This window comes from Ilyonectria robusta, assembly GCF_021365365.1.
Source record: "Ilyonectria robusta strain PMI_751 chromosome Unknown BGZ61scaffold_5, whole genome shotgun sequence".
Lineage (NCBI taxonomy): Eukaryota > Fungi > Ascomycota > Sordariomycetes > Hypocreales > Nectriaceae > Ilyonectria > Ilyonectria robusta.
In genome coordinates, this window is record NW_025764439.1 from 1,210,160 (window position 1) to 1,468,067 (window position 257,908).

The 257,908-nt window shown below is 54.7% G+C and overlaps 86 protein-coding genes and 1 non-coding gene across 87 annotated transcripts; 53 read left to right on the top strand and 34 right to left on the bottom strand.

Annotated features, from left to right (window-relative positions):
• The first annotated feature begins 3,488 nt into the window (after positions 1 to 3,488).
• On the top strand, positions 3,489 to 6,291 carry BGZ61DRAFT_446633 (tRNA synthetases class II core domain (F)-domain-containing protein). The gene is made up of 11 exons (XM_046245228.1): positions 3,489 to 3,948; positions 4,001 to 4,232; positions 4,370 to 4,451; positions 4,570 to 4,636; positions 4,789 to 4,815; positions 4,874 to 5,067; positions 5,117 to 5,236; positions 5,291 to 5,422; positions 5,484 to 5,501; positions 5,560 to 5,629; positions 5,770 to 6,291. The coding sequence occupies exons 1-11, from the start codon at positions 3,556 to 3,558 to the stop codon at positions 5,971 to 5,973; spliced, it is 1,539 nt and encodes a 512-aa protein (XP_046107608.1). The 5' UTR covers positions 3,489 to 3,555; the 3' UTR covers positions 5,974 to 6,291.
• A 2,475-nt stretch (positions 6,292 to 8,766) lies between these two features.
• Positions 8,767 to 10,471, top strand: BGZ61DRAFT_345722 (terpenoid cyclases/protein prenyltransferase alpha-alpha toroid; the record flags this gene model as incomplete). Its single annotated transcript, XM_046239816.1, has 5 exons — positions 8,767 to 9,347; positions 9,448 to 9,575; positions 9,632 to 9,749; positions 9,835 to 10,131; positions 10,219 to 10,471. The coding sequence occupies 5 exons, from the start codon at positions 8,767 to 8,769 to the stop codon at positions 10,469 to 10,471; spliced, it is 1,377 nt and encodes a 458-aa protein (XP_046107609.1).
• Positions 10,472 to 10,705: 234 nt separating this feature from the next.
• Positions 10,706 to 12,086, top strand: BGZ61DRAFT_184279 (uncharacterized protein). The gene has a single exon (XM_046237718.1). It carries the CDS (start codon positions 10,939 to 10,941, stop codon positions 11,695 to 11,697), a length of 759 nt encoding a protein of 252 aa, XP_046107610.1. The 5' UTR covers positions 10,706 to 10,938; the 3' UTR covers positions 11,698 to 12,086.
• Positions 12,087 to 15,585: 3,499 nt separating this feature from the next.
• On the bottom strand, positions 15,586 to 16,477 carry BGZ61DRAFT_475180 (uncharacterized protein; the record flags this gene model as incomplete). The annotated part of the gene is made up of 2 exons (XM_046248654.1): positions 15,586 to 16,174; positions 16,272 to 16,477. The coding sequence occupies 2 exons, from the start codon at positions 16,475 to 16,477 to the stop codon at positions 15,586 to 15,588; spliced, it is 795 nt and encodes a 264-aa protein (XP_046107611.1).
• A 769-nt stretch (positions 16,478 to 17,246) lies between these two features.
• Positions 17,247 to 18,044, top strand: BGZ61DRAFT_529763 (uncharacterized protein; the record flags this gene model as incomplete). The annotated part of the gene is made up of 2 exons (XM_046253453.1): positions 17,247 to 17,277; positions 17,698 to 18,044. 2 exons carry the CDS (start codon positions 17,247 to 17,249, stop codon positions 18,042 to 18,044), a joined length of 378 nt encoding a protein of 125 aa, XP_046107612.1.
• A 1,306-nt stretch (positions 18,045 to 19,350) lies between these two features.
• Positions 19,351 to 20,155, bottom strand: BGZ61DRAFT_184395 (uncharacterized protein). Its single transcript, XM_046237721.1, has one exon. The coding sequence runs from the start codon at positions 19,933 to 19,935 to the stop codon at positions 19,486 to 19,488; it is 450 nt and encodes a 149-aa protein (XP_046107613.1). The 5' UTR covers positions 19,936 to 20,155; the 3' UTR covers positions 19,351 to 19,485.
• Positions 20,156 to 20,840: 685 nt separating this feature from the next.
• BGZ61DRAFT_184371 (uncharacterized protein) lies at positions 20,841 to 21,483 on the bottom strand. The gene has a single exon (XM_046237720.1). The coding sequence runs from the start codon at positions 21,442 to 21,444 to the stop codon at positions 20,974 to 20,976; it is 471 nt and encodes a 156-aa protein (XP_046107614.1). The 5' UTR covers positions 21,445 to 21,483; the 3' UTR covers positions 20,841 to 20,973.
• A 501-nt stretch (positions 21,484 to 21,984) lies between these two features.
• Positions 21,985 to 23,326, top strand: BGZ61DRAFT_529764 (nucleotide-diphospho-sugar transferase; the record flags this gene model as incomplete). Its single annotated transcript, XM_046253454.1, has 4 exons — positions 21,985 to 21,991; positions 22,068 to 22,111; positions 22,225 to 22,371; positions 22,430 to 23,326. 4 exons carry the CDS (start codon positions 21,985 to 21,987, stop codon positions 23,324 to 23,326), a joined length of 1,095 nt encoding a protein of 364 aa, XP_046107615.1.
• Positions 23,327 to 24,071: 745 nt separating this feature from the next.
• On the bottom strand, positions 24,072 to 24,770 carry BGZ61DRAFT_184418 (uncharacterized protein). Its single transcript, XM_046237722.1, has one exon. The coding sequence runs from the start codon at positions 24,671 to 24,673 to the stop codon at positions 24,203 to 24,205; it is 471 nt and encodes a 156-aa protein (XP_046107616.1). The 5' UTR covers positions 24,674 to 24,770; the 3' UTR covers positions 24,072 to 24,202.
• Positions 24,771 to 28,036: 3,266 nt separating this feature from the next.
• Positions 28,037 to 29,938, top strand: BGZ61DRAFT_529765 (uncharacterized protein; the record flags this gene model as incomplete). Its single annotated transcript, XM_046253455.1, has 4 exons — positions 28,037 to 28,133; positions 28,254 to 28,333; positions 28,399 to 29,779; positions 29,841 to 29,938. The coding sequence occupies 4 exons, from the start codon at positions 28,037 to 28,039 to the stop codon at positions 29,936 to 29,938; spliced, it is 1,656 nt and encodes a 551-aa protein (XP_046107617.1).
• Positions 29,939 to 30,316: 378 nt separating this feature from the next.
• BGZ61DRAFT_475184 (uncharacterized protein) lies at positions 30,317 to 31,432 on the bottom strand (the record flags this gene model as incomplete). Its single annotated transcript, XM_046248655.1, has 1 exon — positions 30,317 to 31,432. One exon carries the CDS (start codon positions 31,430 to 31,432, stop codon positions 30,317 to 30,319), a length of 1,116 nt encoding a protein of 371 aa, XP_046107618.1.
• Positions 31,433 to 32,636: 1,204 nt separating this feature from the next.
• On the top strand, positions 32,637 to 34,238 carry BGZ61DRAFT_184605 (uncharacterized protein). Its single transcript, XM_046237724.1, has 2 exons — positions 32,637 to 32,817; positions 33,009 to 34,238. Exons 1-2 carry the CDS (start codon positions 32,749 to 32,751, stop codon positions 34,056 to 34,058), a joined length of 1,119 nt encoding a protein of 372 aa, XP_046107619.1. The 5' UTR covers positions 32,637 to 32,748; the 3' UTR covers positions 34,059 to 34,238.
• Positions 34,239 to 34,418: 180 nt separating this feature from the next.
• On the bottom strand, positions 34,419 to 35,265 carry BGZ61DRAFT_446657 (peptidyl-prolyl cis-trans isomerase-like 1). The gene is made up of 2 exons (XM_046245229.1): positions 35,154 to 35,265; positions 34,419 to 35,084 (listed from the first exon to the last, which is right to left on the bottom strand). The coding sequence occupies exons 1-2, from the start codon at positions 35,184 to 35,186 to the stop codon at positions 34,629 to 34,631; spliced, it is 489 nt and encodes a 162-aa protein (XP_046107620.1). The 5' UTR covers positions 35,187 to 35,265; the 3' UTR covers positions 34,419 to 34,628.
• Positions 35,143 to 35,585, bottom strand: BGZ61DRAFT_184591 (uncharacterized protein). Its single transcript, XM_046237723.1, has one exon. It carries the CDS (start codon positions 35,468 to 35,470, stop codon positions 35,183 to 35,185), a length of 288 nt encoding a protein of 95 aa, XP_046107621.1. The 5' UTR covers positions 35,471 to 35,585; the 3' UTR covers positions 35,143 to 35,182.
• BGZ61DRAFT_515622 (signal peptide peptidase-domain-containing protein) lies at positions 35,266 to 37,656 on the top strand. The gene is made up of 2 exons (XM_046252252.1): positions 35,266 to 36,620; positions 36,673 to 37,656. The coding sequence occupies exons 1-2, from the start codon at positions 35,701 to 35,703 to the stop codon at positions 37,469 to 37,471; spliced, it is 1,719 nt and encodes a 572-aa protein (XP_046107622.1). The 5' UTR covers positions 35,266 to 35,700; the 3' UTR covers positions 37,472 to 37,656.
• Positions 37,657 to 38,196: 540 nt separating this feature from the next.
• BGZ61DRAFT_446660 (uncharacterized protein) lies at positions 38,197 to 39,425 on the top strand. Its single transcript, XM_046245230.1, has one exon. The coding sequence runs from the start codon at positions 38,602 to 38,604 to the stop codon at positions 39,202 to 39,204; it is 603 nt and encodes a 200-aa protein (XP_046107623.1). The 5' UTR covers positions 38,197 to 38,601; the 3' UTR covers positions 39,205 to 39,425.
• Positions 39,426 to 40,690: 1,265 nt separating this feature from the next.
• Positions 40,691 to 41,894, top strand: BGZ61DRAFT_446662 (uncharacterized protein). The gene is made up of 2 exons (XM_046245231.1): positions 40,691 to 40,987; positions 41,079 to 41,894. Exons 1-2 carry the CDS (start codon positions 40,883 to 40,885, stop codon positions 41,868 to 41,870), a joined length of 897 nt encoding a protein of 298 aa, XP_046107624.1. The 5' UTR covers positions 40,691 to 40,882; the 3' UTR covers positions 41,871 to 41,894.
• Positions 41,895 to 41,991: 97 nt separating this feature from the next.
• Positions 41,992 to 43,025, bottom strand: BGZ61DRAFT_529772 (Alpha/Beta hydrolase protein; the record flags this gene model as incomplete). The annotated part of the gene is made up of 4 exons (XM_046253456.1): positions 41,992 to 42,321; positions 42,385 to 42,532; positions 42,614 to 42,785; positions 42,908 to 43,025. The coding sequence occupies 4 exons, from the start codon at positions 43,023 to 43,025 to the stop codon at positions 41,992 to 41,994; spliced, it is 768 nt and encodes a 255-aa protein (XP_046107625.1).
• A 405-nt stretch (positions 43,026 to 43,430) lies between these two features.
• On the bottom strand, positions 43,431 to 50,206 carry BGZ61DRAFT_586148 (uncharacterized protein; the record flags this gene model as incomplete). The annotated part of the gene is made up of 2 exons (XM_046256428.1): positions 43,431 to 48,208; positions 50,192 to 50,206. The coding sequence occupies 2 exons, from the start codon at positions 50,204 to 50,206 to the stop codon at positions 43,889 to 43,891; spliced, it is 4,335 nt and encodes a 1,444-aa protein (XP_046107626.1). The 3' UTR covers positions 43,431 to 43,888.
• Positions 50,207 to 51,998: 1,792 nt separating this feature from the next.
• On the top strand, positions 51,999 to 53,192 carry BGZ61DRAFT_475191 (uncharacterized protein; the record flags this gene model as incomplete). The annotated part of the gene is made up of 1 exon (XM_046248656.1): positions 51,999 to 53,192. One exon carries the CDS (start codon positions 51,999 to 52,001, stop codon positions 53,190 to 53,192), a length of 1,194 nt encoding a protein of 397 aa, XP_046107627.1.
• Positions 53,193 to 53,373: 181 nt separating this feature from the next.
• BGZ61DRAFT_504467 (YIF1-domain-containing protein) lies at positions 53,374 to 56,291 on the bottom strand. The gene is made up of 7 exons (XM_046251801.1): positions 55,945 to 56,291; positions 55,674 to 55,875; positions 55,292 to 55,617; positions 55,095 to 55,238; positions 54,380 to 54,454; positions 54,211 to 54,290; positions 53,374 to 54,093 (listed from the first exon to the last, which is right to left on the bottom strand). The coding sequence occupies exons 1-7, from the start codon at positions 56,218 to 56,220 to the stop codon at positions 53,631 to 53,633; spliced, it is 1,566 nt and encodes a 521-aa protein (XP_046107628.1). The 5' UTR covers positions 56,221 to 56,291; the 3' UTR covers positions 53,374 to 53,630.
• Positions 56,292 to 56,753: 462 nt separating this feature from the next.
• On the top strand, positions 56,754 to 59,054 carry BGZ61DRAFT_446672 (signal recognition particle, alpha subunit, N-terminal-domain-containing protein). The gene is made up of 3 exons (XM_046245232.1): positions 56,754 to 57,127; positions 57,191 to 58,693; positions 58,750 to 59,054. The coding sequence occupies exons 1-3, from the start codon at positions 56,894 to 56,896 to the stop codon at positions 58,993 to 58,995; spliced, it is 1,983 nt and encodes a 660-aa protein (XP_046107629.1). The 5' UTR covers positions 56,754 to 56,893; the 3' UTR covers positions 58,996 to 59,054.
• A 585-nt stretch (positions 59,055 to 59,639) lies between these two features.
• On the bottom strand, positions 59,640 to 68,188 carry BGZ61DRAFT_529778 (uncharacterized protein; the record flags this gene model as incomplete). The annotated part of the gene is made up of 2 exons (XM_046253457.1): positions 59,640 to 66,698; positions 68,108 to 68,188. 2 exons carry the CDS (start codon positions 68,186 to 68,188, stop codon positions 59,640 to 59,642), a joined length of 7,140 nt encoding a protein of 2,379 aa, XP_046107630.1.
• Positions 68,189 to 70,456: 2,268 nt separating this feature from the next.
• BGZ61DRAFT_529779 (uncharacterized protein) lies at positions 70,457 to 71,464 on the bottom strand (the record flags this gene model as incomplete). Its single annotated transcript, XM_046253458.1, has 1 exon — positions 70,457 to 71,464. The coding sequence occupies one exon, from the start codon at positions 71,462 to 71,464 to the stop codon at positions 70,457 to 70,459; it is 1,008 nt and encodes a 335-aa protein (XP_046107631.1).
• Positions 71,465 to 73,233: 1,769 nt separating this feature from the next.
• BGZ61DRAFT_475197 (uncharacterized protein) lies at positions 73,234 to 74,611 on the bottom strand (the record flags this gene model as incomplete). The annotated part of the gene is made up of 5 exons (XM_046248657.1): positions 73,234 to 73,542; positions 73,684 to 73,821; positions 74,018 to 74,256; positions 74,307 to 74,476; positions 74,526 to 74,611. The coding sequence occupies 5 exons, from the start codon at positions 74,609 to 74,611 to the stop codon at positions 73,234 to 73,236; spliced, it is 942 nt and encodes a 313-aa protein (XP_046107632.1).
• An 835-nt stretch (positions 74,612 to 75,446) lies between these two features.
• BGZ61DRAFT_184724 (uncharacterized protein) lies at positions 75,447 to 79,403 on the bottom strand. Its single transcript, XM_046237725.1, has 2 exons — positions 78,730 to 79,403; positions 75,447 to 78,678 (listed from the first exon to the last, which is right to left on the bottom strand). The coding sequence occupies exons 1-2, from the start codon at positions 79,131 to 79,133 to the stop codon at positions 75,933 to 75,935; spliced, it is 3,150 nt and encodes a 1,049-aa protein (XP_046107633.1). The 5' UTR covers positions 79,134 to 79,403; the 3' UTR covers positions 75,447 to 75,932.
• A 1,855-nt stretch (positions 79,404 to 81,258) lies between these two features.
• BGZ61DRAFT_446683 (uncharacterized protein) lies at positions 81,259 to 82,275 on the bottom strand. Its single transcript, XM_046245233.1, has one exon. It carries the CDS (start codon positions 81,944 to 81,946, stop codon positions 81,353 to 81,355), a length of 594 nt encoding a protein of 197 aa, XP_046107634.1. The 5' UTR covers positions 81,947 to 82,275; the 3' UTR covers positions 81,259 to 81,352.
• A 235-nt stretch (positions 82,276 to 82,510) lies between these two features.
• Positions 82,511 to 82,599, top strand: BGZ61DRAFT_t75. The gene has a single exon. It is a non-coding gene; the product is annotated as a tRNA-Ala (tRNA).
• Positions 82,600 to 82,863: 264 nt separating this feature from the next.
• Positions 82,864 to 83,542, bottom strand: BGZ61DRAFT_446684 (uncharacterized protein). The gene is made up of 2 exons (XM_046245234.1): positions 83,333 to 83,542; positions 82,864 to 83,129 (listed from the first exon to the last, which is right to left on the bottom strand). Exons 1-2 carry the CDS (start codon positions 83,401 to 83,403, stop codon positions 82,928 to 82,930), a joined length of 273 nt encoding a protein of 90 aa, XP_046107635.1. The 5' UTR covers positions 83,404 to 83,542; the 3' UTR covers positions 82,864 to 82,927.
• A 1,270-nt stretch (positions 83,543 to 84,812) lies between these two features.
• Positions 84,813 to 87,017, top strand: BGZ61DRAFT_475200 (PLC-like phosphodiesterase; the record flags this gene model as incomplete). The annotated part of the gene is made up of 3 exons (XM_046248658.1): positions 84,813 to 84,839; positions 84,908 to 85,468; positions 85,527 to 87,017. The coding sequence occupies 3 exons, from the start codon at positions 84,813 to 84,815 to the stop codon at positions 87,015 to 87,017; spliced, it is 2,079 nt and encodes a 692-aa protein (XP_046107636.1).
• Positions 87,018 to 87,124: 107 nt separating this feature from the next.
• BGZ61DRAFT_184800 (uncharacterized protein) lies at positions 87,125 to 87,930 on the top strand. Its single transcript, XM_046237727.1, has 2 exons — positions 87,125 to 87,341; positions 87,590 to 87,930. The coding sequence occupies exons 1-2, from the start codon at positions 87,232 to 87,234 to the stop codon at positions 87,762 to 87,764; spliced, it is 285 nt and encodes a 94-aa protein (XP_046107637.1). The 5' UTR covers positions 87,125 to 87,231; the 3' UTR covers positions 87,765 to 87,930.
• A 927-nt stretch (positions 87,931 to 88,857) lies between these two features.
• BGZ61DRAFT_515637 (uncharacterized protein) lies at positions 88,858 to 89,385 on the bottom strand (the record flags this gene model as incomplete). The annotated part of the gene is made up of 1 exon (XM_046252253.1): positions 88,858 to 89,385. The coding sequence occupies exon 1, from the start codon at positions 89,314 to 89,316 to the stop codon at positions 88,858 to 88,860; it is 459 nt and encodes a 152-aa protein (XP_046107638.1). The 5' UTR covers positions 89,317 to 89,385.
• Positions 89,386 to 95,971: 6,586 nt separating this feature from the next.
• Positions 95,972 to 96,277, top strand: BGZ61DRAFT_529782 (uncharacterized protein; the record flags this gene model as incomplete). The annotated part of the gene is made up of 1 exon (XM_046253459.1): positions 95,972 to 96,277. One exon carries the CDS (start codon positions 95,972 to 95,974, stop codon positions 96,275 to 96,277), a length of 306 nt encoding a protein of 101 aa, XP_046107639.1.
• Positions 96,278 to 96,434: 157 nt separating this feature from the next.
• BGZ61DRAFT_184852 (uncharacterized protein) lies at positions 96,435 to 97,154 on the top strand. The gene has a single exon (XM_046237728.1). The coding sequence runs from the start codon at positions 96,591 to 96,593 to the stop codon at positions 97,077 to 97,079; it is 489 nt and encodes a 162-aa protein (XP_046107640.1). The 5' UTR covers positions 96,435 to 96,590; the 3' UTR covers positions 97,080 to 97,154.
• Positions 97,155 to 97,872: 718 nt separating this feature from the next.
• On the top strand, positions 97,873 to 101,391 carry BGZ61DRAFT_515638 (uncharacterized protein). Its single transcript, XM_046252254.1, has 4 exons — positions 97,873 to 99,476; positions 99,619 to 99,753; positions 99,801 to 99,928; positions 99,976 to 101,391. The coding sequence occupies exons 1-4, from the start codon at positions 98,025 to 98,027 to the stop codon at positions 101,063 to 101,065; spliced, it is 2,805 nt and encodes a 934-aa protein (XP_046107641.1). The 5' UTR covers positions 97,873 to 98,024; the 3' UTR covers positions 101,066 to 101,391.
• Positions 101,392 to 101,430: 39 nt separating this feature from the next.
• BGZ61DRAFT_446698 (uncharacterized protein) lies at positions 101,431 to 102,989 on the top strand. The gene has a single exon (XM_046245235.1). It carries the CDS (start codon positions 101,662 to 101,664, stop codon positions 102,745 to 102,747), a length of 1,086 nt encoding a protein of 361 aa, XP_046107642.1. The 5' UTR covers positions 101,431 to 101,661; the 3' UTR covers positions 102,748 to 102,989.
• A 455-nt stretch (positions 102,990 to 103,444) lies between these two features.
• On the top strand, positions 103,445 to 103,855 carry BGZ61DRAFT_529785 (uncharacterized protein; the record flags this gene model as incomplete). Its single annotated transcript, XM_046253460.1, has 2 exons — positions 103,445 to 103,549; positions 103,622 to 103,855. 2 exons carry the CDS (start codon positions 103,445 to 103,447, stop codon positions 103,853 to 103,855), a joined length of 339 nt encoding a protein of 112 aa, XP_046107643.1.
• A 1,398-nt stretch (positions 103,856 to 105,253) lies between these two features.
• On the top strand, positions 105,254 to 107,115 carry BGZ61DRAFT_446701 (mevalonate kinase). Its single transcript, XM_046245236.1, has one exon. It carries the CDS (start codon positions 105,328 to 105,330, stop codon positions 106,699 to 106,701), a length of 1,374 nt encoding a protein of 457 aa, XP_046107644.1. The 5' UTR covers positions 105,254 to 105,327; the 3' UTR covers positions 106,702 to 107,115.
• Positions 107,116 to 107,874: 759 nt separating this feature from the next.
• Positions 107,875 to 109,291, top strand: BGZ61DRAFT_446703 (actin cortical patch SUR7/pH-response regulator pali). Its single transcript, XM_046245237.1, has 3 exons — positions 107,875 to 108,097; positions 108,148 to 108,454; positions 108,519 to 109,291. Exons 1-3 carry the CDS (start codon positions 107,975 to 107,977, stop codon positions 109,013 to 109,015), a joined length of 927 nt encoding a protein of 308 aa, XP_046107645.1. The 5' UTR covers positions 107,875 to 107,974; the 3' UTR covers positions 109,016 to 109,291.
• Positions 109,292 to 109,683: 392 nt separating this feature from the next.
• BGZ61DRAFT_586163 (major facilitator superfamily domain-containing protein) lies at positions 109,684 to 112,028 on the bottom strand. The gene is made up of 6 exons (XM_046256429.1): positions 111,845 to 112,028; positions 111,661 to 111,794; positions 111,488 to 111,611; positions 111,233 to 111,439; positions 110,847 to 111,188; positions 109,684 to 110,796 (listed from the first exon to the last, which is right to left on the bottom strand). Exons 1-6 carry the CDS (start codon positions 112,003 to 112,005, stop codon positions 110,025 to 110,027), a joined length of 1,740 nt encoding a protein of 579 aa, XP_046107646.1. The 5' UTR covers positions 112,006 to 112,028; the 3' UTR covers positions 109,684 to 110,024.
• A 3,520-nt stretch (positions 112,029 to 115,548) lies between these two features.
• Positions 115,549 to 122,993, top strand: BGZ61DRAFT_586164 (uncharacterized protein; the record flags this gene model as incomplete). Its single annotated transcript, XM_046256430.1, has 9 exons — positions 115,549 to 115,719; positions 115,770 to 115,826; positions 115,888 to 115,975; positions 116,031 to 116,096; positions 116,145 to 116,347; positions 116,403 to 116,643; positions 116,690 to 117,039; positions 117,089 to 121,454; positions 121,501 to 122,993. The coding sequence occupies 9 exons, from the start codon at positions 115,549 to 115,551 to the stop codon at positions 122,991 to 122,993; spliced, it is 7,035 nt and encodes a 2,344-aa protein (XP_046107647.1).
• Positions 122,994 to 123,483: 490 nt separating this feature from the next.
• Positions 123,484 to 126,264, bottom strand: BGZ61DRAFT_569325 (heterokaryon incompatibility protein-domain-containing protein; the record flags this gene model as incomplete). The annotated part of the gene is made up of 5 exons (XM_046256024.1): positions 123,484 to 123,642; positions 123,674 to 123,845; positions 123,878 to 125,024; positions 125,076 to 126,036; positions 126,223 to 126,264. 5 exons carry the CDS (start codon positions 126,262 to 126,264, stop codon positions 123,484 to 123,486), a joined length of 2,481 nt encoding a protein of 826 aa, XP_046107648.1.
• A 376-nt stretch (positions 126,265 to 126,640) lies between these two features.
• BGZ61DRAFT_569326 (peptidase S8/S53 domain-containing protein) lies at positions 126,641 to 129,863 on the bottom strand (the record flags this gene model as incomplete). Its single annotated transcript, XM_046256025.1, has 6 exons — positions 126,641 to 128,797; positions 128,856 to 128,970; positions 129,046 to 129,145; positions 129,202 to 129,265; positions 129,317 to 129,658; positions 129,708 to 129,863. The coding sequence occupies 6 exons, from the start codon at positions 129,861 to 129,863 to the stop codon at positions 126,821 to 126,823; spliced, it is 2,754 nt and encodes a 917-aa protein (XP_046107649.1). The 3' UTR covers positions 126,641 to 126,820.
• A 1,784-nt stretch (positions 129,864 to 131,647) lies between these two features.
• Positions 131,648 to 134,549, bottom strand: BGZ61DRAFT_475211 (uncharacterized protein; the record flags this gene model as incomplete). Its single annotated transcript, XM_046248659.1, has 2 exons — positions 131,648 to 131,971; positions 132,030 to 134,549. The coding sequence occupies 2 exons, from the start codon at positions 134,547 to 134,549 to the stop codon at positions 131,648 to 131,650; spliced, it is 2,844 nt and encodes a 947-aa protein (XP_046107650.1).
• Positions 134,550 to 136,136: 1,587 nt separating this feature from the next.
• Positions 136,137 to 137,321, bottom strand: BGZ61DRAFT_475212 (uncharacterized protein; the record flags this gene model as incomplete). Its single annotated transcript, XM_046248660.1, has 2 exons — positions 136,137 to 136,991; positions 137,046 to 137,321. 2 exons carry the CDS (start codon positions 137,319 to 137,321, stop codon positions 136,137 to 136,139), a joined length of 1,131 nt encoding a protein of 376 aa, XP_046107651.1.
• A 1,741-nt stretch (positions 137,322 to 139,062) lies between these two features.
• BGZ61DRAFT_346728 (S-adenosyl-L-methionine-dependent methyltransferase) lies at positions 139,063 to 140,704 on the top strand (the record flags this gene model as incomplete). Its single annotated transcript, XM_046239909.1, has 3 exons — positions 139,063 to 139,927; positions 139,982 to 140,186; positions 140,236 to 140,704. 3 exons carry the CDS (start codon positions 139,063 to 139,065, stop codon positions 140,702 to 140,704), a joined length of 1,539 nt encoding a protein of 512 aa, XP_046107652.1.
• BGZ61DRAFT_185020 (uncharacterized protein) lies at positions 140,363 to 141,479 on the top strand. The gene is made up of 2 exons (XM_046237731.1): positions 140,363 to 141,392; positions 141,470 to 141,479. The coding sequence occupies exon 1, from the start codon at positions 140,705 to 140,707 to the stop codon at positions 141,254 to 141,256; it is 552 nt and encodes a 183-aa protein (XP_046107653.1). The 5' UTR covers positions 140,363 to 140,704; the 3' UTR covers positions 141,257 to 141,392; positions 141,470 to 141,479.
• Positions 141,480 to 142,726: 1,247 nt separating this feature from the next.
• BGZ61DRAFT_569332 (S-adenosyl-L-methionine-dependent methyltransferase) lies at positions 142,727 to 144,471 on the top strand (the record flags this gene model as incomplete). The annotated part of the gene is made up of 4 exons (XM_046256026.1): positions 142,727 to 142,951; positions 143,071 to 143,767; positions 143,821 to 144,086; positions 144,149 to 144,471. 4 exons carry the CDS (start codon positions 142,727 to 142,729, stop codon positions 144,296 to 144,298), a joined length of 1,338 nt encoding a protein of 445 aa, XP_046107654.1. The 3' UTR covers positions 144,299 to 144,471.
• Positions 144,472 to 144,656: 185 nt separating this feature from the next.
• BGZ61DRAFT_346555 (uncharacterized protein) lies at positions 144,657 to 147,999 on the bottom strand (the record flags this gene model as incomplete). The annotated part of the gene is made up of 3 exons (XM_046239890.1): positions 144,657 to 147,536; positions 147,596 to 147,910; positions 147,967 to 147,999. 3 exons carry the CDS (start codon positions 147,997 to 147,999, stop codon positions 144,657 to 144,659), a joined length of 3,228 nt encoding a protein of 1,075 aa, XP_046107655.1.
• A 1,023-nt stretch (positions 148,000 to 149,022) lies between these two features.
• Positions 149,023 to 149,643, top strand: BGZ61DRAFT_184973 (uncharacterized protein). Its single transcript, XM_046237729.1, has one exon. The coding sequence runs from the start codon at positions 149,132 to 149,134 to the stop codon at positions 149,585 to 149,587; it is 456 nt and encodes a 151-aa protein (XP_046107656.1). The 5' UTR covers positions 149,023 to 149,131; the 3' UTR covers positions 149,588 to 149,643.
• Positions 149,644 to 149,653: 10 nt separating this feature from the next.
• Positions 149,654 to 153,501, top strand: BGZ61DRAFT_529797 (uncharacterized protein; the record flags this gene model as incomplete). The annotated part of the gene is made up of 4 exons (XM_046253461.1): positions 149,654 to 149,819; positions 151,430 to 151,793; positions 152,343 to 152,863; positions 152,924 to 153,501. 4 exons carry the CDS (start codon positions 149,654 to 149,656, stop codon positions 153,499 to 153,501), a joined length of 1,629 nt encoding a protein of 542 aa, XP_046107657.1.
• Positions 153,502 to 154,266: 765 nt separating this feature from the next.
• Positions 154,267 to 156,359, top strand: BGZ61DRAFT_415457 (peptidase C1B, bleomycin hydrolase). Its single transcript, XM_046243351.1, has 2 exons — positions 154,267 to 154,663; positions 154,722 to 156,359. Exons 1-2 carry the CDS (start codon positions 154,452 to 154,454, stop codon positions 156,025 to 156,027), a joined length of 1,518 nt encoding a protein of 505 aa, XP_046107658.1. The 5' UTR covers positions 154,267 to 154,451; the 3' UTR covers positions 156,028 to 156,359.
• A 4,587-nt stretch (positions 156,360 to 160,946) lies between these two features.
• Positions 160,947 to 163,990, top strand: BGZ61DRAFT_475218 (uncharacterized protein; the record flags this gene model as incomplete). Its single annotated transcript, XM_046248661.1, has 2 exons — positions 160,947 to 163,611; positions 163,668 to 163,990. 2 exons carry the CDS (start codon positions 160,947 to 160,949, stop codon positions 163,988 to 163,990), a joined length of 2,988 nt encoding a protein of 995 aa, XP_046107659.1.
• Positions 163,991 to 164,566: 576 nt separating this feature from the next.
• On the top strand, positions 164,567 to 165,641 carry BGZ61DRAFT_185314 (uncharacterized protein). Its single transcript, XM_046237733.1, has one exon. It carries the CDS (start codon positions 164,842 to 164,844, stop codon positions 165,478 to 165,480), a length of 639 nt encoding a protein of 212 aa, XP_046107660.1. The 5' UTR covers positions 164,567 to 164,841; the 3' UTR covers positions 165,481 to 165,641.
• Positions 165,642 to 171,062: 5,421 nt separating this feature from the next.
• Positions 171,063 to 171,976, bottom strand: BGZ61DRAFT_185328 (uncharacterized protein). The gene has a single exon (XM_046237734.1). The coding sequence runs from the start codon at positions 171,632 to 171,634 to the stop codon at positions 171,131 to 171,133; it is 504 nt and encodes a 167-aa protein (XP_046107661.1). The 5' UTR covers positions 171,635 to 171,976; the 3' UTR covers positions 171,063 to 171,130.
• Positions 171,977 to 172,611: 635 nt separating this feature from the next.
• Positions 172,612 to 172,863, top strand: BGZ61DRAFT_529800 (uncharacterized protein; the record flags this gene model as incomplete). The annotated part of the gene is made up of 2 exons (XM_046253462.1): positions 172,612 to 172,741; positions 172,796 to 172,863. The coding sequence occupies 2 exons, from the start codon at positions 172,612 to 172,614 to the stop codon at positions 172,861 to 172,863; spliced, it is 198 nt and encodes a 65-aa protein (XP_046107662.1).
• A 1,037-nt stretch (positions 172,864 to 173,900) lies between these two features.
• Positions 173,901 to 174,605, top strand: BGZ61DRAFT_185334 (uncharacterized protein). The gene has a single exon (XM_046237735.1). It carries the CDS (start codon positions 173,944 to 173,946, stop codon positions 174,445 to 174,447), a length of 504 nt encoding a protein of 167 aa, XP_046107663.1. The 5' UTR covers positions 173,901 to 173,943; the 3' UTR covers positions 174,448 to 174,605.
• A 2,271-nt stretch (positions 174,606 to 176,876) lies between these two features.
• BGZ61DRAFT_475219 (uncharacterized protein) lies at positions 176,877 to 177,294 on the top strand (the record flags this gene model as incomplete). Its single annotated transcript, XM_046248662.1, has 2 exons — positions 176,877 to 176,927; positions 177,031 to 177,294. The coding sequence occupies 2 exons, from the start codon at positions 176,877 to 176,879 to the stop codon at positions 177,292 to 177,294; spliced, it is 315 nt and encodes a 104-aa protein (XP_046107664.1).
• Positions 177,295 to 179,578: 2,284 nt separating this feature from the next.
• BGZ61DRAFT_475220 (uncharacterized protein) lies at positions 179,579 to 182,624 on the top strand (the record flags this gene model as incomplete). The annotated part of the gene is made up of 5 exons (XM_046248663.1): positions 179,579 to 179,849; positions 179,927 to 181,036; positions 181,324 to 181,548; positions 181,754 to 182,428; positions 182,479 to 182,624. 5 exons carry the CDS (start codon positions 179,579 to 179,581, stop codon positions 182,622 to 182,624), a joined length of 2,427 nt encoding a protein of 808 aa, XP_046107665.1.
• Positions 182,625 to 187,455: 4,831 nt separating this feature from the next.
• Positions 187,456 to 188,759, top strand: BGZ61DRAFT_446746 (uncharacterized protein; the record flags this gene model as incomplete). Its single annotated transcript, XM_046245238.1, has 1 exon — positions 187,456 to 188,759. One exon carries the CDS (start codon positions 187,459 to 187,461, stop codon positions 188,539 to 188,541), a length of 1,083 nt encoding a protein of 360 aa, XP_046107666.1. The 3' UTR covers positions 188,542 to 188,759.
• Positions 188,760 to 189,271: 512 nt separating this feature from the next.
• Positions 189,272 to 189,988, top strand: BGZ61DRAFT_475222 (uncharacterized protein; the record flags this gene model as incomplete). Its single annotated transcript, XM_046248664.1, has 3 exons — positions 189,272 to 189,315; positions 189,412 to 189,639; positions 189,784 to 189,988. The coding sequence occupies 3 exons, from the start codon at positions 189,272 to 189,274 to the stop codon at positions 189,986 to 189,988; spliced, it is 477 nt and encodes a 158-aa protein (XP_046107667.1).
• Positions 189,989 to 191,076: 1,088 nt separating this feature from the next.
• Positions 191,077 to 191,772, bottom strand: BGZ61DRAFT_446748 (uncharacterized protein). Its single transcript, XM_046245239.1, has one exon. The coding sequence runs from the start codon at positions 191,630 to 191,632 to the stop codon at positions 191,144 to 191,146; it is 489 nt and encodes a 162-aa protein (XP_046107668.1). The 5' UTR covers positions 191,633 to 191,772; the 3' UTR covers positions 191,077 to 191,143.
• A 147-nt stretch (positions 191,773 to 191,919) lies between these two features.
• On the top strand, positions 191,920 to 192,943 carry BGZ61DRAFT_185488 (uncharacterized protein). Its single transcript, XM_046237739.1, has one exon. The coding sequence runs from the start codon at positions 191,939 to 191,941 to the stop codon at positions 192,884 to 192,886; it is 948 nt and encodes a 315-aa protein (XP_046107669.1). The 5' UTR covers positions 191,920 to 191,938; the 3' UTR covers positions 192,887 to 192,943.
• Positions 192,545 to 194,761, top strand: BGZ61DRAFT_185463 (casein kinase I). The gene is made up of 4 exons (XM_046237738.1): positions 192,545 to 192,568; positions 192,897 to 192,996; positions 193,243 to 194,336; positions 194,481 to 194,761. Exons 2-4 carry the CDS (start codon positions 192,985 to 192,987, stop codon positions 194,488 to 194,490), a joined length of 1,116 nt encoding a protein of 371 aa, XP_046107670.1. The 5' UTR covers positions 192,545 to 192,568; positions 192,897 to 192,984; the 3' UTR covers positions 194,491 to 194,761.
• On the bottom strand, positions 194,696 to 195,954 carry BGZ61DRAFT_185449 (uncharacterized protein). The gene has a single exon (XM_046237737.1). The coding sequence runs from the start codon at positions 195,702 to 195,704 to the stop codon at positions 194,838 to 194,840; it is 867 nt and encodes a 288-aa protein (XP_046107671.1). The 5' UTR covers positions 195,705 to 195,954; the 3' UTR covers positions 194,696 to 194,837.
• Positions 195,955 to 197,501: 1,547 nt separating this feature from the next.
• BGZ61DRAFT_491906 (putative inositol 5-phosphatase) lies at positions 197,502 to 199,133 on the top strand (the record flags this gene model as incomplete). Its single annotated transcript, XM_046250477.1, has 2 exons — positions 197,502 to 197,641; positions 197,810 to 199,133. 2 exons carry the CDS (start codon positions 197,502 to 197,504, stop codon positions 199,131 to 199,133), a joined length of 1,464 nt encoding a protein of 487 aa, XP_046107672.1.
• A 1,010-nt stretch (positions 199,134 to 200,143) lies between these two features.
• Positions 200,144 to 200,493, bottom strand: BGZ61DRAFT_185533 (uncharacterized protein). Its single transcript, XM_046237740.1, has one exon. The coding sequence runs from the start codon at positions 200,364 to 200,366 to the stop codon at positions 200,181 to 200,183; it is 186 nt and encodes a 61-aa protein (XP_046107673.1). The 5' UTR covers positions 200,367 to 200,493; the 3' UTR covers positions 200,144 to 200,180.
• An 11-nt stretch (positions 200,494 to 200,504) lies between these two features.
• Positions 200,505 to 201,829, bottom strand: BGZ61DRAFT_346187 (kinase-like domain-containing protein; the record flags this gene model as incomplete). Its single annotated transcript, XM_046239850.1, has 3 exons — positions 200,505 to 200,862; positions 200,894 to 201,545; positions 201,625 to 201,829. The coding sequence occupies 3 exons, from the start codon at positions 201,827 to 201,829 to the stop codon at positions 200,505 to 200,507; spliced, it is 1,215 nt and encodes a 404-aa protein (XP_046107674.1).
• Positions 201,830 to 205,479: 3,650 nt separating this feature from the next.
• Positions 205,480 to 206,181, top strand: BGZ61DRAFT_475228 (uncharacterized protein; the record flags this gene model as incomplete). Its single annotated transcript, XM_046248665.1, has 1 exon — positions 205,480 to 206,181. One exon carries the CDS (start codon positions 205,480 to 205,482, stop codon positions 206,179 to 206,181), a length of 702 nt encoding a protein of 233 aa, XP_046107675.1.
• Positions 206,182 to 207,910: 1,729 nt separating this feature from the next.
• BGZ61DRAFT_475229 (uncharacterized protein) lies at positions 207,911 to 211,303 on the top strand (the record flags this gene model as incomplete). The annotated part of the gene is made up of 2 exons (XM_046248666.1): positions 207,911 to 208,336; positions 208,391 to 211,303. The coding sequence occupies 2 exons, from the start codon at positions 207,911 to 207,913 to the stop codon at positions 211,301 to 211,303; spliced, it is 3,339 nt and encodes a 1,112-aa protein (XP_046107676.1).
• An 809-nt stretch (positions 211,304 to 212,112) lies between these two features.
• Positions 212,113 to 214,256, bottom strand: BGZ61DRAFT_415473 (uncharacterized protein). Its single transcript, XM_046243352.1, has 2 exons — positions 213,584 to 214,256; positions 212,113 to 213,528 (listed from the first exon to the last, which is right to left on the bottom strand). The coding sequence occupies exons 1-2, from the start codon at positions 214,022 to 214,024 to the stop codon at positions 212,311 to 212,313; spliced, it is 1,659 nt and encodes a 552-aa protein (XP_046107677.1). The 5' UTR covers positions 214,025 to 214,256; the 3' UTR covers positions 212,113 to 212,310.
• A 1,375-nt stretch (positions 214,257 to 215,631) lies between these two features.
• BGZ61DRAFT_185577 (uncharacterized protein) lies at positions 215,632 to 215,978 on the bottom strand. The gene has a single exon (XM_046237741.1). The coding sequence runs from the start codon at positions 215,898 to 215,900 to the stop codon at positions 215,688 to 215,690; it is 213 nt and encodes a 70-aa protein (XP_046107678.1). The 5' UTR covers positions 215,901 to 215,978; the 3' UTR covers positions 215,632 to 215,687.
• Positions 215,979 to 216,371: 393 nt separating this feature from the next.
• On the top strand, positions 216,372 to 217,972 carry BGZ61DRAFT_446759 (uncharacterized protein). The gene is made up of 4 exons (XM_046245240.1): positions 216,372 to 216,967; positions 217,026 to 217,410; positions 217,489 to 217,584; positions 217,650 to 217,972. Exons 1-4 carry the CDS (start codon positions 216,740 to 216,742, stop codon positions 217,715 to 217,717), a joined length of 777 nt encoding a protein of 258 aa, XP_046107679.1. The 5' UTR covers positions 216,372 to 216,739; the 3' UTR covers positions 217,718 to 217,972.
• Positions 217,973 to 220,660: 2,688 nt separating this feature from the next.
• On the bottom strand, positions 220,661 to 221,590 carry BGZ61DRAFT_475232 (uncharacterized protein; the record flags this gene model as incomplete). Its single annotated transcript, XM_046248667.1, has 3 exons — positions 220,661 to 220,845; positions 220,907 to 221,044; positions 221,203 to 221,590. 3 exons carry the CDS (start codon positions 221,588 to 221,590, stop codon positions 220,661 to 220,663), a joined length of 711 nt encoding a protein of 236 aa, XP_046107680.1.
• Positions 221,591 to 222,097: 507 nt separating this feature from the next.
• BGZ61DRAFT_185614 (Pal1 cell morphology protein-domain-containing protein) lies at positions 222,098 to 224,114 on the top strand. The gene is made up of 4 exons (XM_046237742.1): positions 222,098 to 222,279; positions 222,340 to 222,605; positions 222,748 to 223,195; positions 223,253 to 224,114. The coding sequence occupies exons 1-4, from the start codon at positions 222,261 to 222,263 to the stop codon at positions 224,071 to 224,073; spliced, it is 1,554 nt and encodes a 517-aa protein (XP_046107681.1). The 5' UTR covers positions 222,098 to 222,260; the 3' UTR covers positions 224,074 to 224,114.
• Positions 224,115 to 224,636: 522 nt separating this feature from the next.
• On the top strand, positions 224,637 to 226,429 carry BGZ61DRAFT_586184 (uncharacterized protein; the record flags this gene model as incomplete). Its single annotated transcript, XM_046256431.1, has 2 exons — positions 224,637 to 225,218; positions 225,284 to 226,429. Exons 1-2 carry the CDS (start codon positions 224,982 to 224,984, stop codon positions 226,427 to 226,429), a joined length of 1,383 nt encoding a protein of 460 aa, XP_046107682.1. The 5' UTR covers positions 224,637 to 224,981.
• A 326-nt stretch (positions 226,430 to 226,755) lies between these two features.
• BGZ61DRAFT_185636 (CNH domain-containing protein) lies at positions 226,756 to 231,209 on the bottom strand. The gene is made up of 4 exons (XM_046237743.1): positions 231,039 to 231,209; positions 228,135 to 230,963; positions 227,238 to 228,085; positions 226,756 to 227,181 (listed from the first exon to the last, which is right to left on the bottom strand). Exons 2-4 carry the CDS (start codon positions 230,944 to 230,946, stop codon positions 227,056 to 227,058), a joined length of 3,786 nt encoding a protein of 1,261 aa, XP_046107683.1. The 5' UTR covers positions 230,947 to 230,963; positions 231,039 to 231,209; the 3' UTR covers positions 226,756 to 227,055.
• Positions 231,210 to 232,557: 1,348 nt separating this feature from the next.
• On the top strand, positions 232,558 to 233,336 carry BGZ61DRAFT_529812 (vacuolar ATP synthase 16 kDa proteolipid subunit 2; the record flags this gene model as incomplete). Its single annotated transcript, XM_046253463.1, has 6 exons — positions 232,558 to 232,611; positions 232,674 to 232,704; positions 232,771 to 232,853; positions 232,911 to 233,023; positions 233,073 to 233,243; positions 233,294 to 233,336. 6 exons carry the CDS (start codon positions 232,558 to 232,560, stop codon positions 233,334 to 233,336), a joined length of 495 nt encoding a protein of 164 aa, XP_046107684.1.
• A 284-nt stretch (positions 233,337 to 233,620) lies between these two features.
• BGZ61DRAFT_185690 (uncharacterized protein) lies at positions 233,621 to 234,909 on the bottom strand. The gene is made up of 3 exons (XM_046237744.1): positions 234,679 to 234,909; positions 234,075 to 234,560; positions 233,621 to 234,023 (listed from the first exon to the last, which is right to left on the bottom strand). The coding sequence occupies exons 1-3, from the start codon at positions 234,758 to 234,760 to the stop codon at positions 233,905 to 233,907; spliced, it is 687 nt and encodes a 228-aa protein (XP_046107685.1). The 5' UTR covers positions 234,761 to 234,909; the 3' UTR covers positions 233,621 to 233,904.
• A 1,468-nt stretch (positions 234,910 to 236,377) lies between these two features.
• BGZ61DRAFT_185735 (uncharacterized protein) lies at positions 236,378 to 237,424 on the top strand. The gene has a single exon (XM_046237746.1). The coding sequence runs from the start codon at positions 236,550 to 236,552 to the stop codon at positions 237,132 to 237,134; it is 585 nt and encodes a 194-aa protein (XP_046107686.1). The 5' UTR covers positions 236,378 to 236,549; the 3' UTR covers positions 237,135 to 237,424.
• BGZ61DRAFT_415484 (Nse4 C-terminal-domain-containing protein) lies at positions 237,418 to 239,593 on the top strand. The gene is made up of 2 exons (XM_046243353.1): positions 237,418 to 238,962; positions 239,016 to 239,593. The coding sequence occupies exons 1-2, from the start codon at positions 237,813 to 237,815 to the stop codon at positions 239,204 to 239,206; spliced, it is 1,341 nt and encodes a 446-aa protein (XP_046107687.1). The 5' UTR covers positions 237,418 to 237,812; the 3' UTR covers positions 239,207 to 239,593.
• Positions 239,594 to 239,804: 211 nt separating this feature from the next.
• BGZ61DRAFT_475239 (uncharacterized protein) lies at positions 239,805 to 242,118 on the top strand (the record flags this gene model as incomplete). Its single annotated transcript, XM_046248668.1, has 2 exons — positions 239,805 to 240,692; positions 240,742 to 242,118. 2 exons carry the CDS (start codon positions 239,805 to 239,807, stop codon positions 242,116 to 242,118), a joined length of 2,265 nt encoding a protein of 754 aa, XP_046107688.1.
• A 542-nt stretch (positions 242,119 to 242,660) lies between these two features.
• Positions 242,661 to 244,557, top strand: BGZ61DRAFT_446781 (uncharacterized protein). The gene is made up of 2 exons (XM_046245241.1): positions 242,661 to 243,507; positions 243,569 to 244,557. Exons 1-2 carry the CDS (start codon positions 243,036 to 243,038, stop codon positions 244,255 to 244,257), a joined length of 1,161 nt encoding a protein of 386 aa, XP_046107689.1. The 5' UTR covers positions 242,661 to 243,035; the 3' UTR covers positions 244,258 to 244,557.
• A 49-nt stretch (positions 244,558 to 244,606) lies between these two features.
• BGZ61DRAFT_415490 (kinase-like domain-containing protein) lies at positions 244,607 to 248,106 on the top strand. The gene is made up of 4 exons (XM_046243354.1): positions 244,607 to 244,920; positions 244,985 to 245,071; positions 245,123 to 245,224; positions 245,275 to 248,106. Exons 1-4 carry the CDS (start codon positions 244,844 to 244,846, stop codon positions 247,766 to 247,768), a joined length of 2,760 nt encoding a protein of 919 aa, XP_046107690.1. The 5' UTR covers positions 244,607 to 244,843; the 3' UTR covers positions 247,769 to 248,106.
• Positions 248,107 to 248,608: 502 nt separating this feature from the next.
• BGZ61DRAFT_475242 (uncharacterized protein) lies at positions 248,609 to 250,060 on the top strand (the record flags this gene model as incomplete). Its single annotated transcript, XM_046248669.1, has 1 exon — positions 248,609 to 250,060. The coding sequence occupies one exon, from the start codon at positions 248,609 to 248,611 to the stop codon at positions 250,058 to 250,060; it is 1,452 nt and encodes a 483-aa protein (XP_046107691.1).
• Positions 250,061 to 250,930: 870 nt separating this feature from the next.
• BGZ61DRAFT_475243 (uncharacterized protein) lies at positions 250,931 to 252,250 on the bottom strand (the record flags this gene model as incomplete). Its single annotated transcript, XM_046248670.1, has 2 exons — positions 250,931 to 251,999; positions 252,060 to 252,250. The coding sequence occupies 2 exons, from the start codon at positions 252,248 to 252,250 to the stop codon at positions 250,931 to 250,933; spliced, it is 1,260 nt and encodes a 419-aa protein (XP_046107692.1).
• Positions 252,251 to 254,736: 2,486 nt separating this feature from the next.
• Positions 254,737 to 255,826, top strand: BGZ61DRAFT_185780 (uncharacterized protein). Its single transcript, XM_046237747.1, has 2 exons — positions 254,737 to 254,758; positions 254,960 to 255,826. The coding sequence occupies exon 2, from the start codon at positions 255,044 to 255,046 to the stop codon at positions 255,668 to 255,670; it is 627 nt and encodes a 208-aa protein (XP_046107693.1). The 5' UTR covers positions 254,737 to 254,758; positions 254,960 to 255,043; the 3' UTR covers positions 255,671 to 255,826.
• Positions 255,827 to 257,908: the final 2,082 nt, after the last annotated feature.

The window sequence follows — 257,908 nt, forward strand, 5'->3', positions numbered from 1 at the left end:
CTCCACAACTCAAATTATATGATGTTCCACCCCAAGATCAAGGGCAAGAAACTTTTAGCGAACTTGAGAAAACGCGGACCCGGAGACCGAATCCCACTGGACGCCGGGGTCCCCTCACACAGCGTTGTAGAGCTCGGCATCAAGTACGGAATCCCTACACTATTGTCTCGCAAGCTCAATGAGTTCCATACCCAGCTTCTAAGGCCGCAATTAGACCGCCTTAAGCATCCGATCTGAGTCGACTGGTGCCACAGTCTAACTAGACTACTCCCTGACCGGCGTAGGGCAAAGAGGCAGCTTAAAATGTTGATAGCAAGGCGATCGTAGTCGACCCTTGAGGTGAGTACTATGAGTTAAAAACACCGAGATATCTAGAATGCGGACAAGATGTCATAACTATTCGGCCCTGTTGTGCACTTTGATGCATCTGCAACGTCGCAGTTGTGGTTGTTTGGTGATGTGTTTAGCTTTGTTATGCCTTGGGAAGCCGAGATCTTAGGCACCCATACAACAGGAGACATTCCAGCCACCCCGCATACAACCAGACAGAAATTCATTTAAATGGGCCAACAAAAGAGTTGGCTCGTTAATACAGGTTCGGGGTTCTGAGGAGGTGTGGGTTTTACGCTTCTAGTATAGCCGTTGCTAAAGGAGCTCGTGGTCGATGTATGAGGTCAGCTACTACACCTGTCGCGCGACTCTACATGAGCATCGGATCCTAGACCTAACGATCGCAATTCAGGGATAACAACACGGACACGATGGTAAGTATCGTTCTAAACTAAAGCGATTTACTACCGGCTGGGTGGCTATTCAAACTGTGGGCGCCTTCTATAGGGTGTCTTCACGATTCTCTCTTCTGCTCTTGCTAGTTTCAACGCATTTCGCTCATGGTATTCTTTATAGAATGACGACAGATTAACTCAGTGCAGATGCTAGAATCCACCAAGTGCGGATGCTTGATTGAAGAGGAGCCCGCCACGCAACATAAAAAAAGGGCAATAAAGTATTAGAACACTTTGCCTTTAGCTAGGTATGATAAGTTCTTGATGTTTCTAATCATGATATGAACGTGGTTCGTCAACTCCAAGCCCAATACTATATTATTCCTCACACCTCATTTATAAGTGGCCTGCTGAACTACTAGAATTAATCAACCTACCACATTTCGAATCGTTCTCATCTGTCTGCTGGTATTCTGGTGAACACTCCCCGCTTTCCCCACCCTGGAGCTGTTTCCGAATCAGTTCTGAGTACCCCCTTCGCTGTCAAAAAGTTATTATATTTAGTAATAGAGCTTATGATGCAAGAAATACACCGAAGAAGGCAAATAACGAGGTCAGTGAACTTCCGAAAGCACAGACTCAGAAACTTGGACATCACTCCTGCTGATAATTGTTAATCTTCTGCATAAAGTAGTTTAGGAAATACTATTTTTATTACGCTTTATTGTATTATCTTTTCTCTAATAATTACCTCCATTGGATTTATTAATCGAGATAGCCATAAGGTCTAAAAATCTATCCTTTTACTGTGCATGCTAAATATACCAACTTGCCTGAGGTTTAGCTTAAGGGACTTGTACCTGCCTGCGAATAGCAAGATACCCATGTACAAATAGCAATACTCTTTATTGTAGTCCTCGATAATATGGCATGGGCCCCGTATTGCTTCCACAAGCTGGTACCGATGCATTCTCCTTGAGACTTTTCCAATGAGTCTGCTAGTTCACTTGATATCGACCTTGGTTCTGTTTTAGGTCAACTAATATTGAACCACAGTTTTCACAGGTCTTTCCATCCATCGATGGGTTCGTGTCTTTCTAGTGGTGATAGACATGACTTTGGAAGAGATGAAGTACACCAAAACAAGTACATGGCTAATAATTTATGATATGAGGACCCCGCAAGGCTGGCTGATATCAGAGCCAGTTGGTTGCAGGGAACGCCTTCTCTATCAACTTCAGCGGTACGATAATCCCATATGTGTCCTCACCGACTTCAGCGGTCGATTGCTTGGACTGACTATGTTTCGCTCGCTCCAAAAAAATATCGGGTACACTGAAATTACCCAATCACTCCTGGTGTTAAAGCCGAGGGCATCATTAGCGCAGTCTTTGCTATCTAGATCGCTCATAGAAACATATTATTCTCCTTGACTCTGGACATTTGGAAGCCTAGGCCAGATCAACTGGCACAAGTCTCACCCTCAGCGAGATGGCAGATTTACTTGCATATTTTTTATTCTACCTCTAGATAATGTGCTGGCTTCCACCCTATACACTTCGTCGTCAACTACAACATGATGGAGCACAAGCTTTGACTATCTTCGATTCGCTGCCATGGTATGTCTCGACAATACCCTCTCTCCCCCCCTCTACGTGCTACTGGCTTAAAAAAAATTGCGTCTATATTTATTGCGATGAATCCGATACTTTTCTGCCTCACAACTTTTATTTTATTGAGTCCCTGACGAGAGGAATCGTGCCCCCAGGTACCGCAATTTTTCTCGATCGCCTATCGACCAATTCTGCTCACTACAATCTCTAGCATAACCGCAAGAGTATCGATGTTTGGAAGTTTGTTAACTGTTTGAAATGGGAAATGTTCTCAAACGAATGAGAGAAAGAAGAAAAAGAGAAAAAGGCCTCGCCATCCTCACATGCGTTGGCAGGGCTCCTACTCGATGTCGAGTGCACTAACTGTCGTGGTGGATATACTTGTGCTATTTGCAATGTACACGCTGAACCTGGCAGTACTCTCCAGAAGATCTTGTGTCAGTAGCATTTGGTAGAAGTTCAGGATCATCAGGGGCAGAAATAAGTGGTGAGCGGATATTCATGAATGTTCAGTGGCCAGTTGTGGGGAGGTGTATGGCGGTAGTACTTGGTGGTCATTGTTGCTCTCAAGTCTTCAAATTACGGGGATTTTGATAGGCAATACAGGTTAGGTTTCCAACAGCTGCCATGTCTCCGTCGCAGACCACGCGGAATTCACTCCCAACCAAGACAATAGGTATTTCCAGCGCGGAAGTAGAATTCCTAGTCACGGCGGTCTATAAAAGACCGTCAGATATATATATGCGTGTGACCCACACCATTGCAAAATTACGTCGAAAGGATGCTCTAGATGCATCGCAAGTCTTGTGCCGTTCATGATTGCGAAATGAATCATTCGGGTAGTCCAATATTGGCATGACCACTTAATCTCGAAAAAAGCACAATATATCAAGGGGTCACATTATCACAATGAACCGTCTCACTAGGACAGTCACCCCAAAACGCTGCGTCTTTTGGACTTGTCATGCGCTGACGTTGAAAAGCACTAACATTTTTGGCGGGGTAATGGGACAAGATTGTTAGTGGTCATGATGCGCACCGTTTCGCATCACCCCGCCATGGTCTCGGCCGGAAAAATGTTGTTGCAATTATCAACGACAGCTAGGAGCTTTTTGAGCGTGCGGTCTGCCCCTCCCCCTCCTCCACCACTGACTGACTCACCATTTCGCGAGAACCGCTTCCCAAAGTTGCCCCCCCAACAATACGACACGCCCGCGATGGCTCCCACGGGCAGCAGTTCCACGGAGGATCTCACCTCAGAGGTCCTCCAAGCATTGTCCAAATCAGACCCGATTCTGTCGGCCGAGGCCTTCCCGCAAGTTCCCTTCGAGTCCCTGAAAGCCGCATTGGATCGCCTTGCGTCACGGTCCATGATCACGTATGAACAAATCGAGCGGCAAGAGGCTTTCCTGGAGCCCGAGGCGGAGGTCATTGTCAGCCATGGAAGCCACGAGGCCCGGGTCTTCGAGGCAGTGCACAAGGCAATGGGTGGTCTCTCAATTCAGGAGCTCGAGGCCGAAGTCGGTGACAAAAATGTCACCACCGTTGGACGGGGCAAGGCATTCAAGGAGAAGTGGATCAAGAAAGATGCCGACAGACTCGTTGCCTTGGTGAGATTTTCTACCTTTGGTCGTCAAATCTTGAAACTAACTGGATTATCAGGTGGATTCAATCAAAGACGTTACCCGAGATCAACTCCGAACAATCCAAGAGACGCGAACTCACGACAGCAAGATTCTAGCAGATCTAAAGAAGCGTAAGCTCCTGACCGTCCGAAAGGCCATCTCCTTCAAAATCAGCAAAGCAGCCAAGTTTGCACTGGAGATGGTGAAGGAGGAGACGGATCTGACCGCCGACATGCTGGCGTCCGGCTCATGGAAGACGGCAACATTCAGTGAGTACCTTTGAATCTTCCGGAGTGCGCTCAAGAAGTTGTTTTCATGGAACTACTTCGTCCTAACTCTCGCTCTCTTTCCCCACGACTCCTATCCGCCATCCTAGAAAGGAGCAAACTAACTCGAGGTGTCATAGAGCCCTACAACTTCAAGGCCTTGGGCGCGGATCAGCATGCGGGTGCTCTCCATCCTCTGAACAAGATGCGACATGAATTCCGGTTCGTTCATTTTACGGCCAGTCCTTGTATCCATGAGCTACGCTCCATGAACATTCCAGGCCTCAAAATTTCTATGCATTTTGTACTCTTGCTGACTCCAACTTTTCCCTTCGCGCAGACAAATCTTCTTCGAGACTGGCTTCACGGAGATGCCCACCAACCAGTACATCGAGTCCGGATTCTGGGTATGTAGTTCTCAGTTTCTTTACGCCCATAGGGAGCCCGGCTTCCGGGAACATTTCTCTTGACACTGTTTTGAACTCAAAACACTGGAACCCACCTCCCACGCTACTTGAGCATACTTACATTATACATGCTAACTCCAAGGGTCTACTAGAACTTCGATGCGCTCTTTGTACCTCAGGTATGGCTTCCAGATATGAGACGTCTCCTGGTTTTTTTTGGGTTCTAACATTTAAAAGCAACATCCTGCCCGTGATTTGCAAGATACCTTCTACATCTCAGACCCGAAGACGGCGGCTAGACCTGGCCCGATATCTCCAGACGACAAGCAAGACTATGCCAAGTATCTCGAGAGCGTGAAGCAAGTCCACGAGAACGGAAAGTTTGGATCGATTGGCTACAGATACCCCTGGGCGGAGGAGGAGTCACTACGGTGCGACATGCGCAACTCCTCTCAGTTGTCATTTCCTAATTGGCTACAGACTTGTCTTGCGAACGCATACCACTTCCGTCTCGGCTGCCATGCTGTCCAGACTGGCGTCTGAAAACCCTGGTGGCCCTTGCCGACCAGCTCGATACTTCTCTATTGACCGAGTCTTCCGGTACGGGTCCCTTATCAGCTGAATATGCCGGTCAATTTTGCTCACCTGCCTTAGGAACGAATCTGTCGACGCCACCCATCTTTGTGAATTCCATCAAGTAGAGGGTGTTATTGCCGATTACGGATTGACGCTAGGTGGTCTCATGGAATTCATGGAGCAGTTCTTCAACAAGATGGGCATCACAGAGTAAGTCGTGACTTTAAACGCAGCATTATTATAGCATCTACTGACATAAACTTCCTCGCAGTCTCAAGTTCAAGCCAGCGTAAGGCTCCGTCCTATTCCCTATATCTAGGCTCGAAGATTGATACTGATTGATCTAGCTACAACCCTTACACTGAACCGAGTATGGAGATCTTCAGCTTCCATAAGGGACTCAACAAGCTCGTGGAGGCAAGTAATCTTTTTCCCCTGTCCCTTTTTGACTTTTCTTCGGGAATATAAAACTCTGGAGCTTTCTCAATCGCCTGATCTACTACGAACCACTCTCCGTACATCCACAGGGGTAGTAAACAAACTAACAGACTAAGCAGATCGGAAACAGCGGCATGTTCCGCCCGGAAATGCTTGAGGCCATGGGTCTGCCCAAGGACTTGAGGGTGTTCGGCTTTGGACTGAGCTTGGAGAGACCAACCATGATCAAGTACGCCATCTCCAATATTCGCGAGTTGCTCGGCCATCAGGTGGACCTCAACTTCATTGAGAAGAACGCTGCGGTACGGTTGGACAAGGACTAGAGAGGCACTGGTCGAACACTCGGGGGTAAAAGAGTCTGCACAGGGGCTTCTCAGTTTTCGGGCATGGTGGAAGAGGACATTCTCCAGTCATGTCCTACTGCACACATGGTCTCAGGTCCTTCTACCTCGGTCCCCAGAAAGCCAGGTACATTGGTGAGCAAGAAACCCTAAACTGGACAAGAAAGACGAGCCTTTTTGCCTATAGAAAATGGCACCAGGGCATTTGTCCTGCCTGCCTTTGTGGTAGATATTTTATGAGTTCACGGAAGATAAAAAGAAATGTCATGGGATCATATGCGCTTGATATTATGCACTCAATCATCTCACCCTCCATGACAGTCTTGGTGATAGACCTGCCGCTACCGTTGAGCCACGACCTGTAAGCCACGAAAACTGACAAGGACTAAGGTATGCTGCGCAAATTATATGATGGGGAACAGTCTCCTCTTCCCAAATCCGGAATCTTACGACTCCGGCACCCAGGACCAAAATATCCCGGCTATTTTCTCCTCCACATCCAGGGCAATGGAAGCTATCTCAGGTTGTACCACATCCCATGAACCACTTTAGTGGTCAATTACCTGAAAGAGCAAAAACAGAATACGTCATAGAGTCAGTAAAGTCAGCCGTAGTCAAAAAGTACTCACCCACAACTTCACCGGCGTAAGCTAAACAAAAGCCATTATGGGGTTGTTCTCAGCAAAGACTACGAGGTGGTGATGAAATTCATAGCATGACAGGGGGGTGCCATGGAAACAAGTGGAATTCGCTGACGACAATGTCGCACTAGGGATAATATATTTTATACCGCAATTATTTGCCTTCTTCACGCGATATTGGGATGGCCTCTGCATTCCTTTGAGCAACACAATCTGGCCCTCCTGTCTAGAACGCCATGTATAGCTCGGTCTCCGAGGTAAGGAGGGCGCATGGGCTCCAAGTACAATCAATACATTTAGAGTCAGACATACGGAGTAGTGGGGGTAGCAATATGCATTGCATTGATTCAATCATAGAGTTTGCCGTTATCTAATGTGGTACTATATCAATGTCAAGTAAGAAGTGTCATACCAAGAGTCAGGTCTCACGTCACCATGCAAGGGCTACAATTTCGGACAAGTGACAACAAATGCAGCATAGCGCTCGCTCATCCCCGAACAAGTTTCATTTGTAACTCATAGCGAAGCACCTCGAAGGGGTCTGGATGCATTCAAACATGCGGTGAGAGCAAGATGTGGTGTGATCTGGTGACACCACTTGGTGACTCGATGTGAAAACAAGCAAACCTGAGACACGGAACGTGGCCAACCGGCTCAATGGGATTTCCCATCACTCATAGGACGCTCTAATGCAATGCGCCCCAAATACATGCATGAGAAAGAATTGCATGGCACTACTGTTCGAAGGGAGGTACAGGGTTGAATATTGGTCTGATTGCGGGGCGTTCGTTGAGCTGCACCAGCATCGAAATCACATCACCTCTCTCAGTCCCTGTCGTCACAACAAACCTCTCGCAGCCAATAAAAATTATAGTGTTGCTATATCTGAAACTAGCCCTGGTCCTCCTGAAGTACCACCTCGATCTTCCCCGATCATTGTGTCTCTCGCAGTACTTAAAAGCCCCAATCTTACTTTTAGGAATGTTTCAGTTGGTGGCATGCGGCCAAAACTGTTCAGGTTTTGTTACTCAGCTCAAACGAGACAATGTGTTACGAACGGCTGGGGTACAGGGACGAACACTACACTGCATACAATGGCATCAAATGAGCATCCGCGTCGATTTCCAGCGTATCACTCACGCCCACTGCGTCTTAATGAAGAACTGAGGAATTTGCGAGACAAGCCTGAGTTTCGATACTCATCTAAAATTGACATCAATTCCTAAAGATGATAATGGGATTGTTCCGCAATGTTACCTTCGGTGGGTTAGGCACTACCTATCACTCAAAGCTAAAATTCGAACACCAGTATTGACTGTTTTGTGTCATCAAGTCGTAATCTAGGGGGGTTATTGATGACTTTGAGAGAGGGTTTGCGAAATACTCCAACGTGTATTTTGTGGTTGATGTCCACCATAAGTTAGGATTTCCATGGAATGGAACACAAAGCAGGTTGAGCATCAGCAAGACCCTAGTGCTTCACAAGCTTATAAGATGATAGTTTAAAATTTCCTTCACATAAATAATATCAAATGACGAGATCCTCCTTCAATGACTTTTAAACTAAGCTCCTAAAGTTCTCACGGGTTTTCGTGGACTCAACACTCCTATGTATAGGGTAGTATCAGCACCACTGCTCGCCGAATTCCAGTTGATGCTTGGACCACGTGGGTCATGGTTTCTAGTACATAAAACCACACCTGATGGACAGATGATGGGAAAAGAGAAGAACAAAGAACCATCAATCTAGTTCCAAAGCATCAATGCCTAGATCGCTGCGTGGTGCTTGCTACGAGGTGGGATGTCGTTGATAAAATTGCTAACCGACAAACACCCGAAGGACAATGCTTACACGACAACGACGGGTTCATATTGTGGGGTGAGTGCCTCAGGGATGCCCCGCGATGGCTTGGAGAACAATATCAAGAATGAGGGGGATCAGTTTTCACGTCGACATTAAAGAGCCGGGTAGCCCGCCAGTTGCGTGATGAGACCTCGAGCACGTCTGACTCGACCCCGTCCTCGAACTGTCTTTCGACACAGCAGCGGCAGTACCAGCACGACCAGCAACCGCGACAACTCCACCAACACCAGCCGACTCAGCAGCCGCAAGATGGCCGCCGCAGCCCAGACCATGAGCGCTTCGTCCTCCCAAGTGGGCAGCGACGCTCCCGAGTACTCGATCCCGAGCCTCTTCACGTCGGAGCCCCCCATCCGCGACGCCCTCGTAACAGGGTCGTCGCGGGTCCAGGACCAAACGCTCGACGAATGCCTGCCCTTCCTCACCGGCTACGAACTCGGCCAGTGTAACGCCCACGGCCTGCCCCATCTGGACCGCGGCCGCCACATCGACTTCCTGCACAGGCAGCTGGGCAAGCTGCCCGGGGCCTTCACGTCCGCCGACCCTAGCCGGCCGTGGTTCTTCTACTGGTGCCTCTCCGGCCTGAGCCTCCTGGGCGAGGATGTGGCCCCCTACCGCCAGAGACTCATCGAGACGGTCCAGCCCATGCAGAATGCGCTTGGCGGCTTCGCTGGCGGCTTCGGCCAGACGTCGCATCTCGCCACCACGTATGCAACCGTCCTGGCGCTGGTCTTGGTCGGCGGAGAGGCGGCCTACGAAGTCGTCGACCGCCGAGCCATGTGGAGATGGCTCTGCTCGCTCAAGCAGCCAGATGGAGGGTTCCAGATGGCCCTCGGGGGCGAAGAAGACGTCAGGTATGCCGTGACCCTCCCTCCCTCCCTCCATCCCTACATCTCTGCCGCTCTCTGCATCCCAGGCCCGCTGTTCCCCCCATCCCTGACCAATATCCTGTAGGGGGGCCTACTGTGCGTCCGTCATCATCTCGCTGCTCAACCTTCCCCTCGACTTGTCACCGGACTCGCCTGCATGTTCTGCTGGCCACACTGGCCTGTTCACTGGCCTGGCCGAGTACGTGCGCCGATGTAGGTGATGCACAAGGCCCAATATCGTTCCCGTTCTCTGATCGCTCACCAATAAGGCCAAACATACGAGGGAGGCGTGTCGGCAAAGCCGGGCGTCGAAGCGCATGGTGCATATGCCTTTTGCGCTCTCGGATGCCTCTCCATCATCGATTCTCCACATCGAGCCATCCCGCGGTAAGTCCCTCTCGCTCCACGATGCCATCCACTGAAGAGGCGACATGAAAGCATTGCATGCTGACCCCGTCCCCGATCGCCAAAGCTACCTTGATGTTCCACTGCTTATCTCTTGGCTTTCTTCCCGCCAACATGCCCCAGAAGGCGGTTTCTCGGGTCGCACCAACAAACTCGTTGATGGCTGCTACAGTCACTGGGTCGGAGGTTGCTGGCCCCTGATCGAGGCCGCCCTCAACGGGCCAAGGGCGGCGGCCAACCACGGAGACCACCCGCTCCCGGACGCCATGGACAGCCTCTTCAGCCGGGACAGCTTGATCCGCTACATCCTCTCGTGTTGTCAGGATCAGTCCAGAAGGGGTGGCATGAGGGACAAACCGAGCAAGTACGAACTCCCCTTCACCTATCCACTCATCCACCCATCCATCCACTTTGTTGAGCGAGGAGTAGGGCTAACCCAATTGTCCCCCAGGTACTCTGATGCCTATCATACATGCTACGTTCTCTCTGGCCTGAGCTCGGCGCAACACAAGTGGGACCTCGTCACTCCCCGTGCTCATGAGTCGCTCGTGGCGGGAGACTCTTGGACTGTGTCACCCTACATGGAAGGTGAACAGATCTTTGATGAAGAGGACCGCGTCTGCACGATACACCCTGTCTACGTGATGCCACAGCATAAAGTGGAGGAGGTTCAGTCGTACTTTGCAACCAAGACCGGCTTCTAATTATTGGGCTTGTGCCAGATGACATCTCCTGAGTTTGACCGAGGTCGCCGAGGATGTTGTTCGCACAAGCATGAGAATGACACTGAGAATGCCCGTCACGTGCCGAAGTAAAAAAGGTACTATTGTCGGTACAACGCTACGCACAGCACTGAATGGATGGAGGGAGGTTTGATATCCAATATTCGGATCAACCCTTGGCCGTGGCAGGAACTGCTTGATACATGCGCCAAGATGGTTCAAGGATGGGCCGGGCCACCTGTAACTTGGCCGTGGCCAATACGACATGGCATCTGCGTCGTCGACGTTGGACAGGGTAGATTGCGGCGTATACTTTTTGAATCTCAAGATACAGCACCCCGTGCGTCCAACAAGAGGCAGCAGCCAAATGCATGCATCTGTGAGCTCCGAAGTGTGTGCCGCCGCCGCGTGGGTAAGCATTGATTGTCCACGGGAGACCTTTCCGGCCCATGGGTCGCCTGGATGGTTCGCCCGAAGGCGGTGGACGCCAGGGAGGGATGGAGGGCATTCGCCAATCCGGACTGTGGTCTTATGGCGCCATGTCGTCAACGGGCATGGGGCGGAAGCCAACACATCGCCTGGAGAAGCAGGGATGTCAATGGATGCAAGCACGATATGCACATAACTTGTTGGAGACATGGGACCGAGAAATGGAGAGGGGGAGGTTGGGGAGGGGAGGGATGATCCCACGCCGCACAAACGCATCAAGCAGTTGCAAGCAGTTGCAAGGCCTGCACATCATCTCGGAGCCCATGGCTGAGCCCCCGGCAGCCAGGCCAGAGGTGAGGGGGGACCCTGGACTTGTCGAGCAGGTGTGTATGCCGTCCACCGGCTGTCATGACCGCCATGGGCCCTTTGAAGCTAGGTTTTTCTCTTTTTGCAGCCGCAAATGCTTCAGGGCGGAGGCCGCTCTGCCAAGGGAGCAGCCGGCAGTCGAAAAGAGGGTCTGGCTCTCGTTCTGGTCAAGTCAGCATGATGAAGCCGTGACGCACCGGGGTGCCGGCCGGGCGGTGGGCTCGGCCGTTGACAGACCTAACCCAGCAGGCCGCATTGAGCAGACCGCAGACCGCTTCGCTGGCAGAAGGCTTCGTACGTACATGTTGAAAATGCGTCGGCGCGAGGGCTTGCTTTTGATGCCCGCAGACCCGGACCGTGTATGGCCACCCACCTTGCCCTGTCCCCGCCCTCGACCTGTGGCCGCATTATAGGCGGCCAGGTCCTGTGCTCACATAAATACAGCATATAACTCCGTACACACATTCCTTGTGGCCTACCAGGCGGAGAAAATAGTCCAGAAAAAGAGGGGGCGGGGGGTCGGGTTTGTATGTATGTACACACACCACGGGATACAAGACGGGTTCCCGATGGTGGCTTGGACGGGCAGTAGAGGTAGCCGAGACATGGGGCGGGATGGTGGTCTCTATGACGGCCGCAGCCGCAGAAGAGGTTCGAGAGGGGACGATCAATGAAGCTCTGCAGTAAAGCTCTGCGGCAAAGCTCTGCGGCGAAGCTCAGCCCTCAGCACACACGACACAACGGGCTGCGGTTGTTGTGGTGACGTGTGGGTGGACGAGTTGTCGTGTGGCCACCGCAATTCGGGCGGGACCGTTAACAAGGGTCTTGCAACGGTCGACAATCAGGTCCCAGGTCTCAGTGGCTGACAAACAGCAACTCTTGCTCTCGAATTGACTACTACAACCCAGCTAATTGCGGGTTGCGGTTTTCACGGTCTAAGTTTTGCACCTTCTGCTATACGTAGCTTTTTCGAAGTCTTGTCATTGAACTCCAGATTATGTATGCGTCCACCAATTTCCCGGCAAGGGTGCCGGGTCACGTCCAGCTTTCAAGAAACCCATCGATATAGGCCAACGAGGCGAAGCTGATGCATATCGTAAGGGCACGTTCCTCTGATGGCGGTGGACGGAGATCGGGAAGCTTGAGATCGGCTGCCAGGGAGCAGGCGAGGTCCATGCCCCGATCGCGATATGTTGGAGAACCTAGGCGTCGATTATCGGCGAGGATCCTGTGTCGACAACCAGGGTAATCCAGGCATTAATTCCTCAAGGGGGCAAGAACCTTGCCCGCGGACTTGTGTTTATTCTGCAAGAACTCGTCGTAGAATCAATCCCATTATCCACTTAGTCTGTTGCTGTCAAAAGAAAAGAAAGTCGTTATGCTGTTGGTTTGATGCATGTGCTTGTATCCTTGTCCTCGCAAGGCGGGCGTTTCCGTGGCCTACATCCACAGAACAGGGAAGCCCGTGTTAATTATTGAATGTCGTCCGGCGTGGATTTGAGGCTGGATGTCCAGACGAGGGGCCAATTGAGGTCGATCGTCAAGCCGGTATCGTCATCACACCCACCGACGAAGCCTGGATTGAAACGCTGGTGGCGAGTTGCTCATTCAGAGGGATTCAGAACCTTGATGAGGTCGGGCCCGGCTGGCGAGTGACCACCAGGTCGATTGATTGACCGCTCCCTCGTCAGATGTCTCTTTCATCATGATGAATCGCAAACCCTAATTGGAGGCTCGCCCATCGCTTGCGTCTCACCCTGCCTTTGTCCTGATCTGGGGCGCAATGGAACATGCTTCGTTGCAGTGGGTGCGGCGTTCGACTCCAATGCCACATTGACCTATGATATCCCGTGACATCAAACGCAAGCTGCTAGGTGGAGATTTCACAATACTGTCTAACTTGGGCCATTCTGCTTCTTCTGGATAGTCGATAAATGGGCCGCTTGTTGGTTTCGCCCCTCATCGTCATCGGCGCCATCATCTTCACGTCTAGTTGCATGCCCCTCATCTGCCCCTCACCTATCCTCTCTCGGCCAAGGCAAAAGGCCAGGAGCAGAAAAAAAAAGGAAGTAAATAAAAAAACAGCCCGTGAGCCGTGCAATCAACGCGCTCCGAAAAAGCGGCCGCAGCACCGGACCCTCATTTTCTAACGCCGCGACCTTTTGTGCTGGCTAACCGTCCGATTGCTTCCTAGCTGGGCCTGCGGGATGTCGGCATTCTTAGAGCGGAAAGATACCTTGTTCGGCGGATTTTGTTGTTGCTAGGCCTTGGTGTTTTCCCCTCGGCTCGCAACCGCTGGAGCCCCTCTCATGATGCACCCAAGCAGGGCTCGTTGGCGCCCGCTAGGTGGGTTCTTGCGGATGGGCGATACGCTTGAGCGGAGGGCGTCATAGCTTGGACGAGGGTAGAGCAGACCGGGACTTTTTCTCGCCAAACCTTATCAGAAGTTGTGTGTTTGGTAGCTTGGTTGCTTGGTATCTTGCTTGATGGCCGCCTCTACTCTCTGCTCTCTCTCATCACGTTCCGATTCGGTGGGCCTAGCAAGAGAGAAGTGTGGACATGTGTCATGGGGTTTCTGTGGCCGTCACGTCAGTGCCTCTTAGCGTCCCCCCTCCAAGTGACATTCTGGAAGAGTTCCAATTGTCGAATCGCTGTTCGTCATGGCTGACTTGGCTGTCGTTCTCTCCACACGTCGACACACCCACACGCCCACACGCCCACAACCTTGGGCTGTGGTTATGCCTATTGGGAGCTAAGAGCTCCGCCACCCTGGTCAACGAGTCGCCGTGCCTCGGAGGCGGTACCGGTCTGCTGGCTATGGACGTGCTGCATCCGCACCAGCCCAAGAAGGCGAAGGCAAGAGTCCAAGCGACCAAGACGGATTGCTTAGCTGGACGGAGCACACGACGGAGCACAACGGGGGGCCGGACTCAGCCCAGACGCCCAGACTGTCTGGTTCATCAAGGACCTCCATGCTTCCCATCGGACACAGCATGCACGGCAAGGCCGGGGTAGCTGTCGGCTTGCTCCTTGTGGTTCTCCGCCTGACTGCTGGCACCGGGGAGAGCTGTGAGATGGGCTGGATGGCATCTTGATTCTTGTCGAGGACCGAGTATGGAGTATGGAGTACCAGGGCCAGAGAGCAAGGTACCCCGCGCGGCCGGCTGGGACAAGTACGTCTTGCTACATCGGGAGCGTCTCCTGTTGGTTTTTTAATATCAACAAGAAGCAATGCCAACTCATCATTGCATACGGGTTGAGGGCTCCTAGGGGCCTGCCTTTTGCCTAGTTGCCTCGCGCCTCGTTCGGGCCCCTTCCCACTTCCCCTCCCCCTCACGCCTCGACCTCGTCTACTCCTTCCCCCCGCGCACCGCACAGGCTATAGGCCACAGGCCACAGGCGCACCAGACCACCACCAAGCTCCAGGGCAGTTACAGGCCCCTCCACATAACGGCACAGCGCTCTGACAGGCCGGGCTAGCTGCTGGACCTCGCGGTCCATCCATCTGCATCCACGCATCTTTCTTGTCTTGTCCTGTCCTCACGCAACGCCCTCACACACACTTTAGCCACCTGCTACGTGCATTACACTCTGACGGGCGCCCACATCATCGAGACGAGAACAAGCCCCCCATTTGTGCACCGCATCTGATCTCCGTCCAATCAATCATGCTGTATTCACCGTTCCTTTCACCTCATCTCATTCTCGACTGCGGCGCTGGGGGTAGGGGGGGGGGGAGCCCTAACGGCGGACACACCCACGGCCAAACGCACGCCGACGCATGGCCCAGGTCAGGGATGTCCATGGATCACCGTGATCCACTGCGGCCAGCCACGGACAGTCCTGTTCATGCACGTCGTCGCGCTGCTTCACCGACCATTTCCCTGGGAGTGGGATGTGCCAAAACGGACTGGCTAGGTGGTGTTACTGCAGCTGTGGTACTGTATTGGCGGCGTCGCTTTCTCCGTCGCCCACTGCCCCTCTCGATTCTCGCGGACAACCTTGTTTGCCGCCCGTGTTGCGCTTCGCAATACATCTCGTCCAGGAAAGCGCCTCTGAGCATTCACGGCTGTGCTTCCGAGCGCCTACTGGCGAGCTTCCTTGTCCCACAGAGCGCATGGCAAAGGGACAGGCCTGATCGTTCAACTCCCTCGGGCCTCTAATATGCCTCAGGGACCCGCGCGCTTTTGCACGCGCTGTGCGAATCGTACACGTTCCCAGCCGCCACATGGCGATGAGAACGTGGCCCGCTTTCACTGAGTCGTTGTCGTTGGCCCCCATTGCAACGCTCCGGTTCCCTACTAGGGCCGACCAACAGGGCCGCCCATTTTGCGTGCAACGGATGGACGAGCACCGGACACCAGGCCCTGATACTTTCCGCTCTGTCGGCTGCGGTAGCGGTAGCGGTAGCAGCAGTAGCATGACAGGTACCTTGGGCAGCTCTTCCTGCATTTCCGGCCCCAGGGCTCGGCGCTCGAGGGGGAGGGGGGTGGGCTGGTTCCTCGTCGTCCCTCATGTGCCATGGCGGTCCCTTTGCTGTCGTTGTACCAGACGGTACTTGGGTGGTCGAGTAGCGGTGCATTAGTGGCCGCCAAAGCAGAGATCTCGGAGGTCCAGATGGTGGCAGCGAACCAGGCACATCCTGACCTGTCTGTTGCGCAGCGTGTGAGAGTGTGTGCGAGGTATTGTTTCGCTCTTTCGCCCCCCTCGCCGTCGGGGTCACCACCACCTTGGCCCTCGCCCCTCAGTCCCTTTTGTGCCCTCCGCTTCAACGACAGACGAGTTACCCGCCCCTGTGGCCAGTCTGGTCTCCTCTTTGCCACTGCCCTAGAGTGCGAGGAAATTACATGCGGCCTTGGTCTGCATGGGTTTCGGATACCAGGTCCTTGTCTGGCCCGTGGAAGAGTCCATTGCCTATCCTCAATGCCTCGATCTCGTCCCTCCTGATGGGCATGAGCCCATCGCCCGCGTTCCGGAAACAACCCACCCACGGCCACCGAGGCGGCGGCGTCGGCGTCGGGGCTCGGCGGGCATGGGAGGAATGGGGAATGGGAGGGGAAGAGAGTAGCCGCAGAGAGTCAAAAACAAACCAAGAGGGTCAAAAAACAGACTAGGTGCCTCCGTGGTACGCCGGTGGCCGAGGGCGTTAACTTTGAGACTTATCAGAGATCGCCTGGTTGCTGCATCCTCCATGTGTCGCGGTGGAGTGGCCTAGTCGCCAGCGGTTTTGATCAACTGGCAACCAGGTAGGCCAACACATCAAGATGGGTCACACTCTTTCGAGAGCCGCATCGTTGCTTGCATCTGCCTCCATTCGCGCGTCTTCCTTTGTCTCCAGACACCCCCGGTCCCGCGCTAACAAGTCTGTCTGCAATAAAGGCACACATGTCTCGCCATCCGTCCATGGCATGGCTCACCTTTGTCTGTCGCGGAGTGCACCAAAACCCGGAATACGTAGTCTACCCTACTTCAACCACCACTCCCGATCCTCCGCACAACTCCCATTCTCCCCCCAACTAAGACACGACTTGTCACGACGCCTTTGCCTCTCTCTTTCTTGCTTTGCAACACTTCGCTCGGGGTTCCAGCTCCATCTCAAATTCAGCCAGAGGCTTAGATCCTCTCCACCACCACAACCTCCCACTCGCTAACAGGCGCTTCGGCTTCCTCTCTCAATTGCCGGCCGGCTTACCATCGGACCCTGGATCTTCCCGCCCCTGTCGCTGGCTTCCCCCCCTTGCTCCCCGGGGGGCTTGTTTGTTTTTATTAGATTCTGATTCTTGGCTCTCGGCTGGTTTTTTATCTGCGAATTCCCCTTCTCCCGTTTCCTCCAACCTCGTTGCTGGTTCGCTTCTGAGGAGCCGTCGAGTCCGTTCCCGCTTTTTCTTTTTTTGCCAACCGCAACAATCCTCGACCGTGACGCTCTCGTCTTTGGACGAACAACACCACCACAACCATCATCATGGGCGGCTTCTACATGCAATACCTCGAGAGTAAGTGATCAAACTGAGCATTGTGCGCTTTTTTTTACTGCCCAATATCGCTCTATCTCTCGCAATTCCTCAGATTCGTATAAGTGGGTGGGGAGCCACGCATGGTTGAGGGGCAATGGCGTCCGTTCCCAGTGTGATGGTCCTTGCATTACCATGGCGTGGGGAAGTCAGCCGCGCAGTGGTTCAACGGCTTGGTCCCGAGAAGATCGGTGGCTCGAGCTCAAGACCCAGTTTCGAAATCATCTACCGTGGGAGACTGGGGAATTGAAGCTGGGTGATTTGGCCGTTGAGCTCTCTTGCAGTCTTTCCCGCGCGAATGGCCGGCCTGGTGTCTGCAACTGACTATCCAGCCGGGCTTTACATAACCGCTTGAATTTGTCACTCGAATATAGCTCTGCGGCTAACCAATGGCTTAATTAGGTCTCTGCCGACGTCGAGGATGGACGGACCCCATGTACGAGTGTTACCGTGACCATAGTGGCTTCACTTGTCTTGTTCTTGTCAACGGTCGCGAGTACCAGACAGATCTCGCCTACGAGTCGGACGTCCTAGCCCAGGAAAACGCAGCCATGCGTGCCTTCATGGTGTGCCGGAACTTCTCAGTCAACGGCGGCATGCTTGCTCGCAATGGAATCGTCCAAGGCCTCCCAGCCGCCGAGACTGGTCGCCGCCGAAAGAGCCGTCACACTTCCTCCCGGGACAGTGACCGTCACAGCCGACGATCGGGGAACCACTCCAGCAGCAGTTCGACCGCCTCGTTCGACTAAGGGCCCACGAACGGACAGGAGAATCTATGCGAAGGTGAAACCATTTGGACTTGGAGATATCCGGGAAAGGGAACCTCCCCCACGCGGAATCCATACCCGGAGACAAAGGGGCAGCCCAGGCGCAAGACATACAAGCGGTTGAAAGGCTTCACAGCGATCCCGAGGGATATACCCATATCACCTCCCTCGGCAACCCTCTCACGAGAAAAGGAGAAGGATCATTTTTTTTCATGTCCTTGATTTTGACTAAAAGAACGGAGGTTCAATTTTTTTTTTTTTTTTTTTGTTTGTTTTGTGCTCATTTTCCAACATTTTCAACGACTCATGACGACACGATACGAATTTTTAGATGCGACATCTTCACTCCAACGGCCGGCATTCTGCAAACCTTTCTTGGAATTCGACCTACGCTCTGCTCTTTACACGAAATTGGACGGATTCTCATCAGCGTGGCCATTTTACATCTTTACCTCTTTCTTAAGTTTGAGAACTATCTTCATCATTATTTGAGGTTGGGTGCAACCGGCTTTCTTTTGCGTTGAGCCGTTGGGATTCAATGAAGAGCAGCTTCACGGTTTGACCCGGTCTCTGCACCGGTAATCCATCACGAGGCTATCTGAACCCACCGGATCACCCATCCTCAAGATACCAAGCATTGAGAGAGAACCCGGGGTCCGCGAGTAGTCGCACGGGATTAATGGAAACTTGGCCTCGGACACTCGAACCATGAATCTGGGTTCCCCGGATTGGAGAAGGTTGTCCTTGCACGAAGCCAACTGCGATTGTTTCTTCACATGTGGGATGACAATTTGCTCGAACGACAAAAATGAATAAGTATACGAAAAAAAGCGAAGCATTCTATTTCTTGGGAATTGTTATTGCCTTTTGAAAACTCCATGGCGCAAATATCACTTTGTTTGGCTATCTGTTCTTGGGACAATGAAGAAAAGCAGCGCAAGAATTTGATAAGCGAGCCAGGGAAAGGCAGACGAGAAAAAAGTTGAGCATGAAGGGTGGCAAAGCGATGTTTTTTGGTTGGGATTTCAGACGAGATGGGATGCGATCAGATGATATGGATGAAACCATGATAAGGACGAATGATGTGTGGCTGGATGATGAGACAAGACATTTATGATGATAATGATAACGAACTTCTCTTTTTTGCCGGTACAAAGGATTGCCCAATCCCCCTCTGAACGTATGAGATCCTCCCTTGCAGCCTGGAGTTGGGATATGCGTCTGGTTAGACTCCGCACATCTATCACATTCGAAAATCGTCATTGAGCGTGGGGTTGAACGTCATACACTGTGTCTCGTGTGCTTAGTGGCCGAGACATCTGCTGGGGAAATTGCATAAGACACAGTCGGGCGTAGGCCCAGCCAATACAGCTCGACATTTTCTTTTCCCGCCACGCAACTCGGCCTATGAGAGGTCTTGCCCTCATGAGGCGCCTTTTGCAGTGTTCGAGTGAGCCAAACAGGTGATCAACTGCCGGGAGCTATTGTGGGCCGGGCTGGACGCGCTCGGATGCCGAAACGTGGGGAAACGTTGAGGAGAGAGGCGCAGATTCAACAGGGGCAGAAAGTTTCTTTTTCCTACGGGTTTCCTGGGGGGGACATTGGGTAGCGAGTGGCTTTGGGGCTTTGGGCTGAGGTCTCGTGAGCGGATGGGGCGACGCCTTATACACATCATGCTTGTAGCGACATGGGGGGTGGTGAGGGCTGTGAGACACCTGCCCCGGAACCGGCCGAGTTGGCCAAGGTGAGGTGAGGTGAGGTGAGGTGAGGTGAGGTGAGGTGAGGTGAGGTGAGGTGAGGTGAGGTGAGGTGAGGTGAGGTGAGGTGAGGTGAGGTGAGGCGAAGGTGAGCTCGCATGCAAGACGGGTCTCATTCAACGGGTTCTGGGAGCTGAGTTGTGTCTTGACGCCAGACCATCGTGGCATCCTGGTTCACAACACGATGACATTTCTGACTGCCAAACATAACTTGAACATCAGGTGACACACCGGCCCTTGAGTTATCCTCAAGTTAGGGACTCATGCTTACACTTGAGAGATCAATTGGTCTGAGGATAAAGGCTCGCGGTTTACAGTCACTCATGATGGAGATGAGCCCCGCATTTAAGGACCCTTGTGGCAAGGCATGATGAAATTCAAATACGCACAATATTAGCGCGCTTGTGACAAGGGAAGGCTTTCACCTTGAAATAGAGCTTGCCACAGTCTCCTGAGCCGGCTCGTGTCCGCGGACAGATGCATAACAAGTGGGCCAGTTCTCGGTCACGAGGACTGAGAAGGGTTGAAGGAATTCGGGAGTAAGACGGACACGGGGCTAGACCAGATGGAGGAGGACGAGGACGAGCTTTGCTCCATATCCCGTGCCCGTGCTAGAGTCTCGCGAATGCAGCAACGTGCGGCATGACGTGAGAGGATGGGTGGGCCGTTGCCGGGAAAATAAAGATACGGGGAATGTCAGGAGGTATGCACTGGCGACATGTCGGTGGCGTGGTTTGTTACTAAGTTTAGGCGCTTTGGATGTTGTGATAGTTTGGAAGACGTTGAGCTTTGGTGAGATGTTGTGGTTTCTAATATGTAGCTGTCTAGGTGTCCAGAAGTACAGGTGTCCCATCTCGACGGCGGAGCTCTCCAGGGTCAATGCGTCCATGATATACGTAAGTCCCTATGAGACGCATATTTTCCCATTCCTGGCCATATAATAGCCGCGCTCTGCCGGGGTACCCAAAAAGGTGTCCCTGTTTCACAGAAATGGAGATACAGGCCATGGCACCTGACTTGCAGATTCTACATTGGACAATTGGCTGGTAATTGCATGGGGAATAGGGGCACGGGGAAGAATGTGGTGGCGAATGGGACCACTGCTCTCAGACCGAAACTGCGATTCCCTTGATGCAGGATCCATCGCGTTTGCCTCATGCAGATAAGCCAAGGATGTGACTTGGGCGGAAGGGGAGAAAGGGGGGCAGGGAAAGGAAGGAAGGAAGCTGGCGCGTCATTAAAGATGCTAATAAGATGAATGAGTTTGAGCTGGAACGAACATGGAGGAATCGATTATTACCCTCATCAGCCATCGACACCAACCACCAGGGTCCAGCGGGCCACGCATGGGACTTTGACGCGGCTATTGAACGCTCACTGGCACGCATGCTAGTGAAGCGACGCCCTGCCGTGAGACGGCTGCAGCGAGATCCTCGCAAGCTAATTAAGTTATAAATTAATCCATCGGAGACAAATTGGACAGGCAATGATGACATGTGCGCATGGGGTCCGTCCCCTGCTCCTTTGCCTGCGATTCTCCTGAGGCTGGCCCGTAGAATTAGAGTGGCAGCATCACGCTCCAATTTCGTCAGGGGAAATTTTGCGGCCGTGGCGTCGAGCCACATTGGCCCCTCTTGCGCGCCGTGATTGGCTGCACGCGCCCCTTTCCGTCTTCTTCACGGGGCCTCGTGTCGTGGATCGGTGGCCCGTGTGGCCCGGCCAGGCTTATGGCGGCCACTAGCGATCGTGAAGCTGCTGGAGCTGAGGCTATGGGGGCCTCTGAGTGCCACTCCACAGGGCTCCTAGGCTCCTAGGGCCTGTTGGGCAGCCGCCTACAGCTGCGCTGGCTGTCTCACTCACGAACTCTCCCCGCCCGCATCTTCCCACGTTGCCCTTTCAAGACCCATCTCCATCCCTCCTGAATCTTGAACCCTCTCTTTCTCCTTTCTCTCCTCCTCCTCTTTGCGACCGTCCGCCGCAATCCTCCTTCTTTCATCACTTGGCCCCCTCTGAGATTCTGAGATACCCTTTCTAATCTAATCCCATCGAGGTTGCGCTTTCTTCCCTTCTCTCCTCGCTGTCGCTCTCTTCTTACACTCGCTGTAACCCCTCCTGTCGTTCAGGCTTCTCGACACATACGCAACAACCATCGCACCTCCGCAAACATGAAGGGTACGTTTCTGCCGCATTCCCTCGCGCTTGCTAGCAGCGCGCCTGGAGAAGCATCATGAAGCTGACCGTATTCCAGGACTTATTCTCGTCGGTGGCTTCGGCACTCGTCTTCGGCCTCTCGTACGTCCGTTCCTCGGAGCTCCCCTGGAGCTCCCTGCGCGCGCATCTCGCGCACAGCTTCCCACACCCTCGTCCCCAGCCGAAGACTGACAGTTATGTGCCACGCTCTCTAGACCCTGACCCTCCCCAAGCCCCTCGTCGAGTTCGGCAACAAGCCCATGATTGCCCACCAGATTGAGGCGCTGGTTGCTGTTGGCGTCACCGATATTGTGCTCGCTGTGAACTACCGACCCGAGATCATGGAGAAGTTCCTGGCAGAGGTAAGAGATTTTGTGGGACACTTGAGCCCTTTGAGCCGTGAACTGACGCCGTATGTAGTATGAGGAGAAGTACAACATCAACATTGAGTTCTCGATCGAGTCCGAACCCCTCGACACTGCCGGTCCCCTGAAGCTTGCCGAGAAGATCCTCGCCAAGGACGACTCGCCCTTCTTCGTCTTGAACTCGGACGTCATCTGCGATTACCCCTTCCAGGACCTTCTCGCGTTCCACAAGAGCCACGGCAATGAGGGCACCATCGTTGTCACCAAGGTCGAGGAGCCCTCCAAGTATGGAGTCGTCGTTCACCAGGCTGGCCACCCTACCCGCATCGATCGATTCGTCGAGAAGCCTGTCGAGTTCGTTGGAAACCGCATCAACGCCGGCTTGTACATTTTCAACACCTCCATCCTTGATCGCATCGAGCTCCGCCCCACCTCGATCGAGAAGGAGACTTTCCCCGCCATGGTCCGCGATAACCAGCTCCACTCGTTCGACCTTGAGGGCTTCTGGATGGACGTTGGACAGCCCAAGGATTTCCTCAGCGGAACCTGCCTGTACCTGTCTTCGCTGACCAAGAAGGGCAGCAAGGAGCTCACTCCCCCCACCGAGTCCTACGTTCACGGCGGAAACGTCATGATCCACCCTTCAGCCAGGATCGGCAAGAACTGCAGAATCGGACCCAACGTCACCATTGGCCCCGATGTCGTTGTCGGCGATGGTGTTCGTCTGCAGCGATGCGTGCTGCTGCGCAACTCTAAGGTCAAGGATCACGCCTGGGTCAAGTCTACCATTGTTGGCTGGAACAGCACCGTCGGCCGCTGGGCACGTCTCGAGAACGTGACGGTTCTGGGTGACGATGTCACCATCGGCGACGAAATCTACGTCAACGGTGGCAGCGTCCTGCCTCACAAGTCGATCAAGGCCAACGTCGACATCCCCGCCATCATCATGTAAAGCCATCACCTCTTTACGATATTTCAACCGCTTCTTGGAGGCCACACCAATGGAGCGAACTTCTTATAATCTGGAACAAGGACCAAAAAAAATATACAAGACTCACCACTCTCCAAAGATGTGCTGGCACCTTCATACTACAGGGGGCCTGGTGGGGGGATTTGAGCTTGGTGCTCTCTCTATTCTAATGTGACTAGCAAGTGTCTGATGCCCCCTTTTTATGCGTGTTTATACGGCGTACCGGGCGGTTTTTAAAGCAGGCAGGCAGGCTAGGCCAAAGCAAGGCAGGGCAGGCATCATGGATTCAATTGAGAAGGCTCATGTATGAAAGCTTTATAGGTTGGCGAATTGAAGAACGGGTGGTTTGAAACCGAGATACAAAATTTTCCGTGAGAAGCATGACCGATAGTGAAACTGTTCAATACAATACCCTTGCTGCTTGAAGGACGGGTTCCCGCTTCTCGATCGACTATACTTGATGATTGAGCAGGACGTGGCTTAGTATTCGAAGATGTGGAGCCGCAAATCTTTGTAGGGCAGTAATAAGTGGCCTTTGACTCCTCCACCCAAACGTTGCTCCTTTCGCATGTTTGACACAGATCACAGCATGCCATTCCGTATAAGCAACTGCATCGTCTGCCTCGTTCCCGATAGTGGTTAACTGGATCTGAGGCGATACCAGGCTAGGAGTGGAAAGTGTTGTCGCTTTGGAGAGTGGTCTATCAAGGGGCGGGACTGCAGAGAGCCCCCCCTCCCCTTCTCTCAAGGTTCAACTTGATCTCTTCTTCACTGATCACCGGGTGTTGACTGGTTTGCATGTACTCTCGGAAGTAGTTTAGGACTGCAGATCCTACTAGCGCTCGTGACCAGACGACCTCATTCTTGAGTAACGGCGCAGACCAGTAAAGTCTGTTTCCTTACCGATAGCCGAATGTGCCAATGGTATATCCGGAAAGCAGCGGCATTGATGTTCGTGAAAGGAACCTGTTGTTGCACGACGTCATCCTGCAACGGTCGTGAACCGTTATACTCTGGGCATAGCCAATGCGAAATCCAACTTGGGAGTAAGGGTTTCCTCTGATAAGCTGCTCCATGGAGACTCCATGGAGAACAAAACCCATCATTGGAGGATGGGCTACGTGCCGAGACACAAATCGTTTCCCCGTTCGCCAAGGCGGCGAGTTTGGGTGGATTGAGACAAGAACGAACACAGAGTGTCTCGGGCGAGACCCTGTCGAATCGACGAAGCTGGGAGCGAGTTCTAGACGACGTGCTTGTCCTAGACCATGGATTGGGCGGCCTACATGTTAGCGTGGGTTGATCCAATGCTGAACAGATTGAGTCCATCGTGAGGGGAAGTTGGTAGCATTTTGAGGCTGCCCCTTTGCTTGGCGATGGTTGATGACCACATCATGGCACAAGGAGGAATGAGGTGACATGTATGGTTGCCTGGCATGTGACAAGAACAGGGACCAAATCAATCCTTGGAAGTCAGGCATGAAGTTTGAGTTTCTAGATGTGCATGGTATTGCTGCTTGGTATCTTAAGCTGCGAATAATGCTTGTAATTAACACGTTGGCTTGATAAGATCAGTCGGTGAGGTCTCGAAATCACGCCAGAACGGGCAATCTGCCAGATTTTCGAGTTTCCCATCTAAAGATTGCCTGCAGGAGTCATGTGTATCCATGCCGACATCCGGGGTGAGTGACAAGAATTCGAGGCGTGCATGCGACTTGTCCTGTGGGAGGCTTGCAAAAGGCTGGGGTGGGCTTGGGCGGTTTAGTGGAGGAGAGAAACGTCGTACGGCGTCGACTGATAATGGTCGAGCGTCTTTCGGCTGCAAAAGGGGGCTGCTATCCCAACGACAGATGCCTACCTATCACCGGCTTGGAACAAGACACGACTATATCCAAGCTTCTAGAATTGGAGTTGAACCTGGAGGAAGACTAGGCCTCTGTGCGGCCCCGGTCCCGGTGGCTGGAACCCCGGCCGCTCCGCCACCGGAACGGGCCAGCCGGTGCGCGGGCGTGGGGGGGATGGCGGCCGGGGACCACCACACCTCCGTACGGACGCTGAGCTGTAACTTTACTTGTTCGTACAGTGCAAATGGACCGCTCGGGGCCCAAACAGTCCCTCGGTGTCCTCGCTTCGCAGCCAGGGGCATGGGAACTATGAGTTGACGCGCATTGGGCCCAGTAGCGCCTCGCTAGCATGTAGCTGGCACTCTGCGGGCTTGGTGCCGTTTCGTTTCGAGGCAACCTGCAAGAATATACCGCCCTTTTGCCTTGTGTCGCTCTGTGCCGCTACGGTTCGCTTGAGGCCCAGAGCGAATACTACGTAAGACGGTGAGCGAGATGCTCTAGCTTGGTCTCCATCTGCGACCCTCTAGCACTAGGAAGTATATAGATTCGCTTTTTCCCAGATGTTTTCCGTCCGCCTTCTCTTTTCGAGGCTTCGTCATTGTTCCGCTGGCTCTGGTGTTACGACAATTAGCGACACCGCCCTTCCCACCCCGAGCGTCATAGGGATTGCTGGCAACCGGGTCCCCTGGAACGACAGCGACAGGCCCCGTCGAGCTCCCCTCCTCCGATCATTATTCTTTTGGCCTAGCTCCCCCAGTTCCATCACCCACTACCGAAGATTCACCTGGACCTGCATATTTTCCAGCGCTCTGTTGCGGCGGACTTGGACGCCAAAGTAAGTGAGACTTGGGGTCAATTGGGCTTAATTCGAGTCGAGAAAGAAACAACGCACGCAGAGACGGCTCGTTGGGGCCGTATTCCGCCGGAGCCCGAACGACCAGTATCGTGCAGCTGTGCCTGCATCGTGCGTCGTGCGGCTTGAGGCTAACCAGCAGGAACAGGCTACGGCAGCAGTAACAGCAGCAGCAGGAGCAAGGAAGAGAATACCTACTTCAGGTACCTAAGGACTCGAAGTCGTAGGTACTGGGTCGACTTGCATGTCCACCCGTGTTTGACAACCACGCCGTCGTCGCCGCTTCCGCCGCGCTGTCGTCGGTGTGTTCCCAGATTATTACGGGCAAACCCACATCTGCAACCCACCGACACGGTGACAACCCACTTGCAGCCCACTTGCAGCCCCATCACTACGCCATTCCCAGGCCCTCCGTCCACGCCGTCCATCCAACCAGCCGCCTCCAGGACAAGATCCAGACGCCGCATATACCGCAAATCATCCGGCTACACATCGCAATTAGGCGACGGGGAAAAGCCACCTCGTTACCCCGAGGCTCACCCGCTAGCCTGGGGCGCCCCGGACCAGGGTTGACGGCATTTTCGTCGACGTTTCCGCGTGCAGGACGTCATCGCCAAAGGACCGACTCTGCGAAAAATCACCTCGCAGACCACCAGACCAAGACAGCCGGGCCGTTTACAAAATCCTTGGTGCCCAAACGCCCGCCGTCGCCGAGTCCTCTCCGAGGCTGACCATTCCCCAATTATCCCCATTAGCTGTTGCCCCAGAGGGAAAGTCTGGAGGCATTGGAAGCAAGTGGAAAAGCTGGGGCGAGCGTCAGACACGAGATCATAAAGTGTCCATCATCACAACACCGTTACGATCACGGCTGGAGGCGAGCATCCCGGTGCCACACCGTGGCGCCAGTCTGGGCAGAGTCTGGGCAGAGTCTGGGGGTTGCAGGCGGCAAGGCCGGGGCAGCAGGTGAAATGGGATCACACCGTGTGCAGAGCATGCAGAGCGGTACGCGAGGGCCCGGCTCCTGGGTGCTTCTGATCGGGCGTTGGTTTCTCGTGGTCATCGTCGTGGGTTTAGTGGTAAGTTGGAGCCCCCCGTCCCTATTGTTTGGTCCCCAGTCCGCGGTCCCAGGTTCATCTCGTTGTCACCAACCGTCATCCCGCTTTTGCGCCCCCGTCCCTCCGCCTCTCGCAATCTTGCATCCATGTTCTGCGTTGCCTCACCTGCGCTCAAGTCTGGGCTCAGCGTGGCTGACCATGGCCTGACCGAGACCTGGGTCGGGACAGGCCATTCCCATTATCATTTTTCAAGTGAAAACCTCGTGTGTCGCGTGCTTGGTGGTTGGCAGAGCTGGCCCGAATACTTCCAGGGCGCGAGAATCCCAAGAACAGACGTTGGGGTGGCCCAGCTCGGCGTATTAGCGGAGCCCCAAAGACTTCCCCCGCACACGCTCCGTCGAGTCCGTCCGCTCTGGAGCCCCTCAATGCGACTCTCACTTCTCCCACTACACCCGCTGCACCCACTACCTACACCCACTGCACCCACTGTGTCGGCTACGCCCACTGGCCGCTGAGCCCACAGCGAAAACCACCGAGCCCACGGGGCTTCTCCAGGCCTAGTCCCTGCAACCATCCCCCCATCATGACCCCCCCATGGCCCCCCAGGGCACCCGACATGCCCCCCTGCTGTACCCACTGTGCCCGCCATTGGATGTCCCTAAGCCACTGACACAGCATCCGTCAGCTCTTACAGCTTGTGCTCGGCGACGCCAAGCTCCAGTTCCTCCACGCACAGCTGCGGTTCCAGCTCGAATCATCTGCCAACTTTCTCTCGTCTCCTTCTTATTTCTCCTCTTTTACCTCTCGTCCCCCCTCCTCGCATCACCGTCAATCTCCCTTCCTCTCGCCTTTCGCCTCACCTGCTCTCGACGTCCCCGACCCCGTTTGCCAGATACAACCTCCCTTCCCGACGGCGCATCCCACCACGCGACCCCTCACCATGGCCCTCGCCGATGAGACCAACCGGATCGTCTCCGAGTTCGACTTCACTGACGACGACTTGAACCGCCATGTGAATGAGTTCTTGAGCCAGATGGGTATGTCAATGCCCCTCATCTCATTGCGCAATTCCTCTTGGGATATCCTGACTGCTCATTCCACTATACCGCGCCGCCCCACGTCATAGCTGCTAGATTCTAATTTTTCTCTCCCTTCAGATCAGGGCCTGCAGAAGGACGGCACAAGCCTTTCCCAGATCCCAACCTATGTCACCGGAGTCCCCAATGGCACCGAGAAGGTAAGTGATTGCTTTTGAGCGCCCCTCAACAGTGCGCCTCGACTAACACCTCGTTTCTCGCTCAGGGACTGTACCTCGCTGTCGACCTGGGCGGCACTAACTTCCGCGTGTGCTCCGTCATGCTCAATGGCGACACCACCTTTAACCTGACTTTCAACAAGGTCGCTATCCCCAAGGAGCTTATGGTCGCCAAGACGGCCTCGCAATTGTTCTCTTTCCTCGCCAAGCAGATTGAGCTGTTCCTCCGCGAGCACCACGCTGAACGCTTCGAGGAGAGCCACATTCGCCGCCGCAACACCGTTAGCAACGAGGCGGGATTTCGCGACGAGTCCATCTTCCGCCTCGGCTTTACCTTCAGCTTCCCTGTTCAGCAGCTCGCCATCAACAAGGGCTTGCTAATTCGGTGGACCAAGGGCTTCGACATCGATGACGCCGTCGGCAAAGACGTCTGTGCGCTGCTCCAGATCGAAATCGACAAGCTGCAGCTTCCCGTCAAGGTTGCCGCCTTGGTGAACGACACCGTAGGCACGCTCATGGCGCGCTCATACACGTCTACCGGCAAGAGCCGATCCATTCTCGGCGCCATCTTCGGCACCGGAACCAACGGCGCATATATGGAGAAGACCAGCAAAATTAAGAAGCCCATTCCCGGCGAGTACGACAACTCCACGGGTGAGATGGTCGTCAACACTGAGTGGGGCTCCTTCGACAACCAGCTCAATGTTATGCCTTCAACATCATGGGACAAGGCGCTCGACGCTGAGAGTGTGAACCCCGGCTTCCAAATGTTCGAGAAGCGTGTCTCAGGCATGTTCCTGGGCGAGATTGTGCGATTAGCCGTTGCCGACATGATCAGCAATGAAAAGTCATCACTCTTCAAGGACGTCAACTCAAGTTCCAATGATTGGTCCAGCACGACCAACATCTCCCCCCAGTCCGGATTCCTCAAGCCATGGGGACTGGACAGCGCCATCATGTCAGTGGCCGTATCCGACAACACTCCCGAGCTCTCAACCCTGCGCCAGGAGCTGGAGAACCTACTTCACGTCTACACCCCGTCGCTGGAGGATGCGCAAGCGTTCAAGTCCGTCGCATATGCTGTCGGACGCCGAGCAGCCAGGTTGTCGGCGGTTGCCATTGGCGCCATTGCCATCCAGTCTGGCAAGCTGGACAACCCTGAGGAGGAGGTCATCGATATTGGTGTCGACGGCAGCCTGGTTGAGCACTACCCCTACTTCCGAGATATGATCTACGATGCTCTCCGGGCCATTGACGCCATCGGCCCTAAGGGCGCTGAGAAGATCCGCATCGGAATCGCCAAGGATGGCAGTGGTGTCGGTGCTGCCTTGATCGCCCTCATCGCCGCCAGCAAAGAGACGCCCACTCAGATTATCGAGGATCTGCGGTCTGTAGCTAAAACCTCGCGGAGACCTAGCTCTACATTCTGTACGTGCAATACTGACCTTCCAGTCCCTTTGAAGCCCCTGCTAATATGTTTTTCCAACAGCTGAAGATGTCCCCCACGTTTCATACAAATCCATGTTGATCGGTGGCGTCATCGGTGCGTTCGCAGTGGCAGCTCTTTGGTGGATCAAGCGTCGTTAATACACTTGCATTGTCTTTATGATGGGTTTTGGGTCTGCATTTTGTCTGTTTCTCGTTGGGGGTCTTGGCGTCTTCGTCTCTGTACATTTGCATCCGACGAGAAAATTTGTATATGTGATCATGGAGGTTATGAATAATTATCGCAAACATGGCACCCATTGCCACTAGTGAGATGATGCAATATCAGTTATGTGGAATTTCTCGGGTTCATCGAAAGGTGTGGTATATTTTCGTCTACTCAATACGTACATTATTCCTCCCCATAAGCCTGTCTATGTTTTTCCTTTCCTGTGATAACTATGGCATGTCTTCATGATTGTGTTTTCTAAGTTTATATAAGTTCTCTGTTGAGCCCCTCTTCTATACTTACACTCGTTCCTATTTCCCAAACGCCGCGGCCGGGTAAGAGCGATCCCGCTTCTTGCGCACCGTGGAACTGCTTCTCGAGCTCCCGGCGGATCCGGTCTCGCTCGTGTTCATGCGGGGCGGGGCCGTAAGGCGCCCGGTAGCCATGTCCTCGGGAAGGTCGTTCCATTCGGTGTCGGCGCGCTGGTTCTGGAAGGACTGGCCGTGTCGCAGTGGGGGCGCGCCTGGGGCCCTGGGTGGGCCAGACATGGGAGGCAGGTTGAGGACTGCGGCGGTGGTGCTGGGCAGGATGGTGGTCTCTTGGGGAGACTCGGACTTGGAGGGCAGGGAGTTCCGGACAGAGGCGGCGATAGGGCGGCGGACGAGCCAGGCGGAGTCGGGCCGGAGCTTCATGTAGTAGCCGCGGATAGGCTGCTCTTCACGCTGGAAGCCTCGTGCTTCGTACCATTTCAGACCTTCCTCGTTGTCGGTCCACACGTGCGCGGTCAACGATTTGACATGCAGGTCCGGGTCGGCCACAGCGGTGGCAACAATATTATCCACGGCAGCGATGGCAAGCCCCAAGGAGCGGTAGGGCGAGAGCAGGCAGATCGACTGGATGTAGATATTCTTGGGGATTTCGTCCATGCCGGCCTTGGCGGCTTCGAAGTCGGGCTCGAGCTGGCAGACGACGCCGCCAATAACCTTGGGCTCGCAGCCATCATGCTCCCAGGTGATGACGCGGGAGAAGGGGCCCGAGGTGGCAGGGTCGGCGGCGCGCTGGTAGAAGGTGTCCGAATAGCTGACGGGAAGCAGCAGGGCGTTGATGCGGCGCATGGCGTTCAGGTCGTCGCGTGTGACGGGCCGGATGCCGGCCTCGCGGGGTAGCGACGCGGGGAGCGGCGGGATGGTGAAGGTGGCAGCCGGGATGCGCACAGGGAGGATCTCCGCCTTGTCTTGTTGTTGTTTTGGGGGAGGTATCGCTGTTGGGGGAGCGGCGGTCGGAGGAGGAACAGCAGCTGTTGGTGGAGGCGGTGCTGGTGCTGGGGAATTGGCGATCTTCGAAGGTGGCGGGGCGTATTGAGGACTCTTGGGCTGGAAGAACGAGCGGATGGAGAGCTGAGCGGGCTTGGTCGACGGAAGAGACATGATGTACGGATGGTGGGTGTTGAGAAGTCTGGCGCGTTCTGGGTAACTGACAGAGGGAGAAGAGAGATAGAGAGCGAGAAACGAGGAACAAGATGAGACGAGAGACACGGGGGAGAGAAGAAACAAAGGTCGGAGGAACAATAAGGACACGAGTAATGTTATTGGAACGCCATGGCCTCGAGGTTAAGAAGGTTAGCATTTATGTTTGCGTCGAGTTCCAGGTGTGGCACATGCGCGGCGGCCGATCATTGGGACAGCAGTCGTCATTCCCAGATTGCAGCGTCTCAGATTCCGCAACGAGCACTCGCTGAGGCTTCCCTTGCGTGCTGAAAAGTCCCCTGAAAAAAAGAGTGTCCAGAGCCGAGCTAGCGTTGCGTTGCCCGCCAGCTCCAGACGCTGTTAGTGCAGTCAGGGGAACCTTAAAGGGGCTCGCTGGTTAGTAGCCTGCCTTTGTCCCTGGAGAGAGCTGTCCGGGTAGGTACCTCGTGCGCTGGCGTTCAGTGGACAGAGACATTGTTTCTAACGACATGGCTCGCCCGGCCTGGGAACTCGCGCCGCGGAGCCGCCTGGCTGCCCATTGGGTTTTGCATTTGGGGCAGGGAGAGAGGCATTAACAGTGGCAAGACGCAGGTCCTGCGCAAACAGAGCCGAAGTCGTATGTATTGGCTGTGGCAGTGGCATTGACATTGGTTGGTTCCAGGTTGATTTTCCCTTCCGAGATAATCCCTGGGCGCACTGAGCTGCTCCGGGCGCTGGCGCTGGCTCACTGGACTGGCTCTCTCCACTGCCCTGCCCGCTGCCCGCTGCCCGAGTCACCTAATTCTCACTCTCACCCACCCTGGCAGTCGTCATCTTCCATTTTCAACCGTCGTCCCGTCCGCCGCGGCCATTGTTCGCTTTTTTTTCTTCCTACCTAATCCTCCCCAATCAGACGACGAGTCCCGGAGCCTTGTCACTGACGATTCCCTCGCGGAGCAACCAAACACGCGAGCGCCCCCAGAGCGTGGTATAGGCGTTGCTTTTCTCACTCTGCTTTCACCTTGCTGCCTTCTATTTTTAACCACGTTTTTTTGGACAATAATGCCGTGTTAATGACGCTTTCGCAACCTGCGACTCGCGCTCGTCTGCCTCTCTCTCGCACGCTCTCTGCGCCGTCGCTCTGCCCCCCCCGGAGGCCGGTATTCCAGAACCCACACCCCCCCTCCACCCGGTAGCTGCCGCCGTTGCTCCCTCGGCTTCATCAACGATTTCAGTTACACACCCTCCGCTGCGAAATCCGTCAGCCTTGGGCCGGATTTCTGTTCCCCGGCGACACGATGAATGCGGCCACGGGCAGGGCGGGCGTTGTCCGCGCCCACGACGACGCGGGCAGCATGGACAAGTTGGTAAGCACATCATCCCTGGCTTTTTGGCCTTCCCTGGCGGCTGGCGATAGCGATGGCGCGCTCGTGATGGCGACCAAGGCCATGCATGGACTCTCCTTCCTCGAGATGTTCCGCGCATTGCATCACCTTTTCCCTGTGGTCTGGGTATGATCTGGATAACGGCTGACCTTTGGGGGCGTCCGCTGCAACAGGCACATTCCGTCTTGGACGATGTACTCTACAACATCATCTCCGACCTGTTGATGAAGACGCACCGCGAGGAGAAGACGGCGAGGGCCACCACGGCTGCCATCCGAGTCGAGAAGATGGCCTCGGATGCCTCCGAGAGCTCGACGCCCGACTCGAAACCGGAGGTGCGGATCGAAACCGACGCTGCGATTTACGAGGATGGCAAGGTGCTGCTCAAGGGCAACCCGCTCAAGACCACCCCCGAGATCCTCTGCCCCAAATGCCACCTCCCTCGACTACTACACCCGACCGACGGCAAAGGCGCCAAAAAGCCCGATCCGAGCATCATCTACTGCAAGAAACATCCCTACATCGATAAGCCCGGATGCGACATCTACGGCCAGAGCTGGGTCGGACCAGGTCCCGGTCGCGGCAAGAAGAAGAAGGACGTGGAGAAGAACACCGACTCGCCCACCCCTGAACAGCGGCCCCCCAACGTGCTCTCGTTCCCCTCGGCGACTTGCAGCAAGTGCAAACGCTGCATTCTCGTCACCCGGCTGAATAACCACATGGGCTCATGCATTGGCAACAGTGGCCGTAATGCCAGCCGCGCTGCCGCCCAGAAGCTGAGCAACGGCGGGTCCCAGCACGACGGGACACCCCCGTCCTCGCAAAAGGCCACGCCCACGCCAGGTTCACGCGCCGCGAGCCCTAAAAAGCGCGACGCCAGCGACGACGACGAGGAATCGGAGAACAGTCATAAGAAGAAGAAGCTTAAGCCTGCTGTGACCAAGAAGGTCATTATCAAGACGAAGCCCACTCTTAAGAAGGACAAGGTCAAGAGCCTTTCGTCGCTGAGCCAGGAACAAAAGGCCAACTACGATAACCTCAGCTCAAGCGTCGATGTGGCCCCTAAGAAGGTGGTCTCGAAGAGCGTCAGCCCCATCAAGAAGCTCAAGGTCGGTAATAAGCCCCCGCTGGGCTCTCCCAAACCCAAGGTTAAGCACATCCGGGAAGCCGACGGAGAGTCGGAGTCTTCCGGCACGCTCTCGTCGCCACCCGCGCCCCAATAGAAGACGGGCGGTGTCGCTGGCGTCTTTGGCTTGCCTAGACCGGGGAAGCATCCCTGATCGAACCATGCGGAGAACATCTGCAGCGTTCTTTGGATGATTAGCTAGGCGATGCCAACCTGGCGCATCACCTGACCACTCGAGACTGGTTGGATACGGATAGACGCAGGCGGCATGTCATGGTGCGAGACGGGGAGTGGAACGTCTTTTTCTTGCTTCAGAATCATTTTTTATCTGTATTATTCTCTCAAAACACACACTGCATTGGACGGACGGTTTGGTTAGCTAGGGTCTTTGGGGACCAGATCATCACAGCATCCACGGAAAACGGGTCTGGGGCGTTGGGCGTCGCTGTATGTAAGAATGGATATATTGCCCGAGAGTGTGTGCCAGTTCCCATTTGTAGTGTTTTGGTCTCGTCTGGTGAAGAACTATGTGCCTGTTGCCAAATGGCGTGATATCTCGTTACCTTCTTGGCTCATCCTTTTACAGAACTCTATACAACTCCTCAACGCCAGCCATGTCAAAATCCCAAGATTGATGGTCGTCACAACGCCTCCTGCCAATCCCTTGCTAGACCTGCTCGTCGTCCTCCACAATCCTAGCCTTGGCGATCTTGATATCCTCCTCGGGGCGGTCCTCGGGCCCGGTCTTGACGAGTCCGAGGCGGCGGACGGTGCCCATGCCGCTCTTGACGCGGCCGAAGATGGTGTGCTTCCCGTCGAGCCAGGGCGTCGGGGCCAGGGTGATGAAGAACTGCGAGCCGTTGGTGTTGGGCCCGGCGTTGGCCATGCTGAGGATGCCGGCGCCCGTGTGCTTGAGGCCCGGGTCGATCTCGTCCTCGAACTTGTCGCCGAAGATGGACGTGCCGCCGCGGCCGGTGCCCGTCGGGTCGCCGCCCTGCACCATGAAGTTGGGGATGATGCGGTGGAAGACGGTGCCGTCGTAGTAGCCGCGGCGCACGAGCGTCGTGAAGTTGGTGCACGTCTTGGGCGCGTGCTGCGTGTACAGCTCGACGGTGAGGTAGCCCTGCGCGGGAGGTGTTAGCGGTCGGGGCTGCGGGGAGTCAATGGGGGAGGTCTAGGCGGGCGGACGGACCATTGAGGTCTCCATCACGATGTTGGTCGTCATCGTTGCGGGTCGGCGCTGGAAAGGCGGTCGTGTCCAGATATATCGGCGAAGCAGCAGCAGAGCTGAAGCTGGTGGAGGGGCTCAAAATCATAGGACAAGGCTGCCTTCGCCCAGCAGCCCGTTTTGGCTGTGCTCGCCGCCATTGGCTGCAGAAAATCAAGGCCCCTGCAGGGTCCCCGCCCCGATCCAGCTAGCACTAGCGACAAAATCGACAAAATCGACAAATCGACAGCCTCAGGCCTTTGTGCTTGTTCCTGATTTGGCAGTCTCGCAGCAGACGTCATCTTGAACCCTGGAAAGTCGAATCCACGAGTCCACGCCCCTTACACGTGCGCTTTGTCGTTGCACAACTCACTCGCTTCCAGGTTGCAATCTTGCCAGGGCCCAAGTGGGATTCATTCACTCGTCCACTTGAAATGCAGTGAGCCTGCAGCTTCCAGACGTTGGATAGTTCCGACAACGGTTTAAGAACACGTTGCGCCAGCTGCAACACCAAGAGAGAAACCACCAAGACATGTCGGAGGCGCAATCCCTTTCGGTGCCGGCCGACGGACCACTCGACGGACTCAACTCCACGGTTGGAGATCTCGGCGGCCCTTCATTCCTGCAATACTTTCAGGACCTGGACTTCCTCCTCCTCGAGGCCAAGCTCGTCTTCAGCGCCCTTGCCATCATCTACCTCGGCGCCCACTCAGCTCTCCGGCGGCCACCTTCTGCGGCACCCGCCAAGGATCGCAAGCCCGGGCAAAAGGATGACGAGGATGAGCGTGTCTCGCAGGGCCTCGAGCCCTCGGATGCCATCATGTTTCCCGTCATGGCCGCCATCGCCCTAGTCAGCTTGTACTACCTCATGCAGTGGCTCCAGGATCCCAACATCCTCAACAAGATCCTCCGGTGGTACATGTCTGCCGTGTCCATTGTCAGTCTGCTGTCTCTCTATGCCCATGGCATCGAGGTGATGACGTCCCTGGTGTTTCCGCGGTTTTGGCGGGCAAGCGATGGCTCCCTGAGGGCCGTTGACCAAAAGACCCGGTCCGTCAAGGCCTGCGACGATGTGGGCAACCCGACTTCGGGAGCCAAAGAGACCAACAACCCACTTCCCGGGCCTCTGGCCTTATTGGCAGCGCCTGCGCGAGCACAAAAGGTCTTTTGGGAAATCCGTAGTCTGCTGACGCGGCACTGGATGGTGAAGCTTCAGGTTCACGGGATCGGCAAGGAAGAGGGCAAGATCAAGTTTGCCCATATGGTGGGCATGCTGATGGCAGTGGCCACGGCCATCGTCTACTCGACCACCACATCGCCGTTTCTGTCCAACATGCTCGGCTACGGCATGTGCTATGGCTCATTCCTCCTTCTTTCACCAACAGACTACCTCACTAGCACTTTGGTCCTGGTTGGTTTATTCTTCTACGACATTGTCATGGTGTTCTATACGTACGTCCCCTGGTGATCCTTCCCTATGCACTTTCGCTAACGACTAACGCAGGCCGTACATGGTGACAGTCGCCACAAAGTTGGACGTGCCCATCAAGCTCACATTTGAGGCTGCTCAAAGGAAGAGCATTCTCGGTCTGGGTGACATTGTCGTCCCGGGCATGGTGATTGCGCTAGCTCTGCGATTCGATCTCTGGATGCACTACGTGCGCAAGATCAAATACGAAACCGCGGACCTGCAACTCATTGAGAAGGACCCGTCGGGGGCGATAGTCTCGAGAAATGAGGTGAAGCACAAGGAGGTCAAGGCCCGGTACGTCAACGCCAAGGGCGCCTGGGGTGACAGCCTCTGGGTCCGGGGGACCATGTTCCTCTCAGGACCAAAGCAGCTACCGCCAACGCTGGAGGCATCCCGGTTCCCAAAAACATACTTTTACGCATCCATGGTTGGCTACTTCCTGGGCATGCTGGTCACACTGGCGATGCTACTGATCTTCAAGCGTGGCCAGCCCGCCCTGCTGTATCTGGTGCCGGGGGTGTTGGGGTCGCTGTGGCTGACGGGGTTGGTGCGTGGGGAGATCAGGCAGATGTGGACGTACACCGAAGACGGCAGTATCGACACGATTGACGTGGTGGTGGACCTAGATGGCGACGGCAAGGCAATCAAGACGATTGGTGAGTTGAAGGATGGTGTGGTGGACACCACCAAGGACAAGGATGAGGATGAGGAGAACAAGAAGAAGGAGAGCGAGGCCCAAGCTCAAGAGGATGCGAAGAAGAGCGACGGCAAGGGTGGACACAAGGTGTTCTTGCTTTCGATCGAGACAGTCGCTGAGGACGACGAGGCATAGACACCCAGCTTAGAGAGAGTTGCAACAACTCGGAATTGGGTTGTGAGGAGCAAACTAGACATGCACTAACACGGCGTTAAAATTACACCACCGGATCAATCAGGAAGAAATGCGTTGAAAACGGCGTTATCACGGTTGGCTTCGTGAGATAGGGCGGGTGTGAATTGTGACGAGTAGTGTGGGTGGTTGCGTGAACGTGAATTGTCGGGCTCGAACTAGGCTGACACGATGCTGCGTTTGCGTCCAATGTGCATGGTGCAATATCTTCGTGTTTCCAACCAACCATGGCCGGGATCACTCTCCAGGATCACTCTCCAAGAATTCCGCGCGGTTCTTTACTATATAAGGCAACCCTTCTGCCTGTCCTGAGGCAACCTTTGCCCGCCACGTCTCTTAGACGCTGCATCCCATGGATCAGCAAAACCCGCGGAAACCATCTCGCGCTCACACTCTTGTGCCCGCGATATGCTTCTACTCCTCTAAATCTACTCTTAGCCTGCAACTCCTCTTGCGTTGTCGTCTTCATGCAAGGCTGAGCATTTGCCGGGCCGTAACAAGGGTGCGGATACCGCTCCGGGTGGCCGACTTTGGCCAACTTTGTAACCCGGAATCTGTGTATGGCTTTTAGATATTCCGTCCTGGATCAGCATCCGTGTGTTTTTCTATTTAGTTCCCTGTCTCCCCCCGTTATTTTTCCTTTTTTTTTTCTTCCATCCTCCCTTTCCATCCGCTTCATCACCTGGCTGGACAATTTGCCTGTCACGTTGCCTGTCCACAAGGGTTGCACCCTGGCGGCTCGCCCATCTCGCTGTGGACCTGTCCCGTCGGTCTTCAATATAACCTGCGATTCGCTTTCCGTCCTGAGGCTTTTCCCTCTCTCCTACACACAGTTATTTAGTCGCCAACATTACCCCATCTTCTACACCGTTTTCTCCTCAGGCTTGTTGTTCTCTAGGCCTCTACGCCCACCCACCCGCCTCACCGTGCTGCACTTGACAACTCATCAGAGGTCAACCACAACTCATCACCTTGCGCTCACTAATCAATCATTCATCGATATAAATACCCACCATCACTCTTTCTTCACTTCTCTTTCTCTCATCCCCACACGCATTCATTCATCAAGCAAGATGCCTAGTCGGGAGTTTCCAAATAACTCCATGTCCCGGGAAAACAACCGGAAGCGATCGTACGACGAAAAAGAGTATGCCGACAACGAGGTTAGCAACGGTCAATCTACACCTCCTACCAAGCGTCGGCGTACCAGCCGTGACGATGATGAAACCGCGTGCATGGAAGACGTTCCCGATCTCACGTCTCCTTCCTCTACCAGTCTTTCCATGGATGAAGACAGTCCCAATGAGGATCTTCCCGATGAAGACCTCTCGGGTGTAGAAGCCGACATCAATGACCTCGAAAGCATCTCCGAGGACGACGTCGAGGACTTGCACCACAGTCTCGGCAACATCGACTACACGAACGAGAACATCGTCATCGAGGCTATTGGCACGACTAGCCCTCTCGCGGATGACGCGAATGACGAAGACAACCAGGCCATGGCCCCACGAGGGTCCGCACAACCGCTATCTGATGAGGAGAGCGTGACCTACCGGCCCCTAATACGGTACGATACTCCTCACTGGGCAGCCCCATACTCGAGCCGGTTCCATGGAGGCAAGGAGTATCTCCGTTTGGTCATGTCGGAAGACGACTTCTCCGACGACGAGCTTTAAACCGGTCATGGCTTTGAGCGATACTTTTCACAATACACCTCGACTAAACATATTTGTTTAAACTCACTAGAGTTCCGAGTCCATGATGACAAATCATAATGAAGGACATCCAGGGAATGGATTATGGAATGGGCTAGGGAGCAAGATGCACGATATGGCGTTTTCTGGAAAGGGTTTCTTGGTTTGAAACTGTTGAGTATGATACCCTGGGATGCAACTCTCAATGAAATGGTTTTGGTTTTTTGCCCATGAAGGCTCTGGATTGCAAAGACGCTATGATTAACTTGGTATTAACTTATACATTATCTCATTTCCGCCCTGACTGTTCCAGGCCATGTTTCGGGCCCTTCCCCGTGCACAAAAGACAATAACATTCATTATACCATTATCTCTCCGTCCCTCATCCACATTAATAATCTGAGTCTGTATCGGTAGGCGTTGAAACCGCCGTTAATCCCCCACACCACGTAAAGGTTCAGACTCCAGCAGGGGTACCCTCCCCCCGGGATCCATCCTCCGTCCGAGTCGTCGTCTAGCGTCGACCAGCGAACAGAGGCTCTCTCCCGGGCTTCCTCGGGCGTCTTTTTTGCCCAACACTCGGCGTTAAGATGGGCAGGCGTAACGGGACACCACGGTGCCACGGGGCATCTCGACACTCAAGCTGCACTCTCTCTCTCTCTCCCACGATGGGATTTGGCGTTGCTGCCGTCGGGGTAGCGGTGGACGGCATGGTTCGTGGGGAGTTGGAGGGTGGCTTTGAGCGGAAAACAATCCTCGCGGCGATGGTGTCTCCTTCGCTAGGCTCGCGAGCTCTTCCAGCGGATTCACATCGTCGGCGGTGCAGAACCGTCGTAGCGCAACTACGCCGACGGTCATCAACGCTTCAGGCTCAGCGATAATCATCCAGCGGTAACAAATATCCAAGGTCCCCGTAAACAATCGCCCTCCTCTCGCACCGGCGGTCGAGCCGACGTGGGAAGGGGGACAGTGTAAACGGAGTCCTCGAAAAATGGCTCTCGACTGCTTGCAAAGCTGGCGCCCCGCCTTGCAAGCAGGAAAGTCTCAACTCTCCAATTCCGAAAAAAGGGTGGAATCGAAGGAGAAGAAGTGTAAATGCTTCTACGCTTCAGGGGAGTCTCGAAGACTCGCCCTTCCAGCGGAGCACATCCTCCGGGCCACGGCGGCGAGAAGTCGGAGATCCGGCCGTGGGGAGGGTTTTGGTTGCGGGCAGCGCGCAGGAGCTTGTAGTTTTGGGGGGTTGACCGAGGGCGAACTCGACTGCGGTGCTGGTTCCCCGGGGGAAAGCGAGAGGAACCTGCTGAGGAGGAAAAGAGAATCACCAGATGGCGGGCGTGGGATCCATTTATAGATGCTGTGTCGGTGAGCGGCTATAATGGATGAGGCCATGACTTACAAGCTAGAGCAGCTTACCCTAGACCTAGACCTCCGAACACGCCACCTTTTTTCGGCCTCCGTCCAGCCTAGCCCCCGACGTCCCGCGTCCCGCAATTCCGCTCCGAGACACTTAAACCTCCGCATCTCGTCGCATCTGAGACGCAACCCCAGACGCCAAACCTCAAACATCAAACATGTCCTGACACATTTCCCCCCAAACCGCCGCCCGTTTGCATCTCGTCTTCGTCTCAGATCCCATCTCTTCGCCGTAACCTAACCCACCATGGCTGCAACCGCTCCCTCGTCCGCCCCGGTCATGATCCAGTGGGTGCTCGACACACGCTCGCTGTGGCCGTCGGCTCAGCAAACCCGCGACCTGTCTACCGTGGTACGTCCCGTCTCAAAGCCGTCTCGGCCGTTGCAGTTCGCGCCGGAAGTGGACGCAGCCGGGGAAACCAGCTGATATCGAAACCTCTCAGGCCTCGCGGGCGCTTAACCTCCTGTCGCAGAGCGAGCGGGAAGCAGTGCTCCGGTTCTACCACGCCCGCGATGCAAAGCTGGCCCTGGGATCGGTTCTGCTCAAGCACTATGTCATCTCCCGCTACTGCGGCGTCCGTTGGACCGAGGCCGTCTCCGTGCGTGACGAGCGCACCAAGCCCGTGTTTCTCATGCCGGACGGTTCACAGCCCCTGCTCTTCAACGTCTCGCACCAAGCTGGCCTCGTGGTTCTCATCGCCGTCCACCACCCGCCGCCCGGAGTTGCTGTAGGTATCGACGTTGTGTGCCCGCATGAACGCCGTGGGCGTGACCACCAGACGCTAGGTTCTGAGGGCTGGCCGCATTATGTCGATGTACACGCCGAGGTCCTGTCGCTTCACGAGGTCGCCGCGCTGAAACGGATCAGGCCTGGGAGCACGCTCGCAGACCGTGATCGTGCTCTGCGGTACTTTTATGCCGTCTGGTGCCTGCGCGAAGCTTACGTCAAGATGACAGGCGACGCGCTGCTCGCAAGTTGGCTGGGTGAGCTAGAAATGCGGGGGTTTGCGCCGCCTGAGGAGATGCGCGCGCCGCAGGAAGTATGGTTCCAGGGACAACGGGTTGAAAACGTCGAGGTAAAGCTGACGCCGCTGCTCGAGGACTACATGGTTTCGACGGCAGTGCGTCATGGAGATGGAGGAGAGCATATTGAGGCCGGGGAGTTTACCAATCTGGATATAGATCAGGTGCTGGCGTTTGGAGAAGCCGCGATTGAAAAAGATTCGACTTTATGACCATTGATATAATTAAAAGGACCAATCATTAATTGAATGTCATTTCTCGGGATACTGTCCATAATTTTTGGGCACATTTTGTTTCATTTCTCTCATGGCATATGCTGGTCGTCAAAAACACTTAGAAGTTCTTGCCGAAGAAGCCGAGGACAGTCTTGTAGCCACGCTCATACTCCTCTCGGACACGGGCATCCTCGAGGTCGGCGCGGGCGGCCATCCAGCCGTGGATCTGGTCGGCAAATGTCTCGACATGCTTGGGGACGGTGAGAGCGGCCTCGAACTTCTTGACCTCCGCAGCATCCTCATCCTTGGAAGCTAGCAGCGCGGTAGGAATAGTGACACCAGCCGCGTCGTTGGCATCGACCATGGCGGGGTGGATCGAGGCCGCGACAGAAAAGGGGTTGGTATCGGCCTTGGTGGTGAGGGCAACGACCTTGCCTCCCCAGCAGTACTGTCGGGAGAGTCCAGTTTAGCTCATGGGCCCTTGTTAATGTCAATGGAGAGGGTGTCTTACACCGATGATGCCGAACTTGGCGATGGACGAGTCCTTGGTCTGGACGGCCTTTACGTAGTCGGGGACGAGACCAGCAATCTTGGGAGGAGGGAAGGTTCCGAAGAAGTTGCCGAGGCCCTTCTGCTTCTCCTCAGTGTCCGGAGGGTACCTGTAGGAGAGAGAAGATGGGATTAGTACAGGTATAGAGATTGAATCACTATGGCAGTGGTGGCGATCGGGGATTTCATACCACTCAATGGGGCAGGGCTTGCCCTCGAACCAGTCGGGGATGTAGACTTTGTACTTCTGGTGGTCGTCGCTGAAGGCTAGGATGTCGGCGCCCTGGATGGTCTGGTCGAAGTAGCCGAAGATGTCGTAGATGACAACAATGGCCTTGGTGGCATCGGAGGGGCCGGTGACGTCTAGTTGAGTGATGGGTTAGCTTCAGGAGGGTTTGTATCGCCATGTCTTTGTCTTGTATCCTATCTCGTCGAGTTGGAAGAAAGAGGAGGTTTGGCGATAGCGGGAGGTACGGGAGCCGTACAAGTCTTGTATCCGCCAATCTCCTCGTAGGAGCCCTTGGCCTTGTAGCCCTTGGAGACAATGGGAGGCACGTTGCAGCAGGCCTCGCTGTGGCCGTGGGATGCGGGCATGGTCGACATGATGGGCAACGTAGTCGACGGAATCGACGGGATGCGTATGTTGTTTGAGTTGAACGAGGACGACGATGCCGAGGCGCGGTTGATGGCGGGGTAGCTGGAGCTGTTGTTAGCTGTTTAAAGCTCTCTATCGCACTGGGGCAATCAGCTGGCGCAAAGACGGGACGGACCTGTGACGAACAGACACGACTCTTTGGGGGGTGGCCGGTTTGATGTGGTGTTTTTGGGAAGTCGAAGGAAGAAACCGGATGTGCAGCCGGGAATTGAGATGCGGCATCTTGGTTGCGGGGAGGGGCAATCGTCTCGCTTTCTTGAAGGTGGGGGTGATGTCACCATCTCTGGCATGATGCGGATACGGCTCAATTCACCTGATATAACTCTGACTTTGTAAGAAACTGTTTATCGTTTATCCTTCACCAATTTAATGACGTATGTGCGAAACTCCCGGAGGCGTCTGGCTTTTGCAGCTACCCTACTTCTCCCACCTCACTGAAGCCACAAAGAAATATCCCGTACATTGACGTTGATGTAGCACATTGAGTCAAGAACGGTACAATTAAATCACGATGTACCTTTAAATTAGGTGAACTAAACACGATGCGTCTCCTAGGCTCTTGACGATGGCTGCATCACTTTATCGCTTGCCGTAACTCCGTCGTATGCTGAAATGCGTCCGCGCCTATCCTTCCCCCAAGGATGTTCAACCATTCGCCAAACACCCGTTCCCTTTTAACCACCCTCTAAACGCCCAGAAAAATACACACACACAAAAGACTGTGTCGTTACATCATCCCCCGGTTCTGGCCTCCCTGTACTGGCTCTCATATCTCTATACTGCCGTTCATGCAGCTGGGTATCAACAACCATCACCTCACAGGAGAGTTGGGGCTGAGTCCCCCCATGCGCCGGACCACCATTTGCATCTTCTCGATGAGCTCTGGAATCCGGTACGGCTTCACCAGCACGTCGTCGCAACCTGCCTGCTTCGCCTCCATCACCTGCTCGGGCCTTGCATTGGCCGTGACGGCAATGATCGGGATACGGCCTCCAGAAGCGCAAAAGATCTCGCCATTTTGCTCGAGTTCTCGAATTCTTCGGGTGCACGTCAAGCCATCCTGAATGGGCATTTCAATATCCATGAGGACGAGATTGATGGCGATTGGCAGTGAGCTTGGTCCGTTCCTGGAAGCCGAGAGGCCAACGCCGACAACAAGACCGAGGTCGACAGTGGGAACAGCTCCATGGCGACGTTGGAGCTTCTCTAGTGCTTCGATTCCGTGGTTCGCCACGTCAACAGTGTATCCACGATCTGTTAGACCACGCCGCGTGATCTGCTGGTTGATGAGATTGTCCTCAACGATGAGAATGCCGTCAAGGCGGATGTTCCCACCAGGATTCTGGTGTCGCTGTAGGCGAACATCGCGCAAGTTCAAGGCACGCTTAGTGTCTAGCATCTCTGCAGCATCTGTGCTAGCAACCAGTCTCGCAGCTGCTGCGACCGCCAGTGCCTCATTTCTCGATTCTTCGCTTGGGAGGTAGGACTCGATGTAAAATGCAAATGTTGACCCAACGCCAGGCTCGCTTGATACACCGATTGCTCCGTTCTGCAATTCTGTCAAGCGACGTGAGATGAACAGGCCTAGACCGGAACCTCCATATTTGACGTGCGTTTTCGAGCTTGCTTGCACAAACTTGTTGAACAGATTGCCCATTTCCAAAGCGGTCAGTCCTTGGCCGGTATCTTTGACCTCAAAGAGTAGATAGACTGGGTGATTGCGACCCCGTAGAGCAGGCTGTTCATACTCCTCTGACAAATCGCAGAACCGAGGTATGAAGTCGACGGTTGTCAAGGTCTGATCCGGGGGCTTCAAAGAACCCTTGACGCAAATCTTAACAGTTCGAGTTTTGCCAGATTTGGTGAACTTCAATGCATTGGTGAGTAGGTTGATAAGCACTTGTTTCACTCGCGACGGGTCAAGATCTAGAAAGTCGTATCCAAGATCCGTGTAGGACTTGTCAACGGAGGAAGTCAACTCGATATCCACGCGGCGAGCTTCCACTTCGAACATCTTCAATGCGTCATTGGCGATCTGGATAGGATCGACAGTACACGGTGTAACTGCCAGGAGCTTGGAATCCAGCTTGGACATGGTGAGGATGTCATCGACAATGCGTTTTTGGTGTTGCGCGCAAGTCACGATGGTTTCGGCATTTTCGATGCTGTCCTCCAAGAGTTGCTTTTCTTCGTCGGACCTTTCGATGCGGGGACTCTGATCTGCCATATCGGCGTTTGCTCTTGTAGGTGTGAGTGGAACTGGGTTCTCGATGATATCCTGTACCCTGGAAAGTGACGCGATGATGGCGTCGGTGCAATGCAGGATGGCGCTCAGCGGGTTTCGCATCTCATGAGACGTCATGTCGATAAAGTTCTCCTGTTGCCGCTTCGACTCGATGGCCTCCTCCTTTCGCGACTTCTCCTGATGAAGCTGCCATTTTTGCAACGAAACATCGCTCAGGCAGCCTGTAAATGAGAGGATGGCGCCATCGGAGCTCTTGACTGGCATGAATGTCCCTAATACCCATCGCGAACTGGCGGGCATGTTGTCGTCGTTGTCTTCGGCGACCCATGGGGTCTGGAGTCGGAACTCTGCTGTCTGCGGACGCCCCGTTTCCCCTAGTTCCTTTAAGCTCTGATCGAGAATAGCCAAGTCCTCCTTGACTACACATTCGGGCCAGGGTTTGACGACGACCTTGGTGAGGTCAACCTTGGCCACGCCAGTAAGCTCCCAGAACAAGTTGTTTGCGCTCAGAAGCTGGCCGTCCATGCTCATATTATACATGCCAACGGTTGCGAATTCAGCAAGGCGCTTTAGGTTCTCAGCCTCCTGCGCTCGTTGGATAGCTTCTTCAGCAGTGTCCTTCTGCACTGTCACATCGGTCAAGCAAGTCAGAATCCGAACCACACTACCATCAGGGGCGCGCTCTGCTTTGATTGAGGCAAGGATGTGGCAAGCCACTTTGTTGTCCACTGTAGGCAAAGCGGTCGGAGGAGACTTCAGACCTTCTGGCCTTGATCTGCTTCCGTTTCGTAGAATTCGGTACTCATATGTCACGACATCCCTTTCTCCAACGTCCTTGTATGCTTGCATGACCTTTGGTATATCCTCTTCCAGGACAGACTCCAGTAGAGCGCCGCGGTGTATTATTCCTCTTGGATAGCCTGTGATGCGGTGCCATGCCTCGTTGGCGAAGGTGACATTGCCATCGGTGTCGACGAAACACATTCCAATTGGAATAAACTCGGCAACGGCTGTTAGGGTCTGGACAGACCTATTTGTTTGCTCTGTCTGGTACTCCAGCCTCTCCTTGAGCATAGCGTTGTCGTAGGCAGCTTGCTCTGTGGCGTTGCGTCTTCGGCGAGTTTCTTCCTCCAAGAGAACGGTTGATGCGAGTGAGCTTGTTAGCTTTTGATTGAGAAGTGAAATGAATTGCCGATAGTCATGGTCGTATGGCCGTCGCGGGTTTAGGCCGAGCACCAAAATACCCATGACATTTTCCTCTTTGGTAGGACGAATAGGGCATATAATTGCAGCTTGACAAGGATCGCCAAACCCTCGCCATTCTAGCCCATGGAGAAGTTGCTGAGGCAGTGTCCCATCCTTTGTCTGAAGCAAGAGAGCATGAGGCGAATTTAGAGACTCCCGAAACATGGGAGCGAGACCGTCGTCGGCGTCTCGAAGGTTGATGGTTGGGGGCGCGATGACGTGGTTGTCGGGCACCCCAAGTGATCCTTCCAAGCGGCATGTCCTTGGACATCCGTATTTTGATGCTGAGGAATCGCCGTCGTCGTCATCACCTACCGAGTAGATGAATGCCAATGGAACGTCGTATGCCGGGCTCCAGCGCTCGAGTTCCTCGATTGTCCTTGTCCAGTATGATTTGACATCCACAGTGGCGATCAAAGCCTCGCCGAGTTCGACGAGCATCTTCATCCTCCTTTCCCAAAGTCGCCTAGAAGTCGTTTCGAGGAGGCAATGTTGCACACCCATGTACTTTTTGTCGGAAACAATCGGGACCATCGACCACTCGGCGTATGTCTCCACGGACGAACCATCAGCCTGTTCAATGAAGAACCTCGACTGATCTTCAACCTTGGAACACCTTTTCTGGGGTGATGCGATTATGTTTTCCAGTTGCTCCTTTAGATGGGGCCATGAATCGAAGGCGGACCGTCCCAGACGTTCAGGATGTTTGGCGCCGCAATACTTGGAGAACCCCTCGTTGTAAATGGTGACACAATCAGGGCCCCAATAAAGCGCGATTGGGCGTGAATCGGATATTACTTGGCTGAAGGTTTGTTGCAACTGTGCCGACCAGGCTGCCATGGGGCCCAACGAGGTTGATCCCCAATCCACGCTCTGAACAACGTCAAGAAAGGGCTCATGCTCGGAGTTGAAGACTGGCACCATGAGACCTGGATTAGGGTCGGAGCGGTAAATAATGGGCGTGGTGCTGTCGGATTTTCTCAGAGATGTTAAGTTCGCAGCCTCTGGGATTGGGTTTTGGGAATAGGGTCTCGAGGAGGATCTGGATGTCGCGGCGCTTCCTTCCTTGCACTCAATTCGTTTCTTCCGAGGGGGTTCGGAGCAGGGGACCGTCTCATTGCCACTCATAACGACCCATTGATCGCACACAATGCTCCGCGTCCAGAAGACGCCGAAGTAGGGGAGGGAGTGTTGGACATCGGCAACGGTATGAGGCTCGACATCAGCGTCGGGATTCAATTTCGAGGGTGGGTTGGTGACCCAATTCCAGAAGGGTGAGTGAGAGACATCCTGGGGGATGGAACAAATAGACTGGTCGAGAGTGAGGGTGGCCTTCAAGGCCGGGTTTCGGTAGAGGATTTCGTTGGAGGAGGCATCGGGAATGGATGGGAGTTGGACGACAAAGGTCGGGCGCGGGTCGGAGCTGATGAGGTCAACAAGACCAAGAGACTGCAATGACGGAACCATGCCCGCTGGGTGTCCGACTCCAGCAATCGGGGGCGGCCAGGCGGGAACTGTGCGAGGCCGTGCTGGCGGAGGCGGACGGAGCCCAGAAGATGGTGAGGCACGAGGCACAAGGCGAGCACCCGAGGCGGCTAGGTGCAGCGCGGGAGAGGATTGCGGGTTGGCGTCGTCATTCTTCTAGTTCTTGGAAGTGGTTGCAGACTCGATCTCGGACTCGGAATCGCAGGGGCACACGGTGGCGGGGATCGTCGCGACGGCGACGGTAGTGTAGGCAGAGATGGATGGTGGTCGATACTGAGGCATCGCCAAGCGGGCAGAGAAGCTCTATCGGCGTTGCTTGGTGGACGCAAGGCCTTGAACGGTGGATGGTCGACGGTGGAGAGGGACGATGGAGAGACGGGAGAGATGTGCGATGGGACGTGGGTGGACTCGGTGGGGCCAGTGGGAGCGGATGGTGGGCGTTGAGTGGGTGGCGCTGAGCCTTGATGCTTGGCCTTGCTTGGGCGGGAAAAAATCCACGCAAAACGCCAGTGGCAGCGCCAGGGGCCACTGCCAGCGCCTTCTCCACAGCCCCGGGAGCAAGCTGGAGTGTGCTGGACGCCCGTGGCGGTTAGTGATTACTGATGGATGCCACTGAGATGCCACTAAAGTCCACTAAAGGCCACTGAAAGCCACTAAAGGCCACTGGAAGCCATTCTGGGGGAGCGCCTCCCCACCTCACGAAACCAGGATGCCGGGCTCCGTACAGCCTTCTCAGCGACGGCAGTGCTAGCCCGCCTGTCCCTGGCAGCGAAAACCTACTACGCAGCGCTTGGCAGTTCTCTGCCCCGTTCTCTTGCCTTGTCACTTGGGTGGCTGTCCCCTCCCTGAAGCCATTCAGCAAGACCGTCCAGTGATGTGTCGCGACGTGCCGTGCGGGCTCAGTGGGCGTTGGCGGGCGTAGCGCTAAGATCAGCTGCGGCAGGCCCCATAAAATGGATCTCAGCTGAGAGATGCCAAGTTTGGGACACATGCGTGAGACGTAACTAAAGTACGAATCATGGAGGGGCTGGGGCGATGGCAGTGGGTGCGGAAGAGTGGGCGGATCGCAGCAAAACGAACCGAGGCGCTGGTCTCCCCTCTCGGCCCGTTGCCCGTTGTCGCAACTCTAACCATCCAGTGCCTAAAAGTTAGAGGTAGATTGAGAGATGGTGTGCAGAGAGACTCAGAGCGGCCCGGATCTTGCACCCGCATGACTCGACTGGAATTCAGTTCGCGCGGGAACTCTTTTCCAGCTGACACCCTAGGATGGAGATTCAAGCACGTTTTCGACTTAATCCGTGCCCACCAGCAGAGTGCATCTCTCGGTACAGCCCATCTCTGCATCTGCGCAGTGCTCCGTAGATAGGCGCTGAACCATGACCATCTCGCACTCACTACTTGAGACCTGGTTCAGCCTTGTTTCTCCTAGTGCTGGCCCAGGTATCCCTTGACTGGAGTTTGCAGCGAAACTAAAGAAATAAGCCCTGGAGCGTCGGCTGGTGGCGTGCATGGCGGTCGTTATGCCATGCGATAGTGTCTGACAACGGAGAGTCCGAGAACTGAATCCTCCACCAGGATAGGCTTATCCAAGTGCGAGGATTGCTTTTGTGCCGGCCGGCCGTGATTCAGGGCGTGATTCATCCCTTGGGAGAAGAAATTATTCCCAAACACCTCGCTCGCACGGCCTTTGCCGTCTCCCTGCTTCCCGTCACGAGGACCTCTCATTTCTTTTGCTTTCTTTTCTTCGCCAGAGACTTGCCATGTGTCATTTCGCTTGGGCCTCGTGGTGGCGAGTGATGGGTCTGAATGACTCGGGAGCCGCGAGACAGGCCAGCGTTATCTAATGCGACAAGGCTTGAGAGGTTGAGAGGTCAAGAGGCACGCAGCTTGAACTACAGGTTTCTCTAATGCGGCAAGGCTTGAGAGGTTGAGGGGTTGACAGGTTGAGAGGAAAGCAGCTCGAAATGCGGGTCAGACCGAGTAACCTTGTTGAGCGACGAACTCGACTGAGACATGAATCTCCTGTCCGTTAATTACGGTAGCGGAACTTACTGTCCGGCTTGTGTAACACAAGGATGATTAAACCGGAACATGCCGCGTAACTGGCGAGCCTGAACAGCCTTGTCTCTGCACACTTACCTCATCGAGTAGCATGGCGCTCCCCAGTGAACTGGGGCTTGCGCATCTCCCGTGGGCTCGGTACTAGTGTTGACGCACCATCGCCTTGGCCTCTCTCCTGACACATTGATGCGCTCCCTTCAGCGTGCCTGTAACTTTTCCGTCAATCATGATTCATCACTTGCCAACTAACATGCTACCATGCCCAGTTGCTACTAATTACTCGAAATTCTCCTTGCGTCCCCCTTTATGCCTCTGCCAGTGACCATACTATGTCATGGCGTAGGAACCGCCTCCCCAAAGATGCAGTGATGGTCGCTACGTAGGTAGTGCGAAGACTGACGCGGGAAGTTTGACAACTTCCCGAGGTATAAGACGCACTAGCTGTACAGTGTAGTACAGTGTGCGTGAAGTGTCCTTCAGTGCCTCACAAGCCCCCTTAGACCTTCATTATTTAGCGCTTAGGTACTAAAGCTTAGTTCTTGCTTGTAAAAGTGACGGTTTACTCTTATTCTAAGTACCTTAGGTATATAATATTGAATATACTTTAGTCAAAGCCCGACTGCTATTGCTCATCACACTTTAGGTAGTTGATGGGTCGCAGATCGTACTGTGCGGGGGAGCTGTCCAGAAGTTGTCACATTTCTTGCGCCAGTCTTCGTACTTAGTAGCTTTGGGTGAAGAAAGTCTTCGGGCTTTGACGAACCCACGCCTCGTTCCACGCCTCCCCATTGCAAAGAATTCCCCTGACGTGACTTGTCAGCCCCGACGTCACGTTTCTCCGCGCGTTCATAATGCTGAGAGGAGGAGCCAGCCAAGACCCTCAAGTCTGCATTCCATCCCGGGTGCCTACTGCGAATTCGATTGGATGAGGGGGCTGAGTGACGACACACCAAGCCTTTGCTCCTCCCCCCTCTTCATGCTTAATCAAGGAAAGTCGTCAATCACTCAAGCTTGAATGTTTCAGGAAGGAGCACTTGCCTCAGGGCCCCAAGTCAACTGGCAACTGCCACCTATGGGTTGTGATTCACCTTTGCTAGATCGAACAACCTAGGTAGTCCGTCGCGTCGCTTCGCTCTCACGTTGCTCCCACATCACTCCCACATCACTCCCACATCGTCTCAGATACACGCATCCATCCAGACATTCATCCATACATTCATCCACACATCCATCACATCATCTTTCGTTGCTCATATCCTTACCGGCAACACGGCTTCACGTCGTCTCCTCGCCTGGCATCGCTAGACAGTTGAGTGCTTGCTCGATCGTTACACACAACTCCCTTCGCTTTCAATCAACACCCATTTCACATCTCAACCCCCCTTTTTACTCAGCCATGTCGTGTGCCAGCAATTGCTTCTTCGTCGATCAGGCCGTCAATCCAGCCGTCAATCCAGCCGTCAATCCAGCCGTCCATCAGGCCGTCCATCAGACCTTCTACCGAGCAATCGACCATGAGGCTCCCTCCTCCATCGGCCAGACATAGTACTTCTGTCCCGCTCACCGGGTCTACCATGCCATTTGGCTCTCCGAACCTTCCATCCAGCCCTTATGTGGCGAGTGTGCCGTTCTCTTCTTCTACAACTTGGACTCTGCAACTTGGCTTTATCGCAACGACCTTCAGGCCGTGATATCTAATACCCAAGATTTCCGTGTCAATTCCGAGAGCGGCATAGTGGCCTCGACCTCTCAGGCGGATGCAGTCCCGAGGGAGAAAACTGCTGACGATTCCTCGAACGATATTGGAGAGTTGGATGCCCCCCAGAGGGACATTGCAATTTATGGCGCCACGAATGCCTTGGCCAATACCACAGCAGATAACGAAATGGTCCCTGAACCTTACTCACTGCAACATCCTTCCGAAGACGTCTTCGATGAGATTCCCGTAAACGACTTGGCTTATCAAAACCTATCAGATAGCCGTATCCCCCACGGTCGCTTCCTTGGCATGTTCTTGCTCGAATACCGCACTTCTGAGGGTATTCTTGCATACCAGCCGTGTTCCAGCAACATCGATCAACTGGGAATATTCAAGGCTCTGCGCCCTTTGGATCGAAATGGAGACCTCGCCTTTTGCACCGCCCGAGAGTGGTCATGCATTATTCAAAGCATTAGTCAAATTCCAAAGGATGTCAGATGGGTTCTTTCTACCATTTACAACCTCGCCAATGAGGGGCTCCGACCCGAAAACGACAAGAACACGCTCTGGGGTATACGGGCCCGACTGTTCCATTGGTACGACGTGGCCGACGAACTCTTCCAGTACTACGGAATTCCTGCCACGACCCCAGAACTGGATTGGTTCCAAACGCCCACTGTTGCGAAACTGAAAGAACCGAAGGAGAACGAAGGTCTTGTCGTCCTTGGCCAGAGCCAGACTCGGTCATCCTGCTCATCCGTGACTCGTGGTGACTCTAGTCTACCCAAACTCGTTCAGCATGAACCTCCACCAATGGTTGTTCAGCAGCGGCCAGTTATTGAAGGAACTGAACCTCGTATGCTCACCTCGACAGTTCACACTTGGTTATATGACCAACCAGGCCAGATGGATTCTGTTAGACACGAGCCCGAGTCTTTCGACGCGACTCCTGAAGGAGTAGGTTACGGGAGAGGAGTAGCCAGCTCCCAGCACAACCAACTTCCAAACTCGCATGCTACTGGATCGGATGCATTGGCAGTGGAGAACGGTCCAAGGATGGCTCATACCGGAAGTTACGAGAGAGGAGTAGCTAGCTCCCAGCACAACCAGCTTCCGAATTCGCATGCTACTGGATCGGATACATTGGCAGCATCGAGAACTCCGAGGATCGTGCATACCGGAGGTTGCGAGAGCGGATTAGCCAGCTCCCAGAACAGCCAACTCCCGAACTTGCATGCTACTGGATCGGATACATTGGCAGCGTCGATAGCTCCAAGGATCGCTCATATCAGAGGTTGCATGGCGAAGCTAGAGAGAGTGTCCCGTGGGGTTGAGGAGATGTTTGAGAGATACGGCGAAAATTACACGTTGCACAGATAACGGCGAAGGTACTGGGGGCGATTCTGCCAAGTTACTTTGATTGGCTATTGTTGTTGGAATGGTTGAGGTTGAAGCGAGGCTGGAGATCCCAAAAGCAAACAGTAGTTTGCGAACTATTTTAATTTGTACGTTCACTTCTACATGTACCTTAGCGTTCAAAGAAGCGATTGAATAATAAACTGAGCTTTTTTTCTTACATTCTAAAGTTTCTTCCTATTGGTGTGCTCATTTCCTCCATGTCCTGCTCCGATTTACGACCTGTTGCTATAAGAGCTGACAAGAGTCTCTGTACACTCGCATGTCAACTGTCTGTCGTGGCATCTATTACGCAACATGTTGCGAGCCAGGAGTGTACATATAATAGCCCTGGAGAGTCTACTCTACATCTGCTTCACACACAAATATCAAGTGCGGGCTCTATAGCCAAGAGTTGAAGACCTATTGTGCCGAAATCATGCTCATGTAGATACCCCAAACCACGCCGGCTAGAGAACCAACCAGGTTCCGGCCCTGGACCGTCTTGACGGCAGAAAAGTTGACTAGGCTAACAGCAGGCCAGAGTTTCCATCCAGCCACGAGGATGGGCCAGAACTCGTCGAGCGAGGCGGCCCAGACGGCGTCCCAGTTGACGCGGGTGAGGTCGACGGTGCCAGGGCTAGTCCAGAAGGTAATGGCCTTGAAGAGGCTGGTGATGCGGGGCGCAGGGTGAAGAGCGGCGCGCAAGGCGTGGACGTAGTTGCTGAAGAGCAGGGTGTTGAGGATGGCGCCGACGGTCTGGTCGAGGACCAGCTTGATGGCGGTGTTGCGGACGGAAAGCTTTGGCGGCGGCGGAGGGTCGTCGGACTTTTTTGGGTGAGGGGGAGCAGGATAGGCGGGGAATGTGGATTCTAGGAACTCTTGCCTAAAGAGGTGTGAGATTGGCGAGTTCGGATGAGATGGGATGGTACGAGGTGGTGGTGACCCGCGAAAGTCGTGTATGAAGACTCGCGGGAGTCGTGTATGAAGGGGGCTCACTCACCAGACAAAGTTGGGCGGCGTGCTCAGCAAGTTGAACAGCAGAAACTGGAACACGGGCACCCAGTCGATCGACACTTCAGTCTATCATGGATCAAAGTCAGCCTCAATCTTCTTTTCGATTCACGGGCCATGCGAAAAGCGGAGGTGCGGGTTGTTGCACGGGCTCATACCCCAGTTCTGTACGCCGAGATGACCTGCGCCAGCACGTTGGCGATTCCGCCCAGCGCGGCGGACTGGATCATGGCCTGGACCACGGGAGGGTAATCGAGCGGCATGGCTGCGGATTCTCGGTAGGGTTGGATAAATAGGGAGGTCGATAGGACAGGAGTGAGAGAGAGGTAGACGAAGAGAAGATGTAGAAGTCGTTGATGATACCGGATATCGGTGTAACCTGGTCGCAGGGAATGGATGTTGCGCACGGCCGGGGAACGGGTTGGCAATTAATTAATGGAAGAGGTCGGGTTTAGGTGGACGCTAATTAGGCGGACGGCTTAGGACAGATTGCGCCTTGATATCCGTATCCCCCGCAGGACCCCCCACCAAATCACTCGCTCCGGGACGTTGGAGATGGACTCGCTTAGAGCATTGATTGCCTAGACCTTGGATGACGTCTTTTTACCATGTCGTTTTTCCTTCGTTCTACGTTACCTACTGAAGATGACTTCTATTCGTACACACCAGCTCGTGTCATTACAATTGCCCAGTCCGATGCCTGGCTAGTGGTCCCTCTATGTCTCCCTGTATCTCCCTGTGCCCCTCCTTGCAAACGCATGCATATGCACCAGCGCCCGTGAAAAGGAACCAAACCGCCCCCTTTCCTCTTTTCGCACTTGATTAACAGCTCCCGTGAGCTACCCGTTAATGCCTTTACGCCCGGGTGAGAACCCACATGAAGAAGAGCTGCACAATGTACGAATAGAAGAAGAGGAACTGGGTTCGCTGGTTGCGCTTCGCTCGTGTCTCCGTCTGCATAGGACCTCCGCTGCTGTCCGAGGTTTCGGGCAGGAGAACATACTTGAGAGACCGCATCTAGTACCTTGTTAGTGTCGAGTGTGGGACTTCAGGACACGGTAACTGCTTACCAAGAAGAGCGCGTTGGCCAGGAAGGTGTAAAGAAAGATGAGCCAGCCCACCCAGCCACCGGTGCCCTTGCCACCGCTGAAGATCTCGGCAACCACAATCGTCACGATGATGCCGACGAATTTGTATCCCGAGTATGCGATCAAATCGAGGAGTTGTGACTGGCTGGAGATGCTAAGGAGGTAGCATCCCAGCTTAAGCGCGAATATCTCAACGATGACGATGAGCATACCGGTCGTGGCAGTGTAGCCGAGGAGCTCGGGCTGGAACTGGCCTCTCAGACCGGCGATGAGGGTAGAGAGGAGGATATAGGTCACCAAAGCCATGACTGAAGACGTTGCTGGTCAGTTTATCCATCTCCAGAACGACGGAAGGGCGACAAACCTGGAATGTACATGTCGGGACTGTTGACGTCGTCCCGCGGGGGTAGATACCAACCCTCCTGGCCATTCGCGCCAACGGCTTGCTTGCGCGACCACGGCTTATGCCTCCAGGGGAAAAGAACCAGAAACAGCTTGTTGGCGACGTACGAGTTCGAGACGTTGAAGTAGTGCTTGAGCGCCGAGACGTTGACATATCGACCAAACTATAACACAGTCAGAACCTCAAAGTCATGCGCATGGGGGGGGGGGGGGGGAGTATTCCGTAGACTTACGTTCTGTTCGACGTATTCCTGACCATGCTTGAAAGCGGTTTGTCCAAACTGCGCCGCCACCTGCGCCGTGGGGTCGTTCATGAACTGCCCGTACGCGCCAAACACATTGCCAGCGCTGCCGCCTTGCTGCTGGTACGGCGTGCCCCCATAACCTTGCTGCTGGGACTGCGCGGAGCCCGGGGGAGGCGGCGGGGACCTTAGTTGGGGCACGGTCGACACATGCTGGGGGACTGGGTGGTGAAGGGGGGGCGACTGGGCGTAGGCCGCTCGCTGCATGGCGAAGGGAGGGAGGTGAGGTCGTAGCTAGCGCTGGAGCTGGAGATGGAGATGGAGATGGAGATGGAGATAGTTGCGCTGGCGATGTGGTCGTGCGAGAACGAGCTCGGGGGAGACAGCGCAGGATGAAGGATATGGAAGGATCGCCGTGGCGGCGCGGCGGATGGTCGAGCTTGCAAGCTGGTGTTTGTTCAGGAAATGTGGTCGATTGTCGTTCATTGGCGCAAGCGTCATGGCGCCTCCGCTGAAGGGGCCAAGGCACCAGCCACTTGTCCTCCCGAACCAAGCCCCAGGTACACAAGCCACAAACATCGACAGCGGGGCGCACAAGCCACAAGGTAGCCGCAGCCCCAAACACGTTCCCTGCTTCATGGCACCTCGGGGGCTTCCGGCACGTGAATAGGCGGGTCCGCGCACACCTTAGTGGCTTCCAGACCCTACTGTGGAGGCGCCCGCCTATCGATAAGGAGAACCCCTGCAACCCGCGCGCGGTCTCTCCGGGTCGAGTCCCCATCATGGTACGAAGAATATGGTATAGATTAGCCACATCGCCTTCATCCCGCACTCTTCTCGCCCCTCAACTCCTCCTTTCCCGCGCCTCTCGAATTGCCTCTGTCGCTCCTCGCATACCACCGTCGCATCTTCCGTACCAGTGCGCGCTTCAGGAGTCACCATGTTGGACTCCTTCGAGATCCTCACAACGTCCGGCGTGGTCGTCTGGTCGCGCACCTACTCGCCCATTAACCCGTCCATCATCAACAACTTCATCGCCGACACATTCATTGAGGAGAAGGGTGGCTTTGCCGCCGTCGCCGATTCCAAGTCTGCTTCCAGCAACCCGCCGTACAAGAGCGACCAGCACACGCTCAAATGGACCCTCGTCAAGGAATTGGGCGTCATCTTCGTCGTGAGTACTCCTTGCCCCCCATTCTGCCCCATCTTCGGCGCTCACATATCCACTCTTCCGTAGGCCGTCTACCGATCGCTGCTTCACCTCTCATGGGTCGATAAACTCGTCGACAATATCAGGACTATTTTTGTCAAGCTCTATGGTGAACAACTCTTGAAGCCGCACACGACCCTGGTGGAGTGCCACGGCTTCGGTGAATACTTTGACCAGCAGCTCCAGGAGCTCGACCAGACGAGCGCAAAAGGCGCATCCTCCGCTTTAGGCGCCCTGTCCCTAGAACAGCAGACAGTGCCTACAATACTCGGCCATGACCCTCTCCACGAGCCGGGTTTAAAGTACCGAGGCCGTTCCCTCAATGGCGCCGACGAGCCCGCCTCGCCCGAGTTGACCCCCGCCATCACCCCCAACGGATCACGGCCGGCGACCCCGAGTAACAACCACCTCTTGGTTGCCAAGGCTGGGCCCGTCGCAAAGATGTCGAGGCGCGCGCGCAAGACGAAGAACCAGACATCTGCGCCCGTATCGTCCGGCGATGAGGCGTCCTCTCAGAAGAAAAGCAAGAAGACAGTCAAAAAGGGTCGCAAGTGGGATGCCGATGGTTACGCCGACGAGGAAGACGATGTCCAGCTCGACTACTCTCCGGCCAACCCCAACAGCGATTCCGAAGTCGAGGCGCGATCCGCCAATGTTGAAGAGATCGATTCCAACACCTGGGGCACGCGCTCCAAGGGCAAGTTCCTGCTCAACGACCTCAAGGACGAAGTCGACGAGATTCTCGCTTCCGAGGCAGAGAAGAAGAGTACAAACGCCAAGTCGCAGCCCAAGGCCGGCCTCTTTGGCACCGGAGTCAACGCCATCAGCGGCCTCTTCCGCAACGTCGTGGGCGGAAAGACACTGACTAAAGAGGACCTGGACAAAGCCATGAAGGGCATGGAGGAGCACCTGTTGAAGAAGAACGTCGCCCGCGAGGCTGCCGTCCGGCTGTGCGAGGGCATCGAGAAGGAGCTGCTCGGAGTCAAGACCGGCAACTTCGAGAGCATCAACACCAGAATCCAGGCCGCCATGGAGGCGTCCCTCACCAAGATGCTCACCCCCACCTCGTCCCTCGACCTCCTCCGCGAGATCGACGCCATCACCGCCCCCTCGGCCACCTCCCTCCGCAAGGCCCGCCCCTACGTCATGTCCATCGTCGGCGTCAACGGCGTCGGCAAGTCCACCAACCTGTCCAAGATCTGCTTCTTCCTCCTGCAGAACAAGTACAAGGTCCTCATCGCCGCCGGCGACACCTTCCGTTCCGGCGCCGTCGAGCAGCTCGCCGTCCACGTCCGCAACCTCAAGGAGCTCACGGCCCGCGAGGGCGGCCACGTCGAGCTCTACCAGAAGGGTTACGGTAAGGACGCCGCCACCGTTGCCAAGGACGCCGTCAGCCACGCCGCTCAGGAGGGCTTCGACGTTGTCCTCATTGATACCGCCGGCCGCAGGCACAACGACCAGCGCCTCATGTCTTCCCTCGAGAAGTTTGCCAAGTTTGCTCAGCCCGACAAGATCCTCATGGTTGGCGAGGTATGTTTCCCCCCTGACCCTCTGCTCTCACCTCCATGTGCTAACTAATACCCAAGGCCCTTGTCGGCACCGACTCGGTCGCCCAGGCGCGCAACTTCAACGCCGCGTTCGGCGCCGTCCGCACTCTTGATGGCTTCATCATCTCCAAGTGTGATACTGTTGGCGACATGGTCGGCACCCTCGTTAGTCTTGTCCATGCCACAAACGTCCCCGTTCTATTTGTCGGTGTCGGTCAGCACTACTCGGACCTACGGAACTTTTCAGTCAAGTGGGCAGTTGAGAAGTTGTTAAGCAGTAATTAATTAATATCGTGCATCAACAATGCTACCAAGTCATAATACAACAAAGGACAGAACTCGCACTCGCTCATGACACTGTGCTTTGCTTTAATGCCTGATGAATTACCATTATTCTTCGTAACCGCCATGTTCTCGCTATTGCCGACGTCAAGGGACATTCGTGCAAGATATAGGTACCCTTCATATCTGAGTGTAGATTATAATTATGTATATACATGACGCTACAGCGTTCTCGTTCTCTCAGCCCAAGTCCACGCCACCACACCGCTATGCAAACAAAAGGAAAGTAAAAACCACATATTTGTAAGGCGCTGAATTTCGAATCGTGCGTTCTTTTTTTTTGTTTCTTTTTGATTTCCTATCGGTCTCTCCTTTTTTCCTTCTCCTCGAATGTTGGTTCGTCTCCTAGACGCTCAGCGCAAACAAAAAATCTGAAATGATGGTAACGAAGGGGTTCAGTTTCAAAATCCCAATCTGTGTGGCGTAAACGTCAATCCAAGGGGTATCTTTCTAGGTTCGCAATCTCGGGTGAAAGTAAGAGTAATGTGCAGCGTGTGTATGCATCGGCCGTAGTTGGATGATCTTATGACAAAGGAAATGGTTTGTTGATATAGCATTCCTCCTCTTCCTCTCCTTCCGCCAACGCCTTAGTCCTCTTCAAAGAAGTCGTTATCATCAAAATCCCCTGGTTGGGCATCAGAGTCGTAGACACCAGGTCGCATCATCGGCGGAGTCATGGGCTCTGCCTCTGATTGCCTAGGAGGTGGGGTGCTGCGTCCGGACCTGTCCGATCGGTGCGAGGTGTTGGAGATTCCTCTTGATCGTGCAGATACGGTACCGTGTGATGGATAGCGGCGTCCGGTGCTAGCAAAGGCGGTGGGCTGGGGTCTTCCGTTGTCCACAGGGGGAGTCTGGCGGAGCCCAGAGGCAGGGGGGGTTAGGAGACCACCCAGAAGGCTGTTCTGGGGGGCTGGGCTACTCCTTGAAGGGGTAGCATTTCGTCCGGCAGCTGGTGAGCTCAGCACACCAGAGAGGCCGCTGAATGAGGACTGGTTACCTTTTCGCCAGTTGCCCCAAGCAGCAGCGATGGGACCGACAGCCTGGGCCACACGGGGAGTAGCAGCCTGAATCGATTGAGCAATGTTAGGGAGGTTGATGGACGATCCGCCGTTCATAGCTCTCTCTCGTTCCTGCTCCTCCATCTGGAGGTTGGCCTTCAGTCTGATGGCAGCATCCTTCACTGCGTCAGGGTTGTACCGATCACCTGAAAGTGCAGTGATAATGTCCTGCAGGTTTTCGTGCCTGACAGCAAGGAGCTCACGCAGCCAGCTGATCTCATCATCACGCTTGGTGATCTTTGTTGCAGCATCGGGATCCGCCTTGGACGCCACATGCTCGAGCTCCTCGATCCGCTGCTCGCGAGCCTGGAGCTGCTCTTGGAGGACCATGATGGATTCTCGGAGAGCCTGGGGCGAGATTCTCTCGGGAGCTTCGAGGCTTCGAGAAGCAGCAGGTTTGTGGTGTCTGCCCATGGCAGCAGGTCCGGCCTCGAGACCAGCAGACTTGGCAGCTTGAGCGGCGGCGGCGGCAGCCTGCTTGGCAATCTCGAGCTTGTCCTCCAGGTGAAGAATGCGATCCTGGAGGTGCTCGGTCTTCGACGCCGACAGGCTGAGGCGCTCCAAAAGGTGTTGTTCGGTCTTGTGGGCATCCTCATGAGCATTGTTGACTTGTCGCTCGTATCGGGTCTGGAGATCCTCAATCTCATTCTGGTGCTTGCGATGGAGCTCGTCAATCTCGGAAGACTTGGTGCTCTGGGCTTCCTCGAGGAGCATCTCATTCTGAGCATTGGCGGTGTCGGCTTCGAGTCTAACGTGGTCAAGCTCAGAGCGCAGCTTGGAGTTCTGCTCCTCAAGTTCTTCGCGGATGAAGTTGACTTGGTTGTTGGCAGAGTCGACTTCAAGTTGCAAGGCCATGCGGGTCCTCTTGACCTCGCTGAGCCCAGACTCCCTCGCCTCCTCAAACTCACGCTGGTATCGCATAGCAGTCTGCTCCAGCCTGTGATTCTCGTTCTTGAGTTCGTCCATCAGGACTTCGAGGCGCTTGCATTCGTTGACAGCACGCATACCAGAGCGCTCGTTGTCTTGAAGACGCTCCATCTCGATCTCCAGGCGCTCGCGAGTCTTAGCCTCAGCCTGAAGACGAGCATCCAACACATCTTGTCGAGCAAACATGGCCTGTTCCTTCTTGATGCGACGGGCGTTGTCCTCGGCGATCTCACGGGCGGCTTGACCCATATCCTCCTGGAGCGAGATGAACTTGCCTCGCCACGCCTCACGTATGCGGTCGTTCTCCTCAAGCTGAGTGGTGAGTGTGGTCAGAGACCTCTGCATGTGCTGGTTCTCGTCGAGGGCTCGGCTCAGCTCGCTGGCCTTCTGTCGAGCAGATTCATCAGCACGCTCGTATTCGGCACGCCAATGGTGGTTATCCTGGCGCACGTCTCGAAGTTCAACGTCAATAGCATTGCACTTGTTGGTCATCTCGGAAAGAGACTGATTTGAGTTGGTCTGAGCGGCCTCCAAAAGAGCCATGCGCATCGAAGTCTTGCTGTTTGACTGCTCAAGCGAGCGAAGCTTGAAGTCTTTCTGCTCAATTGTCTCACGGAGACGGTTAACTTCTTCATCAGCAGCTTCGTGGTGGCATCGGGTCTCCGTGAGCTTGTCCTCAGCCACACGACGTGCGGCCACGGACTCCTCACTGAGCTGCTCATGGTGTCTGACTCTATCTTCAAGGTCCTTGACACGTTGATCAAACACGCTTCGGTTAATGATTTCAATCTCAACGCGAGTCTCAGCGGCCTGGAGTTTGCGCATAATCTCGGCAGCAAGATCTTCGGCGGCTCTGCGCTCCACAAGTTCGTTCTCAACCTTGCTCTGCTCAAAGTAGAGGCGCTGCTCCAGATCCAGGATCTTAGCTTGCATCTCATCCATCTTGGCATTGTGCATTTCATCAGGCTGGGGAACGGCGGGCATGCGACTCTCAACTGCTTGCTCGATGACTCTCTTCAAATCGTCACCGAGCTGCATGTTGGAACCGAGTGACTTTTTCATGTCGTCAAGAGCCTCGAGAATGGCAGTGGGTGCTGCCTCTGGGGTCGCGGTAGAGACAGCGGCCTGGTTGCGATGTTGAGCATTGAAGCCTTCCATGACAGCTATGCGAATCTGATCCAGTCGACGGTCTCTCCTGGGGCTCAAGGAACGACGAAGAACAGGTTCCTCATCCTCGTCGTCCGCATCGCTCTGCGGGAACTCCGCAGACACGCTTCGCATGTCGCGACGCGACGAGGGGGTGCGTCGGGCCCTGGTGGCAAGGACCTGCTGGATAGAAAAGAGGGTTTTCTCCAGCGGCTCAAGTCGGGCGGCAAGCAAAGTACCAACCACCTCATTAACACGGCCATCAAAGAATTGTGCGCGGTTTTCAAGCTTGTCATGTTCATCTTCGGTGAAAGCACCATCCCAGTCACTAGCTGGTTGGCTGTCACCGTCCATGGCAGCAGCATTCTCAGGTGTTCGCGCAAGAGATGGCGGGTCAAGAAAGGGATCTTCCAGTTCGGTACTGAGCATGGGCTGCGCAGCAGGATTCGGCAGAGCGTGGTATTCCCGCGGGGTGGCGCTGGCCTCGTCTCGAGTAAATTGCTCTACACCCGGTTCCAGCCGGTACGGTGATGAGTTGGCAACTGCAGCAACGGAAACATTGCGAGTGGGGCTGCCATGCTGCCACTTGGTGGCCTCGACCACCTTGTTGACGCCCATGTTAGGATCATCGTAGAAGTGGTCCATGACGGCGTCAATCTCGGCAAAGGTAGGCTCTCGGTCTTCGCTGTTCGCGGTCTGGGGCTGGTATTCGGGCTCGTACTCATGCTCAACCGATTCGATCACATTGTCGTCAACGGGCTCAGTGTGGTACAGCTCCTGCTCGGGCGTAGGGCTCTTAGCAAACCGAGAGGCAGCCAGGCCCTTGGGCTTGGGTGGAGGAGAAGCGAATCGAGATGCACTGAGTCCTTGGGAAACAGTCCTGGGCTGCGGCTGACCAGAGCTGAAGCGAGAAGCAGCCAGGCCAGAAGTAGGTCGAGCAGGAACAGGGCTGACAACAGGCGAGACGTCGGACTGCTCATCGTCCTTGTCAGTCTGCGAAGCCTCTCCGTAAGACGGAAGTCCAGGGACGAAAGGCTGGGCAGCGGCCGACAAGGTCTTCTTATGGCCATGCTTGAAAGTATCCTCGCCGAAAGGTCGCGCGTCGTTGAAGCTCTGGAGGTCGATCGAGGACTTGAACTCGAAGGGTTGCCAGCTGTTGGTATTAAACTCAGTGGGTGAGGTTTCTGAAGGAGTAGCAGTTGTTGCCTTCGTGTCGAGCTGGTCAGAAGTAACGATAGACGACATCGACGTGTCGATAGGTAGGTTATCCGCCTCGTTAGCACTGGGCTCATCCCTGACTGCCTCATCGGCCTCTGGCTCAGGTGTGTGGATATAGGCATCCTTGGGCTGCTCAGCGAAGAGGGGCACATCGTCGCCTCCGGGTGCAGAGCTCCTCGCGCGCTTGATGCGAGACTCGTCAATCAGAGGGCGTCCGTCGGTATCAAGCTCCGGCTCATCATCGCCCTGCAGAGATTGACCAGATTCGCTAGACGGCTTAAGAATCGGAACGGCCTTGGTCCACTTCTTGCCAGGCTGGAACGCCGTGGTCGTCGTAAGGTCAATGCTACCAAAGATGCTCCCGCGCTTGCCGACACTCTCCGTGCCTGATGCTGGGCTGGCGAATGAATCAGACAATGGGGTAAATGCAGGTGCATCGGGGTTGAACTTGGGGCCAGAAGCCGAGAAACTGAAGTCACTTCGTCCGGGGGAGAAGGACGGAGCATTGACATTAATCTTTGCGGGAGTGGTGAAGCTATGCGCGACCGTCGGAGGGGACGCGATATGGTTGCTAACTCCGGCCTGGAATACGGTAGGCTGGAAAGCAGCAGGCTGGAACGAAGCGGCCTGGAAAGAGGCAGGCTGGAATGAAGCAGCTTGGAAAGGAGCAGCCTCGAAAGCAGCCGGCTGGAAATTATTATTGGGCTGGAAGCCCTTGTTGCTGAAGTCAAACTGACCAGGCGTAAAGGTGCTCTGTCCCGGGTTGAACTTGAATTCGGGGGCCTTGACATTAAGCTTCGAGAAGGATGCCTTGCTGCCGTGGCTAGATCGTCGGGTCACGCTGCTGTTGACGGAAACAGCGTCGTTCCAGGGGTTGCTAGCCGTGGAGAAGTTCTTCTTGTGGGCGAAAGCAGCATCAGCGAACTCAAATGTCTGGACGGGAGTACCCAGGTTGCTGGGATTCGTCTCAATCTCAAAGGCCTCATCGACCTTCTGCGTCTCGGGGATCTCGTTAAGACTGCGGAACTTCTGGAGATTTCCATCTTCGGTAGTCTCCTGGGCCTCGATCTTGTCACGGTAGAAGGGTTGCGAAAGCGAATGCCCGCGGCTGTGTGGCCTGGGGTGGTGCAGAACAAGTGGTTTGGGGGGCTCGTTGGCAAACCGCTCAGGGGCAGGGAAGTGTTCCGAGATCTGGCGTTCGTGTGCAGGAACAAACGGCTCTGCAGTGGGAACCGGAGCCTGAGTCTGGGGTTGAGGATTGTAGTCCTCGTGCTCCAGCTGTTCGCGCAATTGCTCCTCCAAGTGGTACTCAGCATCATCGATCTCGGCCTGCAGACTATCGGGGTTCTGCTTCGGCGGTTCAGGAGTTTTGGAAGAGCTCTTGCTGGGAATATTGGGAAGGGGCTCTTCCTCATCCTCCCGAACCTCTTGCAGCCGCGGCGAGGCTCTAGCTGCCTGCAGGTACTGGAACTGCTGCTGATGGGGCAGCATCGGGAATTGCAGAGATTGGTGGCGCTGGTGCTGGTGCTGGTGCATGGGGAAGCCGCCAGGGCTTTCAGGGCCAAACGGTGACTGAGGTGACATCATACCGTTGAAGTTCATCATTGAAGGCGAATCGTGTCGGCTCAGGCCGTGCAGAATGCCAGCCTGGTTCTGCCAACCCTGCTGGGGCTGGTGCATGCCAAATGGCGAAGTACTGGCTGGCAGAGAAATGGATTGACGAGGGTTGTACTTTCCAGGGACAAAGGGCACTGGGGACGTTCCCATAGAGAGTGATGGGCTTTGCGTAGCTGATGAACGCCCATGCATAAACTGTCCGGGAAGAGGGAATCCGGGGATGCCATGGCTGCTGGAAGCAGACGAGGTCGGGAGGGGTGGAGAGAAGGGCAACGGAGGGTATTGCACTGATGGTTGTCGGCTAAGATCCGTAGGAACCGGCGAGATGGATGGCGGCGGCGCAGGCTCATCGTCACCAAATGAAACACCAAGGGCTCTCAGCTTGGCTTCCTGAAGCTCGTTCTCGTATTCCTTCCAGGCGTTCAAATCTGGAAGAGTAACCTTGAAGACTCGCTCCGCTCGCTCCTGGTCCACTTCGTCGAAATTAGGCCAAGAGTCGCGAGTCTGCGAATCATCAGTTCCTGGAGGTTGATATCCTTCAACCTCCAGATCAAATCCGGAAATGTCGTATCCAAGCTCCTGCCACGAGGTGAACATCCTGTTGATTTCATGTTGACGAAGGGGGATCGGGGCCTTGCCGGGCAATCCTCGATCGTCGTCGCGCGGGATCAGGACCATGATGTTCTTGCCCTTCCAGGGCACCTTTCTTTTTATCCTGGGAGTCATAGCTAGAGATGGCTCCTTGGGCAGGGGCTTCTGGGTGCCTTTGGTAGGGGTCGCGGGCAGTTGCTTGGACTCCCCATTCATGATAGGAATGGCCCTCATAGGGCTTTCTGCCACAGGTTGTTCCATCATTGCGGCGGCCTGAGACCTGTCGCTTGCCGCGTCGTGAGTTGCCGCGGCTTCAGAGGTCGCCATGCTGTTGTTCTGACCCGTCTTGGGGCTAAGGGTATCCCCTGGTTTAAGAGTCTCGATGCTGGATCTCGCACGGGGGGTGTGTTGAGATCCTTGTCGAGACGTCGAATTTGATTTTCGGGTTGCTCGAGGCGTGAAAAATCCGCCTTCTTCGTGCCAACCACGTTCTGAGCCGCTCAATGAAGAGTGCTCACTTCCACTTCCGTCACTGAACCAATGACGACTCTCGGAATTCTGAAGGTCGTCGGTCGTGTGAGTGCGTATCCAATCCTCAGTAAGTCCAAGCGTCTGACGACGGACGCGGTTCGCAAGGACGGCGGCAGCGGCGCTCACAGACGATTGCGGCTCGGTCTGCGATCGCAAAAGCTCTGGGACTGGGCGAAGGAATGGTGTCTCGATGTCCAGCTGGTGGATCGGGGAATCATCCGATGGCTCACTGCTGAAGCTCTGGCGTCGGAGGTTCCGATCCGACTCAGGATACGGTGAGCCCCAGCTAGCGGTACCGAATCGATTGTCGCTTGCACTGTGAGCGGGTGGTGTCCTCAGCAATTCCAAGGCCCGGTCCGGGAGCCTAGGCGCTGGGAGGGGGGGGAGGACGGGGGACGACTCGATCTCCTCTTCGCCGTCAACGGTAGATGCGGTCGAGAGAGCAGGGGATGCCGGTGACGCAGGTCGGGAGCGGGAGGCTCCAGAGCCGTCCTGTGCCGGCGCAGCAGGAGGATGACGAGCGGACGGTAACCGTGGAGACGACGTCTTCACGGAAAGCTGTTCAGCGGGCCCAAGTCAGTATGTGGTGGCGTCGAGGGACTGCTGTCCAACAGCTCGTCGGGGTGGAAGCTGGCTTACCCAGGGAGATCAGTGCAGACGAGGAACGTATCGCCTGCAGCTGAGTCTCGAATGTCGCGTCGCTCGAGGTCCTTTCGCTTGCACGAATCCGATCTCGATGGCCTTGGAGTGAGGGGACGCAGTTCTTTGCTGGCCGTTGAGGATGAGCGTCTGACGGTGGTGGTACGCGACGACGCGTTTTCCGACTAAAGGGGGCGGAAGGCGAACGACGGATGGCGTTGGACACTTGGGTGGGAAATTCCCAGGGGGTGTGCCTCCAGGGGGTTTAATTCAAGAAAGGAAACGGCGTCATGGGAAAAGGAGCGACCAGACAAGGAAGACAAGGAAGAGAGCGGGACGATGCGGCCGGACACATCGAAGGGGGGGGGATTATTGAGGGTCGCGGTCGATGGCCGAAGGAGAAGCAAGGGACAAGGGGAAGAAGAGAAAGAAGGGCGGCGTGCGAGTCGAGGGATGAGAAGAGCTCCAGCGACGAGGAGCTGATGGAGGTTGGAAGCGAGAGGTTCAAGGCTAGAGAGAGGCTTACTACCTAACGTACAGGACCTACCTAACTTGACCAGCAGCCACTTTTTTTTTCTGGGCGTGGGCGAATTTTTTGGGACAATCTGGGGGGGGGTGTCCGTCCCTGGAGGGCATGGCCTGGGACGTGGCTCCGCTGGGAATGGAAAAAGTGACCACTGGAAGAGCCACTGAGAAGGTGTGGAAGTACACTGGGGAGAGACTGGAGCCAGCTAGAGCCCGGCCGGGACGGAGGCCGTGGGCCCGTGGAGCAGCTCACGAGCACCTCGACTCGACCCGACCGAGTCTTTAATGAGGCCCGCAATGAAGGACACCGCATTGGCCCGGGGTAATCTCGCCAAGGGGCGTGCGGGATGGGCGATGACAGCGGCGCTGATAGACGATACACGAGATTCCGTTGTTTGGCATGGCGCATTCCGAGTACCAGCTAAACAGCCGTCGTGTCTCTTGGACCCTTTCAACCTAGGGCTTGCAGGAGCCTTGCTTCGCTGGCATCAATCTGGCCGCCTGGATTTGATTGCCTGCTACCACGTAGCCTCTTGTGACAGACCAACCGGTCTCTCTCTCGCCTCTCTCTCGGCTGCGGACTGGCAACGGATGCCTGTTCAGCCCTGTTCCCCTCCTCCCCAGGGTCTCCTCTCGTCTCAGGTGCTTCACCACCCGGTGGAATGCTTTGCTCTCTGCCAGCCGCATCCCCAGTGCTGCCCCGTTGGGAACAGGTCCCTTGGCTTGGATTGCAGGACGGGACCCATGGGGTCGGGGTCCAGCTGGCGGCGCCGTTGCGCGACTAACCAAAAACCAGCTCTCACGTGGGACCGGAATGCGAGCTGGCGCTTTTTCAGGGTCGCACCCATCTTAATCACGACGACGGACGGAGTTCCAGACGACATATTGTGACAGCTGCAGGACTAACAAGACGTGAACGGTGCGGCAGTGACAACGCCAATGAGTATCCCCGGCCAATCTCCCGGAACCGCCCAAAATAAAAGACAACGCACAGTTAGCAGCTCGTCGACGCCCCCCTTTCCTCCGCAGAGGAACCCGCATCCCGCTGCGTGCATCGCAGGACAGCAGACGCTGGGCTCTCTCGGCGATCTGCACGCACGCAGTGGAGAGGACTGGGGCAACTCACAGTGAGCAATTCCTTGGTTTGGCAGGCCAGCGCAGGGACGCTCCCTGTGCATGTGCGCGCTGATTGAGGGCACAGAGAACTTGGCCCCTGAGCTCCGTCATTGACAGCTTCATCCGCCCCGAACCACCGTGAAAGATCCACTTGTTCCGGGGACGGGAGGGGTTGTGGCGCCCGAGCGATGTCATCCTCGCAGGACTCGGGACGATGCAAGGGACCTCAGTCAATATCCATTAACTCCAGGAAACGGACATGGTCGTATCAATTCTTTTAAGCCTTTCTTTGTGCAATGCTTTTGCACAGCATCAAAAGTCGGTTGATCGTGGAAAGTCTCTTCGTTATGCGCCATGTCTCGATTATTGATTAATGTATTCAGCGCCTCCCAAATCTATGACGCTCATCCAGTACTCATAATGTCCTGCCTACACTCGGGTATCAAATCGTAGTCTCACGCCCACACCTCGCTTAGGAATGCGCTCTTCTCTATCGCTCCCGCCCCGAATCGCCCCGAATCGTGTCTCAGATATCGTAGATGCCAACCTCCACACTTGGGCTCACCCGTGCAACGAGCTGATACTAGTTCGCCAGCACTGTCCACTTCCCTTAGCCCTTCCGCTCCCTTGGACGCTTGTCGAGTTAACATAAATGCCAACGCGGCCCGTTGTCGTTGTCGTTGTCGTTGTCGTTGTCGGTATGGGGTCATCGTAACCAACGTTCAGAAATGTCGCCATCAGTCCCATCGGGTCGCTCCCAAATCCGGTTTCGCAACCTAGTTCCATCCATCAGCCTCGTTCACGACTCAACATTAAAGCCATTTTCAGAACAAACTCACCGCTCAAGTAAATGCCCTGTCTCACGCTCTTTGCATGAGTGAAGTGTCTCCATTCCACTTCATTACATGACCATTCGCCAACTTTCATCCAACAAGTCGAACGCAAAGTGCAGGTCCTCGGTCAAATCCCACTCGTCAAACATCTCCATCCCACCAGCTCGGGATGCGAGTGTCAGCAGCAGCGGCAGCGCGAGCCACGTGTGACGATGGAACATGTTGGAACTTGCGACGTGAAGCGAGGTAGCAACCACGGCCTGGAATGTATAAATGTCTTGTGTATTAGATGCGCGGCGCGAGTTTATTTATCTCGCGTCCATCACTCTGGAGGTGGCGTCGGCCGCCAAGCATTTACTAACATTGGTGTTTGATCCCCAACCACCAGAGAGGGTGCAACTGGCGATGTGACTTACAGGCGCTCATCACAACTTATCACAGCGTCAAGAAACGCTGGTGACGCCCACCTCGCAGACTCACCGTCAGAGGCTGGCTGCTGAAACACGCGTGCTGTCGAAAACGTCATAATCGTTAGGGGCTGAGACGAAACAACCCCCGCCAAGACAACTTGGCTCTTCCTTCTGTGCCACGCTGAAAGCATACAGGAGCTGCGGAATGAAGAATTGTGCACCAGAGCAGAGAAAAAGGACGAAGGGAAATGAAATACGATGCTTGATACAACGTTCGCATCGAAGACCGGAACACAGTTCGTGTTTAAATTTTGACAAGCCACGCTTGCTATGTTGGTCAAATTATTATCTCTAATCTAGGTAGATACAGATACCCGATAATCAGGATTGGCTGGTTCAAGAGCCAGATGGTTGGTGGAAAAGGAGAAGGTGTCACGCGATCGGGTTTCGTGACGAGGTCACAGACCAGACAAGCTGAAACTGTAAGAGAACCAAGTCTGAGCAAGGTCCAAAGCTCGGGGCCAGGGAAACTTCTCCGTCATAGACTGGAGTCCCATTGGGCGGTTGTGGGTATGTGCTGTGCCGATCGGTCGCAGCCGTCAGGTTTCGTAGTCGTAGCATCTAACTTGTACGAATCCTTCTCTATTTCCCTTGAAAAATCACGATATGCCGTGCCCGGAACGCCCTTTTGCAGATCGCAGAAACCCGTCGAGTTGGTGGATGGATGGAAAGATGATCGAAACTTTTTGCCCGAGAGATGCTAGAATGCATCTCCTCATCACCGCCGGGCTCCTCAGAAGTTGGATGACGCGTTCACCGGAGCCGTTGGTTGATGGTAGTTTTCCAGGGTAGACTGGAAGGGGGTGGCCCGAGGGCCGCTGTCCCGGCCGGCGCTACCAGGCTCCGACTTCTCGACGGGTCCGTAGCCGCTGTGATAGGCGGTGCTGGGGGTGTCGTTGAAGTCCATCAAGCCGTCGGCCTCCTCGGCCTGCTTCTTGCGGCCCCAGATTCTCCAGGCCACAAGGCCCAAGGCACCGAGGATAATAAAGCCACCAATACCGACCACGACACCGATAACAGTGTTGCGAGTCTTGGCGGACATGCCAGAGGAGCCTCCAGAGTCGTCCGAGTTCAGGCCAGGGGTGGAGGTGGTGATGGTTGTGGAGGTCATGACCTCCTTAGAACCGTCACTGTTCGTTCTAGTAACAACGTCCACCTTTGTCGATGTGATCAAGCTGGCGGTAGTCTGTTCCTCGCTGCTATCGGAACTAGATTTTTCATTGCTATCAGACTTGCTGTCGCTGCTGGTGGTCTCGGCGGCGCCGGCGCTCGTCGTCGCGTCTCCAGAGGTCGCCGACTCGGATGGGGCATTGTCGCGAGATGATGTAGAGGTAGTCGCAGCATCTGCCGGCTTCGAGGAACTGGTGGTGGATTGAACATCGGCGGTGGTCTGCCTCGATGGATTGGATGTGGTGGATGATGGCGTGTCGGCGGTGGTCTCGGCAGGCGGTTGATCCGTGGTAGTCTGAGCCTCCGAAGCACTTGGCGCCGCTTCGGAGGATGTGCTTGCCGGTGCTTCTGAGGTAGACTGACTATCGTCAGTGGCTGAAACGCTGCCAGCGTCGGTAGCGGACGCTTCTGAGGAAGCTGAGGCAGCGTCGGTCGTAGCGTCGTCACTGCTGCCAGGGCTCTGTCGTCGAATAATTTGTCGGCCACCGCTGAAGTCTATCAGGGACGCCTGAGCGACGCAGATGATGCAGAGCGCCAGCAGAAGCAGCTTGAAGAGGCGCGTGGCGTACATATTGGCGGTTTTGTCGAAGGAACAAATGTGTAGAGAAACGACTTGTTGAGGTCGTTGGTGCCGGCTCGGGGGATCGGCTAGAGTGTAGTCGAGGAGCCGCCGCGGAGGCTGCTTGTCCAGACGTAGTACACTCTCAAGTATAGGTTCGCCACTCGAGGTGGGAGAGCGGTGATGAGGTCGTTGTCGATGGACGTGATAGAGTGATGAAGTAAGCGAATGAATTCGAGACGGGAGTAGGTCGCGATGAATGACGATCGATGCGTCGTGAAACGAAGGGGTGGCGAACGAGGTGCCGGATTAATACTGGAGGACGGAAACTTGACAGGAAGGAAAGGAGAAGCGAGAGATAAAGAGAGCAAACAGAGTAAATAGACGAGTCACGAGAGGCGGCAGGTCAAGGATAAAAAAAGCGAGAGACTACTTGTGAGGGGACAAGGATGTGCGTGGGCGGAGGCGGAGGCGTGCAGGTGCGCGATGCAGTGCAAACAAAGGAATGGAAAGAAATGGTTTGAGGTGGATAACGAGGTGGATGGAGAATGGGGATGGTGTGGGATGTGGCTGGCGCGAATGGGGAGAGGAGCGAACGTCTCGTATTCCCACCACGGAGACCCATGGCGGGTGACCTCCAGCGCCAATGGGCGGTGCCACAGCTAGTCTGTGACCGCGATGGAGCTGCCTTGGGTTCCCTTATCCTTACCGGATGGGGAAGAAAGGCAAGGGAAATGTGATGCAATGCAATGCTCGTTGATGCGCGGTCCCTGGATGTGTAGTGCCAGTGAGTGCCAGTGAGTGTCCGTGAGTGTGAGTGAGTCCGACATCCCAGTTTTGAGGTTGCGTGTTTGTGTGCGTTGTGTGTTGTGCTGTGTGTTGTGGTGAGTTACCGTACCTACCTAGGTAACACTGTACACTGTATTTCCATTCCGCCATCAAGTTCCAGGCCATCTATCCCGGACCCCAAAACAAAGCACGGAGTCCGCCTAAGGAGACCCCGAAACGACCTGAAGAACACAAACGCCTAGGACGGACGCCAACAGGCCCCCTGTCACTCTCCAGTCCGCGGCCTTCCACGCCCGTAGCCACTCATTGGCCGCCGAGGGCTTCAGGCTCCGACCGCCCCGGGACGCGCCCTGGACTAGCAGCCCACAGTGGCTCCGGTAGCCTGGCCGCTCGCTGGGTCCGCCCGCCCGCCGCTGCGTGAGCGATGACGCCCAGTCGTTGAGTTGTAGGGACAGCGCACACCCGACAACCCTATGCATGCAGCCGGGTATTATCAAGGTAGGTTACGATGAATATCATCCTCGGGGTCCTTGAAAACGGCCTGCATGGTGCTGCATCAAGCTTGGCTTTACGTACGATGAAGAATACATCGTGCATACAGTACAACGTACAGTGCCGATTTGTCCATCTGCCCGTCCCTGAATTGTGTACATACCCTTCCGCCAGTGTTTTGTCCGCGGCGGTTTGGTGGCGTTGAGCTGAGAATTCCCTCGATGGGGACGGCGGATACGTGACAGATATTTTTTCTCCATTGCTCACCCTGGTGCTTACTTCTCATCAGTCTGTTCGGGGCCAACATGCCTCGCTACTCGCCCTAGGGGTTTTCTTTTTGTGCTTTTCTGCATTTCTACACACAGGAGTAAATCCACACTGTTATGGGCTGCACTGTCCTGTACCCCCCTCGAGAGGAGAGGCGGGGGAGGACGCAAGATCCTGGTGACCAACTGGGCTGTGCATCCGCGAGTTGAGTTGAGTTGAGCGTCGGTGCGTCGTCAGCACCGGGACAATGATGGACGGACATTGAGATGGCTCCCTCCCTCCCACCATCCCACTCCGACTCCCACCCAAGACAAGCGAGGCAGGCGAGGCAGTTGGCAGCAGACAAAATACGTCATGCTCCATCGCCCAGCCATCTGGGTCCGTCTTGAGTCCTTGATCAAGGCAACAAGAAAATAGGCGATTGATTCCTCATCCCGGGAGCCACGGGGATCATCTCCCAACGGCCGGTCCCAGGGCCACGGCGGCGTGTCAGCGTGCCAGGGTCTCAAGCTGCCAGGGTGTCGGGAGGTGAGGATATGCGCCTTAAAATAGCAGCAATCTAAAACCGCCAACCCGCTTCCGGGCTGCCCTCAGATCACGACGCAGCTCACCAGACAGAGAGCACAAGTTGAGTGAATGACTGCTACGAAGTGAGTGCACCACGCCACGCCACGCTGGCTTACTGTCCCATCCGCGTTCATCCTGCCGGGTAAGGGGAGAAGAGACAGCTCCACGCCCTCCATCACCCACCCATCCGGCTTGTCATCGACAGCATCCACTCCAGCTTTCAAATCAAGGTTAACCCTATCCTGGCCATCTGTCTATCCTTGTGGGTGTGTGGACTCTGGAGCTCTACATGTCATCAAAAGGAAGCTTGGATATCGTCTCCCCAGGTTCGGCAACTGTCCAACCTACAGTACATCTACATATTCCTTCCAAATTACCATTCATGTAGCGCATGTGCCGGCGAAATATGCGAGGCAGAATCTCACTGCTTACTGCTTATGTAGTACCTACCTTAGCTGTCCTCCCTGCATATTGTGGCGGGCAGCCTAACTCCATGTCTGGAGTGTTATTTTTGCGTCCATCGCCAACCTCGGCCGGCACCGCAAAAACCCATCGCCGTCTTGTCAGATACACATACAACCATGCCATGTCTCGTATCTCCAGGTCCTTGTGCATTTCATTGGCGCTGTGGCTCGTTCGACTGCTCCCCGTGTCACGTAGTAGCTCAGCGTCACGACACTGGCGCAGATCTGTAAAGGGGGCTATGTCCTCCATCACATCGCGCCGTGTCCTCCATTACATTGCATTGCCATCACAATCGCCGACGTCACCCCGTCCAGCCCTCCATCAGGTCCCGCCCGCGGTCCCGGAGCGTTTCGTCTGTCGCCTACAGCCCTTTCTGTGAAGTCCATTTTGCGCATGGGTCCACCTTGACCATGGTTGAAAGCCGCGGCATTCATCCTCACCAATCTGCCTGGGCCGTCATGTAAACACCCACGAATATACTTCACCAACTCACCGAGCCTTCTCCTTGCCCACATGCATGGGATCGAATTTTACTACTCGGCCTGCAGTGCTTTTCTGTAGACTCTTAATCAGAAACATTGCCACAATGTGCGAGTATGATTTCGTTCATGTCCTGCATGTGGGTCGCACCTCTGCGCCATGCCATGCCAGCATACGCGTGCATTTACATATCACCGTCAACAAGCGGCAACCGAAGCATCCAACAGCGGCAGACATGCAGCTAGAAAATCACCAAACCTTCATGTCCCCAATTCACACGCACGCACACACGCAGTACTTCTCAGAACCCCCCCCCCCGACTTCCGCAAGCTCACCGACCTCCCGTAGCACCCTTGCTCCTCAGATCAAATCATCAGTCCGCACGAACTCCTAGCTCCAGGCCCATGCCCCAGAGTAGTACGCGTACTCAACGACAGCCATTCCAATGTAGCGCCGGGGATGACGACTCGCAACCCCATATCAGGTGGAGAAGGAGGCATCTCAATCGGAATGAGCGAACCAATGTCACATCTCACAAGTCTTTATTCTTCCCTCGTCGTGATCCATCAGGAGCCGCTGAAATAAAAATTGGCTGACGGGGTCAGTTTCAACAGGGCCGAGGGTATCTTCGGGTCGTCGTACTAGCAATTCTACTTGAATCCAGGTCCTTCGGTGGGGATGAGATGTTGGCGGAGCTGTTATGCTCCCATTGAACCCGTTTCCACTATACATGCCTCCCTGGTCATGAGAAACAAGGCGTTGAAGATCCGGGACTGGGCTCCTGGAAAGAATGGAAGATGGCAACATGAAGTGACCTTCACATACATCACTGTACAACCGAGCAGTGAGTAATTGCAGGGGCTTCGATTCGTTTCGTCTCCCCGGGCCTGATTTGTCACCTTCATCATCAATCCCGCAGATAGCAATCTCGCAAGACGAATTTGTGCGCCTCTCATTCTTAGTCTAAGCACCCAATTGCACAACCATGACTCAACGGCACTGTGTTTGATCAAAATTGTGATCTCAATTCTATACCTAGAGCAAGGTACATGGCTTTTCCTTGGTTGGTATCCTCTTTCCACAATCTTGGGGTATCTAACCTGACCAACCGACCCAAATCATCAAGCCTGAATTCCAGATCCGTGATACAAAGTTGCCGTGTATCCCAGCATGGAAAATGAGCGTACCTGATCCTCTCGAATATTCCTGAATTTAAACATCCGCGAACAGAAAGGCCAGCGAGGCCAGTAATGATGGTATAGTTGCTTTTTGAATGCAACGTACAGAAAGCGAGCGGTGCCAGTTTGTGAGTGAAGAAAACAAAAGCCTGTTTAAACGCCAAAACCCCCAATTTGTTGCCATAATGGTATCTCGGAGAAAGAAAGAAAACATAGTAAAATCAAAAACATGGGTAGAGAAATCAGCCCCAGATAGGCACGCCCCTGTATGCTGGGGAGTTGTAGCTGTGGAGGACGCGGAACGGTGGATTTTGACTGGGCACGGCCCCATGCGAAATGGCCCTTCTATGGCGCGAAGGACCGCGTTGGGGGTTTGGAGTGGAATGGCGGTCAAATTCCTGGAATACCATGGCATCCATCCCTTGCACCTGTCCATGCGATTGTACTACGTGGTGTTGAAGCCATTGTTGGCCTAAAAGGTTCCTGTCATGGATCGGCTGCATTTGAGGCAAGAGTTGGCCGTGTTGCTGCTGCGGTGGAGCAGTGTCGCTCCTCGATCGGACTCTAGTATGGCCGTGGCGTCCTTGTTGAGTCGGCGTCGAACCCGTTCGTTGGTAGCCAGCATGGGCAATGAGCAAGGGGGACTGGCGCGAGCCAGATCCCACATCCCACGACACCGTTCGATGACCCTGGAAATTAGCCAACTGCTGATGGTTCATTGCCACAATCTGGTTTGCGGATGGGTACCCGTAGAATACTGGTGCGCCCTGCGTAGGTGGGTAGCTTTGAACAAGGTCACGGCGAAAATCTCGTGGGGCTGAGTGTCGTCGCAAGTGAGCCAGCTCGGCGGGAGCCGGCGGTTGAGAGTGTGCAAGGGCCTGTCCGAGAGGCTGCACGCGAGATTGCCCACGAGACTGTCCACGGGACTGTTTTCCGGTGCGTGTCTGCATGCTCACTGGTGGAGGCGATTTGGTCTTATTCGCACGATATAGCGCAGCGTTGGACTGGTTGAGAAGCGATGAGTGAGTTGCTGGCAAGGCTGGCATAGAGCTTCTTCTCGGGGCAGGAATGGGCCGGCTGTTGGTTCTGGGCTCCGTAGGTTTGGACTTGTTGATAGGCCTTCTCTCTGCCCGGTTCGCGGTGTCAGACTCATTGCCACTCTGAACACGAGCATTCCCAACAACCCCGGCCTTTGGTGGACCCTCCACCTCAATGTCTTTCGATACCTTAGTCATCGAGGTTTTTCCTGATATAAGCAAGGTTGTCGCTGCTTGAGTGAGGGACTTGGCTCTTGCTCGGAAAGATCCGCGTCGTGGAGTCTTTGGAGTTGACTCGTCCATCTCTTGCTTAGCCAGGTCTTGGGCTTTGTTGCCCTGCCGTCCCGGTCCGCATTGAAGGACATCCGTGCTCCCCACACTCATAATAGTCCTGAGTGTCTCCTTGCTTTTGTCGTCGTGAATCATCGGTCGCCGAGAAGCCTTTGAAAACCGCACCTTGTTTCCGGTCGTGTGGCTTGAGATATCGCTCCGGCTCCTGTGGAGGGTCTTGTCGGCCGTGCGATTGTTCCGAACCTTAGGAGGGCCCTTCCTGTGAGGGGCGCTCAGCATCCGTTGCATTCTGCTCCCATGGGCGGTTCTAGAGGGATGTTGCGAGAGAATGGGGGTGGGTGGACAACTGGTGCTCCCAGCGACGCGAACCTGTTCCTGGGACCGAGCTGAGCTGGATTGGGGCCTCGATCTCGGTGACTGGGGCTCCTGCTTCACATCCTTCAGAGAAGGAACTCGCATTCGACCCCCACGAGCCGATGATGGATGTGAAGAACTCTTCGTTCGACTCACATTGCTCGAGGTCAACGGTGTCATCACCATCGTTGTTCCGGGCCGCTGTTGAATTTCCATCTTCTTAGGCGTAAAATGACCAGACCCAGTAGCAGTACCAGGGAGTGATCCAACCTTTTCCGAGTTCAGTCGCTCTGAGCTCTTACCTTGTGTCTTTTCTGGAGACTTACGGCCAATATCCGTGACCGCAGATCTCAAACTGCGCAAGGAGCGCAAAGACACATTCGAGCTGTAGCCACTATCGGCCTTGGACGCCGCTTTCCGAGAGCCCTCAGATGAAGGACTCGAAACAAATCCACTGTCTGATCTGTTTAGACTCTTGAGGGCCTTGCTCTCGAGCTCAAGTCGGATTCTTTCGGCTGTGGGCTTTGCGTTCGGATCGTCTCTGACATCTAAGACCTCGGCAGTCGAGTATTCTTGCCCATTGCCATTCTCAGACAAAGAGCCATCCTCGTGTCGGTTGGTCTCGCTGGTGGTCTGTTTATTCGCCGCCATCGGGTTTGATGCTTCGGAAAGAGGTTTCTGTAAGCACTCGTTGGGGTCAGCCACCTTTGTCAAAGGTGCCTGACGGCCAAAATAGGAAACTTTGGTTGGTGTCGATTCGCTTTCCATTTTGTTCCCCTTCTCAGGTCTTGGACTGAGCTTAGGCGATCCGTTCATGATGCGCAGTGAACCAAATTTTATGCCACCCAGTTGCTTGTACTCTGCCTCACAGGGTGTCACAACACGTTCCGGTGGTTGCGAACCAAACTTTACTGGTGGTACGGACAATACTTCAACACCATCCGATGCAATTGAGCTATGCCTGGTATGACTTGGGGTTGTTGGGAGACTGCTCGGGAAGTTTGACTTGGCCGAGGGAGCGCGCCTGTGTGCTCGAGTGGCAACTCCCGGCGTCTGGACGATGGATCGTCGACGCATTGGCGTATATAGAGACACATCAGAAGCGGACCTAACGATGGATGTTCTCTCTTGGGTGGGGTGAGAGCTCTTCCATGTATTTTCTGTGAGCTCACGGGTTGGTGACTGTCTCTCAGGCGTCGATGTGGAAGAATCGTCTGACATCTCTCGATCCAATGTCAGAAGTCGCTGATCTTCGTAGGCCCTCACATCGAAGTTGGCAGAGCCGCGATGTACAGCAGTCGGCAGACTGAATAGAAAATATCAGCTTCCTTCACTTATATCTCACATGTGGACAAACCTTTCTGAGTGCGCAAACGGCAAGGCGCCGTCACTGACAAATGAACCTCTTCTCGAACTAGTGGCAACCATCGATCTTGAGCGTAAGTGATCGGATTTGAACGATCGAGTCCGCGATACAACACTCCACAAGCGTGAATCTCGACGGGAATTTTGATCAGTATTTTCTAAGTCCTCTCCACCAATAGCGATACCGATACCGGGGTGCGTTGAGTCGACGGGGGAAGAGTTGGTCGGAGAGATGGGGACCGACCCGACAAGATATGAGTTGGAGAAGCGGCCATGATGAGAGTTGACGTCGACGGTAGGATTGGGCAGGTCAGCGGCCGGAGCATAGTTGCCCAGTTGCGGCTTAGAAAGCTTTTGAGGCCGTCTTGGGTCCTCGGAGGAGGGAGCGTTTCCCATGAGGCCGGTATGGCTCAGCTCTTCGGGGCGAGTTGGAACTAGGAGAGGCAAATGGAAAAAGACAGCTGGGGCGGGTAGGGTTAAAGCTCCCTCGACCAGCTGAGGGGATGATTAGAAAGATGGTGAATGGGCCATGCCGTCGGCGTAGACCTAGCGTCAAGCTTGATATCCCGGCTCTGTGGGCCAGGAGGAGGCTTGTAAGCGGCTAACAATGGATGTGAATGAGAGTGAATGAGGGAGACTAGTAAGAAAGAGACGAGAAATGAGAATTGAGAAATGGGAGATGAGAATTGACAGGCCAGAACTGAGAACGAGAGTGCAGAGTGCAGAGTTGAAACGCAACGAGCAGGAGAAAGAGAAAGAGGGTGAGGGGAGGCGACCTAGAAGAAGACATGGGAGGCATGGGGTAGAGGTGCGGGTTGGAGATGGAGGTGGAGCCGGGGGTTTATGATCCATGCCGGCCGCGGTGGAGGCATTGGAGGGGTGTTCCAGGGCGCCAGGGAGGCAAAGAGGGGAGAAACGGAGACGGTGAGGTGAGGCATGAGGCGTGAAGCGAGCGTGAGGATGAGGGGTGAGACGCCGAGACCGATGGAGAGGCCGACGCAGCGCAGACGCATACGCAGACGCAGACGCAGACGCAGAGACGCATCACGAAGCAGCAAGCAGGAAAGGGATCAGCCACAGCCGAGCAGGTGTGGGTGTCGGTACCTAGCTGAGATGATGAGATCCCACGGCGCACCTGAACGCAAACAGGCGATACGGCGATGCGGCCCTGTGGAGGGGGTGTGGTGATGGTCACTGTGATGGAGCCGTGGATGGATGCGGGCGGCAGGTTGGCCTCTCGACCTGTCTAAGGAAGGTTGATGCATCCAAGACACATGCTCGCTAAGAGGGTGGTTGTCCCCAAAGGTTAGGTAGGTAGGTACCGTCCCCCAGGCACCGACCACCCTAATTACCACCTGCTGAACATCCGAGACACCCCCAACACAAGTCGTTTCCAGGGGCCCTGCACTGGCTGCAAGCGCTGGAGAACAGTGGGCTTCTGAGACTGGCGGAGGAGGTTGCTGAGACGATCAGACAACTCATACAACTCACACAGCTCTGACCGAGCTTTGTCCGCCGCTGAGACACCGACGTTACCGGGTGGGTTTGTTTCCCTGGTGCCACCATCCTCCATCCTCCATCCTCCATCCTCCGCGACGCTGGACGCGGAGCCATCGCAGCGGCAACCATCGAATCGTCGCCCATCTCGCCGGTGGATCCGACACCTCCGCCTCCACTCTCCCGCCCCGCGGAATGTCCCAGCCAACTCAATCCGGTTTTGGATTCGTACAATCCTCCATCCCGGCAAGGAGATTAATCCAATGCATTATGCATTACGCTGCTGGACAATCCTCTCTGCCTTGGCCGGCCCATCGTCATCGTCATGATTGCATTTGCATCTCCTTGCTAGCCAACACTCAATCTACTCACCACACGCGAGGTGGGCCTGGATGCTACTTTTCCTCGTCCGGCACGGGCACACTCCGGCCAGCTCTCGGCAACTTTTGAACGCATCATTCATCATTATCATCATCATCATCATCATCATCTGAGCTGAGATGCGTTGCTGCGCCTACTGCGGCAGTCTGTGATGCTACTGCGTTTGCAGGCAACCGGCTTCCCAAATTCGTATCGCAGGGCCGACCTCACCGAGAAACTCCTGCTGCCTCCGTCACCCACGTCTCGTACTGTCGTACTTGAGCATACATACATACCTAGGCACATATGCACCTCATCTATGCGTTCCTTCGGCGTCGTCCCGTGCTCGCTTTGCATCGGAATCCTTCTGGGCTGGACGCATTACTCGCTCGCCCGGCATTCGCCTTCCATCTGCGAATACGGTTGCCTTGCATCACACCATATTATCGCTCCACAGTAGTCACAAACCCGAATGTTTCAGATGGGTCAAGTTACAAATCATAAGCACACCGAGAAGGGCGCCAACACCTGTTTATCACGGAAGCAATGCGAGCAGGTGGCTGATCCCGCATGCATTTGCATCTGCGCTTGCATCTGCATTTGCATGGCGCGGCACACCATCCCATCCATAGATTCCCTTTTCCGTTCACCAACCAGTCTGACATGCACACCACAAACACAATGACGCGCCATCTCCATGTCGGCAGTCTTGCTTAGCAGTCGCACAGCGTCTCCTCAGCCTGCCTCGTCGCGCCACTTCACCATGAGACCGGCCCTTCCGGTTGCTTGGCTTGCAGACGATGCAACCGGCGAGCTTCAGCAACACTGCCAACAGCGGCAAAGCAACAGCCCGGCTGAGTAAACCCAAAAGTGCGAATTGGCATCACGTCACAGGGCGGCTCTCCTCCACAGAGACTTCGGAGATTTTCTGGGGCTCTTGAAACAGTCCCTTGTTGCCGTGCTGATCCCCCCACCCTTATCCCAATGCGAAAACTGTTGCACTCTCGGACACCGAGGTTGTCAGGCCGCGTCAAGGGCAACCACACCAAGTCAATGATACGGGATGGCGTTGCATCGTAGATACGGCCATCATTGATTTTGTGGGGTGTGGGGGAAGGCGTGTTGTTGCGGCCTCGTCGCATAGGCTGGCGGCCACGATCGATCCACGACCCAAAGATCCGAAGGATCTGGGCACGGCGTGAAGGTTGTTGACCTGGATACTGCCCGCCCCCTCTCCAGACTTGCGGCCAATGACGACAAAGGTTCTTGGAGTCAATTGCAACTGTCGTCGTCTCCGCCGCCGGTCTAGACACAGGTTGGATACGAAGCTGTGTCCGGCAATTGACAACCATGTAACCCTGTGGTTTTAGACCGACTGAATACGGCAACACTCTTCCATGACCCTAGCAGGATAAACCTAAGCCGTTGAATGTCGATAGCGGGGACGCTCTGTGGCGTTATCAAGTGACGTATCGGATCAAAGTAAAGGAGTTGTAACCGACTGGGACCCTGTTTTGATCGACGTGCTTGGAGATTCATCAAACATCATCCCAGCTGGCATTGTATATCACAAACACGTCGTCGGGGCTTCCGGAGTGATGATTGGCAGTCATTGGTCACCAGGGTGTCTCGGAATGTTTACAGAAGCTGCAAAATACAACCCGCAGACCCGACAGCGGAGTTGACCGCTTGACAATATTTACATGTGAATGCTTACCCCTCTCTTTACCCCCCAGTACGCTCCATTTACACTTATATTAAGGTTTCCATAGTCCGTATGGTGGTGAGTTGTGGTTGTCCTGTTCTAGTAGTTCGGGCGAATCCGAGTTACCCTAGACCAGCTCCACAAAATACCCTAGCCCTCCATCCACCGGCTTGAATATGCCTCATTAAGAGCGCAACTCACATCAAGAACCGGGCGAATGGTTTAGTGGTATAATACTCCCTTAGCATGTTTCGTCTGAATATCTGGGAGTGGTCCAGGGTTCGATTCCCTGTTCGTCCAACATAGGTGGTTTGATTCCACTGTTATCCTTTCTTTTTGGGAATTTTTGCGTTTCTTCACGATCACCCAGCGAATCCCAAAGCTTACAAGACGACCGGCCTTCACGGCTTCCCGTGCCCTTATTTATTTTTATTCTGGTTGCTCGATGGCGAGGCTGGTTCAGTCTCTATGGTCAACTGTCATTGTCCTCTGTATCGTCCTCAATCCGACACCTGAAGACAATACACCAGTATTCCCAGCTTCAATAAAGGGATCATATGGCTGCCTCTAGAAATAATGTTTCAATTATACAATAAGGTCATCGCCTCATTAAACTTAACTACTGCAATTACTCCCCAATCACATAAGTACACCCTCGGCTTCCAATGATGACCTCGTGCACTCTCCCAGCGTCGACATCCACCCGTGCTCCAACCTGAAAAGTTGTCTTCTCGTTGTCCTTCTCACGTGGATACCACAGGGTCATCTCACCATCGACGATGAGATGGGTCGTTAACGTGGCGTGCGAGTGTGGCGGGTAGTGGGCGTTGCTGCAGCCCGACGGTCAGCGCCGACTCTTAACTGGAACCCAAACTAGCAGCCACTGGGGCGTCATGGAGGGGCATGATGGGAAGGGCAGGATTCGAGGCGAGGCAAGGCAAGGCAAGATAAGGCGAAGTCCAGCCTCGTGCTCAGCCATGCTGCCTTGCGGGACGCCTGCAGACGGACGTGCAGATCGTTTAGGTCGACTTACGGAGCGTCCGTCCAGGTGAAGACGTGCCCAAACCCCCACGACTGCACCTGATGCTCTTGCTCGCTGCTCATGGCTGCAGTTGATGAGCCTGAAATCGACTCCACAGAGACAAGGCAAAGACAGGCTCTGCACTAGGGTGTTGGCGATGAGTCGGGGTATTAGTGAGGCTCTGCTGGGCGGTGTTTCTCCCTGACGGGGCGAGGATGGACAACGGGCCGTGACAGAGCTATGACCTCACGCTCTCCGGGGGTCGATTGGAAGTTTCCGTGGCCGGCTGCGCCCCGCTTGCCCCGCCCGCCCCGGGCCGAGAACCCACAGCGCTGTGGTGGCCATTGGATCTGCTCGCTGGGGAGCGAGGCTGGGGCCGGAGTGCGGTCTGGGCTGGCGTGATGAGGTCCGACAGTCTGGAGATGCTGCTCGCCAGGGCATCAACCGTAATTTCCGCCAGGTCGGGCTTGACATAGGGCAACGGTGAAAACTCGCCCCATCTAAAGGTTGGGCTTTTGCCAACCGGCGGAAAGCAGCGGTGAATCACCCCATCGGCGTTTACATGCACACTGCAAGCACTGCAGGTCCCCGAAGACCAAGCCACACACAGCCTCCATCGCCCGTCTTTCGAGCCCGCCAGGCCAGACAGACAGGACAAACAGAAATCACCACGTACGCTCACTGTGTCCACAATTCTGTTTCGACCCATCGCGCGCGCAAGTAAGCGACATGGGGGCCATTGGGGCAATGGGGCATGCGACGCTGCGAGGAACAAATGGCCCCCATCTTGTGCTGCCGACGGGTGCCAACGCGCCAATCAGCGCATGCACCCGCCTCGCTGGGCCATCCCCCAGCGCTGTCCCTCGGCGCAGCACAGCCCTAGAAGGCTGCACGCTGCCACCACGGACAGCGCTAGCGGCGGACGATTGGACCCCGTTCGGGCGGCGACCGTCCATTGAGATGCCGTTTCCAGCGGGCTTCTAGGGTTGTCTCGTAGGGCGAGCGAGCCCAGTCCACTGAACATAGGGCCTAGGCGAGGCTACGGTCAAGTCCGCAGGCCACTATTCGATCCGCTATCCGCAATCCGTACCCCGGCTGCTTGGTATTCGCCTCCACCAGCCCGGGGGCCATTTACAGTACCTATCAGACCCTGGTGCTGACATTCGTCCATTCCCATCCACCTCGTTTTCTTCTGGCCGCCTCTCCCTTTTACCAAGTGGTCTCGCATCCCACATCACAGAACTCTCGCGCGCTCTCTTCTCGACAGCTTGAAACCGATACTGCGCCGCGACTCTCCCAACGCCGACGAGTCGAGCTCGACTCCTCCAGCTCTCATCCTACCGACCTCGCCCTCGCACACCTCGCCCTCGCGCCCACGCTCGTCCAACAACCGATTCTTCTCGGCCCCCCATGTCCTTCGACGACTAGCAATCCGCCGCGCCTCGCCAGCTAGCTCACAAGCTCACAAGCTCCCGGGACTCTCCTCGCAGTCATGCATATTCCGTGCTTCGGGTCCCTGGTATGTTCTCCGCGTCTCCGACGACGGACCGCAACCGACGCGACGGCGCAAGGCTGACTTTATTCCAGCGGTTCTCCAGGGCGAAAGGCGACAATGAGAAACATCCGAGGCGACAGCGGACAATGTCCATCTTTGCCAACTCCCACTCCAGCTCTAAACCCGGCCACTCCCTCCGGCGGATGGTTGGCATGTCAATGTCAGTTGTAGCTCCGGCTCACGCCCCCCGCCATATTCCGATTCCAAAGTCCACGATATCCGACGAAAGCTCCAGCGGAACCTCGACACAGCCCTCTCTCCCACAGCTCGATATTACAAGCCACATGCACGATATCCTCCAGCGACTATACCACGAATTGCGCGGTTCCCACGCCACACTACCTCGGGCCAAGTTTGTTGAATTCTTGAAGAACGTTCAGGGCGAGGCTCGCGTCAACTTGGACAAGGAGGAATACTCTCTGGGCGATTTCCTTTACACCTGGGTCCATGATTATCCATGGGAAGCCACGGGTCCTCTTCCAGAAAAGGATCTCTCGAAGCCTTTAACAAACTACTTCATCAATAGTAGCCACAACACCTACTCGAGCGGAAACCAGCTCGCTTCGATTAGCTCACCAAACGAATACAAGAAGGTTCGTAGACCTTTTCTAAACAAACTACATGCTATATGCTAACGAATGCCGCGAATAGGTTCTCCGAAGCGGGTGCCGTTGCATCGAAATCGACGTCTGGAATGGAAATGCCATCGCATCACCAAGCAGCTCAAGGTCTGCGAAGGGGCACGGGCGTGGCCTCTCAGGCAGTTCGTTCCCCAATGCAGCCACGGCCGTCATCGACACCGTCGGGGATACAGTTCATTACCTTATTGAGAAGTCCGGAAATCGCTCGCGCAGTGCCAGCGCTACCAGTCAACGGGATACGGAGCCGTCCCCGAGGTCCAGCACTCAGTTCTCCGTGGACCCTAAGGAGTCCCACGATTGTATTGATACCCCTCGACTGGGTAGGCCACGCGTACGACAACCACCACCACCGCGTGGTGAACCCATTGTAACGCATGGCTGGACATTTACCGCCCCATGCGGCTTCCGAGAGGTTTGCCAGGCGATTAAAGAGACTGCATTCGTGGATAACGACCTGCCCATCATCATCAGCCTCGAGGTTCACACAGACACGAGCCAGCAGGAAGTAATGGTGAGAATAATGAAGGAGGAATGGGGGAGTATGCTCTTGGACGCTCCTTTCGAAGACTGCGACCCCAGGTTCAGGCTTCCTAAGCTGGGGGACTTGAGGAATAAGATTCTCATCAAGGTCAAGAAAGCCCACTCCAAGATCTTGGTGCCGCCTTCCACCGTGCCGCCTTCCGCCGTGCAGCTGCCCGCAATTTATGCCCATGACGAGGACGCTTCTGGTTCTGAGGATGAGATTGAGCGCCCTTTCCTCATCTCGGGTTCATCAGCGCCTGGTTGTATCCCCCCAGATTCTAAGAGCGCCAAGGTCCCTATCTGCGAAAGTCTCGGTAGCCTGGCCATCTATACGCGAAGTCAGCATTTCAAGAGCCTCGCGACGCCGGAGGCTAAGATCCCCCCTCACATCTTCTCCATCAGCGAGAACCGCATCCTCGAGCTCAACCAAAAGCAGCATCGGGAAATGTTCACTCACAACAAGGGCTACTTCATGCGAGCCTTCCCTGCTGGACGTAGGATTGACAGCTCGAACCCCGACCCGAGCCTCTTCTGGCGCGGTGGCGTCCAAATGGTGGCCATGAACTGGCAGAATGTCGACGAGGGAATGATGCTCAACGAGGGCATGTTCGCAGACACAAAGGGCTGGGTCCTCAAACCCCCAGGCTACCTGAGCTCCAACAAATCGACGGAGACTCAGAGCCAGGCTGCTCCCGGTCAGACTCTGAATTTGAAGATAACTCTCTTTGCCGGCCGGCAAATCCCCATCCAAGAGGGTGATGAAAAAGATAACACTCGTAGCGCGAGTACAATCCGCCCCCTCATCAAGGCGGAGCTTCACGTAGGAAGGCCAGATGAGACGGAACGGGATGGAGAGTGCAAGTACAAGCAGAAATCGGACGTGGGCAAGTCGAACCACCCCATTTTCGGGCCCAATGGTTCGCCTCTCGAATTCCTCAACATTCCCAAGGTCGTAGAGGAGCTGGGCTTCATCAGGTGAGTTGTCATACTTTTTCCTTCCCGCACCTGACTGTTCTGCACTTCCTACTGGCCAGCCTCCCTTGCGTCACTTTTGTTTGTTATCGTTCCTCTGCCTCGTGATTGAGTCTGCTGGAAAGAAGGCAATCAGCCACCCCATCGCGGGATCGGGAACATGGTTCCAGTGATAGCCCGGTTGTTAGCCGTTCCGAGAGTTCAGCAGTGGATGAGCTGTCATGAAACACCCACACGGATATTCTGCCAGCGCACAATCCTATTGGTCCGGAGCGATAGTTTCGCGAGAAACAAGCGTTTTGAGGCCTCTCATATGCGGCCCACTCAAATTGTGAGACATAAGCACTCCCGAGAAACTGTCCGCGGCGCCGGGTTTGCGTCCGCACGCCTGGTTCAACCAGGCAACTCTCAGGGACTCAAAATGGTCCGATGATGACGAGAGCCTTCAACAGGCTGCCGACAAGTGTCGCAAAGCGGGCCTATCCATCGGTGAGCTGCTGCATTCGTGGATCGCAATTACGGCTGGGTGGCTGCACATTTCTTTTCCGCATAGCACTAACATGTGTGTTTCACCTCTAGGTTCAAGGTTGAAGACGACTCGACTAATTTTGTCAGCTCGCCACTTCTCGCTTGGGCTTGCATCCGCCTAGACCGCTTGCGCAATGGCTATCGATTCGTGCGCCTCATGGACTCTCGTGGTTGTCCCGTTGAGGGCGGGAAACTACTCGTCAAGGTCGAGAAGACCATTGCATGATCTGATCTGTCGGACATTGCGACGGCAGAAGCGCACAGGGTATAGCGCTGAGCGATTATGACCCTCCAAATCAACTCACCGACCTTGGCTTGCGTCGCTTGTGTCTCTGACTGGAATGCGCTACGGGCCGATGTTGGAGGGATCACCGATGGGGTCTAAGGCTAGATGGCCTTTGCATCACACGGCCTGTCACCATGACTCTTAGCAGGCTATTCTTTCCCGTTTATTTTCGGAGTTGAAAGATCGGCGTCTGGGACACTATCACACTTTTATTTTATTTTTCTTGTCAGCGAGGGTATCTGATAGACTTGTTTGCAGCAATCTTTTCCATTATGGGGGTTACACACGGGACCCAGAGGCATGTACGGGAAAGACAAGTTTGGGGAAGCAATATCGGAGTTACGGCAACCTGGAGTTTCTGGAGGTTTTCTTTTGAGTCGGCCCTGTCGTTAGAAGGGTGGGTTACATCCTGGTTGGATCCCAGAGACGATCCCTTGACGATTGTTACCTGTCAGAAACAGGCTGAAAGAGATGGCTTTTGTTCGCCTAGATTTTAAGCGGAATATCAGAATCACAAATGTACTCTGTCAGTGGCTTGCATGTGTGTCCTGATGACGCGCCGGCGAAGTGCGTGTAGTGTCTGCGAGCTCCCTAGAGCGGGGCGTGTTTCCCAAACGACATAGCTTATGCGAGAGATATGTCGATCCAGAACTATGGCTCCAGCCAGCCTCTTTCGTATCAGACGGCCCGGCATGCCCGATTGTCATTCAGGAGGGGGAGTACAGTGATCGTAGGTGGCTGCACCTAATTGGGATAGCATAAAGTATGATAAGCCGCCGGAGGAGAACGGCGGTATGATTGCTTTTTCCCTCGAGGCTGCCCACTGTTTCGGTTGATGACAGTGGTTGCTGTCTTGACCGAGTGGCCGGGAACGCAGTCTACTTCGCGAAGCCGGCTTGCAGCCAAGTCGGCGGACAGACCAAGGTACTATGTACGCAGGAGTAACGGGGCTGCTCGACAAGCCCTGCAAAAGGCGGCCGCGGCCTGTCTTCAATGGACGCCGGGTTCGAATCGCTGCAACGACCCCCCTCCTTCAGGGAGTCAGGGATGGCTCAACTGGCGCAATCCGATTGCCGTCCGCCAAGAATGCAAGAGTTAGAATGACATGGACCACGGGTGTATCCAGTTGACGGTGATGTGCAGTATGTTTTCGCCGACGTGAGACATCTCGCTTCCGGCTCGGCTCGGCCGCAGCAGCAGCAGCAGCAGCAGCAGCATTTTGGAGATTCCGCATTGTCGTCATTGGTTTGGGATGGTTAATGGCATTGCCGTCCTGCGGGTGGGCTTCGCCGGGCGCTGTGCCTCCATCGCTTCGGTAGCCACACGAGAGCAAGGGAAACTTGTTTCCATGCCGTGAGCAAGTGACGATGGCTGTGCGGATTGCTATTTGACAGTGGGCTGCGTTCCGCCAAGCATCAACCTGCATGAGGGCTATCGCGGCTATGAGAATCGTCGGTACCTCACCCAAGAAAGCCCAGGAGCCGCGGAGCATGGAGAACCCTAGTATAGCGCAACAACTCAGCAATAGCGTAGAGCCGAAATGGCAACAGATCGATAGTCGCGGCGGGTAGATGCTGAGATGCGGCTAGTCTGCGTATTGGAGTGTGGCAGCAACGCGGAGAATCATCCATTCCCAGCCGTGGGGTCGAGCAGGGGTTGCCTGTTCAAGGCATTAGGCCAGTGTAAACCGCCAAATTGCGGATAGCTCCAAGAGAGGTACTCAGTACTCGACGACACCAGTACTTCGTACATGGAATATTCATCAAGTAATCCATGCGGCCCTGCACGAAGAATGGAGCATGGACCGGCCCGGGTACTGTGTCCGAGGAGGAGCAGCAAGGAGGCTGTGGCGTTGCATTTCCAATCTGCAAGGCTTGCGGAGTCGAACACGGGTTTCAATGACCTTGCTTTGTGTTGACACCAGTACACCGATATGATGCACTTTTTGACGATCGTAGGTGGGCTATTGTTCTTGCGGAGATGCGATGATGTGATGGCAAGACAGGTGACACGTAACGTCGGCCACCGCAAGTCTAGAGCTCGGTCTGGACCCGACGTCCAGCTGCTGATTTGTGATCTGGCAACCTGGATCAATCCGGTCAGACGGCCTGAAATTTCCTTGCTCATAAGCACGTCATCAAACAGAATCAACGGAGCTGATGCTTGCATCTTCCCCACATTTCCCCCGACAATGGTGTCTCCAACTGCACCTCATCTTAGTTAGAGTGGTTCCCAGACCTTTGTCAAGAGCCATTGAGTTGTCAGTCAGTTGCTGTTGCCTGACTAGCAAGCTGCAATGTGCTTCGTGATTGGATGCCCTGTGAAGATTGGGGACCGGGCTGTGACTTGGTCCCACTGGCCTGGGGATCCTGGTTCCCAAAGCTAGTTTTAACCTGGCCCATGAATTTTGCTCAATGACAATCGCACCTTGTCCAATTATCACTGCCAATCGGTATGCCTCGGGATACTGGAACTGCAGAAGCGACGGGGACAGGTAACAGGGCTAACAGGGATAAATGTGGTGCATGTTGCGGGAATCTGTGACGGAACGTCGAACAAAGAGTGCCAATGCAACCATGTAGCTGCAATGAACCATGCTGCGGGGCGGGCAGATATTGCCCATGTTCAAATGCCGGTAAATGCAGATGCGCCTAGACGAATAGCATGGACAATTGTCACACTGGAGATTAGCTTCGAGGCGCTGGCTGCAATGCGGCAAGCTGTGCCATCCTGCAGGACCCACTGGTGGTCGATCCAATGCAAACTATTGAGACGTGGGCGGCTCAGCCAGGGTTACCAGTCCCGTAATGGATTTGGTGGATGTCGTCTGCGAAGTAGGGCGACAGTAGTTCTATTGTTGATGAAGCAAAGGGCCTCGCTAGCCTTTGCTTAGATGTAATCTATGTCTGCGGTTGATCTGAGGTGTGACGGTGGTCCCGTGATGATGCTCATCTGTGGGGTCCGTATTTGCCTCTCAATCGAAAAGGCTAACTCTGACAACGACACTCAAGCTGCGATTGTCGTGAATAGTACTCGGGGCAGCTGGTTGGAACGGAGTGAGGACGCCCTGTAAACCTCGAGGGCTTGGTGGGTTAGGGGAGGAAGTGGCACTGCCCCGTGATGCGAATCGTCTGGGCACAGTGTGTGAGGGAGGTTGGACGGGTGCGGTGGCTTGCTTGCTTCTCCTTGGCAGAAGCAACTGCCGTCTGCCGAGAGATTTTGGTTGAGCGTGACAGGCAGATCCAAGCTGAGATTGCTCTAGTTTCGTCTGGAACCGCGCAACCGCTCGTATGACATTCACAAATTGATCATTAGTTGCGTGCTTTGCTTCCTTTTTTTATCTCATGGATGGTGGAGTCTCGCCTATTCCCCTATATCAAGATTAGTTGCTGTTGTTCTTAGCTGTAGGGAGTTAGGGCGCCTCTACGAAAATCCCATGGAACTTTGGACATGAATGAATATCAGACCAATTGGCGGTCAATATGTTCGGGTGATGCAGCGCTACCCATGGCACATACCTACCTCGGCAGACCCGCTGCTCCTGAACGACCTAAAGGATCTCAGGGGGGTTGGCGTTCCCAGTGCGTCGCTCGCTAGCATAGGGCCAGTTAGAAGCATTGGTTGGTGGCGTGAAGGATGGCTGTGATTGGAGTGGAGTAGCAAAAAGCAACTGCCACTGAAGCCGACTGCATACCGAATGCGCACCTAGATCGTTGGGATACATGAGTAACCTGCCAGGGGTCGAAGATTGTCTGGCAGACGCCGTGGGTGGGGGTCAAAAAGCAAGACTCTTCTTGCTCAGCTGGCATGGGAGCAAAAAAAACCAAGTGTGTGCTCGCTCTCGCCCACCGTCTGTCTTTCATCCATCCTGGCTGAGGTATGCCAACCCACTCGGGGCCACTATTCCGCGTCTCAGGCGGTGAAATAACCGAACTGGCCAAAGGAAAGAAATCCAAAATTTTGGGGCGGCTGGACTGGCGCCATGGGTGTATTCTGACCGGCAAATGCGGGATGGTGTTGAAAAGTCGACATATCATGAGGGGGTTTCTGATACATCGCGGTAGCGTACTGAACCCAAGAGACGAAAAGGCGGTATCATCGGATGGTGAAGATCAGAGAGTCAGCAACCAGTCATGTGCTGCTGCTGCACCGGCAGTCGATCATGAGGTGGCAGAAAATGCAAATACAAATGCATGCAGACCGGAGGGAGATGCGGAGGGTTCGAGGATGCTGATGCGCGCATTGGCAGACAGACCGCATCCTGCCTACTTGGCTTCTTGCGCCCTTTGAATTTCTTGGGCTCTGGGCTAATCATGGGCGGAGTGGGGAAGTGTTGGTGATTGACCATGCTAGGTACTGCCCATAATGAGGATGGACTCCCTAGAGACTCCCTAGGGACTCCCTAATGCACAGCCGCGAACGAACTGGAGGTCAAGGCGGCCACGAGGGCTTCAAGGAAAGAGGCGCAGAAAGATGCGCGAAGAACGGAGGCCGGAGAACAAAGCCCGGACGGTGCCCCCCGATCGTGGCGGCGCAGATATGGTTGTTGTGATCGACACCAACCACGAGGCGAGCGAATGGATGGACAGAGGTCGTTGGAGCTACGGCACGGTGACGGGGAGAGCTGAAGCCCGCGGGTTCAGTTGGATCATTGGATGGCGGACGTCACCCATGGCGTTTCGTCTCGGCCGAAGAGAGTCGTTCGTCAGGTTAGTCAGCTGAAACCTCCTGCAACTTACGGAGTCTTGCGTCGTTCCAATACGCCCAGCGAGCCGTCAGGTGATGGCGTCAGAACCGAGACGCATGCCTGCCGTCCGGCGGTGGGCAGCTGGGGGCCCGGTGAATAAAAAAGCAAAACTGGAACCATGGCGTGGACGGGAAAAGAAGCAAGGGTTGATCTGGAAGAGCACCAAGGGTTAGGGGCGCCGGAGTGAACGCCGGAGTGGGCGCCGCAGAGGGTGCTGAAGGAGGAGGAGGAGGAGCCGTGATGCAGGCGGGTTGGGTTCTTGGACCGGCCAGGAAAGAGGGTGCATGACGAGCGAGTGGGGGGGGTTTGCTTTGGTGGGCTGCTGTGGATAGAGGGATGAGATGAGATTTGCGAGATCCAGATGCAGCGGTGGATATATGTGATGTAACGGTGTGATTGGAGACGGCAGGGGATGGAGTACATATGTCGCACCCGTCGACGAGACATGCAACAGCAGTGCTGCGCTGAACTGAACTGAACTGAACTGAGCCGAGCTGTAGGGCAATACGGAAGACTGCGACTCCGTGAATCGGGAGGAAGAAGCGGAGGAACAGAGAAGCGTCGAAGCGTCGAAGGCATGCGATCCCTGTAACATCCCGCCAAGAATGACTTGCCGACGGGAGCTAACAGTGGTGTTTCGTGCCTTGGCCGCCTAAGACCACAGTCCCTACAGTACGGTGTAACTAAATTTACAGTACCCGGCGACCCTACCTCAGGGATCTCGTTAGTCTAAGAGTGAGGCCCTGTCGGCCCGTCCAGCGAACGCCGCAGCCAGTCTCAAATAGCGTGGGAAGCGCGCAACCCGCCAGCGCCGCTCCGGCTGGCTGAGAGGCCGCTCAACGGTCGATGCGCACCGCTGGGTGTAACAACAACCAACCTCTGATTTGTTGCTTTTTGTGAGTTTGGCCGAGGCCTGGATCAACCAACGGTAATAGCTGACCAGTAAGATGGACGGGATGCCTTTGAATGAGACAACGTTGTACGGACTGATCGTCGTGGCGGTTGATGTGCCGCTGCACTATGGAGCCTATCATGATAGGATCAAGATGAGCCAGGTCAACCTACATGCATACCGACTCCGGACAGCAAGCGCTAGGCGACCTTGGCACGTTTGCGGACTTTGCCGATTGCTTTGTACCCTACCACGTATACCGGTCTGTCGTCTTGCGTACTGTTCTCCTGCCGAACTGGCGACCTAATCTGGGGCGTTAATCAGCCGACAAGGCCAAGGCCAGACCTAGACCGCAGCACCACAGCGGATGCATTGGGGCCAGGCTGGGAGGCGTGGACCAACATGCACCGCTAAACCTACGTCTCAGCTTAGCCAGCCTACCCTGTCCTTAGACTCGACGTGAGCGGCACTTTGGCGGCTGAAAGGCGGCCCCAGCCAATCCCGGTTGCAGGAGCATCCCATCCCAACGGGAGCCCATTATAACCTCGCATCAGGAACTAGTTATCCCAGTCGCGGGCGTGGTCGTGGCTTGGATGGGGACCCCCTGGGCTCCCTGGACTCCTTGGGCTCCCTAGACTCCATGGGCTCCATCAAAAACTTCCCAGAATCTTTGCCGGTCCTCTCAATCGCACTCGCCAAGACTGATCGCACGAGCGGACCAATGTCCCGAATGTTCCTTGGCCCCCGGGTGGGAAAGGAGCTGATGTGCGATGTGCGTGTGCAGCCACCCGCCTTGACCAGAACCAGCTTTCGCGCGCCGCGGCAGTGACCTGCGGCTCAGCTCTCCTCCCGCATCCCACGTCACTCTCGCTTCACTTCTCGTCTCTCCGCTTTGAAAATTGAGGTGCCGAGCCTGACCGCACATTACTTTGATCCCAAGGCAATTGCTGCATGCATACCCCCCATTGCCGTTGCACGGCCGTTGCGCCGTTACACGGTTGACGGCCCTAGACTCCAGACTCTGAGACCCGTGAGACCGAGACCACACACACCGCCCGATATCTTTCGGTGCCTTGGCCATGTCCTCTGCCGCTCCAATCCCGAACATACACGGGCACAGCGTAACGAGGCCGGCCACACGTTAAAAAAGGTCGCACAGGGTGGTGCAGACGGCAGAGTAGCGGCCACAGAATCGAGGTGGACCCCGATGCCTCACGGCCGATGTGGAGATGTGGAGCCCCCAACTCCAGCACGTCGGTGAGATTGCCTGATGCGCGGGCGATCACTCCAAGGGAGGGGGTGGGTGTCAGAGTGATGGAGGCCCTCTTGCTGGCCCTTGGTTTTCTGGTGGCCTCCAGGGGTCAAACATTCCAGCGACCCGGTGCGCTTCCGTCCAGGTTCTGGGGTTGATGGCGGCCGCGGCTTTGGAATATCTCGAGATCGTCTGTCGGGGCTTTGGACCCCGGCCGTCGACGGGCGCCAGGTTCAACTTAATGTTTCTTCTCCTGGACGATCAAAGACTGAATCACGACCTTGACGGTGTGTAGCTCCTTGCCCACCGCAAATTCCCGCGTCGGCTTTTACCATCAGCGTCGTGGGCTCCCGAGCATCGTGACCCTTGGAGCCAGCCAGAACGAGCAGTCACATCTTTGCTTTTCTCTCCAGTCACCAACCACGCCCACCCCCGTCCGTTCCCGTTGAACCCCCCTTTCCTCCCTGGCGCCCGGTCCGGTCGCTCTCTCCTTGCCACTCAACATGTCTTGATGCTCGCGGTGTTTTAATCCCCATGTCAGAAGGGGATTCGTGATGGGTCCGACATTGCAGACACGCCTCTTGTCTCTGCGGGTGCTACGCAGTGCGTAGGTCGGCACCTCACCCCCCCTCCTCTCGAGGCCATTGGTCATCGGCCACCCGTAGTTCAAAGGCACAGGAAAAGGCAAGGAAAGACAAGTCGCGAGTACGGGTACACACTCTAGACACAGAAGGCAAATGGACCCCGCCCCCGTTCGGGCGGACCAGTTTCCCAAGGGCGGCGCCACCAAGTTGTCTAGCAACTAATGGCAAGCTGGAGTCTCACAGAAGTCGATATGACAGGTCTGTTGCTGCCGCTGCCGCCGCCGCCGCCGGCACCGAGCATTTCTACACAGACCCTTGGCCGGCCACCTAACCATCATCAGATGGCAGCGCAGCCCACATTAACATTGTGCAGGTTGGCAGGGTACGTATTGAAGCCTTCGTCGAGCCCGTCCTCGTGCCCTTGACCTTACCCTTCCCGGCCTCGCGAGGCATCGCCGGGATACACTGTCATACCGCGATCGTCTCCTAGTCTGTCGCCGTCCCAAAACCATAAATCCCATCTTGCCCCCACACATTGCGCCAGTCCAGACCATCGCAAGCTGCTGATACATTGTCTCTTGAACTCTCTTACAACCTCATCGTCCGGGTCCACCCTACCCACTCCCCCACGTTTATCATAACACTTTGACATTGCAAACACAACTTTTGACAATGACCCTATCACGATATCAACTTTTGGTGTCCTCATCCCAGATGCTTGCTTGGGATGTCCAAACGGGGGAAGCGTCCCCTGTCACAACCGTTCCCTCGGGACCCAATGGCGTCATTTGCCGCTGGGACGCAACCAACAACCTCTTGGATGCATCCCACGCCATGGACCGTGTTGTCCAAGCCAACAAGGTCCCTGGCACTCGTTGTCCAACATGCGCCCTCACGGGCAAAGAGGTTTGGGTTATCCCCGGCCGTTCTTGCGGATACTGCGGAACTCCCTGCGACAACATCAACTTTAGCCACTAGGCTTGAGTGAACACGACTCTTCTACGCAATGCCGAGGAAGTCATCAGTGACCGACTCGATCGGCAACTCCCTCGTTTGAGAACTTGCTGAGCAACTCAAAAAAGCGTCGAGGGCAAACCGCGTCTAGGATTTGTCGGCGCCTTCTTCTGATGAGAAGACGACGGCTAGATCAATCTAGATCACACCAAATCAGTGCAACTAGCGGAAACCAAAGGGGATTGGACGCTGCAAAATCTGTGCGGGATGTTTCGGTGCATGGCAAGAAGGCGACAACGATTTTTTTCTTTTTACGACCATGAGGCTCTGAAAAGCCATGAAGCTTCCGGTCCGGCTGCAACAGCTGCTGGCACTGCAAGCGAAAATAGGAAGATGTCATCCGACGGACCGCCACAGTCTTGCAGGATGTTTCGAGTCTTCACGCATGAACCTGGGCGTTTTGTCTGGGTTACTTCCCGGAAGGATAATTACGAATGAGAAATATCACAGGGTGATAATGAAGAGAGGGGGTTGGTATGGAAACACAAGGAACAAGTTGTTAATCTGGAACTTGCCCTGGGAAAGGAAGTTCATCATCTCGGTCTGGGACGGAGCGTTGGGAAGTTCTGGGAGTACTCGGGCTTACAGAACCGTCAGGGTCTCTCTTTTTTTTTTTGGTCGTACCAGGGGGATGGAATGCGTCGACGATCCGGGCATCTGGGCTTGCATGAGCCACCCCTGCTGCAGTGTCGCAGAGCGACTTGCTCCCGGCAGCGAGGGTGAGGTCGACACTCGACCACAGCTGCGACGAAGGGCGGACACATGATCATCTGGAAGGCGGTAATTGTATTTGGGCGTATTTAATTTGACATTTAATGAAGTTTCTCGCAAAGAGCACGGGGTTAAAGCAAATTCACAGCATTCTATGACATCACTGGTGCTTGGTATCGACAAACTACCTGAGACATGTTGGCGGAGGGGTACGGTCCAGGCCCTCGGCAGTGCGGTCAAATGACAGAAGTCTTCGATAACTCGTCCCATTCTTTCAGGTGGACAAGGGGGGCCGGCCATTGGCCTGGATGAATAGGGTGCTCGAAGGCTGTAACTGCGCCACCCAACCCCATGGTATCAGCTATCAGCTATCAATTACCAGATTGACAAGCCCGGCTGAGCCTCATCCTGAGCTTCTGGATTTCGACAAGTTCCATGCGCAACATTCGTTTGGTTGCGTCGAGATGACGCGATGAATACACCTTCGGGACGCTGCCACCTCAGCTTGTCAGCGCCAGGTCGTGTTTCACAGGAGAGCGGCGTTCTCCGTTCCGTCGCCATGCGAGAAGCCCGGAGCTGCTTCCCGGAGCGGGGATTGGTCTACGATCGCCGGGCTGGCGACTCGGCTCCGGTCTCCGGAACGGTTCTGCTCGTCAACGGCCGACGGTCGGGCCCTTGGTCGCTAGGGCCCAGAAAGGACTAGCGGGCGCTCAAATTGCGGCGCTGGCATTGGCTGCACAGACGCCTCCGCCCGAGCCCCCAGAACCCGCAGTTGCCGTGGATCCCCTCCACGTTTCCCCCTTCACCCCGCCCCCATTTTCCGAGCCTGCGCAATGTCTCGTCTTGTTCCTCACCCCAACTTCCCGCGAGCGAGCCGTTGAGATTGCCATCCGCGACCCCCGAGTCCCTGCCTATCGCGCTCGGTGTTCGGCTCGTCTGCTATCAGATCTATCTAGATCGGTCCGGCCTGGCTCCGTTGTCGTTCTGCTGGAAGCTCACAATGGCGGGAGCGGAGCAGAACGGCATCGACATACTGTGCGACGCGGCTGGTTCCGACATGCTCCTGTCCTCTCTCTTCTCCCTTGCATCGCCCGCCCAGGACTCGAACCAGAGAGGCCATCAGGCACAGCAGTCGCAACACCAGCAGCAGCATTCTCATCAGCAACAGGAACATCACCAGCACCATCCCCCACCGCCGGGACCGCAGGAAGACACCCCTCGGAGCGGACACTCGTCGTTGCCGGCCAAGCGCAAGCTCTCGGATGCGTCACTTTCATCCCCATCACACGTCTGCCACATCTGCCGGCGCGTATACGAGCGAGCCGATCACCTCACCCGGCACCTGAGATCCCATGAGAATGCCCGCCCGTACCAATGTTCCCGCTGTCCCAAGCGCTTCAACCGAGCCGATCTCCTCACCAGGCACGAAACCACCCACGATCGAGATGGCATCGCCAAGGACCGCCCGTTCATACGCCGGAGTGACAGAGCTGCCGAGGCGTGTCTGAACTGCGCCGCTTCCAAGGCAAAATGCGAAGATCAGAAGCCGTGTAGCCGTTGCCGCAGCAAGAGTCTCCCCTGCCAGATGCCCTCACGGCGGGGGAACCAGTACCGCACGGACTCGCAAGCCGGCATGTCACCCTCGGAGGCTTCAACCATGGCCTCAGCCATGGGCATGGACAACCAGGGTTTCGCATCCGGGGATTCGGGCTACCTGAGCAAGCCCTCGACTCTGACCCAAGGTCCACTCAACGATGGCAGCGCAGAGTACGAAGGTTCGGCGTTCCTCGGCACTTCTAGTATGGATGGTCTCACGGACGATCTTATGTATTTCAATCCAGTCCACAATCTCTTCCAAGACATGGACTTTTCCTGGGATCTGGATTTCGATGGGTTTACTATCCCAAGGCTGGACGTCAACGGGCCGAGTCCCCAATCTACAAGCACCATCAACTCAAAGCGATCTTCGCGCCATGTGGGCCGTGATGTGTCTCGCGGACACGCCGCGTTTAAGCGTTCGCCATGGATATTTGAACCAGATATGAAAGACTACGTCCACCGTGAGACCGAAGCCTTGACTCTCGATGACGAAGCACTTCCGGCCTCCTCGGCTTTTGAGAAATTCGCTAGCAGCTCAAAGACTCGGCTGCAGATGCCGTCTCACATGCGCGATCGTCTCTTTGCAATGGTTCTGGCCCACAACCCGAATCCGCAACGAGTTCCGTCTTTTCCGTCTCTGGAACTTCTGAACTACCTGCTCCAGGCCCATTTCGCCCAGGAAGAGCGGAAGTGCGATGCATTGATCCACAAAGCGTCCTTCGACCCGGCAACAACGATTCCCGAACTCCTGTCGGCCATCATCTCGAGCGGTGCCACGTATATTTCGGTCCCCGCTATTTGGCAGTTCGGCCTTGCTCTCGACGAAGTTGCACGATTGGCCATTGCAGGTCGGGTGAGTGATTAGTCTCCATAACCCCCCGACGTTCCCTCCGAGACAACTCATTTTCGCGCCTGGTGTATAACACAGTGCTTACCACACCAACGATGAGTCATTTCAATGTTTTTAGATGTAGTGGCTAACTGATTATCCGTAGTTTGAAGGCTCGAATTCCACAACCCGAGATTTGATGACACATCAGGCAATGATGCTCCATCTCGATGTCGGGCAATGGAGCGGGTTTAATCGTAAAATGGAAATCGCCGAAAGTTTCGTTCAACCCCTGTTAACAGTGAGTTTGCCTTGCCTTTTATTTTGGGCTTTACTGACATGCTGGAGATGCTTCGACGGTCCGGAAGAACTTCATTTTCCTCGGATTCTGTCTCACAAATGCCATCCATATCTGACTCCCCTGAAGTCCTGGATTCCAAATGGCGACAGTTTGTCGTATTGGAGTCTTACAAGAGGTATGATACTCGTCACTTTTGACGGACGTCTGCTGACCACCATGTAGACTTGTCATCCACATGTTCTTTCATGATATCCAATCGTCCATTGGGCTCTGTAAAAACCCGCTCATGTCATACAATGAGCTTTGTTTCACCCTCCCCGCCTCGCGTGACCTTTGGAGAGCACGGACTGCAGAGGAGTGGCGAGATGTCTCTCTAACGAAGAAGCCAATGCCCAACGGCGGAATTCCGCGAGTGGCCGAGGTGACGCAGTGTATGACCATTCTCGATGATCTCGAAGATCGCATCGACATTGAACTTTCGTCTACCGCTCTTCTTCATGGGTTTTGGGGCCAGATTTGGTCGTATCGCGATGCTGTCAAGTTTCATAGCTCGGGAGGCCCAAATCGGCGCGGCGGGTCGTCACCGCCATTGTGGCTCAAGACCCAACATCAAGAGCTCTACCGAGACATCGCAGAGTTTTCGAATCAAATCCAACACTTGCGAAAACCGAAACCGCAACTTATTCTCCTTGCAGAGCTATTCATGATGATCCTTCATGTCTCACCGAATGATCTGCAGCAATTCGCGGGTAAGAACGGCGAGGAGGAGGCGAGGAGGGCAGCCCAGACTTTGGAGGAGAACTGGTTCTCAGAGTCTGAATCACGATATGCCGCTTGGCACGCCGGTCAAGTTTTCCACTGGGCCCGAAAGCTGGCGCCGACGTCTCTGCGGGGCTTCAATGCCATAGCTGTCTACTTTGCTAGCCTCACACTGTGGGCCTATGGCCTAGCTACCTGCGCTCGCTCAACGAATGGCCAGAAAGACGGGCGCGGTTCGACTATCGAATACGTGCTGATGGATGGAGACGAGACCAGGGAGTCGCGGGCCTTCCTGCAACTCGACCGCGGCGTGCCGGGAATCACATCCAACGGTGACCCGAGCTCTGGCGCTGAGTCCCTGTCAAACACTGGGATGATCTTGACAATTGCTCGAAATACCCTTCGCGACAACTTCCCTGTGCGCAAAGAGCCGCTGCCGCCGCTTGTTGAGAGTCTGGGCCAACTCCTCCGCGACTTGGGCTCTGGCCTCGCGGGTCGGGCTTCACGAGCGATCAGCGAAAACCCACCTCCCATTAGTGGGCGGTCTCCTTAGTATTTGCTGCGGCTGCCGAATCGCTATTTAATATCCTTTTTTTCTGTATGATAGTATGGAATTTGGAGTTTCTGGAAGGAAAAGCGGTGCCAAGGGAATTGGCCTCTTGTATTGAATCATATCGTGTCTACGGAGGGAAGAAAGCGAACGGATACCAACGAAGGTTGCGCTGTTGTGGCGCTTAGGCTCATCTTGTTTGGCTATGATATTTAGGTACAAACCACTCACGCTCCTTAATTTGGTTGTTAACAAATGAGGTCAAAGCTTTTGTGAGTTTGCTTGATCGTGACTTGTTTGAGCGGGAAGGTGCATCGGCAACTCGTTTGCTCCTGCTCCTGCTGTTGCTACAGTTATTCACAGCTCCACTGGCAAACAGTCCGAAGCAACAAAAGGAAGCCCGCACTATCGACCTTCATTCTTCATTCTTCATCTTCTGTTCTCTTTTTCTCACCAACGAGATACAACAGCCTTGAATCATATCTCATTCCTCTGTCAGACCTTTTTTCGACTTCAAGTGCTCATCGACCACATCACCACCTGATACCACGCCGTCAGCACCCAGTCAGCGACCCACCTTGGGGGTTACCGTTGCAGCAATGGCTCGAGTGACTCCAGAGAGCCTCATCTTCGAGCGTGCTGAAAACGACCAGATAACGAAACTCTTCCAGAACAACTCCCAAGTCTGGGCAGGGTCTCTGTCACAGGCTGCCTACCTTGACATCCAAGAGAAGCTTGCCGACACCGAGGCCTCCATGGGCAACACGTCGCACTGGATTCTTCGCAGGCCTGAAGATCCGATGGCCGTCATTACGAGCTGCACGACCTATATGCGAGACGCCATTGCTACGACTGGCCAGGGCACACGTAATAGCAGGGCTGTTATCGTCACGAATGTCTTCACACACTCCGAGCACCGTATGCGTGGCATGGCGAAGCTGCTGCTCAAGAAACTGCAGGACCACATGGACCGAGGCAATTTGGGGAATGCAGAGTTCAGTGTGGTATACGGGGATGTCTACATGGATTTGTTTCAGGGGCTGGGGTGGAAGCCACTCCCGGCGACGCAGCTTCGCATTTCACTTGGTCAGATGAAGAAGCTCCAGGAACGGAGTCATGTTCCGGGAGCCAAGTTCCTTGGGTACACGGACGTCTGTGAACTTTCTGATGCGGACATGAACACCAGCAAGCTCCGCCTCTCGGGCCACCGGGATCGCAAGGTCCACGTCCAGATCCTTCCCACCAAGCCATTGAAGTGCTGGCACCTGATGCGTTCGCAACTCCTCAGCCAACACCTTGGCCGGGGCGAGCTGGCCAAGCAACGACACGGGGCGAGCTCCCACGTTAAACAGCCGGCCTGGGCGTGGTGGGTGCATGACTACCGCACGCGGAGACTCTGCATCGCACGGCTGTATGTGGCACGTCGTAAAGGGATGGAGGAGGGCGTGCGGCCGCTTCTGGAGGCGGCAGTGATCGAGGCGTCGGTGTGTGGGTTGCGTGAGGTGGTTATCTGGGAGCCCAGCGAGCAGGTCATCCAGGCAGCGGCGAAGCTTGCGGAGACGTATGGCCAAGGCCTGAGCATCTCGCAGGGGGAGAGGTTGGAGATGGTGCCATGCCTGCGATGGAAGGGCGGTGAGGACCGGGATGTTGTGATGGAGGAGAGGGAGTTGTACGGGTGGTCCTAGATGGAGTTGGATTTAGCCTGCGGAAGGGAAGAGGGTGAGTTGAGCAAAGTTCAGGGCTCACATGGTGCTTGTTTCGTGTAGGAGCATGACCAAAGGCAGGGTTGAGGTTTCGAGGATGACGGAGGATTTATGGACTTCTCTCCGGGGCTGAGATAGGTGCATCCAGCGCGCCATAGTTGCCAATTCAGTGCAAAAAAGCTCTCATTCGGTTCAGCAAGGGCTATCGGAATTTTTCCGTCTACTAGTTTATCCACTTTCGTCCGTCGAGAAGCTTTGCGAAGCTCTTGAGTATTCACCGGCGTAAACTCTCGGAACACCAAAGCTCGTGTGGGGCCGAGCATCGGAGGATGCATGCCCGAGGAGGTGGGGGCGGGGTTAGCCTCGCCTCTCCATGGCTCGGATTACAAAGAGAGAGCGCGGAATCGATCCAACGAAGAAGACCCAGCGTGATCTTTCAGTTTCCTTTTCCCTTCTTGAACCGTATACAACCGCGATCTTTGAAAACCCTCTCCCGTGCCCCCGCATTCCCACGTGCTGTTTACTTGTTGACTTGTCCCGCGCGGCTTTTATGAACCCCCGGCTGTTTCCGAGAGCTTCGACGCTGCTTCGACCTTCAATTCCAAGTGCCGGCCGACTTCATACCCCACGAATTGGACTTCTTGCGAGATCAATTGCCCAGAATATAATTACCGTCAAGATGGCCGACCGCGTGCACCGAGTTACCATGTTCAAGATGCCCAGCAAGGATGACCAGGCCAAGCTGCTCAAGCAGTACGAGTCGCTGGGCGCCGAGCAGCAGAGGGTGAGTGACCCATCTCCAGTCCTTCCTCCAGTCGTCCTGCCAACAATTTACTAATCTGTGACGATGAAACAGAACGGAAAGCCCTACATCCTATCCATGGTCGTTGGCCCCGCCGAAGAGGACGCCCGCGCCCAGGGCTACACGCTCGTGTCCAAGACGGAGTTTGCCAGCATGGACGACATGAAGTTCTACGACGACGAATGCATAGCCCACAACGACCTCAAGACGTTTGTCAAGACGCTGGGCGTGGAGGGTGTCTTGACCGTCTTCTTCAAGCCCGCCGTCATTGGCGGTACCGATAACTGAGGTGTTGGATAATTCTGCCTTGAACGACCCATATCGTTTTGTATAAGAGCCAGAGCCACATCAGAAGAGAAATAGAATATCATTTTGGACAAGTCTACAGGACTCTGGGCGGTCGCTGTCCTTGTTCCGTGTGTCAGCTTGTGATAGCTTTCCGAGTATTCCTTGAGCAGCATGCCTTGAAATATTTAACGCGAAATGTGAACTTATCGTCCTGACCGGTTTTACCAGTACTGGTTAATTCTATTCGACGTGATTTTCTAGCTGATATGGACACTTCATCGACACGCATTCAATCCGACGTGCATACAAGCTGTAGTAAGATTTACCTCTAATACTGACAGTGGACTCGACACACTTGACGTTGTCTCTGAGTGCATATGCTATTGACGCCAACAGTCCATAGAAAGCATCTTTAATAGCGGTACTCGAGGATCATGTGCTTGCGATCGGTAGTCCCTGCCCACGCTTGTTACGAAGCCCAAGCCGAGGCTATCCCCGGAGGTCCCGTTTCCATGTAAGCTTTCTTACGCTACTATCGTGTACAAGGTTCTGCTCGGCAAGGACGGCAGCTTTGCAACTCCAAATTGGGCCTGTAACGTTGTAGGTCCAGGCTAGAACCACCGTTGGGATCTAAGCCCTTTGGGGTTGGCATGAGCCACCTGTTAGGAATACGATATCGGCTGAAAGACCCCAGAGTCAGTAGATTGACATTGATTATATTGCCAATAGTACCTGTTCAATTTTACGTCAGCCTCTCACTCGATATTTTGACTGAAGGCTAATAACACCATACGCATTGCATTTGGTAGTGCTGTTCGGTAAAGGGAACTGAAGTCAGTCTCGGCACATTTCATACAAAATCTATACCTTAGAAAATTATTCAATTTTATAATGCGAATGAGCTTGCTATTTATCTTCTAATATCACTTATTGACAGAGTACGTTCATAGTACCCTGTTACGATCACCAAGTTTAACTAGTGCGTGTTGCGATTTCAGGAATCCCAGTCACCTGCAGTGTAGTGCCTTACTAGGCGGTGTGCGACCAGGCACTATATTTCCGAACCCGGAGGTCTCGGAGATATCAACATGAATCGCTAGTTCTTCAACCTCGTCCTTGAATCTGGACTCGACAGCCCATTCCTGGTCGCTGGCCGGCCGGACTATCTATCCCCTTGACGAATCGTGATGTTTCAGTGATTGGCTCGTCCCACGCAACTCTTACAAGGCAAAGTGGCTGCCTGGAACCTCACCGCATTTAAAGGGACAATGCCGAGGAATCTATTTAGACCGTCATTTTATACTCATCTCAATTAGGAGAAGTCTCCAAACACGTGATGCAAAAGGAACCCTAGGTCGTTTAGGGAGTGGGACCCTGGATAGTAGCCACGCCCTCCATCACCCACCGCTCATCAGGCTTCAACCAAGCCTAACCACCAAATCCTCCCTCAGTGAGTTCCACAATTCAGGAGCATGGAAAGAAAAGCTTCGTCGCCAATGGCGCCCACCTTCATGGTGTCGGCACCGGGAAAAGTCATTGTCTATGGCGAACATGCTGCTGTGTATGGCAAGCCAGCTATTGCCGCAGCCATCTCGCTCAGATCCTATCTCCTCGTCACCACCCTATCCAAGTCTCACAACACCATCACACTGAACTTCAGAGATGTTGGATTGAATCATACATGGGATATCGACACTTTACCATGGGATATCTTTCACCATCCTTCGAAAAAGAGATTTTATTATTCCCTCGTTACCTCACTTGACCCCGAATTGCTTGATGCCATTAGACCGCATGCCGAGGCCGTGTCGAAGGACCTTCCAGAGAAGCAACGAAAAGTTCATGTGCACTCAGCGACCGCCTTTCTCTACCTCTTCCTATCCTTAGGATCCCCGGAAAGCCCCGGATTCATCTATACTCTTCGATCCACTATTCCGATTGGCGCGGGGTTGGGTAGCAGTTCCAGTGTATGCGTCTGCTTGAGTGCAGCCCTACTCCTCCAGATGCGCACCCTTGTAGGACCTCACCCTGATCAGCCTCCCGATGAAGCAGAGGTTCAGATTCAGCGCATTAATCGCTGGGCGTTTGTGGGTGAGCTGTGCATACACGGAGATCCCAGTGGAGTAGACAATACGGTCTCTGCGGGTGGAAAGGCCGTGGTTTTCCAACGCAACGGGTCCGAACCACCATCCGTCACTCCCCTCACCAAGTTCCCCAAACTACCACTGCTTCTCGTTGACACACGACAACCACGCTCAACAGCTGCGCAGGTAGAGAAAGTGAGATCGTTGATGATGAATCACCCTAAAGTGACAGGGTTGATCTTGGACGGAATTGGCCAAATCACAACGTCTGCACTGGATCTCATTTTGTCCGCTGATTTTGATGGCGATGGCATGCCTGCAGCTCTCCAGCAATTGGGGACTTTGATCCGTATTAACCACGGGTTCCTGATTTCATTGGGGGTCTCCCACCCCAGTCTAGAGCGCATCTGCGAGCTCGTGGACCATGCTGATATTGGCTGGACAAAACTCACTGGCGCTGGAGGCGGTGGATGTGCCATCACACTCTTCCGACCGGACGTCAAAGATGGAACCCTTAAAGAACTGCAACAGAAGTTCACGGCAGAAGGATTCCGGACATATGAGACTCTTCTATCCGCTGACGGGGTTGGTGTGCTGTGGCCCGCTGTGTTCCGAAATCGCGGTGATAGAGGGGGTGCTGAAGAGATCGACCAGGAAAGGTTTGAAAATGCCGACGGTACTCAAGGTATCGAACAACTTGTTGGAGTGGGAGTGCAGGAATATCGGCAAGGTTGGAAATTCTGGGAGCGGGGAGTTGTCTGAGATGAATTAGACATGATCGAACGACTGGTTGATTTCCACAGCCTTCTTGGAGATAGTAGCCGGGCTGCCCTTGAGGGTGCAGTCTTACATATCAATCCGAGAGCCTTATAATTACGAGATATTTAGCTTGCTTGGTCATTTGCTCGGGGCATCATGGGTCAGCAGAACAGAATGTCCCGTTCGCAACATGACACTCAAATAAGTCCAGCCTGGGTTTCCATTCATGAGGGAAGAGGCGTGACGGTCAAATTCCTCGAGGGACTCGCAAATCTCAGTTGCTCTCCGGTTAATGTGACTAGGGTGGCTAGGGTGGTGATCGTCAATGCCGTCATCGTCATAGTCACTCTGAAGGTCCCCCGTGCGGCTTTGCCCAGATTGGGCTTGTTTTCAGGCGTGCCATTGCTGTTTAGGTTGCGCATGGAGGAATCCAACCAATCCTGGACAATAGCATTGTCCATTAGTCCAAATCGAGCTTGCCTGGAAATTTCTGCTAAATCGGGCGAGGTGTGCTTGGCGGCGATGCGGGATGCAGTGGGTTCGCAACAGTTGAAACCTTGGAGCCCTGATTGACGCGGTGTGCAGCCGCGGCAACGAACCCACCGAGATCCAGCTTGATCATTGCGGAAAATATCTCCTCGTAACAAAGCACTTTGTCCATCTTCACCTCAGAGAGGCGCAGCAGCAATAATGGAGGCGCTCTGCATCAAATACGATCGGTGTGGGCGCGTCGATTGGCCATCCCGCACCCGGCTAAGCCCGGGCCCACTATCGGCCCCACCTCCGGCTCGACCTTGGTTTCCTTTGCCGCCGTCCATTCGCAGAACCGGTTTTCCGGCCACCTCAGACAAAGCCCCGGCCCATGACGCAACCGCCGTTTGTTCCATGTCCTATCCTGGATGATTGGCGACACGACACTGGCTTGGAAGGCTTTGTTTCGACCGTGATTGGCATTCCCGCACCCGCGGCTGCTGCTACTGCTTGGGCACCCTTGGCGATGCGCTCATGCGCCGATTCCCTGATGGCCCTGACGTTGCTTGGGTCCTGTTTGTCGGCCAGCGTTGGCGCGTGCAGCACATCACTGCATTCCAGGCCGCCATGCATCATCATACATGGAGAAGGGAGGGAGCCTATTTAGACGTGTGCCTCCCCGACAGAGGCAAAGAAGCTTGGTTATTTTAGAGTCTGTTCATTCCTTAATTTTCATTTACGTCTAAAAAAGAAAATACACCAAAATCCAACCGAAACACCAACGCTACCTCAGACCACCGCAGCCATGCTGTCACGATTCTTCGTCTTCCTCCCCTTGGTGCTATCCTTGGTAGCCTTTATCCTCACCACCCTATGTCTCTTCGCAGGCAAGGACCAGGGATTTATGGAGGACTTCGCGATTGCTAGAGTGAGACAGTCCCGCTTCAAGGTATTTCCGACTACTGACTAAATTCCTAGGTAAACACATCAATGCTAGGGCACAACATCCTCGATTCCTCCAGCAACTCCCCCAGCAATTCCGGTGACGACGATGGCGGTATCCTGGATACTTTCAAAGACAAGTGGGACGAGGCCAAAGACGAGGCCAAGGATGCGATCAACGATATTACCGGCGAAATCGCAGACCAGCTGGCCGACGCTCTGGGGATTTCTGAGTGGTACTCCATCCACGTCATGGATGCCTGCGAGGGCCTCTTCAAGCCTAACGCCACGTCCCCTGGCGCTGGCCTCAACGTCACCGACTGCACCCAATCTCCCCCTGCTAGTAAGACCCCTTGGTATCTACCCATGCATGGCGCTTGTGAGAAACTGACAATGTGGTGATGCAGAGCGCTTCAACTTGAGCAAGATGCTCAACCGTGAGCTTAGCGCCGGCCCCGTCAACATCACTCTCGAGGACCTCAAATGGCCCGACGCCATCGACGACGCCATCGACGTGCTCAACTCGGCGCTACTAGCCCTTTTCATCTTCTACGTACTGGGCGTCGGCTTCTCTGGCCTAGCCATGCTTGCCTGCATCGCAGGCTTCTTCCTAGCGGGTCGTCGCAGCGTCGCTATTACAAACATGGCACTCGCCGCTCTTGCGGCAACATGCATCACCGTTGGCAGTATTATTATAACCGTGGCGGCCCACAAAGGCGCCGACAAGATCAACGACCTCGGTGACGACATCGGCCTCTCGGCGTCCGCGGGCTCCAAGTTCATTGCGCTGACATGGGTCTCCTCTGGGTTCATGATTGCTGCGACTATCTACTGGACCGCTCAGTTCTGCCTGATGAGACGAGAGAAGAAGCGAGAGTGGAAGCCCCGCAAGGGAAGCTACTAAAGTAGCCATCCGACATCTGTTTCTTGACGACTTTCTTTGAGTGATGACGGCTAGATTGGCTTGAGGGTCCCGGGTAGCGAATGCGAAATTGGGAATGGGTGCAAACATGATACCAGAGTGTGCTAAATGCGTTTCGGGCTGACATTCCCCCGAAATTGGAGTTTTGTTTTATCAAACGAAACATGTGATATGGGTACATATATCGGGTAATCTCATTAGGTTCTGTTTGAGATGGCTGGTCTATCTCAAATCCTATACAAATAATTCTGACTCTCATTTGCAAAGTGCGAGACGATGTGTGAATCACTATCCTTCCTGTTGTGCATCCACACCTCAACTGTCGCACGGAGATCGTCCATGCTTCCGCAGGATCTCACACCCCCTTGACTAACGATGACACTGGCCGTATCATGGTCTCGTGGACGCTCAAAGAGGACAATGGCGCCGTGTACAATCGGCTACATCTCTGCCTAACTTGGATCTGGCCGAGACCGTGTACGACGCACAAACTCTGAGTCGCTCAGAAAATGCCAACATGATCCCTCTGAGCCGATGTGCAACCACCCTGATGATGTCTAGCTAGCCGATCAGTCGGTTCATTTCCCAAGATGGGGTTGAATCCCGGTTTGGTTTGACTTCGTCTTGCAAAGGAACATTTGCCATGAAAATTATTGATAATCATGTAATTCATCATGGCGTACGAATTCCTTGTCTATCCGATAGGTAAGCAGGAGGGTCACAAATCCGCATGGACATGAAAAAAAAAAGCCCTGGTTTATTTCGAGTCTAATGCCTGCAATATCTCGATCACACCACGGGCTGAATACTATAGAAAGCCTCCTGTCCAGAATACAAAAAAGAAATGCTCCAGTTATGACCAGTCCCCCAAAAATTAATACAGTAACGCCGGTTTGTGCTACAAACGCCGGGAAAGTATCGCATATTTGCCGCCCGAGTTAGAGGTTCGTAGAGAATATTTCGAGGTGGAATATCGAAAGAAAAAACACGACTAGACGGGAGCACTGTCGCGTGTGATATCAGTCATCTCAGTTCCAGAATCGCTTCCCCGACGGGATGGGATATCATCCTTGTGCCAAGTCGTAAGTCTTTCGAGCGGAGCAGGGTGGCGCTCTAAGGTGAATACGGCGATGACAACCATGACGGCGCAAACTAGCATCATGACTTTGAGTTCTTCCGCAAAAGCACCCGCATACACATGCCTTATCAGGTCTTGAAGATCCAGCGGAAGGTCGAGGCTCGAGAGTGGCGAACGGTGGAGGTCTTGGAGCTGCTCCGGGGTCAAGTGATCTCCTAGATATTGGTTGACGTGGGCATTGAATATGACTGTGCATATCGATAGTCCAATGCAGCCACCTAGTACCCTGGTTTGCGAAACTGCGCCTTGGGCAGAGGCAAGTTCGCTGCGCTCTGCGGCCAGGATGCTCGTCATGATCGTCGCGGCGGAGAAAGAGAGGCCAACACCCAATCCGAAAATAACTTGAAACCCATATTGGGCTTTGACGCTTGCATCAGGGCCTGATAGCATCGACATCAAACCGACTCCAAGGAGCTGCAAACACGATGCCCCGAATAGGGTAATTGAGGTGTTGTTTTTCTTGCTGGATATCGCACCGCCCAAAAATGACCCGATCGCGCAGGCGCCTAGCAAAGGGAGGATATGTAGGCCTGCCATCAAGACGCCTTCTCGATTGACAATCTGGAACCGCTCTGGGATCACAATCGAAAGAGAGATGTAAGGGAATCCGGTGAACATGGTCACACTAAAGTCAAATAAGCAGGAATCGGAGAGGAGCGCGAAGGATGGACTTACAGAAGGCCTGAAGAATAGACTCGACGAAGCATTAGCCGAATTGGAAAGATCGGTTCAATTCGACGATACTCCTTCGTCGCAAGAAGTACCTCCCACCAGACAAACACGACCCAGCTAACTCCGGAGATAGCAAGGGCCGAAATGATTTCTGGGCTTTTCCATTCAAACGTTTGCGATCCTGCTTGTTGAACGGCAAACACGAGGAATCCAGAGCTGGTCAACAGCGTCGCACTGCCGATGAAGTCGATGCTTGTGAATGCCTTCCAAGAAAAAAAGTTGGCAACGTCCTCTTGCGGCCAAAAGTTTGTTATGCACAAGATTGTCACTAACCCAAAGGGAACGCTACACGGATTAGCCACGACCTTCAGATTTAGCCAGACACTTACTTGATGTTGAACAACCATCTCCAGTCCGAGAGCTGGGAAATGGCACCACCGATTATGGGCCCAAGCACGAATGCAACTGCGAGAGTAGCGCCGACCATGGCTCCAATTAGACTGGGCCGGTGTGATGGACCAACCTCGACCAGCCCGATCTGTGTCAGGCTGTAGAGACCGGAAGCTCCCATCCCCTGAAAAGCTCGGCAGACGATTCTAGTCTTTGTCAGTCAGGTTCAACGCGCAGGGGAACACCATACTCACAGTGCTGTCATGCTGGTTGCTGATCCGCACCCTTGTGAAAAGGCCACGAAGAACACCCACGATATCACGAGCATGTTTCGCCGTCCGTAAATGTCGCTGAGCTTTGAAATGCAAACAGCGAACCCTGTGACGCTTGTCAGATACCTCTTCCGTACCACAAGTTGGATTCATACCCATGTATGTCAGAAGATACGCCAGAACGATCCATGGCGCGTTGACAAAGTCGTTCAAGTCTTGTGAGACGGTGACGAGTGACGTTGATACGATCGAGGTATCGAGGCTGGAGAAGAGTAGTCCAGTGAGCAAACTAGATGCTGTTAGTACCAAGCCAGTCACCCTAGGACAATGGGTTCGCACGATAATACGAGCACCACCTGCTGTGGTCCGGTAACAGAATGCTTTTGTATCCCAGAGATGGCTGTCGAGGGTCGGCCTCTCCCGCCTCCCTCCTCTAGGGTCGCCATCTGACCAAGAGAGGGGTTAGGGTAGGGAAGCGACGCCGGATAGTCATTTGCCATGCTTGTTCTTGTGGTGTCGAAAGCGTCTTAGTATTTGGTTGTCGATAGGTGCAGGCTTGAGTAGGAGGAGATCGGTATGGCGTATCAGAACTGAAGCAGAGTGGGTGATGTTGGTGTCTTGTCCGTCCAGGTTGGGAGAGACGTGTTTGGTGCTTTGTTGCTGTGGCGAGGCAAACGGCAGGTGCTGGTCTCCGGGTAGTTCAAACGCTCAACGGCAGGTGCGGGCGGCAGGGAAGCGACGATAAGATGAAACCTCAGCCGTGATTTGAACGAAAAGTCGGCCTGGAATTGATGAGCAAGGTAGAACGGGGTCTGGTCTTTTGATATCAGAGTCGAAGTTTTTGGCGAAGGAGTCGATAGGTACGAAAACCCTCACCTTTCCCACAGACATCGTTTCTTTGAGACAGGCCGCCGTAGAAGGCAGTTTGAGACTGTTTTGTTGGTGCAGGCGACGGATTGAATATGTATTTGAGACATGCCGTCCTCGCGGTTGCACCATGGCGAGCGAACAACCATTCAGATGCATGGACCTCAAACCTCGTCTAGGGAGTTGAGCAGAGATCCCAAAGCAAGATGAGATCTTTTCTGACAGTGGCACGAGCAAAGAGGCGACGACTATGACGGGTGCTGTATAACCCAAGACTTCGCCATTGCGAGAGACACGGTTGTCTAGAATCAAGACGCGTGTAACGTGCATACGGGAGATGTGCGGAGTGAACCAGTGAACTAGTTCACCTATTCCCTGGAATTTGGCATCATGTTTATTTGCCACTCAAGTTTGGCTTGGATTGGTTTGCGAGTACGAGCTAGACCATTGTGCTTGAACAAAGTTGGACAGTCCGTCCGGCTCATGCGTTCCGGTGCAAGCGACCTAGCCTCGGCAAGACTGTAAGAAGCCGCCTGTGCTTTGTAACACATGGCTCAGCTCTGGAGGCCGGTCCGGTTCTGAAAGAAGTTATGCTTGCACGGGCTGTACCGCACTGCCATTCTTGTCGGATATCGGGAACCTTTGCGGGCCGTCTCCGCGTGGAGCATTTCTTTGCCACGGTCGGTAGAGCCTGGTCTACAGGTCACCTAATAATCCTTCGTACTTTGTATTATTCAGAAAGAGCGCCATCGGGCTTTGCTCTAGCAGGGCCGGCTGGCCAAGTGGTGATCTGGTTACAGGCCTCACTGCCGAGGCCACGCTCTTGGCTTTGCGTAGCGAGCGAATGAGTTGCGAAAGAGGTGGATGCCCAGAAAGGAGCAATTCGAACCGCTTGCCTCATCGCAGGGGGCTGTGTGGTAGAGTACGACCAAGATGACACCTTGGCCCTTACAGGTGCGGCCTCGCGTCGCCTCGTGTAACCAGGTTCCGCCACGCTCGCCACATGCGGCATTCTTTGTCAGTCGTGAGGCCAAGGGATTCACAGATACAACGTGCGAAGCTAGTGACCTAACACTGGGTGGCGAGATCGAGGTCTTGATACGAAAGGTGGTGTTCAGGATCCAGAGAGTTGCAGCGTGGAGTCGTGGAGTCGTGGACAATATCGGTCACGTGGGTCCCGACGACCTCACCTCTAGATTCCACGGCCACCTAGACATACCTAGCCATCCACTCAAGGCTTGATTCTGTACACATAGGATCTGCAGATTCTTTGCCGGTGTGTTTCCTGCATTCCACTCGCCAATGGAACTTCATTCGTTCCTTTGCTACTACAATCCCGGCGAGACGCGACTCTTGGGCTTCTGGCGCACAGTCGAAGACTGCTGGTCCGTCAGAGTGAATACCATCGATGCTCGGCAATTCATCCTGCAACGTCTCATCCCGCGTGTGGCGCGTTGAGTAATCGTGCAAACAGCTTCCGGGCCTAAGACCCAACCTAGGTCATCTCCGGAGGAACACTCCAGTCTCATTCAGCCAGAACCCGGAACGACCTGGCAAAGGGTTCGTGGCCCTCGAGCTCTTTCATCGGTACTCCCTATCTCTCACGCTGCGCCCTTTTCTTCTTATTTGTCTGTTGGATCCCGGTACACTTTGAGTTGTTCACATTAGGCTCCGTGCCCGCCACGTTGTCAGCGATGCGGCATGCACCTATCCGTATGACCTACAGGACTGGAAGATTCTACAGGCGGTGTAATTTTTATCATTGCTGACCGCTCATCAACCCTCGCTGCACTGACCGGCACTTTTGATGGCTTGTTTGGTGTTGAGGCAAATTCCATCTTTCAAGCTCGAGTGACAAAGGAATCACATTACACCCCCCCTGAGCGAGTCGCACTCGATTTCAGTTCTAGAATTTCGACAATGTCCTAGTTAGACGTAAATCTCCGCTTACAATCAGGCCTCGACATTGTTGTCTGTGCTTTATGAAGGGACAAAGGCTACTGCAGCAACCCGCTGTCGAGAGGGCGCCAGTGACTCGGTGTGTTTGACGCCGCAAAACACTCAATAATATGAGCTGACTGCAATGACTTGATTTCAATAACGGCAAATCATGTACTTGTGTTGAACTTATTGAAGATCCGAGGGAAATATGTTACCTGTTGTCCGAGGCTCACGCCCTCTGTACTGCTCACATGCCTTTTTCAGTTATTCCGATCAAAAGTCCACAGGCCACAGGGCTCGGACATCGCAGGACGATTCGTATCTCTTTACCCATGTCTTGCATTTGGCGGGTAGCTAATCCTCAATGAGCTCCGGTTTGCGTATCAGACTAGCAAACAACATTGCCGCATTTGTGATCTTAGAAGCCCAAAGCTTCCATTGACAGGATACGCCATTCACCGCTGATCCGTGGCGAAACTTTTCTTGTCTCTCCTTGCAATCTCAAACAAGCTCTTTCTCCAAAACCAGCCTAGAGTACAGGTACGCAATACATATCAAGCATCTCAGCGCTAGACCATGCAGAAAGCACCGCCCTTTGGAAGAATACATCCCATCAAACTCACAGAGATTCGCCTAGGTGGCTTACCTGAGCCCGTCGTTGAATCACGGGTCCTCACTGAAATATCCACGCAGGTTGGAGGAGAGATGCTAAGCCCAGTTGACGCCTGTTGGTGATTTACAGAGCCTCTAGGCAGACAAGGTAACTCAAACACTCGACACATGGGTGTGGGCCCAATTCCAGGCTCGTTGTGCATGGGGAAGCAATGCGCAGTCAAGTACCCAAACCTGCCAGAGGCGCTTCGACGAGGTGCTGGGGAACCGTGATCAATGACACTGCCACACTTCACCCTCTCTCCCGATTTCCCTTACATAAAACCCACTCATCCTTGACAGTTTAGCCAGAGTTCTCAGGGTTCGGCCAGAGCTAATGCGTCTTTGCCAGCTGCCAGTCTCTGTCTTCCGTCCCGCCGGACCGTTGGCCGGGCCAACAAAATATTCACCCTGCGTCGCCAACCAACTCGCTCGTGATTCACTCCATTACGCAATCGCTCTCGCAAATAAAGACACTCGGTCTTTTCTTCTTTTAACCTTCCCAAATTTCCTTCGCCTCACCATTGCTTGCTTTCCTGGTCACAATACAACACCTTCTAGACGCGCCTTGTGGAACCAGCACCATGGATGACATTGCGGTCATCGGCATGGGCCTGCGATTCCCGGGGAATGCTACGTCTCCAGAGGAACTATGGAAAGTTCTTGAGCGTGGGGAATCCCAGTGGTCCGAGTTTCCAAAAGACCGTCTCAACATTGATGGTTATTACCATCCCGGCGGCGAACGACAAGGCAGCGTATGTTGTCAGATTTCCTGTAATGCCCGCATCTTTCTAACCATTCACAGATCTCATTCCGCGGTGGGCACTTCATCAAGGGTGACTTCGCTTCTTTCGACGCTCCGGTATGTCCAAGTGTTCAAGATTCATCTTCTGGCTTTGTTGTCTGACTCTCTCATCCCCCAGTTTTTCTCGGTCGCAGCGGAAGATGCCAAGGCAATCGACCCCCAGCAAAGAATCCTCCTTGAGGTTTCGTACGAAGCTCTCGAAAATGGTAATTGCATCCTACTTTAAACTCACAATTGCCGAGGCTGATGCGAGAACAACAGCCGGAATTCGAAAGGAAGATATTGACGGAAGCGATGCTGCCGTCTACGTCGGGTCCTTTGTCAAAGGTAGAGTCAGTTATTCACCGCATGGAATTCGAAACTGACATGTCTTAGACTATGAACAAGTCTGTCTCCGAGATCCCGACTGGCAACCTCAGTATGCGGCTACTGGAAATGGCACTGCTATCATGTCAAACCGCATTTCCTACTTCTTCAACCTACATGGTCCAAGTATGACCATCGACACTGGGTGCAGTGGCAGCCTAGTTTCCGTCCATCTTGCTGCGCAAAGCCTTCGGTCGGGTGAAGCATCTCTCGTGAGTCACGGTATTCTCTTGCCCAGTCTTCCGATCAATGCTAACAACCCACCAGGCAATCGCAGCCGGTGCGGGGATGATTCTTACACCAAACACGATCATGCCGATGACTGCACTGAACTTTCTTAGTCCAGATGGAAAGTGCTTCACGTTCGATTCTCGTGCCAACGGGTACGGAAGAGGTGAAGGCATCGGTGTTGTCATTCTAAAACGCCTTTCTGATGCAATCCGGGACAACGATACAATCCGAGCCGTCATTAGAGGCTCGAAAGTGAATCAGGATGGCCACACGACTGGTGCGTCGCATTATTCACAACGCTTTTATTTTGCTAATGATTCAAGGCATCACACTTCCAAGCAAGGAAGCTCAAGTCGCAAACATTCGTTCAGTTTACGACTCAGCTGGGCTGGATTTCAACCAAACCGGATATGTTGAGTGTCATGGGACGGGCACTCAGGCTGGAGATTGGCGCGAGCTCAAGGCCATCTCCGAGTCCTTGGGTTCGGAGCGTGCCATTGGTAATCCAATTGTTGTCGGCTCAGTGAAGCCAAACATTGGCCATCTTGAAGGTGCCGCTGGTGTCGCCGGCTTGATCAAGGGTGTTCTCACTTTGGAGCATGGGAAGATCCCACCCAACATCAACTTCGAGAAGGGGAATCCCAATATCGATTTTGAAGGTTGGAGAGTCAGGGTATGGCTGCTAATACATTGTGCACTGTAATGTTAGCTAACATTGCCAGGTTCCTAGGGAAATGCTTGACTGGCCGCTTTCCGGCCTTCGACGCGTTAGTGTCAATTGCTTCGGTTTCGGAGGCACCAATGCACACGTTATTTTGGACGAAGCGCCCCAATACATGTCTGTTCGTGGCCTAAAGGGCAACCACAACTCCTCTGAGAGCAAGACCGCCGACGAGGTTATTCCTCCCAACCACGATCAGCATGTTTCTAATGGAAACTGTGTACCACCTGCTGAGCCTCAGCTCTTCTTCTTCTCATCTCACGAAAAGGCGGGCATCAGAAGGCTCATGGAATCCCATCTTCCATACCTGAACTCGAAACACGAAGACTCGTCAATCTCACCGAGATTCCTTCGAGACTACGCCTATACACTTGGCGCACGTCGATCCAACCTAGAGTGGAAGCATACCATCATCGCCAAGTCTCTTGGGGACCTCCTTTTCCAAATTCGGTGCTCTCCTGATGCTCGCTTGAGTCGAACCTCCAAGGGCAAGAAACCGAGGATTTGTTTCGTCTTTTCCGGCCAAGGCGCCCAGTTTGCACAGATGGGCAAAGACTTATTGTCTTTCCCGGCCTTTCGTGAAAGTTTGAGCTCAGCCTCCAATTACATGAAAGATGTTCTTGGCAGCCCCTTTGATCTCCTGGAAGAGATCTTGAAGGGTCCCTGCGACTCGCAGATTTCCAACCCAGAAATATCTCAACCAGCAACCACCGCGCTACAGGTGGCACTTGTCACACTCTTCGGAACTTTCTCCATCATCCCCAAGTTCGTCATTGGTCATTCCTCTGGTGAGATTGCTGCTGCATTCGCATCCGGTGCCATCTCCAGGGAGACAGCATGGGAGGTCGCTTACTACCGCGGCCTCGCTGCTTCAACCATTCGTCAGAAGGGCGGATGCCAAGGCGCCATGATAGTCGTCGGTCTGTCACTCAACAGCGCTCAAGCTTATATCAAACGGAGTCCCTATCCTCTCGAGGTTGCTTGCATCAATAGCCCTCGCTCGACTACATTTTCTTGCACTGCTGAGGTTGTTGACTCTGTTTTGGCCGACTTGAGTCAAAAAAAGATTTTCCATCGACGTCTCTCAGTTACCACAGCCTACCATTCTTCTCACATGAAGCTGGTTGAAGATGACTACAGGAACGCCATTGCCAACATCACCACCTGCAAGCTTCCTCCGACAGCGACTATGTTCTCTTCCGTCACTGGTGTACCCTTGGAAAAGTCTGATCTGGACAAACACTATTGGGTCAACAATATGGTGTCTCCTGTTCAGTACATGAGCGCGATGAAATCCATGATGAGCCTTCCGGCCGAGGTGCGACCTGACATGATCATTGAACTGAGTCCCAGCGCAGCTCTAAGGTCGCTGACGCTGGACAATCTCTCCGATACTGGGTTGTCTGAATTGCCGACCTACCACTCGATCCTTGAGCGCAATTGCCCTGGGGTTTGGTCCACCTTGGAGGTAGTCAGCGAATTGTGGACTCGGGGGTGTCCTATCGAGATGAAGCATGTGGTGTCACGAGTCTCCGACCACTATCCGCCCCAATGTCTCGCTGATCTTCCACCATATCCCTGGAACCATACGAAGTCGTACTGGCACGAGTCTCACTTAGGTCAAGCGAATCGATTCAGGGAGTTCCCTCGGCAAGATCTAATTGGCGCACCTACTGCCGATGCCATCTCTTTCGAACCCCGATGGCGCGGGTTTTTTCGCATCTCGGAGAATCCATGGCTTCAGGATCATCAAGTTCAGAAGACAATCGTCTACCCTGCCGCAGGAATGGTCACTATGGCCCTCCAGGGAGCTACCCAATTGACCAAGGACAAGAACAACCTGTTGGGATACGAGGTCACTAACATGCGAATTGACAAGGCAATGGTCATTCCCACTACTACCCATGGCCTAGAGATGGCGATGAACTTCAAGCAGGGCTCTCAAGGCGGTCGTTCCTTTGAGTTCACGATCTATTCGAAACAGCTTGAGGGGCCTTGGGAACAGCATGCCACAGGCTCGATACAAGTTCGATACAAGCACCGGGACTTGGTGAGAAGCTTCAGCGAGCACAGTACTCGATTCGAATCACTGAAAGGCAAATGCACCGAATCTATCATCCCCAGGCAGCTGTATGAAGTCCTTGACATTGTCGGCATGAATTATGGCCCCTTGTTCCAGAACATTAGCGAGATCTCCAAGGGAAACAACGCCTGCATCAGTAAGGTTCGGATTCCTGACACCAAGTCCAAGATGCCTGCCAAGTTTGAGTATCCTCATCTGATTCACCCTGCCACACTCGATTCAATGTTTCAGAGTCTGTTTGCGATTGACAACGAACCCATGGTGCCGACATTTATCAGTAGCCTCTTTGTCTCGGCCGATATTTCGACAGACATTAACAGAGAGTTCACTGGCTATGCTACTGCTAGTCGAGCAGGTATTCGCAATGCGACTGCTAACATTGCCATGGCTCAGGGTGACTGGGAGCAACCCTCTGTCATCATTGAGGGACTTCATTTCACAGGCTTGTCTGGCCCATCGCTTGGGCCCAATGGCTTCTTGCCAAATCATCGCAATCTATGTACTGAGGTTATCTGGGCAGAAGACATTGCATTCGCGGATTTCAAAACTCTCGATGAATTGGTGGAGTTACTGGCTCACAGGTATCCGGGCCTGTCCATCCTCCAAGTCGGTGGGAGCTCGTTTGTTGCTAAGAAAATTCTTGAAAAGCTGGCATTCAGGGTGAACCAAACACCCCGTCTCGCAAGGTACACCATTGGAAAGGATGATCGTCGAGCCGCAGCCGAGATCTTATCTCATGTCAAAGGCACAGTCGTGGAGTCTTTCGTCGAGGTGAGGCCAGTGGACGGTTCTGAGCCCTTACCAGACTATCACCTGATCCTCGTCTGCAGAGACGACAACTTGAGTGTTTCCGGCCTGCTCAAGCACCTCAAACCAGACGGTTTTCTTCTTGAACAGTGTGGTGGCTCCATAGGACAGACTATCAAACACTGGAAAGATGGCGAACCGGATTTCTCTGTCCACCGGCAAACTCTCCCCCAAGAGCCCTCACTTATTTTGGACGTCATCATAATGGTGCCCAGTGATCCTCACCCATTGACCAGCACTCTTTCTGCGAATATCACCCACTGCATATATGATTTCGGCTTTCCTTCAGTGACTATGAAAGATGACCAGATCTTGGACAGCCTCGAGGCGATTAAGGGCAAGGTGGTTGTCTCGCTTCTTGACTTCGCCAACACACCTGACCAGCTTCCTTTCGTCTTTGGTTGGACGGAGGCCAAATTTAACGCATTCCATGCCTTGCAAAAATCTGCAAAAGGAATTATTTGGATCACTCACGCTGCTCATATGAAGCCGCTCAACCCAGCGGGTGCTCCAATGGTTGCTTTGGCCAGAACACTCATGTCAGAAGACCCGCTCAAGACAATTGTGACCTTCGATCTAGGAGCTTACACAATCCCAACCAACCCATCCGTTGCGAGCGCCATTTCTCGTGTCATGCTACAGACGTTTACTCCCAATCGAGGCTCTGCCTATCGGGAGTTGGAGTATGCTGAAGAACATGGGAAACTCTTCATTCCACGCCTAGTTCCCATCAACACTCTCAACAGGTTAATTGAAGAAGGGAGCTCTCCAGATACCACAATCCAATCTTTCCACCAAACTGAAAGCTGCATCAAGCTGCAGATTTCTAAACCGGGTCTTTCTGACGACGGTCTTCTGTTTTCTACGGTCCGTGATTCGGCACCCAGCACTGACGAAGTGGAAATCATCTTCGAAAGCGCAACTGTCAACCATGTTGACTTGGAGGTCCTTATGGGACGAACTGTTGATTCTGAGATTGGTCTAGATGTCATTGGCCGCGTTGGTCGAATTGGAGACAGCGTGTCCAGCTTTGTAACAGGTGATTCGGTTGCAGCTGTAGTCTCTGATGGCGCCATCCAGAACAGGAGTAACGTCCACAGCTCGCTAGTTCGAAAGAAGGCATCAAATCTGCCTCTTAGTCAAACCGCCAGCGCCTATCACGCCCTAACCAGAGTTGGGCGACTCGGGTATGGGAGAACCGTTCTTGTCCATGCTGGAGCAAGCTCCCATGGTCTGTCTGCATTGCATGTTGCGTGCCGGCTGGGTGTAGAAGCCTTTGCAACTATCATGGGGCCAAATCTTGCAAAGCAGCGAGCTCTTCTTGAGCGCAATGGCCTCGGGGCCAGTCACATCCTTGAGGCGGACTCGGATAACTTCGCCAGGGCTGTCCAAGACCTGACTGGTGGAAGGGGTGTTGACATGGTCTACAACTCGACTCAACAGCACATCGAGGCCAACTTTTCCTGTGTCCGCAAAAGTGAGTGACATGATCCGCTTCTCTAACACTGTGCTAACTTTGAAAGGTGGGACTATTGTCCAATTCAGAAACAAATCTCCCTGTCCGCCAGCAATTCAGCTGCCTCCGAGCTCAATTTCATTCATCAACTTCGACTTTGCGCAACTCTTGAAAGATGAGCCCGAATACATCGCGGAGTTGCTCGACGAGACTTCACAACTTCTTGAGAAACATGGATGGGAATCCATGACGGATCTCAATCTCAGCACGAACAATCTGCTCTCAATCCAGGAAGCATTCCAGTCCATTCAGAAGAGCCCATATCTCGGAGTTGTTTCCATCGATGGCAACCGTCAGAGCGCGCCTGAGGTAAAAGTTGCTGTCCCAAAACTCCTCCGGCCCCTCTGCGACGCCATTTTTGACGACAGAACGTATCTCCTCGCTGGTGGCTTGGGCGGTCTTGGTCGGAGCATCTGTGAACTCATTGTCAACAATGGTGCTCGTCATGTCGCCTTCCTATCGCGATCTGGTGCTTCCTCCGAAGCATCTAGTCAGTTCATCGCAGACCTCCAGACAATGGGCATCGATGCAAGGTTCTTCCAAGTTGACATTTGCGATGCCAGTGCACTGGAGGAGACTAATGCCATGATCTGTAAAGAGATGCCTCCTGTCGCGGGAGTCTTCCAATGTGCAGCTGTCATCAAGGATGCCGTTTTCGACAACATGAGCTACTCCGACTGGCTCACTGCGACAAAGCCCAAAATCACCGGCTCTACCAACCTCTTGTCAGTCATACCTCGCAAAAACCAGGCCGAACCCTTCTTCATCTTCCTCTCAAGTTCGGCCAGCGTGATTGGTAATCGTGCGCAGGCCAACTATGCCGCTGGGAATTGCTTCGAGGATGCCCTTGCACGGAAAAGTCGCATTCTCAACAAGCACGCAGTCTCCATCAACCTAGGCCCCGTTCTTGGTGCGGGCATGCTCGCAGATGATGAGGAGACCCTTGACAAGCTTCGAGCCAGTGGCTTTTACGGCATTCGCCATCAGGATTTCTTGTCCATGATCAGCCATGCCATCACCATGGAGATTGATCCTCTGATCTCCATGCCTCCACAGGTTATCATGGGTGTCGGTACTGGCGGTCTTATCAAACAGAACAAGCCCGCAGACCCATACTGGTCCCGCACGGCTCTATACAGCTATCTTGATCTTGTTGACATGCCGCCTCCGGACCTTTCCGCCGTCAACGGCTCTGAGAGGGTCGACATGAAGTCCATGCTAGCTTGTTGCACCGATCCAGACTCGGCCGCAGAGATCATCTGTACAAGTCTCTCCCATATGCTAGCCAAGTCCATGAACATGCTGCCCGAAGAGATTGACACAGGGAAACCGCCGAATGTCTATGGTGTCGATTCCCTAGTCGCAGTTGGAGTGCGCAACTGGGTTGTCTCTAATTGTGGCGTGCTGGTCTCGGTTTTCGAGGTATTGAGCGACAAGACAGTTGCTGAGCTCGCGACATTTATTGCCGAGAAGGGGCGCTTTGGTGTTGATCAGGTTTGAGTTTAGTGGATGTGTAATTATGGAATGAGGCTATAGAGCAGTGCAAGAAATACGGTGGTAGAGTTGAAAATTGTGGTCAGATTAGAGAGGCGAAATCATAGATTGATGCTACGCCTTATCCCGCACACAAGCCCATCGGGCTCGTTAATAAAAAACTTCTCCTTGAGACAATGCAAAATTAGTGATGGCCGTCTTTAACAGTTTATTGCCCATGTATAAGGTCGTTAAATCACCTTCCTATGGGAGAAGGCGGATCACATACACCCGAATACGCGTCTCTCAATGAAGCGAGAACTAGACGAGGCCAACCAACAAGGACCCCTTAGCTCTCTTAACAACCACGACCATCAGGCTCCAGTCCTTCTTCACGTTGATTTACAGGACATTCTTTTCTGGAACGATTTGTATGATAGATGAAGGTAGCGAGCCCATCCATAACTTCTCATCCGAATCCCAAGCAATTACTCTCGAATTTAGCAATCAAGAAATATCAATTATAGTAGACATAAGTTCGATTGCTTTCCAGTTTCCAACCAATTTCCTTGTGCCTCTTTCTCTTCGTAAGATGTAGTATCTCGAATGGTCCACAAACCCACACGCTGAAATCGGGTGTCAAGGCCTGGTTTGTTAGAGCGGACAAGAACCAGGCCTGCTACACCTTTAGCAATCTCAAGACACACAACCGATATCTCCTCATTCAGGATGGGGTCTTCTCCTGGCACGTCAGCTAGTACGTTAGCAAATGGCCTGTCCTTGTTATGTTCATCGGCCACCAAGAGTCCCTCCTTGACAATCCACACCGCTTCCCGTGTGCGGCCTTTCACCTCCAAAAAGCTGAGCCATAAGTCATCCCTGTCAAAGGATCAGACAACTCCTCTTCGTACCAAAGGTGTTCATTAACAGAACACTCCAAAACCTCGAGTGTCTCAAATGTCCAGTTGCGAGGTGCTTCCCAGACAATGACAGCGGAGTCAACAGACAGCCATGACCATGAGGGACAACGGCTGTCCAGTCGGCGTGGCTTTCCAGAAGTAGACTCATCCCTCTTCCAGAGCAAGTCCTGTTTGAGGAAATTGAGCCATAGTCCAGCCTTGTATTCTGAGCGCAACATCTTCTTATACTCCATTGCTATCCCATAGATTGCGAGTGGCTTGTCCGACGGATTGTGGAGATGCCTTCGCGTGTAGTTCTTAACTAAAGGCTGCCAGCATCGGTAAAGAATATTTTCCGGCTTCTTCCATAGGTCCGAAATGTCTTTGCCAACCGTCCCCCCGCTGGTTGGTGGCGCAAGCTTCCTCCATTCCTTCAGATCGAAGCTCTGTGGCATCAGTCGACAGGTTCTCCTTAGTTGCTGAGTTCCAAACTCTAAGATACGGCTCGCGTTGACGTGCTCTTGCAGAGTCCAGGCTCGACTCTGGATTGGTTCGTCCGCTGCGTCAATGTCCTGATATAGATTCAGGGCTCCCAACTCTCCGTCCGGGAGAATGTACGGTATTGTAGCAAGCTCGGGATGTCTGGGTGCCAAAAACCCTTGTCGGCAAGATCTAGCACTTGCAGCCGAAATTGTGACGTACGCTGCCTCAAAGATCTCGGACATTCTGGGGATTTCCCTCCTCTGGTCTGCGATATCATCTTGTATGATGCAGACAGCGTCAACCCAAAGGTAGCGCAACTTCAACTTCCTGGTGGCCTCTATGGCGTCCTGTATTGTCAGGGCTAGCTGGTGGGTTGGAATATCCTGAGTCAAAGTCGGTAGGGTCTCGGATGTCAACATGCAGCCTTGGCTGCCTCCCCAGCAGTAACTCAAAGCAGCGTACCTCCCTGCTTGGTCCCCTTGCGTTTGAATCAACTTGACCTTGCTGCCTTTAATTTCGAGCACTCGCGCCGGCATATAAGCCCTGTTTGAGCCTCTACATTCCGCGTGGTTCTTGTGGCATTCGCCGAGCCATTTCCGAGATAACTCAAAATTCTCATCGGATGCGACGTCACTGTTCAGTGGTCTACCACTGATGTAGTCTGCGGCTGGCACATCTTCATCGATTGTTAGCGATGTGGAGCTATAATGTTTTGGGGTTTTCTAACCTCTACTCACGAAAACTCCCAAGGAGCCATGATACTCAGAACCAAGGTTGTCTGGGGTACCAGATTCGAGTATTATCGATGAAATATCTCGACTTTCCGGTTGACGATGAATGAGCGAGAGGGAAAAGTAGCGGCCATCCCCGTTGCTTAATTTAAACATCGGGGTACAATTCTGTAGCCATTTGAAGACTGTACAATGACATTCCGCAGCTTCTTTCACATCTGAAAGAGTAAAGAAGTGGCTCTTGTGTTCAGCTTTTGGCTCCAGCTCCGTTGCATTAATGAGTAAACGTCGACAGTGGGAGCAACTGTGGGCTCCCTCAGGGATCATCGAAGCCCACGTCTTGAAATCGATGTGTGATTCCCGGACGGAGAAGAGAGTCTTCAATCCATTTCCTTGTATTTCATGGTGTTTGACTTCTGGGATCATTTGTTGAATGGGTGTCTGTTTCTCTGGTCTGGGCATTTGCGGTGATGGTAAAATGGGTAATCCGTGTTCACTCTCGTCAATCACTGGTGACGCCTCCTGGAAGCCCAAGTTTACTGTGCTCGTGGATTGGTGCTTCTCTAGTGGCGTAAAATTAGAAGGGGCCGGTGATGTGGGCCAGTCCGGGGTTCTCTTCTGGTCAATACTTTCGGGCAGACTCTGGGCAGGACCAGTCGAAATCTCGTGGCCGTAGGTTAAATAATGTTGATCATCTTCGGAATATTTGAACCAATCTAGGAGAGCCTCTAGGTTATGACGCCAAGGAGATGTTGGTCCATCTCCTTCGAGAGATGGATAATAGTTGCCATAGGCATCACCGTCCAGGTCATCGTCCAAGTCGGCATAATTTAACCCATCGCTTTGTCGCCTCTCGGCTTCTGAGACTTTATCAAATTGGAGATCTGCTGGGTTTGAGTTGAGACCTTTCGAATGGTCCAGCCGATCAAGGAGGGATGAAACGTGAAGGCCCATCGACTAAGTTCAGCAGGAATTGCAATATTAGAGGAAATTCTCACGCAATGAGTCAATGCGGAGGCAAAAAGTCCGAGGTAAAGACTGCAGGGAGAGAGCAGCTCATATCTATGCACTTGTCCCGATTGCACGCTACATAGGCTTACAGGGGTCTAATGTTTCGCCGGAATGTATATTGTTGTGGCTTACTGGAAACCCTCCATTTGAAGCTGAGTCAAGCCAAGCCTGCATATTTTAGACGCTATTGATTATTGCATATGACTGCATGAAAAATCGTAACACCCTGAGCTGCTGGCAAATCAACACATGCGCAACTATGCACTAACATGGGAGGCCACATTAGTTGAACTTTGGCTCCGCGGTGGCGTACGAAGGCTGGCGCAGGAAGTTTGACAACCTCCCAACCAGGCTAGGTACGTATCGGCTGTGAAGTATAGCACAGTGCGTCTGTAGTGTCTTTCAGTGCGTAATGGACCACTTAGACCTTGTTTAGTACCGAGATACTGTACTAAAGGTTGGTTCTTATTCTCCTAAAAGTGAGGTTTTATAACTTATTAATAAAAACGTAAACATTATGCGTTTAATTTGTGTCTCCCTATTATTGATCAAGTAATATATCTGTTGATATGATGCCAGTGTTTCAAATGCTCCTTGAGAAATGCTCCCACTAGCAGCTGCATGTAATAAACACTGAATCGACAATGGCTATTCCTAATATATCCACCGAGTACTTTGCCATCGTCTCTGGCCAAATATATAAAGGATAATGAGAAGCTTGTCAAACACGTTAATTCTTCAGAGGAAGGACTTCGAATGGGGGGGTGGCAAACACATCCCAGTTGTCCGATTTGAGCGGGTTGCCAAATGGCTTCAACGCTGCAAACCGCATGTTGTACTTTCCGGGCGCAATTTGAGTCCCATTCGCCAGCCGACCGAGCCACCAGAGCTCTGTTCCCACAACTCCAACGATGCTTCGGGGCTCGTCCCTCATTGGCAGCGTAATGACATCCTCGGCATCGTCTGTGGTAGCATTGAAGACCGGCTGGCTAGACGCATGGGCCCAGCTTGTCGCAGATCCAACATAGCCCGACTTCCCAACCACCGGGGGATACTTCCACTTACGCTCTGTCCAGCTGCTATCGAAGATGTCCCATCGCAGCTCTCTGGTGCCAAAGTTCAGGCGGGCGTATAGGTTGGGGAAGTCCTGGACGTCTGGGTCAAGATCGAAGGTAAAGTTGCTCTTCTGGCTCATGGGGATATCGTCGCGGGTCGATGTGATTGTCGGAAAGCCAATGGGATATTGGAAGATGTCACCAACATCCTTCTCGAGATCCGCTCCGAGGCCCATGTATGGCACTGCGAGAGACTCGCCGTTGTTTCCCGCAATGATAATTTTTCCGCTGTATAGGGGCAGCTTAGAAGCGTCCAAACCACTGGGAGCATCGAAAGTGAATTTGGCCTTCTTGGTCTCTCCAGGCTGGACAGTGAATTTCCCACCGGGGAATGAGATTTTTGGCTCCATTTTCGCAGGTGTGGCCAAGACCTCTTCGCCCCAAGCAATGCGTGGTGTTCCCCAAGTCTCTGGATCGGTATTCATTGTGTTCATACCGCCATAGGCCTCAGATGAGAAGGTATATGTAATGGGCTTGTTTCCGTTGTTGGTGATATCAATAATATGGCGTTTGTTGAACTTGCGTGTATCGTTCAAGGCAAACTTAGTAAAGGAGAGACTTGTACTATAGTCAAGAACCTTGGAGGCGTTGACGAGTCCAGTGCCGACCTGGGCCACAGATGCCATGAATCCGTAGTCCGGGCTGTCTCCGGTTCCATCACTCCAGGGTATAGCCTTTCCGGAAGAGATGATTTTCATGGCAAGTTCCTTGGCGAAGCCTGGGCCATGAACGGAGCGGCCGCCGTTCTTTCCAATATACAGAGCCGCAATGCCTGCAACATAGGGACAGGCCATAGATGTTCCACTCAGAATTGAATAACCACCACCAAGGTAGCTTGACAAGATTTGACCACCTGGCGCGGCGATATCAGACTTGATATATAGATCATTGGTTGCTCCAATGGTGGTGAAGTAGCTCGGCTCTCCTCCTGTCTCCTCGTTGACCAGTCCAGTGAGCGTGTAAATGGGCCGGGTGGTAAAATCAGCAGTGACGTTTCCACCAGCCTTGATTGTTTTGATGATTTCAGCACCAGCCTCTCGGGTGATCATGGCGATTTGTCCATCCAGGAAATCGGTCGAGGGAATCACAATGGGCATGTCGTTGGTGTAGACGAGGACCTGAAGGCCACCAAACTCAGCCAGGTTTTGCTGCTTCTGTGAGAAGTTGCATCCTCCCCGGCGAATAAGTACCACAGAGTCCGTGAAATTCTGTGTGTTGTTTGGCAACGGGTTGCAAGCCTCGTCTGCAATCGTGGTGTCAAAACCCAGTGGGATGATGGGCCACCCGTCGATTTCAGAAGGATACCAATCCTCGACTGACCGATACGGGATGCTGACCTTCTCGACGTCCTTATCGTCACTAAAGGTCGCGTTGAAGGAGGCCGTAGGGGTAATGTCTGCCTCAACGGAAGCAATGGCAAGGACATGTTCGCCTGAGGAACCGCTGCTGGCGGCGAAAGCACCAGCCTGGCCATCGTTACCAGCTGAAATCGTGACCACGACACCTTCATCAACGAGTCTTGACGCAACTACTGCCCAGGCGTTGTCCGACCACCCGGCAAGACCACCCACGGAGGAGGTGATGACATCGGCCTTCAAACTCTAGTTAGCACTTCTGTTTGGAGGTCATTCCAGGATTTTGAGAACATACTCCATCCTTGTAGGCCATCAAAAAAGCTTCAATGAGGACATCTTCAGTCGTTGCGTCCAATGTCGCAAAAACCTTGTAAACCCGCAGGGTTGCCTCTGGAGCAACTCCAGTGAGTCTTGAAGACGTTAGCTTCATGGGATATAGATCAATAGCCAACGATGGGCCACAATCTCGCCTTGATTACACTTACAGGTTGCTCTCACCAGCAATGATGCCAGAGACGTGAGTACCGTGGCCCAATTGATCCATTGGGTCTAAATCGGGATGCCGTTCCGGGTCGTCGGGCCATGCTAAGGTTCAATATTAGACCCATTTGTTCCTTTGGGCTTTAAATAGGATCTCTCACCTCCATTGCCGACAAGATCGTATCCACCGGCGATCTTGAAGCCGTCACCAATACCTCCGCCGAGCTATTCGATGTCAGCGACGCAGCTCTTTCGGAAGTCATATTAATCACGCACGGCAGAGTGAGTGTAATCAACACCTGTGTCAACGACAGCGACAACAGCGCCCTTTCCCAAGACACCTTTAGCGTGCAGCTTATCAACTCCAGTCATGTGGTGAATGGACAGGTTGACGCCTGCCGCATCCTTACCAAACGACTGGAGTGGGACGATAGGAGCCAAAGTGACTCTCTTCGCCTGCCATGCTTGGATGACCGGTTCCTCAGCTTTGAGCGTGTCCAAGTTGTCCTCCGGTGTCTCTAGAGAGGCACCATGGAAGATATCGCTCTTGAATACTTTGAGCACCTTGACTCCAGGGCGGCTAGCTAACTCATCGGCCGCAGCCTGAGGGTTGGTTCCCTGGTCGCTATTAGCAAGTTTGAAGAACACAATTCAGAATTCAACCAACTTTGTCAAATTCGACAATGAATCGCTTGGGAGTCACATCTGTCTCGTTGACACTGGTTGCTGGCGCAGAGCCATCCTGTCGTCGCATGAGAGGGTCATGGCGAGCGAAGGTGATAGCAACGCTCGACAAGACGAGGAGAGCTCGAGAGATGAGCATATTGAAAGGCAATCGTCAATTACTCCCGATGCAGACGGCTAGATTCTCGAGCAAGTAGGCCGCGGATGCTGAACCAACTTAGGAACCTGACGGACATGATGCAAGACAGCTATATGCCGCCGCTATATATAATATACAGGCCCTGGACACAAATGATCACATTTTACGATGTCAGTCCGCCAGAGTCCCATTATCACACCGGGGATATTGCCCGTTGAGAGGTGCTCCGTTCGCCAAGATAGACTACTCCCTTATCACAGGATACTGCCATAGGAGGGTCGGATCGCGAAGAGCATGTATGGCTTCGGCCGCGCTTTCCGGAATGCACAGAGAAAGGCAATGCGAACCCCTGATAGTGCTTGGCTGATATTATTGTATAATTCGGCATCCTTAACGGACTCAGACTCACCGTTTTGGGTCCAGTCTCCCGATATGACACTACGATAGCAAGTTGGAATGGCCAGGCATCTCGTATTCAACGGTTGTCACCCATCTGCTCATATGCAAACAAGGTTGTTTGATCCTAGTCTGAATGTAACCTTCTATTTTGGCTCTAATTAACCCATGCAGAGGGTGGGATTTCTGTCAGGTACTGATTGATAGGACCCACCTGAGGGGTGGTGATCACTCGTATCCAAGCCATGGTAGCATGAGGGTTGCATCAAGTGCAACCGGAGAGAGCAAGAACGGAAAAAAGCCGGGGAAATGACTCCGAGTTACAATTGCTGAGCAACATACGGAAATGGATGGATGAAGTAGTTGCCAACACGCGTAGGAGTAGGTACGAAGAACGCCTCCAGTACAACCAATCAATCAAATTGTTTATAGTAGCGATGAATGAGTAACTAAACCAATATGGAAAATTGAAGGAAGTTTCAAAAGAACCAAAGAAAAGACTCTTGTGTCATTGGACATGACTGAAAAGAGTTCCTTCCTGCAGTTATCCATCCTAGTGCAGATTTCTCCACCACTACGAATGGTCAGTGGATTGTGGCCTCTCCTTATCTAGCAAGCGGTCGAATGAATCCATGAAAAAGGTCACCTGATGGGCGATCCGTTCTACTAGGGCTTCTTTGGGAAGTTGATAGAATCCAGCGAGTACCTCACGCCATGTCAGTTCGCCAGATATGGAAGCAGCTTTGATTGGGATTCATAACTAAGGGACTGAACTTTATCCTACACTAAATTTAGCTTAGTACAGCTCTAGGCTTAGGTTACTATCTACCACAAGACCTTTTGGCAATGTGCAAGTGTCGTCAAAGGCTTTATCTTTATCTCCATTCGCATCTTTGAGTTCATGCATGCCTGCACCCCAGCACATAAATTAACCTTAACCAATCTTATAATTAAGCGCAAAACAGTTTGGTGGTACATATCTGAGATACCTAAGGGATGGAAAAAAATATTTTTATGGATATCGACTGTAAGGAGATTTTAACTGAACTTCTATTTAATGTGGTAAAAATCACTGCCTATACGGATCATTCTAATTATATTAATAGTGCAATTCCTTCAAGCAGGAAAGGGGTTAAGATTGAGGTTTCGATAGTGGTAAAATTGGTAGGGGTTTGAAGAAGATATTTTGAAGGTTGCATAGTATATTTTTCAAACTAGCTGAGATATCCAATGTAGAGTAAGGTATGTTATCAATACGAGGCTCGTAGTACTCGTCTAGTCGCTCCTTGTAATGAAAGGCCGTGGCATCGTTTCAACATCCAGTTCCCATCCATAAGCTATTACAATTTCCCATAATCTGCCATATCCGTCAAATCCATCTCTTTCGTCTATCTGACACTGACAGCAACCTTCTCAAACCTTCTCACGTCATCAGGCGTGCGGGCGATGCACAGCTCACGACAGAAAAGTCCCCACTCGCCGCTAGTAGACTCGCGAACGGCCTCCGAGAGCCCCTTGCCGTAACGCTCGCGGTAGGCCTGCTTGACAGCGCGCATATGGGGCGGGTCCCAGTGGTATCGGACGAGGCGCGAGATAAGCAGCTCGCGGCGCAGGCCGTCCTTGCGGGAGCCGGTGATGGCGTGGTGGAGGAGGAGGGCGTCACGGACAGGGCGGTTGATAACGCCATTGAGAATGTGCGCGAGGAGTTCGCCCTAGTGGCGGTGTCAGCTTCCGTATGAGCGGGGTGGTTCGGAGGACTTGGAGACTTACAACAAGGTTTCCGCTCTTCTTGAGGGCATCGCGAGCAAAGTTGCTGTGATAGTTAAGCTCATATTCTTGGAGAACGGCGCGCAAGTGCGATTCGCTGCGCTGGACGACAATTCCAATCATAGCCGTCTCGCCGCCCTTATCCGACCTGACAGCACGGCGCAGCTCGCTCACATCATGGCTGATAAGTTGAGAGTCAAGCGGGAGTTGGCGACCATATCCGTCGTACTCATCCATGCGACGCTCTTCCAAAACCATGAGAACAGCCTTTTTAAACTTATCTTCCTTGAGTTCTGTCTTCATGCACTTGGTGAGGCTGTTATCATACTTCTTGTCAGAGAAGGCATCCTTAATAGCGCGGATCTCGTCGTTGGTGCGGCCCATGAGCGACTCAATGAGGAGCTCACGGCGGGTCTTGTCGCCCTGGTACCAGAAGTTGGCCCAGTAAGCCTCGCTCTCCCACATGCCGAGGGCAACAGCGTAGCAAGCCTTCATCAGCAGGGGGTCCTCGTCCTTGAGTCGCGCTCGGATGTGCTTGGCGACGTTGACGCCCTTGCGCTCTGCGCCGGTTTTGACGATTCGCTTATACTCTGCACGTAGCTCCATAACCTGTTCGTGGGTGAGGCTCGGTAGAATATCTATAAGGGGACCCGTGTCGGGACGCCTGCTGCCTCGGAGGGCCTGAGCGAGTTGGCTAGTGATATCCTCAGGGTCGTGGAAGCGGGCGCGCCGGTTGCGCTTCTTGCCATCTCCTTCAAAGTCAGAACTAAGAGGCGATAGAGGCTCCAGACCCCGGGCATCGTCGCCCGGGTTCTGCGTTGCAAGGAGGAGGGGTGATGGCATGGGCGAGCAGTCTTGGTAAGTGCCGTAGTATGATTCAAGCAAAGGCGAGCCAGGTGCCATGGCGAGACTCATGCCTGCCACACGCCCTGTATCAACGCTCAGGGATGAGGAGCCTCGCCCGTCTCTCGATCTGGATCTATCCCGACGCCCAGGCTCAACGGACAGCATATCTGGAGCCGGGGACTTATCCCGGCGATGGTCGCGGGACCGCTCTCGAGACTTGTCTCTCGACTTAGATTTGTCTCGTTTGCGGCCAGAGTCAACAGTGAGCATATCAGAGCTTCCTCTGGTACTGGAAGACTTTTCCTTGCGACGGTCGCGAGACCTCTCTCTGTCGCGACTCCCTGGCTCAACCGTCAAGACATTGGCGCTGGAGCTTTGGGGATCTTTAAGGATGGAGTCCCCCCTTCTGCGAGAGCTACGCCCTTCTGCAGTTGGGCGTCCTTCGTCTGAACTCTCGTACCGGCGGCGGTCATAGTCATCCACAGGGCGACGCCGGTCTGGGCTGTCATGACGATCTGCGTACTTGGAAGCACGTCTTTCGTCTCTTGGGTCGTCCCTCCGGTCATCGTACTTGTCATTGCGCCTGTCCTCATACTCGCCATATCGTCTTTCATCATACGGATCATCATCGAATCTAGCAGTGCGTCTGTCGTCATACTTATCATCGCGATCCTCGTACGTTTCCCTGCGTCTATCCTCGTATGTCTCATTGCGTCTTTCATCGTACCTGCCGTCCCCCCCGCCACGGCGCTCGGCACCGTGCTCGTCGTGAGGTGCATTGCTGCCGTATGGAGTCAAGGCATGGCTGGTGGACGCTGGGGCTCCGGTGGTTTTTCCTGCAGTGGTCTTTCCATAAGCCAAATCGTCGGATCCAGGGGGGGGTCGCTTGGGCACAGGTGGCTTTCCATAGGCCAGGTCGTCGTCGTCGCGGGCCTTCTTGTCCTTGTCATTGTCATGATCGGAGGACTGGCTGCTGCTACCGGTGGAAAGCCAGCGGCTGTATTTTTGCGGGAGGAACTTGAACTTGTTGTCTTCTTCTTCACGACGTGATTCGGGTTTGTCTTCACGACGGCTGTCTGGTTTGTCTTCGCGACGGCTGTCATACTTGTCTTCGCGGCGGGTGTCGTGCTTGTCTTCCCGACGACTGCCATGTTTGTCTTCGTAGCGACCCTCATACTTGTCTTCTTGACGGCTCTCGTACTTTTCGTCTCTGTGACTCGTGTACTTGTCGTCTCGGCGACTTTCGTAGGTGCTGTCGCGGGGTTCTGCGCTGTAGATGCGGGGTTCCTCACCCTTGCCTTTGACGCGGGGCTCGTCGTCTGGGAACGCGCCGGGGAGCAGACCACCCCCTACCTTGTCACGAGAGCTGCGATCCGCGGTGGGTGACGCGGTCTTGTACGTGGGCTGCTGGGAGTCGTAGCTGTAGAGGGCCTGGCCGCCCGGAAGCATGGAGTCCATGCCGCCCTCCTCGGGGTACGGGAGGGCGCCGCTGGCCTTGGCTTCGTTGCGGCCTTTGTAGCGATCATCGAGGTCGTCTTCCGGGTAGATGTAGCTGGGCTCGCGCACGTCGGCGTACGAGGACGGCGGCTCTGCGGCGGGCTCGTCCTTGGAGCGACGGTCACGCGATCGCGACCGGGAGCGGCCCTTTCGGCTGCGATCCTCCGGGTAGAGCGACATGGTGTGGTATGAGGTTTGCCGGGGAGGTAAACAAGCGAAAGACGCTCAGGCCCAGGGTTCTTCAAAGCGCAAGAAACCAAAACAGACGGAGTAGGCGTGGGACACCCTCGTGTGAGGCTGAGAAGGGAGAATGTCTAGCGACAGTCCCAGTCACAGTCGCAGAGGGGAATGTTGGTGCAGGAGGAACAGAGGGGAGAGAAGAAGAGGAAGAGAAGTAGTAGTAGGATCTCCGCTCTCGAGGCAACCTGTCAGCGAGGTCCGACCCATCATGCGCCGAGCGTCAAATGCGACAGCCAGCCGCCTAGGGCTGTCTCCAGGCTCTATCCAAGGCTCCAGATGGGGCTGAAACCTCAATGCAGTTAACTGGCTTATGCGGGCAACTCCGACCAACAGCTCCCCCAGCTCCTCGAGAAGTCGCCCCAAACCCAGCCAGTTCCAGAGCGCGTCCCATGCATCCAGGTCGTCATAGGGCGGCCTGAGTCGGCGCTAAGATGTCGAGGAGCAGGCCGTTGAAGCCCTTGGAGCCCTTTTTGGAGTCGATGGCGCAGCGCATACCGTCCAGAGCGGGGAGCTCTCCCCTGTAGCAAACCTGGAATCCACTGCGGGCATCCACTGAGAGCACCCGCCGTGAGCGCCCACAGGGCAGACCAATGGCACCTGCAGCGCTCTCTCCGAACGTCTCCAGACAGGCCCCAGTAGTCGCTGCTCCAGCGTCAAGGGTTCGCCTGTTCTGTGGCTGGGTATTTCGCACTACAGATGCTGAGCCCACTCAGCGCCTGCAAAGAGGCTCACGGCCAGGGCAGGACAGGATGAGATAGAACGAGACAGGACAACACAGGACAGGGGATTTTAAACCCGGGTGGCATGACGGCGTAAGCGTCAGAAAGAGAATGGCCGCTGATTGAAAGCACGAGGTGCATGCGCGACGCAATGACAGCTTGGGTGGGGGCCAAAAAAATGGCAAGGTCATTGTGAGTCAACCTGCAATATGTCCATTTCAGGAGTCAAATCCATCGCAGATCAATTGGAGGAGGGGGAGTCAACAGTATTGGCTGCCTTCGTTTGGATGCCTTGGAGGGAACCCAGCAGCCGAGCCGATGTGTATTTGAGTAGAGAAGGATTCGCAGCCGCCCAGCAAGGCGAGAGTACGATGGAAATGGTAAAGCATGAGCACGAGCCACAATGATCTTCACAATACCCGGTCAAAAAATCAGACAACTCTCGGCGCCCAATCTGGAGACTAAGTATGTCTCAACAAGAAAAACAATGTTAGCTTTGTGACATCATGGTGTCTATCATATCCACATCTCACTTTTCTTTTCCCGGAGAATACGATGTCGTATGTCGTGGATACGAGCTACCCAACACGTCCGTACTTTATTGGCCTTGTTGGTCTGGCGGATGCCCGACGACCATAATTACACGGCATATTGCAGAATTCCACCAAGGCTTCCACCAAAACCTTTATGGAAATTAACGCCGTGCGTTGGCAAATTCATGGACGTAGTTAAAGATGCAATAATTAGTAGAGTGCTGCCCAAGAGGACTGGGGCTTGAGACGTTTCAAGTTGGGTGTACTTTCAATATCTACTCACGAGGCACCCTTTCTCCTCTCTGAAAGACGTACAGCGCCTCATCCTTGCCAGCAAAACTGGGCAAGGCAATCTGCACCACCTTGGTCCACTCTTTGTGCTCTCTCTCCATAAACTGGTCCATCGTCATACCCTTGAATCCCGTGTAGCTGTTGCCATTCTGCGTGCCGACGACCGCAATCGTGTCACCTTCAAAGGCATCAACCAGATTACGTGTAAAGCCACCTTCGGTGCCACCTCCGACTCCGCCGCCCACGACAGGGTACACCAGCAGGAGGACCATGTCTTTGCCTCCCGCGTTTTTGCTCAACCACTTGACACCATCGGAGATGGTTGTGTCGCTGACCCAGTTCACCCGCCATTCGCTCTGCATGTTGTCTACTGGGTGGGTCTGGAGGCCGTACTGCCGAAGCATAAACGACCAGTAGCCATTTCCGGAACCCATGTCTGCCACTGGCCGTCCATCAGCTAGAATTTTGAGTATCTCTAGGCTCTCGTGAGACGGTGTGGCGCAACCAAAATGATGCATGAAAATCGGGAGGATGTGGTGGCTGGTGGCTACCCGCTCTGCGGAGAGGCAAGGGCCACACCACTCCAGTGTGCGACAGGACCATGCCCAGAAGTCGTAGTACGGGTTGGGGCTGGGTGGCTTCTTTGACTTGGGAATGGTCAGTTTCGCCGTCAAGGCGGGGTGCAGATATCGTTTGTCCGCGAGGTTGGCCGCAGTCTCGCTTCGAATAGAACCCTTCTTGGCGTTGGTGCCCAAGTTCTTGAGTGCCGATGCCGTTGCCGTCGCCGGGTTAAAGACGGAGATGTAGGCATCTGCGTCCATCTGCGGAGGCGGATCTCTCTGTAGCGAGTTTCAGCCTGTGCCCTAGTAAAAGGTCGATGAATGGGGGCTTACAGGCGAGCGATCCTCGTTACGGTACCAGGCGTGGAGGCCGTTTGCATCACCGAGGTTGACGACGGCCTGGACCTCGGCCAGCTTAACACTTGTTATGGCATGGTAGGTATACAAGTCCCGCTCGGGCAGTTGTAGCAGGACCCGACTGGCATTGTACAGGTCGTTTTGGATCAGGAGATCTAGGGCTTGCTTTTGTCGCTCGACATCCTGGATGAGGTCATCCGGTTGAAAGTAGGGACTGCCAACACAATAGGTAAACTTTGCGTGCCGAGACATCGGAGGATAGGACGAGAGGGGGTCGGAGTTGCATAAAAATTAACCAGCCAGACAATGAGCAATTAACTGAGTGGATGGTGACGTCGAATTGTCTCTGCCAAAAAGTGGATACTGGAGGTGCTTTTGGTTGAAGTTGTGGATGTGGAGAGCGTGGAGGGGTGACGCAAACTACCCTAGAGATGTAAGTAAATCGGGCACTTGCGGGAAGACAGCCGGACTGAGAGCAGCGTCGACCACGTCCAACGCCGTGCATCACATTGCGAAGGTCATATCTCAGATTCAACAGACCGTTCGAGTGTGAGAGGAAACAAGGACCCGGGGTACTGGCCGGTGGGTAAAGAGGAGACTCACAAGCGCCAAGGGAACTAGCCACATCGCGATGCTAATAATTAATGCCTCGAAACTTTACCCTCTCCGCCCCCATGCCGCATCTGTCCCAGAGGAGGTATGCAGGATACGTAAGTTGATACCAATGTGACATCGAAATGGGTAAGAGGGGAAGAGGAAAAAGAAATATACTGAGAGGGCTAAGCTGAAGCTGCATGCTCGGCGTCACAGTCACAGCGAGCAGCAGCCCAAAGGGAAGCGAAGCAACACGTCAAATCCTAAGATTCGACTCGTCACCGAGGCATCAAAAGCGGCAGCAAAAAGCAACGAGCGCGCATCGGAAGCAACCTCCTCGAGCACTGCGCCGCCCGCCAGTGCGCTCCTTGTATACGGGGCTGCGTCTCGTCTGCGTGACCGTATGGTGCAAAGGCAATAGATCTGGGCGGCCTGGACCAACAAGCGCTGATTTGCATTAGTTCACGAGGGGTCTTGGTGGCCCTGGGCTTCTGGCTAGAATCGTGGATCCGGGGAGCTGATGAGGACCCGCAGTGTGTTCGGGTTAAAAAAAAAAGTCTGGATCATGAAGGCGCGACTGGTGGCTGACATGGACCTTCCGACCGGGACCGACCTGGGCCTGGGCTGGGGCGGGCGGGCGCTGCCCCACCTGTTTCCTCCCTCATACAGAAGCCTCCTCCCCTGGCCCTTGGCCCCATCCCCTCCCAATGGCCCGTCACCATCCCATCAAATCCCCGACGCTTCTCATCCGCCGAATAAAGACTTCCCTTCTGCATGTTGCTCAACGCCTGACGCTCGACTCTCTAGCCCTCTCTTCTGCTTATCTGCTCTATATCGTTTCTCGCGCCGCCGCTGCAACCGACGACTTCCAGGTCCCGGCTCCTCTCCATCGTACTCGAATCCCTGACGCGGATCCTGCTTTTGAAGGACGCCAAGTTCTATTGCACCATCATCGCCAGCCCTGCACTGCCCATCAGCTCCCAACGCTGGTGTAAGGCCGTGCACCAAATCGATCACCAGTTGCCCGCCGGGTGCTTTCAGGTCCCCTCGCGTTCCGGACACTCGGTACCATCGTCACCATCGCCGGATCAATCTTGCCGCCGTCTCTGAGAGCTGGGATTCGCGTCCCTGCTATTGCATCGCAAGCGCTCAGACGTGGTGGCTGCTAGGTACCCCTTGCGCCGCCTATTCAGCCGCCAGTGCCGAGTACCGGCCATAACCCCCGTCCAACACTACGGTACCTCCAGCGATCATCACCATGGACACCACCAATCCCCCCAAACGAGACATTGCAAGCACTATGACCATTGAAGCTGTCCTGCTCCCTGCTAGCGGCAAATCTATGGAAGATCAGGTCCACCCAGTTGCTCCCCCAAGTGCTGGAGAGCATGAAGACCAGATGCCCGCTGAAGTGCTACCCTCCCAAAATACTGACGAGGGTCATGTTGTACAAATTCCAGGACCCGACGACGTGAAAAGTACAGCAGCGTCCACCCCAGATCTACCGCAGGAGGCGACCACGACACACTCCCTGCCAGAGAGCTCACAGTCCCGAGGACATGATGCACACAACAAGACTGAAGCCTGGATACAGACACAACAACACGATGCATTGTCAGAGGCGGGTCTGAAGACACCAGGCCAAGAAACACCAGGCCAAGAAACACCAGGCCAAGAAACGCCACGCCAAGAAACACCACGGCTCATCCACCCCGAGACTGGACATGTTATCCCCCCTCTGGACTTGACCAAAGATGCGGTCGACGTACCCGAATTGTCGCCTTCCGGCACTGACCCGGCATCCAAACCAGAACACAAACGACCAGACTCAATGGTCATGTCCCCACTGACCCATCCCAACGGCGTCTCTATTTTTCCCGAGCTTTCAACATTCGAGCAAGATGTGCTCTCCAGAGCTGCATTGTTCGAAGCCGAGGATACTATTGTTGCCGATAGCGAGGAAGCCAGCACTGTCGGAGACGCCAGATCGGATGCCGGTTACGAAAGTGATAGTATCACATCTGGTAGCACATCCATGGAGTCGTCCATCCGAGATTACATGTATGAGAACGGCCGTCGCTATCACCGATTCCGAGAGGGTAGCTACAACTTCCCCAACGATGATGTCGAACAGGAGAGAGAGGACATGAAACATGCCATGATCAAACTCCTCGGCAACCAAAAGCTCAATTTTGCACCTATAGGGGAACATCCCCAAGAGATCCTTGATATCGGGACTGGTACTGGTATCTGGGCCATCGAGAGTGAGTATCTGTGGAGAGGCGTTTGTCATTGGACAAGAAGCTGACATGTGGCAGTGGGTGATCAGTACTCGAGCGCCAACATCCTTGGCGTTGACCTATCCCCAATCCAACCTGACTGGCTGCCACCCAACGTCCGGTTCATGGTGGACGACGTCGAATCGCCATGGCTCCACCCCCGAAACCACTTTGACTACATTCACTCTCGGCACACTGTGATGGCCATCAAGGACTGGCCACGACTATTGCGTCGGGGCCTGGAGTAAGTCGGCCTGCCGTCCTGTTGACATGGATTTTGCTTATAGAATTAGACATATCAAGCCAGGGGGCTGGTTCGAGCTCCAGGAGATTCACCACAAGCCACATAGCGCAACCCGCAACGGTGTGGTGCCCCCTGAGCACCCCGTTGCAAAGTATTGGTCACTTGTGAATGACGGTCTCGGCGCACTAGGTGTGAATTTCCACGCCGCAGCAGGTGGTCACCTGGCGAGCATGATGCGAGAAGCAGGTTTCGTCAATGTCACAGAGCGAGTGTTCCACGTACCTCTAGGAACGTGGCCCAAGAACAAGGTTCTGAAGACGGTGGGTCTCTACTGGCGGACGATCCTGATGGACGGGATGCAAGCTATTGCCCTAGGGCCCCTGACCCGGGGACTGGGGTGGAATCGGGAACAGGTGGAAATGCTCCTGATTGACGTGCGGAGGGCTTACAGCAGCAACACGATGCTGATGTACATGCCATGCCATATTGTCTACGGCCAGAAGCCGGCATATGTATGAATGGAGAATAAATGGAGGAGGGTTTTTCTTCCTCTTGGAAAAGGAGACGCGTGCATACACGCACCTACACACTGCGGTGCATCCACGGAAGACCCACACGGATTGATGACGGGAATACAGGAATGGTTCCTTTCCGGTGAGAAACTCTACGGTTTCCTGGGTGGTGAGGGGTGTGACCCACTAGTTCGTGAGGCGCAACGTGAGGCGCAACGTGCCGGACCGCTGGAACGTGGGGCCATGGTGTGGAAATTAGTCGACTCCATCGCGCTGAGACTTGCGGATGTTGGTGGGCTGGTGTTGCGACGGGTGCTAGGACTATCCTGGGACTATTCTGGGTCGGGCATTGACCTATTGTCGAGACGAGGAGGCATGACGGATCATGCGATGGAGAAGAATGGCGAGCTTCGCGGACACATGTTTAACTTTCAACTACGGATGCGGCCAAGTGCGGAACTACAGGCCTCTCTACTGGCGTTCCCCTGGCTGGATCATGGATGTACGGATAGCGCACTAAGAGACGGACACTGGAGCGGACACTGGTACGGCCCTTAGATCCCGGGGTTCTTGGCGTGAACCCAATTTAACTGATCTTCCTGATTCCTGTTCCCCCTTGGGCGGTTTTCCGGCTTTGCTACTCTGCGACGGCACCATCGGAGATTTCCATCATCAATTGCTTACTTTTGTTTTGGTAGGCTGTCTTGTGCTGATCAATCCTGACTTTGGCGGCAATAGTCTCCGTGCAATAGCTGACTGCCGCCGCTACAGTGCGCAACACAGCGCCGGTTTTGTTCTTACGTACGTGCAAAGTCTTTCATTGCAGTCATCCCACCCGTTCCCAACGTACCATCCCCATCTAGCATTCACCATTCACCATTCACCATGACCATGACACTCATCATCACTGCTTTCTCTACCCAATCGGGGATATGATTTTTCTGGACGGGTTCACAATGGCGTCCTCCCGTCGTGCGACGCCCAAGACAAGGCCGAGGAGAGGAAACTCGTTGCACCTGTACCCAGCCAGCCAGTGACCGGGAGCCCGAAACTAGCAGCGCTCAAGTCGAGAGGAGCTGTCCCTCAAAGACGGCCCTTTCCTACTCGTGTGGACCTGGTTTCACCGTCTCCCTTTTCTCGATCCTCCGAGCACATCCCCGTGCTGGGTGGCTGACTAGAGAGAGACCTTTTGTGAAGGCCGTTCCCGTGGCGGCACCCAAGGCAAACGCCACGGCGAGCAGAGGGTCGTGGTTGAGATGCCCTCTGTCTGAGACACATCGGGCCTGTCTCTCGCCCGACGGTAACGAATGGGCGTCCAGCGTGCACACCAGCATGTACACCAGCGTGTACATGATGTGATGCCACATGGTCTCCTCGTGTCGGCATGGATTACAATGTAACATGTTTCCCTCAACACGTCTGAGCACGCAAATCCTCCCCGCCGTGGGATTCACCCGAACCCCCATGGGCCGCTCATCTCATAGGCCGCCCTGGCGACGCCCAGTCTTCTCCCATCTGCGATGCGCTGCATGCGTTGTGTCTATCGACTTTTAGTACGACGCTTAGTGGCTTCTGCTACCTTTCAGCTTTGCTTTTTTGGCGTCCAACAGCTCGGCCGGACCTCCTGTCCCGCGCGAGCCCGGCGCAGCGCGCATGCATGCCATCCGGGCTTGATCCAACAGCGGGGGCTAACTTCATTCACTTGAGCAGATTAAAGCAAACCAGAAAGCCAACCAAAAGCAAATCCTTGGTTTCCTGGAATCTGCACACTCGCCGTCGCCCTTGGATCCCTCTACAACCATGGCCAAGCTCAGAGTCCCGTCGTGGCTTCACAGCTCAAACGGAGCTGCTACGAATGGCAACGCCGACGAGGCCGATCGCAAGAAGCAGAACCGCATGTCCTTGAGCGGCTTGGCCCAGTTCATGTCCAAGAGCGACCAGCCGACGCCCCAGTCGTCGTCGGCGACTGAGACAGAGCCCGAAGCAACTCCTCCATCCGAGGCGGCCGCTGCGTCGTCCACTTCGCACATGATTGAGCTCGCCAAGAAGATCACCCGGGAGACGGAGAAGCTCGACAAGTACATGAGGGACAACAACCTCCCCAATGCCGGCTTCGACGTCAACGATGCGGGAGACTTCCCCCCGCTGCCCGCCGATATACAGAACAGCCGCCAGGAGATTGTATATGCTACCAGGGAGCTCGGCGCTATAGTTCGCGGTCCCAGAGAGCATGTTCGATGGGGTGTCTGGAGTGTAAGTCTAACCCGGGTATATGACGGGCGAGGGCTGACCAGTTGCGCAGTTCCTCGATACTCTGAGTCTCCAACTCCTCAACAGCCACGGAATTGGTATGTGAATTTGGGTCCCCTTAGCTTTTCATCGCTCATCCTGTCCTAGCCAAGCTCGTCCCTATCGATGCGCCCATTCCGCTTGCCGAGCTCCAAACCAAGACTACGCTGGATCCCATCAACCTCGCTCGTGCTCTCCGCCATGCCATGACCAACTACATCTTCCAAGAGCCCTCGCCCGGCCTCATCGCCCACACCGCCGCCTCCCGCATGCTCGCCGAGGACGGCCCTCTGCAGGCCTGGGTGGGCTTCAACTCCGAGGACATCTTCCCGGCTGCCGCCCACTCGCTCCAGTCTCTGCGGACCTATCCCGAGGGCACCGAGCTGACACGTACCGGCTTCAACTTTGCCTTCAACACGGTCAACCAGGAGCCCATGTTCGTCACCTTTGGCAAGGATCCCGCGCGCGCCAAGCGCATGGGCGGCGCCATGGCCAGCTTGACTGGTGGCGAGGGATACGAGGTGAGCCACTTTGTCGACAACTACGATCTGTCCGACGTGGATGCCAAGGAGGGCACCTTTGTCGATGTCGGCGGAAGCCACGGATTCGTGTGTGTCGACTTGGGCAATAAGTGGAAGAAGACCAAGTTTGTCGTGCAAGATTTGCAAAAGACGGTCGATAGCGCACCCAAGCCAATTTCCCCCGACGAAGACGTGTCCAAGCGCATCACGCTACAGGCTCACGACTTCTTTACTGAGCAACCCGTCCATGGTGCTGATGGTATGTTCGACTGTTACCTTGACATATTGCGGATACTGACCTTGGCTCTCCAGTCTACTTCTTCCGCTGGATCATGCACAACTACTCGACTCCTTACGCCATCAAGATCATCAAGAGCCTCGTCCCGGCGCTCAAGCCCGGTGCCCGCGTCGTCATCAACGACCACTGCCTGCGCGACGTCGGAGCCGAGAACCCCTGGGACGAGAAGATCATGCGCAGCATGGACATGGTGATGCTGGCGGTGCTGAACGCCCAAGAGCGAACCGAGACCGAGTTCCGGGAGCTCTTCAAGGCCGTCGACGAGCGGTTCGTCTTCAAGGTGCGTACTCTCATCTCATTTTGCCCCTATCCGGTAGTACGGCATACTAACGTGGCGACTAGGGCGTTTCGAGGAGCCCAGGATGCAGGATGAGCGTTGTTGAGGCCGTTTGGATGCCCGAGAGCGTCGAGAAGACCGAGGCTGAGGAGGTGGTGGAGACGAAGGAGGAGCAGAAGGTTGAGATTCCCGCCGAGGAGATCAAGGCGGCGTGAGATGAGAGCTTTGAGATGAGTCCTTGACCATGACCCGGCTAAAATCCATTAGCTCTGAATGATGGTGATGATGCCTTTAATCTAAGTATAATACACTTCTAACCTACTATAAATATTATTATTTTAGCAATAAGTCTCGCAGTCTCTTTATTAAATTTATCACTGTTTTCAAAACCTTGAGACCTTGGGGGTACTTGCAGCACATGGGGGTAGCGTCTCGTATATAGGATATAGGAAATAGATGTTGTGAACGATACTAGTCTTTCATTTCAAGGAGTACTTCGAGGAGTGCCACAATCCCCGATAGGTAGCTCTTATATATGATTGCCTAGCAAGTCCGATCATATCTACTATTGGATTATGACCTCTTCGATCCTTTTCCGCCTCTTCCCCCTTTGCCCTGGCCCTTCTTGCCACTACCACCACCGCCACCTCCGCCGCCGCCACCTCCACCAGACGTGCCACCGGACATCATGACTCTTACTTTGCCTACTGGCACGCAATTGTAAGTCTCTTCGGGCTTGAGCGCCTTGAGGAGCTCGACCTCGCGGGGCCACATGCGCTCCGAGTCGCGGGCCGTCTCGTCGACAACGCCCTTCTTGGCGGTGGCGGCCTTCCAGCGCTCGAGGATCTCCTTGACCGCCTTGCCCTTCTTGGTGGCGCCGGGCTGTAGCTTAGCCTTGTATTTGAAACGGCCCAGAGCGTTCCATGGGGCGCACACGGGGATGATTTCAAGGATCTCGTCGCCGGGTAGCGGCGTTCCAACGAGGGCGTCGAGGGCCGTCATCTGGTCCGCCTCCTCGGCGTCAAGCACTTCGAGGCCCTCGTCCATCATGACGCGCCGGATCTCCTCATGCTCGGCCGTCTCCTTTTGCTGACGCTGATGCTGGGCCCGACGGCGCTCCTTGGCGGCCGCGAGTTCAGCCTCTCGGTCGAGCTTGGCCTTGGCTTCGGCTTCGGCCTTCTCGCGACCAGCTGCTGCGCCAATCAGGGCTTCCGCGGCGGCGCGGTCGTCGTCATCTTGGTTCCTATACTTGGCGGCAATCTTCTTCGCCTTGCCGCGTTGGCCACGTTTGGCAGCAGCCTTCTTCACAGGAGTTGGGGTGCCAGTTCCCGAGGCTTGAGCTGACGACTTGCTCGGTGCTTCGGATGCTTCGGCAACAGATTCGGCGGGTTCGTGGCTCTCGCTTTCTTCCTCATCAGACTGTTCATCCTCCTCCTGCGCAGGCGTTTCCTCGGAGGCGGGCTTTTCGTCAACATTCAGTTCCGAGATGCCTTCTTCGGCTTCTTGAACATCCTCATCGCGGTCTCCGCGACCGAAAGCCTGAAGCGGGTTGTCTCGGGGCTTTTCATCTCGTTGCTGCTCATTGTCGGACTCATCTTCGGAGGCCTCATCATGTTCTGATACGTTTGGTTGCTCTGTCTCAGCCGATTGGTGCTCATCCAAGTCTTTGGATGTCGTCGGTCGTGCCGCTTCGTTACCAGCAGTAAAGTCACCGTCGTATAGTCGGTGCTTCACATGCCTGGCCATGCTCTCTTCGCTGACTTTGAACATGACGCCTAGTCCAAGCAAAAGCTGGGCGGGCGGGAGGAAATTCTTCTTGTCTCTCACCATGAAGCTTCCTGTCGGGAGGAACTCTCCGGTAGGGGCTGATTTCGAAACCTGGTCCGCGTTGACCCACCAAGCCGACATGCCAGCCTTTGAGTCCCAGGCATCTGAGGAGCATACAGCAAGGGAGCCTGCTTGAGATAAGGTTGCCGGTGGGATTGGTGCATCTGGCGTCTTGGGGTTGTTCTTGATGATGATGCTTGATGCGCCATGCAGATCAGCGTGACAGTAGACGTCGCCCTTGCGCAGATACCTCTTGTAGATGATCTCGTTCTGTTGGGCATCTTTGCCTCCGATGACCAAGTACCCATCTGAGGAGATGAACCAGATGAACTTTTCAAACCACAACTGCTTGCGGATTGGCTGAAGTAGGGCCTTTTCTTGCTTGAGTCCCTTCTTGAGATCATGGTTAATCTTTTGCTCAGTGCTCCTCAATGCTTTCGCCACTTGTTGTTGAGTTTTCTCTTGCTTGTCGACAGCTGTCTTTCGTTGATCGTAGTACTCTCTGGCATTGCTCCATGGAGTGAGAGTGAGGTTGATCTCCACTGCTAATTCCTTGCCAGACAACTTTCCTTTCGCAGCCGTCGATTCGTCGCCGCTGTCCGATGCGCTATCATCGGTTTCGTAGGGATCGTCTTCCTCTTCCTCCACAACTTCTTCCTCGGCAAGCTCCAACGTAACAAGGTTTTCAGACAGGTTGAGAGGCAGCTTGATGATGTCGGCAACGGGATTGTTCCGCTTCTTTTCGCGTTCAACCAACTTTCCGATGTCTACCCAATCCATACCCTGGCCGAGCAGTCCATTGACCGCATCCATCGCCTCTTGGACACGCTCGACGTTGGCCTCGATGGCAGCGGCTTTGCGGAAGTTCAGCGTCTGCGCCTCCTGCAGTCCCTCGATCCGCTTGGACTGCTCCTGTTTTGCCGCATCTAGTTTTCTCCTTGCTGCTACTTCCCGTTCAGTCAGTCTAGCCTCGAGCTTTTGACCTTCTATTGAAGAAAAGAATTCGTCAACTGTCTCATTGTAGCTTTTGAATTCCAGAACTTCAAATGCTGGGTCCTTTTCCAGCTTATGGGGGATGAACGGGTGGAAGTCCTCGTAAAGGAGACCTTCTCGTTTGTTCTGTGAGTCGCCCTCCTCGGTGCTTTCTGGTTTGGGAGCTTGGCGCTTCGCAAAGATATAGCCGGGACAGGTAGCCGAACTGGTGATGTTCTCAACTGTTTTACGAGCTTCGGAGAGTGACTTGACGAGTTCGTCTAGCAAGGTCTCACTAGCCAAAACTTCTTCGGGTTTCGTAGTGGTATCAAATTGGTTCTTCTGCAAAGCGTGATCCACGAGGATTGGTGGCAGCTCCGTGATGGAAACAGCCAAAGCCTTTCTCAAATCACCACCAGGTTTCCCCTTGATCTTTTTTGAAGAAGCCGCAGCCACGGCAGCTTTGGCTACGGCAGCTTTCAAAGCATCATGTACCCTCTCCTTAGTCAAGGGTGGGATTCCCGCAAAGTTCTGCCGATTCACTAGCGAATATTCAAGACCGACTCGTTGCGGCTCTTGGCCCTCTCCTTCCGAGACAGTTCTGGCAAGCGTGAGGATCTTAAGGTCGGCATCGGTAAGGATGATGTTGCCGCTCTGGATAGATATGACTTAACAGACAACTCGAAATGACCAGCGGGACCAGGGGCACATACAGCGAAGAACTCCAGAAACAGTCGGTATTGCCCATCGCTAAACTGAAACTCGAGGACTCGGTCGGTTCCAACTTGGGTTACTGCCGTCAACCGCCGGGTCTTGAGGAACTTTCGAAGCCGAGCGACAAATGCGGAGGGGGCCGCAGCTGTTGTTCGAGCAAACTCGGTCAAGTGGCAGCGAAAGCCGGTATCAATGACGAGTTGCTTCTTGTTATCGGGCTTCGAGAACTTGAGGAGAAGGATCTTGGAGGAGAGGTCGTAGACGTTGGATAGTCGCAGAGTCACCAGATGCTCTTGGAGCTCATGGGCGATGACCTGCGGGGTATGAGTCAGCAACTGGCGAGCCACAGTAAGAGCTCGGCTCGTCCCACCTTGACGTCCAGGGACGAGAAACGTTGCTTCATTTTGGATTGCGCTTCCTAAGACTAGCCAGCTTAATCCAGACGTTCCGTGCCGAAGGGCTGAAATTCACAGTCTGGCAGAGGCGAGTCAACGTGGGGCAATCAGCCGTCATCGCGGGGCACGATTCCATCGCGATGTGACATCACGTCACGTGGCCACCAAGTAACTGTGTGGATATTGTACAAGAAGACCACGCCGGCCAAATCTGACTTCAAACGGCAATCGCCATCATAGTTTTACATTGTATATGAATCGAATTCAATTTCAGATCAATTGACCTGGGGAACAGCCATGGGCAGGAAATCTCGAGCTCCCGCCATTCTCTGGGACGCACTGCTCTTGGCTGTGTTCTTAGCCTGGGCACAACTACCGAAGCGGTGTTTATCCGGAGTGATCTGACGCCACGAAATGCGGTGCGGAAGTTTGATCAAGCAGAAGCACCGCCAGCTGCAGATGTCACGGCAGCATCAGCTTGCAGCTGGGAGGGAGCCACAACATGCAAGAGATTGGATTAGGTGATGCTTTTCCTTGAGGAATGCGAAGCTGTGCTGTTTCATCATCTCCTGTCATCTCATGTCATTTTTGAAGAATTGAGCGGGCGCTCTGACAATCCTGGAACAGCAACCTAGGCGTCTGGGGATTTGCTGCCCCAGGTTTGTCTCGGACGCCGGCTTTGGCGCCCCCCGTGTCTATGTTTACTTCAGATGGCGTGGGCCGCGTGCCGCGGGACATCAGATGCTGCCGGGCGACCGAGGTTCTTCTCCAAGTCACATTGCAATCACAATTGCCATCCGAGAATAGTAACAAACGAGCAGCTCGCCGAATTTGACAGACGCGTCGTCAACACTCATCCACACGCGGCCAGGCCGGCCGTGTACGAGACGCGACCAGTCGAACTAGCAAAAGGAAGCTTGTGATCGCCAAAGCCTAGCACGCCCTGGTCCCTTCCAGGCGCTCTGGAGGCCGTCCCTGACCCCACACCACCCGGAATTGTGTCAGCGGGCGGCTGGGATCTTCCCCGTTGTCACAGCAACTGGACGCCTAGACCCCTGAGCTCGGTCTTGGCTCATTAGGTCTGGCTGTATTCCGCACGTTATTGCTTGGGGGCCCTGGATGTGTTCGTGTTAGGTTGAGATGAGAAGGACGTGCTATGTCGCTAGTTTATTGCCAGGAGGGACCACAACCTGTACTTGTACGTATGGTGTCCTGTGCGGGAAAAATGCTTCCTGGTCCAAGACATGTGGGCAATTGGGAACCGAGACTCGGCCAGCGGTGAAGCGGAACCTTGCTGATGCTGATCATAGCCATGGTGACGCAACAACGCAGGCTGCCGAGCCGGCTGGGCCAGAATTGAGGAGGCTGGACACTGGATGCTGGATGCTGGATGCTGGGTGGATGCTGGGAAGCACGATGTCCAAACACGGCGACAACAGAGTTCGCGGCTGCAGCTGCAATGTGCTTTGCAGAGGTGGTACCGAGTCCCAGCTTAGGCCGATATTGCGTGTTGGTATGTGGCCTCTGATACTCTGCGATTTTGGCACGCCCTCCTCTTCGCCAAAGGTCCAAACGCAGCCCACCATCCGGCCGTAGCGCCTCGTTTTCATCTGCGACCTGGCTGACACCGCGTACACTAAATAATGCACTTGCATAAAAGATATGGATGGATCCAATGGCGATGTTCCACGATACCCGTACTGGTTCATTACGAGTTCTCAGATGCCTGATCTCCCGCCCGTCGCGCTGCAGGCGAAGCAAGCTTGCATGCTCGATGAGTGGTGTCGTTGGCAGAGACCCGATTATGAGGAGGTTGGGAAATCACATGGTAGCCAATAGGGAGCGGAAGGCTGGTGCCGCAGGGAGCTCCCAGCCACGCGATAGCGAGGCCACCACCCTCAACTTGGTCCTGCGAATTGAGTTGCTGGTGGCAAACCGATTGTGCAGATTCTCACCAGTCATCCACCTGTGCCGGGACCTGGCTGAGCTGAGTGTCCCAACTCGGCGCATCGCAGCACTCGTACAGCGGATACACACACCCTGTCATCGGTGATCAATCACACCTGGGTACGAAGTTACTTCTTACGGGACCCCGTCAGCCGAAAGTACCGCTTTCATTGAGCGGCTCGTGGCTCCACTCGCTTGATTGCGATAGTTGCCAGTGGCGTCAGACCACAGCTGCCACTGGCTCAGCCCAAGGCAACTCAAATTTGATCCTTTGCGCGCTGGGTCACCCAACGGGCCCAGGCCAGCCAAGGCCAGGGAAAAATTGGAAAATGAGGAGCCCGCGGTGGTATTTTCATCTCGTTCGAGGAGCCCACCAGCCACGGCGGATACGCTGCGGTGACGGATGATCTCCCATCCCCATTCCCCAGGGATGATGCTCTCTCCAGTGGCTGGCAATGGCCCATAATGTTGCCGCTGGCCGGGGGCCTCGTCTCATCGGGCGGCGCGGGTCGCGGGAGCTGGCAGCTGGAGCTCAGAGCTGCGCGAAAGCTGACTAGCGACTGGCTGAAGCTACCATAAGAGCTGGGGGGAGCTGCCGGAGCTGCGCAATGCTGGTCTGTTCTCTGGTGAGACGCAGGAGGAGGCGGGCTTGACTCGAATGAGAGTTGGAGGGTCGCTGCTTTAGGGTAGGTGATCAGGTGATTGAGATGAGGCCGCTGTCTGTGTTGTGCCTCCTCGTGTGAGGACGCTACCGGCTCAGAAAGTTCGACCGAGGCCAGCCTCGACAACTGTGTTCTGTCGGGCAAATGTTATGATCCGCGGCCTCAAAAAGCGGCATGCCTTTTCCTGCGTAGTCAATTTGCAAAATCCAATCACACGGCGAATGTGGAAAATACTACGGCGTAGTAGCTATCTCGGCCTGGTACCTGATGACGGTGGGGCCCGGAGGGAGGTGTGGGGCCGGTGCAATGCAGGGGTTAAGGAGAGTGCTAAACCTGTTGGAGACGAGTAAACAAGGCGCCCCCCAGAAGGTAAACAGAACGAGTGGCAGCGGAGGGTTTGAGAGTTGGCCGGCCGAGGACAATCGACACACCCTCCACTGGCTCAGGGAGAGAGAGACGAGAGGGAATGCGGAAGAGGCTGGGGAGCGCTGGTTGACGGGTGGACTGGCACCTGTGCGAAGCAATCCGGCGGCGGCGCACCTCACAACAGACGCACCTCAAGCGCAGCCAGTAGGCGTCCCGTCCAATCCCGCCCCCGTCCTCAAAAGCCGAGCTCGTCTCCTCCTCTCTCCTTCCCTCCAATTATCTCCATCCACATTCAAGCCTTCAACACCAGAATCCTCAACCACAGACAGGAAGAAAAGACTCCAAGAAGACCATCGCCAGTCTTCTGTCTCTTTTCCCCCTCTCTTCGACTTTTGTTTTAAGTAACAAGAGCCAGAGGATTCTTCTTGTCATACTTGATGAGAAGATTCTCTCGCGTCAAAAGTCGTCAACCTGGACTTTGAGGCCCGCGTCCCCGTCCCCTTCAGCATCTTCCCATCAACATATCGGGACCACGAATCCCAGACCCAGACTACAACCACCACTCAGGTCCACGAGGAGGTTGACATCAAGCCCCTACAGCCAAAAGCCGGACGGGAAGGTCAATACTCTTCTTACTCCGCCGCCACCGCTGAAGTCGTCGTTCCTCCTCGCGAAGAGCAGCACTACAGCGAGGAAGAGATCCGTATCACGCGTGAAGAAGAACAGTACCGCCGTCCCGGTGTCCAGCAGCAGCAGCAGCAGCAGCAGCATCATCACCACCACGAGCATTATCAGACTGAGCAATACGTCCGTGAGGATCGCCGTCGGTATGTACATATCCTTTTCTGTGTCTATTTCGGCCGCCATGTCGCGCGCAATTGCACGCGCTTTGTCGCAACTTGGGCGTCCGCTTTCCGCGGGCTCCAAGTCAGCCGATTTCGCTCTCCCTCGCCCGCTCCCTCTCCCGTTCCCTCCCCATCCTCCCCAACCGCAATTGATCAGCGGATGAGACACATCAACAACAACAAACATCAGCCCGCCCCCCTTTTTCCTTTCCTCAATCAATTGGCACCCCCTGGGCTCCGCTTGCCGGGCCACCCACCACGCAAGCGCGCGTCAGCCCCCTCCCGCCTCCCCAGCCATCCCATCTCATCACACCCCATCCCAACCCCGGCCTGGACCCGTCCAGCCCAGCCCACTTGGCCCGCATCCCCCAATTTGCTTTTCCCACCCCCGGTCTTCCATCCCTTGGTTCCCTCGCCAGCTGGCCTGAGCCTGGCCTGAGGTTAGCAGTGGGGCCCTCAGGGGGTGGGGACCGCGTTGCCATATGAGACGCAAGCGAGGTACAGAAGCATCAGCTAACCCGAACGCCGCAGACCTGAACCTGCTTCTCAATACACCACTTCTCACACCCAAGTAGAGATCGACACCCGTCATCCTTACTACTCCACCCCCATTGACATCGCTGAGCGCCAATACCGCGAGCGTTTCCGTCCCAGCAAGCCCGACTTCACTGCCGACCCCCCTTCCCGCCCCCAGTACCAGACCCAGGACACCTTCCAGGTCAACAACTACACCGTCGAAGGACGCCCCGCTCCCTCTCAGTACAAGAACACTGAGAAGACCGAGATCAACAACTTCACCGTTGAAGCATCATCTCGCCCTCAGTACTCCTCTTTCGAGAAGACTACCGAGACCAACAACTTCACTGTCGAAGGCCGAGCTCCCCGCCAGCCTCAGTACAAGCAGTCCACTCAAGTCAACAAGTTCACCGTTGACACTCCTGTTTCTCGTCCCAGCTACCAGCAGGACGTGAAGATCTCTGAAGAGACCGTCGAACCAGCAAAGTTTACTCGCCCCCAGAAGCCAAGCAAGATGGGTTACTACGACGAGGACGGTAAGGGTCTCTACGGTGCCTCAATCCCTTTCCACGACGTCAATGCTAACTCCGTCACAGGTCACTACCACTCCTTCCGTGCTGGAGCTCACAAGTTAGCAGACAAGATCGCCCACCCCCGAGGCCATGAGCGCGTTGAGGTCGACATTGTCCGCACCGGATCCCGCACCGGTGGCGAGCCTGATGCTTGCCTCCCCAACACCGTCACCATCCCCTGCCACCACATCCGCCTCGGTGACTTCCTGATGCTCCAGGGCCGCCCCTGCCAGGTCATCCGCATCTCCACCTCCTCTGCCACCGGCCAGTACCGCTACCTCGGTGTTGACCTCTTCACCAAGCAGCTTCACGAGGAGTCCTCTTTCATCTCTAACCCTGCCCCCAGCGTTGTTGTCCAGACCATGCTCGGCCCTGTCTTCAAGCAGTACCGTGTCCTCGACATGCAGGATGGCCTCATCGTCGCCATGACCGAGACCGGCGATGTCAAGCAGGGTCTCCCCGTCATTGACCAGTCCAACCTCTACACCCGCCTTAACGGTGCTTTCGAGTCCGGCCGTGGCAGCCTCCGTGTCCTCGTCCTCAACGACGGTGGCCGTGAGCTCGCTGTCGACATGAAGGTCATCCACGGCTCTCGTCTGTAAGCGTGTCAATTCTTAGGGGCCGCATCATGCGTCTTCCCACGATGAGTCTTGACAATGCTTCTGGCTCCTCGACATGGAGGGCAGGTTGTCTGGCTCCCGTGCAACTTGTATCATGGGATGTATAAAGCGGTCGACTGTTGTTGGATCAGATTGGAAACTCGTTGGAAATTGGAAATATGGAGTCTTGAGTAGATGGGAAGTTCTGTACATGAACTGTAGTAATTTGACAATTGATTCCATATGTCACCCGTATCATGTCGTCTTCTCGCCTCTGACCATGTCGTGATTTGTTTATGCCATCCGGGTTCTTGACGCGATTCCATTCAGCTTCTCTTGCTGCCCCACTAGACTGCCTTAGGCAGACGAACGGCCCGTCTCCTGTCAGGAGGCTGGGGTTGAACCGTGTCTGGCCTGGCTACCCTATACGCGTCGGAGTTTGAGTTCCAAGTCCTCTGAAGCATCATCCGTTACAGCAGAGTAATTCATATTGAGACATGATTAGGAAATGAAGATTATTCCAGTAGCCTCTTTGAACTCCACTTGTTACATTCTTCCCAACACCTATTTCCCAAACAATAACCTTCATTCTGGATCCTGGCAGACCAAAGAGGTTCATTACGAGAACAAAAGTCCCGCATGACTGACCCGCCCCTCCAACTTAGAGGCTTGCGCTCAACTCACTAACCCAGATAGGTACTTAGCTAGAGTTGAGTATTTGATTGATAAGGGATGGGACGCTCGGCGTGCCGTGCCGTGTCGCACGAGGTCACTTGATGACGCCTCATTCATCCATCCATCTTCCCCTCTTGAACCCTACACTATCTCCTTCCATCCTCAGTCCATTCCCTTTACCATCGCGGCATCACTTTGCGCGGATTTCTCAAGTGTGAGAGAACGCACGTTTCCAATAGCTGCTACCCTACACCGACATCGGATCATTATACATTACAATGGGTGGTCAACCGTCTAAGCTAGTCGAGCCTACTATGCACGAAAAGGCCGTTATTGAGCGTCTTCGTAGCCTTCGGGTGCAGGATGACTTTGTCGAGGTCACCAGTGACTCTGAGAAGTCTCTCGGTCCTCTGGTCCGAGAGGCCCAGGGTCTTCCAGTTCATGTCCTGGAGTCTTGGCAGGCCGACTTCCTCAAGGATCCCAAGAACAAGTTAGTCGTGCATACTTCTCTCGCTCGCTAGCTTCAATAACTGACATTACTGCAAAAGGCTCGCACTCACGGCGTTGAGCAGCCAGAACCCCAAAGCGGCCCTCACTTCGTTGCCCACCGAGATTGCCGACCAGCAGATCTACAATGTCAAGATCCCCGTTGAGGGCGACCCCATTACAAACCAGCGCTCTAGCGGACGCTGCTGGTTGTTCGCCTCTACCAACGTCTTCCGAATCGCCTTGATGAAGCGCTATAGGCTTGAGAGCTTTGAGCTGTCGCAGGCCTACCTCTTCTACTGGGACAAGCTTGAGAAGTCCAACTTTTTCCTCGAGCAGATCATCGACACTGCTGGCGAGGACCTCGAGGGACGCCTGGTCCAGAGGCTTTTGAACGACCTGGTATCCGATGGCGGCCAGTGGGACATGGTCTACAACCTCGTCGAGAAGTACGGCCTCGTCCCTCAGACCATCTACCCGGACAGCTGGAATGCTATGAACTCTGGAGTCCTGAACAGCGTTGTACAGACTAAGCTCCGAGAGTTTGCCCTGAAGCTCCGAACCATGGTCAACTCCAAGAATGGCGTTTCTGCTGCGGCCCTCTCCTCGGCTAAGGATAAGATGATGCGCGAGATTCAACTCATCATGACTCTCCTTCTCGGCCCCCCTCCCAACCCCGAGGAAGCATTTACTTGGCAGTACAATGACAAGAATGGCAAGGCACACCAGTTGAAGACCAACCCCAAGGACTTTGCCAAGGACATCTACAGCCCCGACTACAAGTTTGTGACCGCCAATGTCATCGATAATCTGATTTCTCTCGTCAACGACCCTCGCCACGACTACTTGACTCGTCTTGAGGTTTCTCGACTTGGAAACGTTGTTGGTGGCCGCGGAGTCAGCTACACCAACGTTGACATGGACACTATGAAGGGAGTTTGCGTCAAGATGCTCAAGGCCGGTCTTCCCATCTTCTTCGGCAGTGATGTGGGACAGTTTAGTGACTCGAAGTCCGGTATTATGGATCTGGAGCTCTTTAACTACGACCTGGGCTTTAACACAAGCCTGCTGGGAATGAACAAGGCACAGAGGTTGATGACCGGAGAGAGCTTGATGACCCACGCGATGGTGCTGACTGCTGTGCACATCGACGAGGACACGGGCAAGCCTGTACGGTGGCGAGTGCAGAACAGCTGGGGCACCAGCGCAGGAGAAAAGGGTTGGTTCGTCATGAGTGACGCATGGATGGACGAGTTCGTGTACCAGGTCGTGGTTGACCCGCGCTTTTGCAGCAAGGCGGTCAGAGATGTGACCAAGAAGGAGCCCATTGTTCTTCCTCTATGGGATCCCATTGGATCTCTGGCTTAAGATTATGCCTCGCATGGAGTACATGAGCTGGGCGACTTGCAGCAGAACCAGTTGGAAGCATTACAGCGGTCAACTCAGTTGGGCTTCTCGGCCGAGCCGCGTCCGGTGTGAGGGACATGAGACTCAATGTGAATGGACGCTTGGGCGCAAATGGAAGCACCAAGGAATGCGGGTCGTTGGATATTGACGATGTATGATGCAGCATGGGCTGATTTGCGGAGCAAGACGATTGCGAGCAGAGGGGGCGTGCGAGATCCCGCAGCCTCACGGACAACGAGAGTGACGCTTTCTTACGCTACGTTAGCAATATGAATGATATTTTCTACTTCCTTAACCCGCCCGGCCCGTCAGTCCGCGCTGAGCCATGTGGCTACTCTAGGTGAATCCTTGCTCCGTCCGCAAGGACCAGCTGCCGGAGAGATTGCAAGCCTCCCATGTGAGTTGCCCACGGCTGCTGGGAAGTTGGTCCCTTCGAACCCAGTGGCAACGACGAAGCCTGAGATGGCCACTCCTCCAGGCGCCGACACAAGGCGAGCAGATAGATGCCCGAGACAGACGGCACTTCTTAGCTCGTCGGACTCGGTGTTAATGTCAATTCCGCTAGACTATCTTGGAGTTGAAAGCCCCCACATCCGGGGAAGTCCTTAGGACACGCAGGTGGCAACAATCACATGAACAAACCTACGGCGTTGTCCGACTTTCTTTTGATCGTCGCCTTTTCGGCCTTGAAAGATATGCCAACTCATCGTGCTCGACATGTCGGCTGCGCAATCCCCTCAACGACACTCTACCTCGCTCGCCTTTGCCAAAGGGCGCGAGGTGGGCTCGAGGCTAAGTAGAGGGTCCCATGGCTGGAGCGGATGGGGTAAGTGACTGGGGTGATCCCTCGAGCGATGGACTAGCTGTCCCTGCCCAACTCGACGAAAAATCAAGGTTCTATTGCGGTTTTTGCGGCGGTCGCACGGAGAAATGGACAGGCCATGTAAGCGACGCGGCTGTGGGACCAGGTTGAAAGCCGTTCCGCTGTCTTCTAGCGCAGGCATCCTGAGATGCTACATGTAACTTCATGTAACTTGTAAGTCGACAGACGGGAGGCCGTGGCTCGCTCGGGCTTGGTTGGTTAGGCGTCGTTTGACGGGACGGAACACACCCCTTCCCCGAAGGACTGCGCTGCATGAGATGCCTCCTGAGATCAACAATGCAGTCTCTGGCGGCAGTCCATGCGAGAGGGAACCTACGCTGTCGTTGAAACGGCACTGCGCCGCTTGGGGTCAATGCGGCTCTGTGAGGACGAGGGCGCCGTGGTCTAATGCGGGAGCCCGTCTAAGACGTGCGGAACCATGTCTAGGTAGACGATAGGTGATACTAAGGATTTTGACTGACACGAAAGGAGCCGACATGAACAGACACTGGAACCCAACGGAATTTGATAGAGTACCGCTGACAGAATTCATGACAACGCCGATCCGATGAACTGGCGATGCTGCAGTCTTCCGGCCATGCAGCGCCGATCAGCTCGTGATAGACGGCAAGAAGCCGGGCTTCTAGGAGACCGATGGGCGTCTACCGAAGCGTCCACTGAAGCGTCTGGACGGGCCATTGGAATACACGGCTCAGGACAAGACGGGGGGAAGCAGCAATTGCGGGTCTAAGAGGGAGAAAAACAACTAGCCAGAGTCTGAACAGGACTGGTCCCTGCCGGGGGATGCGCATCAACGATTGAGATGCATGGAATGAGACGGGATGAGATTTCGCCTCCATGCCAGCGACGGCTGCTACGCCGCACTCCGTGGACCTCCCCCCTCACTTCCCACCGGGCCCAGCGAAGCTGAGCCTCCAGGCCTCAACTTGTAACTCGGTCGACGAGGCCGCTCGGTGGGTTGGGTACCTATCCAGAGACAAGCGTGGCAGCCCAAGGGACCCCGAGCTGGTGTCGCACCCCTGGAAGAAACAGAGGGAAAAAAAACCCCCAACGACATTGATCGACGTCCAATAGCGGCCGGCCGGGGCTTGAAGCTGGGGACTTGATTGACGGACGGCAGGCGCTTCGCATGACTTTATTTTGGGGAGGTTTTGGTGACGGGCTCGTTGAGTGGTGGGCTACGTGGTCAAGTGTCTGGGTTGCCGGGGCAGAAGGAAGAGGCTTTGGTGTTTTGGACAATGGACGGACGTGGGTGGTGCATAGGGCTTCGTCGACTGGCATTGGATGGTTCCGAGGAGTATATGATCATTTCCCGAGATGAAGACTTGAAAGACATGGGGTCTCCCTTGCCCTCCCCTTCTTCAGCCATCCCGAAGCCCAAGACATCAGCCGCAGCTTGGGCCGTTGTTTTGTTTCGCAAGCAGATATCTGTTGGCATCGTTCTTCTTTAAAACAAGCAGCTTCTGTCTCTTTGGTGTTTATATAAGGCGTTGTGCCGACTACAAAGCAGAGCACGCACTTGCAAGCAACAACCTCTTACACAACCTGTCCATCATCGACCTTAGGGCAAACCTTCGGTACACAACAACTATTGTACACCTACACCTACGCCTACACCAGCATCGTCATTCTCCTAGCTCAGGGCCCTTTCAGCCCAGTTCCGCACTGGTGTTCGCCGCACCGAGCCGGCCCTAGTCGGACACCTCGTCCGCAGGGTCAAGGGCGTTGCCAGCTTCGTCTCCATATCCTCCCTCGTCCACCACGCCGTCCCTCTCTTGGCACGGCGCCCAAGTCAACCGGAGCCGACCTAGACCTAAAGGCAGATAGACACGAGGACCCGCGGCTGAAACTGGAGGCGAGAGAACGGGCAGCCGGCGGGTGGGACGTCATCACCCTCCTCGCACCAGCCACGGCCAGGTCCAACCGCGCCAACGCCAGCGCCAACGCCAACACCAACATCGCCAGATACGAACGAGGTACATCCGCCTGGAGAACTCGCCCGCCGGCGCACCGCTCTGCCACTCGCAGTCGCACCAAGCCAGGGCATCGGGGCGCAGAGCCTCAAGCAGGCAGCCCTCCGCCAGCCCTTATTCCTACTACGCCGTGACCCATCGTCGTCGCATCGCGGCATCGTTGGGCCCCAATCCTCCTGGTCGGTTGCAGTATTTCCCCATCCGCATCTTCTCTACTCCACTCCCCGAGCCAAGGGCTGGGGTCCAGGTAGGGGGTACCCGTTTCCCATTCCTCGTACCTGAGGGAAACACTGGTTGACTTAGAGCGTGTCGGAGCAGAAAGTACAGTAGAAGTCTGGTCTCCACCAGAGCGGAGAGACCCATCCTGCCCAAAGACACACAGATCACATTGGGTTTCTAGGTTTCTTGGTTTCCAACGGGGCCGCGGGCAGACGGCTTCAACCGCATTGAGGGGTCTCGTCTCTCTCCTCGTCTCTCTCCTCGTCTCTCACAGTAATAACGGGTCGCAAACCGGGGGAGAGGCAGAAGCTCCGGCGACCCAGGTTCGGCTCAACTTTTGGTCACATATCTCTCTGCACGGGTCAGGTCATTCCAGCCCAGAGGCAAAGTGCCAGCCAGACACCTCGAGGCTTGGACGGCGGTTCCGGCGTGTTTTCTTTTCGGGTGACAGTTCAGTGACGTTTCGTCAGTGTCAGTGTCAGTGGTTAGTGAGACGATGAACTCCCTCGAAGAACCCTAGCCTTAACTGACCGGCCAAAGCCATACCAGACCGGACCCAGCGAGAGCAGGCCCACGTCACTGCATACGATCGTCATCGGCATTTCCCATCGAGAGACTGGACTGGTCTACTTACAGCACGCCGCTACGTTAGTTCTTATCGACTACAACGGGTTTACTATTACTGACCCTGGTTTAGGGATCCGGGAAGGACTCAGTCACTCCTGGCACCGGAGAAAGGGCCAGAAAAACCTGCAAGAACTGGGGATATCCTGTCTTGTCTACCTATTGCCCCCTCTCTGGCGTGGACCGTGTGTCCCTTTGCAGAGACTTGGGATTTTTCCCTTGGTCGTCTTTTTTTTCTTTCCATCCCCTCCATCCACTCTCTACTCTCTCTTGGTGGTGCTCCTTTTTGCCTCACGACTCTTTGCCTCGAGACTCTCTCTCGACACCTCACTCCCCTTCTGGCTCGTCCGTTTCTTCTCCACCCCGGCGGCCTTGTGGAGTTGTTCCCACCCCGGGGATTCCGTCGAACAAAGGAAGCCTGACCTGACCCCGCCAAGCCGCGTCGTCTTGGGAGTTGTCGGATTGACGGCTGCCGAGCTGAGCTGAGCTGGTGGCTAACAGACTGACTGACTGACTGACTGATTAATCGATTGCTCGCCGGTTCACGCGACCAGCTACCTACTGCACTCCCACGTTCCCTGGGCTTCTTCTCCCTAACCCCGCTCGGCACTCGTTCTCTGCGCACTCCGACGCTGACTCCATCCCGTCACTCTCGTCTGATCCCGACGCCCAGACACAGTGCAGCCGGCCAAAGCCACCCCACCAAGACCATCGCCAGCCCTGGACGCCGCCAAGAAGAGGCAAACAAATTGAAAAAGACGGCCCCGCGATCAAATCACCGGCTGTTGGTTATTCGATTATTCAAGAATCATCCGCGGCTTCTGCTGACGCTCTCGACGGGCTCGACCCCCCCTCACGTGGTCCTTGCTCCCGGCCGTCTCTTCTTCGACTACGTCAACGGCCGCCGCCTCTTGTCGTCACCGTCATCCCACCATCCCACCATCCCACCACCATTTCAACGGCGATCCTCAGCCCAAATAAATACCAACAAAGCTTCATCTGGCAGCCCAAAAGAGGCCGAAAATATCCCGCCATCTGCGTCCGGACACCATCAACCCCTCTCCGGCTGTCCTGTCGCCCTCCCGCTTGAGCCACCGGCCCTGGGTATTTAGCCCGTGTCGACGGCGTCAATTGAAGCGTTACTCAACTCCAACTCCAGCGGCCATCTCCCCGCCGCCGCCATGACGGACCGCTATGGCTACACCACGACCGGGCGGTCGGCCACATTCAACCCTGCACGATCCTCGCTCCCTGCCAGCATCGGTTACACTTCCCTTTACGCCGGCGACATGCATGTTATGCCCTCATCCACCCGCCCGCCGCCGACGACGGCTCCCGTACCCCGTCAATATGTAACAACCACAACGTCCTCTGGCATCCCCGCAGCCAATACCCGAACGTACGCTGTGACTCAGGATCCTCGCTCTCAGCGCCCAACGACTCGAGATGTCACCCGTTCGCACCGCTCCTCGACTCTCGACTCAGCCACCGGCCGCCCGCCCGTCATAGTCATGACCACCCAAAAGGACCGCCCGAACCCGGGCCCTTCCCACTCCTCCAACGCTCGCTCCGGCAGTCCCATCCGAGACGACTACCGGGCCAGTGAGGGCCAGTTCTATACTGAGCCTGCCTCATCCATACGTTCCCGCAGCAGTGCACGCCCCTACAACGACCAGCTAGGCGGCGACGACTATGCTCGCGGTAGAGACCTCGGCGACAGTCTGGCCCGCGATGCCGACGCGTATCGCAGCTCTCGCCCATCCGTTGTCTATCCCAGCAACCCTCGTCATAGCTCTGCCACCATCGACTATGGCGATGAGGGGTACCAGTATACCAACGCTGGAGAGCTCGTTCGCTACGATCTCGACCACCCTCAACCGTCTCACTCTCGCAGGCATGAGAGCTTTGACCGCGGATACTATCGCCCAAATATCAACTACAATGCCGACCAGCGAATTCTCAATGTTAACACAAGCCCTGATATGGGCCGTACCAGCAGCAGCACCATCACCACCACCGCCACCCCTACCACTCGCCAACATGAATCCCGGGGTGGCCCACCTCCCAGCACCCGAGGCTTCGACAAGATACCCCGAGTACAGGATAGTTCTCGCGACGTACCGCCTACTGTCCCGGCGGCGCCAGATCCTATCACGACAACGAGGACTCTGAGTGCCAGTGGTTCCTCGGATGGAAGACGGCCCAGGCCTGTTTCTCTCTATCAAGAGAGCACTCCACGGTCACAGCACCACGATGAATATTACCGCAGTCGTGACGACGAGAAGAACATGCGAGAGTTTCGTGACTATCAACAGGACCCACGGCGCACCTATGAGCCCGAGCCCACATACCAGGCCTTGTCATATGAACCGCAAACTTATGAGCCCCAATCCTATGAGCCCCAAACATATGAGCCCCAGCCAACGTATAATATCCAACCACCATATGAGATTCAACCAACATATGAGGCTCAACCGACATATGAGGTCCAGCCTCCATACCAGGTCCAGTCAGCATATGAATCTCAGTCACCATACTTCCACGATGACAGAGTCACCACTCGTGGTTTCGGTATCCGTACTGATCTTATCGAGGACGTCGATCGTCGAAGGGAGTCTCAACATCTCCAAGAGCCCAAGAAGCGCTCTGATGAAGAGCCTCCTCGTGAGCCCGAACCTGACCGCGACGACCGACGGCGAATCCGCGCCGAGAGCAAGGAGCCTCGTCGCGAGAGACGAGAGAGCAAGAGGGGCAGCGAGGACGACGAAAAGGAGCGCACTCGATTCCGTGACAAGATGGCATCGGGTCTAGGTATCGCCGCCGCTGCCGTCGGTCTTGCACCCTCGACAAAGGAGAAGGACGAAGACAAACGCTCAAAGGACAGCGACACCAAAGTGCGACGAGATTCCGATGATGGCCGTGAACGAAGAAAAGACACAGAGGACCGGGACCGACCAAAGGTGTCTACTTCTACTCAGGATCAGTCGAGGCACCGAGACTACGATAGGGAGCATCCTAGTGTCAAGGACAGCTCTGAGCCCAAGAAAACGAGTCGGCGAGAGATCGACCAGCGAAAGAGTGACCCTCGAAAGAGCAGCGAGGCGGTCATCTCAGCCTCCGACTCCGATGAGGGCAAGAAGACAACCCGGCGCCATCGCAATTCTACCGCCTTCAACCCCAATGACGCCGGCGAGCTAAAGCAGCTCAAGGAGCAGCTTGCCGCTTTGAAGACGGCGGAGAAGGAGAAGGACGCTGAGAAGCCAGCCGTTATTGAAACGAAGAGGACTCGTTCATTCTCCCCCACAAAGCAGAGCAGGACTACCGTTGAGTCCAAGCCTGCTAGAGAGTCACGATCGCCACCTGAGCCCAAGCCTGCAAGAGAGTCGAGATCCCCACCTGAGCCCAAATCTACAAGGGGATCGGCATCTCCCACCGAGTCCAGGACTACACTGGAATCCAAGTCCACTTCATCCGCCAGGGATGAGTCTCGTGGCCGCGAGCTCACGGTTGCCGGCTCTGAGGAGAGGCAAGTTCGCCTCGTGTCGCCCCCGCGGGACAAGACGGATGACAAACCTCTCAAGGGCATCCTCAAGCAGCCCAAGGTCAGATTCCCCGAGGAGGCCAACCCCATCCGTGAGGGTGTTGCGCCTCACAAGGAAGACAAGAAGCTCCGAGAAGCGCCTGCGGGTGCCAAATGGACCAAGATCAGCCGCAAGATAGTCAACCCTGAGGCTTTGACCATTGGCAAGGAGAGATTCGAGGTCCGTGACGACTTTGTCATTGTACTCCGAGTCCTCAGCAAGGAAGAGATTCAAGCGTATGCCTCTGCAACGGTAGTTTTGAGAGGTAAGCCGTATTCTTTGTCCCGCACGCCTTCAACTTTTTACTAACTTCTTTCTTAGAGCGACGACGCCGCGACGAGGATGGCGACCGTGATCGCGATGGTGACCGCGACCGTGATCGTGATCGCGACCGTGAACGGGAGCGCGAACGGGATCGGGAGCGAGATCGCGATAAAGATCGTGACAGGGATCGCGACGAAGATGAAAAGCGAAGGCATCGCCGTCGCCGTCATCGAGATGATGATGAGGTGGATCACGATACCAAGGACAGGGACAGGGACAGGGAGCGCGACAAGGAGCGCGAACGACATCGGCGTCACAGGGATGACGATGACATCCGGTTCAAGGATCAGGAGCATCATCATCACCACCACCACTACTGATCTCACTGAAGCTCTGAATCAATGCCTGGAGTTTAGGCATATGACGACGACTTTCAACCATCTTCTCCTATTGTTTCTGACATTCCAAGCGATTTATTCAGACATTTATGAGGGCGATTTATGTCCAGCTTTCTTGATCATATTGGGGCGGTTTAGCGAAGCATTTTGGATTATAAAATTTGAACAATAAAATACTGGGGTTGATAACTGTTTGACAAAGTTTGAGCCTCTTCCTATACTTCGAACCCGTGGCGATGCACCCGTCCAGACGGTCGGGTATGGAGACGAAGGTTCGGTCTATGGGACGGGCCGGCGCCAGGATTAGGTTTCTACGTTGTGAAGTTAGATGGCATGACATGATAATCACCGAGACTGTTTCTGCAATGCTATTCTTGGACTGCATATCTTCATTTGGCAATGAGTTTCAGTGCTATCAACATATATTATTTGCCACCTCTCGAAGCTGTAAGATGACGTATCAGGCGTTGCGAATAACACGTATCCTCAACAAGAGCAGGTTTTCAAGGGTATTATTCGCCCCGGTTGTGTCAAGAGCATATCACATCTCACATAAGGCGAGGGTGGAAATACGAAGCTCCGGCAGCCTCACCTACTTGATCGACACTGCATGGATGCTCACGAGGCAGCCTTGCCCGAGGCTGTTGACTCCACAGATCGTCGCTTCTTATCCGCATAGAATCGAGGGAACTTGGCGAGGCCAGCTGGTATGCAGGGGACGTCACTTGAGGCGGGCGATAGTTGTCTTGTCGTGGGATTCTATGCGATGCCACCCTACAGTCGTGGTTGTCGAGTTGAGAGAAACTCGAGTCTTCGTTTGGTAACAATTGCTCATGGCTCGGCACTTGTTGCTCAGCAGTCGTTACTCTTCACTAGTTTCCCATTGCCTCTTCTTTCGTTTAACTCGTGCATCTAGTTACCTGCACCAATTGTGTAGTATGCTCGTTTCTGTACCAGACTCATCGACGTTCATCGTGAGATGCAGAGGCAGGGAGAGTTGTCCCATTGATAACCAGCTCACTGTTTCCATTGACCCGTTACCGATTCATCAACTTCCGATCAAGTGTGATTCGGCTTCCCATGGATCTTCTAACTCAGACAAGAGCGCAGCCGATGTGTTCCATGTTCCCTCCAGCATGGTTAAAAGACTGTTTGAATTGCTCGAGCGTAACATTGAAGCATCATGGAACTCGTCACAGCCCTTCGCATTGCATTGCATATCCGCAACTGGTTCCCAGCAGCAACTCACCTCTCAGCCCATCCTCACACCCATCGTTTCCGTTGCCTCCTCCGTCCTCTATATCCCAAACCTCAGCTCCGCAACCCCGTCACACGAACCGTCGCACAAGCCAGAATCCCGCACCACACATACTTGTCTTCATCCCCTCCCCCCCACGCCATGTGTTTCGTCGCGTATTCTCGTCCTAAATGCACATCTATATGCAGAGAAAGCTGCTGCATCTGTCCAATAATGTGCTCCGGCTTACCATGTACGCTGCGGCCAAAAGCGTAGCATGGCCGATGGCCCAAGCTGCCTAATCTAGGCCCTTTTGTTTCATAACCACCGAACAAAAGGGTTGTCCTTGCGTAGGTCGTACGTATACTTGGCACTATACGCGAAACGTCCGCTTTTAGGGGACGCCCGAGGCGCGGGAAAACGAACTCGTCTCCATCTTGTTCCCTCTCCTACTGCATCGCCTACTTCGTACTCGCCCAAGCTAGTATTCAACTTTCCGCGTCACACGCCCCCCTTTCGTGTCTGTGGCTGCATCGGAAATGGTGCTATTGCTAGCATGGCTTTTTTGCGACGTTGCTGTGACGGCCGTCTAGATGAAGACCCTTTGTCTTGCGGGCGACTAAACTGCCTCGGCAACGTCAGCGCTCGCCTGTCAGTGTGGCTTTATTCGCGTATCATGGACCCGAGCTCCCCCGTCGCTGATCGATTCCTGGTTTAATTTAGGGATGCTGCGGATGTCGATACGCTGCGTGCTATGGACAGACGGACTGCTTAGTCTGTCAGCCTCGTCTATCCCGATGGGGGCAAAAAACGCTCGCGGCGCCGCTTGATGGAGACGGTTAATTCCCAACCCCCATCACCGCTGCCGGTTTGTCTCCAAGTTTCAGGATGGTTCACGACAATTTGCCAAAGCCACAGTTCAGAACACGGCCTAGGTGGTGGGCGCCAGCGGAGCAGAAATACAGGGGGGCGGCATGCCAAGCATTTCTATGTCAACGTGGTAGCTCAGGCGAATAAAGTTGTTGCTCCAACGCAAGATAGATGCAGATGTCACACCCTTTGGGAAATGATGCAGGGCTCAATACGAAGTTGCCAGCAGGACTCCCACACAAGAAAGACACTTTAGAGAAGCCCCCTGAGAGAGGCCCCCCAATTGTGCGGTCATGTGGCGTCCACCCGGTAGCTAATGCCGTAAAGCGTGGCTTGTGGGAGCGTTGCAAATCAAGGCTTGATCCAGATTGTGCAGTGCCATGCTAAAGTGGGCAAAAGAGCCATGTCTCACCGTGGAGGGGATTGGTGGCGGGCGCGTCCCGCAGACGGCCACTCACCCTCTTAGCGTAGGTACACTACTTGCTGAAGTTCAGATGCTTGGTGGAAAAAGCGAGGACCCCAAGTATCTTCAGTCTGGGGAGAGTGAGATAATGAATCAGACGAAACTATTCATAACTGGCCATGAAGCGGCCATGGTTGATCGGACGAGCGGTGTGGTGGCAGAGAGTTTACCAATACATGAGACTATCCGACCCTGCAGCTGCTTGTTCAGTGACTGACCGGCAACTTCCCCGAAGAGCGGTAATGCCGCGTTACCGTCGTTTATAGGGCCTCACCGGCATGTTTCTTCAAGTATGCCGGCACCAACAACGCCATCGTCCGGCCCGAGCAAATGGGAGTTGCCAGCGTGGACTGTTGAGTGGGAGGGAGGTTGGTGAGGTTGGTGAGGTTGCCACATGGCTCATAGTTTGGCGTATGCTTGCTTTTGCTGTCCCGGCTCCGCGAATGAGACATGGCGTGGCTGGCTGGTCACCATCTCGCCCCTCTTGCGGCTTGTCTCGCTCACTTTGAGACGATGGGCTTAAGCCTCGGAAGCGGGCTGAAGGTTTAGCCTTGCGCCTCTCTATCAGAAAGCTCGGCCGTGGAGCACATATCACGCCGAGCCCACGGGATTCCAGAGTGGGAAAAAAGAATCAGCGCAGTCCACTGCGTCAAATAAGTCGACAGCCATGGCGTACTTTCAAACGAGACTCGTTTATCCGAAGTCGACCAAGATGGTGGAGCGACTTAACGACACCCTGACAGACTACTGCGGCAAGCGTTTAGTCGAGCTTTATAGTGCGAGAAACTTGTGCAAGATTGTCTTGGGATAGCAAACAGGCCTTTTGCATCTAAACAAGTCCATGGGGGCCACGGTCCGAGGGCATCGATCAAACAGGCGCACCCAACCAAACTGTAGAAATGCGTTGGGATTTGTGAAGAGGGAAAAGGTTTCGAATTCTCGTATCCCAATCAGAAGTATCCATCCACACAACCGGATGGCGACCACAAAGGCTTCAGGTGCAATTCAACTCAAACGAATGTGGCCACTGATCGCCATCAGCTTGTACAAAGTACGGCATAGCAACAAGACCGAGCCAAACACCCGTCGATGCCTAAAGACGCGGGCGCAAGCTACCAAAGTCAGATGTGGGACCGGGCAACTCGGCCGTCTTGCAGCCTTGGTGGCTGGGCCGGTCGGTTTGCTTCTCGAAGTATCCGGACACGCAGGACACACAAGCGGCTTTGACTGGTGGTCAACACGGTGAAGGGCCCAAAAAAGCAAGCATTGGAGGATCATTTGTTCAGGAGCCCAAGCCCAGAGGCCCCCAAGACTCTCGGCCATTGTGGGGCCTTCATGTAAGCGTGGCCTGCTTTCTTGTGCATATACACACCCCGGTCAATAGCTGAGGCCATGTAATCCGTATGGACGGGAGGTACGGAGTACTGGCCAAGGCACAGGATACGGAGTACTCCGGACCTGAGATTAGATGGTCAAGCAGATGTACGCAGCACGATGCACTATGGAGGGTGCTGCTTGTACATCCGCACAACACCCGACATCCAGCACACCCCGTCACATTCCGCGACACGCGTTGATAATCCGTCCGTGGAAGCGACCGACTGTCAAAACTCATCATGCGTGTGGGGGGTTATTCCGCCGCCAAGTCACGGACGCGCTGGTCCAGAGGCGTCGCCAGTTGTCCGAGAGGGGCAGCAGTCGGTTTGCTTGGGATCTTGCATCATCCGCAGCCTGCTAATGCTAGCGCAACACGATGCGCATGTCTCACTATGCGGTTTGTGCAATTGACAGGCACAGCACATATGCTATGAAGTCGTTATGAATAGACGCGTTAGGCGCAAAGTGACAAGGGCCTAGAGGTGCGTAACGAACACGCTTCAGGTTGGGTGTGCATCTGATAGCTGTCTCCGAGGTTCCCCAGCACGTCGTACCCAAGTCGGTCTTGTCAGGGTATAATTGCTAGCGACAAATACCCGACGCGACTCTGCCCTGGCATTCGCGCTCCATCAGCTCGGGAACGCGTCTGCAGGGATGTTCTTAAGATGGCGAGAGCCCTCCATGCTGGACAGGGGGCCTCAACAGCCCCTCCTGTCCCATGCCTGACGACCCTGTGCACTGGGATTTTGACAAGTTGAGCAAGGCCTTGTAAGCTTGGAAGAACGACACAACTGATCGAGATAATTCCCGCCCTGTTTCCTCAATTCCCCGTCGGTTCCCCGTCAACTTAAACCTGCACTGGCCAGGGCCTTCCAGACCATGGCATGGAAAAATGCTACCCCTCCGAGATAGATGACAGATGATAAGCCACGCGTCGGATTAAAGATCTCACAATAGCCGGACCGTAAACGTTACACATCTAAACGTGGAATCGTTCGAGCGCTTCAAAGTCCCGTTGACAATTTCTGCAGGAGTCGTCAATCCTACGCTGTCGGCGACCAGTTTCCCACGAAGGAGGTTCAGGTCGGGATTTGCCGCGAATGGAAATGCGAACCGCTAACACTGAAATGGCCATGAACGCGAACAGGGAACGACTTCGTCGTCATCAAATCAGCCGAGACGAACCCAAAGCAAACCGGCCCAGCCATCAATCAGAGTTGCGGGCAATTTCCTTTCCTTGAGTTGGTGGATCGGACGACGACCGGCAGTTAGTTAGCGACAGTCACTGAGTTTCAACCCGACTGTTCTGGAAATCAACTCGGCCCCGGTATTCAAAATGTCAGAAGTTGTCCTGGCCCGGGCGCACCCTGTATGACCTCCTGGTCAATCTCTGTGCGCCGCTTCTCCTCCCCGGACCCCCGTGGAAGCGGAAAGCCCTTGCCGGCAGCTTCTTAGCCTGTTCCACACGTCGTCCTTGACTGCGGTGCTCCGTATATCCCTCCCTGGTCCGGGGATGGCGGCCGCACCCCCCTCCCACTCCCTGGTCCGAAGCGACAGTGTGCCTGATGAATGTCAAGCCGTGGCGGCCGGGGGGGAGGCCGCCAGTCTTAGTACGGATGGCGGCGTCCCACAGCGGTCGACCGGGGTGCTAGTGGGTGAAGAGGGTGGAATCATATCCCTGACCGACTTTCCAAAGTGTGGGGCCGCTGGGGCCAGGCGAAGGATGCCGCTGCAGGTCGAGAAATTGAAGGCACATTGGCTCGTCAGATGGTGGGCATCGAGGGTGATTAGACTGCAACGCTGCATGGCCGTTTCTTGGTCGCATGCAGCAGGTCGTCAAGGAGGAAATAGGACGAAAGGAGTGACTTGAGCAGTCTAATATGGTGTGGCTTGTGGCGGGTAGCTGGTTCCCCCCGTTGTCGACCCTGGGGGGACGTGGTAGGGGTCGTTTTCCGGGAGCTTTGGAACATGAAGGCCCCTGGGGGCTGGCGTGGATTGGGCGATCTGGCGCCTGGGTACCGCTGCAATGTCTCTGAGCGTGGTCCCCGACCCAGGACAACCCCAAAGCTCAAGGGAGGGAGCGTCAACCGTAGGGCTGCGAGGGTACAGTCGAGGAATCTTCAGCAACGTTTGGGTCTACGGTTAGCCCCCTTGGAGTCACCAGCTCCATGTCCAACGCCAGCCCACCCCACGAGTGACATCTGCCGGGCCAGGATCTTTGCAGCCTTGTGCATAAGCAGCTCCAACAAGACTCTCACCTGGCTGGCAGATACGGCGAGAGGTAAGTGGTCGCAGGATTCCGGCCTTGAGACGGCTGAACATGCAAAAGTCTGGTGATGAGGGATGACGACTCCAATGGGCCCCGATGAAAGGGGATGGCGTGTATGACAGAATCGCAGAAGCGAGCTGTGTCCGGCGGAAGCGGTTGAGCTACCCGGCTGATATTAATAGCGCTGGTCCAATGAGGGAAATATCCCGCTCGGAGGAAGGCCGTATGCTCCAAGCCTCCTAAAACTGACCAACTGACGGATAGGCAAGTAAGCACGAGGTTGGCCGCGAGGAAAGCCGCCATGGCCTGGATTGGCTCAATTGTCATGTAGGTGCTCTGGAGTCCGGCGAGGTATCATATGCTCTCGGCAGTGCCTCGGAGCCAAGACGATGACATGTTGCAGGTGACGGTGAAGGCGTTGTGTAGTCTTCTTTTCCCGAATCCGATGGTCTATCAACCCTTTGGAGGTGGGGCGTAGTCCGTAGTACGAGCTTCCAAGTCCCAGTTTGGACACCAGCAGATGAAAGCAGCGCGAGACAACGTTGCGCAGTGGCCAACCTCGGAGGCACGACGCGGCCGAGGCTGGCTCCCGCGCCTCGTCAGCCACGCGATGGACAACGGGAAATGAAGCGTTGACGAGTTGGGTCTGGTCGGCAATTAGACTAAGGCCAAAGCTCCGTCCGTGACGGAGGGAAGGACGGCAGAGAGCACCGACAGCACCGATCGCACCGACCACACCAGCAGCGCAAAACAGAAGTACCTCACTCAATCCACCAAAACTGGAGCATCAGCTAGCGGCGTGTGGCGCGGCGCTGGCTGCAAAACTGGCTGCGAGCCGTGTGCAGCGGGCGGGCTAACGTGGGAAGGGGTGGCAGCGGCCCCCAGAAACGACAGCGACGAGGAGGGTCACATTCCTTCGGGGTCTTTGGAGACCCAGACCCGATCAAGCTTTGCTGGGGTGAGTCCAAAGACAGACGGAGGATGCCTCGGCGCTGGCTGTTGGGTCATGATGATCGAGAAGACGATAGTGGAGGGGGGCCGGGCGTTTGGATGAGAAGGCTTTGCGAAACCGACGTCGAGGTGGGGGAGGCACAAAACTTGGAAATTTGCAGCCGCGTGTGTTCCCTGGAAGCTCAGTGGCTCGGTGCAAAACCTGTGCAAGCCACCATTTTGACATTGGCGCCTTCCTGAAGTTGAAGATTCGTTGCAAGTCAGCCTGTCAGCCGGCAAGCACGGATGGCTGCCAAGGCCTCGCCTCCTTCTTGACCAGTTATCAAAGTACGGGCAGCGCAGGCCACTGGCGTTGAGAGCTCTAAATTTACGCCGGCACCGTGAAATCATCACCCGCCTCTGGCTCCAACTTCCATCATAGGGCACGTCGCGGTTCTGCCTCGACACCATCTCGCGCATCCACACGCACCTCCACACGCACCTCGCGCACCCTCACGCACCACCACGCGCGCACCGCCCGGTAAGTGGGGGAAACGTTCGCAGGGTGTGCAGCACATGTAGGCTTGTACCTATTAAGTCGTTGGTTCTGGAGGCATGAATTACGTCGTTGATGTGATGGGAGGGAAATGATGAACCGCCCAGCAACCACATGGGACTTAGCCCAGAAAATCAATCCCGCATCTTGATGGCCCATGATCCATCCGCCCCATCTCTATCCCATCCTATCCCATCACCCTTTGCGTCTGGCTTCCCCCTTTCCCGCCGGTGCCAGGTCATCCCGGTAGACACTGAGGCGAGATGGTAGGATGGCAGTTTGGCAGGTTGCTAGGACAGGCACAAGACGTACCCTCCATCCATCTGCCCATCACCCAGCCGTCAATCCGATGTCCGCTACTTAAATGGTTTGCGCCGTTTGCTTCGTGCTGCAGGGATGACAACGTGCGGCCTCTTCCTTTTGTTAGCATGGCCACGAGGTGCTGCCCCACGTTGCTGCTGACATCGCATTCACGAGAACTGCCTCTTCCGTCGCGTCTAGTTTATGTCCTTAATGCGGCATCAAGTAAGTACGTACCGAATGTTAGATGTCCCCTCTTGTTCCTCGGTCGGCTACCTCGCCTCTTGGGTAAAAAGGATACGCGGGTGAGGAGGTAATTACCCAGGCCCACCATCGCCCCTTGCCTATCTCTCTGCCATCAATTCCCTCGGCCGGTCGCGTCTCTCGATCTCCATCGATATATCGCGACTTGAAGATGGCGGCTCAACTTGCATGTCTGGGCCTGCAGAGATGATACCCAGCTGTCGCGACCGTTCGCATGTCGTTGGACATGAGAAACCTGGTGCGTCTCTGATCCCAAACCTTAACCTAGACCCCCGTCGGTGCCACTTGGGCACCCGTCCCCTGCTGGGCTGCTGGGCTCTGGGCTTGGGAGTCTGCCATGGCAGCGGGCTCCGGTCAGGGTTTCCAAGCTCTGCGCCTCTCCCCACTGCCCCAAGTCGACGGTGGCCTCACCCTGGTCTCCCGCTCCGCAACGCTCCCTCTGCCGCATGGCCGCCGCCAGGCCAAAGGTTTGACCGTTACAACTTTATTCACGTCCCCTGCCCGCCAACTCCTGGCCACAGACGAGGCTGCGACTGCGCGAAAGAACCAACGGCCAAGGCCAGATGTAGATTTTGAGATCACCGATTGATAGCCATGCCATGCCGCCTTGTCGACGACATCTGTGTTTCCCAATGCAGCCGAGCCCTTAATACTTTGTGTTATTTGTGTGTTTCTTTTCCGTATTCACCTTATGGTCAACACTTTCAATTAAGGTACGGCATGGTGCTTGTGCAATTGAACTTGGGCGGCATCATGGCTCCCTTTGCACGGAAAGAATGCCTCCAAGCCTCGCTGGCCACCTACTTGATACGCAAATAAACACCACAATCACAATAATTAAGTCCAAAACAGGACAATAAAGATATCCACTGGGTTTATATCATATGTTCATCGTCAACACCGCTACCCTACAACGCATCTTATCACCTCTGTCTGGCACCCCTGTCGAGGGCCCTGGAACCCACACGTGCACCAAAACGTAGCCTTGCGTGCCCGCGCCCTAGTCTTGTCCGGGGGCCAAGTCGATCCAGTCAACCTCTGAACCCCAGCTCACCACCCCTGCATCGAGAGAGCAGCCAAGAGGAAGAGAAGACGCCCAGAGCATGAAACCCAAGGCTGGGGAACAGTGAATTCCCCGAGCCCCATGCCATTGGGCCATGAGCTAGGCATCCCCTCTCTAGGGCCTCGCTGACAGCGCGAATTGGGAAAACAGGTTTAGAGTAGGCACAATTGAAACCAATTGAAAAGCAACTTGACGAGGCGGGGCTCATACGACGACGGGCACCTGAATTTAACTGCTTCCGCTACTTCGGAGACACAATTGGCCTTCCCACGCCGTCTAAGATTGCTTTTTCCACCACCATAGGCCACTGGGCCATGCACTCCACCTCGCCCCAGTTGTCTCTGCGAACACACGAGAGCGCTCCATCTTCGACACGACCTGGAAGGCGGCACCCATGTGAACTGAGTCAAGGAGGCGCCACCCACGCAATTCACACAGATAATGTCTTGAACTGAGGCACCAGAGACCGCGGGCCTGACGTATCGCACTTGCCACTACCCTCCATTCCCGTCTCTTGGGCTGGGAAGACGCCACGAGGCTCTAGCCCCCCTGGCGGGTTCCTTGTCCCTCCACCGCTTAGAACAATGTCCCAGTCGAAGCCCCTAGATGAGACTTGCCAGGCTATTCCCACGTCCATCAAGGCTACGAAGTACATCCCGCGCTTCATATCCCGAAGGCGTACAGGAGCCGCTGCGCATGCGCATGCGCAGGCCGCCGCCGCCTCTTCATCGCACGCGAATAGACCTCGCTGCCATCGATTTTGGCGACTGTGTTACTGGCTCTAGATCAAATCTGCAGCCAACTACTCCCCACCGAACCCACGCGCCACTAATTTGTCCGAACCTGCCCACCCGCGAACACTGCAGCCAGCCGCTAAGCCTTGCACTACCCAGCGCCGGGAGGAGCACTGGGATTTCTGCATCCTGCATTGTCGCATTTGACAAGATCACCATCCTGCTTGACGTCGTGAGCAATCGCAGGCTTAGCGGGCCCGGCCGACCCGACAAAGTAACCCTTTCACGTCCCGGAATTGCCGCCCGCAAGCACACAACCGTCCATCCGACAAAGCCTAACGGTCATAGAATCCGCAGCGCAGCCCAATCCGTTTAAGGCCTCTTCCCGTTGGTTCGTGTTTGTAGCCGTCTTGGGTTATCTCCAAAATTGCAGGTTCCTGCCGGGCGTTTGATCGGGTCTCACAACCAAGCTCGGGCGCCTAACATACCGTGCAGCTGCGGCTCCAAGGCTGCGACCCCAAGGCTGAGGCTCCCAGGCTGTAAATCTTGAAGGTTGCGATCGCGCAGCGCAACGCGCGACCGCTGTCGTTCTTCATCCAGAGCCAGGGCCAGCAACGTTCGAGTAGGGCTCCCCTGGCCTGCAGGCGTCCGTATTTCTGTGGCGTCGGGCCAGGATTAGCGCTGACCCAAAATCACTGACAGACAACGGTGCCACCATCTTGAACCTGCGCCAGGATCAGAGCGTGTCGTGTGCCAAAAGTCCACCAAGCTTCAGTGAGTAAAGTACCTAGCCACACCCTTTAGCTGCCTCCCCGCCCCCTGCTCGCACATGGCCCGCCGTTTAGGTCATTCCCTGGGCTCCCGAATGGGACCGGGACATGAAGATGCCCATCGCCCATCACCCATCACCACCCCAATGCACCCATTCATTACCAGCAGGTTGTGCCATCGGCCCTAGTTGGTTCTTGCGCTCCTAGCGGGCCACTTTCACTTACCCCCGCCAAGCCCCTGGACTCGGCGTCTGGATCCTCGCCGAGGCGACAACGTTGGCGTCGGAGCTCCAGCCACTGGTTGCGCTGGGGTGCCGATTTTTCGGAATCTGCTCCCCTGACCGTGTCAGGCCCAACCAAGGCGTCGTCGCTGCGTGCTGTGGGGGAGTATATCTTGCAGCGCCGCGCTGCCTTGACCTCTCAACATCCTCCTCAAAGACGCCCCATCCCAGCTAGTCAAGCCCTGGCCTTCTCTGACCACTTGCCAGCCCAGTCCCTCCAAAGCGCACTCCAACACTAGAAGGGTGTCTTGCGTCCCGACTCCATCCTTGCCAGCTCTACCTCCGTGTCCCAGTCGGTATGCATTCCATGTCCTGCCGCAAACCCTCCTGCATCTGATCCTCGAAGCAAACCACCAGTCCACCACCAGGCCACCATCAGCCTTGCACGAACTGACCAGGAAGCCAGGTACAACGGCGCCCAAGCTGCATCCCTTTGGTCTCCCCACAACCTTCTTGCGCTCCGCGACAGGGCTCTACCATCTCTGATCCTGGGACGGCTGCGACTCCAACCGCATCTCCAGACGAGCTTTGCACAACGGCCCGAGCCTTCGGAACCAGCACGTGGAGGGAGGTTACCAGCTACCTCTATTGTACGCTTCTGCAGGACAGAGACGACCCAGCCACAGGTCGAACCTATCAACCGTCCACCTGATTCTGAATACGCAGGTACGCTTGTCAACCGCGCTTCCTTTCCATTTCGTTCCACCTACCATCAACCCAATCCACTCTGTCTTAATTCCCCTCCCCACCAGTCTCTCCGAGACGCGTTTGCACGATGGCGCCCGAGTCCCGCGACATGACCGTGTTCGTGTTTCAATATTGGGTGGACTTTTTGCCTGCTACAATTTCAGGACCCGCATCTGATTGCTACGTATCATTCAATGGCCGCCGCCCCCTTATCAATGGGGGGGCCGTTGCGCGACTGCTTTTCCTTCCCCATTTCCCGGTTTCCCGTTTGTGGAATACGGATTTTGCGAATTACGCGCATAGCAACTTCGCCGACGTCCATGGGACTAACTCTTCCGATTTGTCTTCTTTAGGATCAAGCGACCAGTACCTGTGTTTCAGACACCACCCGCCACGCCCGGATTAGTCTGATGATTTGGACTAGCCTCGCGTTCAACCAACAGCTTCACGTAAGAATCACTCGGGTAAGTCGCTTGTGTCAAGTGTGTACTCGATCCTTCCCTGCCAGCTCAGGCGCGAAACCTGAAAGCTGCGCCTGGCAATGAGCTCGGTTGGCGCGAATTTGTTGGAGCTTGGGGCACACGGCTGATAGAGGATCTGAAATCACGCCACCTTGCTACACTGACAACGAACATCCCGGTAGAGCAACCGCCGTTGATTCGACCTTCGAGAACTAAGCTTTAGTTGGAACGAGAATGCTAACGCTCATGACCTAGGAGAACCATTAGCCAACCTCGTCATCGCAACAGTTCCCCATGACCGTCAACATGTCAGCGCACCGACAGGTCCCCAGCCACTTTAAGGAGGAGTCTGTGGCAAACATTGTAAGTCGTCATTTTCCTTCGTCTCTAGCGTTTGCTTCTGCAGATTGTGCTTCATCCGGGCTGCTTTCCAAGAGGGATCGACTGGTCAAGCTGTATCTCCATCTACACGACAACAAAAATGCACAAACCACAAGGGTCACGTCAGGGAAATAGCCAAATTCAGCCTCAAGTGAAGGCCCATTGACTGGCTGCATCGCGAGAAGGCGCCGGGAATACCAGGGATTCGAGAGCCGTCCCGTCAAAATGCCTGTCGCAAGCTTGACTGGGTTGGGATTCGAGAGTGGGCTGAGCAGGGTACGTCCCGTTTCACCAATGCCCGGGGCGCCCGCATGGGACAGGGGAGGAGGGTCCACCAATCCGACGTGGTACTCACGCCGAGTCCTAAGTTGGGGAGCAGGCTGAGGCGGGACGTTGCAGTGCATCCGCATCCGCATCAGCTTTGGGGCCACACAGTCACGTCGTTGGCAAGCCCAGTGGCCCGGCTCCTGCATGCAATGCACTAGCCACACTGTACGAAATCACGCCGGATAGTGTGTTTAATCACCAATGCGCGCGGAACCGGCTCTGCTTTGCTGAGTGGCAGAAGCGAGGCGTATGCGCGGGCAAAGAGAAAGGGATTGGGGGCGTCGGGAATCACCAAATCCAAAACAGCCGTCTTTGAAGGCTGCGAAGCTGGCGGGCCCAGCACCCACCATCCGACAAGTAAATCTCGTCAACGGGACGCCGCGGCCGTGGACACAAGCATCCGGTGGTTAATGAGGTGAAGACTACGCCTCAAGGTCGACGCTTAACTCAGCTGAGAAACGTCGCTGGGAAGCGACGTGCGGTCGAGGGTGATGGATGGAGCAGAGCATGGTGGAGCTTGACAAGCGTCCAGCGTGCCCATAGTGGGGGAGCCGGCGGCGTTGTTCCCCCAGTGGGGCGGCCGAACAGTCTCCAATGGCGGGTGTGAGCTGGAGGCAACCGACCCCTCCGATTCAGAATTTAGGGGCGTGGCACTGGGGAAACGGGTACGAAGCATAAGGCCGAGGGATGCGACAAGTGCGTGCCCTGTGTCCTGTGCCCTGAGCAGCATGATGATGAACATCAGCTATGAGCCATTTGCCAAGCCGTGCTCTTCTATTCTATGCGAGCTCGTGTCGTTTCCTCCCGGGGCATGGCGTATTGCTCTGTGTCAGGGGCAGACGGAATATGCGGAGACGCGCGGGCGGGTCTCGAGTGAGAGAGAATGACGACTGGACAGCCGTTTGGTGTAGCCGCGAGCTCGGGGGGTTCACCTGGAGCAGCCGGCCGCGCGGGCAGGTAACGTGTACCCGGGACAGGTACTCGTTCCAGGTACTCGTTCCCTGGCTACGTCCGTTCGATTGAGCGGCGCGAGGGTCGGTGGGCGTTTCGTTGCGGTGCGTTGCGCGTCAGTCGGAGCCCAAGTGAATGGTCGGTCCATTTTTGGGACGTGGGCCAGCGTTGAGCAGCGTTGAGCAACAAGGGGGGGCGCATGGGGCCATGGGTCTATGGGTCCATGAGCCCATGGTTACCCACACCGCCTGTGGCCAAAATAGGAGCCATGGAAAAGCCAATCCCGGTGCAATCCTGGTCCGTTGGCTAGTCCCGGGCCTGGGGTGCCCCATTGGGCAGCTGCTCCTGGTCGGGCGTGCTGGTGAGGCGGCCATTGGCCACTTAATCAAACCCAGCCGACCCCTGTCACGTTTCTTCCATGCGTTGTCCTCCCCGGTCTCTCTCCTGGTTTCTCGCAGAGACGGTCGTTGTGGTTGTCGTCCGCCGTCCATCGTCCAGCGACCATCCCTGCTCTTACACCCCCGCCACTACCATAACACCCCTTCTCACATCCGCCACCCCTTCCACACCACCCCCCGTCATCCCGAGGGTTGTGTGCGGCTTCTGGCTCTTTGCCGTCTCCAGATAGTTAGGTACTCGTCAGTTTCTCCGTCTTCTCTCTGATGAGGCGCGGATTCTCGAAGTAGCTCACCCCACTCACACCCCTCGCGCCCCTCACACCCCCTCCCACGCCCTCTGGCTTGGCGTGGCCTGCAAGTTGCAGGAGGAGCACCGGAGTACCAGCAAGTGAAAGGCTCCGAGCAGGTTGTCGACACCTCGACAATTCACCGTTGCCCACCGCTTTGCTGCGCTCTCATCCCAAAGAATTCATGCCCTCGAGATCCCTGTGACAGGGGTCTTTGCCCGCTGGCACAGCATCTCCTCCATATCAGAACGATTCTCCCATCACCCCCGAACGGGCCTTGACTATACCTGGCACCTGCCTCGCACCTGCCAAACCTACGCCTCCTGGCTCCTGACCTGTCCTGGCCTGACTCCCATCCCATCATCCATTTGCCCATTTTCCATACCCACTCCAGATCATACCTTGCCTCACCATCCCCATAATCTTGGTTCAAATACCCGCTCCCCTGCTCCCTTCGTCTGCCCCCCCGTCGCCCGTCTGGCACACCCATCCTCCGATCGATCTCGCCTTCTTTCCGCTCCAAGGCCTGTCTTCAGGTGTTCACTGTTCTTCTCGTCCAAGCTGCCAGGCACACGAGCTTTTGTCGACTTTCGAGACCTAGAGGAAAAAGAAACAGTCAAGTTGGCTGCCTCCTCCCCTTCCGCTCGTTTGCTCAAATCTTCAACCAACCAGCTAAGCGGTATTGCCACCCCCCCGTCGCGTATTTCTCTTTTTTCCCCCGTCTTTTGCTGGTAGTCCGCCAGTGCGAGAACCGGGTTGCTTTATCATCATTGCCGCTCCGAGCCTAGCCCGCCTCACCCGTGCAATCCTGGTACTCACCAGGGGATGTCCACTTAACCACCTCCCCAGACCCGGCGCCGTCAAGGGGAAAATAAAACACCAACGCGTCCGACTTCGTGCTATTTTCTCTTCATCGCCCATAGAGCTTCTTCATATCCATGATTTACTGATGGGTCTTCTCTCTATGCAGCATCATCCGCAGCACCAGCAACAGGGTCCGCCGCCTTCCCAACACCTGCAACACTCGCGACCCCCGAGTATCGTTCACCAGCAGCATCAGGCCCAGGCACACCCACCGCCGCAACAACACCAAAGCGCGTACTCGTCGCAACACTCGCTTCCTCAAGCATACCAGACCGGCGGCCAGGCTACCAGTAACCAAGACAGCCTCAACTACTACAATCACCCGAGCCCCTACAGTACTCCCGGTGCCACCAGCGGATATACATCCGCAGGTACGTTGATCTCGCTGCCGCCTCCGGCGCAGTTTCTCGCGTCGCGATTCCTGAGCGCTGACAAAGTCATCATACAGACACCTCCGATATGATGGCCGCAGCCCAAATGCCGAGACCCCCCTACCCTCCCATGTCCTATCATACACCGCAGTCCAACTCTCCAGCATCCGTCGCCTCACCTTCCCAGCATGACCAGCACAGGAGCATTTACGGCCAGCCGCCGCAGCAGCACATGCAGCAGTCAATGTACTACCCTCAGAGCCAGTACCAGCCCATGCCCCCTCAGGCGACCGCGTCTCCCTACGCGCAGCATGCGCCTCACCCACAGCAGTCTATGACATCTCAGCCCAACATGATGATGTCGCAGACGGCTCCTCAGAACCAGATGAGCCAGCACGCCGCCCAGCACGCCGCTCAGCAACACGCGCATGCTGGCATGACCGGTAGCCCCCGACCCAAGATCGAACCCCAGGTCCCTCTTCAACTCCAGAAGCCTCAGTCCTCGCCCATGCCCCAAGCTCATCACCCCCAGAACGGCGCTCAACTCCAGAGCCCTGGAAACGCCGCTCCTGGTGTCAATCCCAATGCGGCTCCCGGGCCCATCCCCGCGACGACCCCGCTTGTGGTCCGACAGGACGGCAACGGTGTGCAGTGGATTGCTTTCGAGTACTCCAGGGACCGAGTTAAGATGGAGTACACCATTCGCTGCGATGTCGAGTCGGTCAACACTGATGAGCTCTCTCCCGAGTTCAAGCAGGAGAACTGCGTCTATCCCCGAGCCTGCTGCCCCAAGGAGCAATACCGCGGAAACCGCCTCATGTATGAGACCGACTGCAACCGAGTTGGATGGGCGCTCGCACAGCTCAATATTCCCCTCCGAGGCAAGCGCGGACTCATCCAGCGAGCCGTAGACAGCTGGCGCAACAGCAACCAGGACCCTCGACTTCGAAGTCGACGAGTGCGACGAATGGCCAAGATGAACAACCGAAAGCAGGTCCAGGCATCGCCGCACCCCGGCGCTGCCCACATGCCCGGCCCCAGCGGACCATCAGGGATGCCCGGCGCAGGCCCTATGGGACCTGGCCCAACCATGGGCAAGCCCGGCCTCGGTAGCATGGGACAGCCTATGCACCACCACCACCCCGGAGGACACCCCGACGGCACTGGCCAGGGTGGAGACGAAGTTGGTATGTTCCACCAGATGTGATTCAAGAACCCTCGCATCTGCGTTTGCACCACTTGCTTTGAATTTCAGCACCTCCTCAACACCTCATCCCTTCACCACGAACCACCCTCACCGCACAAACTGCTTTGTTCGACAAATGTTGTGTTGATTAATTGATACCAAAACCCCTTTCCCTTGTCATACAAAATTTTCCCTTTACACACGTCTGTACCTGTGTCCTGTCTATTTTTGCTTTGCGTTTTGACGTTTGGGAATGGGTTTGTCACCTTGTTTTTCGTTGTTAAATAGCACGGGTCGACATCGCTTACTGCACCGCCATCTATACAGCATGCCGCAGTGGCACGAGGGGTCACCAGGAACTCTTTTTTATTGGCACAGTTCTGTACATTACTATAAAGTCGCACACAGTTGCTGCTGCTGTTAGTTGTTTGCTTTGCTACTGGGTTTGCGCGACTCCTAGACGAGTTCAATTTGCCTTATGGCTCATTAAGTTGCATTACTGTTGGCCACGAGGTCTGGTTTTTATACCCCTCACCTCTTTGGAGGTCATCGCCCTCCCTTGTTTGCTTTGCTTGTTACCCCGGGGTTTTAACTCCCTTCTCCGAGTTTGATGTTTGCATTTGCTGGTTTCAACCACACTCACCTCACTTCACAACACAACCCATCAACCACTTAGTAAACCGTTGGAAGAGAGATGAGCTAACATGGTTGTCTCTAGGCGATGGCGATTCTTACGAGCACCATCACCACCAGCCTCCAACTGCTCAAACTCCCACTGTTGCGAGTGACGATGTGAGACCGACTCACGTGTTCACCGGATACAATAACCAATCTTATGCTGGTGGACAAATGTCTCACATGGCTACCCATGCTACTAGTGCCGTGTCTACTAAGCGCCACAGCCGATCCACTGGTGATGAGCCCGATGATCTCTTCCCCGATATCCCTGAAGCCAAGAAGCGCAAGTTCATCCTTGTCGAGGACAATGTGCGTGGCTCCCGCCTCCGTGTGCGAGTCACCCTCGAGGGTGTCGACACCAACGAGATTCCCGATAGTTTCCGCAAGGGAGCCAGTGTGTACCCACGCAGCTACTTCCCGCGTGAGATGCAAAGCCCTCCCCCAAGCGCCACGGGATCGCGCTTCTTTGGCGAGGACCAAGACGACGACGGCATCGAGGAGACTGAAGGCCGAGATGCTGGCCGCCGTGGCGGTAACCGAAATGGCAAGCAGATGGTCAAGGTCCCCATGGGTGAGGCCCAGGGCGAAATTGCCATTCCTCGCATGATGAAAACCACCCGTGGCAAGGAGGTGCGACTGAATGACCTCGGATACCGCATGGCTTGGCTCCAGAGCCGAGTCTTTGCTGGTAGGACTGTGTTCCTCCAGCGTGCCTGTAAGTACCTGATTGTATGGCGTGTCTGGGTGTCAACTAATAAAGTCTAGTGGACTGCTACCGCAACAAGACGCGTGCCGCTATTGAGAGCATCATGCAGGATGTCAAGACTGTCGCGCCTCACTTTGAGACCCGAGTTGGAAAGCGACGCTGGAACGCTCGGATCCACCGTGGAGAGAAGAAGGACGACGAGTAATATCACCATTTCCTACCTGTCGCGATAATCTCGTCCCTTCTCTCCGTTGCTTGCCATCGGGCTTTCTTTCTTTCTTTCAGTACCGGGGACAAAATGATTGAACTTTTCTGATTGTTGATCGTTGTGTTTACGATACCATTCTGCGACGGCGAAGAGAAAATGCCCTCCCCGTTCTCTCTTACACCTAACATGCTGGGGGTTTGAAAACATTTCCTTTGCACGGATCTCGTATCCTGTACGACCGCAATTGCATTTTGCTTTTCTTTTTACATCTTGTCCTTGCGGACTTTCATCCGCTGTTGCTTCTGGGGCTATTATTGCTCTCGTATGGTTTGTGTATACTAAAAATTGGAGGATGGTGGATGTATAGAGGGAGGAAAACAAAGCTTTCGGCCGAAGACGTTGACGTCGGAAGAGCTTGCTAGATTGGGATCACTCAACCTCGGCGCTGGTTTTGTCATCATGGGTCCCTGACGGAATCGGGATTACCTGGACAGACTTGCTACCAGAGGTGACTGACGCCCGGGGATGACATTTGCTTATATATGGGTTGGAATCGAGTGGAACGGGGACTGGAAGATGATGATAATGTGGCATTGGTTTGCGACCCTGATAGTTCTGCGTTTGTTTTTGATGATATGGTTTTGGTTGCTGTTAGACAAAGTTGCATTTCCCTGCCTATATAATTTTGGCTTTGCTATGATTCCTCCTTTCCCTTGTCCTCCGTGTCATGTGTGGAACATGAACCCCATCACATAAATCGTCTATAGGGAAAAGTTTCTATTAAATGGATTCTGTCTGGAGCTACTATATAAGCATCTAGTCTGAATTGTGTTGATGGAAGGCTTCATGGTTCGATGTGAAGCCCATTCAAGGCCCTGGCCGGCGTGGAGATGAGTTTGTTGGGTGGTAAGCTGAAAACTGAAACTCTTAGTGCCAAATGTCTATTTGCCAAAGAGGTAGCAGAATGAGTATTGATATTCGCACATATGCATTTTGCTATTTGTACACATGTACAAGTCTCTTTAACCAACCTCAGACAAACCGATGTACTTGAGGTATCTACCTAGGTAGGTACCTAAGCGGCCGGAGTGCATTCATAGACGCCATGGCTGCATTATTAATAAACCTTACTTCATAAACATAGTAAAAATATTACCAGAAGCTAAATACTAAGATGACCTTCTCGAGGTGATTGTATGTCAGAGTGGAGGTGCCGTACTCTCAGATATAGTCAACGGACTCGGCTGAGATAGGGATGGGCACTAGGAGCAGTCGAAATCGTAACCCGGTTTGGTTAACAAAGAAGCCTCATGCATGCTTTGGAAGCGGCCATTGGGCTTAAGATCTGGATGGAGATGAACGGGCTCGAGAGAATGCAGGCGATTCAGAATGTGCATTTGATACACAATACTAGACTTTGCTACGGGTTTGTAGAAACCTCCATCTAAGGTGGTTTCCTTCGCTACTCGATACGATCAATGAGTATTGGTGGGTGTGGATGACTGGGATGTTCACTAAGGATTATGACTTGTGACTAAGTTGATGATGGCTCATGCATAAAGTATAGAGCACTGTCGAAGGCGATGCGTAGAAATTACCATTTGATGACCTTGTACAATACGTGGGGAACATGCGATGAGTTGGGCCTAGCTGGCAACTTGGCGCTGGAGGTCATGTTGGGGGTGATGAATGTGTTTGGCGAGAGGTGATTTATCACTTTCTTAGTAAGGTGGAATTCTATCTTCGCTTCGAGAAATATAGAGGGGACGATTATACTGTGCCCAAAGAGATTTTGGCTGCGGATAGGAATTACAATATTCGATGATGGGCTTTTAGTGTGCTTGAGAGTCATTCATTGTTCACTGTAGGCTGGTAGAGTGTAACGTAAGCTGTTGTGGTTGTGAGGGGTTGTGGATTGGGGTTTGATGCTGATTTAGGTTCCAAGTTGGAGACTATTGTTAGAGGCTAGACCGACTATTCAATGGCGGATTACTCAAGCAGAGTATGGGCGTGTGCTGGTTGGTAAGTATGTGGTCTTTCGCGGCATTGTCGCTGAGCATACTCGATTGGGGACAATGTGGGCTGGATATCGTATGTCACTCAGCTAGCTACCTTAGCTACCTTAACCCCATGTTCAACGGCCCGCATTCTTGGTACTTGTTGGAGAGTTTAAAAGGTGACATCCTACGTAGAACCGACTAGTCAAGGACCCTTGTGTCGCATCTGGAGATTCTAGCTCGGCAAGGTTGTTGCAATGGTCCCCTCAACACACACAGCATGGCTGTTCCCTGGAGGGAGGCGGGATGGCCATTGAGACCCATGACGTCTTGACCCCATCAGCGACAGGGCAGAAAGAAGCTTTTTGGGGCGGCATGTGCAGGCAGGCCAGGCTGTCGAACAGGGCGTTAACCCTGTCGAGACGGTCCCGTCCAACCCGGTTCTGGGCTGCCATGCAACTTGATGCAGCGAACGAAAGCCGCAAGCCAGCTGGCGCGTGGCCAAGCGTGTGCCAACCCCGGCGGCCAAGACGGGGGGGATGCGGGATCCACCGCAAGGTGACCCCTGGTGCAAACGGAGCGCCGGTATGCGGGTTGGCGTCTCGTTTTTTTCAGCTCTGGACTCTTCCAAACAAGGCCTGACCGGGGTTGCGCTCCTAGAGCTGAGACCTGTCCAACTGTTGCACAGGAATGTCGTGGGAATACGGGGAGAGAGGCGATTCCTGGCCGCATGGGGCAAAGTGGGCGCCGAATCCAATGCTGCGGAGTCGAACAATAGCGGCCTGTCTAGGGCGTCCCTGAGGCTTGGCCGCGAGGCGCTCGCTCCATCTCGTAGGGGCATAGTCAACTTCGCCTTCCCTGCGGCTGCCCAACGACCATTGCTCTGTGACAGCCACTCGCTCTCTGTTCCTCGTGTCCCCTCTCCTCTTCTTTACATAGTTCGACGACGACCCGGCCGGAGACTCGACTCACTCGCCATCACCAACGACGACGACGACAGCTGCGACGGCAACGGCCCTGGCCTCTCCATGGCGTACAACCCCTACAACCCCTTCGCCGGGGCCCTCAGGAACGAGCCGCCGCCCCTATTCGCCGCCGAACTCGAGGCCCCCAACGCCCCCGATGGAAGCCCCGTCTTCGAGATGTCCGGCGAGTCGGTCGCCCCCAAGAAGGAGGAGCTCCAGCCCGCGCGACAGGAGGTCCCGCCACAGCAGCCCAGCAACGCGAACCCGTGGCCGTTCTATCTAGACAATCCGGGCTCGGGCACGCCCAAGCCGGCGGTGCAGGATGCCACTGGGCGCAAAGACGAGACCAAGGACGGGAGCACCAAGGACGGGAGCAAGGACGAGAACAGGATCGACGGGCCCCCTACTTCGAACCCCGCGATGGCCCAGCCTTGGCCGTATCACGGTCCGGGCGGCCAAGCACAGAGCAACCCCGAGCAGCGACCACTCAATGAGAGCACAGGGAAACCTCACAACGCTGGCCAGCGACCACACGCTCAAAAATACCAGCAGCACACCGATGCGCCGCCCCATGTCCCTTACGGGTCACGACCATCCACCTCCTCGGCGGCGTCCAGTCCGGATCCGGGCAACCAGCACTTCCTGCCCTATCCCGCGCCGCTCAACCTCGCCCACCGCCCCGCCAAGCCGGCCTCGCCCTCGCCGCCGGCCTTCAAGCCGTATGCCCCTCCCGGCGCCGCCCAGGACGGCCCGGCCCCCGTGACCAGCCCGTCCAGGACGCAGTCGCAGTCGACGACGCACTCGGCCGCCAACTCGGCCTCGTATCAGCCGTACCGGCCGCACTCTCCCGCGGCGTCGGCTGCTGCTGGCGTTGTTGCGGCTGATGCTGTTTCGAATTCCAGCCCGGGTCCCGCTGCGGCTCGGCCGTATTCTATGAGCATCTCATCGCCGCCATACCAGTCTCCGCCCCAGGCGAACCCTCCCACGCATCCTCCCACGCATCCTCCGCCTGCTGATGCCCATGTGGCCTACAGACCTCCCACGGCTCCCCCTGTCGGCCCTCCCACATCTCCACCCACGGCTGTTCCTGCAACTGTACACGGCGTTGTTGTTGGAGCTGCTCCTTCAGCGGCTTCAGCTACCTCCTCGCCTGCGCCAACTCCTGCTCCTTCGTCCGCTCCCACCTCCCCCCCTCCGCAGCACCCAGTTCAAAGCGCCGTCTCTCCCTTGTCCCCAGGCCAACAACCCATCCAGCCTCTGTCTGGATACCCTCAGCGCCATCCCTCGTCCGCTACACTGCCTCCCGCCTCAACGCCCCAGTCGCACCCGGCCACCCCAGCTCCAGTTGTGCCCTTTGCCCAGCCGCAATATGCTGCTCCTGTCTCGAATCAGAACTATGGACCGGCGCCAACTGCTACTCCTCCCGTCACGTCGCCAATTGCTGCTCCGCCGATGCATTCCGCCGCCATGCCGGGTGGAACGCCCGCCTATCACTCGGTCCAGCCAATGTACCCTCCGGCCAGCAACCCGGAATATAACATCCCTCACCCAACCTATGCGACGACAACTGCCCCTCCGACGCCGATGACGTCGCCGCTGGCTCACCACCACACGGGTCCGGCAGCTCCTCAACAGCAGGCTCGGCCTTCGCAAGCTCAACCACCGCCCATGGAATCGCAACCCTCGTCTGGGGAGACACCGCAGTCTCCCCCTCCTCCTTACTCGCAGACTGTTCCCCAGGGGCCGGGACCGCAGCATCAAGCTGCGGGACAATACAATGCGCCTCCCGGCCAGGTTCCTCCTGGACAGATGCCTCCTGGACAACAAATGCCTGGCCAGATGCCTCCTGGCCAAATGCCTCCTGGCCAAATGCCTCCTGGTCAAATGCCTCCTGGTCAAATGCCTCCTGGTCAAATGCCTCCTGGTCAAATGCCTCCTGGTCAAATGCCACCTGGACACATTCCTCCCGGCTCGATGCCTCCTGGTCAAATGCCTCCTGGACAACAAATGCCTGGCCAGATGTCTCCTGGACAAATGCTTCCTGGCCATATGCCTGGCCAGATGCCTCCTGGCCAGATGTCACCGGGTCAAATGTCTGGTCAAATTCCTCTTGGACAAATTCCTCCTGGACAAACGCCTCCTGGACAAATATCTCCTGGCCAAGCTCCTCCACAAGGTTACGCTCCTCAACAAAGCTATACCCCGCAACAAGGCCATATCTCTCCCGTCCACGCTCCTCCGCAAGGCTATTTCTCCCCTCAAGGCCAAACTCCTCAGTCCCAGTACCCAGCCCAACCCACATATGCCACTTCAGGCGTGCCTCCTCCTGGCCAGGTCCCGGGTCAGCCTCCCTACGGCTACGTCGTACCTCCCCTACCACCACGTCCCATGAATTCGAATGAGCAACATCCTAGTGCCTTCGCTCCGTCCCCTGGAACGTTCGGTGCTCCTACTGGCTACAACCCCGCCAACTTTCCTCCTCCGCCAAAGACGTATTATAATCCTCCCCCACCAGCTCTACCTGCTAGGCCGGGAGCCGGGTCGGGTAAGCTCTTTTCGAGCGCCAACGCAAAGAAGTGGTTCGATAAGACCAACCAACTCGTCGAGAGCAAACTGGCGCCCATTTTACAAGGACCGGTAGATCCCAAATACAAACCAGTTCCTCCACAAGGCTCCCACCAACACGCCGCCCAACAAGGCACCCAACAATCAGGCGTTCAGCAACAATTTCATCAGCAACAGAATCACCAACAAGGCTACCAGCAGCAGGGTTACCAACAACAAGGTTATCAACAGCAAGGCCTCCCTCATCAAAGTCCTCCAATGCAAAACCAGGCAGGATTTCACGCTCCCCATCTAGCGCCCCAGCTCCGAGGGGCCCCGGGAACAGGGCCTCCACCAGGCATGATGCCAGGACCGGGCCAAGGATATCCTGGACAACAGAGGTGGTGAGAGGGCTCTGAGCATGGTGAGGTCTTATGGATCTTGTAAAATATACTATTTGGTCTTTAGGGAGTCCTGAACGACTGACATTAATTTTCACATATTATCGGTGTATACTGAGAATACACGAAAGGGCGGGCGAGCGAGCATATGATGGCCTCCAAAGAAGCATTGAGAGAGTGATTCTATATAGAAAAAACCCTAATGACAATTTTCACCAAAACCACCAACACATATTAGAATGCCGCGATGGTATTTTCAATCCCATGAGTGGGCGACAACTTGCACGTTAGGAATTGCGAACGTCGGCATCTTGATGTGATAGTTCCAAATACTTGATGTTAGGGCACCTACGCTCATTAACTCCTTTGAACTGGACCGAACTCTACCTGGGCCTGCAACCCGACTCTACCTGAGTCTGCAACCCGTACCTACGTCCTGCTCATTATTGTGATTGTCTTGGACGTTCGAAGGTAGGTATGTCTGGCATTGGTAGGTGTGGCTGGGCATATTGGATGTGGCTTATGTGGCTATTGATGGACACTGGTGGGTTACGGGCGTTTTGGGTTGCCGGCTCCGGTTACCTATTAGTGGGTATCCCGAGCCGGCTACGGAACGGATGATGCACCCGGCAGAGATTCAGCGGTTGAGAGACATGTACGTATAAGGTACCTTGTGCTACTCCGCGCATGCGGTCCGAGGGCTGGCTCAGGAGGGAAGGGAGGGAAGGGAGAATGAGATGCCGATTGCCGCGGTGCTATTTTCAGACACAGGTGAATGCGGGTAAGTATTGGATGGTGGATGACGGTGGGGCTGGACGGCTGAAGCAATAAACCTGGTTACACGGGCCAGTGCCCTGCTGGCTGCTTTCTCAGCTAGCTACTTTCTCAAGTGTCTCATTCGGGTGTCTGAGTCGTGGGCGTGGGTGGGCGCGGGCGGCCTGAATCCGAGCCGCCTGAAAGCTGGCTCACCTTCAGAATGGACCACTGCCCGTGACCTCGCGGATGCAAGGGAAGCCTGGGATCACAATCCTGCATTCGCTTTTGGCTGGGTGGGACAGAAAAAGGAAAACTATGTTGATGGAGGCGGTCTCAGTCACCGTCAGTCGTAAGTGTTGGGTGGTGCAGGCGTGCTGACGAGGGCGCGTTGTTCTCCTTGAAGGTGCATCCTTCATTTCAAGTGCAGCGACATACTGTCATTTCGGTCCCATCTCTCCTTACATTAGGCGGAAAGACGGATGCAAATATGTAGTAATAACCCGCGCGCACTGGTCGGCTCGACGGGGATGCCGTGGCATTGCAGCGCAGCAGCATGTCAGTCGTCGTCGGTCTGCCCCGTGTCGGCCTGTCGATCGTCTGCTTTGCATGGCCGGAGTTGTGTCAGGACGAGCTTACACTTTATGCCTATGACCGGCATCCGCGGCGGGAGGGGAAGCGTTGAAATCGAAGGGGCCTAGACAAGCCGAGCCAGGTAATACAGCCGAGTGATGGACATGGAAGCGTGCATGCTCAAATCACGGGACGGATATGTCTAATGAGAAGTCCGGTCGTGCATTGAATACACAAACGGGCTTGTGATTTGCACATTGAACTGGTTGACCTTCTGATAGTGTTGGGATGCCATTGTTTGCCGCCCGCAGGACCTTCAAAACGCCCTTCCCCTCTCATTTGGGCGAACACGATAGGCAGGTCGCAAGCAAGGGAGAGAACAAACAAAAGGAATTTGGAGACGCGGACGTGCAGAAGGGGGCTGCAATCTTGGGCTCTGACTCGCCAGTCGTGTCTAGGCTCGACGCAAATCACAATTGCAGGTGACCTAGACTGGGCTTTGAGGCCTGGAAGCCTTGTTGGAAAGGCAGACGCGGGATGCGCCCTTATTAGGACTTGCTAGGAGCTCCAAGGTCCAACAAAGCGTGGAATCGCCAAGATTTAGTACGCCCATCCCCCCCGTACGCGATGTGATGTATCGGTACGGCTTAGTCCGTGGCCATCGGCTCTGCGCCAAGGCTCAAGTCGATCACGGCTGATGGATGGTGCGCCCTGTTACACGCTTGGCACCCATGCGGCAAACGACATCGCCTGACCTGCTGACCTGGAGCGCGATTACATGCCATTTCCCGCAAAGGGCGTCGGTCAAGGCGGCGGAGGCGAAATGGTGAGCATCCAAGCAAGCGACGGCGCAGACGCTCTGAGCAACGGGGGCCCAATGCTGCTGGACAAAGGGGTGCGGTCCCGCCGGGATGGGCCATTAGGATGGAATTGATGGCGGATGCATCGCCTTTGTATGGAGAGACCGACATCTGGATGGATCCAGGTTGAAAAAAAGAAGGGTTCCATTGTTCCAGCGGGTGGGCGCCCTAGGCGATTTAGTGGTCGGGTTTTAGGCGGTCTGGCGGCGGTGGGCTGCCGACTCAGCGCAGTTGGATGCGCTGGTGGGCGGATGGAGGGATCCAGTAGGAGACTTTTGTCTCATGTCTCCGCCCAGCCGTACCTACCTACGCGGGTACATGAGTTGCGCGTCACGTACCTATTTGCGAAGTATGTTCGGGGAGGAGAGGAGGAATCAGTAGGTTTTTATCGTACTATGTAGAGAGACCCAAAAAGAGCAAGATTCAGTCCATGCCAACAGTGTGGCAGAGAATCAGGAGACTTGATGAGGCAGTGAAGAAAGGCGAGATGGGAGCCGGATGGTAAAAGCAGACCACACCGCAGGGCCAAGAGACAGACATCGGATAGCTCCGCACAAGAGGATGAAAGCAGGGCGGCTCACAATCATGCGCGCTCAATCCACACTTACCAACAACGAATTGCTTGCTTTCGTGCAGCTCTGTGGGCGTGCGTCGGGGTATTTTCCTGCCCTTACTCAGTGCCGTGTCGGACTCCACTTTTGGGCCGCGGTCGAGATTGGTTTCGAAGGTGGCCGCGGAGTGGATGGCGCACCGGTGGTGAGTGGTGAGTGGTGAGTGGTGACTCGCGAGAGGAGGGATGCGGATCGCAGGACTTGTCCAGTGCGATGCGGCTGCGAGCCGCCGGTTCCAATGGGCTGGGCTGGGTTGGATGCCAATCAGTGCCAATTGCCCGGGCGGCAGCCCATCCCCCATCCGCTATGCACCATCCGCCGCACACCATCACCCGCGCCCTGTCTTGGACAGATGCCATGCGTGGAGGTGGTGGTGGAGGTAGTGGTGATGGCGATGATGGATGCCAGTGGTAGATGGACTCGGGTCAAGGTATCGACGGAGCCCTGTGTCTCGCCTCCTGGACAGCGCCCAAGCCGGAGACCCATAGGTACCTAGCATGTAGCTAGCTCCCTACCTTACCATCTAAGACAGGCAGGGTCCAGACCGACCGTCAGTCAATGCTGGGCAATAAGATGCAGTAAAATGCTGGGCTGCGAGGGCAGTGAAATGGCCAGCAAGGTCCAAGCCCCCCAGGGTCCCAGGTCTCAGGGCCAAGAGCCAAGGGCCAAGCAGCAGGTACCTAGTCCCAGCCCAGCCCGCAGCCCAAAGGCGCCCAGCCCGGAGGAGCCCAGCCCACTGCCCCAGCACCCAGCAGGTCGTTACTGGTTAATTACTGGTTGCTGGTTACCTACTCGCTGCGCACCCACGCAGCCCGCACCCGCACCCGACCCGGCTCACTCTCTTCGCTCTCTTCGCTCTCGGCTCCTCTCACTCAAATTCCTCTCCCCCTTCGTTCCTCCGCCTCCGTCTTCTCTCCTTCCCTTCCCCTTCCCTCTCCCAAACCTTCTAACCTTTTCCCACCCCACAACCATCCACCTCCAACAAACCCCGAACGACGACGGCCTCCTCCCTCCCCAAATCTCAGCTCTCCCAACCGCTGAGATTTTTCCATCCTCGCCGAGCACCCACTGCATCGCACGCTCGTCAATCGTCTCTGCATCCATTTGCACCCGTTTGCACCCTCGCCCGACCGCCTCGATCTCCCGAGACGCCCACCCTTCAACACCAGCCGCCTTCTCGAACTCGAGTCTCTGCACGCGTTCAGACCGCCTCCACCTACCTACACTCGTCTTGCAGGTTAGCCTACCCCCATATTTCCTATCCTGTCCTGTCTGCCTGCCTATGCACTCGTTTGTCTCCTGTCTGTTCTGCCCCCTTGCCGTTTTCTTGCACGCGGGTTTTTTCTGCTGTTTGGGCACTGCCTGTTCAGTCGACCGGTTTCCCCATGTCGACTTGCGTCGGAGTTTGCCTTGTGGCGTTGCCCGTTTGCCCACCGCCCTTCGCAAGCCTAGTTTTCTCCGGGCGACCCATTTGCCCCTCTCGCTCAGCACACCGTCATCGTCATTCATTCCCTCTTTCACTGCACCGCCTCTTCGCTCGTGCGACCTTAACTGACCCATAATAGCCACCTTCGGCTCGCAGATTAATCAACTTCCAAAAACCCCACACAGCTCGTCTCCATCTCCCGTGGACGAGCATCCTCAACCGCCAAGATGACTACCATGGTATGTCCAACAAATTCTCTTTGCTCTCCATCCCCCGCATCGCAGGGAGGGTTTCTTTGTCGAGGGCAAGGGCAGGAGGATGCGTGCAGCAGAGAAGACGTGCGCTGCGTGCCTTTGTGGTGTTCTCCTACGGGCACGGTGCACCACCTTGCCTTCCGATAACGGCTGATGTCATATCGAATCTCGATACGAGCCTCAGTCAATGCACAACTTTTTCAAGAATAACTGGCTAACTCTCCTCCCTAGGATCTACGCGTCGGTAACAAGTACCGTATCGGTCGAAAGATCGGTTCTGGTTCTTTCGGTGACATCTACCTCGGCACCAACATCATCTCCGGTGAGGAGATTGCCATCAAGCTCGAGTCCGTCAAGGCCAAGCACCCCCAGCTGGAGTACGAGGCCCGTGTCTACAAGTCCCTCGCTGGCGGTGTCGGCATCCCCTTTGTCCGTTGGTTCGGTACCGAGTGTGATTACAACGCCATGGTTCTCGACCTCCTCGGCCCCAGTCTGGAGGATCTCTTCAACTTCTGCAACCGAAAGTTCTCCCTCAAGACTGTCCTGCTCCTGGCCGACCAGCTCATCTCCCGCATCGAGTACATCCACGCCAAGTCCTTCATCCACCGTGATATCAAGCCCGACAACTTCCTCATGGGCATCGGCAAGCGGGGTAACCAGGTCAATGTCATCGATTTCGGTCTCGCCAAGAAGTACCGCGACCCTAAGACTCACTTCCACATCCCCTACAGAGAGAACAAGAACCTGACTGGTACTGCCCGTTATGCCTCCATCAACACCCATCTGGGTGTTGAGCAGTCCCGCCGTGACGACATGGAGTCGCTCGGCTACGTTATGCTCTACTTCTGCCGTGGCTCCCTTCCCTGGCAGGGACTCAAGGCTGCTACCAAGAAGCAGAAGTACGACCGCATCATGGAGAAGAAGATGACCACCCCCACCGAGGTTCTCTGCCGTGGATTCCCCAACGAGTTCGCCATCTATCTCAACTACACCCGCTCGCTCCGCTTCGACGACAAGCCTGACTACAGCTACCTCCGCAAGATCTTCCGTGACCTCTTCGTCCGTGAGGGCTTCCAGTACGACTATGTCTTCGACTGGACCGTCTACAAGTACCAGAAGAACGCCCAGGCCATCGCTCAGGCTGCCGGGCAGGCCAACCCCGAGGATGACGAGAAGGCCCGTGCCTCCCGCACTGCTGCCGCCGCCCAGGGCGCCTCCAAGCCCAACGCCATCCCCAGCTCTCGACGCAAGATGATCGAGCGTGGAGCTGGTGCTGGCGTCGACACCCCCGACACCAACCGTGCTATTGGCGGAAGCGACAGGATGTGAGTGCCAAGTTAATAACCCAGCCCAACCATTATCACCAGTTTCCTTGTAAGGAATCATTCTCCTTGGCGCGCGTGTCGTGACTCTATGTATACCAACCAGTAGCCAAAGGGACATTTTGCTGACTATTATGGCTGACTCAGTGGACGATAAACAGGCTTCGCTCTGCTTCAAAGGGAGCGGGACATGCCTCTGGCAGCTATCGGCCTAAATGATTGGGGGAATCTGACGCTCCTCTCATGGGGCCCTAGATATCGGCGACCGACTCCGCGAAACAACCCCAACTTCGACATCCGGGAACGACACTTGAAGATACTGGAGGGATAAGCGTCACTTCTTGACCAACCTCGGGTACATGGATCGCTGTCGATTTGTTGGGGCGCTGTTCGGATATGCCTCTTTCCTTCGCAATTTGCTCTATCTCGTTCTTCGACGTATTTTTGGGGGTTCACGACTTAACGCATGGCTCGGGTAACTCTGGATGGTGAGAGAGTTGCTTGTTACTGGGGAGGTCCTTCTAGGGCCTTTCTGGTACAAGTTTTCTCACTATCAAGAGCTTTACCTGAACGGCATGTCCGGTACTCCTTCTCGTCCTTGGTGTACCAGACCTGTGGGTTTCGCGGTTCCTTGTCCGAGGCGGCCTCACGCCTCCGAATGCCAGAACCAAAGGCCACGTGCATCCAAAGTCTCCCAGGATGACGAATACGGGCCACAATCACTTGGAACGATTTTCGTCCAGGCCCGGTATTCCGTCGTTGCGGTACAGCTGCGTTCCCCATGAACAGGCATTTCTTTCGTCTTTTTATTTTCCTTCCGTTCTTAAAGTTCTTTGCTCGACCGAACCCTGTCTTTTTTTTATTTCGAGTTTGAAGCTGCTCTCGTACAACGGGGCCAGCTTCTGGGGAGGTTAATGGGGAGACGAAGTCGAGAGGAAGGAATGGAGGTGTTATCGTCTTCGAAACTTTGGCAAATATTCGACGCCTCGGGCCAGATCGTGGGAGAACTACCCAGCCCTTCTCTCGGGCTATGGGAGAACCAGTTGAGATTGATCTGTTGGTCGCGAGCGAAGAAACGAGGACGAGAGCCGCAAGAATGGCTAGCCGAACAATCAAGGTCAAGGCAGCTCTTTGTGGGGGGACCACCTGGGTCGACTTCGAGGATGGAGAATGGCGGCAGCCTTTCGGCGTGTGACGCTGGTCACGGCGAGAGCTGCCAGTGAGTGGGCTGCACACTGGTGCACCAGATCGTTGGTGGTGCTCTTTGAAAACGATCTGATACAAGTGATTATCTCGACGGCTTGGCACTTGGCCAGAGAGGTGCACTGGTACGCTGGGATATACGGCTAGCGATATCCGCCACTCGCTCATTCATCAGTCACTGATGCATTTACCCACCCACCCACCCATTCATTCAGTCAGTCTTTACACACATTAGGTAGCTACAAATTGAGTCTGTTATTCTTTTCGGAAATGTGAGTGTTGTGGCATGTTGCGTGGCTTATGCTGTGGCTTATTGCTTTTGAGTGAACTTGGCTGTGTCGCTAGTGCAAGGCCTCGCTGGCTGGAGTAGGCAGACGGGCAGAAGAATCAGCCTGGATAGATGAACCCTTGGTGATGGATCCTTAGCGATGGATCTTAGTTGAAGCAAGAGGCTCGGTGTATGATCGATAGCGGCCGGCCTAGCGGTGGAGAGGCGCCCTTGAGGCATCCGTTGGGCAAAGCTTGAGGCACAATTCTTGGAGGGGCTTCGGTACTTTGGCACTTGTGGACTTGCGGACTTGGTGTGAGGGAGGCACAGCCTGAAGGGGCGCGTGAGCACTGAGCAGTGACAAGGGCATCAAGCCATTGGGCACATGGGGTGGAGCATCTCACGACTTGTACGCACGGAGCTCCGCCGGCCCGCCAAAACGCACTATCTGATGAGGGGTCGTCTGGTGTCGATTGGGTTGGAGATGGAGATGGTGAGCACAAGCCCAAAGCCCAAGCCCCAAGTCTTGTTGCAAGTTAGCCTGCGTTGAGCCTGCGTAGGTACGGTGGCCAGTCCGCCAGTCCATCAGTCCACCGGTGATCTGGTACGTATGCAGGCATTGCATGTGCTCCCAGCTGCGAGCCAGGTGCTAGTCCGCATCCTGGTCAGTCGTGGAGGCCGTGGACTGAGGCTGTACAGTACCCATGGAACGGCCGGTCTTGGAACAGCTGGTCTGGCCCAGGCCGGAGCCCCATCTAATTAGGTAGGGAAGTGGAGGGATGCACGTAGTATGCCTGCTAGGTTGGTTTAGCATAGCAGAGGTTGAGTTGGCTCCCTCGTCTACCAGTTGCGGCCGTACGCTTACCGGGCCCTTGAAGGGAGTACACAGGCGGTTATATATAAGGCTATAAGCTGCCCAAATCAAAGCACTGCACCAGGAAACTGCACCAAGGAAATACTACCTTGGGTGACATTCGAGCAACCAGGGTCTTGTGAATGCAGGTGAGCTACCAACCTAGTCACACCCCCAATCGGTCATGCCTGGCCCCGAACGGCCGGGGCCGAGATCCCCCATCCGACATGATTGCTGACATCTCCACCGGTATAAGCAAGCAATCGACGCCCGTGTGTTTTAAGTTATAGGACCCCTTGTTTTTACTTTCCCGGGTCGAGATCGAGTTGAAGCTTGTTGGCTTCTATATTGCGTGTGTGTGCATCACTCATCACTGACCAGGCCGCCATCGGAAAGCTCAGGGCTTTCTTTGACTTTGAGACACACCCCCCACTACACACTCGCAAGGGCGCCATAACCATCGCCTATCCACACCCACTCAACCGCTCTCTCGCGCACTTGCTCGCACGAGACGACGGAGCGTGATCGACGGCACCACCCCACATCACGGCTCCTCCAAGGCTCGCTCGGCCGTTTCGTTGTTGCCACAGCCTCGTACGTCTTCGCTCTCAGCCTCTGCGCTTGCGTGAGCGCGTGCGTGGTTGCCCTCGAATCGTCCCGGTGCTCGCCTATGACTCTATGAGTTGAGTGGCCGCCACCGCAACCGCAACCAACTCCTCAACAGCCACAACTCCAGCGACATACAACCTCAGCTGTAGCAACACCAACGACGCCGTCCCCCACAGCACATGCCAGCGGTTTCTGCCTCGCAAGCTCCGACTCCGACTCCGACGCTGACTCCATCATGTCATCCTCCTCCGTTCTCGACCTCTTGGTCCTGACCTTTAACTGCGGCAAGAGCCTCGTCGATGCCCCCGTCTTTGCCCACCACTTGCAGACCGCCCTCTCCCAGAATGCCTCGGGCCTGCCCGACCTCGTTGTCCTGTAAGCCGCGATCCCTCCCGTCGCTTTGTGACGGGTCTAGCGAGCCGAGAAATCGACGCCGTCACCGTCACGCCAACCGCAACCATGCGCGGACCGCCCATGCGGCGCCCGCGAGAGTGAAGGTTGTCCCTCTCCGGAGCGCGATGCTGATTCGTGTGCTCCATGTAGCTCCCTACAGGAAATCGCCCCGCTAAGTTACTGCTTCATCGGCGGCTACTTCTTGAATCCCTACCTCACACGCTTCGAAGAGGCTGTCAACATCGCCGCCCAGAATCATGGCGACGCCCACCCCGCCCAGGGCGACTCCCTGACGCAGCCCGCGGGCCCAGCGAGGCCGTACACCCTCGTGCGAGCCAACAATGTCGGCTACACTGGCATAATGCTATTTGCACGCGACCCCTCGAGGTTGCAGGACATCCAGGAGGCCGAGGTTGGGTTCGGTGCCGCCGAGATGGGAAACAAGGGCGCCGTCGGCTTGCGGATGCTATATGAAGGCGGGAGCGGGGAGTCGACCGAGGTCACCTTTGTATCGACACACCTCGCTGCCATGGAATGGAATCTGCCGAGGCGCAATGCTAATTGGGCAGCTATCATGCGAGGAATGGCTTTTGAGAATCCAGAGGCCGTGGTGGCCAACTTCCGAGCCTCCTCCACACCGTCCACGCCGTCCGTTGACGAGACGGACGAGCAAGTAGGCCTGCTCCACGATGAGCATGACGCCCAACAATCACGCCTCCAGCAGCAGCTACACAACATTTCCGTCTTCCGGCCATCGTCCAATCTCTTCGTCTCTGGCGACCTCAACTACCGCATCTCCACCACTTCCCCGCCTCCTGCAGCAGCTTTCCCCAGCCTCGACCCGGAGTCGGTGCATTACTATCCGGAATTCTTCCGTCTCGATCAGCTCACCCGCGAGCGCAAGGCTGGCCGTACCCTACATGGCCTGGAAGAACATGAGGTGCGCTTCCCGCCCACGTACAAGTACGATGTGCTACCCCCCAAGGCTGGCGCCGACGAAGGCCTGGAGCTTGACGTGCCGTGGAAGTTTGCGACCCATCGGTATCCCAGCTGGACCGACCGTATTCTGTTCCTAGATATCCCGTTCTGGGCCAAGGGCAAATCCACTGCCAACGGTGGTGGTGAGTCTCAGGAGCCCAACCTGAAAGTCCGCGCCTACGATGCTCTGCCCCTTCTCCGCAGTAGCGACCACCGCCCGGTCTTCCTGCGGGTGGAAGTGCCTCTCATCGCCCCGAAGGACCTCGCTCCGCCGCTTAACCTCGCAGAGGTAAATAGAGCTGCGGTGGCCGACCCGCGTGTCCGTCTGCCCGTCGAGATTGACCCGGAGGCCTGGGAACGCCGTGCCGCGGCCCGCCGCAAGGAGGTCATGGCAGGGTGGAGCATGTTCCTCTGGAGTACAAAGCAAGGCGCCTGGATCCTCGCAACATTGTTAATTGTCGGGCTCAGCGCCTACGGGCTGTACGGCAGCTTCTAGAGCCCTCCCTCTTGCTATCTCCTACCGAACCCGACGGCATAGATCAGCGGGTGACAAGACGATTAGATGAACTCCCCTCAATGAGCTGGTTATGTGTTTACGGGGGATGCCTTATATCATGTGCGATTTCCTGATTTATGTCGGCCCTTTTATGAGCGTTTCTTTTATTAAATAGACGAGCAGTCGGCAAGTTGAAGTGAAGGTTTGTAGTTAGAGGACATTGATAGGCGGGAGCTTTTCCATCCCCTTGCTCGGCTTGGCGCTTAGAATTGACTATTCTGGGGCCTACATTTTCTATATTATTAATGCAGTGGCTTAACACTTGAGCGTTGTATTCTCTTGTATGCAGGCATTTCCAAATGATACCATCAAGATAGATATTGCTATTTAGTACTTAATAGGCCTTTTACTAAGGGACTAAGGTGCACGAGTTGGTTGAGATTTACGGCAGTGTTGATGTACAGCCCAATTGAGAACCAGGCTTGATGCTATGAACGATGGTGAACCTTCCTGTCGTCCTTGACGGTATATGTAACAGAGATCTCACCTGCGGAAGTGGGGTATTTAACTAGGAGGGCCGGGATCGAATAACTCTGTAAGATCAGATGTTGCGTACGTCGGTGGCTTCTCTGAACTTGAGAGAACCCAGGTTCACTTGAAGCCTGGCAAACAGGTATTTGTCTGAACCAACATCGCATGAGGGTCTGTTTTTACATTGAGCTCCACAAGACGATTGGAGGATTCATACCACTAGTAGGCAATGTTTTAAGATGGAGTAATTCCCCAGGATCGTGGGAGGCAAGGCTAAAAAAAAATAAGGGAATTTATCAAAGACATCCTCCCGGGATAGGCGGGATATGCACATGTAACATAGCCCCGCGTCGTATCGCCAAAGTCCCGTTTCGGGCTGTGACGTCAGAGCTTTTGAATGTTGTAAGTAGGAAATCTTTGAAGATATTTGCAAAATCTTGATGACTTTATGATAAATGTATTTTTCTTCGTTGCTCTGAGCAAGGCTTGTACCGCTCATTGTGACCCAGCTGAAGTTCAATACAAGGCAGAAGTAATAATCCCGAACCAGAGGGTTCCCGGTGCCACTCCGAATCCTAAGACGCCGTTCACCATTTCGTGATAAGAAAAAGCCGGTAAAAGAAGAAACATGTAGAGCAATGATATTCTCGTTCGCGGCAAGCCGCTCATCGTTGGGCTATGCTGGTAGGATGTAGCTGGCATGTATAGCACTGGATATCGGGTGGTAAGTATGTGTGTGATTTTACAATTTATATCGGTTTTGCGTGGGAGGTGCTGCCCGGCGAAATCTGTTCAAGATCATCTCTCTCCCAGACATCCCAATCCCACGCCTTGACTTGATCAGAAGTCAGCAAAGTACGGGTCGTACTTTGCCGCCATTTCCTCCGAATAGGGTTCCCGACGGCCGTCGTCCTCGGGATATACATCGAAGCACTGGGCGTCGCCGGGGTAGCGAATGGGAGGGAGGATGGGCCCTTTGCGGTGGCGATGGAGCATGTCATCCCAGTTCGTCTCACGGAAAAAGGGGTGTGCCTTGACGCGCGCAGAGCCGCCACTGATGTTGCCGAGGCGGCGCGATCGATCGACGGTACAGAGCGAGCGAATGATGTCCTTGGCGTCTTCGGAGAGGGGCGGATCTTGGGGGAAGACGACGGGCTTTTCTAAAATTCTAGGGAGAAACCAAGGTGAGATTTCGTCCCTTGGAGAAAAGAACCGGCTAATGGACTTACTGTTTGTAGATCTCGATGGGATTCTGGTGCCAGAAAGGCGGGTAGCCCGTCAAGAACTCATACATCAGGATACCCAAGGCCCACCAGTCCACAGCGCCAGTATGGCCCTTGTTCTGTATCACCTCGGGGGCCAGATATTCGGGGGTCCCGCAGAGGGTATATGTCTCAACAGGGCGGTTGTCTTCGTGATTCCCCAAGCGCTTCGCGAAGCCAAAGTCGACCAACTTGATGTGACCATCCTGATCCAACAGGAGATTCTCGGGCTTGAGATCGCGGTAGGCGACGCCACCCTGTTGCTCGTGGAGAAACTCTAAGACGAGGACGATCTCGGCGGCATAGAAGCGGGCAACGGGCTCGTCGAAGCGGCGCAACTTGCGGAGGTAGGTGAATAGCTCGCCGCCGGGGACGTAATCAAGGAGCATGTACAGGGAATCGTGGTCGGCGAACGAAGCGAGGAGGTGAGTGATGAAAGGGTGGCCGGCGATATCGGCGAGGATGGCGCGTTCGTGGCGCACGTGGTCGATCTGCTTGAGGCGAACGACCTCGGGCTTGCGCAGGATCTTGAGCGCGTACACTTCGGGGTTGAGTTGGTGATCGAGGGGAATGTGAGCCGAGGCGGCGGGGCGAACGAGGCAGACGCGGGCAAAGGTTCCTGTTGACGGAAATGGTTAGAACGGGTCTCGTGTCTCGTGTCTCATGTCCATGTCTCAGGCGGTACATAATGAACGAACCTGTGCCTAGAGTGCGCACCCTCCGGAAGTCGCTAAGCTGGAACTTGCGCGTGGGCGGCAACAGAGCCGGAGGATGGGCAGAGTCGGCGGCATCAGAAAGATGGGACCCCGCGTTTGCGGCGGCGTCATGGGGAAGCGACGGAGCGGGGAGGCCGGACGAGGACGGCAGATTGGTGGCTTGCGAATGCGCGACGGTGGCGGCCATGATTTCTGTATGGCAAGAGAGAGAGAGAGAGAGAGAGAGAGATGGGGAGGCGGAGACGTAGAGAGGCGGAGAGCGGTTGACACTATCGCAGGGCTCAAAGCGGGACGAGCGATGAGTTCGGGTGTGTCTTTAGTTCAGTCTTTAGTTCAAGCGTAGGCCATGGCCACTGATGCGACCAGGAGGATTCGACAAGAGGGACTTGACCAGGTAGGAAGCCTAACAGCCAAGGCGCCGGAGAGAGAACAGAGGATGCGGCCCACGCGGCCGAATCAGACGCTTCGTTTCGGCCAAATCGGAGTTGAAGCTGAAGGCGAAGGCGAAGGCGAAGCTGAAGGCGAAAGCGAAGGCGGGGTGGACTGCCGAGAAGAGGCGATGATGGTAATGGTGATTGGGATTCGGTATTGGTGTGTGTGGGTGGGCGTAGTTGGGTGTGGACGCGCCGGTTTCGATCAACAATTGGCCGGCCCAATTGGCCTCTGATACTATTGGCCTGGTGAGGGTTGAGGGATCAGAACTGCAGAGGCAGAGAGATAACGACGTCTCTATGGCGGAGTCGTCGAAGGAGCAGTTCGGGTTGACGGCCGCGAGAGTGGCGGGTAAGGGGAGCGAAAGGGAGGCGAGCCGGCGAAGAGAAGGGGAGAGGCGGGAAGAACAGGAGCAAGCAGCCAGCCAGAAGTATGGAGCATCAATCAAAAGGAGGGGAGTCGTCGATTATTGATGATTGACGATGATGATGGGACGATGGAACTAGACTAACTCGAGCCAAGTTCACCTCCCAAAAGGGACCACATGCAGATTCTGGGCCACCGGGACGCGCAGAAAGGGGACGACGAGTCACAAGAGACGCTCCCAGACGCCGCCAGACGCCCCCCGGAAGAGGGAATCCCCCTTCTGCGCTGTCAAGCACGCGGGACCAGCGCGCGGGCGGGCGGCAACCAGGCCGAGGGCGGAGAATGGAGGGTGGAGGGTGGAGGGTGGAGGCGGGTAAGGGTTGGTAAGGGTTGGTAAGGGTTAGAGAGGCTAAGAGGCTAATACGGAGTAAGATATTGCTAGATGTTGCGAGAGAGACAGTATGACGCAAACGTGGGACTCCCCCTCCAACGAGCCCGACTTCCAGCAGATAGAGTGGAGATGATGACGCCGGACGGACAGGGTAGTGGGGAGTACTGTACCTAGCGGCCGGTCAGCGATCGTGGTGGCGCGCCCGCAGTGGGATTGGGGACAAGCAGCATTTTGTGTTGATGATGTCGTGGTGTTGTTGTTCTCTTGTGGTTTTTTTTTGGGGGGGGGAGGCTTTAGGCTTTACTTGCTCTATTCACGTGCGTACCTAAGGCTAACGTAAACTGTACGTACCAAGATGTGACGAGACAAGACGAGACGAGACGAATCCGCAATGGTGCAACCATTGCCGTTGCAGATTTGGCTGAGTTGAAGGGAGAATGAGAGGGGCAACCCCCCATCTCCTGGTTGGATCCCCCCAAACCAGCAGGGATTCGGCATTCACATGGTATAGTACATAGTACACGCTCGTTCTTTGTGTGTGTATCCCGGTCCTTTCACCGACGATTCATTTCTAATCGCCCCCAAAAACTAGGGACCTACCCGACCGCCGCCGGCGCAGCGAGCACTAATGGCTTCGTACAGATTAAGGACCGTAGACGTGCATTATCTGGATATCGGACAGTCACTCCAACCCCGGCATCCCCATCCCCGGAAACGCAATTGCACGGGAGTTGTGACTGGACGCACCCGCATGCGAGGTATTAAGTAGCAGTTCTCTCCCCCCGTGGCATGCAGTCGGCCGAAGCCCTGGCTGCTTTGAAGGGTTGCATCGCCCAGCCCCGGCCGAAAGCGCCCCCACGCGGTCTGATGTTCCTGGGGGTCCTGTCCCGGTATATGTGCTGAGCGGGAATTTGAAGAATGGGGGGACATGTACGTGGCTGTACTATGCATCCCGTGTTACCAAACGATGGGGTGGAATCGGATTGGGCTGCTTGTAACGTGGGGTGGGTGGTGTGCTTCGGTCCAGGCACGTCGAGTCATGAAACCACCCACATGACGCCTCGAGACGTTTCCCGAAGCCAAAGATGCAGGGATGGCTTCAGTTGCAGAAATCAACTTGCGGCCTAGGTAACTTACTTTGGGACTACGTGTGCAAGTCACCCTCATTCGCTTCTCATAGCTGGCGAGGTCGTAGCATCAGCTCAAGGTTGAGCAATGGAATCACCCCCATCTCACACAGAATCCCAGCTTTCGAACAGGATGGAAAAAGAAGGAATGATCAGAACTCGTATTTGGAGTCCCTCAAGCTCCAAATCACCCAGTCAAGGTTGGTTCTGTCAAACTCAAAACTTGGAAGAGTTAGTTGGCTAGCCAGGTCCTCAACGTCCAGCCAGGTCCTCAACGTCCAGCCAGGTCCTCAACGTCCAGCCAGCTCAGCCGGGTCACTCGAGTACAGGGACAAGTGAGAATAAGTCCCAAGGTAAATAAATACATCCAATCCGATTTAATAAATGCAAGGTAAATAAATGCGTCAAACCCAATTTCGGAAACACATGCAAGGCAAATAATTGCGTCAACCCCAATTTCATAAACCCAAATAAGTAATCATATTAAACCCAACCAATGGAAAGAAAATAAATGCAAGGTGAATAAATAAGTTAAATCCAATTTCGAGAATACATCTAAGGTGTTATTGTTCTTTTTCTTTTTCTTCTTGTTACTCTCTTTATCCAGTACTAATTGTCTAGAATATTAATAGTATCTCAAGCATGAACTGTGTAGATCCAGTCGATATCGAGTCGATGTCGTCTATCCCTACTCAGACAAAACCTCCATCCTCCAGGAAAATTCGCATGCCCTGAGATCAAGATTGGTTCCTCAGCCAACTTATGCCTACTCTTACTGTAGGCCTGTTCTATCTCTGTGGTGGATGGATGCCACTAATTCGCCATGAATCATACCCGTAATCCAGCTGGCTAGTCCTGAGCTTGACTTACTGTCGGCAGGGTATATAATCTTTATTTGCCTCGGCCTGGCCATGTCTAGATGTCGTTTGGAAGTGGCACCCCCCGTCCGTCGCAAGCGTCCTCATGTTGTAGTTCCGCCGCCCGATTACGAGGCTTCGATTTTGACCAATGTGTAAGTTGTCTATCGCCTCGAACCCGTGGCTGTGTCTAACCGATGCAGCCCCGTGTCCCGTCTCGCTCATGGGGTTATCGACCAAATACATAAACCCCAATTTCTACACCACGCCGGGGGGTGAACTATCTGGAGCAAGGTAAATAAATGCAACAGCATCGTTAGCCGTTACGGTCCTGGCCTTTACCTTGACGGCCGATACACCCACCATAAAGGTCCACGATCCAACTCCGAGATCACTCTCGTCAAAGTCTATTTTCACAATCGTCTATATAAGGAGCACCGTTTCTCCTCTTCTTCTACAATTCTCAGTTTCAACTTTCCCATACAAACATTCAGAACTAAGTTCAAACAACTCTGTGATTGGTCAATAGCCACTTTCACCAACAACACACCACAATTCTTCTTTCTGCATACCACGGAACATCCATCAAAGTTCCAGCACCTCTCCAGCACTCATCTGTACTGCTGCATCACTTACTACTTCACCACCATCATCATCATTCAAAATGGGTTGCTGCTGTAGCAAGGACTCGGGCTCAGAGGGCACTGAGACATGGCCACGCTCTGTCACCCCCTCCGACAATGCAGTCAAGGGATACATGGACACGGGTAACTCACCCAGATCCAACTATTCTTCTGCGAGCCCCATGTCATACAGTATGAACAACCAGTCATATCCCATCAGCAATCAGCCCTGCAGTACTACAGTGCAGCAAACTGATTACACTTGTCGCGGTGCCCTTCTCACCTCCAGTATGATCTCAAGCGACACCCAGAGTAGCCAAGATGGTAACTCTGACGTCCAACATGATGATCAAGCCCGCAGGGTAGAGGGCCGCACATTCACTGGTGCACGCATGGGTGGACGAGCAGACGACCTTGTTTTCTCAGGAATGGCACAGAGCCAAGAGAATCAAGGCAACGTCTTCCAAAATAAAAACCCTGGCGTCCAACTTAAAAAACAAATCCGTCGGGTAGAGAGCCGCACCTTCACTAGTGCGCGGATGGGCAGACAAGCAGGCGGCTTTGTTGTCTCAGGAATGGCACAAAGCCAAGACAATCAAAACAATGGTCACTTAAAAAAATCCTTCAGCTTGTCTGTACCAGAGCCAGTCTATGGCAGACGTGGCGAGTCCAGCATGCCCATCAAGATAAGCCGGTATGCGAGACTGAATGTTGACGACCCCGTCAAAGCTACTGGCGTTTGAACGCAGTGGTGAATTAAAAAAAAAAAAAAAAACCAGAACTGTCTAGACATGGGGCAAGCAAGGAGTTTATCGGGTTTTTCATGATATGGAGGGTTGTTGGAGTTTTCAGGAAGTGGTATTACAGGGGTTTGGGAAGCAAGGTGCATACTGTTATTGGAGAGCGTTGCTATTCACACACACATTACAACCCGCTTGCTGTTCGTGGAGAGTTGTGCCATCCGTCTGGTCTTTTGTCATGTGATGCATACTGTCCCAATAGCAATATAGTATTGTCCCAGCGATACTCTATACTGATACGGCAGTTTAAAGACTACTACTTTCTACTCCTTAGGATTTTTCAAGACACAGCTGTTACCTGCAGCTCATTGAGGTATTGGGAAAGGTAACCAGTTGGACTAGAAACCTTAGTCTGTCTGAGTGTACTGTTGATCTTTGAATGGACTGGGTATATGGTCTGTATTGTTGATACTATTGTTGGTGTTTTTTTTTGTACTGTTGAGCTTCTAGTTTCCCCTCTGCGTATGTGTGTACTAGGGCACCCTAACCTCTTGAACCTCTTGATACTCCTTAGGATTAGGGTTATTTTTCCTTATTTGTATTTATTTATCAAGTAATGTTTTAAATAAATTACCACCTAAGACTTTAGAATACACCCTTTGACTCCAATGGGGGAGTTAGTAGGAAATACCTAATTCCATGAAGGATGCACATGCTTATCCGTGTGGCTGAACTTGGCGTTTCAAGATTACCTTACTTATCCTGTCACACTACTCACCTGGTCGGAAGATTTGATGTATTGGGTCATGTGATGGTCAGACATGACTGGGTTAATCAGCCAAAGCCCCCTTGATCCCTGATGGTCGGCGATGGAATAGACGATCAAGTCACAAAAAGCTGACGCGCAGCTTAGATAAGGGTCTCTGCCGCAATAGAACAAATTCCAGCCCAGATGACAGCGAACATCCCACGCCACCACTGGAGCACTTGAGTGTACCTTGTATAGGTATTTATTTCGTCATCTGGTTGTCCGGCAACAAGGCTTGGCTAAAGAGAGACCGCTCCACGGCGACGCAGGCGTCTCAGTAGGAATGCAAATTGGGCCGCTATTGTCCCGCCGCTCTGGCATGCCGGCGACATCACCATCTGTCGCTCCAGGGTAAATGGATCGCCGGGCGCGACAACACAGGCGTTGGTCTAGGGGTCTAGGCCTAAGTTAGGCCACAGTGCGCGCCATCATCGATGACTCCAAGCCAAGCTGGGAGGTGGCACCAGCCTGGCAGCGGCCTGCACAGTGCCCCCACTGGTTTATAGGCCGCAAGCAGCAGTTTCAGAGGAGCTCGCCCTGAAGAAACGCCCACTAGGGACCTCCTCCGCAGGGAGCTAGGGTGCCTAGCGGAGCGCGGCGACCTGTAGGAAGCTCCACCGTAACCGGGCTGGGGCACGTAGGGGCACGTAGGACTGTCAGCCCGCCACTTCTCACCTCGTGCTGCCCAGATACCAACGACTCGCAGCTCGCAGCTCTCAGCTCGCCCTCTCACCCTCTCTTCCATCTCGACCCTACAGCCGCTTCCCACCGCTGTCCTCACATCCGCCCCCGCTGCTGCTGCAGCAGCATCCGAAACCCTCTTCTTCCATCGTCCAGGTCCAGGCCGCATCTCCGCCCTTGCACCGCCCGTGCCGCCCGCTTCCTCCGACCTCCCCCTCCCGTCATGCGCCGCTGATCGAAGCCATGTTCTCCAACCTGACGAACATCGTGCAAAAGGCCCAGCAGTTCATCGACCCGACCCAAGGCCTCAATCTCTCCAGCTCTGACCGAAATCCCTCCAAGTCGTCCCTCTTCCAGAGCCAATTCCGCCTCCCCGCTTCGCAGACGCCCCTCTACGAGATCAATGCTGAGCTGACCATCCCGCCGTCCAACGCCACCCAAGGCGACAAGGACCATGATCGGGGCTGGCATTATGCCGGCAAGCTACATCTCTCCGAGAACTACATGTGCTTCTCGACCACTCCGACCAGTTTCCTGCAGTCCGCCAGCACATCGACGTCTTCCGCCTTCACCGGTCAGACCCATGGTGGGGGCCCCAGCGGTAATGGCTTCAGCTTTCCCCTGTGTGCGATCCGGAGGGTCGAGCGATTGAATAGCCAGAATTTCCAGGTACGGAACCCCAGAACTCGTGTCACATCTTGAAACTGACCTCGTGCGATCTAGTTTGCGCTTGCTCTCACGACCTGGAATGCCCTCCTCGGCGACAACCCCAAAGACAAGGACAACAAGGACAAGAAGGATAGCCGGGAGCAACGCATCACGATTCATCTGGCCGGTACCAGACATGCCTGCGAACGCTTCTGTGACGGTCTGAAGAAGGGTCTAAGAGCTGGGGTTGGTAACGTTGCCAAACTGAGACGAGTCGTTACCGAATGCTATTCCGAATATCTGCTACGCCCGGAGGAGAGGAAAAATGCCAACCCGCCCGATGCTGGACTGGGCATGATTTTCCGATACCCTGGTGACGCAAAGAAGCTGCGAGACAGGGCCAAGATGCGCCTGTGGGCCGAATATCTACGGGACAACGGGAGGAACTTCACTCTGCTCCGCCAACCCACCTTCCACAAGCTCATCCGAGTTGGTCTGCCCAACAGACTCAGGGGTGAGACATGGGAGTTGACGTCTGGATCTATATACCTGCGACTGGAGAACCCTGGCCTATATGCCCAGACCCTGGCCAAGTATGAGGGTCAAGAATCGCTCGCTATCGACGAGATTGAGAAGGACCTCAACCGCAGTCTGCCCGAGTACCCCGGTTTCCAGAGCGAAGAAGGCATTGGACGCTTGCGCCGGGTGTTGACCGCCTACAGTTGGGTCGATGCCGATGTTGGATACTGCCAAGCCATGAACATTGTCGTGGCCGCGCTTCTCATTTACATGAGCGAGGCCCAGGCCTTCTTCCTACTCTCCGCTCTCTGCGACCGCCTAGTCCCCGGCTACTACTCCACAACTATGTACGGCACCCTGCTTGACCAGAAGGTTTTCGAGTCGCTAGTCGAGAGGACGATGCCGGTCCTTTGGGAACACCTTGTCAAGAGCGACATCCAGTTGTCGGTCGTATCTCTACCCTGGTTCCTCTCCCTCTACATCAACTCGATGCCCCTTGTTTTCGCTTTCCGCGTATTAGACGTTTTCTTTGTTGAAGGTCCCAAGGTTCTTTTCCAGGTTGGCTTAGCCATTCTGCGAATTAATGGAGAGGAGTTACTCGATGCCCCTGACGACGGCGCCTTCATTTCCGTCCTCAAGGGATACTTCGTCAGACTGGATGAATCTGCGCACCCTAGATCTGAGAACCCCAAACTCCGCGCAGTCACTCGATTCCAGGAGCTCATGGTCGTGGCTTTCAAAGAATTCGCTGGAATTACACACAGCAGCATTACTGAGCTTCGACTCAAGAACAAGGACGCCGTTCTCAATAACATTGAGAACTTCGCCAAGAGGACAGCCATCCGCAACCTAGGCCCTGACAGCAAGTTGCTGAGTACAGAAGATTTGGGATCGCTCTACGATCGATTTTACAGTATCTTATACGAGCGACAGCAGCGGGATAGGATGATTCAAGAGGAGAAGATAAGGCGAGCCAAGGCAAGCCGGACACGCGCGTCAGAACTCTTTGCCGCTCCTCAGAATCAAGTAGAGAAGGGACGTGTTGGCTTGGGACCAAGCACTAGTCTGATGGACTATGACGCTTTCCGAGAATTCCTCGCCAGCATGTCGAAGTGGGCCATCTCCGATTCGCCAAGCGCCGACAGGCAGGCCATGTTCAACAGCGCGAGACGGCCATCGGAAATGCCATCGGCCTGGGGTGCAGGACCAGAGCCTGCGGATCATGAGTTCTTGAAGCGCCTTTTCAAGAAATGGGACGTGGACGGTACGTCTGCGCTGACCCTCCAGAATGTTGTCACTGGCCTGGCACAGATCAAGGGTAAGCGTGATATTATGGGCACAATCACATACTTCTTTGAACTCTACGACGACGACCAGGATGGCAAGGTGGACCGAGAGGGTATCCTGCGGATATCCGAGGCTCTCCTATTCCTCTCACGTCGCGGTCTAGAGGGATCACTGAGCGGCAGCGCTTCAAGCATCACACTGGATACCGACGCAGCTGGAAACGAATCACAAGGCAGTCTGCACCCTGGAGCTTCGAATAACGAGCGATTCCTGGGCAGTGTCAGCGCCTTCATCCGGCGATGCTTCGAGTACGCCGATCCAGTCAGCAGCCACGCCGAGGAAGCTCCAGCGACTCCCACAACCCCCAACAGCGATGCGTTCGCCATTGGTGATGATGAGGACGATGAAAGCGAAGACGAAGAAGACCTTCTAGGTCTTGACTCGCCCACAACCACCCCTACAAAGGCGAAGAGATCCGACGGCTCGTTGAATGCTTCTGAAGGAGGCAAGGTTATACAGCGCCAGGTATCCAAAGCAAAGTCTGAGGCAGCCAATGCCGCTCTCGACCCTGCAAACCCCCTCCAACTTACCTTGCCGACTTTCAGGATGGTTGTGCTGGCCGATGAGCTGCTTGAGCAGTTCTTCGAGTCTTCCTTCCCCTCGTCCTTCCACATCATCGAAGGGCTCCAGAGCGCCACACCCTACTCGTCCGCCCCATCTCTCACCACCTTTTCCAGCCTTGGTTTCGGTGCACGACCACCTCCCCCGCCTCCCGTTGGCCCTGCAGGAGCCGGTCGTGGTCTTCGGGGAGTGTTGGACAACATCGTCACGGATGGTATGCGCGTGGCAACCGAAGTCCGGAGACGAGTGGAGGAGGCCCAGAAAGAGCTGGAGAAGAACGCGCTGCCCGGGCAGAGACCAGAGGATGACGAAGACGACGACGACGATGTGGGTATCGAGGTTGGCGTGAGAAAGGGGCCAGCCGGCGCCAGCACAGACTTGGAGCGTCGGTCTGTCAGGAGTTCGGACAGGGACCTTTTGGATGGGGCAGATGCAGAAGCTGGCGCGGTCGCAAAGACGCCAGGCAAGAGCTTGTTGGACGTGGATCCCAACGAGGGACGTCCTCGCGCCAACACTGCCACATCGACCCAAGGATCGGCAGTGGTTGAGTTTGAAGGTTGAACAACCTGTGTTCTCAGTGTGACGGACAGTCGCACTTCGCGGAACTCGATGTAAATCAGTGCAATGAATGTAGGCTGTTCATGGTGGTTATGCTTATGTCCGATATGCGGGAGTCTGTGGGATGAAGGAAAGATAGGTAGCTGCAATAGGGATCTCTGGGCGGGGGGCTAACGGCGTGGTGAGGAATCATGGTCCCAAAACATGGGCAGATATAATCGGGGGTAAGACTACTTCTTCATTGTGGACCAAAATCAGGAAGCTCCTCTCATCTTGATCTGTGACATGGACGTTCTGAGGCAATGGTATGCCGGTCCATATTCCCGTTGAGGTATTGTAAGCTATCCGGGTTGAAGACTCCTTACCAATAGCCAGGATTTGAAGTGATATCAAAGTGGAAAAAGGCGAGTCATTAACGACATGTCTACCCAGTTATCTTCACCAATGGTAGGCGGCTTGTGACATCCTTGAATGTGAAACCCATGATTCAAACTCTGGCTGTCTATGACCGAAGGTCTTTCACGGAACCTTCTCTCCTGTTAGCCACGTTAGCCACCAGTCAAGAAACGACTCCTGTTCAACCCCGTCGGTGGAGTGATAGTCCCTATCAAGCAACAGTCGAGAATGTGAATCAAAGGCGACGGAATCTCCTTTTCGAGAATCGGCAAGGAATACTGAGCACGAGAGGATATCAACGGGCGCTAAAGCGGCATGCACTAAAACCGACACCCCGTGATGCAAGCACGGAAACCTTCACCGCCAAACCGGCGGTGAAGGCGATGTGGGGAGATATGGAGGCCGACAGAATAGTTGAAAAAGCAATGAGTTGGGATTTTTATTCATGTAGGCGCGAGCCTCATCATATGATGGAATGGTCTGATTTCTGGTCTCTTGACCAGGTGGTTTTTTATGTGAGCCATTGTAATTTCAGTACTGTGCTAGTGGTCTGAATTACAAGACTTTTTCTTTGACGAAAATGTGCACCAACAACAAGCCTTACAGGCCTTGTTCTAGACTTCGTTGCCAAAATCGCTTTCAGACTCGTCCTCAGTCTCCGTCTCAGTCTCCGTCTCCTCAAACTCCTCCTCTTTATGCTCAAATGCCCTCCGAACCTGGTCCAAGTACTGCTGCTTCTGCTGCATCTTTCCAGCGATGAACTGCCTGCTGCCCGGCGCCCAGTACGGCCATGTCGATTGCTGGAAGTCCTTCCAGCTCTCCACGGCTTCGTCGCCGTATTCCGGCTGAACGTGCTGGATGAAGAGGTTGTAGATTCCCGAGAAGCTCTCCAGAGCGTTGAAATACCAAACGTTTCCAGAATCCCATCCAGCTCGCATTATTTCTGCGAACGGGGTCACATTCTCATCCTTCTGGGTCTTCTCGGTCTCGACCTCAGTCTCAGTCTCAGTATCGGACTGAGTCCCAGGAGTTGTCTGCTCAGACTCCAGAATGGTCAAGAACTCTTCGTATCGTTCATTGTAAGTAACCAAAGCTTCATCAGTAACTTCAACCATCGTTCGACCAGACAACCAATGTGGGAAGCGGAGCATCTCAGTTGGTTGCGAACATGTCCATTCCAGATCGATAAGGCTTTTCACATTCCAATCATCGTCTACAAAGATGTTGCTTTGGTGAAGGTCTGTGAGCATGAGGGAGAAAGGACCATGTCGGCGTTCCTGATCGGTGAATTGTGGTACCAGAGCCCGCATAATGGTCAAGGCAGAGAGCAGTGAATGGCCGTCGTCTTCGTCGATGATTGAGTTGGGGTGGCCGCGAACTCGTTTATCATGGCATGCTAGTAGATCCAGAAGGTATGTGTCGTTGGAGATGTAGGTCTTGTCCCGGGGGATGTCGGTTGAGATGCCTAGGTTTTCGAGTTGGTGGAGTTGTCGTTTGAGGGGTCGGTTCGTCAAGGTAACCACGCCTTTGTTGTCCATGGTCAGTGAACCGATTCGAGGGAGCGGGACCTTTGCAAGGGTGAGGATGATGCGAGCCAAGCCTCCAAAGAGTGCGGCGCGTCGTGTTTTGTCGTCGCGGCCGGTATCCCAAGTCTCAGAGAGCATGTGTCCATCTTGCACGTAGTCCAACAGCAAATATCCAGACGTGAGCCTCTGGCCGTGGGAGTGGAGGGCATAGCCGGACCGAGCGGGGTTCCCTAGCATCCAAGATACGAAGCTTCGAATATACCAGCCGAGTCGTGAGAAGAGGGGTGCTTGGCTGAGGAGGGTGAACTGTAGCCACCGACAGTTAGCATCCGTTACAGGACGGTTGACTTGGGGCTCTTACACTTGGACCACCGGGGAATCCAAACCCCCAGAGAGTGGGAATCGGGATCGAGGGGCAGTTGGTTTGCATCCATGCATACGTAGCAACCTCACAGCGGATCTTCTCCTCGGCATTGCCTTGGTGGGTCGACTCTCCAACCTTGTACGGCAAGGGGAACCGGATGATGGCCTTCTTCTCCTCATTGACGTATACCGGAATGCAGACGTTGAAGCTGCCGTGGATCCATTCTTCGACCGCGGGGACCTGGCATGAGGCGCCGGAGACGCCCAGGTGGTGTGACACAATGTCTTTAATGTCGTCGGAATGGGTGACGAGGTCGGCGCAGAAGTCTGAGCGCTTTGCGGGGTACGAGAGCTGTTCGAGGATGTCGTTTTCGTCCTCCAATGCGTCGGAGAGGGTGATCTTGCCCGCCAGGAGCGGGAGAGTCGTGGAGGAAGCCATTTTGACCGGGATCCCAGAGTCGGGAGATGTGATGTTGGTAAGGTAGATCTACTAGGCCATGGTCGCGTGGACTTTCGGAGGACGCATTGATCAGGCCAGCTGACTAAGCGCCGTACCGGGCTATTCTCTTGAGAGGGAAACTAATTATGCCTCACGGAGCTATTGTTTCATTCGAAGTTCCAGACAGATGTTCGGGAGCTGCTGGGCTAGACATTGGTATGAATGACATAATGCACCTTGGAAGCTTTGGTGAGAGTGGGAGACGGATGGAAATAGCGGATGTAGTGCCTGTAACCATCGAACTCTGGACGGGTATAGCAACAAATGCGGAGCAACTTAACACACCGACACTTGGGGAAAGCGATAGAAACTCCTCTAGATCAAGCCCAAATAGAAGCCTGCAGGCCCTTGTGCTTTATTTATTGTGTCCATGTTTTCCATGGAATTGTACTTCCAAGTTGAACCCGTCAAAGCCCGTCAGTTCCGACCGCCCACTGCCGATCACGCATTGCCGGGAGCATTGACCTAACAGGACACCAAAATCCTCACGAGTTGTGGCGGAGAGCCACGTACTGAGCGGCACTTGAAAACCCCCGGCTGTGCCTGTTGGGCGTTGAGGGGCTTTCAATTGACCTAATTTCTGGGGCTCTCGTGTCCAATGGAATCAGTAATTCCGTGTCTTTGGTTGGTGATATTGCGGGTTGTTGGGCTGGGCGTCAAGAAATTGGGGTCCAAAGAGGGGCAATGACCGACGTCATTTTTGAGCTCCCCCGCGACGCCGCAGAGGCGCTTTGTTCCTCTACTAACGCGATGCGACCGTCCAGTGGCCTGATTATCTTTTTTCAACGGCTGACATTGTCGCCATGCAACTAATTAACAAAAGAAACCATTTAAAGATGCAATAATATTTTATTTCACCACATAAAAATGCCCCTCTCGACATATGCCCAGCAATCCAAACTAAAAGAAGGAAATATCCCCCCGAGCGCAATATTCAGGTCTTAGAGCATCATAGGCACCAGTTCCGCCGAACTAAGCAACATAAGAAGGAATATACCACAGTAATCATCACGGATATAAATTCGACTTTCAGCTTGTTATTGCAGTATATTTCCCAGACGAACGTTCATTTAAGGTGCCCCGAGTCACAGGGTCTGGGGTGCATAGGAGTAGTATGCTAGCATGTAAGCCGCCCGAGTTCGTGATATTGCCCAGGTAGAGCCGTTTTTGTCTCGGGGGTACAACTCACTTAGCAGGCCCTATGAGGTATTAAAAAATGACAATGCAGAGGCTACAATTGGTCTCCTGGGCCTTCTAGATATCCCGCAGAAGAGACACTCTCCCTGTGAGCGAGGAATCGGTCTTAGAGGGACATGAGAGCATGGACGAGAGCACCGCGGCACTAGGAAAGCTACTGGCCCTGAAGCGTCACGTAGAGTAACTCGCAACTATGTCCCCTAACTACAGAAAGAAATTGTGGCTGTAGGTGCCAATGGATATACGCTCAGCCCAGATGAATAGATATGGGCTCGGTTTGGTTAACGGATGCAGATCATGCCGGTGAAGCAAAGAACCAACTCACAGGCTTGGGGTTTGAAAGAATGGTTACGGTCTCGTAGCTTGTAATTTTGCTCCATGGTCGTTCGATAATCTGCACCTAAAGCTATGAGGGCTCATTCTTTCCAATGTTCTTGCGACCCTTAGAGAGATGGATGAGGTTGTAGGATGTGTCGCGCAAGATGGCGATCTTGCGGACGACTGGGTCGACGGAGACGCAGCCGCACAAGATCATCATGTGCTGCGAGGGGAAGTACTGCTGCTTTGCTGTGAGAGTCTCAGCTGGTGAGTAGTCGAAGTTTGCTTCGCAGGCTTCCATGACTGCTTGTTCGCAAGAATATGTGATTGTGGTGCTACGGCTGGTTGTTGAAGAGTGCTGGCTTAGTTGACGAGAGCATCGGCCAAGATTCACAACGATATTAGCGAGACATAATCATCTTGTCATTGTATTGTCCGAGAGGATTGATCCTGAGTCCCTTTAATGTTTGCTCACGTGGATCTCTTCCCGGGTCTTGGTCTTATTGCTGAGACTTATGAGATGGAATCGTTATTGATGCAAGGGGGTAGTGGTAGTGAAAATAACCACCTACCCTGTACCCCGGCGATCGACGATTGTCTTTCCCGTGTCTTGGGACAAGCCTGGTGGCTGGTCTGTTCGGACCATTAACTCCTTTCTGACCCAGCAGGAATCCAGTGGCTGAGTCCCTAAGGCTGCTACCAATGAGCTATGAGGCGGTGTGGCACGTTATTGTTTCTGAGATGAGACTGCTATGGAGAGGAAATAGAGAACGGGTTTCACTATGGAATAAGAGTCTCAGTCCAATGTCTGAGAGACATCGGCCTCATACGAGATGATTAGGGAAGTTTGCCAGCAAATCAACACTGCTAAAGGGGCAGATATTGCTCAAGTATCACTGCAATTCAATGTACCGTGCTTCTTAGTGCACTAGCTGATGTAAGTGCGCGCCGTGGTGTTGATTTATGGTGGGAGATAAGACGTAGAACGTGATACCCCGCCATTGATCCATTACATCACGCAAGCAGGAACCGGACTGCGAGGGAGCGAACGTGTTTGTGACATCAATCTGGCAAAGACACGTCCCACATTCCATCCCGACCAAAATACAGAACTACTCGAAACGAACAAGCTGGACCGTCATGTCGTTGGTGTTAATCGTGGGGGCCACTCGGGGCTTGGGCGCCAGCCTGGTCAAGCAACATGTTGCGCGAGGGAACACGGTGTATGGCACGATGAGATCGACATCCAGCCCGGAGGGTTTCCCTACTCAGGTGAAGTGGCTTCCGGGGATCGACTTGATGGATCCCCAAGTGGGTGAGAAGCTGGCCGCATCTTTCGAGGCAGAGCCCCGGCCGCTTGCTGAATTGGTGAGTGATCAGAGATACGAGACAGGGGCAAGTTCCGAGTTCTAAGTTTGCCAACAAGATAATCTCGGCTGGGCATTTCTCGACTGAAGATCTCACCGTGGAGAAAGGACCCAACTGGGAAGAGGAAGTGCGGATGTACACGACCAGCTCCATCGCACCCGTGTTCATCGTGCACTCACTGGTGAAGGCCGGCTTGTTGCAGAAGGGGTCTAAGGTGGTCTTCATCTCATCCGAAGCTGGTAGCATCGGGCTTCGGCACGAGAAGGAGGGTGGCGGCAACTATGCCCACCACGCCAGCAAGGCGGCACTCAACATGGCAGGCAAGCTACTTAGCCTGGATCTCAAGGAGAAGGGGGTGATTATCAGTATTGTGCACCCGGGTTTCATGCGTACCGAGATGACCAAGGGCGTCGGGTTCGACAAGTATTGGGATGACGGCGGAGGTAGGTTGCTGACGGGATTCAATCTCATTGTCGGATATGCTTGAGAAAGCGAGGGCTAACATGTCGGGTGTGACATAGCGGTGACACCGGATGAGGCAGCTGCCAGCTTGATCGACTGGACGGACAAGCTGGATATCAGCAAGTCGGGAGAGTATTGGGCTCCTCGTGGACCTCGTAAGTCATATTCGTATTTTGTCAAGGTGGCATAAGCATATTCTGACCGTATCTCGAATGGGCAGGAGATATTGGGACGGCCGAAGTCGTCCTTGGAGGGGATCTATCGACCCCACTAAAACTTCCCTGGTAAATCAAGGTCTTGGAGGATCTCGTTCCTGAGGTTGTAGATGAAAGCAGTCCAGCAAGATTCAATAGTTAAGCCATTCCAAAGTAGCACCCACATAGCGCCTCGTGGGGGAGAGTGAATGCCGTCATGTGGGACACTCTTGGTAGCGCAAGAAGGTCTCGCGGCACGGAGGGGTCATCTGGAAATTGAAGTAATTTCTCGTAATTCGACGACCGCGTCTTTTGGCGAAGTCTGGGCGGACCACACCTGAGAGCCAGATGGTGGTGAATATTCAACGGAGCAATTTAGCAGCTTAGTACGGGCGCGGGTGCGCGCGTGTTCGCGTAGCGTGGGTCTCAACGTTCCGAAGAATGAAGCCGTATCTGGTTGGGATCTGATTGGGATCGGCCGCTGCCCGTGTGTTTGGTTATCCTGGCAGGGGCATGCATTCGCATCAATACGAGCTTGTGGGACGTGGGAGGTGACGAGCATGCCGTACTACGTAGTACTTATCACATACATAGTACTTGGTCACACCAAATTCAACGTCGTACGGTTGGTGTTGGCCGACCAGGGCGACACGTGCTACAACCGTGTACGAAGCTCTGCTATCAGTACTGTTTGCTATGACTGTGGGTTGTCTACTAGATTGTGTAGGAACTACTTACTGTATGTGTTCCTGTGGTGACATAGCACCGACAGGGGAAATTGCCGACAGTTTGCTGAGCTCAACTCGGCCGTCGACTCCCGAGTTGAGTGCTCGCGTTGCATTGAATCGCGTACACGATGTAAGCGGATGTTCTGAGGCCGACGCCGAAAAAGAAGGTTGAATTTCCCCTTTACCGAGAATGACGCGAACCAAGCCCAGAGAGACCTGAGACGACATATTAGTGTAATATAGGTAGATTGGCGCCATGATGGGAGGCCTTATTATCCCGAGGTGGAGGGGTCAAGGGGGGGGGGGAGGCTGGCCAGCTGGGAGACTGGAGCCGCCTGTATCAGTACCGTGGCGAACACGAGGTGGCATTTTTTCCCTTTTCTGGGTAGTAGCATGAGCATGAAGATGAGCATGAGCGGGACGTCGATCGCATAGACCATAGACGAGAGAGCCCCGGTCCCTTGGTCCCTGAATTTGGCTTCCCCCGCGGCGAGACCGTGACCCCTTCTCTAGGTCTTGGTGAATCAGGGCCGTTGTTGCTGTGGTTTCTAGGGAATAGAGCGTGGGACACGGCGGAGAATAGGTCTGGCAGTCCGTGCTTATGGAGCTTGGCAGGCTTAGTTGTTATTATCGTCAGTAATTAACATCATCACCAAATGCGATGCCGCAAGAACATGATGCATGGATGGCCCTCCAAGGTGCTGTTAGTTCCCCTGATGCCGCTAGACGGCGCCGGCGTCGAAAGAGTAAATTGAGCATTGTCGCGCCGGGACCAACAGTCCCTTAGCCAGTAGGCGCCCGGCCCTGGCGTCGGTCCTGGCGTCAGGGGACCGTGGGACTGCAGATGGAACCCTGGAGACTTCGTGGGGATGGAAATATGAAAGATGCCCATGATGGAGCACTTGGAGCACTTCCCGGGCGACGGTGATTCCATTTTTGGCTGTCCCGGGCCCAGGCGGGACACCAGAATCCATCCATTCCCAGAGGCATGAGCGCAAATGGAACTAATAATAAACCAATCTGCGGGATACGGAGCCTGCCATTACTTCTAGGGAGGGCTCTAGGGAGGGACCTGCGACAAGAGGCAACGCCACTTGCACTGCACTGCGTTGTGTTTTTCCAGGCGCTCTCATTCAGTCCAATCCACGAGCCGCCGGTGGCTGGCCATGTGTCCCTGATCCACGCGTGGACGACGGGCTATTAGGCACTATTTTAGACTGAATGTTGAACGTTGGGTATTACTCCGTACATACCTACCAGGTACCTAAGACCAGTGCACCGCACCAAGCACATGGGGAAGTGCACGCCACGGCGGTCCTAGTGGCTGCGCTACAAGCAGCAGCGTCCAGGGCAAACTCCACGGCGTCCTCGTGATGCATGTTCCCCATGGTCTGGCGGTCCCTGGAGCGTGATGCGAGGTGGGATCGGTGATGGATGCTAGCTAACTTACCTATTTACTACGTAGTGCCCCGTATTGTATGCACGTATTGTTGTAATTGCTGCGGTAGTAACTGCTGCCGTTGCTGCTGCTGTTACTACCGCTGGATCGGTGGTGGCCCTGCTCATGCAATGTCTAAGCTGGGGAAACGAGGGAATCCGCGAGAGAATGCATCTCGAATTTGCCCCATCCACATCGGCCGCCTATGCAGGCCACTCTGACTAGTTGTCCCCTTGTCCCGTGTCCCCGACTCTCCGCGTAGAGAGAGGCACCCTTCTGGCCAACAGTCCCAAACGCCATCTGGATACTATGTACGTATATACTTTGCATGCACAGTAAGATGCAAAGGCAGATGCCCCCAAACCCACAAGCCAGGGACCCCGTTTGTTCCTGAGTCGTCGGGTTCTTTCTTGCCGTCCTTCCCTTCTCAGTCTCCTCACCCCTCTGCGCCATCCAGCTCAGCCGGAATCGACGGTCTCGCCTTCTCTCGCTTCCGCTCTCGCTACTCTGTCTCTCTCTTTCTTCCTCCTCCCACCCTCCAGCTTGGCAAACAAGGCTCTGTCTCTTGTCTCTCTCTGTCTCCCTCCCTCTCCCCTTTTCCCTCAGCCGTCTTCTCTTCTCGTGTATTCCTCGCCTCTCTCTCACTCTCTTCTTACTTCTCCATTACTTTTAATCTCCCAACGTCGGATTCACACGAAACCCCCTGCCTCTGGTCCCCTACTCCTCCCCTTGTGACCCAGAAAAAGATCCAGACACGACGGCCCGCAATTCATCGCTCACCACCAAAGTCGGTGCCAGACGACTCTCCACCGACGTTCCCGTAGCATCAAAGAAACCACACACAGACACAGACACAACCACACGGACAGACTCAGCAACTCGCCCAACACCGACTTACGGCTGCATATTGCTCACCCAGTATCAATCGCACGCACGCACCCCTGATTCTCGCCTGCCAGAACCCGCACACGCGCATCCGAACCCCAACTTCGAAATCCCTACCTAGTACCTCTTGGTCCGCCTTCTCGCTGTAGGCTCCCGAGCCCACCGCTTGTCCTGTGCACCTAGCCAGAGAGCGGCGCGCCCTCTCCTCTCCCGCCTGTTTGCTCTCACTCACCTTCAGATCTACTCTCAACGTGACTCTCGGCCTGTTCCCTGCTCGTACCCGGACTGTCCCGATACACACACAGATTGCCGCCCAAACATTCGCCCACTCGCTTCTGCTTCAATCGAGCAGCCTTCTTGATCAACTCGCCTGGCCTCTGTCGCAGTGTCACCTCGACCCCCTGTCGAACGGCACGGCACAGTTCTGTCTGTCACGGCCAATCCACCCGGTGAAAACACCCCCGGACCAAACCAGACCAAACCAGACCAAGTGCCAGCCCAACCCGAAGCGTCCATCCCTCCACTCACAGCCGCACGCACTGGGCTGCCCCGCTGATAGACACCCCCGACGACTGGCCAGCCGAGCACGAAACATCTGTAGTCGCTCTACTTCAGCCGACTCCCGCAGATCGGAAGCGATTTGCCTTCGCCAACCCTTCTCATCTATTTCGTCTCTGCACCGGCCCACGACCACGACGCCAGTGCACTCGTGGTGATACCTGGCAATCAGCCCAACCCAACCGCCTCCCGACGCGTCACGGCCAAGAGTCCTTGTGGTTCCGCCGCTCGGGCGATCGTCGTGCACTCTCAGACGAGCCAACCCCCCTTTCCTTTCCGAGGCCCTTGGTCCTCGACTCCTTAGGCACCGCCAATCCACCACCAACCCGGCAAGAGACCGGCCCTTGACCCGCCCCATCGTCCATCGCCGCCCTGACAGGACGGTTGACTGACGGGGATCCGACTCGGTCCTGGGTGGCGTCCTGACTGTTTTGCGACCTGGTATGACGCTAGGTCTGGGCTCCCAGGTCAAAGGAATTTAACCCTTTCGGAGCTACGTATCTCGCGAAAGACGGTCCGGGGCAATTCAATCCAATCCAAACCAGGTCCTCGACTCGGCTCAGTCCGTTCATCAGCTTTACTCTCCTGCTCTGCTTTACTTTGCTCTGCATTGCACTGGACTGATCCAGCTTCCCATTATTGGGCATTTGCGACCGAACCACCACTGACTGTCCGAGCTCAATCTTTTGCAATCATGTCGACTGCTCAGTCCTTCCAGACCGGTAAGCGCCCACCCACCCCTTGATCTCGCTTTGATACTCCTGCGACGACACCCCCAAGAGCCCCTAAGAAACCTCCCCTCTCGACTTCCCACCAGGATTCGCTCGACTCCTGCCCCAGCCCGGCGCTTGCGATCAGCAAAGTGCAAAGGGGACTGGATGGGGAAGGGGAAGGGGAGACGGAAAGGGGTGCGTGCCAACTGCGTGCCAACTTGGCAGACAACTCACCATCGCATTGCCATCCGATCCACTTAGCTGGTGGCCCTATTGTGTCATGTAGAGGAGATTGTCTGTTTCATCCCGGCCCATATGTCGTCGTCATTTGCATGCATGCGCCCGCTCCCTATGCGTTTGCTTGGTCGCCAACTGATGGTTTTCTTGGAAGCAGGCCACGCAACCGGTTCTGGTCAGTCCTCAAACGGCCTCACACTCAACTTATCTTCCAACAATCCCTTCCGCAATCGTGCTCCGTCGCCCGCCAGCCTCGACTCTCCTTTCCTCAACAAACCCGCATCGCCCTTTGATGACCCTCCAGCTCGCCCGTTATCGCGAAACCCTTTCCTCGATCAAGCGCCTCCGCAGCCGTTGAGGTCCCCCCCCGGCATCATGTCGCACCAGTCCGATTCCAAGTCACTATCCGCCGAGGAGATTTTTGTATGTACTGATACTGCTGCTCACTGTCGCGATGGCAAACGCATCACCAGTCACCGACCCCGCCCGCATTTGCACCCGCGACCGCCTCAGAGAACTTGGCGTGAATCGCACGCGACCAATCGCTAACCATTGTGCTTTGCAGAACTCCTTGACTCTTGACGATACCACGCCTGCCACCGACCGGCCAAAGCCACCACCTGGCGGCCCTCGTCGTCCCATGGATCGCCCACCTCCTCGACGAGGTGATAAGCCACAGGCACCACCCGACGGCGTCCACCGCCCGACGCGCTCCCAGGAAGAGGCTCTCAGAGCTCGAAGAATGCAAGCCGGTGGTGCTCCTCGCCCAAGCCCCAACTCACCTCAGCGAAAACCCCAGCAACGACGCCCGCGACGAAACTCCGAATCATCTGTCCTGGACTTTGACGCACAGCCTCTGACCGAGGAGGAGAAGAGGATGATTGAAGCCAAGCGACGCGAGCGCGACCGACAGCGTCGTGGCGAGGGAAAAGAGAGGAGCAAGTCAGGCCGTCCTAGTCGACGAATGGACATCATTGACCAGCTTGATGCGACGAGCATCTACGGAACTGGAGGTACGCTGACATAGTCTCACTGCTGTTGAACCGTCCCATTTACTGACATGAACCAAGTCTTCCATCATGACGGCCCCTTTGATGCCTTGAACCCCCACCGGAATCGTGGAAGCAGCCGACGCGCGCCCATGCAGGCTTTCCCCAAGGACTCGCTCAACAACTCCCTGGGCGGTGCTGGCCCACTCAACAGCACAGCCGACCACTCTGCCTTTATGGGCAATGCTACCGATGAGGCTTTCCGGGACTATGCTAGGGGTGGGAAAGGGGCCAACGCCATGTATTCTTCATCTCGCGCTGAACCACCCATCTTCAATCCCGTCGGCCAGGACATCATTCATGGCGACGAATCTCATGGCCTGGGAACCTCGACATTTTTGGAGGGAACGCCCGCTGCGAGGAGCGCTATCGTTCGCCGCCAAGTAGAGCAGGCACAGGAGAACATGGAGGGTGGTCTCCAGCGCAAGAAGTCGCTGGCGCAACGCATTCGACGCGTCGGCGGGGGCCCTCGCGACAATGGAGGCCGGTCAGGGGGTGAGGGTGGTTACTCCAGGATCTCGCCCGAGGCGGTGGGATCTGGCGCAAGCAACCTCTCGGATAACAACCCGTTCTTCTCAGAGTACAACAAGGGCGAGGAAGGGTTCAGCACGAAGGGACGAGATGACGCAAGATCACCACCCAACCAAGCCCCGACAAACCGACGTCCCTCAGCAGGCCTTATTCTAGAGCGACGATCGACGACTGATGGGACCTCGGCCCTGGATGACAGTGCGCCACCAAAGCCGACGGGTCTCCTGGGTCGGATGAAGAGTTTGAAGGGTGGACGGAGACCTCGACCAGATGGCAGCAGTGCCCCTCCCCAGCCCGGGACAGCTGTCTAGTGGAGACTGAGCGCCTGGCGACTAGAGACAGGGCGAGCATCATGGTTGGAGAGTCTGATGGACACCCGGCCTGAGAATGAGACTACTTGGAATCCGTCCCAATTGGAACGGAGCCAAGAAAATACAGGACCAACGAAGACGGAAAGAAACGCAGTACACTCCTCACTACAATACTAGGAGTCTTTCCTTTGTAAAGCACCCGTAGTCGGCGGCAAAGACTTGGGGCATGCGGGATTGGGAGGGAATGTGAGTCCTGCTTTAGAGGACCTGACATGAGAAGAGAACGCGATGAGAGATCTATGGATAGATCGGATTTCGGGCCGGGGCAATGGTTATGCGAAATAGGACAAACTGCCCGCCCTTTTGATTTGGAGACTCGACTATTGATTCCCCAAGACGGATCCTGAACCTGGAGGGGACACTGGGGATAGTTGAATTCCCAGAGGGATTGGGAGAGTGTCATGAAGACTTTTTGTATCTTTTTTATACCGGGACTCGGTTGATTGCTAAGCACCAATACAAGGCCTACTCTGTAACTTTTCCCTCTTTTGAAGTTAAGTTGTGTATATGAGACTGGAATAGCCCAAGCGCTACACTTCAGTTTAGTGAGGCTGTTGGAATGCATGTGGTCCAAGTGCGGATCGAGGCGTGCTGTGATTGGGCATGTGAACTTGAGCGGCAAAGGCAAAGACGCTTTAAAGCGACTCGGACTACGATCTTATTAATTATGTGGTTCTAGATTAAACGTTCGAACTGATACGTAGGATGCTTAATGAGTGATGAGCGCAAACTTGGTTGGTCGTGGTGAGAACTACCTTGTATGACCAAGTACATGACAACCTGACGTCAACACGCGAGTCTCACAACACCAACTCAGTTCAACCATTCAACTTACTGTGAACTCAGGCATGGGGACACCTGCAGCCGCGTCTGTGCCAGCGCCACAGGCGAGCTCTCACTTTTCACTCGAGCCCATCTCGGCATCGGTCTTGTCCGACAAGGAAGCCCGGCGCCGCGATGCCGCCACGGCTCTGGGCTCATGCAGAACGGGATGCGCCGACCTGGATGACTATGTCTTGCTTGGCGGGTTTGAGCGCGGGAGCGTCGCGGGTTTGAGTGCGGAGGATGAGGAGATGGGTGTACAGGTACATTCTAGCGCCTCAAGATTCGATGCGGAAGCGTGGTTGCTGATATATTTGCCGTCTTGTAGCTGGGCCTGCAGACCCTGGCGCACTCGCTGTGCGGCGAAGGCAGCGTCACGAGCGGGCTGGTCGTCACGCCCAAGCCGGCCAGTGCAATCCTGGGCGGCCTGAGAGATGCAGTGAGAGCAGAGCTACAGGCGAGAGGGACGGCGCAGAGGGAGGTTGCGGGACGCACGAGGGAGTGTCTGGAGCGGGTGATGCTGTCGTGCGTGTTTGACCTTGATGGGCTGTGGGAGGTGTTGGCGGATCTGGACCGGCCGGCGGACAGCGGGAGTGTGGAGGAGAGGCGAAAGGAAGACGAGGAGGAGCGAGAGAATGTCCAAGAGGAAGGGAATGCTAACGAGGGCGAGGAAGACAGGACCATGGTGGACGAGATTGGCGACAGCCAGGAGGACGATGACGACGAACTGCCACTCCCAGCTCCCCAACCTCGACTTCAACCACAGTCCAAACCACAGCCCAAACCAGAGACGCCACCACTCCCCGACATCATCATCATCACCCACTTCTCCTCCCTGCTGACCAGCCTCTTCACCCACCGCGAGAAAGCCGCCGCCCACTCGGCCCTGCAGCTCCTGGGCACCCACCTCCGCGACCTCACGCGCAACCTGGCCAGCAGCCCGCTGGTGCTGCTCCTCAACTCCACGTCATCGGCGGCGCCCTCGCCGGCCGACAGCGGCAGCGGCGCCGCGAAGAAGGCCGCGCCGGACCCCACCCTCCGGTCCATCTTCAACCCGCCGCCGCCGCCGCCGGCGGGCTACGCCGCGCACGCCGGGACGCCGGCCTCGACGCGCCGCAGCAAGCCCAGCTTCGGGCTCGTCTTCGCGCAGCTGCTCGACCTGCACCTGCTCTGCACGCGGATCCCGCGGGGCAGAGACGATGCCGAGGCTGCGGCCGCGGCGTTCCACCACCGTCACGCTGTCGCCGATGGCGGTGCTGCGCTGGTGGCGGGCGTGAGCACCGTCTGGGTCGTCGAGGTGCTGCTGGACGACATGGGCGTGTGGGAAGGCCGCAAGGGCGCGCGGCGGGATCGCGAGCAGAGATGGACGGCGGTGGATGTCGAGGGGGCGAGGGTCAAGGAAGCCTTCCTGGAGAGGGAGAGGGTGGTTGGCGAGGTGAGGCTCGCGGGAGGGTTTGGGGGACGAAGGGTATAGCATCATCATCAAGGATATGAGAGGCATCAAGTGTACAATACGCACCACAGTCTACGCGTCGAAGGCATAAACGAGACACGGAATACCACATCAACACACACAACGTAAAAAGAGAACAACCGCTCCTGTATGGGTTGAGAAGGATTTGCGCGCACTATCGACACCCATCCCATTATTCACGACGCTCCATCACAATGCCCTCGCTCCGCATGTCAACAACGCTTATCCTTCCAGAGTACAAGCTCGCCCTATCTCTTCATTCGCAGCACTCCCTGTCCATCGCTTCCTCTCCAAACCGCACTCCATTTCTCATCGTCTCGCATGTCTCGCAGCCTTCCCCGAGACGGAAGCAAAAAGAGCCAAAACATGTCACACCAAGTCACTCTCCAATTTCCCAAGTGCGCGGGCCGAGGTGGCCAAACCCCTGTGTCTAACCTAATGCACCCCCAAAGATGAGCACTAGGATGGACAAATAATGGTGCAAATAAACAAATACTCGCTCGAGAATCCGCGCTCCTGATGATGATTCGCTGCCAACGGCACTCAGGTGCCACCAAGTGATACAAGAAGAAAGTGTTTCCTGGAAGAGGCTCTGGTCTATTATAGGCTCCTCACGCAGGCTAACGCTATCGTGGAGCTTGGCCTGCTGGCGCGGCTGGTGCGCCGAGCAGTTCCGACTTTCTGTTGGACTTCCAAAAGTCGATGGCCTCAACCACATCGTCTCCCTTGTCATCCTCATGCGCAAATAGAATCTGTTGATTGTTAGTAATGGTTGCAATCAGAAAGGGGTTGGAGCATGTCAACTGACCTCATGCGTACTGCTGTGGAGCATACGAATGTTCTTGCGAGGCACAATATGAACCGCACCATTCTCCATGTTCCGCAACTCGATGAAGTTGGGCTCAAACGCAAGAATCCAAGGGTAGCTGAGAGCAAAGCTTTGCGGCGTACCCTCCCAGTCAATTCGCCACTCTGCCCTGGCCCGCCAGCCATTGCGGTTAACAAAGAACGAAAACTCCGAGTAGTTGAGCAAAAACTCTCCGTTGAGCCGTTCGATGTGGATGGGCCTCACACCTTCCTTGCGAGCCACAAAGTCGAGCGACGTATCGGCTTGGTCGAGTAGTGATTGCGTCTCCAGCGTCTCGAGAGCGACCACTTCGAATCCCCTGGCGCAGGCGACGCACAGCTTCGACTTGAGGAAGTGGACCGAGTATGATTCCGTCGGGATGTAGAACTCCTTGAACGGCTTGAGCTCGTCGTGACCGCTGGACATGAACTTTCCGAGACCCTTCTGCTTCTTCGCCTTAGTCATTGCATCATTGGGCTCAAACACCTTGATCGTCGTTGACAGGGCCGACGACTTGACGCAGCACACCAGGTGACGGCCAAGACAGATGCCTGTCTTGAAGAAACTGCAGTGATTCTGAATCTTCTTTGGCCTCTTCGACAGAGCCGGCTCATCGGGGTTGAGCGCTGAGACTGAATAGGACTGCAGCGTCTTGTTCGAGAGTACGAGCAAAAGCTGGTATTCCTCCAAGATATCGATCTGGGTGACTGAAGTGGTTTCCAACACTCGCCTGGGCACTTGGTCTTTGTTCTTACGATCAGACAGGTACACACCGTTGTCTGTACCATATAGCAGCTTGCGACCACCATCTATCAAGAATTAGCACACATCACAGTTATTAGCAAAAAAGATACCTACCAAACGGCGTAACACAGTTGACTTGATTAGCGCCGGCGAAGAAGTTGCTGCAGATGACAGACGTGTTGAAGAAGTCCGCACGCGCTCGGAGACGTTGTTGGGCATTGTCGATGTATTCGAGCCACTTCTTGCGCGCGGCCTGGTTCGATGCGAAAAGCATCAACTCATATCCCGCCTTACCCAAGTGGCGGAATGTGATGGGCCAGCCGTCGCCCTTCTTCGTGTCTCCTGCGTTGGCGCGAATCGATGGAATCAAACTCGACGATGCGCGCTTCACCGACTGAGGAATGACCTCTTCCATTTCTCGGATAGCAAGGAGTTCGAGGGGAATCGGCCGTTTGTACGCCTTGATTTCCTCGATTTTGCCGGTTTGCTTGATGCGGACGAGAAGTACTGCGTGGTCAAACAAGAAGGCTGTGATTTCAGCTGGGTCTGTCGGTGACTTCTTGAACACGCTCTTGAATACTAGTTCACGGCCCTCCTCCGTGAGCTTAAGATCGACCCTCTCATTGGGCCGGAATCGGAGTTGCTCGTGAAGCCTCCTTAGGTTAAAGCGATTCTCGGCCTTGCCGGACTCCGCGTTAACTCTTCCGAGGAGGTCACGAATCACGGTGAGAACCTTCGGAATATCCTCCTTGTCAGGGTTGCCATCCTCAGTGTACTTCAAGACGTTTTCCAACAACAGGGGATATCGAGCCAGACGGGTAGTTGGCTTGGTGAGATAACCGTTGAGCTCTAGCTTCCTCGACTCCTTGCGTCGCTCAATCTCATCCACAAACTTCGCGAAGTACTGGTTCACGGATCTCTCGTTTTCGAACTCGAATTTTCCTTCCAACTGCCGCGAGCCGTACCAGATGAAGGGCTCAAACATCGGAACGTACTCAAGGAAGATGTCGCCAACGTTGTGCACAATGGGCTCCTTCTGTTGGCGAGCAGTCAAGCTCGCGGCAAACCGTGAGCTGACACTATGGATACTTGGGTGATCAATAATGTTGCTGAAAATGCCCTTGACGACCTTGTCTCGGCGCTGGATCGGAATTGGCGAAGCTTTGGACCGCAGAGGCATAATCCAGAAATCGCGGAGATATTCCAGATCCTTGACGAAATCACGCTCGGTGTAGAAGATCTCGGAGATGACCTCTTGTCTCTTCTTCTCCCGTTCATCGACCTTATCGGCAATCTCCTTGGGAACGGAGTTGATCCAGAGCTTCTGTTCGTCCGTCTGGTCGATTTCATCGTCGTTGATGTTGGCGGAATCTTCCTTCCGCAAGCCTGGGTTGATCTTCAGGTTGAGCCTAGAAACCTGCTCCAGTCGTCGAGGACAGGCAATCGAATAACAAAGCTGATCCCTAGTGCAAGTTGGCGAGTAGCACTCGGAGAGCAACACGAACACGCCGTTGACTGAGGGCTGCTCCTCCGGTTCATCCATCAGTGTCTCCTTAAACTGATACATTTCTGACTGCGAGTCTCGCAAGCGGTGTTCGTATGTGACATCGTGGAAGTACTTTTGAGCATCCAAAGCTCGACCAAGAAGAAGCGCCAAGTTTCGGTCGGTCGTCCGGATGATGTAGGAAAGGACATCTACCGCCTCAGAACCACTGAACGCATTCTTGTATGTCAGCTCGTTCTTGGTCCGGTCACCAACTATGATTTTTCGGCGGAAGCACTCTCCGACACGTGAGAGCAGAGCAGGGTATACCAGGGGCGGTCGAATCTTGGTTGCGGTCGGTGGGCGGTCGCTCTCGATCGACTTGCTTCTAGAAGGACGGTGGACAAGAGTGCCTGCATCAGATTCGGCGATCGTTGGCGCTATCGTAGAGGCCATCGACATTGTCCGGTTGTGATCGCTGCCTCCATTTGAAGATGCCATACTGGGCGTTCGGGTCTGGGTTCCCGGAACGTTGGGAATTCCGCCCATAGAGTTCGAGTATCCATTTGCGGTCGGCAACTCCGTTGGCGCCCTTCGGTTGGGGATGACCCGTCCGCTCATAGTCTGATGAGCATCTCGGTCTTGAGGGGGGTACGTCCCGGTCATGGACATGGCCCGATCCTCATGACGTTCCGGAACCACTCTTCCTTGAGCCGTCGTCCTTGCTGAATTCTGATGAGCGTAGGGGGCTTGTCGGAACTGGTTTGCGGGAGCCTGCTGATAGTTGTTCGGAGCCTGCTGCTGTGGGTACATTTGGGGTCGGGGGGCGGAAGCGAGAGACTGTGATCGATAGGGATCGTTATTCATCGCAGGCCCAGGGCCTGGACCGCCTTGGTAGAACCGCTGGGCTGGAGTCCTCGCACCGGCTGCTTGCGATGGTGGGCCTCGATGTTCCATGCGTGGAGGTGCCGGCCCTCCGGGACCAGGATATGGGCGCCTCTGCTGCTGCTGGTGCATCGGCGGCCCCTGCTGATGGTGGTGCTGATGCTGCTGTTGCTGCTGCATGTAGTGAGCGGGCATTTGCTGGCCTCCAGATGCTGAGCGCGATTGGGGATAGTAGCCGTTGCCCATGTTAGTGTTGGAATCGATCGTTCGAGTCCTCGTGGGATCGCCGCGGTCCGGATAGTGACCAGGAGGAGGGCGTGGTGGTGGCTGCCGCGGCATGCCGGAGGATGTCGAGGACATGGTTTGAGTTCGGCCCTGATTCATGTTTGGTGGCATAGAGGAGGATGTCATGGTCTGAGATCTGCCTGGTGGGACGGAACCAAAGATGTTGTTGAAGGCGGCATCTCGCGGTGGGTAGTTATTATTCTGGTCGCCGTTATAGCCCCGGGGCGGTCCCCTTTGGGGAGCCCCTCGAGGATCGTAGCCGTAGTCGGCCATGGTGGCAGATACTATGGCTATAGATTGGCCAAAGCTCATTAGAAGATTGAAGTAGAGGGGGGAGGGAGGGAGATAAGGAGGAGGGAACCAACCCGTTTGGGGTCCTCAAGAGGACAAAATGGTCGACGGCCGGATCAACAGCCGACGTCGACGGATGCGCCGCCGTCAGTCGACGTCAACACGGCCCCTTGGTTGAGATCTAGGCGACGGAGATGCGCAGGTTCCTAGTGCTTGCTGGTGTTACGAAGCCGTCACAGAGTAGTGCTCGTTGAGGGTTGAGGTTCAGGGAGAGGACGGGGTTTATGCCTGAGCGGACGTCGGCTCTCAGGAATAGGGTCGATGGGCTCGATGGGCTCGATGGTGGTCGAAGAAAGGCCTCCGGAAAAAGGCTCTGGCAAGCCTGGAATGTCCGACCTGGGCTCGTCGGGCAGGTCAGGACAGGGAGAGCGAGATGATGGGCAATGGGCGGTCGCGGGCTCGGCGTTTGGTGGCCCTGTTGATGAATCCGAGGGGGTTGCAGGTTCACGATCCACGTCGGAGTAGGACCAGCACACGCAGCACAATGCACAGAGCACAGATCCACCACGTCCACGTCCACAGCCACACGTCGACGGGTCCTAGAGTCGGCAGCGGTGCTTGCGGTCGGGTGTCAGTGTGGTTGTGGAGAGGGCCAGGTAGGTAGCGGCCTCATCAGTGCGAGACGGGGGCCGACAGTGGGCGAGCCAGTGGACAAGCCAGTGCTAGGTCCACCAAATCCACCTGTAGGAGCGCAGTCCTCTGGGCGACTGGCTGACTGGCGGACAGAGGTGGGTTTGGGTATGGTACGTCGTAGGCTGGTCGGGGGGCGGGCGCCGCTATGGGCCGTTTAGGGGATGGATAGAGCTGGGGTAGCACCGAGGACTGGGCTGTCTTGCAGCGCGAGTGTCTTTGCCTTTCCCTGAGCCTCTGAGGAACCCCGGTAAATCCGCTGGATCCTTTGTCTGCTTGGGCGCTCGCTCGCTCTGACAACGCGAGGGAGCCAAGGTACCTGCGTCTTGTACTTCGTACCTCCGTGCTGTGTCCCTCCCAGGAGCAAGAATGTGGCTAGGTAATAAGGGGGTGATGCGCTAGCGGCCGTTGTTTCCAGAATATCACGTCGCTGTCGCCCTTTGAAGGGCCGGGATCCGGTTGAGTTCTAGAGATTCAGAAGGGACTCTGCAAGCAACCGGGAAACCAACAAAGTAGGCAATCCGGCAAGCAGCCAAACTAAGCTGCTGACTGCTTCTTCGGGTCCTTGCTCGCGCATTTAAGACGTCGGTGGCCGAGACCTTGACGCCAGGTACTGCCGCCGCCCCCGGTCCAAACCAGTCCGGGCCATATCGTGACTTCTGGCGTGGTCTTGGCACCCACAAAAGGGAGCCAATCAGCACCACAGTTTCAGATTCTAGTCACGTGATACCAACAGAGCATGCTGAGCTTCTGATTGGCCACAATGTCTCCAGCACAGCATTGTCCAGCTCCCTCTTCCTGGCAGTCCGTCCAGGGCTACATCATCTTCAAGCTTCCAACGCCAAACACGGAGTCCACGTCGCCTCGTCCTTCCCAGTTCTGTCCGGCGGTCACTCCTTCATCATGGCCGACCTATCATCGGAGATTGCCCCCAAGTTTGCGCCCTTCATCGGGATGGTAAGTGTGCTTTGGATGACGCGCCCAAGTGAGACGCGGAGTGCTGATGCGACTGTTTGCAGGCCGGCATTGCAGCTGCCATGGTTTTCGGATGTACGATTCCCCTCCACATCGGCCGACTTGGATCATCAAACATTGAATACTGAACAATTGACATAGGCATCGGCGCTGCGTACGGAACCGCCAAGTCCGGCATCGGCATCGCCGGTGTTGGTACCTTCCGGCCCGACCTCATCATGAAGGTACCGCGTTTTCGACTCCATCTCCCACGAAGCGTCATTGTCTGACATACAACCTAGTGTCTGATTCCTGTCGTCATGTCGGGTATCATCGCCGTCTACTCTCTCGTCATTTCTGTCCTAATCGCCGAGGATCTGGCGCCTCCCTCCACGCAAAGCTACAGCCTGTTCCAGTACGTCCGGCAGATTGGAATGGGTGGATATAATACTGATTGATAGCAGGGCATTCTTACACCTCGGATGTGGTATCGCCGTCGGTATGACCGGCCTCGCTGCCGGCTACTGCATCGGCATCGTGGGCGACACCGGCGTGCGCGCCTACATGGAGCAGTCGAGGATCTTCGTTGGCATGGTCCTGATTCTCATTTTCGGCGAGGTCTTGGGTCTCTATGGGTACGTAAGCCAACCAAGAAGACGTCTGATAGTACGCTGACCACTCGCAGCCTTATCGTCGCCCTCATCCTCAACACCAAGAGCAAGGGCTAAGCTGGCGCCAGCAAGAGGTCGTCTATACTACCCCTCTCGGGGCGTCATCGACGTATACTCAGGATGAACAGAGCCGCTCTTGGGCTGCAGAGACGTGTCTTAATAGCTGCATCGGGCATGGCGTTATGGAAACGTGTACTTTTAACGTAACAGGTAGAGAACAGAGGGAGAAATTGACGGCATATAGTTTCAGTGCGAAGATTGTGCCAGTATCATTTGATCACAGCATGTTACAGGGCAGGATTCTCGAAAAAGAGGATGTTGAAATCTTAATTCGACAAAAGAGTTAACTACATCCAACTTCCATCACCCATTAACCCCCTAGACCCTAGTAAGTGGAACGAATGACGACGAATAGAAGAGTGTGTGGCGACCCCTTTGGTCATCACTATGTAGATGGAGACGAATCATGAGCAACGAAACAAGCACCCGGACATGATGGAAAAAACCCAAGACCCAAATCAAATCTAGAACATCAACGCCGAGGCAATGCGGCAATGTCGTTCAGATGCAACCTTGAAATGTTCAACCCGACACAGCAGCAGCGTCCCAGCGCGGCAAGAACAACCTACATCATCAAGCGCCGTCCTCCAATGCGGCGAAGCAACTTCTTGCGAGAGCTCATCTCCGCATCATTGCGGGTCCGAGTCATGCTTTGATTGCGCTCGTCCAAATCCTTCATTCTCACTGCGTGGTTGTCAGCATACACGCGTTCGTTATCGATAGGCCCGGACTTACATAGCCACCAGTCCCACTGGCGGTCTTCGCGCACAAGAATATCTTCACCCGTCTCGCGGGCAAGTCTCTCCTGGCGCGCCCTCGAAGCGGCGACCTCCCCTACCAGGTATGGGTCTTCAAGCGGGCGGGTGGTCGGCTCGCTGTTGCGCTCCTGCACCGGCTCCTCGACTATGCGCTCCGTCATGACCCGTCGCAAGTTATCCACGGGGCTTCTCTGTACGCTCGCGCTCGCGCGGCGCTGTGCCACCCGTTGGTACTGCCGACTGTTCACGTTGGACCAAGTTGCGATGCGGAAGTTGTTCAAGTTCGGGACGCTTCGTAGGGGAGCGGAGGGAACCGGAGGCAGACCGATAGTCTGCTGGGTTGTCCGGCTGTGGAGAAGCATAGACGTCGGTCCGGCTCCGTCTGACCTGTTGCTAGGCGGCGAGTACGGCGGCACGGCCTCGGGATACGGAGCGACGGAGTGGTAGGAGGGCGCTTCCGACACTGAGAAGCATGGGGTCAGTGGTTGTGGTCTCGTGCTGGAAGGCATCCACTGGTATTCCGTGCTGGCCATGCTGGTGGCAGCTAAGGTCACATGGACGAAAATAATGCCAGAACTTACCATACGAAGGAGCGGTAGAACGGATCGAGGCAGTTTCGAAGTCGTCCGCGCTGTAACGCGGAGTAGCAAGAGCGCCGGTCATGATGGCAGAGGTCGAGGCAGGGGACACGGATGGGAACGAGGCAGAAGAGGGGCAGTGCAAGCCAGCTCGAGCATCTGTCTGAGGATAACTATCAAGGGAGAGAGACGTTAAAGTATGTGGGAAGAGACAGGCAAGCGGTCACGTCGAGTTGAGAGGTCAAGTGAACGTTTGAAAGACGACGGAGGACAGACGGTGGAAGGGTCAGTGAGACGTGTGTGGGAACGGTGACCTTTCTTATTCGGGCTGAAGTAAGACAGGAGGGTCAGTACGCAGTTGTTTATGCACAGCCGCGGATAAAGATGCATGCAGGGAGGTGGCAGGAGGGAAGTGAGAGGTCGTGGTGGTGGGTGGTGGGTGGTGGGCGCCAGCATGTCTTGGGCGGGACACGGCACCGTACTCCAGTACGAAGCGCTTCTGGGCTCTTGGCCGTACCGGGTTCTAGGCTGTACAGGGCTTTTGGGGATTGGAGATTGGGACAATACTTGCCAACTACGACCCCGACAAGCTCCAGGTCGAGACCAGGTTGCGGCGGGCCTGGGCTGGGCATCCGCATCCCGCCGTGGCGTGGGACTGCAGTGGAGGTTGGGGAGGGGGTTGCACTGGAGAGATGCGGGGACACGTGAGTGAGGCCACGACGATGATGCTAACAGAGCTGTGCGACGGAACCATGACGCGCTGGCCGAGACATGGCGAGAACTCTTTCTGCGCCTGACCTGGAGTGCGGCGCCAAACTCGCTGTCTGTCAAGCCCGTTATCTAAGTTGAGTTATCTCCCTCCATCGACCACGAGACCTGTCACTTCTTTCGTGCTTCTTCTGCCTTGGCGATCCTCCAGTCCGGAAACAAGTGCGGCGGGACGGGATCGGGAATGCCACAGGGCAGGAAAATCATCCAGACCTGAGCCTGGGCGTCCCCTGGTGGCACGGTCGGGCGTTTGCCTGAATGGGAATGACGAGCTTCTACGAATGCTTCCACACGGTGATAGCGGGGTATTACGGGCAGTCTTCCGGGTCAACAAGCCTGGCGGGGCTCAGTATCTTTGTCCGAATAGCGGGGGTCCAGGCGCTGTGGGACACTGATCGGGCAGTGCGCGCAGGGGGTTTGGCTTGGGCCCGGTGGGGACAGGCCCATCGATAAGACCTCAGAGCCTCTCATGCCTCCCTCATGCCTCCCACGAGGGGGTCCCGCCTGGGGCTTTGGGGCCGCGTTGTTCCAAATGACGGGCCTGCAAATCCGGTTCATTGGCGACGGTGCCTTGTAGCGACGGAACATCCAAGACCTGTGGGAAACTTGGGTGGATCTCGATGATGCCCTTTGATGCCGAGTCTATTCCTCCACCTTGCTGGCCATGGCATGGTGCGCCTATCATACGCATGGCCACCGCCGTGCCTTGGCTGGACCCAGCCGAACCCCGCTGGACCAAGTTTCACATCTTCCATGACCATTTCTGGGCGTCATAACCCACGTCAAGGGCATCGGATTGTGGTAATATGATGCAAGACTCAACATCGTGTTGTAGCAACACCAGGACCACCTGGCCCAGACCCGACTGGGCAGCCCCTCCCCCCACATGCCCAGATGCGTCTGGATGGCGGCGGATGGTGGTGTGGTTGATTGCTCCCAAACAACCAGGGTGACATCCCTCCGGTTCTCGAGCTACTGTAAGGTTCGACACCAACTTGAGGGAGGTATGTGTATCTTGGCCAACCCGGGTGTTTGCACGGTTGAAGGTGGTTGGAGAGATCCGCGCCATACCGGGTATTGATTTGCGTCTCGTTGCATCCTCCGTGATGCAGGAACCGCCAACTCAACGGCTGCTCGACACTCGGACTTTGTCGAAAGATGAGCTGGACTTGGCCTGTCTTGCGTCCCCCATATTTCTCTGTGCCCCTCCCGCACCAGGCGCCGCTCTTGGGGGTCACCGTCTTGCAGCGCCCGGGGGAATGGGCTCGGTCCGGATGACCCATCTTGCCAGTCCTAGTAGGGCTTGTCTTGCTTGGACTAACGATCAGGGAGACGAACTGCTGCCCACCCACCAGCCCAAGAGATGCAGCAACTTGAGGGTTGCCTCGACCTGCCAATCTAGGGCTCCTGACCAGGGCGTCGCATCCATTTGTGCTGCTGACGTGCTTTGTGTGTGCATGGCGGCGCCTCAACTCGGGGTTCAATGGTTAATCCGCGGAAACCCTAGACACTTGGACATCTCAACCCATGTCACCGACCAGTCTGCATGTCTTGGAAGTGACCGGATTTGCCCGCACCAGGCCCAGGCCCCGGGCGTTCTTTGGCTTGATAAGGTTACGCGGCCGATGGAGAATGGGACTGATCCTCAGAGCGTCGTCTTTGTTGTTAACCGACCGAACCGACGGCCCTGAATCGGAACTGGGAGGGGTTGGATCCGCTCGGTGAGATGCGGAGGTTCTTTAGTCAGGCTGAGTTGCATAAAATATGTGATTCCGATGAGTCGGCGTTTTCTTGATGAGGAAACCGACAAACGAGGGCAAGTCCGTGGCTCTGGAATGTCTTGTCAACTATGGATGATAGAGGCATTATTTTAAGAACTGTGGTTCCCGTGGGTCGATGCCCACAGATCTTGCGGAGTACTAAGCGTAGTCAACCGGAGTAGTTGCGGAAAAGTTTACAAATAATTAAGTTACACAGTGAACAAAGCCGTTTGGTCTGGACTCTAGAGAAAACACAAGTAAAAAAAAGTTCGGCGCTGATCAGTGCATTAACCCGCCTTTTTGAGTGCGAGCATGCAGCAAGGCGTCGTGATGATCTGTAGGTGGGCTGGCAAGCTGAACTGCAGTTAGGGTTGGTGCTGCCCCGCAATCGGCGCTGTGGTTTAATGGAGGTACGTACCAGTCGCGTGAAGACGCGACCAGTGCAGCTCGCATTTCCTTTGCGCAAGCCAGCAAACAGATAAGCCCTCGACATTTTGACAGCAATTCAGTGACGATACGACACCGACACCAAGAACTAAACCGATATTCCCAAAATATAGCCACTGGAATTTTGAGGCTGCGGGCTTCCGACGATCCGCGCCTGATTCAATGCCGACCCGCCTACAGGACTCGGACGGGGAGTCGCAATCCCCATCACCCTCCCAGTCATCACAACCTACGCCCGCGCAACGCATAGTAGCAGTAAGGGAACGAGAATCTAGTCGCGTAGTCTCTACTTCGAAGAGGAAACGTGCCGACACGAGAACTGGCGAAGGGGCAAGCCACCGACTTCGAACCGCAGAGCCCGAACAGGAGAGCGACGAGGAGGACAGCGACGAGGTTTACGATCCAGACCAACCGTTGGACCAACGGCGAAAGGTGCAGCAGGGATTCAGAGATTTGCTCCGCGAGATTACCGAGAATACCGAAGAATATCTCCAGCCAGACTCGCGAGGCTTACACGATGCCATCTTGAAGGCTGATCTGCTCACGAAGCAAGTTCGACAAACAACCGAAGCTACAATCGATTCGCGACTGCTCGTCAGCACAACCGACTTGTCATATCGGAAAACGCTGCGTCTCACCCAAGGCAGCCTGTCGCAAGGCATCGACGTGGATGAGTTTGTATCTAAATGCATCACCTACATGCGCCAGGGCAGAGGAATCCAAGACGACAACGGTCCAGGTCTTTCAAGCACGCAGCGTCAAAGGAGAAGGCCGACTCGCGGTGGAGAGGATGAGGAAGATGATATTGGAGACGAGGGTGATATGATGAATTGGCCACATTTGGGCCGATTCGCCTCGTTGCCCTACATTAGACGGCCTGCGCTGCCTGGCTTCCTCCTCGGCCCGCTGTCGGTTGAGAAAAAGGCACGCAAGATCACCAAACGAAGCGCTCCCTTCCGGCCAAATAACTTGACCGAAACGAGACCGGAGGTTCTCAACGTCGAGGACCTTGCCAAGAGAGAAAACGATCTGACGGCAATTTGCGGCAAAATTCTTCAACAACTCAACACTCTCCAAGCAGACCTTCAAGAAGCAGTTGCTGACTTGCTTAATGACGACATGGACGACAAAGAGAGGGATACTATCATGCACAAACATGGCCTCAGGAGCACGGGAGGAATCGATCTGATGCGATTTGTGGTCAATCCAAAATCTTTCGGCCAGACCGTGGAGAACATGTTCTACGTTAGCTTCCTCATCCGTGACGGAAGGGTTGAGATCGACTTTGACGAATTTGGTCTCCCAGCCTTGGGTAAGAATCCTTCACTGGCAAAACACAGGAATTACCACTGACGATGATTGCAGCGCCTGTTGATCGAGAGGCAGAGGAAGAGGGCGCGGCCAGACACAGTGCGTCCAAGCACCAGGCGATTCTATCTATGGATATGGAGACATGGCGTGACATCATAGACACCTTTGATCTCAAAGAGCCTATGATTACTCACCGCCAGGAAGCTACCAACACGGGGCCTGGGGCACGGGGATGGTATAGTTGAGCGGCCGGATTTGGCAGCATCACAATTGAAGGGAGCTGGCATTTGCACTTCACCATCCGAACTAGTTGCCCAAACATGCTGGATTTCTTTGTTACTGTGCTGGTCACACCCACAGACACGTCTTCGCTGCGCGCCAACGCTAGCTGAGTCTTTGTTCTGTGCCACTACTTGTTTTGATTCATAATGTTGCGGCCAGTTATTGGTTCGTGCAATGCCATCCCTTAGCTCGGTGGTCACATTTACTTGCACGGAGCGAGTTGCCGGATGGGGTTGGGAAGAGAATGAGGTCGGACAACGGCAATCGTATTGTCCCCCCTTGCAGTCGGTGCAAAGTTTACGGTCTCTCAGCGACAACCTAATATACAAGGTCACCTGCTTATTTCCCCTTAAGAGTCCCCTTTGTCCGTCATTTCCCACCGTCGACTCTTGATGCTCTTTAGGCCCGCACCGAGTTTCCCTCCTCCCCTTTTTTTGCATCCGTGAAACTCGCACAGCGAGCAGGAACCTTAGCCTTCATCGGTATCCCCTTCTTTTAAACCCGTGTCACAACTTGTCATTCCTCTCTTGGGCAATTTCACATCGTGTTAAAAACATCACCATGTCGGGCAAGGAGGAGCTCCCTATCCTGATCCCGTCGGAAGACACGCCAATGGACCGCCGCTCACATCCCATTGGTTTCATACCAAGACCTGGAGGCCAGGTTGTCGAGGAGGTTTTCCTTAACTCAGACTATCGCGCTCCCAGGCCAAAGCCTGTTGAGCAGATGACTTCCGATCCTTTACCTCGCAACAAAGTGAGGGCAGCCCAGAACCGAAAGGAGCCGGCACCCAATATGCTGCTGCTTATTCAGAATGCCTTTGAGGCTGAGGAGCGAGTCAATCCAACGGGCGAGAACCTCTGGGACTTGAGACGAGTGGTAATTAGCATTACCACCGTAGTCTACCACCAGATGATGTTATCTCAGCCAGGTAGTGGTCAGGTCCTTTCGAGTGATGTGGAAGTGCTGAATCGTCGTGTTCAACATGTCGAACTAGAGTTGATTGAACGCCGAACGAAAGAGCGACATCTCATGGAGCAGATCCAGCAGCTTCAAGCAGAAAAGCAGGAGCTCGAAAAGACGGTAGAGAGGGATATGGCTGCTATGGAAGAGAGCATGATTGAGTATGGTCCAGAATACTGGGAAACTTACACCAACCATATGGTAGAGAGTGCGGTCAACAAAGTTGCTGGCAGAATCAACCAAAACGGGGCCCCGTCAGTGTTAAGAGGTCCCTCGGTAACTCGCTTTACCCCTCGCTCAACATTCGCGGACGATGCAATGGGTCAATGGAGGAGGAAGAAGCATTCTCTTGTCAATCCGTTTCAGCCTGCCATTCCGGTTCGACGGTACGCGGCAAGCAGCCACGTCGCGGAGCCCGAGACACCACCGCCTATTATGGAAAGACCCCAGAGGGATAATGTCGGCGAAGTTGAAAACCTGAAATTGGTGAGACACATACGAAATCGCGACCAAACAGTTGTTAACTCTTAAACAGGTGATCAGAGGCCAGGACAAGGTGATTTCAAAACTCCAAAAACAGCTAAATATGCCCGCCCGAGGGATTTCTCGTCAAGGTTCCACAGCCTTTCCAACTACCATACGCAAGAGAAATCAGCCGGATGAATTTAGCTCGTCGCCTGTTCTACGAATTTTATCCACTCCGAGATCCCCATTGCTTAAGGCACTCCGCTCAGCAAAAAGTATGCACAATGAAACTGAAATCATTCACTTGATTCGGTTGGCGGAGGATAAAATCACACAACTCACGGAGTCGGCCAAACAATGTACAACCCAGGAGAAGACGCAGCGTAAGGGAGTGCAAGCTATTCAGAAAGCCCTGGATGAAGGGATTCGGAGAAAGGAGAAGCTCGAGGATGAGATGGGGAAGACCGCCGACTTTTTTGCGCATGGAGGTCCATCTGCTGAAATGCAGTCTCTTCACAACCGGATCAGGAAGATCGCAGAGCGCCTTGGGGCCCAGAACGAACAGAACAACCGTCTCGAGCAAGAGAAAGACGTTCGGGGGCAGTGGCTAACATCTGCCACGACTCTGGCCGCGCAGATGAACAATGTCATTATCTCTCTCAACCAGTTGCTGGGTTGGCTCAAGACGAGAAAACAGCAAGGGGTGTGGCTCAACGCGGAGTTGGAGGACGCGGAAGAATCCGAGGCAGTCTTTACCCCATTGTCGGAAAGGCGTCTTCTGGGATCACCATCATGGCCCTCGAAGACAGTGCCCGATTCTGCCAAAACAACTCTGGCAGGCATTGAGGACGTACCGGGCACGGGTGGCGGTCGGATGTCTGCCAGGAGCAGTCATGTAGGGCCAGTACAGGATGCTCCGGCTGTGGAAATGTCGCCCTTGGAACCCGATGTGCCTGGGATGAATCCCTTTTGGCGCATTGTCGTGGACCAATTCCTGGCTTGGAAGATAATGTACGCATTCGGTCGCGACCTGGGCTGGGAGACCTTGCGATATCTCAACGCTATCGACAAGGTGGAGGACATACAGATGGAACCCTTCAACCCCCCCCCTTTCCCATGGGAGGGGATGCTTACAGTTGCGTACCATCTCCAGCTAGCCGCAACGCTCGAGGTGTATGTGGCGAGCCAACGCCAACGGGATATATGGATGTCGGCGAACGGGTTGACGAGGGACTACATGATCCAGAGTCACCGGGAGCCGCCGGCGTGGATGTTCATTCCTGGAGTGGACGAGGACTTGATCTTGCGCGGTCGAGATGTGCGACGCTTGATCGTTTGGGTGATTGGCCTGCTCCATCCGGCTATCAGCAGCATCTGGGACTTCCTGTTGTGGGCTGTTGAAGCGTCCACTGTGTGGATCTGGCAGCATCTCTGGTCTCGTCGTTGAGCAGTGTTGATGGAGTGTGCTCGGCGGTACGTGGGATCGCGATGTCCGAACCTGTTTGGTGTTTCGAATTTGGAATTTTGGTCTACGGTCATGTATGCGAGAATGAAGTGTGTGACGTCGGTTGGCGTGCGGCAATGAGACGGGGAAGTTTGGTCAGCAATAGTGCATTTACTACGTAGTATCATGTCAGTTTGAAAGAAGGATTTGTCGCGATGCCGAGGCCCTGCAACGCTAGCTTACCCGAGTTGGCCGCGTATTTGGAATAAGTTTGATGTTCATATTTGCAACTGGCAGCAGTGTCCACTCATTAGTGCTGTCCACTCCATGCTGCATGTCTCGGTTACGCATGTTGACAGGGCGCTGGGGGTTGGAACAGGCACCCGACGGGACGATCAAGTGTCAAATGACTAGGGCTGAGCGGGAGTTGGTGGCCAAGCGTCTGGATGGGGTCGTTGGGAGCATTAACTTGATGCAAATACCCGGTTTGGGAGTTGGATACTCCCGTGAGTACTAGGTAGGAATGCATTTGGAATTACTTCCCATTCTTTCACAGCCACAGCCACACCCACACAATCCGCCCCAAGTGCCAATAGTGTAAGCCATCCTGGAGCAATTCATCCCCGAACCTCGGCATCATCCCTCCCTACAAAGGCAGCCTGCTCGACTGCTCCAGTGGACGGACACCTGGATTCGGCCGAGGCCGTCGCTGAAGTGGGCCGACGCAGGCCAACGCAGGCCAGAAAAGCTTAGTTTCTACCACTGAGCCGGGCCCAGCGTGGTGTTGATGTCATGGATGCAATGACAGAACGGGCACAGTCCCTCTCTCGAATCTTCGCATATTACCAACCAAAACCAGCGTCATCCATTGGCTCCATGTCCCGGCCCATCCCTTGTTTGCTTGTAACCATATCGTCGCCATGATGCGGCCGCCACGTCGGTGCGCTTCGCCGAGCCACGCCGTGTACTTAAACACCCCGCCGCTCGCACTGTTGTTTGGATCTTCATTCTCAATGACACTATCGATTCACAGCACACTCGGCACGCACCAGTTCCACGACTTGCCTTCACGGATTCGCACGTCTTCTATCGCAACATCCTCAGCAAATTTAGACCTCGTATCCACAAGAGCAACTACCCCGCCCGGCTTCCATCGCCCAGCTTCTCTGTCGACCCGACCCAAAATCTCAACAGCCCGTCGACCTTATCTTCGCCTTCAGCAACGCACCTTCAGCTCTCAGTCACACCACGCCGCAGCCATGTCGTCCCAGCTCATCCCGTCAAATCCATCTGATGTCATGGTCATTCGCCATGTCACTCCCAACATTGCGACCTTCTCCGTGCCCTTTGCACGAGTCGGACGAATCAAGATTGGTGGTCGAGGAACTCTCGGTACGCCTGCCTTCTACTCAATTGCCCCTCCCATAACGCAGGTTTCCAACCTCCATGATAGTGAAGCTCTCTTCCGGCGCTCTCGCCGTCTTTTCCCCGGTGGCTCTCACCGACGCAGCCAAGGCCAAGGTCACTGAGATGGGTGGCGACGTTCGCTACATCATTGCCCTCGACTACGAGCACCACATCTTCATCTCCGAATGGGCCAAGGAGTACCCGGCCGCCAAGATCATTGGCCCCGAGGGTCTCCCAGAGAAGCGCGCCAAGCAAGACGACCCCAAGATCGGCAAGGAGGAATTTGCCGTTGTCTTTACCAAGGCCAACAAGGGCGCCATCCACATCAGCGAAGAGTTCGATACCGATTTCGAGTACGAGTACGTCGAAGCCCACGCCAACCTCGAGATTGTATTCTTCTACAAGCCCGACCGTGTCCTCATCGAAGCCGACCTGCTCTTCAACCTGCCCGCGACCGAGCAGTACAGCAAGGTGCCTGAGGCAGAGAAGCCAGCGGATGGCTTCATCGGCAGGCTGTTCTCTGGACTCCAGGACGCACAGGGCGATGCCCGATGGATCAAGCGTTTCAATTGGTACACGGTCAAGAACCGCGAGAGCTTCAACGAAAGCATCCAGCGCATCGACAAGTGGGACTTTGTCAGCCTGATTCCTTGCCACGGAGATGTCATGGAGGAAGATGCGAAGGCAACCTTCCGCAAGGTATTTGAGTGGCACCTGAAGGGAAGCAAGCACTAGTTTCCCGAGGGATGATGAGTGAATGATTGACGCGGTGTGATGTCGGTTGTAATGGTTGGACGGGATGTTGGTACCCAGTTTGTTACTTTTGCTTTTGCTTTTGCTTTGTTGATACCAGAGGACAGATGTATGCTGTCATACGAGCACCAACATAGAGTGCGCCAATAATGGGTTTCATGTATGTAACTTCAAGTGTTTGTTCAATATTCACGTTTTGTCGAGGTCATGACTGGAGTTACTCTACCGTGTAAGTCTATAATTTTAGACCAATAAGCCACGGGTCTATTTCCCCCTGCAAGCCATCATTGGGGGGATCAGATCTAGTGAATCAGAATGGCTAACAAGATACGTGAGCCTAATAAGCTCTCTCATGTTCTGCCACGCCGTAGCTGGGAGCTTACCTGCCGGTCCGTGCGCCCCACCACTCGGCTCTTATCTTATCGGCCGCCACCCACTTGACGTTGACGTTGGCGCGGGAGGCGCAACTCCAGCCACGACCATCACGATCGCGACACTCGCCGAGCTCAGCCGTGAGTTCTCCTTCTCCCCCAAATCGCCCTCCCGGCCCAGAATGACTTGATCCATCATGGCTGAGTACGGGCGCATGGACCCGTTCTCCTTCGCGGGCTCTAAGGATGTCCATCATCCGGTGAGCATTCGCATGTGAGCGCCCTACACCAACTTCAAGCTGGCTTCGCGTCCACGTTCCACTGACACGCCGTTGCAGAATGAATCTGGAGGGCGAGGAACCCCCATTCAAGCATTCCACCCTTCTTGAGAACCCCGACTTGCGACACATCGGATCCAACACCAAGTGAGCAGGCCCGGTCCCCACGCATCCGCGCCCGACTGACGTCAGTTCTAGCTCCCACTCCGATCTCTATGTTACCGTTCAGGCCTGGGCTGGCTCGAAGCCCTTGACCGTCCCCGTACAGACCGCATACAAACCTTTCCGATCCGAGCGAAAGTATGGTGACCCCAAACTGCCGGCGGACCTACGTTAACGATGACATATAGGTGGAACGAATGGCTCCAGCTGCCGATTACGTACGACTCCCTCCCCGCCAACTCCTATCTTGCTATAACGGTATGGGATCTTTCGCCCACCGGGGGCAAGGGCGCACTCGGCCATGCGATTCCGTTCGGTGGTACCACGCTGCCCATGTTCGACGAAGAGAACCAAGTGCAGAAGGGCCGGCAGAAGTGCCTGGTACATCGCCATAAGCACGCTGACGGTACCGATAACTCGACGACCCCCGCGCTCAACTCAACAAAGAAGAAGTCAAATTCTCGTAAAGGCCCTGCTCCACCCTTGGATAAAGATGCTGAGGAGCTCGATCGTATGGAGACTCTGTTCAAGAAGCACGAAATGGGCGAGATCCCTCGGGTTGACTGGTTAGACCAAATGGTCTTCCGGAGCTTCGAGAAGGGAGGTTTGCAGGCTGCAAAGTCATCCATGAAAATGCTTCAGCGCCAGCGGGCTGTTAATGGAGAGGAAAACACTAATGGTGGCCAAACGAAGCATGTCGCAGAAGATGGCCGTCCGGGTCCCTCAACCTTCTTGCTTAACGTCGAGTTACCGCGCTTTGACTTTCCGGTCGTGTTTGCCGACCACGAATACGACCCTCCGCCCATCTCATCACTTCAGAATCTCTCAGTTTCTCAGGTCAGCGTCGCCCAGAGACAGCCGCAGGTACAGTACGGCCCAGGCATCAATGCCCTCGGCGAGGGCTCTTCAGGCCCTGGTGGACGTCTCGTGAAGGTTTATGACCCTGAGGTGGGTCACAGGGACAACCCAGCCGAGGCAAAACATCGACGGCTGTTCCGAAGCTCGCATCGCCATGGCATTCTGGATAAGGACCTCAAACCAAACGCCAAGGTGCGAGATGAGCTAAATCTCATCATGTCCTACTCCCCAACCCATGTCCTCAACCCAGAGGAAACAGATTTGGTGTGGAAATTCCGTTACCATTTAACTCGGGACAAGAGAGCATTGACCAAGTTCGTCAAATCGGTAAACTGGAACGACCAGAGCGAATCGAAACAAGCCATCCAGGTTCTTGGACGTTGGACTGAGATTGATATTGACGACGCCCTGGAATTGCTCGGCCCATTGTTTGACAATGGGGCGGTGCGTTCCTATGCTGTGGAGCGACTTCGCAAGGCAGATGACAAAGAGCTACTCTTGTACCTCCTGCAATTGGTGCAAGCTCTGAAGTACGAGCATATATCGACAGACTCGACCGAAGAGGGTACTCACGATTCGTCTCTTGCACGGTTTCTCATCCAACGAGCAGCTGCCAATTTCTGTCTTGGAAATTACTTGCACTGGTATTTGATGGTAGAATGCGATGATCGCAGCCCCGAACAGGGACTTGACAACCGCAACATTTATCGCAAGGTCGCATACGAATTCATGACAGAGTTGGTGAAGCAGCCAGATGGTGTTGAGAACCGCAAAACACTCCTACGACAAGCCGAGCTGGTTGCTATCCTGTCCAGGATCGCAAAGGAGGTCAAGACATCCAGTGAGAGCATTGCCAAAAAGGTCGATCGGGTTAAACACTTTCTCGCGGACCCAAAGAATGAACTCCTGGTCATCGATCCACCGCTGCCGATGCCGTTGGACCCTTCGGTTATGATCACGGGAGTTGCACCCGACCAAACTACCGTGTTCAAGTCGTCACTGAACCCGTTCAAATGCACTTTCAAGACCATAACTGGAAGTGTCTATCCCGTTATCTTCAAGCTAGGCGACGATCTAAGGCAGGATCAATTGGTCATTCAAATCATCACCCTGATGGATCAACTCCTGCAAAAAGAGAACCTTGACCTTAAGCTCTCGCCTTACAAAATCTTGGCAACAAGCACATCTGCTGGAGCCTCGCAGTTCGTCCAGTCTGCGAGCATATCCAGCATTGTGAACAAGTTCAAGGCTAATCCCGTGTTGGGCTACCTAAAGTACCACAACCCGGATGACAGACAGCCTCTTGGCGTCCGTCAAGAGACTCTCGACACTTACGTGAGGTCCTGCGCCGGATACTGTGTCATCACTTATATCCTGGGCGTAGGTGATCGCCATCTCGAAAACCTTCTCCTCGCACCCGATGGCCACTTTTTCCACGCCGATTTTGGCTTCATCCTCGGCCGTGACCCCAAGCCCTTTGCGCCGCTTATGAAGCTGTCCAAGGAGATGGTTGACTGCATGGGTGGCGTGCAGTCAGATCAATACCAGCAGTTCAAGCAGTACTGTTTCTTATCCTACACCGCGCTGCGCAAGTCGTCGAACCTTATTCTTAACCTCTTCAGCCTCATGGTGGACGCTAATATCCCTGACATCAGACTGGAACCCGACAAGGCGGTTCTCAAGGTCAGGGAACGGTTCCATCTGGAGATGAACGAGGAAGATGCTCTAAGGTACTTTGAGAGGGTTATTGAAGACACGCAGACGGCGCTTGCACCGGTGGTGCTTGACAAGATACACGAATGGGCCCAGGCATTCCGAGCTTAGCATATGAAGTTACCTGAATGGTTTGGAGTTTTTTGTGGATATAAGGATACGCTGCCATCATAGAGTAATTCATGCTATGACAATAGCCTTGCAATTGTGAATGCGGCCTACTGATTCGTTGTGTACCAACTTGCTTGAGCCATTGCGATGGGCTCAGCCAGTAATGACCCCAGAAGGGTTCTCATATTGGCGAAGGAAATATGGGACCGTCTCCATGGTCATCTTTACCTGCAAACTTCATTGATCTTGCAGATCTAACCTATCTGTCGTTCTCCATATAGATATGTTAAACAACCCGTCTAGACTAGGTCGTAGTGCAACCAGGTTATGCCAAACTCAACGCCTTATCTGACATTGGCTTCTTCGGACCACCCGAGCGACCCATCCTAGGCTGACGTTGCAAATTAGACACTACATATAAACTGTAAACCAATGATGGCAACCCCCTCAAGGTATTTGGTTTGGTTTTTCAGCTTTACTCAATATCATCATATGGATCAAAGCCATGCAGTATTATCAAACAGTGGAGATAAACAGCAAGTGCTACACCAGCACCAGAGGAAAGAGTAGCTGAACAATAAGGTTGTTGCACCCTGGTCTCTGCCTGAAGCTTCAATTCAACCCTTATGACTTCAACCCTACTGTCTACCCCGAAGGTATCGTCCAAGACTTTTGTCCCAGACGGGTTCTCTTGTGGACTATATTACATGGCCCTGCCTCTTCATCCTGCCGCATTGCCTTTCTGGCCACAACGAGCGAGCATTAACCATTCGCCTTTTTGTCACTTCTTTAGCACACCGGAACCAGGTCATCATGCATCCACCTCCCTAGCCTTATCCCATGATACTGTCGGGTATCCTAAGCGGACCATCCATTCCAAGTATATCTCAACCATTCAACCAGGAAATAGGACACATATCGGTCAATTTCTTCGACAAATTTCCTTGCCCGTTCTTCGTCGCAGCCAAGAGGCAATTGGGAAAATCCAAGTTGAAATCCAAAACCATGGATGATGTGAATCGCGACCCGTCAGATCCTATTTTTGACGAACTCTTTCCTTATCACGCAGGGATTTCCGGCCAAGCCGCCAAATTCATGAAGAACACAATTGAAGATACACTCGGACATATCCTCGGATGGGCCGAGGCAGTTCTCGAACCACAGAGACGAGACCGGACCATGTCTAAGCGCCTCAATTTAGACCTTGAGCTGTTTACCGAAGGAATTCGCAAAGTCGCCCTGGAACCCCTCGATAACTTCGATGACGAGCTGGAACAGCTCGCAGAGATATTGAAGCACGCACATACGCTCTTTGACGAAATTAACCGCGAGATTTACCTCTTTTATTTCACGAATGCGATCATGAAAATGGATCTCACCAACATACTGGCCCGATATCTCCCTCCGTGTCTGGCCGACGATGACTTCTGCCTCGAAAGCTACAACCGGGTTGCTCCTCACGCCCTACACATTTACGAGCAGGTTCATCTAGAGGCGAAGGCTTTCCAAGAGTGGCAGTACAAGATTCAGTACGGCAATTCTCCCGATGTCTCACAAGACCAGCCGTGCCGTCTTTGGAACGACATCTTGGTGGACGCCGTCATTCATGCGAGGGATATATATGGCAGCGAGGATTTCCCAGATCCTCTCTCACTCGAAAGCATCATACGAATCCTGGGGGACGCACATACTCGACACGCTAACGTACTCATCCCGGACCAATTCATAGGCATCGAGAGATTTCATGAACTCAACGACATGCAGTTGGCGGCCACGCTGGCGGAGGATCTGTGGACACTCGAGTGTCGATACAAAGAGCTCGGCCATCTAGGGGCCGAATATGACATCGAAGACCTAAAGGCAATCATTAGTGAGGTCATTGGAAAGAATTTTTCCCACTTCAAAGTCTCCATTTCGGGAAAGATGCTCGCTGCGTGGAAGAAAGACGACAATAATCATGACATCCGAATCGAGTATAACTATAGGGACGATGATGACGACGACGACCTCTTCGCAGACGTCACTGTGGGAACTGGAGTACCCCGGGTTGAAGTTCTAAACGGACATTTAATAATGTTGGAAAATGATGCTTCCACATTTGAGGATAAGCAATGGGACGTCGATGTTGGATTTGTTAGGGGCCAGGCAATCGTAGAATGGGAGGAGGAGATCCGCCGGCAGCCTCATCAGGACGGAGACGAGCCTCCTTTGTATTCTGAGAGCTTTAACGATATACCACCCCGTTATGGGGATGACGAGTTGGTGCAAAGAACTGCGCCATTGGATATCTAGCAGAAGATAAAAGGTCCTAATAGTATGGGTTGATCAAATTTTTTGAAAGGGGCGACTCTTGAGGCCAGGTGTACGAGTGATTGGGGGTTACACGTTGTTTCTTATAAGGACAACGAGTTGTACTATTGTAATTTTGAATATGATTGGATAAGCGTCGACTTGTCACAATGCCCTGAATTCGCGGTTCAAAAAGAACTTGATTACGGGTTATGCTCCTATGTTGAATTGCGCTCCAACATCGGCCTCGTTCGCCTTAGCGGCACGGGAATAGTTCACTAAAGTGTGATGAAATATTGAGTTATTGCATTCCCATGTGCTTCCTCCGGATCAAGACAGTATCCCAAAGACCAACGCCGTTGGCAGCGAATCCAGTGTGCTTTGGGAAGAAATCGTGCCTGGTGATTCAACTGTATTCAGCAATAGATGGCAGCCGGACACCATCGAAGCCTAGCATTATTCGCCTTGCAGGGGGACATTGATCCGAGAAGCTACCTGAGAATTATCACCAACATCAGTCTTCCACGCCTCGTTTTCAGCCCCATCAAGCGAATCACGTCAGGTAATCAGGGCCTCAACCGTTTCGAGCCCATCCGAAGTGAGTCCAAAGAGCTGGGCCTCATGATGTTGGCATATGAACGATCGATGTCTCGTACACTGAGACATAATCCGTCATTGAGGGGGACGTCCGCAAAAAGGTATCAGGAGGTGGAGCGATTGGAATGTGGGCAGTCTAGGCAGGCTGCATCATCGACAATCCGATGGCTAGAGAAAAAGGTGTGGCGAGGCGGTTCTTATTATACATAAGATTACCGATAGATGGTATGTACATCCTACGTTATTCGTGGTGCTTACATCATATCATGTCCAAATCTAGGTATCGCCAAAGACAAGCACGCCCTTGCCTTTACGGAAACCTTGGAGTCCTTGCTGTACTGCATTCCGCAGCGTCTCCTCCTCCGTCTCCCAGTCCCACTTGACCTCCTCGATGGGCACGTCACGGAACTTGCCCTCGCGGATGACGTTGAGGATATCGTCGATCATGTGTTTGCGGCCTTCAGGATCACGCTCGTTCCATCGGCTCAACCAGAAGCCAACGAACCGGATGTCCTTGAAGATGAGCAGACCGACGGGAAGCGCCACAGGCTGACGGGCCATGCCGCCATAGGAAACCAGAGTAGCGTCCTCGCCAAGAGAACGGGCAATGGCGGTGGCCGATTTGCCGCCGACGCAGTTGAGGCCGAGACCGATCTCCTCACGGCCCTGGCGGGTGATTTCCGCGAGCTGGTCCCGCCATTCGCGCGACAGGAACTGTGAGTCCGTCACGACGACGTCGGCACCAAGGTCGTGAAGCTCCTTCTTGAGCGCCTCAGTCGCCTCGGGGGTCTCACGGTCACGAACGACGTTGATGCTCCTCAGTCCCCACAGCTTACCGAACTGGATGGCGGACCGACCAACACCGGAGTTGGCACCATTCTGGATGAACCACTGGCCGCTACCGACCTCGAGGGGCTTCATGCCCATCCCAGCCTTAGGGCCGGCACTGGGGCCATATGATCGCAGGATCTTATAGGCCGTGCAAGGGTTGACGCTGACAGTCGCAACCTGCGTAGGTGTCAGGCCCTCCTTGTTAACTTTGATGAACTTGGAGGCTTCATCGATAGCGTGCGTCCTCCAGGTGCCGAACTGACCGACAGCGGGGAGGACCCAGTCGCCTTTCTTCAGGGACGAGGACGGGTCGCCCGAGGACAGGACCTCGAAGACGCCCTCATTACCGGGGACGACCGAGGGCTCAGCGGTGCCAATGAGGGAGGTGAAGGGTGGTTTAGAGCCATAGGTTCCCTGGATGGTGTTGATATCGGCGGGGTTGATAGGCGCAGCGAGGGATCGGACGAGGACGGACGACGAGGGGATAGATGGCGAGATGGAATGGGTATGGACTCTGCGAGGAAGTTGTTAGCGCTGCGCACCTCCCGGCAACGACCGAAGAATAGAAACCTACTTGAGCACATCTTCGGGCTCTCCGTACTTGGAGAAGACGAGCGCCTTGGCCTGGGTGTAGCCGTATGGCCCAGACTTACGTCGCACAGCCGTCACAGGTAGCCGACTCAGGCAATGGGCGTGGAGCTTGGCGGAGGGCCGAGCAAGTCCCGAGGCCAGCGGGCGGAGGTTCAGACGCTGCGCACTCGCCATTGTGTGCGGACAAAGCGGGCGTGGTGCAGGCTTGAAGAATTGATATTGCTCCGGTAGCAAGTCGGTTTCGTCGTGGGACGCGGGATGTTTGAACGGAGCTCCGATGGAGTCTAAGCTCGGCTTCTCCATCAAACTAGTCCATGACGTGAACCGATGCGCGGGCGGGCCAATCAGGCGTTGCGATTAACCGGGAGCGGGGCGTCGACGGACGGGATCTAATTATCCAGACGAGTAATTGTCGCGATAGCGATTGTGATAGCAGGAGATGCAACATGCCTCAGTATGCATTCCTTTTCGATTGTCCGTTGGGAAGGGAAGATATCGTGGGGCAATTCTTCAACTCAGCTGGCCTGCGTCGCCTGGTGTGTGAAAGGTGAAATTCCTTCTGGGACGGGCATCGCCCACGCAAAGGCGGGCGGGCGGTTCGAGTACGTACAGACAGTATTCTTCGTCTGTCCACACTCGGATTGTCCAAGGCTGGACGCGGAGATGAGTTGGCTTCGGCGCTGGATCTGGTAGATTCATGCGATATTCCGTGACATGTTGTCTCCCCAACTTAGGTGTCTCGCCGAATGTCGCAGGACGAGCAGACGAATCACATCCAAGCCACGGGCGAGGAGGCCCGAGATCTCAGATGATGTAAGACAATGGCGTCAGGGCATATCTGGTTGATGGGTGTCAGGGCGTGTGTGACTACAGTTCCCCCTTGAGACGACGGCCGCCAGTGTCCCGCTGGAACTAGGTGTCAAGCCATTACTTTGTAAAGTTCAGTTGTCATAGGCGCCGTATGTCAACCAGGAGACAATGATCAAGCATGACAGCACTTAGATCTGAAGCACACGAGCAGATGGACAGAGGAAGTGCGCCTGCAAAGAGGCTACGACGGGGCGGGGAGAGCGTGTTAGCTGCAGGCCACGGATGTACCTTGCATCACCCCCGGATTGGGATCCAAACGAGCTACGCCACATCAAGGGGTTTCAGCCTACAGCAGGAAGTAAGCTACAGCAGGTAGTAAGGGAGGAGTTCGTGTCTGGCTAACTTAATGCCAGGACAGAAGTTGCAAAGCCACAGAAGTAACTTTTGCCTTTTCTTGCTGCGGCCCACACAAACGGGAACGCCTGCTAATGCTTAACAGCGTCGGCCGGTCCCACTAACGTAGTCGCAGCGTCAACGTTTCTTCTTCGTCTTCTGATGTGGACGTCTGTGGCGTCGTACGTACTAACTTACGTAGTAAGGTGCTAACGTCAAACCAAGCGAGTGAAGGAGCTCAGGTGGCGAGCCAGCGGGCGGTCGGTTGTGCGGGTGGGGGGAGCAGGGAAACAGGAAACAAAACAAAAGGAAACAAAGTACGTAGGTAGATACCTAATAAGGTAAGTAGCACAGCGGTACTGTCATGTACTTTCGTACTCCGCGTGCGATATGCGGACTTGGAGCTTGAATTGGGTTGGGCAAGGTGGCATCCGGGCCTTGCAACGAGGCTTCATCTCCGCCGATTCACCATTTATTTTCTTAGCTGCGCTGATAAGCATTGACGGCGCCTCCATCATGCCAGGACATCCGAGCAATGCCTTTTCCTGCGCGCTCTCTCCCGGGCCCCAGGGCATCCAGAGCGTCCAAATACCGAGAGCCCGCAGGTTCAGGAACCCATGGCGGCGTGGGCTTTTAGGGGCAGAGGCGCCACGAGCTCGGGAGGGGCCGCTAACGCAGGCCAGTGAACAGGTGCCATCCCAGGTCCAGTAGGGGCTGCTCTGGGGACGGGGAGGGACTGGGAGGGACTGGGACGCCCAGGGCCTACCTCCCACTGGCCAGATGGGCTCCCAACCCGGTGCGTGGCACTGACCCTCCAGTGGGTATTGGCAGTGGGTATCAGCAGTGGCTCTCCAGTGGGCTCAGCGGTCCCAGTGGTTCCAGTGGATGACTCTGGGGGCCATGTCCAGCGCCGGGCCGTACAACCAGGGCCCACCACGCCCAAATGGGCAGCTTTTGGCCCCTCTTTCTGGACGCTGGGACTCTTTGGTCAGGCTCTTTGGTCTCTTCGGTACCCCTGGGCTACCGTTGGCACACTCCCGTTGACCTCTCCCAGCTCGCGAGCCCACTGAAAAGGTACGTAGCCTGCCCACAGCCCGCCTACCAGCCCCCTTCTAGACCTGCTCCACCCGCCTTTGTTGGCTGGTAACTTTCTACTCCTCCCCAAAGACTGCATCCTCCACCTGTCTGTCCAGACTCACGGACTTCCTTTTTTCTCTCCCCCTCGGCTTTGCATTCTCCTACGTTGCGTGTCTCCGGCTTCTCGTCCTCAGCTTTCGTCTGTCCCGTCATCTCCTCGCCCTCAAATCGCCGCCTCCGCGCCGCAATTGCGTCTCTCGCGACCAGCTCCATCGCCAAATCCAAAAGCACGCCACGCCACGACCGGACCCTTGCAACTCCAAAGCCACCCTCCACCCCCCTGCTCGCTACTTTTCCACCTTCGGTCGCCGTACCTGACAGGCTACGACCCTGAACTGAACTGTACCGTTGCTCTCCTTTCCAAACGTCCCGTCGTTGTGTTTCTGCGGGGACTCGAAACTCTGCTTCGTCATCTCATCCCGCGTTTTGGATTCAACATCGTCGGCTTCACCAGTTCCCAGAGCTCTCCACCATCTTGACTGAGCCAACATCGACCGACTCGTGCCGTCGCCTCCTAGGTCCTAACCCCTTGCGAACCCTCAGGTCCTCCTTCTCAATCTCATCTCATCGCGTCTCGTCTCCTCCCAAATCAAAAACTCGGCAGTTCTTGCGATACGCCTCGACATCATGCCGACTCTCGCTTCACGCTTCGAGCTCCCTGCTCTGAACCTCAACTTTGGCAGCATCACCGACGGTACCGATATTCCGCCTCCCCCGGACTCTCCGGTTCTCAAGGTCCCGACTCCTCCCCAAACGCCTCCGCCCGCCGAGGAAAACAACAAGAAGGTCGTCAAGCAGGTCAATGAAGAAAGCAAGCCTGCTTCCACCAATGGTAATCTAGCTGGCACCAAGCGCTCCGCGGAAGACGCTGTTCCCCTGAGCCCCGCCGCGTCGAGCCGCCAAGGCAGCATCCGCCGCCTATTTAGCAGGAGCACGTTGAATAACAGTTACGTAGAGGGCCAGTTGCAGTCGAACGGAAGTCTCACAGTCGTCAACGGTGCGCGACCCTCCAGCCAGAGCGGCTCCAGCTTCATGGATGATCGCAAGTCCAAGAGGACCAGCGGCTGGTTCCGACGGATAAGGACTGGAGATTCGAGCTCCAAGCGGGCCAGCACCGTCTTCGAGGCCGCTCCTCCGACTCCGACTTTCAACAAGAAGCCCTCCGGCCCGCCCCCTCCCATGATTCCCGAGATGGCCGACCTCGAGAAGGATGAGGGAAGTCTGGGTGCCGACCTCTTCAAGAACATCAAGTAAACCAACGCGGTATGGTTTACCACATCCCAGAGCCAAGCAACAAGAACAACAACCAGCGCTATATTTGCTGTTTTTTTCGTACCCTTGGTCGTTTTCTTTTGCATTTTTCATTTTTCAAGGATTGAGACAGCTACAACATCGCCCACCCTTTTTTCTCCCTTTCTGGACGAGCAACGACGCATCCGAGCTGATTGATGTTTTGGCATTACGCCCCCTTGTTTCATTTTATTTATTTGAGCGTGAAGTTGAGCTGGGTCGAATTCACATTTTGGGAATGAGACCTCGGTGCAGAGGAAGAGGAGGAGGGCGAGATGAAGAGGAGCATGAGGAAGGCTCATCGAGATACCCAGCTCGTTCAGCGAGCTCATTTATCTGGCATGCGACACATGGACATTTCTTTTTTACACTTTGGCATTTCTTGTATTCCCATCACTATTAACGGGACCCGACCCATCCCCACGCATATTCCCCCGATTTACTGTCATCACCGCCAACACCATCACCATCACCACTACCACCACCATCATCACCTTGCAAAGGAAATTTCAGAGAGTTTTAGTTCGGAAATACGAGCGAACGGGCCGGCCGCTTGATCTATTAAGAAAGGGACATCATGTTTGCCCCCTAGGTGTATATCTCTGTGGAAAAACTTGTGCAGATAGTGGCCACTTTTGGCCAACAGGTTGGGATTGTTACAGGCCAAAGCTTTTGGAGGAGGACACTTGTCTTGATCACGAGATAGAGCAAGCTCTTGGACTTGTGCTATATTATTTAACTCTCGAATTTTCTGCCGATCCCGCAAGAATCCGTTCCAAATTATCCGTGCAGGGTCCCATTTGTTCAACCGACCCGGTTACAGGTCACGGCTTACATGGCACTGACAGACCCCTGGTCGAGGGTCCGTCGCAGGCGTGCATTTGCGCTAGATCCATCTTCATGGGCAGCCTTTCGCACGTGTTTCATCTATCCAAGTGGCGAACCAGGGGAAGAGACCAATTATGCCGGTCTGAGTCGCTCTCGAACAAGAGATTTCATGCTTGTTAGGTAGATGTTCGGCTAGAGCGAGATGTAGATCTGGGGTGGCGCAGAGTTGCCAATGTACGACTGAACAGGAACCAACAAAGCTCGCATGCAGTATCACCAAATTGGGCTATCATCCCACACGATGGCGATCTGGTTCTGTGGCACAGGCGTCTATTCCGAATCGGTTCATCTGTTCCGAATGATCGGCAAGTTGCAGTAGCGTGGCCGAGTCAGAAATCGTAGTGCGGCTATGGACTTGGAACTGAAGTTCAGGGAAAGTCTTCTTGCAGACCCATTTGTCAGTCGACCATAAGGCAATTGCTACTGTTTTTGCAGTAAGAATAAATACACATAGCGTTGCCGCTGTAGAGATCACCTCGGATTGACCTGTAATTGTCGCCATGCGCGACCTTCCAGTCACCAAGCTCGTTTCAGGCTCATGAGTTCACATTGATCTAACTTCTTTCAATGGAAATGCCCTGTACAATATCGATATTGCTTCCTTAACAGGAAGCCTCCTACGGGTCTCTCCGAATCGGACTTCTGAAGTGGGCATCTAGCACAAATAAAGGCCTACTCGGGTGTGTATGACCGCGTGTGACCATGAATCTGGATGGCCAAGAGTCATCCCTTTATCTAAATCGGATTTCTGATCCGAAACATTATCTTGCGGTCAAATTTTCAACAAGGTATGTTACGCTACGTCACAGTTGCACATAATCGCGTATCAGATCAGGTGTGTAACACTGGCCCCCCAAATTATGCACACCCACATATTTTAAGAATCTCCAAGCACGTTTCACGAAAAGCTACAGTACGAAGAGAAGTCCAGATGTCAAACCTCCGCTGGCCTCCAGCTCCAGCCCCGGGTAACATGTCATAATGGCTGGTGGTGGCACCGCCATTGTGAGAAGGAGGAAACCTTCCTTCTCACTGCCTATTTTCTGATGCCTCGTGCAGTACAGTCCGCGGTATTCCACGAACCGGATTTACGGGAAGACAGAGCTGGTGGTCCGGGTTAAATCCAATTTAGGAAGCCAGTTCGAAAGGACGCCATGTCGATGGATTAGATGTTACTCTACTTGCCACCTAAATACCCGACATTGGACACCTTTGACACATCTTTCTAGGAACCAGGATTGACGATTATATTTCCAAATACTGTTATCGTGGCAAACCAAACATTCGCAAGTGCCTTTTCGTCGGGTTTGCTAG

Coding starts and splice junctions, on each gene's coding strand:
- BGZ61DRAFT_446633 (XM_046245228.1), top strand. CDS start 3,556: ATGGCTCCCACGGGCAGCAGTTCCACGGAGGATCTCACCTCAGAGGTC. Junction 4,233..4,369: donor ATGGAAGACGGCAACATTCA/GTGAGTACCTTT, acceptor GAGGTGTCATAG/AGCCCTACAACTTCAAGGCC. Junction 5,068..5,116: donor GCGGAGGAGGAGTCACTACG/GTGCGACATGCG, acceptor AATTGGCTACAG/ACTTGTCTTGCGAACGCATA.
- BGZ61DRAFT_184279 (XM_046237718.1), top strand. CDS start 10,939: ATGGGTCGCCTGGATGGTTCGCCCGAAGGCGGTGGACGCCAGGGAGGG.
- BGZ61DRAFT_184395 (XM_046237721.1), bottom strand. CDS start 19,935: ATGAGACCCGTCTTGCATGCGAGCTCACCTTCGCCTCACCTCACCTCA.
- BGZ61DRAFT_184371 (XM_046237720.1), bottom strand. CDS start 21,444: ATGTGGCTCGACGCCACGGCCGCAAAATTTCCCCTGACGAAATTGGAG.
- BGZ61DRAFT_184418 (XM_046237722.1), bottom strand. CDS start 24,673: ATGGACTCAATCTGTTCAGCATTGGATCAACCCACGCTAACATGTAGG.
- BGZ61DRAFT_184605 (XM_046237724.1), top strand. CDS start 32,749: ATGAATGCGGCCACGGGCAGGGCGGGCGTTGTCCGCGCCCACGACGAC. Junction 32,818..33,008: donor CGGGCAGCATGGACAAGTTG/GTAAGCACATCA, acceptor CCGCTGCAACAG/GCACATTCCGTCTTGGACGA.
- BGZ61DRAFT_446657 (XM_046245229.1), bottom strand. CDS start 35,186: ATGACGACCAACATCGTGATGGAGACCTCAATG. Junction 35,085..35,153: donor TCGTGATGGAGACCTCAATG/GTCCGTCCGCCC, acceptor CCTCCCGCGCAG/GGCTACCTCACCGTCGAGCT.
- BGZ61DRAFT_184591 (XM_046237723.1), bottom strand. CDS start 35,470: ATGACGTCTGCTGCGAGACTGCCAAATCAGGAACAAGCACAAAGGCCT.
- BGZ61DRAFT_515622 (XM_046252252.1), top strand. CDS start 35,701: ATGTCGGAGGCGCAATCCCTTTCGGTGCCGGCCGACGGACCACTCGAC. Junction 36,621..36,672: donor ATTGTCATGGTGTTCTATAC/GTACGTCCCCTG, acceptor CGACTAACGCAG/GCCGTACATGGTGACAGTCG.
- BGZ61DRAFT_446660 (XM_046245230.1), top strand. CDS start 38,602: ATGCCTAGTCGGGAGTTTCCAAATAACTCCATGTCCCGGGAAAACAAC.
- BGZ61DRAFT_446662 (XM_046245231.1), top strand. CDS start 40,883: ATGGCTGCAACCGCTCCCTCGTCCGCCCCGGTCATGATCCAGTGGGTG. Junction 40,988..41,078: donor CCCGCGACCTGTCTACCGTG/GTACGTCCCGTC, acceptor GAAACCTCTCAG/GCCTCGCGGGCGCTTAACCT.
- BGZ61DRAFT_504467 (XM_046251801.1), bottom strand. CDS start 56,220: ATGCAGCGAGCGGCCTACGCCCAGTCGCCCCCCCTTCACCACCCAGTC. Junction 55,876..55,944: donor AGGAATACGTCGAACAGAAC/GTAAGTCTACGG, acceptor ACTGTGTTATAG/TTTGGTCGATATGTCAACGT. Junction 55,239..55,291: donor TGGCCAACGCGCTCTTCTTG/GTAAGCAGTTAC, acceptor ACAAGGTACTAG/ATGCGGTCTCTCAAGTATGT.
- BGZ61DRAFT_446672 (XM_046245232.1), top strand. CDS start 56,894: ATGTTGGACTCCTTCGAGATCCTCACAACGTCCGGCGTGGTCGTCTGG. Junction 57,128..57,190: donor AATTGGGCGTCATCTTCGTC/GTGAGTACTCCT, acceptor ACTCTTCCGTAG/GCCGTCTACCGATCGCTGCT. Junction 58,694..58,749: donor AGATCCTCATGGTTGGCGAG/GTATGTTTCCCC, acceptor CTAATACCCAAG/GCCCTTGTCGGCACCGACTC.
- BGZ61DRAFT_184724 (XM_046237725.1), bottom strand. CDS start 79,133: ATGGGAAACGCTCCCTCCTCCGAGGACCCAAGACGGCCTCAAAAGCTT. Junction 78,679..78,729: donor CCGTTTGCGCACTCAGAAAG/GTTTGTCCACAT, acceptor TTTTCTATTCAG/TCTGCCGACTGCTGTACATC.
- BGZ61DRAFT_446683 (XM_046245233.1), bottom strand. CDS start 81,946: ATGGTTGTCAATTGCCGGACACAGCTTCGTATCCAACCTGTGTCTAGA.
- BGZ61DRAFT_446684 (XM_046245234.1), bottom strand. CDS start 83,403: ATGAGCAGCGAGCAAGAGCATCAGGTGCAGTCGTGGGGGTTTGGGCAC. Junction 83,130..83,332: donor TTCACCTGGACGGACGCTCC/GTAAGTCGACCT, acceptor GTCGGGCTGCAG/CAACGCCCACTACCCGCCAC.
- BGZ61DRAFT_184800 (XM_046237727.1), top strand. CDS start 87,232: ATGAAACACCCACACGGATATTCTGCCAGCGCACAATCCTATTGGTCC. Junction 87,342..87,589: donor ATATGCGGCCCACTCAAATT/GTGAGACATAAG, acceptor TTTCACCTCTAG/GTTCAAGGTTGAAGACGACT.
- BGZ61DRAFT_184852 (XM_046237728.1), top strand. CDS start 96,591: ATGAAGCTTCCGGTCCGGCTGCAACAGCTGCTGGCACTGCAAGCGAAA.
- BGZ61DRAFT_515638 (XM_046252254.1), top strand. CDS start 98,025: ATGGCGGGAGCGGAGCAGAACGGCATCGACATACTGTGCGACGCGGCT. Junction 99,754..99,800: donor TCGTTCAACCCCTGTTAACA/GTGAGTTTGCCT, acceptor GACATGCTGGAG/ATGCTTCGACGGTCCGGAAG. Junction 99,929..99,975: donor GTATTGGAGTCTTACAAGAG/GTATGATACTCG, acceptor ACCACCATGTAG/ACTTGTCATCCACATGTTCT.
- BGZ61DRAFT_446698 (XM_046245235.1), top strand. CDS start 101,662: ATGGCTCGAGTGACTCCAGAGAGCCTCATCTTCGAGCGTGCTGAAAAC.
- BGZ61DRAFT_446701 (XM_046245236.1), top strand. CDS start 105,328: ATGGAAAGAAAAGCTTCGTCGCCAATGGCGCCCACCTTCATGGTGTCG.
- BGZ61DRAFT_446703 (XM_046245237.1), top strand. CDS start 107,975: ATGCTGTCACGATTCTTCGTCTTCCTCCCCTTGGTGCTATCCTTGGTA. Junction 108,098..108,147: donor AGGACTTCGCGATTGCTAGA/GTGAGACAGTCC, acceptor CTAAATTCCTAG/GTAAACACATCAATGCTAGG. Junction 108,455..108,518: donor CACCCAATCTCCCCCTGCTA/GTAAGACCCCTT, acceptor GTGGTGATGCAG/AGCGCTTCAACTTGAGCAAG.
- BGZ61DRAFT_586163 (XM_046256429.1), bottom strand. CDS start 112,005: ATGGCAAATGACTATCCGGCGTCGCTTCCCTACCCTAACCCCTCTCTT. Junction 111,612..111,660: donor GTATCTTCTGACATACATGG/GTATGAATCCAA, acceptor CAAGCGTCACAG/GGTTCGCTGTTTGCATTTCA. Junction 111,440..111,487: donor GCAACCAGCATGACAGCACT/GTGAGTATGGTG, acceptor GACAAAGACTAG/AATCGTCTGCCGAGCTTTTC.
- BGZ61DRAFT_185020 (XM_046237731.1), top strand. CDS start 140,705: ATGGAGAATAAATGGAGGAGGGTTTTTCTTCCTCTTGGAAAAGGAGAC.
- BGZ61DRAFT_184973 (XM_046237729.1), top strand. CDS start 149,132: ATGAGAAGGACGTGCTATGTCGCTAGTTTATTGCCAGGAGGGACCACA.
- BGZ61DRAFT_415457 (XM_046243351.1), top strand. CDS start 154,452: ATGGGTGGTCAACCGTCTAAGCTAGTCGAGCCTACTATGCACGAAAAG. Junction 154,664..154,721: donor CTCAAGGATCCCAAGAACAA/GTTAGTCGTGCA, acceptor TTACTGCAAAAG/GCTCGCACTCACGGCGTTGA.
- BGZ61DRAFT_185314 (XM_046237733.1), top strand. CDS start 164,842: ATGGCTCGGCACTTGTTGCTCAGCAGTCGTTACTCTTCACTAGTTTCC.
- BGZ61DRAFT_185328 (XM_046237734.1), bottom strand. CDS start 171,634: ATGCGCGAGATGGTGTCGAGGCAGAACCGCGACGTGCCCTATGATGGA.
- BGZ61DRAFT_185334 (XM_046237735.1), top strand. CDS start 173,944: ATGAGACTTGCCAGGCTATTCCCACGTCCATCAAGGCTACGAAGTACA.
- BGZ61DRAFT_446748 (XM_046245239.1), bottom strand. CDS start 191,632: ATGGGGGATGGGCTGCCGCCCGGGCAATTGGCACTGATTGGCATCCAA.
- BGZ61DRAFT_185488 (XM_046237739.1), top strand. CDS start 191,939: ATGGCCAGCAAGGTCCAAGCCCCCCAGGGTCCCAGGTCTCAGGGCCAA.
- BGZ61DRAFT_185449 (XM_046237737.1), bottom strand. CDS start 195,704: ATGAGCGAGTGGCGGATATCGCTAGCCGTATATCCCAGCGTACCAGTG.
- BGZ61DRAFT_185533 (XM_046237740.1), bottom strand. CDS start 200,366: ATGCCAGCTACATCCTACCAGCATAGCCCAACGATGAGCGGCTTGCCG.
- BGZ61DRAFT_415473 (XM_046243352.1), bottom strand. CDS start 214,024: ATGGCTTCCTCCACGACTCTCCCGCTCCTGGCGGGCAAGATCACCCTC. Junction 213,529..213,583: donor GATTCCCCGGTGGTCCAAGT/GTAAGAGCCCCA, acceptor CGGTGGCTACAG/TTCACCCTCCTCAGCCAAGC.
- BGZ61DRAFT_185577 (XM_046237741.1), bottom strand. CDS start 215,900: ATGGAAGCCTGCGAAGCAAACTTCGACTACTCACCAGCTGAGACTCTC.
- BGZ61DRAFT_446759 (XM_046245240.1), top strand. CDS start 216,740: ATGTCGTTGGTGTTAATCGTGGGGGCCACTCGGGGCTTGGGCGCCAGC. Junction 217,411..217,488: donor GTATTGGGATGACGGCGGAG/GTAGGTTGCTGA, acceptor GGTGTGACATAG/CGGTGACACCGGATGAGGCA. Junction 217,585..217,649: donor TTGGGCTCCTCGTGGACCTC/GTAAGTCATATT, acceptor TCGAATGGGCAG/GAGATATTGGGACGGCCGAA.
- BGZ61DRAFT_185614 (XM_046237742.1), top strand. Junction 222,606..222,747: donor TATCCGCCGAGGAGATTTTT/GTATGTACTGAT, acceptor TGTGCTTTGCAG/AACTCCTTGACTCTTGACGA. Junction 223,196..223,252: donor GAGCATCTACGGAACTGGAG/GTACGCTGACAT, acceptor ACATGAACCAAG/TCTTCCATCATGACGGCCCC.
- BGZ61DRAFT_185636 (XM_046237743.1), bottom strand. CDS start 230,946: ATGGCCGACTACGGCTACGATCCTCGAGGGGCTCCCCAAAGGGGACCG. Junction 228,086..228,134: donor CAACTGTGTTACGCCGTTTG/GTAGGTATCTTT, acceptor AATTCTTGATAG/ATGGTGGTCGCAAGCTGCTA. Junction 227,182..227,237: donor TCCACAGCAGTACGCATGAG/GTCAGTTGACAT, acceptor AACAATCAACAG/ATTCTATTTGCGCATGAGGA.
- BGZ61DRAFT_185690 (XM_046237744.1), bottom strand. CDS start 234,760: ATGACCGGCGCTCTTGCTACTCCGCGTTACAGCGCGGACGACTTCGAA. Junction 234,561..234,678: donor TTCTACCGCTCCTTCGTATG/GTAAGTTCTGGC, acceptor CATGCTTCTCAG/TGTCGGAAGCGCCCTCCTAC. Junction 234,024..234,074: donor CCAGTGGGACTGGTGGCTAT/GTAAGTCCGGGC, acceptor ACAACCACGCAG/TGAGAATGAAGGATTTGGAC.
- BGZ61DRAFT_185735 (XM_046237746.1), top strand. CDS start 236,550: ATGCAGGAACCGCCAACTCAACGGCTGCTCGACACTCGGACTTTGTCG.
- BGZ61DRAFT_415484 (XM_046243353.1), top strand. CDS start 237,813: ATGCCGACCCGCCTACAGGACTCGGACGGGGAGTCGCAATCCCCATCA. Junction 238,963..239,015: donor ATTTGGTCTCCCAGCCTTGG/GTAAGAATCCTT, acceptor CGATGATTGCAG/CGCCTGTTGATCGAGAGGCA.
- BGZ61DRAFT_446781 (XM_046245241.1), top strand. CDS start 243,036: ATGATGCGGCCGCCACGTCGGTGCGCTTCGCCGAGCCACGCCGTGTAC. Junction 243,508..243,568: donor TGGTGGTCGAGGAACTCTCG/GTACGCCTGCCT, acceptor CCTCCATGATAG/TGAAGCTCTCTTCCGGCGCT.
- BGZ61DRAFT_415490 (XM_046243354.1), top strand. CDS start 244,844: ATGGCTGAGTACGGGCGCATGGACCCGTTCTCCTTCGCGGGCTCTAAG. Junction 244,921..244,984: donor CATCCGGTGAGCATTCGCAT/GTGAGCGCCCTA, acceptor ACGCCGTTGCAG/AATGAATCTGGAGGGCGAGG. Junction 245,225..245,274: donor CCTTTCCGATCCGAGCGAAA/GTATGGTGACCC, acceptor GATGACATATAG/GTGGAACGAATGGCTCCAGC.
- BGZ61DRAFT_185780 (XM_046237747.1), top strand. CDS start 255,044: ATGCCGACTCTCGCTTCACGCTTCGAGCTCCCTGCTCTGAACCTCAAC.